Source organism: Oryx dammah, unplaced genomic scaffold (assembly GCF_014754425.2).
Source record: "Oryx dammah isolate SB20612 unplaced genomic scaffold, SCBI_Odam_1.1 HiC_scaffold_2, whole genome shotgun sequence".
Taxonomy (NCBI): domain Eukaryota; kingdom Metazoa; phylum Chordata; class Mammalia; order Artiodactyla; family Bovidae; genus Oryx; species Oryx dammah.
In genome coordinates, this window is record NW_024070186.1 from 19,977,001 (window position 1) to 20,231,066 (window position 254,066).

The window sequence follows — 254,066 nt, forward strand, 5'->3', positions numbered from 1 at the left end:
TAATGTATGCTAATATCAAATCACTATGTAGCACATTTGAACCTAACATCATATTGTACGTCAACTACATCTCATTTTCTTTTAACAATGTAGATATTATAGAACACAAATCAGTAGCCAGATAAAGAGATTCATAGGGCAAGGTATAAGGAAGATGGATAGAGTTTCCATGCCCACTCCAGTCAGACATGCCACTCTCCCCAATCTCCATGTATTCACCATCCTGGAAGCTCTCTGAACCCTGTCTTTTCTGGGGTTTTATGTAGGTTTCATTACATTGGCACAGTTGATTAAATAATTGGTTTTTGGCAATTGATTCAACTTCTAGCCCCTCTCTCCTGCCCAGAGGTCAGGTGTTAGGAAAGAAGTCCCAACACTCTAATCATACGGTTGATTCTCCTGGGAGTGAACCCCCACCTTTGCATAAGACCCAAATGTCACCGTCCCTGAAACAGTTTCAGGAACTGAGCACAAAAGACCAAATATTATCCCAGGGGTCTTGTCCCTCAGAAGATTCTAAGGGTTTGGAGATGAAAGCCAGGAACTATGGAATAAGAAAAAATACATATCATAAATAAAGATTTGGTCATTCAGGTCACCAAATATATATATTTTTCCTATAAATTACAGTATCGTACATGCAAGGTAGACTGTGACAAAGCATGTGTGCCCTATTTTTTCTGCCAGCACCCGAACAATTTGGCCGCCTTAAGGGTGACAGTTTCAGAAAGACTGGACCTGTTCTTCAGAGCTCCCTCTTAGGTGTGAGTAACTTTCTGCTCTGTTTTCTCTGGTTGGTTAGTCCTAAATGTGAGAAAAGCAGTTTTATCACAAGAGGCAAGGATTATGAAGAAGGCTAGGTTGTATTGTCCAAATAGGTGCAGTCAGCTTTGTTTCATCTAAAAGTACTTGGTTCTTTTCCATTCTCCACACGTCAGTATACTCCTCCAAATGTGGCTTCATCCCACCCAAACATGTGTTTCCTTGTAAAGAGAACAAGGGAAAGTTAGATCATTTAATTTTAAAACAAAAAAGTTCTCTCATCTTCCATTCTTAGAGTCACATCAGGGAACCAAGGAGAGGACAGTGATGCACTCACTTTGGGCACATAATTTAAGGGGGTGCCAAAAACCTCAGTAATCAAGATAAATATTTTTACACAATATTTTAAAAAACAAAAACTAATATAAAACAACCTAGATTTGTTTTAAATATCAAAGATTTAAATAAAGACAGTATGACATAATTTTCCTCTTGCCTGCTGCTGCTGCTGCTAAGTCACATTAGTCGTGTCCGACTCTGTGTGACCCCATAGACAGCAGCCCACCAGGCTCCCCTGTCCCTGGGATTCTCCAGGCAAGAACACTGGAGTGGGTTGCCATTTCCTTCTCCAATGCAGGAAAGTGAAAAGTGAAAGTGAAGTCGCTCAGTCGTGTCCGACTCCTAGCGACCCCATGGACTGCAGCCTACCAGGCTCCTCTGTCCATGGGATTTTCCAAGCAAAAGTACTGGAGTGGGGTGCCATTGCCTTCTCCATTCCTCTTGCCTAAGGCTCTAATAATATCTTTCAGGGCACTGTTTCTAATATTATCTGAACCTACGAAACCAGAGTTTCTGGGAGTGAGCCCCAGGGATTTGTATTTTATTAAGCTTCCAGTGTGATTCGTATGCACACTAATTTGTGGAGTACAGAAAAGATATTCTGGTGATCTCTGAAGTTACACTTTGGTAACATTCCAATGACATAGTCATTGATTATATGAAAGGATATTTCTCTAAATATTATACAATAAAATAGTTATTTTAAACCACAGGTCAACAGACAAACACACCCAAAAATCACAAAATAATCAGTTCAGGAGTGAAGAACTTTTACTATAAACACATTTTATATTAAATTTTGCCTTAAAGCAGCTAACATTTTAACAAGGTTTTGATACAAAAATTTGCCTTTGGTGGCCACTGTACAGCAGCATCTTCAGTACAGGTTCCTAAAAGAGCCCCTGCCACTGAAATGTGTGCCTGAAGAACTGGGAAGAGAGAGGACCCTGAAGTCAATGGTTGCTTCAAAGGCATCTCAATCTCGCTCTCTCTTTCTCCTTTGTATTGCAAACAGAGAAAGCATTTCCTGTAATAAAGATCATTTCTCTCTGTAAAAAAAAAAAAAAAGCCTTTATATTGACTGTTCATCAGTCAATACTGTATGACCAACAGTCCATAAGACACTGAGAGCCAAATAATAGAACTGTGAAGATGTAGAAAGCCATTTTCCAGGACTCCAAAATCACTGCAGATGGTGACTGCAGACATGAAATTAAAAGACACTTACTCATTGGAAGAAAAGCTGTGACAAACTTAGACAGCATATTAAAAAGCAGAAACATTACTTTGTCAATAAAGTCATATAGTCAATATAGTCCATATAGTCAAAGTTATGGTTTTTCCAGTAGTCACGCATGGATGTGAGAGTTGGACCATAAAAAAGGTTGAGCGCTGAAGAATTGGTGCTTTTGAACTGTGATGCTGGGGAAGACTCTCGAGAGTCCCTTGGACTGCAAGGAGATCAAACCAGTCAATCCTAAACAAAATCAATCCTGAATATTCTTTGGAAACACTGATGCTGAAGCTCTAAAACTTTGGCCATCTGATGTGAAGAGCCAAGTCATTGAAAGACTGTGATGCTGGGAAAAGTTGAAGGCAGGAGGAAAAGGGGATGACAGAGGATGAGATGGTTGGATGGCATCACCAACTCAATGAACATAACATCTTTTCATCGAGAGATGGTGAAGGACAGGGAAGCCTAGCGTGCTGCACTCCATGGGGTCACAAAGAGTCGGACAAAATTGAGTGACTAAACAAGTCAGAAACAGCAGTCCTACTTAGGACCAACCAATACACCTATTGATGGATCTCAACTCCAACTAGACTCTTACTATCAAAGGTCAACTTAGTGCTTTTATAGCCTTTTATCTATCAAGGATCTTGAATTTTTTTCCTATAAGAACTTGTTCATTGTCATGGATTCTGTATTACACCACCCAGAGCTCCTTTCATGAGAGCTGAAGAGTTAATTTCCCCAAGCTCTTGGGAATTTGTTGTCTGGCATCTTTCAGCTGTCAATTGCTTTGAGAACTGCCACTACAGAAAAGAGTCATTTCAACCCCCAATCATTCTCCTTGCTGGGAACCCCTGCCTCCAACAACTGGCTAACACAAAGTAAACAGCCTAGCTTCCTCGCACCAGTTCAGGACAACTCCAAAAGGCCATCCAACTTCAGAATTCATAGCATGGTCAGCTGAGGCCTTCTCCCTCTTCCCAAGTCTGTTTATTTCTCCTCCCCTTCCTGTTTGGATCCTGAGAGCACTCCCTAATAAATTTCATATATGCAAATCTCCACCAGGAAGTTTACTTTCCAATGAGCCCAACCCGGAACTTCCTCACACTGAATCAATTAGAGCTTGAACACTTTACATATGATAAAAGAAGTACCACAAGGGGAAAAAAAGTGATTTAGCCAGTAAGTTCTGCTAGTCATTGACACTAAGATGATTGACATGTCATTTGAATGTCAATAAAGACATCCCAGTATTTTTTTCAAGTCTCATTTTCAATAATACCATATCCATATGTTTATGCCAGATGAATTTTTAGGTCTTTACAAGGCCATATTAATTTAAGGTTCAGGATACTAAAGAAAATTCTAAAATGGGGTCCATCTGAATTTAGAGCGTCTTTCAGATTCAACTGTATGGGGTGCAGAATTACATTTTTATCTTCTCCATTTATAATTTGATGAACAAAGTAGAAATTAAGATGATGACAAAAATAGAGTAGAAAGAAAAGCCATTCACTTACTCCAACTTGACTTAAGTTTGAGTTGCGATGTATTCAGTTCAAGCAGCTCTTTTCTGGCTCTTTCTATAAAAAACTATTGTTCTTGTTCTTACTTGGAAGGCTAAAAGGAGCCCAGAGGAGGTGACACAGTGAAAGAAGGGTCCGGCTGAGAGATAGTTTGTCCAACCTAGCGCAAGATGGCACAGATAGGTTAAAGAACCAGAGCCATTATCAGAAAGCATGAAGGCTATAGTCAGAATAGTGCCAGGTAGCAGTCAAAGGAGATGTGGGTTCCATCCCTGGGTTGAGAAGATCCCCTGAAAGAGGAAATGGCAACTCTCTCTGGTATTTTTGCCTAGAGAATCCCATGGACAGAGGAGCATGGCAGGCTACCGTCCATAGGGTCACAAAGAGTCAGACAAAACTGAAAGACTGAGCAAGCATGCACACAGCAATCAAAGGGTGAGACAAGGAAGAAGATAGGAGAACAAAGAACTGGCTGATTCTTGAGAAAATAAGGCACTGTGAAGAATCAAGTATCTGGCACTATCGAAGGCACATTGTTCAGAACTAAGCAGGTGGTCAGCAGGTGCTGGAACTTCCTTTCTCAGGTTGCCCAGAATATGTAGCAGGAATCCATGTGGCAACTTTGTCTCTGCCCACCTGGGCAACCTTTCAATTTTCATCTCCTTTTCTCTGCATGTATCTTCTCAATATCTCGTGCATTAAAAATGACAGTGGGGACTGGCAGGTAGAGAATTCGATGGTAAAGAGAGGGTCACAAGTTCCCTTAAATGCCAAACCCTAACCATACATGCATTCATTTTCCGCACATATTCCCCCACACCAGAAGAAGCAACAGCTCTCCCACCCGCCACATTCTACGGCAGCCTATGATCACATAACAACAGAGGTCTCCCCAGGGCACTATACTGGAGAATGAGGCGCTCTCTCTGCTGATGGGGTGGGAGCATCCTGACAGGCAGCTCTGCACCAATATCCTATTTTAGCCTGTATGGGGCTGACAGGTTGAGAAAAAAATCTAAATTCCCTCAGCCTGGGTTATCCTCTTTCAACACTGCTGTAGAAGCAAAGCTGTGACTCACCCAGACTATATGACTCCCGGTCAGAGTTGGTGACTAATAACAGAACTCTAGGTTAGTTTGTTGTTGTTTTTAAACTGTCAGGTTAGAAAAGGTACTTCTAATCTTAATTTTGGGATACCTCAGATGAGCCCCAGATATCTTAAAGTGTGACTAAAAATTCTCAAAACAAGTTGCTCTTACTTTTCTTCAACTTAAAAATAGGCTACATGAAAGTTTTAGGGAAGAAAGCCATCTTTGGCCTGGAGAATATACCCAAAATATGCTGGTATCTGCAGTTCCTTCCATATTTCTCTCCCTATAATTCTAGATTACCAAAAAGATTAGGAATCACTAACCTAAGGATTTCAAAGTTGAGGTGTAATCCTTTCCCAAGTGACAGCCACAAAGCAAATGTATCACACCCCACCTAAAGAAAGGATAAAAATAAGGCAGAAAAGAAATGTCTAGCCATGTGCTATATGACCCTGAGTAACAGCTCTCCCCTGTCTGGGCCTCAGTATTTTAACTTAAATCCAGAAGACCATGAACTCTAACACTCAGCCAAAACTGATCTGACCAGACACAGGCTAAATCCCTCCCCAAGCTACCTGGAGACTGGCTCCTCCCAGTTCCTCCTTCCCTTTCAAACCCTTGGTTAAATAGCTTCCCTTCTAATGGCTTTGCCCTGGAAGCAGCGTGTCCCAACTCTAGCCTGAAGCAGCTCTCCCCAAGATGAGAAATGCTGCCCTCCTCATGGCCAGGGCAACAAGCCTTCACCTCAGCCTGTTGCTTCTGCTTTCCTTCCTGCCAGACCTGGACCTAGTTGTAAGAGCCAAGGAACTGAGGTTTGTGACATTGGTGAGTAGACTTCTCTCATTGCTTTTCCTTTAAATCTGTTTGCTACCCACAGGGTCTGAAAACCAAGTATCAGTTTCATTTTACCCTAGTATAGTCTCCCAGAGACCCAACTCAGAAAGTGAATAAGCAAGTTTTGCAAGTTCCTTGTAAAGAAGAATGAACGTGTCCTAACAAAAGCGTGTTTGGTTTGGCTATTTTTTACTTTGCCATTGTTATTTACCTAGTCACTTACTTTACAACTGCCTTAAATGCTTTCCTCTTGATAGCCACACAAGACCAGGAGATGCCTCCTTTAGGTCTGTTTAGCACCAGTAGCTAGACTGGTTTCATTTAGTTTAATGATTATTTGTTGGCAAGCCAAAATACTGTCATTTTCTCAATTTAATAACGCCTTCCCTTTTTGTTTATCAGGAAACTAGAAAATATATTTATAAGCAGTCATTGAAACATAAAAGTAAAACCCAAGAATTCTAGGATGACTTCCTGAAACAGATATGGTTGATCATTAAAATCATGTTTTTCCCCACACATGTGACCTGTTAGGAAGCGTGACAAATTAGGAAAAGGGGATGGGGAGGCCAATGGATGTTGTCAAGGAAAGAAGATATACTGTTGGCATCATTTTAAAAAGTAGATAGAGAGTTTGTGAAGTTAAGGGGATTAACCACTTTACTAACAGTCCTGAAATTGATTCTTTTATATCTCTTGGTTTCTGTCTTGATCTTTGATTGTCTCTGTTTTTCTATTTCTCTTTTTCCTGTTTCTCTCACTGTCTCTCTGCCTCTGACCCTCTCCATGTATTTTATAGGCTCTCTCCATCTTTTTTTTCTTTATCACATCTTTTCATCTGATACAGTAGAAGTATGCTGATAAGTACATTTTCTTCCTGAAAGAATATCCAAAACTTTATACTTTCAAGGGAGGTCACCTTTTACATAAAAATTAAACATGAAATTCTTATTTTCTCCCGCTTGCTGTACTCAAAATTTCTTTCTTTCCCTTCTATAGAAAAAATTTCGTAACAACATGTTTTTGCAAATCATGATTCTTCATCCAGTAAATCTTTACTAGGTCATGAGTCAACAATGAGTGAGAGAGAACCAAAGGAACATATCGCCAGTTTATTTGCAAAAGATTCACCAGTGTTCACAGAATTCAGGCATCTGTGTTGAAAAAGAAAGTCTTTATAACATGGAAATCCATGTGAGTTAGACTTTTACTTATATCTGCAGAAATTGCACTGTCAACAGTGTGACAAGCTGGCGGAGGGGTAATCTTCGAGATATTACACTGAACTCGCACCTAACTACATCTGGTCCATTCTCTCCTCCATGTTTTACAACAGCCCAGGCTTGCTTCCCTGGCTACCAAACTGTTGTAGGTTTCCTTTCTCCCTCTCCATTCTTGGTTAACATGTGTTCAGGAACTACAAGTTAATTCTTCCTTAAGAAAAAGCTTACAAAGTTAGCTCTCTTGGAACTAAAAGATTTAACAATCACTATACAAGACGAATGTTAACAATTTTTCCTACCACAGCTTTCTTCCATTAATGGTAGATTGAGGCAACAATACATTTTTCTTTGCCATAAAACTATATCTAAGGACTTAAGCCAGAAGATATCACTATGTTCTTTTTACTGATTACAGAATATATCTGACTATAAATGGTTCAATTATATACCCAGGGAATTCCCTAAAAATGATTAGGAGAACCAGAGTGAAAGAAAGATTGTTGTTGCTGTATAGTCACTAAGTCCAGTTCTTTTGCAACCCCATGTAGCCCACCAGGCTCCTCTGTCCATGGCAAGAAATCTGGAGTGGGTTGCCATTTCTCTCCCTAGGGGATCATCCTGACTCACGGATCAAACCCACATCTCCTGCATTTCAGGCGGATTTTTTACCACTGAGCCACTGGGCAACAGTTCTCAGATTTAGCAAACAAAATCTCAATGAAATTTTCAATATGAATTATGTTACATTGTCCTCCCAACAACCCTACAAAATAGGGTTACCAGAAAACACAGGATGCCCAGTTAAATTTGTATTTCAGATAAACAGCAAATAGTTTTTTAATATCATATGTTTACATGCAATATTGGGGCATCCTACATTTTTGTTTGCTAAATCTGGGAACAGTTCTATGAGGTTTTTGTAAAAACCTTATTAACCCTGTTTTCTAGTTGAAGGAATTGAGGCACAAAGAGATTAAGCAACTTGCTCATGGTCACACAGCTAAGATTTGAACCCACGCTGTATGATTTCAGAAACCTGCCCTTAATCACTAGACATATTCTGTTCCTGCCATGAGTGTCTAACTCAGCACATGGAGCTGAGGCCTCCCCATCAAGGCCTGTGTGTTGGCTTCACACATATTCAGCAGTGGTTTTCCACTGCAATCCAAGAAAAATAAATCTTCCTCAATTCTAAAAACTGTTCTTGGCAGAAATAGCAGTGAACTGTCCAGTTCTTGTTCTCTCATGAACAGAGTCACCATGTGCCTTTTGAAACAAGTTCACCAGTGCATATCTAGTGGAATGCTAGTTTGACAAGATGTTAACAGGTTTTGCTTGATTTTAAAAAATAGGTTTCTATAGTCAAATCAGTTTTGGGAAGAAAATGTGAATTAAACTGTGTTTAAAAGTCTCTTAAATGTGGGACTTTGCAGAGTCTTTAATATTCTAATATAGTGTCCTTAAAGGTTCTACTTGACTTTTCATCATTTTTCACCAAGGAGAATTGAAGATATTAGATAGTTATCATGTCCGCTGGAACGTTAAGCTAACAGGTTATGGTGTTTGCACTCAATTTCTACCACTTGTGAATTCTAATGTATTTTGTCTTGTGGAGACACACTTCTGTGTGTAAGTTCACTTGAGGAGGGCTTCCCAGGTGGCATTAGTGGTAAAGAACCCACCTGCCAATGAAAGAGACATAAGAGATGTGGGTTCGATCTCTGGGTGAGGAAGATCCCCTGGAGAAGGGCATGGCAGTATTCTTGCCTGGAGAATCCCATGGACAGAGGAGACTGGCAGGCTACAGTCCATAGGGTTGCAAAGAGGTGGACATGACTGAAATGACTTAGCACACACAGCTTGAGGAGGGGAGAAGCTAGAGAGGAGAACAGGCAGGGGATGCTACCAAAGGTCAGAAAGAGCACAGTGAGGATCCAGTTAGATCAGAAAGCAATAGAATTGGAGGGGAAAATATCAATTTGTTTTTAAAATTGTGAAGGCAGAAGAATCTCTTTGGGTTGACTGTGTATATTAAGAAAGAGAAAGAAGTCAAAATGACCCTGTTTTCTAATTTTTTTGTTGGGAAAATGATGACATCGTGGAGACAGGATACATGAAAGGCATTAAACATTTGAACTTCTTGAAAAGAAATATGAGAGGGAATTTCCTGGCAGTCCAGTGGATGGGACTCACCATTTTCATTGCCAAGGTCCCAGCATTCAGCCCCTGGTTGGGATAGATCCTGCAAGTTGCGTGATCCAGCAAAAAAAGAATAAAGGGATGTAAATATCAAAGAAATTTACAGTATTGTATATTACACAATCCCATACAATGTAGTGGTTAAAACTGCAGGCTCATGAATCAGACCACTGGGGTTTGAATGCCAGCTCAACCTCTTCCAAGCTGTAGGACTTCAGATGAGTAACTTAACCTACCTGTGTCTTAGTTTCATCAACAGTAAAATTAGGATAATAGTATTTCATGGAGATATTGTGAGGTTTGAGTTAATATACAAAAGTACTTAGAAGCCAGTCTGGTAAATGCCTTAAAGTTTGCAACTACTGTGTTGTGTTGACTACATATATACTCTATATATGCTCACTCAATTACCTCATGTGTGTGTTTTGTTTTTTTAAAACAGTAAACTGAAGGCTGCTTCAGTTTATTTACATGAGCTTCTCTCATTTTTAAAAAAATAATGTTCATATAACCAGTTGATTAAAATGTTATTTTTTTTCTATCTGTTCTTTTTATTCTCAAACAATGAAATATTTACATGTCCTTTTGCTTTTAAATTTGATCAGTTTTCTTCCCAGATTTAGGTCCCTGGCCCAGTAAAAACTGGAAAAAGTATATATTTAAAACATGACAAGTTAAACAGATTTTACTCATTTCAACCATTGTTTGACTTACTAATCTGTTGATCTGCAGGTCTTTTCCTTCTTAACTTTTGGTACACACACAGTTCCTTCTTAACTTTTTGCTAGAATGGATTACAATTGCCCTTTTATCTGCTTTCATCTTCACTGCCCATGTTTGAACAGTACCTTTGATCACAGGCAGGAACTTCACAAGGCTTGTAAACCTCCTTCTCACTTCTATTAATGTAAAAATTACAGTTACAGCTGCCAAATTATAAGCATCCACTAGATGCCAGTTTCCTTGCACTTTGTATTTTGAATCCCCCAGATGATCCAGTAAGGCCTGGGATATCGTCTTGGTATTACACAGCAGAAATGGGGAGGATCTGGGGCTTCTCTGTGGTATACTGGGTGCCGCAACTGTCAGGTGGCACATCTCCTACTTGGGGGTTGGCTTATAAAAGACATATGTACAGATAAAACTCTCTCTTGGAAAACAAAAACCCGGGCTCCAGCCTCAATTCACAGAGAACCCTTTGATCTCTTTCCCCTGTGCTGTGGCCCCCTAATTGCCAGAGCCGAAAAGCCATCCAGGGAACCTGTAGGTCCTTCAGAGTCATTTTCTGTACAGATCACTCTGAACTGAGGGTTGGTACTGGGACAAGTAAGAAGCCACTTCAGTTTACTTACATGAGCTTCTCTCACTTTTATGCCCGTGTATTTAGCAAATTTTCAGGGTAATGAACTGATCAGGGACATTATATTAGGCTCAAGTCATTTCAGCCAGCCAGGTCGCCACCATGGGCTTTTGAAAGCTTTCAGCATGTCCTAAATCCAAAGGAAGAATTAGTTATTCATCACAGTCAGGAAAATAAAAGTGGGGAAGAGATGATTAGAAATTAATAGAAATGTTTTTTGAAGGAGGACTATTTCCCTTTGCTCAATAGGTAGTTCTCATTTGCCGTAATATGCTGCCTGCTATTGCCAGCAGGAAAGGAAGTATAGTGGATAACTAAGTTAAAGCCTGAGTAATGTAACAACAATAACCAAAATAATAGTAACAAATACAATAACAAATCTAATGTACTAAATATATCCTATATGTTCAGTACTATGATGATAGCTTTGCATGCATTATACATTTAATTTTCGTGATCCTCGTATATGGGAAGTAACGATCTCATTTTACAGACAGGGAAATCGAGATATGAAAAAGTTTAAGTTAAATCATTATCCCCGGGTCACCTGGCCAGGTGTTGACAAAGCAGGGGTTTGAATCCAGGTCTAACCAACTCAAGCCCAGAGCTTTTCTGAGATGTCATGCAGCTCCACTCAGTTTAACATACAGTTTCATCCCTCCTCTCTCCTGCAGGCTCAGTATCCTCCTGGGCCCTAAATACATCCCATTAGCATGCCAGGCCTTTCAGCCTTCCTCATGGGGAGTGCAGGGTGCGTTCCCACCCTGAGTCCCTTAAGAAGCACTTGGCTTCCCTTCTAACCTCTGAAGTGTCATTCATGTACTCAACTCATCCCTTTCTACCCAAAGTCTTTCACTTTTTAATTCTCTTTACCAAAGGAATTATTTCTCAGTTCCTCAAAGAAGAAAATTAAATAAACTTTTTCTTCATGACAAGGTTTGTGCATCAAGAAATGTTCATGACTTGGAACATACCTAACAAAATAGGAAGTGGAGTTTAATGCCAAAAGCCAAGTTCTCTTAGGAACCAAGTGAATGTGCCAGGAGATGCAGAAGCTGGACATTCCAGGAAGATAGAACATGAAGGCCCTGAAGCTGGAACACACTTACTGTACTGGATAGAACAGCAGAGTCTCCTCTGGCTAAGCAAGCTTAGCAAAAATGTAAGGGAAGAGCATGGCCATGGGCAGGACCACATCAGGTAGTGTCTAGTGAGCTATTTTAAGGACTTTGAGTTTTAAACAAAGAGCAGTGGGAAATGATATAATGTCTGAGTCAGTGGGAATACATGAAACAAGGCTGGCCACACATGAGCTGATCATTGTTGGAGCAAGTGATGGATTCATAGTGGCTCATTATGAAAATCTCTATTTTTGTATATTTTTCTAATTTTCTGCAAAAAAAAAAAAAGTGTGATAGAATGAGAGGACATTCAAGGGTTCTAAAGCAATCAAGATGCTATTCTGACTTACACTTTAGAGTTCTTGACTGATGGCAGGGAAGGGGGACTAGACAAGATGTCCTCCAGTCATCAGGGTCTCCACATCATACACAGTTCACCAAATCTGGTCAACAGACTCAATGGAGCAGGATCAGTCACATGGGCACCAAATCGTGGTTCTTTTTAAAAGATTACCTTCGATTTAGTAGCAGTAGTGAAAGTTGCTCAGTTGTGTCCAACTTTTTGTGACCTCATGGACTACAGACCACCAGGCTCCTCTGTCCATGGAATTTCCCAGGCAAGAATACTGGAATGGGGTGCCATGCCCTTCTCCAGGAATCTTCCTTCTCCAGGGATCAAACCCAAGTCTCCTGCATTGCAGGCAGATTCTGTACCATTTGAGCTACAAGGGAATTCCCCTTTGATATAAAAGGGTAAAGTAAATGTGATATGGTTGAGAAAACAATGGGCTAGCAATCATCGGAGGGAAGCAAGAGATCTGGATGGCTTATTTCATCTCTTTAAGCCTTGCTTTTCTTATTTTTTCAGTGCCAATCTGTCCTCACAGAGTTGTAAGAATTAAAAGAGATGGCAGGGGAAAGAGTTGTACAAAACCATGGAAACACAAACATAAGGGGTTGTTATTATCCTGGATGTCTTCCTTTTGTAATTTGCAAATTTGTAACTTGCAAACAGTCCTGCTGCAGTACCAGTAGGTTCAGTACCAGTAGTACAGTAGTACCACTAGACTTAGGCTTCTAAAGGATTTGATATACTGTGATTGCTGGACTGAGAACAGAAGATATAAATTTTGGCAGGGCAGCAGCTAAGAAGATTGCCCTGCCACAGACTTAAAAAAAAAAAAAAAAGAAAAGAAATGCCTGAGCATAGTCCAAATCCTCCAGGTAAAGTGAAGAAACTCCAGAAGCTCGAGAACGCCACCTTAATGTACACACACACACACACACACACACTCCCACACACACATATACATGTTGATTTCTAGCACTGGAGGTAGAAGACGGTTCATTAAGCGTTTCTGTGGAACACCCCTTCCAAAGAGTTCGTAGCAGGTGTGAGCCACTACCTCAGAAACCCTGAAAACCTACTGAAATGTCCATGTGTGCTCCATCATGTCCGACTCTGCAAACTCATGGAGCCTGCAGGGCTCTCTGTCCATGAAATTTTCCAGGCAAAAATACTGGAGTGGGTTGCTATTTCAGGAGATCTTCCCCATCCAAGGATTGAACCCATGTCTCTTGCTTCTCATGCATTAGCTGGCATATTCTTTACCACCACACCACCTGGAAAGCCACTGAAATGTAGGGGAGTACACAGAGTCGGACACGACTGAAGTGACTTAGCAGCAGCAGCAGCAGCACAATTATTCCTGACCTGTAAAACAGAGCAGGAAGGCTTGCCTACGTCTCATGGTTTTGTTTCAGCTTTGCTCTTTAGGATGCTCATCTAAGGATACCACACTTGTTTTTCTCCCCGGGCCGTTCTGTCATTTAGTTGCATATCCTCCGATTTATCTGTTAAATAATGTTTGAGGATGTTTCTTACATCAAGGTTTTGGTTTCCCCTGATCCAACACAAATCCCCCCACCCCCAGCCCCCCCCCCACACACACACATAATTTCCAATTTTAGTTCATAAAAAAGCAGCAGGTCCCAGATTTTCTACTGGGAGGCTAAGAGGCATGTTAGAGCAGAGAGAAATGAGCCTCTTATGTGGGTTCAGAAGCTGGTGTTGGACTCACAAAACCTGTTTGTATTTCTTCTCAACCACTTAGCACCATGTGACCTTGGACAGGTCATTTAACTAAGGTTAGTTTTCTGGTGTGTGAAATGAAGATAATGATAGTAATTGCTTTGTAGAATTGATGAGAGGATTAGATATATGAGAAGCACAGCTTCTAGGACAAAGCAACCATTCTAAAAGTGTTGAGTTGTGATTACAGGCTGGTAGGAAGTGTTGTAAGTTATTTTGCTATAGTGTCTCTCATTCAACTTCTCTTTGGTTCAGTGGCTCTCAGCTAAGGGTAGTTTTGGCCCCTGGGGGACATTTGGCAATATCACAACTGGGGAATGCTATTCTAGTGGCCGAAGGCCAGGGACATTGCTAAACATCCCTACTGTGCACAGAACAGTCCTCCACAGCCAAAATGCTGACTGTGCTAAGGATGAGAAACTCTAGAAACTAAACAATGTGGAGTTTATAATCCACTGAAACTATATAGTAATTTTGTTATTCAGATCTGGGAAAGTCTTAGTCACTTAGTCATATCCTATTCTTTGCGACCCCATGGACTATATAGCCTGCCAGGATCCTCTGTCCATAGACTTCTCCATACCTACTTGAGTGGAATGCCTTTTCCTTCTCCAGGGGATCTTCCCCACTCAGGTCTCCTGCATTGCAGATTCTTTACAGTCTGAACCATAAAGGAAGCCTTCAAGTACTTTGCACAATTACCTGCAATCTAAAAAGTATAAAATGTGTTTTGATTGTGGAAACAGAAGCACTAATGATTAACCTCAACAATTTCTGATCATGATCAAGTCACCCCTAGTGACTGATAACTGTAGATGCCCATCAGAGAGTACACAGCTAAGTGACCATTCATGGCAATAATTCCTTACCTGACCAAAATAGTTTCTTAAGATCCACCACACCATTGTCCCTCTGTTTGCCATAGCCTGTTCTACTGAGATTTCAATTTCTTACCAGTTTAGATGGCTAAAAGATAAGTTTTCTTCAAACACCAGAGACACAACCCAGTCTTAGAAGCCTCCCTCCTTTTCCTTTCCCTGGAATCCCATCTCAAAGATGACTAAAGTCTGAGACTGTTCCTTACTCTGTGTCTGCTGAACTGTTTTACAAGATTTCAAAAGAACAGCCTCTTGGCTTTCTTTTCAGTGGAGCACATTAGCCAAGTAGTATGTGTGACCAGTGCAGGAAGTCTCAGAGAATGCAAGGTGTTAGGCAGCCCTCCTCTGTATGAAAAATGTTTGCTGATACCAGTGCAGACTTCATCTTGTATTTCTTGAGTTTTTCTTTTCTTATCTTTTGCTTATAAAATAGCTTTGTGTTTGGTTTGATATGTTATTCAGAAAGCATATTAAAATCAAAGTACCAAGGTTTCAACCCCGGTTCATTTCCTGGGACGGGAAGATCTGCTGGAGAAGGGATAGGTTACTCACTCCTGTATTCTTGGGCTTCCCTTGTAGCTCAGCTGGTAAAGAATCTACCTGCAATGTGGGAGACTGGGTTCGATCCCTGGGTTGGTAAGATCCTTTGGAGAAGGGAAAGGCTACTCACTTCAATATTATGGCCTGGAGAATTCCATGGACTGTATAGTCCATGCGGTCACAGAGAGTCAGACACAACTGAGCAACTTTCACTCACCAAGGTTTCAAAAGTCCAGACTCCCCTCCCCAAAAAGTAAAATGTGCAAAGAAGCACGATGACATGCACACAAATCCAGAAGCATGTTCTTAAAATGTTGAGAATTAGCTTTTCTAATCCCACTGGCAAGTTCTTTATCCTTAACTTCCTAAAAACTAATAAATCATTGGCCAAAGATGGTCACAAACTGTATGTAGCATTTAAAAGTGACTATTATTATGTGTCAAAATGTTAACACTATTACTACTATAATCATAATTAGGGAGGGGATATTTCTCATCAGTGGAGAAGGCAATGGCACCCCACTCCAGTACTCTTGCCTGGAGAATCCCATGGACAGAGGAGCCTGGTAGGCCGCAGTCCATGGGGTCGCTAAGAGTCAGACGTGACTGAGTGACTTAATTTTCACTTTTTACTTTCATGCATTGGAGAAGAAAATGGCAACCCACTGCAGTGTTCTTGCCTGGAGAATCCCAGGGATGGAGGAGCCTGGTGGGCTTCCGTCTACAGAGTCACACAGAGTCGGACACGACTGAAGTGACTTAGCAGCAGCAGCAGCATTTCTCATCAGAGCTTGTCTGTAATAAAGTGATCTTGCTAAACTTTGTTTTTCCCTCTTGCCGTATATGATGTACAAATCATTCTCCACCTGTGGAGACCTGTGGGTCACCTGACTTCTAATGGCTCATCATTCTCATTCACATTACTTGAAACAATAACAGTTCACTAATAGTTTTCCTGTGTTTCTGGTAATGTGAATAACAAAATGATTAGGAAAGTGTTAGTAAACTTAGAATAGCGGTTTTTAACCTAAAATTTACTTGAGGAGGTTTTTAAAATCCTAATGCCCTGGCTGCATCTGAAACTAATTAAACCAAAATCACAAGGGAGGAATCCAGTCCTTAGAAATTTTTTAACTCCTCGGTTTATTCCAGCAGGCATCCAATGTTGAGAACCAGAGGTTTAGAAGAAACCTCCATCACAATTTAAAAAAAAAAAAAGTAAAAGTCGCTCAGTTGTGTCCAACTCCTTGCAACCCCATGGACTATACGGTCCATGGAATTCTCTAGGCCAGAATACTGGAGTGGGTAACCTTTCCCTTCTCCAGGGGATCTTCCCAAACCAGGGATCGAATCCAGGTCTCCTACATTGCAGGCAGATTCTTTACCAGCTGAGCCACAAGGGAAGCCCTCTACCACGATGAACAGAGGCAAAATACCTAAGCTGGTAACATGACTATCTCAATCTATTCTCAGGTTTTTAGGCATGGAGACCGAAGTCCTATTGAAACCTTTCCTAATGATCCCATTAAGGAATCCTCATGGCCACAGGGATTTGGCCAACTCACTCAGGTTGGTTGGATTTTCATCTAAGGGTTTCTGATGAGTCTTAAGGGAAACTGTGGAATTGTCACAATATATTGAAACCTTATAACTACTTTAGTTACTCAAATATGGGGAAGTGTTTTGCACAGGTACCTGGGATCTAAAAAGTGTAAAATGTGTTTTGATTGTGCTCAACAATTTCTGATCATGATCAAGTCACCCCTAGTGACTAGGAACTGTAGGACAATTGTATAGAATTTTATATAGAATTATAGAAATATATAGAATTTTGATATATATAGGATTTCCTGTTGGGTTTATTAAAGCATGAGTTGTTCATGGACAACAGAAGAATCAGTTCAGTTCAATCGCTCAATCATGTACAACTCTTTGCAACCCCATGGACTGCAGCACATCAGGCTTCCCTGTCCCTCACCAACTCCCAGAGTTTACTCAAATTCATGTCCATCAAATTGGTGATGCCATCCAACCATCTCATCCTCTGTCATCCCTTTCTCCTCCTGACTTCAATCTTTCCCAGCATCAGGGTCTTTTCCAATGAGTCAGGTCTTCGCATCAGGTGGCCAAAGTATTGGAGTTTCAGCTTCAGCATCAGTCCTTCCAATGAATATTCTTTGGTGCTCAGCTTTCTTTATAGTCCAACTCTCACATCCATACATGACTACTGGAAAAACCATAGCCTTGACTAGACGGACCTTTGTTGGCAAAGTAATGTCTCTGTTTTCTAATATGCTGTCTAGATTGGTCATAACTTTTCTTCCAAGGAGTAAGCATCTTTTAATTTCATGGCTGCAGTCACCATTTGCAGTGATTTGGGAGCCCAATGAAATAAAGTCTGTCACTGTTTCCGTTGTTCCCCCATCTATTTGCCATGAAGTGATAGGACTGGATGCCATGATCTTAGTTTTTTTAATGTTGAGTTTTAAGCCAGCTTTTTCACTCTCCTCTTCCAGTTTCATCAAGAGGCTCTTTAGTTCCTCTTTACTTTCTGCCATAAGGGTGATGTCATCTGCATACCTGAGGTTATTGATATTTCTCCTGGCAATCTTGGTTCCAGCTTGTGCTTCATCCAGCCTGGCATTTTGCATGATGTACTCTGCATATAACAGAAGAATACGTGAACTTAAAAGATGCTGAAGAGAGCCAAGAATTTCTTACAAGCCAGCCCATGAGTTTCTCAGGCTCCACCTGAGAAAGTAGAAAATAATCCTGAATCATCAGAGTTAGGAAAACTCGATTCTTTGGTACTAGTATTGCTAAAATTGATTTTTATTAGATGGATGTATTGGGATTGAACCTTCATTAAAAGTAGTCAGTTAAACACAGGGAGCCCTACTTCCTAAAGAGCACCCAAGAAGGTGAACTGGGAAACAAAGACCTCTGTGGTCATGCTCCAGTGCCCTGCCCACTTCATCTGTGTAAGTGGATTAACCTTCTGTTTGGAGCCACAAGGCCACATGTATTGCTTCTGTCCTGACCAAAATATTGTCTAAATATAATAAGAAAATATCATAGAATGTTTAGAGTTGAATATCTACCCTAAATTAATGGGTCTCGATCTTGGTTAAATATTGGAACTACTTGAAGAGCTTTACAAAATACTATTGTCTGCCTGAAAGTTTCTTATTTAACCCATCTAGGGTGCAGCCTGAACAGTGGGATTTTTAGAAACTCCTTCATCTAGCATGTAGCAAAGGCTGAGAATTACTTTCCTAACTGCATCATCTCAATGAGGAGAAAATGCAAAGAGGCTATTTGAGGCCGGCATCTTCTGGCTCCCATCAGAGCTCTTCTCACCATAGCCTACATAACTTTTGGCTTCCTGAAAAAAAGAAGGGTTATAAAACTACAGGGCAGCTTCATGGTATCTATGGTTCTGTCAAGACTCTGGTTCCCTTGCTGTAATGTTCCACTAAAATCAAAAGATTCTTCCAGACTGTGGGATCTGTCTGGGTTCTTCTGGCATTCTCTTGACTAGCCACCAGTTTCTCCTGGTGTTCTCAATCTTCCCAATGCAAGTGAATTATCGGAGGATCTTGTCAAAATGCAGATTCTAATTAATTGGGCCTGACATGGCCTGAGATTCTCCATTTCTAACAAACTCCTAAGAGATGCTCATGGTGTTGGTACATGGCCGCTCTTGAAGTAACAAGGTTCTGGAGCTCAAATTCCTGCCCTTGGCTCATTGTTCAGTCGCTCCATCATGTCCAACTCTTCACAAACCCATGAACTGGAGCATACTAGGCTTCCATGTCCTTCACTATCTCTTGGGGTTTGTTCCAACTCATGTCCACTGATTCAGTGATGCCATCCAACCATCGCATCCTCTCTTGTCCCCTTCTCCTCCTGCCTGCAATCTTTCCCAGCATCAGGGTCTTTTCCAATGAGTCAGCTCTTTTCATCAGCTGGCCAAAGTGTTGGAGCTTCAGCATCAGCCCTTCCAGTGAATATTCAGGGTTGACTTCCTTTAGGATTGACTGGTTTGATCTCCTTGCAATCCAAGGGACTCTCAAAAGTCTTCTTCAATACCACAGTTCAGAAGTATCAATTCTTCAGCACTTAGCCTTTCTTTATAGTCCAACTCTCACATCCATACATGACTACTGGAAAAACCATAGCTTTGACTAGACAGACCTTTGTAGGCAAAGTAATGTCTTTGCTTTTTAATATGCTGTCTAGGTTTGCCATTGCCCTTGACTAGGTACTTCCAATCTGTGTAGTGACAAAGCAATGGTTCTTTTTGAGTTCAATGGTTTCCAAAGTATGGTCCCTGGATGAGCAACATCACCATTACCTGGAAATTTGTTAGAAATGTAAATTCTCTGGCCCCCCGACTGAACTAGAAACTCTAGGGTTGAAGCCGGGGAATCTTTGTTCTTAATGAGTTCCCCAGGTGATTTACTGTTCTATAGAAGATGACTATTTCCTTAAAAGTTTAGCTTTAGGTTAGAACAACAATTATGCCAAAAGTACTTGCTTCTTCAGCTATCCAGGTCATTCAGGAAACTCACAAACCTCAAAGTACACATTATTCTTTTCCTGCTTCTTTTCCCATCTAGAAAGGTAGCCAGGAGTGGCAAGTAAATGAGTGGAACCAATCCAAAGCCACAGTGACCACATCTTTTCTGACTCCTCTTCTGATGAGGCTCTGAGTTACAGACAGACTTGAATGCAATATTGCCCAAAGCATAGTGTTCTACTACACAGATCTGAGTCACTTAGGGAACTTGTCAAAATACAGATTCCAGGGCTACACTCAGGATCCAATGAGCTGGAATCTCTGGCAGAAACACTGAGGAATCTGCATTTCAAGAAGCACCCTAGATAATTTTGCTTCTGATCACAGTAATGCTTGAGGATCATCAAGCTAAGGCAACACTTCTCGATGACTAACTGCCATTGGAATCTTAATGAGTTGTTAAAAAACAGATTTCTGAGCTCTCCCCACAAGGATTCTGGTTCAATAGGTCAAGGGTGGGGCCCAAGAATTTGGTTTCTAACATACTCCCAAGTGATGCTAATACTGCTGATCCAGAATCCACACTTTGAATAACAGACTTTAACTTTTAATGAGCCAGACATAAGTGAACTGTATAGACAATAAATTATTTCACTCAGAGGTTGAAGGTGATCTTTAGATTCATCAAGTCTAACCTCATAGGATGATTGAATTTTTTCCACAAGATAACCAGCCCTTGAAAGTCTCTACCAACAAAGATGACCCACTGCCAGAAGAGATGAACCATTTACTTAAATTCAATCAATCACCAGCTATTAACTGTACAAGATTTTATGTTAAGTGCTAATGACAATGAATTGAGTTTTCTCAGGGAGCTAATTTAATCATAACTAAAGATTACAGTTCTTTTTTCCTGTTTGCATTTTAAAATGTATTGTTACTATGAAACTATTAAAATATACCATTATTCACTCTACTTATTCAATGAAGAGTGATAAGACTCACAGCTTCATAGAACTTACTTTCAACAATTTTTTCTTTTATTTGTTCCCGTAGTTGGGCATGGCGCAGCATTATGAACTTGGAGAATATATAAGGAAACGTTATGAAAACTTTTTGAATGAATCTTATAAACATGAACAGGTAAGTTGGGAAGCTAATAGTGGGAACCTTGCCCCTTGAAATAATTTAACATAATGTATTTGTAAAAGTTTCCTATTTCCTATAGAACTTATAAAAGTCAGATATCTTGTTTACAAATGTACTCCTCTTTGTATAAATATTTTGTTCCTAAAAAAATGTATGAATATAAGTAAGTTCAAAATGGACACCTATGGTAAATATTTTGGCTTGGCAAGTAGCCACTACTTAATTTGTCTCTTTCATCAATTCAACTGTTGACACATCAGGTTGCTTTAAGTCATGGCATGCCCATAATACTGTATTTTCCATAATAGGTATTATGATTATGATGCTACCATGTCTGCTAATATTTTGGTGTGGGTGTCCTGCCATTTCTCAAATATACTATTAGCTCCATAGTGGAGGGAAAACCACAGTTCCTCTCAATTGGATCTCCTTTGATTTTCCCACCCTAGGTTCATGTTCGAAGCACAGATATTGACCGGACTTTGATGAGTGCTATGACAAACCTTGCAGCCCTATTTCCCCCAGAGGGTATCAGCATCTGGAATCCCAGCCTACCCTGGCAGCCCATCCCAGTGCATACAGTCCCTGTTTCTGAAGATCAGGTCAGTTTTCTGGGAAAACAGAGATTTCATTTGTTCTGGAAGAAGGAAGGCAGGCTGCTCAGGACTTGAGGATTTGGGAGTCTGGACACGTTGTGGGCTGTGCAGCCTTAATTCTTTCCTAAATAATGGTGCTCAGGACATAGAAAGCCCTGGTAAGAGGGAGTAGGAACAGAATTTCTCTTTAGAGATTTATTATCCACTTTGTTTTGCTATTCTTTTAACTTCTGGCAATTTGTCCCTCTTCAGCTTTACATGCACATACACAGTTCTCAGTGTTCTGCCTTCAATTCCCAGGTTTTTGGTGCCCGACAAAGCGTTCTCCTCCCTCCAAAATATCCTAAGACCTCTCTGCCTAGAAAATATCCCTCCCCTGATGAAAATCCCCTTTCCTGCTAAGGGAAAAAAGAAAGATTTGGGTGCATAATTGGTGGCCAAAACTTTATATGTGTCATAATAATTACCTTTCATAACAGCCATGAATGAACAATATTATTGTGCTCCTTTTATAGCCAGAGAAAAAAGTGCTCAGAGAAGTCCAATGAAAAAAATAGATCCAAAGTCACACAGCTGATGAACATCACTATTGGGACTAGAACCAGACACATCTCATTCCGGAGTAGTTACCTTTTGTGCAAACTAGTCATTCTCAGAATTAGTTGCATATTAGAATCACCTGGAAATTTTTAAAAATATTGATGCTGAGGGCACACCCCATAGTACGTCAGCATCTCTGAGGGTGCGACCCAGGCACCAATATGTTTGTAAAATTTTCCCTGAATGATTCTAGTGGACAGCCAAGCTGAGAACCAGTACCATAAACCAAGTTACCTAAATGAAGTTGTTCAAGAGAAACTCCCAAATTTATTTACACTGATGGGACTGACCAAGAACTCTTTTATCTTTTCAGAGGAATTTCTATTCTTAAAATAGTAATAATAAATCTAACTAATCTTCCACGTCTGGGATTTAAGACTGTATAAAGGAAATAGTCTGGGACAAGGAACTCTTCCTAATTCCCCTGGAGTCACATTATAACATGGCTATCATCTCCTCTCTTTATGACTGAAGCTTAGCATGACTACTGGACCTAGAATGTTGCCTGGTGACCTCTGGGTTAGGTTACTATCCTATTTGCATTGTCAGTACTCCAAGAAATTTGACTTAATTGCTGAACCTGGTGACTTAAGAATTTTTCCAAGTGCTTTGCAGAAATAGCTTAACCCTGTCAACCTCTCTAGGTAAATCTACTCCAATCAAATTTTCTAGTGTTTCCTGAAAAGACAAGATGATTTATGTACGCCTCTTTCCTTCACAGAATCGGAAGTGAATCGTGATTATCAGTGTTTGGGGGTGGGGGGGTGCTTGTGAATATTTTCTTTGAAAAAGAAAAATATTCACTTTTCCCACAGCCTTTTCAACATAAAGACTGGACAGAAGCCCCAGCTTTAGCCAGTATAAACCAGGGTAGTTATTTAACCCTTAGTCCTGAAAGACAATGGTTAACGTACATACTAAAGAGAAGCACTTGTTATTAGAAGAGGAAGAAAAAAACATTGAGAGTGAAGGAGAGAAGAGAGGGAGAGAGAAACGAGCAAAATGGCCCTCTTACCTGTGGCCCCCTGAAACCTACTCACCAAGATGAAACAATTCTAACATCAACTAAGACATTTAACAAAATCAGTCAACTAAAGTTATTCCCAGAACTCTGCTAAGTGCTATCCAGAAGTAGAAGGGAAATATGAGACCAGTTTTCTTCCTTAATTTACAGTCCATTTGATGAAAAAAGATTCACATATGTGAAGTATGTAGAAGACAATACAAGGTGGTGGGCAATGATTTCAAGAACAAGCTGCAGGTGCTGGAGGAACTCAGAGACTAAGTCATACTTAGAACTATAAAGGGCCGTCATTCAAGTCTTCATGGACAGAGTGAGAACTTGAACCAGACCTTGGAGGAGGGTAGGAAAGGTCAAGAAGGCAGCCCCAAAGCTTAGCTTTGAGTCAATGTAAAGTACTTGCCCTTCTGTGTCCAGAGTTCTTGTCTAGAAAGAATGAAAGCAAGACTGAATGACTGTGTTGGGCACATGTTAGAGAATCCAAATTTAATAACCAGAAGGAATCTTGAGATAAAGGCAGCGTGATATAGAAGGAGGGTTGAATTTAAAGTTGGGAAAACCCGAGTCTGAGAGCCACCCCCCACTTCAGATACTTGACCTTACTTACCTGTTCTTCAGTTTCCTTTTCTATAGAATGAAAATACTAGTATCCACCTAACTTCTTCACAGGGATTTGTGAAAACCAAATTGGTTGAGAAGAGGAAATGACCTTATAAACTACAAAATGCTGAACAGATGTTTAGGTGATTATTCTGTTTTCATCCAGACTCTGAATATGTGGGATGAGAAAACTAAAGTCTAGAAAAGTTAAGTGATTCATTAAAACCTAGACCTTTAAAAGAACAGTCCTGTGCAGGTAGGGAAATTTAGATGTAAAGCAGTGGATGTAGAAGAAATTATTGTACTTATCTCAGTACTGTGCACACATCTGATGAGCACTGCTTTGAGGCACTTGTCTGACATTGACGGAGGGAGAAGATACTGGGGCCTCTGAAAATAACTTGAAACCATGCATGAGTGAGGAAATGAAGGCCTGAAAGTAGATGGTAAGGACATTAGAGAAAGGAAAGCAAGGTATGAACAGGTGAAACAGAGTCAGAAATGACAGACAGGAAGCAACTTATCAAAAAATGATTTTTGAGTAGCATTTAATATGTCAGGTCATGTTCTAGGTTTTGACAACAGTGAACAAATGACAGCAATGAGCAAGATAGGCAAGACCCTGGCTGTCTTCCAGTGTAAGTTTTATAGGAAACAGATGATAAAGAAGTAAATAAATACAGTCATTTCAAATGGCAGTGAGTTCCTTGAAGGAAATAAAATAAGGTAATGTGATAGTGGCTGAGCAAAATGTCTAGAAGAGCTGTAGAGGGGGAATGTCTCAGACAGGGAACAGTCTGCAGAGGCTGCCAGCCTGTGTGTTCAGGGTACAGCAAGGATGCTCCCAGCATTGTTGGAAACAAGGGAGTAAGGGGGCAACAGTAGGAAAGCAGGACAGAAAGATCACTATGGGCTGAGTTTGGATTTTATTCCAAGTAAAATGGAAAGACAGTGAAAGTAATAAGCTACAGAATGGCATGATTTGATTGATGGCTTCAACATATTAGCCTTTAAAAAGATAAAACAAAAAGCATTAGTGTTAGTTGCTGCATGAAGGATGAATTGTGATACAAAGTGATCCCACAGAAAGCCCTTACAATAGTTGAAACACGGATTAGGGTAGTCTGGACTGGGAGGGGACAATGAAGATAAAGAGGGCTCTACTTTGGATAGACTCCTGAACAATGTGGGTTTGAACTACACAGGTCCACTTACATACACATTTTTTTCAATAAATGTATACTACAGCACTACAAAACCCACAACAGGTAGGCTGTCTCAGATGTGAAACAGTAGATATGGACCCTAAAGCTACACCAATTTTAAACTGTGTAAGGGTTGGCAGCCATAATCTCTGCGTTGTTCAAGAATCAGCTGTGTTTTGGAAGTAAACAGGCAAAAGTGATTAGTCTATGAAGCAGGATGATAAATTTTGCTATTGACAAAGGAAGAGAGAATACAAAACGAAGAGGTTGAGTTCAAGGTTGTAAATGTCAAATTTGAGGATGAAGATAAACATTCAACTAATGATATCCACCAAGGGCTGGAAATACAGGACTAGCTCAGATGGAAAGTGAAGAGCAAGGAAATGAACTTGGAAGTTACCAGCCTATAGATTATAGTTAAAAATAGAAAGGATTGCCAGATTTAAACTCACTTTAAAGGGATGATCTCTTTGTCCTCATAACAAATTTTCAAATATATTTTCTATGTTTTTAGTAGGTGCCCTTATTTTAACAGTCTGCAAATTTGTAAGAACTTACTTCAGTGAATGATTAATGAATCTCTTAAGATTCTTTCTGGCACCTCTAATTCATTTCTGTGTACTCATGTGTGTGTGTGTGTGTGTGTGTGTGTGTATGCGTGTGCGAAAGAGAGAGAGAGTGTATGGACACAGATGTGTCTTTGATGCTAGAACTGAAAGAGATTCTGAAGGAAGCAAGGCAACAGTTACTGTCTCACAGAGAAACCAGAAGCAAGACTATTTACCAATAACACAGTCTTATTTAGGCAAGTTTATGAAAGGGACAAAAAAGCTTTTGAGTTGTGGGTAACTATTATTTAAGACCTGCAGAGCATTTATCTTTTTCCTCAATTTTAGAATTCCATTCAGCTCAAAACATATTTGAATATTTTATTCAAGTCACTTTATATCTAATGGCTGCAGCTTCTTTAGTTCTTTCAACTAATAAAAGACTTATGATTTCTCTTTTTCCTCAGTTGCTATACCTACCTTTCAGGAACTGCCCTCGTTTTCAAGAACTTCAGAGTGAGACTTTGATATCAGAAGAATTCCAGAAGAGGCTACATCCTTATAAGGTTAAAAAATATATATATGTCATTTACTGGCATACAGAAATAGAAATTCTGGGACAATTTGAATATTATCAAAATATCCTTCCAAAACTTAACAGTTTAGAAAAGTACAAGAGTACCTGTTTCTCCACAGTATTCCCAACAGTGCATAGACAACTTTGAGGATATTTGCCAGTCTATAAGTGAAAGATGACATCACTAGAAGAATCCCTTCCAAAATCAGGACTAAGACAGGAAAACCCAGTATCATCACTATTATAGAACACTGTGCTGCAGTATTCTTCTCTTATGATGAGTGATCTTTGGATATCTTCACCTAGTTAAATGTCCTTTGTATTTTTGACTCGGCTCACATCACCTGACCATTTTTCTTTTGGGTATTGGTTTTCTTCATTTTACTCTGCTCACATCACTTGACCATTTTTCTTTGGGGTATTGGTTTTCTTCTTTTCATACAGTTTTAGGAGCTTTCTCTCTCTATTTTAACATTTTTTTCTGGCCCTCTTTTTGGTGGCCAATTTTGGGCTTCCCGTGTGGTTCAGCGTTAAAAAATTCGCCTGCCAATGCAGAAGAAGCAGGTTCAGTCATTGGGCTGGGAAGATCCCCTGGAGGAGGAAATATCAACCCACTCCAGTATTCTTGCCTGGGAAATCCCAAGGACAGAGGAGCCTGGCGGGCTACAGGCCATGGGGTCACAAAAGAGTCAGATGTGACCTAGTGACTAAAACACTGCTTGTTTACAGTTTTGTCACACGGCTGTATTTGTATATTTATAGTCACACTGAGAAAGGCCTTCACCACTCCTAAGTTACAAGGAAGTCTGCAATGCTTCTAATTCTACGATAGCTTCATTGCTATATTTACATACTGAATCCATTTACAGTTTGTACTGGTATTAGATGTGAGGTATCTATCCTGCTGAAGTTTTTTCCCCAGAAGATTACCTAATGGCTTCGTCACTGTTTATTGACTAGGGCATCTTTTCCCCCACTATTTATATTAAAATTCCCATATGTCTATTTCTAGAATTTTTATTCTTATTCTTTCATTTTATTAACCAAAATAACACTGTTATAATTATTAAAAGTTATATATGCTTTAATATCTAAAGGGCTGGACATTCCACATTCTCTATTTTTTCTGAGTTTTCATGGCTACGTTTTCACTTACTTTTTCAGTGTTTTTAGTGAAAGTGAAAGTCAGTCAGTCCTATGCAACTCTTTGTGACCCCCATGGCCTATACAGTCCATGCAATTCTCCAGGCCAGAATACTGGAGTGGGTAGCCTATTCCCTTCACCACGGGAATCTTCCCGACCCAGGAATCAAATCTGGGTCTCCTGCATTGCAGGCAGGTTCTTTACCAGTTGAGCTACCATGGAAGCCCAGGGGAAGCCCAGGGAAAGCCCAGGGAAGTTTTTATTGAGATCATATTAGATGCATAAATTAGGGAGAATTTGAAACTTTGTTGCAAATTTGTATAGTCTTCCTTTCCAAGAACACAAAATATTTTCCTATCTGTTCTTATCTTCAAGATCGTTTGAAGGTTTTCTTCATACAGATTTTTCTGTTAAGTTTGTCTCAGTTTATAATATTTACAAATAATAGTGGCTTACCTCTACTTTTCCAATATTTATATTTCTGACTTATTTTGCCTATTTATATTGGCTGGTACTTACAGTCCAGTACTACATAATAGAATTGGTAGTGGGCATTCTTGTCTTTAGTCCTGATTTTAGCAGTATTTCCCTATTAAACATGCTGGCCTTTTGACCAGATAGAGATATTTTTTTATCAAGTTAAGGAATTAGTTATCTTTCCTATTTTCTTGAGTGTTTTTCAGTACTGGTGTTTAATTTTTTGAAAGGTGTTTTCAACATTTTTAGTACAATTAAGTTACTTTTCTCGTGTATCAATTACTAAGATTAATTATATTCATAGATTACTACTATTGAACCATCTTTACATGTCTAGATTCAAGCCTCTTTCTTTTTAGTATGATATTGAATTATTTGTTAATAGTTTACTTAAACCTTTTGCATTAATATTCAAAGTAACTTCAGACTATAGTTTTTGTCTCTAGCCAGTCTTTGTCAATATCAATGCTTACAAAAATTTTTTGGAAGTTTCTTTTTTCTTTATATGCTTCAGACTAGTTAAAATAACACTAAAATAACTTACGCTTGAAAAGCTTGATAGAATCTCCCCATAAAATAATCTGGTCCTGAAGATTTGTTTTGCTTTTTTTTTGTTGGGGGAAGTTGGGGGCTCTTTAATAATTATTTCTGTTTATTTTATGGAAATTCATTTGGGTTAATATTGACAAATTTTATTTTCCTAGAAAATATATGCATTAGACAAACAGTATCTTCCAAAGGCTTCCCAGAAATTTCTGTCAATTCATTGAATAGATAGCTGACCAATGGGTCTCATTACCATGACAATCTAAGAACAATACAGAACTTGGAGAAATGTTTGCATCCCACCCAAATCTCACACTTGTAGCCAGAAACAGGTCCCATTTCTGTTGTGTTTTTCTGGGGTTCTTTGACCTGAGACATGGTTTCCGTTCTCACCTTCCACTCATTTACATATGAGTTATACTTCACCTATTTCCAAAATGAATTTGAGGCAGTACACCTCAGTCTGATCCAAGGACACACCAGGAACACGTGGCTACTGCCAGCACATACCCACAATGTTCAATGTAAAAATGAGAAATAATTAGTGTTTGTAAAAATCTTTGGGTTGGCATTATTATAGCCAGTATTACTGGTATACTTGTATGTGAAGAACAGCAGTTCCCACTGAGGGCAAGGTTGCCTCACAGGGACCCTTTGTCAATGTCTGGAGACATTTTGGGTTGTCACCACTGAGAGACTAGGGGTGATACGGCCTCTAGAGGGTAGGATGCTGAACATCCTACAGTGCACAGGGCAGCCCCACAAAAAAGAACTGTCTAGCCCAAACATCAATAATACTCAAGTTGAGAAACCCCGATATAAAAAATTTTTTTACCTCTGTGTGTGTCTCAGGATTTTATAGAAGTCTTGCCAAAACTTACAGGATACCATGACCAGGATCTTCTTGGAATTTGGAGTAAAGTCTACGACCCTTTATTTTGTGAGGTAAACGTAAAAACATCAAAGATTAACATGCAATCTGATTTGATGACTTATGCCTATTTTGAAACAGATGAATACATTTTCCTTTGCTTTTATAAGATATATTACATAGTGTTTGACATTGAAATATAAGTCAAGACTTATTTATATTAACTTAAAAATTCTGGCTTCTCTCTGTTAGTTATGTATTCACCCTTTAGAAAATTGTAAACAAAATTGCTTTTCTGTGCCACCCAGCTTAGAAATGCTGGGTTCCTGTCATGGACTTTAATGAAAAAAGCAATATTGTTATACTTTATTTAAAGATTTTATAGTATTTTGTATAAAAATTTTATAATATTTTATAAAAAGGAAAAAGTTACCTGATTTCTGGATATAGAAATAAACAAGCAAACTTTGAACCAGGCTATTAAAACTGATCTATCAGGAAAGAATCTCTCTCTTGCTGTACAATGCATGTGAAATAATCTTTGTAGCTAGATAAATTACTATTTTTTTAAGGGTTTCATGGTGTTTTTCTCAATCATCATGCCCCACCATAATTCTGTTTTCCCAACCAGTTCACTAAATCTTGGGGCAAAATTCTGACCAGCCACATGACTCCTATGCACTTCTTATTTTGAGGGCATTGTGAGTGTCTAAGGAGCAACAGCTACTTTCAGAATTCCAACTCGATAATAAATGGTACCTGTTGCCCTCTTCCACATTAGAGGTCATTGACCCAAGCACATTCAACGTTCCCAATATTTTCAGTGTATCATCAGCATCTATTTCAAGGAAGACTTTTTAGTCTTATAAAAGTCTTCAGTGAAAACAAGAGCCCATTTTCTTGTTCAAGTCTCGGGTTTTTCTTCCTTACTACAGTTCAGTCTGAGCTATTCCGGAATGTGGCTAAGGTATTTTACATCTCTCTCACTTAATTCTTCTGTCGGCTACTTCACTTTCATTTCCTCTTTCATGAACTCTCCCTCTCTCCCAAGAAAGGCTAGACACAGTACTTCTCATGGGAGAAGGAAGATAAAAAGTCAACAAAGAGGATAGTTGGAAATAAAATACACATTTTCTTCCTTTTTCTTTGATACAGGGTGTTCATAATTTCACTTTACCCTCCTGGGCAACAGAGGATACCATGACTACGTTGAAAGAAATATCAGAATTGTCCCTTCTGTCCCTCTATGGAATTCATAAGCAGAAAGAAAAATCTAGATTGCAGGGGGGTAAGTATTTTTAAAAATGAGAGAAGTGCATTAGAATTGTTGTTGAGTGATCTGGGTCTGAGTCCAGGTCCAACTGTTAATCAGCTATGTGACCTTGAATTAGACACATAATCATTCCACCAGCTTCTATTCTGCAAATTGGGGATAATAATACTACTCACTTGTTAAGTATTAAAGGTGAAAATGAATGTATGTATTCCAAAGGCTTAGCACAAATAGTACCTAATACACTGTCAAACATTATGTGTTATATGATTATCAAAATTATTCATTCTGGGGCTTAATTTTCCCAGCTGGAAAACAGAAACTTTTGGATAATGCTAAATGATACTTTTCATTCTTTCCAGATCAAAAAATCATGGATATTTTATCTGAGTTCCATGAAAGTCAATTATGCCTGGTGGCTTACTGGATGAATTTTTTGAGTGGGAGGAAAGGCAAAAGTGGCCTTGCAAAGTGTTTTCTTGAAACCCTTGGTTGTAACCACTGTTAAAGTTAATACAATGTAATTTGAAGGCTAATTTGCCCTGCTGATTAATATGTATTGCAATTGACAAGTTAATGACACTGCTCAAATTTTTTCATTGGTGTTAAAAGGTGTTGACTTTTCAGTGATGCCCATTCTCAGCTGAATTTGACCTGTTGTAGAACAGGACATCCGATCATAATACAATAGCCTAACCCTTGTAATCAGGACAGGTGGGTAGAAGAAAGAAGCCATGACCAGGCAGAACAGGGTCAGGTGCTAAGGTTCTGAGGGAAGCTGAGTGGCAGCCCAAGACCCAAGAAGATATGACAGGTTCAAATGCAATTCATATAAATATTAAACCTAAAGATGGAGAGCAAGAGGAAGTCCACTGTGCCAGGCTGTCATAACAATGAAGAAATTTTAAGCCACAGGAGATGTTCTGAGTCATATACTCCACACAGTTTGAAGAAAACAGTATAATCAGGACTCCAACCATTGCTGAACCCTATTCACCATGAGGTTGGAAAAGTTCAAAAGACCTCCAGGAGAAAACAGAGACAAAGTATCCTAGGGGTTGGACCAGACTGAAAGGATGTTCACTCAGGACTGCAGAGCAAGAGAAAGAGTTTAAGTCACTAACCAGGAGAGGAGCTACAAAAGCTCATATAAAGAGTGAAGGGACTTGTAATAAGAACAGCTAATGAGGTATGAAGTCAAGATAGTTGGGAGTAATTTCATATGAGGTGAACATAGTACTTGGGGCAAGTAATTTAGGGCAGCATCATAAACAAATAATCAAGCTGCAGGCCTGCTGTTCCAGAGACCTGGTTGCAAGACACAGAGGGAGACTTGGAATGTACAAGTCTTCACTCCAAGCCTAGGACATGAGCAGAAGGACAGCCCTTCCTTGGGGTTGGGAGAACACCCAGAGGTGAGTCATAGTTGGAACTCGGTGTCTTAGGAATAATTAGCAGGCAAGACATGGACTGTGTGTAGAAACAGAGCCCAGGATGCAACTGTCCTACATACCAAACAACCAAGGACACAGAAGGTGGAAGCTGGGCATCCTTGACCACACAAGTACCAGGTCTCATTCCTGAACCAGGAGGGGCAACAGTATGGTGGCCAGATGCTTCAGATGGTGAAGACAGGACTCTGTTTCCCCCAACCTAGTCATGATGGGCTCAGGCAATCATCCACTCACTACTCAAGATGAAATCCATGGACCAGCAAAGTCAGCATCACCAAGCCTCTGACAAGAAATGTGGAATTCCAAGTTCCACCACAGAGCAGCTGAATCTAAATCTACATTTTAATGAAATCCCATTAAAGTTTCAGAAGCACTTCTCTAGATGTAGGAGACAGTGAAGAAAAGGCCAGGGAAAGCCAGGAAGGAATCTACAAGAATCTGTTAATAGATGCAGGGATCTGAATATAAGACCACATCTTATCTGAATATAAGATGTGGGATTTTTTTTTCCCAACAGCTTGCTTATATTTCCTTTCCTTTTTCCCTTTAACTACTAGAAATTGCATTTTGGGGAAGTCACCTTCTCTCTCTGGGTCTCAGTTTCCCCATCTGGCGAGTGCATTAAACTAGATTCTATCAGAGTCCTTCCCTAAGGTATTCTCTGGGTCTTAGACTCCAAAAGCTAGCACTCATATGCACACACCTGTCCTATTTTCCAGGGGAAGCTCAGTACTATTAATGAGCCAGGAAGTTGTTACCTTCATAATTCCTGTCAAGTCACAATTTCAGCCTATTGTTCAGATCTGGCAAAGCAAGAGATGTTTGTCAACTACATACTTGTTGAGTTATAAAGCACCTGAACCTAAAGCTGCAGAGAAAGCATGAACAGTTTGGTGACAGAGTCCCAGGGGAACATCAGGACTTTGACCGGCATCTTCTTACCTTTGCCAGAACTTCTGTTCCATCAGCTGATTTCAAGGGTGACACTGTTCAGTAATATCCTCCTCCCACTGCCTTCACCACTACAACACCCCACCCCACCCCCAGCACACACACACACACACACACACACACACACACACACACACACACACAAAGAAATCTCTAGACTAATTCCTAAGACTAATTTAGGAATATATGCCTGGTCCTGTTTGTATTAGGGTTTCCCAGGTGGCTCAGTGGTAAAAAAAATCTGCCTGCCGATGCAAGAGAAGCTGGAGATATGGATTCAGTCAATCCTGGGGTTCAGAGGATCCCCTGGAGGAGGAAATGGCAAACAACTCCAGTATTTTTGCCTGGGAAACCCCATGGATAGAGCAGCTTGACAGGCTACAATCCACGGGGAGGCAGAGTTGAACACGACTGAGCGACTGAGCATGCACACGTACCTGTTTGTTTTAATGGAAACTGCTTCTTGCTGAAGACCAGAGGTTGGCAAGCTACAGCCGCTGCCGCCTATTTTTTATTAGTAAAATGCTACTGAAGCTCAGTCACACTCATGCATTTGTGCAGTATATTTAACTGCTTTCGTGCTTCCACTTGAGAATGAATGGTTGTGATGGAACACATGGCCCACAGAGCCTAAATCATATAACTTTTTTCTCTTTCTTTTTTTAAAATTAATTTATTTTAATTGGAGGCTAATTACTTTACAATATTGTAGTGGTTTTTGCCATACATTGACATGAATCAGCCATGGGTGTACATGTGTCCCCCATCCTGACCCCCCCCCCACCTCCCTCCTCATCCCATCCCTCAGGGTCATCCCAGTGCACTGATGCATCCCGTCTCATGCATTGAACCTGGACTGGTGATCTATTTCACATATGGTAATATACATGTTTCAATAAAGGTGAAGGTAGGATGATTTGATAGACTAGCATAAATCATATAACTTTCACAGAACAAATTTGCCAACTCCTGCTGTAGCCCAAGAGAGAGAAGTGAAGTTTGTATTCTTAAATAATGATATTTTGTCCAGTGTGTGCAGGTTTAATAAATTATGCACCAGGGAGCTTGGGTGCTAGCTTATGTCACAGTATGGCCTAATAATTAAGAGGAAAGGTTTTGAAGCTAGACCTGCTGAGTTCAGAGAAACTCAGCGCCTCTGCGTACAAGTTGTGTGATCTTGGGCAAGTTGCTGAACCTCTCTGAGCTTCAATTTCCCTTCATATATAACTTGACTATTGGCCTGCCAGAACCTGTAGGTGTTAATGACAATTACCCCTATTTTCTCCTGGGACAAGCTGGGAAACCACCACAGAACCAAGAGCTGATCTATTCCATCATCAACACTGAAGGCTCCTGCAAAGACACCTACTGACAAGGAACAAGTTGCTAATTGAACTAAATTCATGTCTAGCCATTAACTAATTAACTGATGTTAATTAGCTAAGTGTTATAGACAATGCATGTTGGTCAGTGTAGAATATCTCCTTTCAGATATGCTGTGCTGTGCTATGCTTAGTCACTCAGTCGTGTTTGACTCTTTGCGACCCTGTGGACTGTAGCCCGCCAGGCTCCTCTGTTCATGGGGATTCTCCAGGCAAGAATACTGCAGTGGGTTGCCATGCCCTCCTCCAGGGTATCTTCCCAACCCAAAGATTGAGCCCAGGTCTCCAACACTGCAGGAGGATTCTTTACCATCTGAGCCACCAGAAAAGCACTGACAAGGAACAAATTGCTGATTGAAGGTGACTGCCTGTCATCACTCCCAGAAACTCAGCCACAGAGTTTACTTCTGTTGTGGCCTGAAGTTCAAGATACAGTTCCAGAGGGCTCCCAGAGGCCAACCTGCCCTGAGGCAGAGGAATGCAGACCTATGGGAGATGTAGCCTCCAGCTCCATGCATTCCTAGTTAAAGATGCCCCAGCAGCCACAGATGCTGATCATCTCCCTCCTTAGTTCATTCCTCTTTGTGCTTATGGTGGTACACAGACCAAGGGGACAGTCTCTTCTCACTGTTTTATGAGATTTTTGAGGACAGGAGACGCAAGTCTAATTGACTTGTGGTAGCTGTTCAGTGTGTGTTTTGCAAAGTGGACCATACAGTCTAGGATTATAATCAATCTGTTAACATCAATGCCCTGCTCATTACAAAAGAAAACTGGTCATCCTCAAGTGAGGAGACCACAGGCAGTGTAGAGAGACGACCAACAAGACACAAGGAGTCCTCAGGGGGTGGTGTGGAAGCCCCTGAGGCAGCACCTGCTCAGAACACCACCTGCACCACAGGTACCTTCAGCATCAGTGTCTGCTGAGAGGATGGCGACTCTGCTCTGTGTCTGTTTGCCTTTTACCACCTAGCAGCAACAGGGGCAAAGGGCAAACTTTTTCCTCTACTGACAACAGTTGGAGCCCTAGATGAAACCTGAAGGTTCTGGCTGCCTCCCAATAGTGAAACCTAGTGTAACCTGGACCAGTGGTCCACAGAACACAGTCCATGCCCTGTGCAGAGATCCAGAGAGCTGCCTTCTCCCCTGGCTTCACCCAAGTGTGGCTACTAGAGGGATGAGGACAGAGAGGTGTATGCCGCACTGTCATTTCAGACTTGCCCAGACCAGAGCACTGGCTAACAACTATCTGGAAAAAGCCATCTGAAATTCCTTCCAAGTTCATCAACCTCCTAACTTGAGTTTTAACAAAATCTGGTAGAGTCAAATCTGAATGTGCCAATCCAGCTCTCCTTCCCCAGTGAGTGAGTCACTTAATAGCTCTGAGCCTCAGCTTCCTAACCCCTGAATGAGGGATAGAAGTCAGGATTCAGCAAATAATGTATGTAAATCATGCTACTAGCACATGGCACAGAGAAGGCAATGGCCCCCCACTCCAGTCCTCTTGCCTGGAAAATCCCATGGGCGGAGGAGCCTGGTAGGCTGCAGTCCCTGGGGTCACTAAGAGTCGGACACGACTGAGCAACTTCACTTTCACTTCTCACTTTCATGCATTGGAGAAAGAAATGGCAACCCACTCCAGTGTTCTTGCCTGGAGAATCCCATGGACGGGGGAGCCTGGTGGGCTACCGTCTATGGGGTCGCACAGAGTCAGACACGACTGAAGCGACTTAGCAGCAACAGCAGCAGCAGCATATAGCAGCAGAGAAGGCAATGGCAACCCACTCCAGTCCTCTTGCCTGGCAAATCCCATAGACAGAGGAGCCTGGTACACTGCAGTCCATGGGGTCGCTAGGAGTCGGACACAACTGAGTGACTTTGCTTTCATTTTTCATTTTCATGCACTGGAGAAGGCAATGGCAACCCACTCCAGTGTTCTTGCCTGGAGAGTCCCAGGGACGGGGGAGCCTGGTGGGCTGCTGTCTATGGGGTCGCACAGAGTCGGACACGACTGAAGCGACTTAGCAGCAGCAGCAGCACATAGCAGATGCTCCAGCAAATGAGTTCTTGCCCTCCTTTCTTAAGTCTTGAGAATCCTGGCAGAGAGACTCTCTATATGAATGAGCAAAAAGCTTATGAACTAAAATATAAGCCCACATTTGGTTCAGCTCCTTTGTTGATCTATTTTCATAAAGGTGTCCTGATCAATGAAATCCTCAATCACATGAAGAGTGCAACTCAGCCATCAAACCACAGAAAACTCATTATGTATTCTGCAGTAAGTATTCTGTCTCCATTCAACATCTGTTCAAGTGTATGAGCTCTCTCAGGAGGGGCCTCAACTTCTTCATCATCATTTCCAATTCAAATGTTCAAATTTTTTTAGTGAAATATATAATTATGGATCTCAAGGAATTTACAGTCTACTCCCTGATAGCTCACTTGGTAAAGAATCCGCGTGCAATGCAGGAGACCCCAGTTTGATTCCTGGGTTGGAAAGATCTGCTGGAGAAGGGATAGGCTACCCACTCCAGTATTCTTGGGCTTCTCTTGTGGCTCAGCTAGTAAAGAATCCGCCTGCAATGCAGGAGAGATAGGTTTGATCCCTGGATTGGGAAGATCCCCTGGAGAAGGGAAAGGCTACCCACTCTAGCATTCTAGCCTAGAGAATTCCATGGACTGTATAGTCCATGGGGTCGCAAAGAATCGGACACAACTGGGCAACTTTGACTTTTTTCACTGACAAAAAAAGTAAGCATATAAACACCCAGCATAGCAGAATAGCAATGTCACACGAGCCAATGAATTAGTGCCTCAGAGAAAGGAACCATCATTTTTGTTCCAAACTAAAATTAGAGGCAAAATAGCAAAGGGAAAGAAGTAGAAAGGTTATAAGAAAAGCTGAGTGTACAGGACTTGGTGATGGACTGGAATGTGGGTGGAGCACAGTGGTATGGAAGTTAAGCCATAGATGAAGGTGGTGTTTCAAACGTTGATGACTGGAAGGAGGGTAGAACTATTAACAGATGTGGTCATGGTCCAGGTGAATATACTGATTAGACATGCCAGCAACATCCAAGTAGGAATCTTCAGATGACAGAGGTGATAGAAAAAAAAAGAGGGGAAGGAAAGCTCCAACTTGAAGTCAGAGTTATATTTGGGTGCAGAAAGGAAAGAGAGTGAGATCTCAGAAAAGACAACCATGTTGGAGCAGCAGCCAGGGAAAGAGGAGAATTCCAGGGATGTACCGTGTACTGAAATGAGTGTCCATGGAGTCTGGGATGAGCAGGGAAACAGGACATGGAGGGGGCTGGGTCAGGCTCCCACCCACTTCTGCAGGACAGAGGATTTCTCAGATGTGGTCTGGCTGGTGTCATTCTGCAAGAAAATGAAAGAAGCAATTAAAGATAAAGCAGAGTTTATTATCTGGGGTTCTAAATGGTATAGACTAGAGAAAAGTTTCATGGAGGAAACAAAGTGTAGTACCTCTTAGAGAAAGATAGGCCTGAAATTAGTTGATAGTTTCAGGTTTTCTGGTTTCTAATATGATTTCTAATTGTAACTTGTTGTATGACTTCTGGCAAGTCATAAATCTGTAACTCCTCTTTTTCCTCTAGTGAATTGGTTCTAACCCCTTTGGAGTATGTAAACACTGCCATATAGTTTAGGTAACCAAATGTTAGGCCCATTTTATAGATGTGAAAATTAAGGATTTCTTAAGATTAGATAGCTAATCAATGGCAAAACTGGAATTGAAAACCAGTCCCCCTTGCCTTCTGGCTATTCTAAAATAAACCTTTAGCAATTATTTTTAAGCTACACTCTCTACTTCCTTCCTTTCATTTTATTCTGTATAAATGTTTGTAACCCCATATATTCTTCCCCAACTTTAAAATCACAGATGATATTGATCTATAGAAAACAAGTATAATCTAGCATTAATGTATTCCAAGTTATTTTAAAATTTAATGAAAATCAATGAAACACACTAAAACAGAGATATGTTCTATGGGGTAGGCATAGGACAAAATCAGAAGACTTGACTCAGATTTACTTTCTGCCATTTTGAAGATGTACGACATAAAGTAAGCTACTTAATTCCGCCCCCGCCCCCCCCCCCCCCTTTTTTTTTCTTTTTGGCTGCACCACATGGCTTGTAGAATCTTAGTTCTCCAACTAGGGACTGAACTCAACCCCTTGGCATCAAAAGTGCAGAGTCCTAACCACCAGGGAATTCTGCCCAAGTTACTTCATTTCTTTGGGTCTCAGTTTCTTCATCTTTTTAAAGGAAATACTTGTATGTATGCAAATCTCATTGCCTAGCACCAAAGAGATGCACAATCAAAATTCATCCTTTCCCTCTCTACTTCTTAAGTCACTGAGGTTATGGGAAATTTAGTTGGATCAGAAATCACCATGGTACTCTACAAGTGCTTGTTACACACCTATTGACTGTAAATTTGAAACAGATAAAAATCAAAAATGTTTGTTTCAAAATCTCTGTAGCATGACACTACTGTGAGTGGCCTGCAGATGGCGCTAGATGTTTACAACGGAATCCTTCCTCCCTATGCGTCCTGCCACATGATGGAATTGTACTTCCAGGAGGGGTAAGTGTCTAAGCGGTGTTTCTCAAAATTAATACCACTGGAAACCAGGCATTATGATCATTTGTATTATTATTGACTTAAGGGCTGTCTTGTCTGTTTGGTTTGTTTGGTTTTATATTCAGGGGGAAGAATGGTAACTGTGTCTTTGCTTAGTCATGACTCCTTTTTTCTTTATTTTCATAAAGACTTTAATTGGGAAATCACGTACAGACACAGTAGATGAGAAATTTGATAGAACCACCCCCCATCAGCGACAGAAATTATGTTTTTATAAAAAAGATTAAGGTATTCTAAGAAGTATGTGGACATTACACTGTTCCCTTGTAAAACACAGGGTGGTAGAAGATATCAAGAAAAAATCATTTGTTGCTGGTTACAAATAATGTTCTTTCAGTGAAAGACTTCAAACATATCCATGAAACTTATGGTTATTCATATCCACCAGGTAGGATTCTTAAAGTATTCCTCGGCATAGTGTCCACTACTTTGCAATCTGGTGTGGCTCTCCCTAGCTGACCAAGGCTTGGTTGAAGCCCACCAGAAAGGCCACAGTTAGAGAGACAAAATGTCCTAGTTTACCCAGAACTGGAGGGGTTCCCAGAACATATAAGTTTCATTGTTAAAATCAGTAAAGCCCTGGGCAAACCAGAAAGAGTTGGCCACCATAGCCAAGGTCATAGCAAACATTTGTGTCTGCTGTGACACCGGCATTCTTGTTGGGAAGAAGAGACCTCATGGGTATTATTGATGGAATAATCACAGTGCAAGAACTGAATTAGAGCAGGGACTCTAGAGTTTTATTTCAGGGTTAGCTGGGGAGGTGCATTTTGCTCTCCTCTGAAGGCATTCACAATAGCTGCAGTCAGGACCATCTGACTGCAGTTATATAAGGCCCTGTGCTCGGAAGAGCCTATGCTTGGTTTAACAATTCAGTGTTGCCCTTTTGAAATTCTTAATAATTTTTAAACAAGGTATCCTGCATTTCTTTTGGCAAGTTTTGTAGTCCTCGCTGTAGGTTTCTGGCTACCTGAATTTGTAGAATAGGAAAGTAGCAACACAGAGGCCCGTTCTCAACCAAAATCTTCACTGCTTACAAAGAAAGTGAGTTCTGAAGCTAGGGAAAAAGTATGTTCATTCTTTGAACTTCTAACTGGGTGCCAAGCATAAAGAGATAGAACTAAAATGTGGTCTTAGCAAGCTTTGCTCTCAAATATCTAGAGTCAGAGTGGAGAGATAATGCTCATAACATGGAGAAAATCCAAACAGGGCCAAAAATAGTAATTCAAAGACATGGACATCAAGTGCTCTGTCAATAAAAAGCCCTGCAAAAGACTTCCGCTTTGAAGACGCCAGGCACAGAGTTTATAAATCCAGTGAACATTCCAGGATCAACTCTAGGAATAGGCACTGTCACATTGGGATATGACAAAAGAAACTACCCACTTTTCTCGGCCTCTCCTCCCTGGTTTTTGCACCCAGTAGTCCTGACCTTGTGTTTATTTAGGGTGCTGCAGCATTTTGTCTCACTGAATAGCTTGAATAAATTCATGTTAAGAATCAAGTTTGGGGCATTTTTCATCTGAGAGACACTGACCTATAGAGAAAAAAGTAACCAAGGGTCACTCACAGGTAGAAGTCAAATTTGTTGTTATATTGGGATTTTTTTAACACTCTAGAGGAGTATCAAAAGTTAAACGTGCTTACTTTTAAATTAAGAGCAAGGAGAATCCAAGTCAGCAAATATAGGTATAAAGTATATGCCTGCAAATTAGGTGATCCTGAGTGTAAGGTGATCCCACTTTATCCATATTAGAAAATAAAGAGAAAAGAAAATTTTTAGATTTTTATTTACATTAAACAAACTTTTAAGGCTGTAAAGTAACTAAATATATTTTTAAAATATTCTATTTTTTGGTTAAGTACACAAACTTAAAATCGTATATAAAATAATTCACTAAGTTAAAAAATAGTGCTTCTTCTCACTTTCATATTTTATGAAATACTTTTATTCAAACTCTCTGTATGTACCTTAACTTGTATCTTACCACTCAAGCCAATTTTAAGTCCTCTAAAAATATTTTCCAAATATATTAATTATAAGGGTAATTTTGGCTGCTGCACAAATGAACCTCAAATCTCAGAGGCTTAACTCAATGGAGATTTCTTTCTCATTCATCTAACAGTCCAATGTAGATGTTCCTGGCCAACAGGAAGTGACTCATCTTTGGTGTGATTCACTCGTGGTGATTTGTGAACTGGGGGGTTCCAGCCTTTGGACCTATAGTTTTCAAAAGTGCCCTCCTCATCTGCAGAAAGCATGTAGGAAAAATGAGAGGATGAAGAAGGCAAACTGCTTATCAAGCATCTCAGCCTAGAAGGAAAATATGTCAGTTCTACATGCTAAAATTAGTCACTTGGTCCCTCTTAAGTGCAGGGGAGTCTGGGAAGTGTATTCACTTCTCAGCTGTAACCTTATCTGATGGAAAGAGAATCATGAATTTTGATGAACTATTAGTCCTCTTTGCCATATTACCATGAGATAAAGGGTACTGTCACTGAAAAATTTACACAAGATATATGTACTCATTCGTATACTATTAGAGGAGTTTTTTAGGAACATATAAGTGAATATTTGTAATTACTACTTTTTATATGGCTTCTTGGGCTTCACAGGTGGTACTAGTGGTAAAGAGCCCACCTGCTAAAGCAGGAGACGTAAGAGACACAGGTTTGATCCCTCATTCGGGAAGATACCCTGGAGGAAGGCACAGCAACCCACTCCAGTATTCTTGCCTGGAGAATCCTTATGGACAGAGAAGCCTGGAGGGCTACAATCCATAGGGTCTCAAAGTGTTGACATGACTGAAGTGACTTAGCACACATATGGTTTCTTAAAGTGATGCTTTTCAAAAGACTTGCTCATAACAACATCCAAAAGTTGCAGTTGTGTGATTGCTATCCTAAGAAGGATCTTCTCTCCTGTCTCTTTGGAAGGTGACTTCTACACGGGATCCTGTACTAGCTTTACAAGGTTGGTTTGGGACAGTGGTCCTTCTTTAAGCAATATATTGTTTTATGAATAAAGTAGTGGGAGAGCCCGCCTCAACATCAGCAGATGTAAGGACTTAAGTATACACTCACCCTCTCTTTCAGAGGTATCATTTTTATGTCTTGCTGTATATTCAAGCACATTTGTTGTTGTTGTTCATTTGCTAAGTCATGTCTAACTCTTTGTGACCCCGTGGACTATAAAGTGCACCAGGCCTCCCTGTCCCTCACTATCTCCCAGAGATTGCCCAAGTTCATATCCATTGAATTGGTGATGCCATCCAACCATCTCATCCTCTGTCACCCTCTTTTCCTTCTGCCTTCAGTCTTTCCCAGCATAAGGGTCTTTTCCAATTAGTCAGTTCTTCACATCAGGTGGCCAAAGTATTGGAGCTTCAGCTTCAGCACCAGTCCTTCCAATGAATATTCAGGGTTGATTTCCTTTAGGATTGACCTGTTTGATCTCCATTCAGTCCAAGGGACTCTCAAGAGTCTTCTCCAGCACCACAGTTCAAAAGCATCAATTCTTTGGCGTTCTGCCTTATATGACTACTCGAAAGACTATAGCTTTTACTATATGGTCTTTTGATGGCAAAGTGATGTCTTTGCTTTTTAATATACTGTCTAGGTTTGTCATAGCTTTCCTTCCAAGAAGTAATCGTCTTCTAATTTCGTGGCAGCAGTCACCATCCACAGTGATTTTAGAGCTCAAGAAGAGAAAATCTGTCACTGCTCCCACTTTTTCCCCTTCTATTTGCCATGAAGTGATGGGACCGGATGCCATGCTCTTAGTTTTTCTCATATATATATTATTCATTTTAATGTTTCTGGCCTGGTTAAGGACAGGGAAGATACATTCATTCAGGGGTAAGACTGAAAGAAATACTGAGAGATAAAAAAGGAGAAAAGGACAGAGCAAATCAGAAGCATGAAAGGGGCAGAATAGGAGAAAGAAACCTCAGCATCCCACCTCTGCCCTACTTCTTACCTGAAGGTTCACCAAATCACCCCCAAGTCCCCCAACCATTGTGTTTCAGCTCCTCCTCTAACTCAGCAGCCCAGGTCCCACCTCACATGCCCCTGGTCATCTAACAAACCAGCTCTCCCATTTCCACCCTCCCAATCAGGCCCACCTACCCCAATCCCCCTCTTCCCACAGCTAAACTGGCTGATATCTACTCATTCCCATAAATTCTCCCACTAGTCCTTCAACTGACATGGTACAGACCAGATAGAAAGAATTTCAATGGCAGGTCAACAGCACAGATCTAACATTGTTCTTCCCAATATTCCTTCCACCTTTCTCCACCAGAGAATACTTCGTAGAGATGTACTATCGGAATGAGACGCGATATGAACCACATCCCCTCACGCTACCTGGCTGCACCCCCAGCTGCCCTTTGACGAAGTTTGTTGAGCTGGTTGCCCCCGTTATCTCCCAAGACTGGTCCATGGAGTGTGCCATAAGCAACCATAAAGGTACTGAGGACATTATCAATTAGGGTGAATGCAGAGCTCTGCAGAGAAGGCAGAACATCTTTTTTCCAGATGGATGGTGGTTTGAGATTATAAACAGGCTTCACCCCCATCTTTGAGGGAAATAGGGTTTGGGTGATAATTGTATGTTTCAGAGACCTCAACTTCAGGAGACTCCTATTTCTCCACTGGGCCCTGCCTCTACCTGCCATAAACCTTGTCAATCTATATAAACCGAGGAAGCAGTAATCAAACAGAAAGCATTTACATGGCATTAAAGAATTGGAATTCAGGGAACAAGCATCAGACTGATCTTGGAGAAACAGTAGTGAACAGTCCTGATGAGAAATCTTAGTTCTTTGCCCAGGAATTGAACCTCGGTAGCCTGGATGAAAATCAGGAATCCTAACCAGCAAGGGGTGAAATTCTCAGGCTCTTCCCCTCCTTTGAAAGCAAGAATGTTTCAAGGGGGCAAAAATTTTAAAAATAGGTACAAAGTTTATATTAGCACAACCAATGGGAGAGCACACAGAGAAGTAGTTTATATAAGTGAGAAGCTAGGCAGAAATACACACCCACAGAGAAAGGGTGTGGGAGTCCTCTCTAATGAAGAGGAGCACAGTAAAGAGGTGATTTAAGTCCCTTATATAAGACAGGTCTTCTGGGTCTTTGTTTACCTTTGGCCAATTATGTTGGGTTTCTTTTTCACACCTGACCAGGCCTAGGACTCTTCCCAAGATGCATGTGTAACTCTCTGCTAAGATGGATCCCACTGCAGAAACCTGTGAGGATATGTCCAAACTTTTTATAGTGTGGTACCCTTCCTTTTTTGACCCCCAAGGAGCCTTCATGAGCATGTGCTGACATGGAAATTTTCCTTGACCTCAGGAGTAGCCATCTTATATCTTTATGTTAGCAGAGCTCAGCTTCTGCCACTAGCTTTGTCCTTGGAGTGTTTAGGTGAGACTAAAACTTCAATTTTATTCCACTTGACATACACCACTTGTCCAGTCCAGGGGTGCTGGAGTCCAGCTCCAAAGCCAGGGAATCAACCTGAAGAGATGGGTGCTGTCGGCAAGAAATGACGCAGCCTCTCAATTTTCTTGGACTGTGTAACTTTATTTCAAGCTTAAGATTCTTTTTATACTTTAACAAAAGCATTAGGTCAGAGGTTTGACATTTTCAATTTCCCCTCACCCAGATTTATTGTCTCCATAAATCATTGTTGTCCTTCAAGCAGAGTTTCTGGTTCAGTGGTTCTCTCAGAATAGTATTTACTTTAATTCGTGATTACATTGTAACTCGTGATTAAGTCTGGGCTGCATACCACAAACCTCAGCTCAATTCTTATCTTTCTAAGTCCTGTTTGCCTCTAGTATCCTAAGCTTACTATTTCTTAAAAATGGCTTCTAGCTATTAATATCTCTAAAGTTCCTAATCTCTATAAGCTATAGTAGAATATGCTAATATTACAACATTCCTTAAATCTTTAGCGTATAACTATTTTAATTATTCCTAAGGCCTAAATTCAGCAAACTCCTTTGCCGTGGTGGCATGTCACGGTGGAGAGGTCTGACAGAATGTGGTCCACTGGAGAAGGGAATGGCAAACCACTTCAGTATTCTTGCCTTGAGAATGCCATGAACAGCATGAAAAGGCAAAATGATAGGATACTGAAAGAGGAACTCCCCAGGTCAGTAGGTGCCCAACACACTACTGGAGATCAGTGGAGAAATAACTCCAGAGAGAATGAAGAGATGGAGCCAAAGCAAAAACAATACCTAGCTATGGATGTGACCAGTGATAGAAGCAAGGTCTGATGCTGTAAAACGCAATATTGCATAGGAACCTGAAATGTCAGGTCCGTGAATTAAAGCAAATTGGAAGTGGTAAAACAAGAGCTGGCAAGAGTGAACGTCAACATTCTAGGAATCAGCAAACTAAAATGAACTGGAATGGGTGAATTTAACTCAGATGACCATTATATCTACTACTGCAGGCAGGAATCCCTCAGAAGAAATGGAGTAGCCATCATGGTCAACAGAAGAGTCTGAAATGCACTACTTGGATGCAATCTCAAAAACGACAGAATGATCTCTGTTCGTCTCCAAGGCAAACCATTCAATATCACAGTAATCCAAGTCTATGCCCCAACAAGTAACACTGAAGAAGCTGAAGCTAAACAATTCTATGAAGACCTAGAAGACCTTTTAGAACTAACACCCAAAAAAGATGTCCTTTTCAGTATAGGGGACTGGAATGCAAAAGTAGGAAGTCAAGAAACACCTGGAGTAACAGGCGAATTTGGCCTTGGGCGGAATGAAGCAGGACAAAGACTAATAGAGTTTTGCCAAGAAAATGCACTGGTCATAGCAAACACCCTGTTCCAACAACGCAAGAGAATACTCTACACATGGACATCACCAAATGGTCAACACCGAAATCAGACTGATTATATTCTTTACAGCCAAAGATGGAGAAGCTCTATACAGTTAGCAAAAACAAGACCAGGAGCTGACTGTGGCTCAGATCATGAACTCCTTATTGCCAAATTCAGACTTAAATTGAAGAAAGGAGGGAAAACCGCTAGACCATTCAGGTTTGACCCAAATCAATTCCCTTATGATTATACAGTGGAAGTGAGAAATAGATTTAAGGGCCTAGATCTGATAGATAGAGTGCCTGATGAACTATGGACTGAGGTTCATGACATTGTACAGGAGACAAGGATCAAGACCACCCCCATGGAAAAGAAATGCAAAAAAGCAAAATGGCTGTCTGGGGAGGCCTTACAAATAGCTATAAAGAGAGAGAAGCAAAAAGCCAAGGAGAAAAGGAAAGATATAAGCATCTGAATGCAGAGTTCCATAGAATAGCAAGAAGAGATAAGAAAGCCTTCTTCAGCGATCAATGCAAAGAAAAATACATGAAAACAACAGGATGGGAAAGACTAGAGATCTCTTCAAGAAAACTAGAGATACCAAGGGAACATTTCATACAAAGATGGGCTTGATAAAGGACAGAAATGGTATGGACTTAACAAAAGCAGAAGATATTAAGAAGAGGTGGCAAGACTACACAGAAGAACTGTAGAAAAAAGATCTTCACGACCCAGATAATCACGATGGTGTGATCACTCATCTAGAGTCAGACATCTTGGAATGTGAAGTCAAGTGGGCCTTAGAAAGCATCGCTACGAACAAAGCTAGTGGAGGTAATGGAATTCCAGTTGAGCTGTTTCAAATCCTGAAAGATGATGCTGTGAAAGTGCTGCACTCAATATGCAGCAAATTTGGAAAACTCAACAGTGGCCACAGGACTGGAAAAGGTCAGTTTTCATTCCAATCCCTAAGAAAGGCAACGCCAAAGAATGGTCAAACTACCGCACAATTGCACTCATCTCACATGCTAGCAAAGTGATGCTCAAAATTCTCCAAGCCAGGCTTCAGCAATATGTGAACCGTGAACTTTCTGATGTTCAAGCTGGTTTTAGAAAAGGCAGAGGAACCAGAGATCAAATTGCCAACATCCACTGAATCATGGAGAAAGCAAGAGAGTTCCAGAAATACATCTATTTCTGCTTTATTGACTATGCCAAAGCCTTTGACTGTGTGGATAACAATAAACTGTGGAAAATTCTGAAAGAGATGGGAATACCACACCACCTGACCTGCCTCTTGAGAAACCTGTATGCAGGTCAGGAAGCAACAGTTAGAACTGGACATGGAACAACAGACTGGTTCCAAATAGGAAAAGGAGTACATCAAGGCTGTATATTGTCACCCTGCTTATTTAACTTCTATGCAGAGTACATCATGAGAAACCCTGGGCTGGAGGAAGCACAAGCTGGAATCAAGATTGCTGGGAGAAATATCAATAACCTCAGATATGCAGATGACACCACCCTTATGGCAGAAAGTGAAGAGGAACTAAAAAACCTCTTGATGAAAGTGAAAGTGGAGAGTGAAAAAGTTGGCTTAAAGCTCAACATTCAAAAAGCGAAGATCATGGCATCTGGTCCCATCAATTCATGGGAAATACATGGGGAAACAGTGGAAACAGTGTCAGACTTTATTTTGGGGAGCTCCAAAATCACTGCAGATGGTGATAGCAGCCATGAAATTAAAAGATGCTTACTCCTTGGAAGAAAAGTTATGAGCAGCCTAGATAGCATATCCAAAAGCCAACAAAGTTCCATCTAGTCTAGGCTATGGTTTTTCCTGTGGTCATGTATGGATGTGAGAGTTGGACTGTGAAGAAGGCTGAGCGCTGAAGAATTGATGCTTTTGAACTGTGGTGTGGGAGAAGACTCTTGAGAGTCCCTTGGACTGCAAGGAGATCCAACCAGTCCATTCTGAAGGACTGGACTGGGATTTCTTTGGAAGGAATGATGCTAAAGCTGAAACTCCAGTACTTTGGCCACCTCATGCGAAGAGTTGACTCATTGGAAAAGACTCTGATGCCTAGAGGGATTGAGGGCAGGAGGAGAAGGGAATGACAGGGGATGAGATGGCTGGATGGCATCACTGACTCAATGGACGTGAATCTGAGAGAACTCCTGGAGTTGGTGATGGACAGGGAACCCTGGTGTGCTGCAGTTTATGGGGTCGCAAAGAGCCGGACACAACTGAGCGACTGAACTGAACTGAAGACCTAAATTCAACAAACTCCTTTTCCATAAACACTTTCCTCATAAATAGGCTTCAGATAGCAATCCCACCCATGGCCTCAAGCTGCGGCCTACGTGCTCACCCTGGAACACTCTTTTGCAAAAGTCCTTGAGCAAATGTCAATGATTAACTTTATGAATTATTCTCTGAGCACAGCAACAGAAGGCTTTGTGCCTTCTTATGCTCCTCTCAAGAACAATAAGCACCTTAATATTCTTTTCAGTAAACTCAGCCAAGGAGAGGAAAAAACAAGTCAGAATCACAAGGCCTAACTCCTTCATCCTGTGTCCGTGCCTGCAGGACAAAGAGAGGGAGTTGGGGCCATGCCTCCATTTTGTCAGTAATGCCTAACGTGGCTCCAGACACAGGGGCCCATCTATCACCTACCTCAAAACTGGAACAAAGTCAGAAACGTAAGAATGTTCTGCATACCTCCCGGGGCTAGGGGTGGGGCCGAAACTTACTGGAATGTTGAAAGTATAGGCGCAATATTTGTTCTGAGGATAAGAGGAATATGTAAGGCTTTAATTCTGGTTATCTTCAGAAAACCTGAGCAAACTCTCAGGTCCTGCAGAAACCACTTACTATAAAAGGAGATATCATATTCAAAGAACACTCTTTAGAGTCCTGTAGATTTGCAATGTGCAGATGCAACACATCTAGAAAACACCATACTACTTTACCAGCACAAATAAAGATGAAACAGGCTCTAGAGATGGTTTCAACTGGATGCCAGAGTCTAGAGTTACAGCCATTCCCTCTCCTAGTTGGTCATGGGATGATTGACTGACACAAGACGTCAAATGATGTGTTTATTTGTATTATTTCTTTTCCAAGTAAATATTTGGCCTTGGGGCCATCATTCAAATATCCTTTCTCCTTCACGCATGTAAGCCAAATGTAAAATAATGAGTAAAGTCATTTTAGGAAATTCAAAAGCATTACTTTTAAAATGGTGTCTTTAAAAAGTGTGTGTGTTTTTACTTAGAATAAACTTCCTGAGGAACAGATTTTAGAGGCTCTATTTTTGTTTTATGGTTTAACTGTAATGTAACGAGGAGTAAAATATTAAAATAAAGTAAAATGACTTGGCTGGTTTAAATTAATGTTCTAAATTGAAAGTGTATTTAGTTTGGACTTTGCTACTTCAGATAAAGCCTAAACTGATGGGTGGCTCTGCTTCATCTATTTAAGATGGAACTGTCTAAGGAAACAACCTGGGAAAATTTACAATGTAGTAGAGAAGTAGAGAAGTGCTTATTATACAGAACAGCAAAGGTTATGCCTAAAGACTCCAAGAGTTGCTATGGGAACAACCCTGGATTTGGAGGGAAAGAAGCTGAAAGGAGTGCCAGGGAGGGCTCCCTACAAAGGCTGAGAGCATATGGAATTCGTTTGGATGGAGGTTTCTTCTACTGTTGTGGTTCAGTTCAGTTCAATTCAGTCACTCAGTCGTGTCCGACTCTTTGTGACCCCATGAATCACAACACGCCAGGCCTCCCTGTCCATCACCAACTCCCAGAGTTCACTCAGACTCACGTCCATCGAGTCAGGGATGTCATCAAGCCATTTCATCCTCTGTTGTCCCCTTCTCCTCCTGCCCCCAATCCCTCCCAGCATCAGAGTCTTTTCCAATGAGTCAACACTTCGCATGAGGTGGCCAAAGTACTGGAGTTTCAGCTTTAGCATCATTCCTTCCAAATAAATCCCAGGGTTGATCTCCCTCAGAATGGACTGGTTGGATCTCCTTGCAGTCCAAGGGACTCAAGAGTCTTCTCCAACACCACAGTTCAAAAGCATCAATTCTTTGGCGCTCAGCCTTCTTCACAGTCCAATTCTCACATCCATACATGACTACTGAAAAAACCATAGCCTTGACTAGACAGACCTTAGTTGACAAAGTAATGTCTCTGCTTTTGAATATGCTATCTAGGTTGCTCATAACTTTTCTTCCAAGGAGTAAGCGTCTTTTAATTTCATGGCTGCTATCACCATCTGCAGTGATTTTGGAGCCCAGAAAAATAAAGTCTGACATTGTTTCCACTGTTTCCCCATCTATTTCCCATGAAGTGATGGGACCGGATGCCATGATCTTCGTTTTCTGAATATTGAGCTTTAAGCCAACTTTTTCACTTTCCTCTTTCACTTTCATCAAGAAGCTTTTTAGCTCCTCCTCACTTTCTGCCATAAGGGTGGTGTCACCTGCATATCTGAGGTTATTGATATTTCTCCCAGCAATCTTGATTCCAGCTTGTGTTTCTTCCAGTCCAGTGTTTCTCATGATGTACTCTGCATATAAGTTAAATAAGCAGGGTGACAATATACAGCCTTGATGTACTCCTTTTCCTATTTGGAACCAGTCTGTTGTTCCATGTCCAGTTCTAACTGTTGCTTCCTGACCTGCATACAGATTTCTCAAGAGGCAGGTCATATAAGGGCTAAAAAAGCCCTTATCAAATGTACTAGTTGCTTTAAGTTGGAAAGGATAGTGGAGTTACTTGATTGAGGGTCCAAACAGATTGCCATAGGTTTCCTTCAAAGGGCCAATTGTAATGAGATAAAATGTCATCCCCACAAGAGCAAGGATTTTTATTTGTGGTATTTTCTCATGTATTGGTCCTCAGCAACCAGAAGTGACTGTGCTTGACATGGATTCAATTCAGTTCAGTTCAGTTCAGTTCAGTCACTCAGTCGTGTCCGACTCTTTGCGATCCCATGAATCACAGCATGCCAGGCCTCCCTGTCCATCACCATCTCCCGGAGAGAAAATGTAGGGATTGGTGTGCTGGAGTTAGCTCACACAGATCTCAAGAGTGGAAAGTTATATGTCTCACTTTCCCACTTTGAGTTCAGTGACTTCACTCTGGCTGTTTGAAATTGGTCATGGTGTCATGTGGGAGTATTTCCACCACAGAAGTCAATGTTTACCACAATTTGGAGTTTTATTTTTTTGTTTTGGGTTTTTTTTTTTTAATCCAGTTTAGCAGAACACCACTGGTTTTAACTCATAAAAAGTTTGTAACATGAGGTGGTCTCCAACAAAGTGAATTCAATATTTGAATTGCTTTAAGGAAAAAGGATTCAGTTTGTTCTATATGGTCTCAAAGAGTGATGTGAGGGGCAGCAGGTAAACATTTCAGGAAGATAGTGTTCAATGTTGGGAAATCTCTGGGACTGAAAGTGTCCATTAGGGTGGGTGCCCACTTGGAAGGTTGTAGGGGTTGAATGACTCTTTACAAGGACCTTCAAATTTAGCAAATAAAAGTACAGGATACCTAGATAAATTTGATAAATAACCCTAACTACTAAATTCTTATCATTTTTTAAAGAAAGCTAAATCAAAGACATTAACAGTGCCCTGATTAAAGCCAGTAGAGGAAGCAGTACAAAACCATCAATAGGACATATATTGTGTGTACAGAATGCCTGACAAGGCTACTCCTTAGAGTATTTCCATCTATGAAATTCTATTTATTCCTATGAGTAGTGTTTTCACTAGTGCTAGTAGACCCAATTAACTTCATTGTCATATCAACTAGATTAATCAGAGCCTTTTCTGGGAAACTCATAGTAAGTCTAAGTTCCATATTATGTTACTTGAAAATAATAAAAAATTTTTTGAAAATGCTTAATTCCAAAATCTTACTAATATACTTGGACTCTCCTTACTAGCACTCTCCCAACTCCACCTCAACCTCCAACTCCTATCTGATAAGAAAGATTTACTGGTAGAAAGTTTTAGTTTCCCCTCATAAGCTTTGTCAAGCTGAGAATCTGTAGCACATAGACACATCTCCAAGATTCAGTCACGAGTTTCTTGCAGGCAGGGTCCATACCTTAATCCTCCTTGAACCATCAGTCAGTAAGCAATGTTTAGAACCTGGTGCCTTTAATCAACATTTGCTAATTGAATAAATGTTCCACCTTCCATACCTAGCCTGATTTCCGTATGTCTGGGCCTAGATGTCAATAGTCTGGATATCGGTTGTTCAGTAAAAAGGGGAGAGAAGCTATGAATGAGCCTTGAATGTAACTGCACTGTAAAGACACACTCATTGACTATATATTCATATATTTATACCACTGTGTCTGTGTCTTTAGCCTCTGTTTCCAGCATAGTCACCTTGGCATTCTCCTGTTTCCCCAATGCTATTTAGAGCCCTTGTTCAATGATATGCCTTCCAGCACCCCTCCTCCCCCAGAGATGAGACTGTGTGATCACCATACCGTTTTCTTATCCTTGTCATCATCATCAGTTTCTTAAGACATGTCTTATCATTCATTAATGACATTGGGAACGTGCATTGGTAAACCCCAGCTCACTCATCACTCCACTCCTGTCCTCAATCTAGGCAATTCTGACAGTCATAAAAATGGCCTTACCCATACCCTGCCCACCTCACCAATACACACGCCTAGGTCAAAACAACCACATAGTTTCTGCATTCTGATTTGCTGAATGGAGCTGAACGAAACCACCTGTCACCATTTCAAACTATGAACGTTGATATTTCTAGTCCAACCTCAGCTGTATCTTTCAATGCTACATGATAAATGTATTCATCCTTACTGGACTCTTTTCCTATTTTCTACAGGAAGGTCTTATTGATTTTATCAAACTTCTAATTCCATCTCTGCTTCTCTAATTCTCATGTGATGTCATAAAAATAACAAAATAATCCACTAAAAACTCTCTTATGTGCTCCTGTCACTGCCTCAAAATATCTCAGTAGCTTTAACCTGCCTTTCATACTGTCCTTCAGGAAAACATGTTCCTCCTTGAGCAACCTAACTCATCTCCTCAAATATATCATCTCACTCCTACAGTCCCCCTGGACCTCCATGAAACTCTTAGCTTCATTTTCTTCCTCTGCTCCAGCTCTGCTCCTTTTTGTATCAAGAGCACCATCAAGGACCTGCTCCATATCACTCTCTCCAATCCCAATTTTCTCAAACTAGTAATTTCCACCTATAACTCTATTTCCTTCACTCCCTCTCACTCCTGAACTATTTTGTAAAATTCTATTAGTCTTCCTTCATTTCTTTGTTGAAAGTCATTCATGCCTAATTCATGACTGTGGTTCAGATCATAAACATCTTATTGCAAAATTCAGACTTAAATTGAAGAAAGCAGGGAAAACACTAGACATTCAGATATGACCTAAATCAAATTCCTTATAACTATACAAAGGAAATGACAAAGAGATTCAAGGAATTATATCTGATAGAGTGCCTGAAGAAATATGAACATAGGTTTGTGACATTGTACAGGAGACAGTGATCAAGGCCATCCCCAAGAAAAATTAATGCAAACAGGCAAAATGGTTGTCTGAGGAAGCCTTACAAATAGCTGAGGAAAGAAGAGAAGCGAAAGGCAAAGGAGAAAAGGAAAGATATACCCATCTGAATGCAGAATTCCAAAGACTAGCAAGGAGAGATAAGAAAGCCTTCCTTAGTGGTCAATGAAAAGAATTAAAGGAAAACAAAAGAATGAGAAAGACTAGAGATCTCTTCAAGAAAATTAGAGATGCCAAGGGAACACTAAATACAAAGGTGGGCACAATAAAGGACAGAAATGGTATGGACCTAACAGAAGCAGAAGATATTAAGAAGAGGTGGCAAGAATACACAGAAGAACTATACAAAAAAGATCTTAATGACCTAGATAACATGAAGGTTTTATCACTCATATAGAGCCAGACATTCTGGAATGTGAAGTCAAGTGGGCCTTAGGAAGGATCACTACAAACAAAGCTAGTGGAGGTGATGGAATTCTGGCTGAGTTATTTCAAGTCCTAAAAGATGATGCTGTGAAAGTGTTGCACTCAATATGCCAGCCAATTTGGAAAACTCAGCAGTGGCCATAGGACTAGAAAAGGTCAGTTTTCATTCCAATCCCAAACAAAGGCAATATCAAAGAATGTTCAAACTACCACACAACTGCACTCATCTCACATGCTAGCAAAGTAATGCTCAAAATTCTCCAAGCCTGGCTTCAACAATACGTGAATCAAGAACTTCCAGATGTTCAAGCAGAAAAGAAAAGGCATAGGAACCAGAGATCAAGTTGCTAACATCTGTTGGATCATAGAAAAAGCAAGAGAATTCCAGAAAAACATCTACTTTCACTTTATTGACTATGCCAAAGCCTTTGACTGTGGATCACAACGAGATGTGGAAAATTCTTCAAGAGATGGGAATACCAGACCACCTGACCTGCCTCCTGAGAAATCTGTATGCAGGTCAAAAAGCAACAGTTAGAACTGGACATGGAACAACAGACTGGTTCCAAATAGGAAAAGGAGTACATCAAGGCTGTATATTGTCACCCTGCTTATTTAACTTACAAGCAGAGTACATCATGCAAAATGCTAGGTTGGATGAAGCTGGAATCAAGATTGCCAGGAGAAATATCAATAACCTCAGATACACAGATGACACCACCCTTATGGCAGAAAGCAAAGAACTAAAGATCTTCTTGATGAAAGTGAAAGAGGGAAGTGAAAAAGAAGGCTTAAAATTCAGCATTCAAACAACTAAGATCATGGCATCTGGTCCCATCACTTCATGGCAAATAGACGGGGAAACAATGGAAACAGTGAGAGACTTTATTTTCTAGGGCTCCAAAATCACTGCAGATGGTGAGTGCAGCCATGAAATTAAAAGATGCTTGCTCCTTGGAAGAAAAGTTATGACCAACCTGACAGCATATCAAAGAGCAGAGACATTACTTTGCCAACAAAGGTCTATCTAGTCAAGGCTATGGTTTTTCCAGTAGTCATGTATAGATGTGAGAGTTGGACCATTAAGAAAGCTGAGTGCCAAAGAATTGATGCTTTTAAACTATGCTGTTGGAGAAGATTCTTGAGAGTCCCTTGGACTGCAAGGAGATCCAGCCAGTCCATCCTAAAGGAGATCAGTTCTGGGTTTTCCTTGGAAGGACTGATGCTGAAGCTGAAACTCCAATACTTTGGCCACCTGATGTGAAGAACTGACTCCTTGGAAAAGACCCTGATGTTGGGAAAGATTGAAGGCAGCAGGAGAAGGGGACGACAGAGAATGAGATGATTGGATGGCATCACTGGCTTGATGGACATTAGTTTGAGCAAGCTTCAGGAGTTGGTGATGGACAAGGAAGCCTGGCGGGCTGCAGTCCATGGGGTTGCAAAGAGTTGGACACAGCTGAGTGACTGAACTGAATGAACTCATGCCTAATTCAGTGGTCTCTTTTTGAAACTTTTCCTATCAGAATCACATATCTCCATTTTACAGGCTAAAAATTCAAACCTCAGAAAGGAATATGCCATGAGTAGTAGGGTTCAAGCCTAAAGTACTCTCCAACATCATATTTCTACTATATCTCTTCCCTTTCCTTGCACACTCTCTAGTGAACTATTCTCTTTGGACAAATACCCCAAAATAGCATTGATGGGTCAAAGTTTATGAACATTAAGCAAATAATAGATATTTATTCAGTACCTATTAGGTACTTGATATGTGCCTAGGTAGCAGTCAGTAAGTTTGCTAAGGAAACAACAGCAAGACCAGAGAATTTTTCCCTATGTGTCTTGTAAACTTTGACATGGATGTGGGGAGGCAGGCAAGGAGGACAAAGAGAGGAGAATTCAACAATCTCGAACAATTAAGCATGGTGAGTACTGTAATGAAGAACACACAAGTAACTATAAAAACATATAGCAGAGGCAATTATCTGAAGTCTAAGTTATCAGAGAAATCTTTTCCAAGGGAGAGATGTTTAAACAAAAATCTGAAGGAAACAAGGAATTAACCAAATGAATGGAGAAGAGGAGGAAAGAGAATGTTATAGATGAACAGGGAAAATGTATAAAGGCCAAGAAGGTTAGGATTAGGAGCATTTTAGGAATTGAAAAAGTGTGTCTGGTGAGAGTACAATCTTTTCAATCTTCACATGCTGGAGAAGCAGGCATTAAGTGTCTTGTAGGTCAAGTTAACTAACTCTGATCATTAAAGTGTTTTATCCAGAAGACAGATGATGTGACCAGCCTCTTGCTTTAGACAGATCTCTTTGGTTCCAGTGGGGAAAGTAGATTTAAGAAAAGTGGTTCTGAGAGGAGAAGAACAGTTGGGAGGCTGTTGAAATAATACTCCCCCCACCCCCACAAAAAAACAAAAAACTAGTACATGTGAATGAGAAAAGCAAAAATATTCAAAGGCAGAAAAGAAGTAGAGTAGACAGGACTTGGGGATTTATGGCACCAGAAAGAAGTTTTTGATAACACACTGCCAGAATAGTTCTCAAAAGGAGATCAGTCCTGGGTGTTCATTGGGAGGACTGACGCTGAAGCTGAAACTCCAATACTTTGGCTGGCCACCTCATGCAAAGAGTTGACTCATTGGAAAAGACCTTGATGCTGGGAGGGATTGGGGGCAGGAGGAGAAGGGGATAACAGAGGATGAGGTGGCTGGATGGCATCACCAACTAGATGGACATGAATTTGGGTAAACTTTGGGAGTTGATGATGGACAGGGAGGCCTGGCATGCTGTGATTCATGGGGTGGCAAAGAGTCGGGCAGGACTGAGTGACTGAACTGAACTGAACTAAGTACCAATTCACACTGCCTTCAGCAGCTTTCATGTGTCCCCATTTAGTAGGACATATTGTCAGTCATTACCGGCACTAGACCTCTTTGCAGGAAGATATAAGTAACCACTGTCTTTTCTCAGATTCTAGAACATTACTCTATCAAACTCACAAAATCCTTTACAGTACAAAGGAATGTATACTTTGAAAAATAAACATGAGGGAGAAGGGAAGCAAGAGAGAGAAAAAACCTCTCCTTAGTCTTCTCTTTGTTCTCAGACTTTTTGTTGAGTTTCTACTGGATTGGTAGCTTCCACCAACACCCGAAATGATGGTGTTCAGGGATCTGTCCCTGTTTTCCTCTTTCCACAGTCACCATGAACCAGAGTTACTGAAGACTCTATCTTCTTCTACCGTCCTTATTTTCATATCTATATATAGATTTTTAGACCTGTTTTTTTTTTCCAGTTGCCTACTGATCATCTCTACCAGGATAATAACCCACCTCAATCATACATTTGAAACAAATTTTATTATCTCCTCTACTCCAAATGGATCCTTTCCAGTGTGCTTTCAGTCTCACTTTGCAGCCTAATTATCTTATTTATCAAACCTAGAACTCATGGGATGGCCTAGACCACAATGTCCACTTTACCAGGATATTTAGTCCATCATAGAGTCTGTCAATTCTTCTTTAGAAGTATCTCTTGAATTCCCTCATCTGCATTGTCAGGGCTACACTTCCAGTGCTGTATCCAATGCTCAGTATCTTATCAAAGGCATTTTAATAGCTATCAGGCTGAGAATATCTCCACCATCTTCCTTTTTCCAGTTTTTCTTTTTTTTTTTTTTTTAAAGACAAATTAGGCAATGTCACTTCAATGTGTAATAATTGCTGATAATTTCCATTTGCCCCATGACAAACTAGAACTAGTAAAACCTGAGCCTCAGCCTACATATCAGGCCTCAACTCACCACAGCCTAGATTCCAGTCACATGCAACCACTATTTCCCAAAGACACTCTCATGCAGTTCTTTATGTCTCATGACAAAATTCTATTTATCTCAAAGTCCAAGTCAAATCTTATCATTTTTTCAGAAGACTTTCCAAATTCTATCTCTTCCAAGTAGAACACTTCGTGATAATCTCAACTTTCTCTCTGTTCAAATGGCATTATCTTTACACCTCTATTTTACTACTACGCAATCTCATGATTATCTAGTTCTCTCATTAGATATTGATCTCCTCAAGAGCAAGGATGTTGGAACCCCAGAACCCAACACACAGCTGGACTGGCATTTGGTGTGTACTCGCTGCGTATCTAGGAAGGAACAAAGGAAGGGGAAAGACTGGGAAAATGTATGACAACATGGCCAAAAAAATTGAAAATAAATTTCTAAATACAGAAAGTGAGTCATGGACATTAATTTTAAAGAACTGTTAGCCTCTGCCTTCTTCCCTCGTTTTCATTTAGTCCTTTCCTTTCTTCTTCAATTTGGTTTAGTTTCCTCCAACTTTAACTCCATCTGCAGTGCTAATGGCACTGGTCCACCAAGATTTAATTTGATTAATATTCACTTTCTTATGATACTAAGAGGCATTCTGACACTGTGAGAAAAAATACTGAAATAAGAGTTGAGAAGATATATGAGTTCTAGATCATTAATTCCTTTAATAAATATTAATTGAGTAATTTATTTTTATTGAAGGATAATTGCTTTATAGAATTTTGTTGTTTTCTGTCCAACCTCAACATGAGTCAGCCATAGGTATAAAAAAAATTAATTAAAAAAATGTTTATTGAGCTCCTGCTATGTGACAGATACTGTTCTAAGTGTTTGGGATACATTCATGAACAAAAAAGACAAAGGTTCTTGACCTTATGATGCATACATTCTGTTAGAAGGAAAGAGAGATGGATAATGAATAATAAACATAGTAAATAAGTACTTCGGAAGGTGAGGATAACAAGTGACAAGTGGGGATGGGTGTGGGGAGAAGGCATATAGGTTGCATTTTTAAACAGAAAGTCTTCATTGAGAAGATAAGATCTGAGCAAGGAAAGTGATGGAATTACCTGGTACAGGGATTTGTGAGAAGAGTGTCTTCAGTTCGGTTCACTCACTTAGTCGTGTCCAACTCCTTGAGACCCCATGAACAGCAGCATGCCAGGCCTCCTTGTCCATCATCAGCTCCCGAAGTTTATCCAAACTCGTGTCAACGAGTTGGTGATGTCATCCAACCATCTCATCCTCTGTCGTTCCCTTATCCTCCTGCCTTCAATCTTTCCCAACATCAGGGTCTTCTCAAATGGGTCAGCTCTTCACATCAGGTGGCCAAAGTATTGGAGTTTCAGCTTCAACATCAGTCCTTCCAATGAACACCCAGGACTGATCTCCTTTAGGATGGACTGGTTGGATCTCCTTGCAGTCCAAGGGACTCTCAAGAGTCTTCTCCAACACCACAGTTCAAAAGCATCAATTCTTCGGCACTCAGCTTTCTTTACAGTCTAACTCTCACATCCATGCATGACCACAGGAAAAACCATAGACTTGACTAGATGGACCTTTGTTGGCAAAGTAATGTCTCTGCTTTTGAATATGCTGTCTAGATTGGTCATAACTTTCCTTCCAAGTAGTAAGCATTTTTAATTTCATGGCTGCAATCACCATCTGCAATGATTTTGGAGCCCAGAAAAATAAAGTCAGCCACTATTTTCACTGTTTCCCCATCTATTTCCCATGAAGTGATGGGACCAGATGCCATGATCTTAGTTTTCTGAATGTTGAGATTTAAAGCAACTTTTTCTCTTTCCTCTTTTACTTTCATCGAGAAGCTCTTTAGTTCTTCTTCACTTTCAGCCATAAAGGTGGTGTCATCTGCATATCTGAGGTTATTGATATTTCTCCTGGCAATCTTGATTCCAGCTTGTGCTTCCTTCAGCCCAGTGTTTCTCATGATGTACTCTGCATATAAGTTAAATAAGCAGGGTGACAATATACAGCCTTGAGGTACTCCTTTTCCTATTTAAAACCAGTCTGTTGTTCTATGTCCAGTTCTAAATGTTGCTTCCTGACCTGCATACAGGTTTCTCAAGAGGCAGGTCAGGTGGTCTGGTATTCCCATCTCTTTCAGAATTTTCCATTGTTTATTGTGATCCACACAGGCAAAGACTTTGGCATAGTCAGTAAAGCAGAAATAGATGTTTTTCTGGGACTCTCTTGCTTTTTCTATGATCCAGCGAATGTTGGCAATTTGATTTCTGGTTCCTCTGCCTTTTCTAAAACCAGCTTGAACATCTGGAAATTTATGGTTCATGTATTGCTGAAGCCTGGCTTGGAGAATTTTGAGCATCATTTTACTAGCATGTGAGATGAGTGCAATTGTGTGGTAGTTTGAGCATTCTTTGGCATTGCCTTTCTTTGGGATTGGAATGGAAACTGACCTTTTCCAGAGAAGAGTGTCTGCTGCTGCTAAGTCGCTTCAGTTGAGTCCAACTCTGTGCAACCCCAAGGATGGCAGCCCACCAGGCTCCCCCGTCCCTGGGATTCTCCAGGCAAGAACACTGGAGTGGGTTGCCATTTCCTTCTCCAATGCATGAAAGTAAAAGTCAAGTTGCTCAGTCATGTCCAACTCTTAGCGACCCTATGGACTGCAGCCCACCAGGCTCCTCCATCCATGGGATTTTCCAGCCAAGAATACTGGAGTGGGGTGTCATTTCCATCTCCAAGAAGAGTGTCTAGGAAATGCTAAAACTATAGCAAAGGAGGTAAAGGGGAGAATGCCAGGAATATTTAAGCAACAAAAAGGCATGTGTGACCAAAAGAGAGTAAGTAAAGGAAGAGTGTAGGAGTGAAAATCCAAGAGGCTAATATAGAGCCTTGTAAACTATTATCATCAGGATTTTGACTTTCATTCTGAGTGAGATAAGCATTCTTTGCAGACTGTAAGTAGTGGAGTGGCATGATTTGACTTGAAGCCATTTGGCTTCTGTGTTAGAAACAGATTTGCGGGTGAAAAAGGATAGAAGCTAGAAAGAAGTTAGAGGTACTTATCCCACAAAAATTTTGGTGGTTCAAAACAGAATGGTGGCTGAGAAAGGGAGAGATCACTGGTTTGCGGATAGACTTGTTGGTAGGACAACAGGATTTCCTGACATATTCAGTATAGGATGTGAGAGAAAGGGAGGAGTCAAGGGAGACTCCAAGATTTGGGGACTGAGACTTTAGAAGTAGGAAATTTTCATTGACTGAGGTGGGGAGGGCTGTGGGAACAACATACTTAGTGAGGGAGATCATGGGGAGTGTGGAGACTAGCAGTCCAGTTTTGGACTTGTTGAGACTGAAAGGACTATTAGATGGCCCAGTTAATGTGTTGAATACACAGTTGGATATATAAACCTTGAATTTGGGGAAGATTAAAATTTGGAAGTCAATAGTGAATCAGTCAGTCAGTTCACTCTCTTAGTCGTGTCTGACTCTTCACGATCCCATGACTGTAGCATGCCAGGCCTCCCTGTCCATCACCAACTCCCAGAACTAGCTCAAATTCCTGTCTGTTGAGCTGGTGATGCCATCCAACCATCTCATTCTCTGTCATCCCCTTCTCCTCCCGCCTTCAGTCTTTCCCAGCATCAGGGTCTTTTCAAATGAGTCAGCTCTTCGCATCAGGTGGCCAAAGTATTGGAGTTTCAGCTTCAGCATCAGTCCTTCCAACAAATATTCAGGACTGATTTCCTTTAGGATTGACTGGTGGGATCTCCTTGCAGTCCAAGGGACTCTCAAGAGTCTTCTCCAACACCACACTTCAAAAGCATCAATTCTCTGGTGGTCCAACTCTCACATCCATACATGACTACAGGAAAAATCAAAGCTTTGACTAGATGAACCGTTGTCGGCAAAGTTATGTCTCTGCTTTTTAGAGAATTAATGAATAGATGGTTTTAAACCCATAAGACTGATAAGACGCCATGCATTTCAATCCAAATGCAATTACCTGCTTACCTTAATCTCTCTGCTTCTCATTTCCTTCATCTCTGCAATGATAGGGTTAGATTAAAGAAGAGATTTTCAGCTGTGTTCCATGGAGCACTAATGTTCTGTGGACAGGACTACTAGGATATGAGAGATGTTTGCTCTCCTATTACCTAAGCCAACAAGCAATCTCATACTTTTACAATGAAAATCAGATATACATTTGGAGATGGCACAAGGTGATTTTTATAATATATATATACTATCATGGACTAGAGTATTGTTGGCTGAGAAGATAGCTTTCCAGATGAAATAATGAACAGCATCTCATGAAAAAAAAAAAAAACTACGTATATCTGCTTCATGACTGGTCAGCTATCAAAGGGACATGTGTAAATAAGTGTACAAAATAACAATAGCATCAGTTCAGTTCAGTCGCTCAGTCATGTCCAACTCTTTGCAACCTTATAAACTGCAGCACGCCAGGCCTCCCTGTCCATCACCAACTCCCAGAGCCTAACCAAACTCATGTCCATTGAGTCGGTGATGCCATCCAACCATCTCACCCTCTATCACTCCCTTCTCCTCCTGCCCTCAATCTTCCCCCCCCCCCCAGTACCAGTCTTTTCAAATGAGTCAGCTCTTTGCATCAGGTGGCCAAAGGATTGGAGTTTCAGCTTCAGCAACAGTCCTTCCAATGAACACTCAGGACAGATCTCCTTTAGGATGGACTGGTTGGATCTCCTTGCAGTCCAAGGGACTCTCAAGAGACTTCTCCAACACCACCATTCAAAAGCATCAATTCTTCCGTGCTCAGCTTTCTTAATGGTCCAACTCTCACATCCATACATGACCACTGGAAAAACCATAGCCTTGACTAGACGGACCTTTGTTGACAAAGTAATGTCTCTGGTTTGAATATGCTGTCTAGATTGGTCCTAACTTTCCTTCCAAGGAGTAAGCGTCTTTTAACTTCATGGCTGCAGTCACCATCTGCAGTGATTTAGTTATCCTAAAAATGCTTACCATACTGAGTATGTGCTCAAGGTTTCCTCTTTAAAAGATATTTACTGAAAATCAAATTCAGAGAGCAAAAGTTGATATTCTATTTCTTTTAGGCCCAATTAATGATCACAGTTGAGTATTCAGAATGCCTTTGACCCTGACACCATGAACAACTAATTTTAACTGTAGAAAAATGTGCAAAAAATGCATGAAGTTATTGCTGAAGGAGAACTTTGGAAATAATTCAGAGTCAATTACCCTCACTTTATCGTGGAGGAATATGTGTGTGCTCAGTCACTCAGCTGTGTCCAACTGTTTGTGACTCCATGGACTGTAGCCCACCAGAACTGAGGCCCAAATGTCAAAGGTCATACTGGAACTGGAACATAGGTCATTTCCTGACTCTTAGTCTGGTGCTTTTTTCATCTTACTATGCTATATGAAATATACTATTTCATGGCTGCTTTAGAAATGTCACTGACATTTTAAATGAAGGCAGAAACCAACACTGATGTGTAATCTTCCTGTTTTCCTGATACATTAATTTTATGATCTTAATGTTTTCCCAATCCTTTATTTTACACTAATGTTCTTCCTATTTTCTCACAGTTCTAAGGATCATCCTTGCCATCATCTTTTGCCTGGTGTCTGGTATCCTGATGGTGCTGCTGTTTATCCTCATCCGCCATGGGCCCTGCTGGCAGAGAGACTCTTATGGAAACCTATGAACAGATGGCTGAATAAGGGCAGGCATGCCAGGCCAAACCCTGTGATGCAGAATTCAAAGGACAGTCTTCCACCTTGTGGGCATTGTGCTGCCCTTTGAATTTGCCTAGAGAAGGGTCTGAATTCACAGCAACCCAGGGACAGCTACCCAATGCATTGATGAATGAACACCCAGATTACTTAGGTCTTCGCATTGTTGTACTCATCCTGGTACAGGCTTCTCATTCAGCTAGAAGGAAATTCTGCAACAGATAATTGTGTTCTCTGGCACCAATGTCCAGAGGAAAATAAGAAGTGAAAATCAGCATTCTGCCTCCAAAGAGCAAAAAATTACAAGGGATGACAAAGACACATATTAAAGATTTGATAATGGGAAAAATTAGACTAGAAATAGTATCATATAGGGCTTCCCTGATAGCTCAGTTGGTCAAGAATCCACCGGTAATGCAGGAGACTGAGGTTTGATTCCTGGGCCGTGAAGATCCACTGGAGAAGGGACAGGCTACCCACTCCAGTATTCTTGGGCTTCCCTTGTGGCTCAGCTGGTAAAGAATCTGCCTGCAATGCAGGAGACCTGGGTTTGATTCCTGGGTTGGGAAGATCCCCTGGAGAAGGGAAAGGCTACCCACTCCAGTATTCTGGCCTGGAGAATTCTATGGACTGTATAGTCCATGGGATTGCAAAGAGCTGGACACAAATGAGTGACTTTCACTTTCACTTTTTCAGGAGGATTCTTAAAAAATAAGACTCAATCAGAAGGTATAAAAATTTCTTCTTTAACTCTTAAGTAGGTTTGCACACTCCTGGAAAGAAAACCCCACAGTGTTTGATAACTGACAGATTTCTCTGTGTGTGTCTGCCTATTCATACACTTATACACTCATATCTACAGTGAAGATGTTTTAGGTGTTTCATTCTCAGAAACTATAATAGCAACTACTTTAGCTGTTGATAATGTAGCTCATCATTTTCCTCACAATTTGTATAATGGGAAAAAACTAGAACATTCCAATAGCCATGGTTCTTTTTTTTGTTTTTACCTCCACTATTATAGCTAGATATTATTTGTAGTTCTGATGTCCTTATTTCATTTCAAAAGTAAGAGATTTTATTTTGATAAGGACTACTCATGGTTATGATGAAATAATAATGTATTTTAATTTTAATTGCTACAAATATATCTGAATTTCTCAAATGATGAGATTGAAAGGAAAATGCACAGTAGGATGATAACCCACTTTCTCAGCTCTGCACTGGCTTTAGGCCATCAACTTGGAACAAGTTCTTTTAAATATCTTAAACATTGGTTTCATAATCTAAAACTGAAGAGTCTAAACTAAATGAACGTAGAAGTCACTTCTAGTTCTCATGTTCTATATATAATTTTTTTTCTCATTTTATGCTATGCATTGATCATTGCCCAAGCAAGCACTTTTATAAATGGTACTATTGTACTAAGCCTGAAATTTATTCTAAACAACTTTATTTTGTGCTGAGCCTCCTATCATGGGAAATTCAGTCTCATTCATTGGTAGGGTTCTTCACTTCCTCAGGTACTACTTAAGGTCCCAGAATGTACCTAGTGGGATAGAAACCCCACTCATAACCCATCCCAACTCATTGTCTCAGGAGTATTTCTTTCTCCTTGAATCCCACAAATTTCACCTACTAAAATTCAAGCACTTACCCCTCTCAGTCCCACTTTCTACATAATTCTCACTAAGCCAAGACTATCACAAACAAAAGTTTTAGAAGGAGTTGTCATTTCTTGCCTCATATCCACTGCTTCCTGCAGCAATGCAAAGGGCTCAAAGACAAAGAACTGCAAGATCTGGCTACATTCTCAGCTTGTGAAAGGGAAAAATATCCATAGACAACCCAAAACATACTACTTGACACTGCACTGCCTTTCAGAGAGATGAGATCCAGCTCCACCGACCAGAACACAGGCATAAGTCCCCCCAGCCAGAAAACCATCAGAGGACACAAACTCCTTTTCCTGTAGAAAACTAGGCTTGTGAAAGTATGCAGCATTGATACTTCTGCAAAACATAAGCAAGAAAATGGCAGAATATATTATGAGAGGGCACTGCGACTTATGGAAAGAATTTTCTCAGCCCTGGCAGCTCTGAACTAAATCAGAACCCTGCTTATGCAGCAGGAAGGTTACAAAGCAGTAAACATCTTTCTTCTCTGAATAGGCTAGCTTATAAAGAAAGTAATTGTATCGAGCAGATAACAACGTGGAACACAGTGGGAAGAGAAGAGAGTCTGGAGCAGAACAGAGTTGGAACTGAAGAGCTGGGAGAAGAAAAATTATTTATTTTTAAGGATTTTGTTTATAAGCATTTACTCAGACATGAACCATGTTCTAGGTCTTAATACTTCCTAATGCCAGAAAAGGATGGAAAAGGGAGAAAATACCTCCCCTTTTTGCAATAGAAATGTCATCAAAAGGTATTGGTTTATTTTCTTTGTTCCTTTTATCAGCAAAGCTAGAGTGTTGCTGTTATTTGCTGGCTTGACAGAAATGGAATCAAAACTTTTACTGAATAGCCAGCCTTCTGTTCTTCAGCCAAATACTGAATCAACAGACCAGCTTTTGCAATAGCTTGGTTTAATGATCCTAGACAGTTACTGTTCATGTCAGTACTGGGTCACAAAAAGGAAAGAGGGAGAATAGAAAGCAGCATTAGGAGAGAAATGAAATTTGCACTTTGAAGGTTATTTGGGTTAATATCAAATCAGTTCCTCCAGGAGGTAGGACTGAAATTATTAAGCTTCCTACTTCATATCTTTTGTAGTTATTTCATGTGTTGTAAAAATTAATAGTTTGTAAAATCTCTATCCTTATTTAACAGAGTGCATTCAACTATTCTCAATAAATCATTTTATGATCTTCATAACTTCTTTGGACATTTTGATTTATTGATACTTAAAATTTTAAGTGACTCTACCTATCAAACATAGCAAGGTTTTGATGTAAAATCAAGTAAGTGTTAGCTGCTCAGTTGCGTCTGACTCTTTGTGACCCACCAGGCTCCTCAGTCCATGGAATTCTCCAGGAAAAATCAATAGAGTGGGTAACCATTCTTTTCTCTAGGGGATCCTCCCAACCCAGGGATCAAACCCTGGTCTCCTGAATTTCAGGCAGTTAAGTAGCCTCCAGAGGCTTGTTAGGATCCAGGGCTGCTGCATGGTTCACTCTGGCCCCTCAGTGGCAGAGCTGAAATTCAGCCCTCATAGTCCAAGTTGCTAGAGGCTTGAGTGATCCCCAAGGTGGCACGTTAACACTGATGATTTTTGAAAATGATTTGCATTCTGAGCTAGAGGGAATCAGACTTTCTTTGGAGACACTTAAGTCACCACTCCCTGCCATCTGGTTTATGTTACTAAATTCCCCATCTTCCAGGAAACTTGCAGTAGATGTTCAAGACAACAGTCACGAAAAGACAACAGCAAGGAATGGTTGGGTGCCCTTTTCTACAAAAACTACTCTAGTAATCTGAAACTGCATAACTGAAATGCCTCAAGTCAATGAGGACTCTTACAAGCAACGTTTTTTTTGTTGTTGTTCAGTCACTCAGTCGTGTCTGACTCTTTGAGACTCCATGGGCTGCAGCATGACAGGCTTCCCTGCCCTTCACTATCTCCCAGAGTTTGCTCAAACTTATGTCCATTGAATCAGTGACGTCATCCAGCCATCTCACCCGCTGTCATCCCCTTCACCTCCTGCCTTCAATCTTTCCCAGCATCAGGGTCTTTTCCAATGAGCTGGCTCTTCACATCAGGTGGCCAAAGTATTGGAGCTTCAGCTTCAGCATCAGTCCTTCCGATGAATATTCAGGGTTGATTTCCTTTAGGATTGATCTGTTTGATCTCCTTGCTGTCTCTCAAGATTCTTCCCCAGCACCACCGTTCAAAAGCAAACTTTAATGAGGGTGTTTTTGTGATAAATGTTGACTAGATAGTGAGCTATACAGGAGTCTTCTTTCAGTACGTTGATAACTGAATGCCTTTTGGTCATTTTTTACTTAAAAGTCCCCTTGAGTCAAGTTGGGGGAGTGATTAAAAGTTAAGCAAAAAGAAAAAAATTAAAGCTGAAGAGAGAAAAAGAGAGAGAGAGATCATTTAAACATGTTTAGAGATAAAACTACCTATCCTTTTAATGGGTTGTTACCACCATTAGCTGCTCATGTGTATTCATCTGCTCACTTCTTAAAATACTAGGAGATTGTTCCCAAAGTTGAATTAGGTTTTCCCCTTTCCCCAAGAAATCTTTTACCAAATGGAAAAACAGGTGAATGAGTTAAGGAATGAAATGGAGGGAAACAATGAAAAAGCCAACAGCTTTCAGGATATATGTTAATCTACCTGATATCAAGTAGGCCTGGACTCTGGGTACAAGTCAGTGACAATGTGATAAATTTACTCAAACACTAAAGTATAGTCATTCTACTTAAAAAAAAAAAAAAAAGAAAGAAAAATATGAAAATGCTCTCTTTACTCCACTTCAACCCTATACAGCTTAATTTCCATTGATTTGGGGTTACTTTACAGTTTCACTTCCCTTTTGTCATTTATTTGATTTCATTAGAAATAGACTACTTACTTTCCACTTCTGTTACTCCTAATTTAGGCTACAAATGGGCTGGAACTGAGGGAAACTGAAGATGGGGGTAAATCACAATTGCTGTTGTTTAAAACTACAGACCCTTGATCCTTTTGAGGAGATATTTTATCGAATTTTAATTTAAAAATATAGTTTTATAAAATTGACATTGCTAAGAGCAAAACACTAGTCAAGGCCTTCTATGTTGAAAAAAATGTATAAAAAAGTGTGAAAGAGTTACATTATTTGTCTTTCGTTCATTTAAAAATCCCTAATATAAATTTTCAGTAGAACTATATCCAGAAGTAACTTCTGCATGAGCAAAGAAAGAGGTGACCATGGCTAGTAGAACTTGTATGTTAAATGAAGTGTAAGTAGTTTAGAGCACGTGCTTTAAGATCCAAGAGACCTTTAAAGGCTCTGTGACTGACTTTCTGGGGAAAAGACACTGGGAAAGCTAAATAACTTCTCTAAAGTCTTGGGGTCCTTGCCTATAAAATAAGGATAAAAATAGCATCTTATTTTACATGGTTGTGTTGAAAATTAGATGAGATGATGCATTAAAGTCCTTAGCACAGTATGCAAAGTAACTACTCAATAAACGATAGATATGATAGGATGAGGAGAAGGCAGTGGCACCCGACTCCAGTACTCTTGCCTGGAAAATCCCATGGATGGAGGAGCCTGGTAGGCTGCAGTCCATGGGGTTGCTAACGACTAAGTGACTTCACTTTCACTTTTCACTTGCATGCATTGGAGAAGGAAATGGCAACCCACTCCAGTGTTCTTGCCTGAAGAATCCCAGGGACGAGGGAGCCTGGTGGGCTGCCGTCTATGGGGTCGCACAGAGTCGGACACAACTGAAGCGACTTAGCAGCAGCAGCAGCAGCATGATAGGATGATATATGACATATAAAATTTCTTTGAAAACTGGCCCCAAATTAACCAGAATTCTGAGTTAACTAGAGTATCTTTTTCTTGGTCATTTGAGAGAGTATAGAAAATCTTAATAACAAATTAATAATTTGGAAGATAAAGTGCTAAAAATAATGATTTGCACATTTTACTTGTTCTAAGGAACCATCATTTTTTTTTATTTCTCACTATTATTATTCATCAGGGGCATTTTTTGCAAAACTTGTTTGTTTTAGAACCAGTTTGGTTGCTGACAGAGATATAAATTTAGGAATGAAAATGATTTTGTTTTATTATTTGTAAAAAAAAAATTCTCAAACTGTTTAACATATAGAAATATAGAAAAAAAGTTTTCTAATAGTTACATAGTTTTCCAATAATTGATACGGACATGTAGTCACATAGGTTAATGAAATACATATTAGAGAAAATATATTTAAAGGTAAGGATGATTTAATGATGTGGTAAATTTTCAAAGACTTCTTTAATTCAAGCTATCTATATGATTTTTGAAAAATTCTATTAGATCATAAACTAAGCTTACAGAGAGAAATTCCTGTTGGAAATTTCTCAGTGTAGAAATGTTAATAATCCTCAGGAAAAACTTAACTCTCAAACTTCTAAATAGCTATTACTGTATACATTTTCTCTCTGGTGGAAATCAGTATTTAATATATTGTAATTCTCCTAAAATCACCTGTGACCCCCGTAGGCTTGTTTTCCTCCACCTGCTGATAGCAACGATCGTTACTACATAGTTTGTATTCTGATCATAGCAGAAAATCTTAAATTTCCTAAGGAATACAGAAGAAGCAGCAGAAGAAAATCTAATTTGTCTATTCCTTTGGCTCAAAGTACACCATTTCACCTACAAATAAAAACAGTCTTTGATTATTTTTAGAAAATCTTGGACTTTGTTTCCAGGTGAATGTATGTTCCAGTTAAAATTCTAACTAGCACTTACTTAATTGGGAGACTGTGGGCAGGTCCCATAAGCTCTCTGAAACTTGAAGAATTTCCCCATCTGTACAAAACACGTAACAGTAGGTTGTAGCACAGAGTAGAGCTTATGGTAAATCCCTGACGCACAGGAATGCCCTCCCTGTAACTCTCTTTTGATCTCTCATGCCTATCTCAACTCCTATTTTCCAAATAGTTATATTTAAAAACTATGTTGCTGTTGTTGTTTAGTCATTAAATTGTGTCTAAGTCTATTGCAACCCTATGGACTGTAACCTGCCAGGCCCCTCTGTTCATGGAATTTCCCAGGCAAGAATACTGGAATGGGCTGCCATTTCCTTCTCTGGGGGATCTTCCCGACCCAGGGCTCAAGGATTCTTTACAACTGAGTCACCAGGGAAGCCCTAAACAAGTATGTCTGACTCCTTGCGACCCCATGGATTACAGCCCTCCAGGCTCCTCTGTCCATGGTATTCTTCAGGCAAGAATACTAAAGAGGGTTGCCATGCCCAGGGGATCTTCCTGACCCAGGGATCAAACCCACATGTCCTACATTGCAGGCAGATTTTTTTTTACCTCTGAGCCACTGGAGGAACCCCATTAAAGATTAGAGGTTTTCAATTTTACACTCATGAAAGAAATCAAGAAAATTCAACACAATTCTGATTTTCCCCATGCTTATTATTCTAATTTTTAAAAATGAAATATTGGCTAGAAAGTCTTTTCCAAGTTTTTTTTTTTCCTTTGGTGGGGGTGGGGGGAACCTTTCCTTTGCTGGTTATCTAATATTTGTTTAAACTTGTGTAATCCAACACTGCCCCCAAATGTTACATGATTTATTTTTAGAATTAAGGAGAGTAAATTAGAATTTTTGAATTTGCTTTTGAATTCAAATTAGAATTAAGAGAGTAAAAACTATATAAGGAAGAGAGGAAGTTAACACTTTTGGAACATGAATGGTGCTTACTAAAGGTTTCCTTTTGCCCTTCTTTAAGGGTTTTTAAATAGTATTAATTTACTCCTGTTTTGAAAGTTGAAGATTTGGCTCATTTAAACCACCTCCCTCTCCTTTATCCCATCTTTGAGTTTATGAGCTTGACTCTTCTATTATATACATTTATAACACTAAATAATATTGATTCATCATTAGAATATTTTGACTCTTAATTCTCAAAACAACTGTAGTTGATATGTATATTACTTTTATCTCAATAATAAGGAATTAAGATTCAAAGGTTAAGTAGCTACTAAGTGGTAGAATTGGGAATTGAACATTTACAAGATAGAGCAATGATAAAAGAAAAAATATATGTTCCTAAGTGAGTGAATACATTGTCAGAATGCATAGGGAAAAATTGGTACCTTACTTGCCTTAAGGAAACTACTGTTTCTTCCTAGTACAGTGGGCTGCTTTCAATTCTCAAAGGTTGTTGGATAGGCAGGTCTGCAACAGACCCAAAGTAATTGTAACATTTTTTTGAACTTTGGTGGCTGCAGTGACTAGAACAACTAGCAAAAGTAAGTTACTTCTGTATTAGTAAGATATTTTTCAGATTGTATTAATAGTTGCCTTTTATTTTGCTTTACATTGATTATACATGAACCGCGAACTTCCAGATGTGCAGCTGGTTTTAGAAAAGGCAGAGGAACCAGAGATTAAATTGCCAGCATCTGCTGGATCATGGAAAAAGCAAGAGAGTTCCAGAAATACATCTATTTCTGCTTTATTGACTATGCCAAAGCCTTTGACGGTGTGGATCACAATAAACTGTGGAAAATTCTGAAAGAGACGGGAATACCAGACCACTTGACCTGTCTTTTGAGAAATCTGTATGCAGGTCAGGAAACAACAGTTAGAACTGGACATGGAACAACAGACTGGTTCCAAATAGGAAAAGGAGTACGTCAAGGCTGTACATTGTCACCCTGCTTATTTAACTTATATGCAGAGTATGAGAAATGCTGGGCTGGAGGAAGCACAAGCTGGTATCAAGATTGCCAGGAGAAATATCAATAACCTCAGATATGCAGACGACACCACCCTTATGGCAGAAAGTGAAGAAGAACTAAAGAGCCTCTTGATGAAAGTGAAAGAGGAGCGTGAAAAAGCTGGCTTAAAACTCAACATTCAGAAAACTAAGTTCATGGCATCTGGTCCCATTCAGTTCAGTTCAGTTCAGTTCAGTTGCTCAGTCATGTCCAACTCTTTGAGACCCCATGAATTGCAGCACACCAGGCCTCCCTATCCATCACCAACTCCCGGAGTTCACTCAGATTCACATCCATTGAGTCAGTGATGCCATCCAGCCATCTCATACTCTGTCGTCCCCTTCTCCTCCTGCCTCCAATCCCTCCCAGCATCAGAGGCTTTTCCAATGAGTCAACTCTTCGCATGAGGTGGCCAAAGTACTGGAGTTTCAGCTTTAACATCATTCCTTCCAAAGGAATCCCAGGGCTGATCTCCTTCAGAATGGACTGGTTGGATCTCCTTGCAGTCCAAGGGACTCTCAAGAGTCTTCTCCAGCACCACAGTTCAAAAGCATCAATTCTTCGGCACTCAGCCTTCTTCACAGTCCAACTCTCACATCCATACATGACCACAGGAAAAACCATAGCCTTGACTAGACAGACCTTTTGTTGGCAAAGTAATGTCTCTGCTTTTTAATATGCTGTCTAGGTTGGTCATAACTTTCCTTCCAAAGAGTAAGCGTCCTTTAATTTCATGGCTGCAATCACCGTCTGCAGTGATTTTGGAGCCCAGAAAAATAAAGTCTGTCCACTCTTTTCCCATCTATTTCCCATGAAGTGATGGGACCAGATGCCATGAGCTTAGTTTTCTGAATGTTGAGCTTTAAGCCAACTTTTTCACTCTGTTCTTTCACTTTCATCAAGAGGCTTTTTAGTTCCTCTTCACTTTCTGCCATAAGGGTGGTGTCATCTGCATATCTGAGGTTATTGATATTTCTCCCGGCAATCTTGATTCCAGCTTGTGCTTCTTCCAGCCCAGCGTTTCTCATGATGAACTCTGCATATAAGTTAAATAAGCAGGATGACTATATACAGCCTTGACGTATTCCTTTTCCTATTTTGTTTCTCAAATATTATACTGTAAAGACAAATACTCATACATCTAAGTCGTTTTGCATTGTTAACATTCCTGTATATGACTTAGCAAGTTGACTCTATGTTATTTTGTAAGAAATAAAGGGATAATGACATCTTTTTGCCATGAATTATTTTACAATTTTTCATGCTGTAACTATACAAATATGGCTGTCAAGAATGAACACAAGCCTCCCCCCCTTTTTGAACAATACTCTAAATGTCTATAGGAACTTCCCTGGTGGTCCAGTGGCTAAGATTCCACCCTCCCAAAGCAGGGGACTTGGGTTTGATCCCAGACCTTGGTCTGACCAGAGAACTAGACACCACATGCTGCAATTAAAGATTCCCCATGCTGCAACAAAAAGAATTCCACATGCCTCAACCAGTACACCCAATAAATAAATATTTTTAAAACGTCCATTTATATTGTTATGGTGAGTCCAAGGAAACTCAAGATCAAGTATAATACATACCAGCTGGAGACTCTGAGGTTACCTTACATTTGGTGAGGAAACTAAGTTATTGGGTGGTGAGTAAGCAGAGGCTCCAATGTTACTTAACTCTCACTACAGTTTCCCAAGGTAAGTATCAATATCCCTAGTTTACAGATAACAGAACTGAGACTCAAAGAGATGTTAACCTGAAAGAAATGAGCTGCCAGGTATTTGTCCAGAAAAGATGGGTTTATTTGGGATCTGTTGAGAATTGCAATTCTGGGTCTGCAACCATGGTGAGCCATGTGCAATTTCCGACACGGCAAGGGAAGGAGAATGCTTTATACAGGAAAAAAGAAAGTTGGACAGGCTATAGTAAACAATATGCCCATGGCTTTTCGTCGGTCGAGTCCTTGCCAGGAAAATAAAAGGAGTCTTTCTTCCTCTTGAGGTCTGCTATCATCACAGTGAGGGAGAGCTCCCCGTTTTGGTCTCCTAACTCTATTTAACTGAAGCTTGCATTATTAATCTTTTACAGAGGATAAGGGACTTGCCTCAGTTTTTTTTACCACCTTATATTTCCTTCAAGTGCAGATGGCTAAGAATATGTAGATTTAGTAATTTCACAATGGGTTTGGAAACTTGCTCACTTCAAAATCCTCTACAGAAAAAAAAAAATATGTAAGGATTTAGATTTTTCTCATATCTGGTAATACGGGAAGAGTTTGGATTAACTAGCAAGAACATTGAATTGGAAAGTCCTCATTTTGGAACTGAGTGGGCCCCTAAGGGGTTTTCCCTTTCTTATTTGTAGAAAAAGGCTTTTGTCTCCTAGCCTTTCCCTGAATTCCAAACAGCAGACTAAAGCATTTACTAATTAGAGAAATGAAGGAATACAGAAATAAAAGAAAAGCAGTCAAACAAGAAAAGTAATGACAGCTTAAACAATAGTTCAGCAATAAAACAGAGTCCTAGTTCCTCCTCAAGGAATATACATAACAATTTGATGCATATCTTTGAGTTTTTCTGTAGAAACTAAGACTAACACACAGCTGAAGGATGGTGACTACATGCTGATCACAAATACACAGACCCCAGACGTTGTGTGGCAGGAAGGGGGACCCCTTCCAGGGCCTGAAACTGGGCTCTTGTCTAACAGCAAGAAATGAATTGTCTGAGGAGACACGTGTTCTGACAAAGCAAGAGATTTTATTGGGAAAGGGTGCCTGGGCTGAGAACAGTATGGAAACAGAACCCAGGAGCACTGCTCTGCCACATGCCTCGCAGTCTTGGGTTTTATGGTGATGGGATTAGTTTCCAGGTTGTCTCTGGCCAATCATTCTGACTCAGAGTCCCTGGTGGTGCACACCTTGTTCAGCCAAGATGGATGCCAGCGAGAAGGATTCTGGGAAGTGGTCAGACATGTGGTGTCTCCTTTTGACCTTTCCTGAACTCTTCCGGTTGGTGGTTGCTCATTAGTTCCGTGTTCCTTACCAGGACCTCCTGTCATAAAACAACTCATGCAAATGGTTACTATAGTGCCTGGCCAGGGTGGGCGGTTTCAGTCAGTGTCCTTTCCCTAACAGTTGGAACCAGCAGGTCAATGACTAAGATTTCTGAAACATCACTTGTTACCTTACCACCAACCAACAGGAAGAAAGTCATTCACCCTGCACCAAATGTTGCCTTTAAAAACACCCTGAAAGAGATTAGAAATTTGGGTCTTTTGAGCATTATTACTTGCTTATTCTTCTTTTTTGACATGCTGTAATAAAGGCCATACTATCCTTTACCACAACCTAAAGTCAGTAGATTGGCTTTGCTGCACAGCAGGTGAGTGGACCCAGGTTAAGTTTGGTAACCATATAGTGCAAAAAGAGAGCTGGGGTTAATTTTTTAAATAATTTTATTTATTTGTTTTGGCTGTGCTGGGTCTTTGCTGCTCACGGGCTCTTCTCTAGTTGTGGAGAGCGGAGGCTGAGTCGCAGCATGTGGACTTCTCTTGCTGTGAGGCACGAGCTCTAGGGCATCCAGGCCTCATCAGTTGTGGCACGTGGGTTCAGTGGTTGCAGTTCCCAGGCTCTAGAGCACAGGCTCAATCGTTGTAGTTGCACCGTCTCTGTTGCTCCACAGCAGGTGGGATCCTCGCCGATCAGGGGTCAAACCCATGTCTCCCGCATTGGTAGGCAGACTCTTTACCACTGAGCCACCAGGGAAGCACTGGGTTAATTTTAACAAGAGAAAAGAACATAGAAAGGACTTTTCCTTAATCAGTTAATATTTCATTAATGGTTTCAAATTGTTAAACAATAGAACAGGTATTTTATTTTCCCTCTTTACCCAACTCTGATAATATGGTCAGAACTAGATTATTTCCTGTAATTGATTGGAGATGCTGGGGAGGAAGACATTTTCCTTCATTTTTCTAGATTCTTCTGGATGGTTAAAATTAAATAACATAAGGCAAATTAACAGGAGAAAATCAAAGTTTAATAACATGATATATATGAGAGAGACCTAGGAAAACTGAGTAATCTCTCAAAATGGCCAAAGCTCTTATATTTTAAATAACATCTTCAGCTAAAAACAAAAAAAGTCAGGTAGGGAAAGTCAGTTAAGAAAGGTTGCAGGAAAAAGCACAATAAATGAGGGTGATTTTGTTACAGACTTAAGTCATTGCTTACTCTATTGATGAGTTTCAAGAGATTTGGTAAACCTCTTCTTCCAGGGTCAGGGAGGAAGATGCTGTTTCAAACGGAGACTTCCCTTACAAATGTAATGTTTCTCACAAAAGTGAAAGTATTATTGGTTTTCAGAGCACTTCTGATGTGTGCTGTTTCTCAGAAAATAGCCAGCTTAACACAATACGCCAAAGAGACACATTTCAGGGTGGCAAATTCTGCTCTGGAAACTGTACACATATGAATTCTCATGTCATAATTTGCCAATGTTGTCAATAATTTCAAGTCTAATGAAAGCAAGAAACATGTGTTTCATGTATACAGAAACAGAAAAAAACTAAATATATGTGGAGAGATAAAGCTTGAGGAAAACTACAGGAGACAAACAACAACCACATAAGAAATTAAAGTCAAGTCCACTAGAGATTATCATACTAAGTGAAGTAAGTCAGAAAGAGAAGACAAATACCATATGATATCACATATATGTGGAATCTAAAATATGACACAAATGAACTTATTTACAAAGCAGAAACAGACTCACAGGTATAGAGAAGAGACTTGTGATTCTCAAGGGTGGGTGGAAGGATGGGGAGTTTGGTATTAGCAGATGCAAACTAGTATGTGTAGAATGGATAAACAACAAGGTCCAACTGTATTTCGTCAATATCTTATAATTAACCAAATGAAAAAGAATATATATATGAATTACTTTACATACAGCAGAAATTAATACAGCACTGTAAATCAACTATACTTCAATAAAATAAACTTTTAAGAAAGAACAACAAAAAAATGAAGTCCAATAGAAAATGATTCTGTAGGACTTTCAAGCTTGCCAGCTCAACTGGAAAGTATTTTCTAACTGTGTCTGCACAAGACCTTCTAAGCAGCATCTTCTAAGAGATGTTTAACAGGAACTGTATATATAATTTTACATTTTCTAGCAGCTACATTTAAAGAAAAGTGAAGTTAATTTTAATAATGTCTTCTTTTAACTGAATACTTATCTAAAATATTATTTCAACATGTAATCAACATAAAATTTTAAATGTAATATTTCAGATTCTTTCATATTAGATCTGGTATTTTAACTTTATTTCAAGTATTCAGCAGCTTGGGGATAGGTTACTATGTTGGAAACAGTTGAATATACTTATATAAAGTTCTTAGGGATTCATTTAGGATCTGGGCTTTGATATAATTAGGCAGGTCCATTTAACAGCAATAGGGAGCTTGATAAGCAGGTGTTTGTCTCATATCTAAAATCTTAAACCTCCCCTGCCTTGTACAGTAACGTATACCACTGATAAAAGCTACTGATATCAAAAAAGCTGTGAAATGCTGTAAGTATATTTCATATAATTTGTAAACTTGATATGTGTACACTATGAAAGTATCAGAAAATCTTGTGTAAACTTATATTCTGAATAAAAAGATAAATCCAGGGATTTTCTGGTAATCCAGTGTCCAAGACTCCAAGCTCCCAATGTATGGGACCTAGGTTTCATCCCTGGTCAGGGAACTAAGACCCCACATACTGCAAGTAAGACCTGGTGCAGCCAAATAAATAAATAATTTTTAAAAAAGAGTAATCCAGAAAGAGAAGTTTGAAGGTCATGCTTGTATGGGTCACTCCTTTAAAAAATGGCTGGCAGTGGGACCTCATTTAACAGAAGAATAGGGAAAGAAGAGGTAAGTCCTCCTACCTTTCCTGCCTCTGCTGCTTGGTTCTAGTGTTTTGAGAAGGATACCAACTAACTTGTGCAAATCAGTTAAGAACAACCAGGGGAACTGTGAAAAGGCTTGAAATCACATCCTGTAAGCAGCAGCGAATACAGCTTCTAAAAATCAGAGTTTGAGGCCAGGACGGTTAATCATAGAGATAATAAGCAGAGGTATGCTGCTGCTGCTACTAAGTCGCTTCAGTCGTGTCCGACTCTGTGCGATCCCATAGATGGCAGCCCACCAGGCTCCCCCATCCCTGGGATCCTCCAGGCAAGAATACTGGAGTGGGTTTCCATTTCCTTCTCCAAGGCATGAAAGTGAAAAGTGAAAGTGAAGTCGCTCAGCCATGTCCGACTTCTAGCGACCCATGGACTGCAGCTTATCAGGTTCCTCCGTCCATGGGATTTTCCAGGCAAGAGTACTGGAGTGGGGTGCCATTGCCTGGTATATGTGTGCTTAGTCGCTCAGTTGTGTCCAACTCTTTGTGACCCTATGGACTGTAGCCTGCTGGCTCCTCTGTCCACGGGTATTCTCCAGGCAAGAATACTGGAGTGGGTTGCCATGCCCTCCTCCAGGGGATCTTCCCAACCCAGGGATTGAACCCAGGTGTCCTGCATTGCAGGTGGATTTTTTTTACCATCTGAGCCACCAGGGAGGCCCAGTAAGCAGAGGAAAGGGGGGCAGATACGATTTTCTTGAGTCATGAAATATTTCCTGCCATATCAGTAAACAAGGATGTCACAGTCATCAGAAATTCCTGCCCAAGGTGAGCTGTTAAGCCCTAAAGGCACTCATGGGGTGAACACCTGTGATCCAACAGCCATCAGGCTGCAGCCACATCCTACGGTGAGCCCCAAGAGAGCTCAGGATGTGAAAATCACTGGATACTGGCTGAGGATAGCTGAGATGCATATGAAAGGAATGATTTCAGTGAGTCCAGACTCTTGCATCTTCTCATACATAGAAAAGCACCAAATCCCTTAACTTATGATATCTGGTTTTCTTTACAATAATCTTTTGATGTTCAGACTATCTGCTCTTTGTTGCAAAACTTCTATATAACCTGCGTCCTTTTCTTTCCTCCTTGGAGCAGTTTTCTCAGTGTCAGTTGAAATGCTATCTCCTGGGTTTGAAGTCCTCCAAATTCCCACCAAATTAAACAAAACTCGCAACCTTTCAGTTCAGTTCAGTTCTGTCGCTCAGTCACGTCCAACTCTTTGCAACCCGATGCAGCATGTCAGATTTCCCTGTCCATCACCAACTCCCGGAGCTTGCTCAAACTCATGTCCATTGATTCAGTGATGCCATCCAACCATCTCATCCTCTGTTGTTCCCTTCTCCTCCTGCCTTCAGTCTTTCCTAGCATCAGGGTTTTTTCCTAAGGAACCAATTCTTTGCATCAGGAGACCAAACCATTGGAATTTCAACTTCAGCATCAGTCCTTCCAATTAATATTCAGGACTGATTTCCTTTAGGATTGACTGGTTGGATCTCCTTGCAGTCCAAGGGGCCCTCAAGAGTCTTCTCCAACACCATAGTTCAAAAGCATCAGTTTTCTTTATGGTCCAACTCTCACATCCATACATGACTACTGGAAAAACTAGAGCTCTGACTAGATGGACATTTGTTGGCAAAATAATGTCTCTGCTTTCTAAGATGCAGTCTAAGTTTCTCATAGCTTTTCTTCCAAGGAGTAAGCGTCTTTTAATTTCATGGCTACAGGGTGGTGTCGTCTGTGTATCTGAGGTTATTGATATTTCTCCTGGCACTCTTGACTCCAGCTTGTGCTTCATTCAGTCCAGCATTTCACATGATGCACTCTACATATAAGTTAAATAAGCAGGGTGACAATGTACAGCCTGACATACTTCTTTCCCAATTTGGACTGTTGTTCCATGCCCTGTTCTAACTTTTGCTTATTGACCGGCATACCGATTTCTCAGGAGACAAGTAAGGTGGTCAGGTATTTCCCATCTCTTTAAGGATTTTCCACAGTCTGTTGTGATCCCAAAGGCTTTAGCATAGTCGGTGAAGCAGAAGTAAATGTTCTTCTGGAATTCTCTTCCATTTTTTTTTTATGATTCAGCGAATGTTGGCAATTTGATCTCTGGTTCCTCTGCCTTTTCTAAATCAAGCTTCAACATCTGGAAATTCTTGTTTCATGTACTGATGAAGCCTCCCTTGGAGAATTCTGAGTATTATTGTGCTAGTGTGTGACATGAGTCTCAACTTTTGGGTTGTGACTATTTCTTAAGTTGACATGTTATACTGGCAAATACTTAAAAGGGATGTCACAGAAGAAGAACAGGCAAAAAAATGAAAAACTACTCATGAAACGGAGGGCAAGTTGGCTGAATACAAAGAGAGTGGTTTTTAAAACTACAAAGGAAAAAATTTGGGGGGAGGCAGGGAATTTTGCTCTACAGCTGAGGGGCTGGACAGGGCAAGGGAAGGGGAAAGTCACTGTCTAAGGCTCCTCCTAACTCCAAGTATGGACTTTATTTGTCCCAAATATTGAACAGAGAGAGTGTGGAGGAATAATAGTTTACTGGCTTTGATGTAACTAGTCCTGTAAATAAATCTTGGCTCAATCTTCAGGAGTTAGTTCACTTTGGGCAAGTTTCTTAGATTCTCCTGGCTTTTTTCCTCTATAAAATAAAAATAATACACCCAAAATCTACTTCTGGGATTATAGGAAGTCTTTGTAATCTGTAAGATGCTACAAAAACACAAATTTCTGTTTTCCTGGGATAAGCCAAGAAGGCCCCTTAACTCAGCAGTCCTATTGCTTTTACCTTCTCCCATCCACTTTCTCCCTTCCTACTCTATTTTAGGTCCAGTTGTAACCAAACAGAGCTTATGGAGCCTTCCTGGGACAGATTCCCTGTCCCTCATGTCCTCTAATTATCTCCTTTGTTCTTTTTTGGTCACATGGCATGTGGGATCTTAGTTCCCCAACCAGGGATCAAACACGTGCTCCCTGCAGTGTGGAAGCATAGAGTCCTACCTACTGAGCTGCCAGGGAATTTCTTTCTCACCTGGGTCTTGCTTGTACAACAAACAAACAAAAACCCCTTCAGCTTCCTAGGCTTTGCCAGAGTTTCAAGGAATAAACTTAATCAGGTCAGTAAATGCAGAAGAAAAGGAAAATGGTCAATCAGACATAGTCTAGCCATTAAACAAAGTCAAAGAGCTTTTGTTCCCTTGTAGCTCAGTTGGTAAAGACTTTGCCTGCAGTGCAGGAGACCAGGGTTCAGTTCCTGGGTTGGGAAGATCCCCTGGAGAAGGAAATGGCAACCCACTCCAGTAATCTTGCCTGGAGAATCCCATGGACAGAGGAGCCTGGCAGGCTACAGTCCATGGGGTTGCAAGAGTCAGACACGATTTAGCGACTAACCCCCCAAGGGCTATAGTTAGTATTGTGAGCCACACCCTTTTGAGCTGTTTTGCAGGTACTGAAACTTCCACCGGGTAGAAGAAGTTAACTGTACACTGCCTACAAGCATGTGGACCCCAGACTGATTGGAATCAGAAGGTTGATGATGTTGACTCCTGATTACCTCACCACCAAACAATCAAAAAAATGTCCCTGAGCCAATCACACACCCAGCAATTCTCTCCCTCATGCTTTCTTTAAAAATCTTTCCTTGAAAGCCATAGGACAATTCAGGTCTTCTGAGGATTAGAGACCTGCACTCCTTAGTTGACACCTACAATAAACACTGCATTTTCTTTCCCCCAACCCTGATGTCAGTAGATTCCCTTTACTGCACACCGCAGCCAGCATTCCTAGTTCCATCCTGTAACAGTCTTCCTACAACCAACCACCTATTCCTATTACCACCTCTTAGATGTAATGGCAAATCACTTCAGTATTCTTGCCTTGAGAACCCCATGAACAGTATGAAAAAACAAAATGATAGGATACTGAAAGAGGAACTCCTCAGGTCGGTAGGTGCCCAATATGCTACTGGAGATCAGTGGAGAAATAACTCCAGAAAGAATGAAGGGATGGAGCCAAAGCAAAAACAATACCCAGCTGCGGATGTGACTGGTGATAGAAGCAAGATCCGATGAGTAAAGAGCAATATTGCAGAGGAACATGGAATGTTAGGTCCATGAATCAAGGCAAATTGGAAGTGGTCAAACAGGAGATGGCAAGAGAAAACATCGACATTCTAGGAATCAGCAAACTAAAATGGACTGGAATGGGTGAATTTAACTCAGATGACCATTATATCCCTTCATTCTTTCTGGAGTTATTTCTCCACTGATCTCTAGTAGCATATTGGGCACCTAATGACCTGGGGAGTTCCTCTTTTGGTATCCTATCATTTTGCCTTTTCATACTGTTCATGGGGTTCTCAAGGCAAGGATATTGAAGTGGCTTGCCATTCCCTTCTCCAGTGGACCACATTCTGTCAGGCCTCTCCACCATGACTTGCCCGTCTTGGGTTGCCCCGCAGGCATGGCTTGGTTTTATTGAGTTCGACAAGGCTGTGGTCCTAGTGTGATTAGATTGACTAGTTTTCTGTGAGTTTGGTTTCAGTGTGTCTGGACTCTGATGCCCTCTTGCAACACCTACCATCTTACTTGGGTTTCTCTTACCTTGGGTGTGGGGTATCTATTCACGGCTGCTCCAGCAAAGCACAGCCGTTGCTCCTTACCTTGGACAAGATGTATCTCCTTACCACCACGGTTCCTGACATTCAACGTGGGATAGCTCCCGACATTCTAGGAATCAGCGAACTAAAATGGACTGGAATGGGTGAATTTAACTCAGATGACCATTATATCTACTACTGCGGGCAGAAATCCCTCAGAAGAAATGGAGTAGCCATCATGGTCAACAAAAGAGTCTGAAATGCACTACTTGGATGCAATCTCAAAAACGACAGAATGATCTCTGTTCGTTTCCAAGGCAAACCATTCAATAGAACAGTAATCCAAGTCTATGCCCCAACCAGTTACACTGAAGAAGCTGAAATTGAACGGTTCTATGAAGACCTACAAGACATTTTAAAACTAATACCCAAAAAAAGATGTCCTTTTCATTATAGGGGACTGGAATACAAACATAGGGAGCCAAGAAACACCTGGAGTAACAGGCAAATTTGGCCTTGGAATACAGAATGAAGCAGGGCAAAGGCTAATAGAGTCTTCCCAAGAGAATGCGCTGGTCATAGCAAAGACCCTCTTCCAACAACACAGGAGAAGACTCTACACATGGACATCACCAGATGGTCAACACCAAAATCAGATTGATTATATTCTTTGCAGCCAAAGATAGAGAAGCTCTATATAGTCAACAAAAACAAGACCGGGAGCTGACTGTAGCTCAGATCATGAACTCTTTATTGCCAAATTCAGACTTAAATTGAAGAAAGTAGGGAAAACCACTAGATCATTCAGGTATGACTTAAATCAAATCCCTTATGATTATACAGTGGAAGTGAGAAATAGATTTAAGGGCCTAGATCTGATAGATAGAGTGCCTGATGAACTATGGAATGAGGTTCGTGACATTGTACAGGAGACAGGGATCAAGACCATCCCCATGGAAAAGTAATGCAAAAAAGCAAAATGGCTGTCTGGGGAGGCCTTGCAGATAGCTGTGAAAAATAAGAGAAGCGAAGAGCAAAGGAGAAAAGGAAAGATATAAGCATCTGAATGCAGAGTTCCAAAGAATAGAAGGAGAGATAAGAAAGCCTTCCTAGGCGATCAATGGAAAGAAATAGAGGAAAACAACAGAATGGGAACAACTAAAGATCTCTTCAAGAAAATTAGAGATACCAAGGGAATATTTCATGCAAAGACAGGCACAGTAAAGGACAGAAATGGTATGGACCAAACAGAAGCAGAAGATATTAAGAAGAGGTAGCAAGAATACACAAAAGAACTGTACAGAAAAGATCTTCACGACCCAGATAATCACAATGGTGTGATCACTCACCTAGAGCCAGACATCCTGGAATGTGAAAGTCAAGTGGGCCTTAGAAAGCATCACTACAAACAAAGCTAGTGGGTGATGGAATTCCAGTTGAGCTATTTCAAATCCTGAAACATGATGCTGTGAAAGTGCTGCACTCAATATACCAGCAAATTTGGAAAATTCAGCAGTGGCCACAGGACTGGAAAAGGTCAGTTTTCATTTCAATCCCAAAGAAAGGCAATGACAAAGAATGCTCAAACTACCACACAGTTGCACTCATCTCACATGCTAGTAAAGTAATGCTCAAAATTATCCAAGCCAGGCTTCAGCAATATGTGAACCGTGAACTTCCAGATGTTTGAGCTGGTTTCAGAAAAGGCAGAGGAACCAGAGCTCAAATTGCCAACATTCGCTGGATCATGGAAAAAGCAAGGAAGTTCCAGAAAAACATCTATTTCTGCTTTATTGACTATGCCAAAGCCCTTGACTGTGTGGATCACAATATACTGTGGAAAATTCTGAAAGAGATGGGAATACCAGACCACCTGACCTGCCTCTTGAGAAACCTATATGCAGGTCAGGAAGGAACAGTTAAAACTGGACATGGAACAACAGACTGGTTCCAACTAGGAAAAGGAGTACGTCAAGGCTGTATATTGTCACCCTGCTTATTTAACTTCTATGCAGAGTCCATCATGAGAAACACTCGGCTGGAAGAAGCCTAAGCTGGAATTAAGATTGCCGGGAGAAATATCAATAACCTCAGATATGCAGATGACACCACCCTCATGGCAGAAAATGAAGAGGAACTAAAAAGCCTCTAAATGAAAATGAAAGAGGCCAGTGAAAAAGTTGGCTTAAAGCTCAACATTCAGAAAACTAAGATCATGGCATCTGGTCCCATCTCTTCATGGGAAATAGATGGGGAAACAGTGGAAACAGTGTCAGACTTTATTTTTCTGGGCTCCAAAATCACTGCAGATGGTGATTGCAGCCATGAAATTAAAAGACGCTTACTCCTTGGAAGGAAAGTTATGACCAACCTAGACAGCATATTAAAAAGCAGAGACATTACTTTGCCAACAAAGGTGCATCTAGTCAAGGCTATGGTTTTTCCAGTAGTCATGTATGGATGTGAGAGTTGGAATGTGAAGAAAGCTGAGCACCGAAGAATGGATGGTTTTCAACTGTGGTGTTGGAAAAGATCTTGAGAGCCCCTTGGACTGCAAGGAGATCCAACCAGTCCATTCTAAAGATCAATCCTGGGTGTTTTTGGGAGGAATGATGCTAAAGCTGAAACTCCAGTACTTTGGCCATCTAATGCAAAGAGTGGACTCATTGGAAAAGACTCTGCTGCTGGGAGGGATTGGGGACAGGAAGAGAAGGGGACGACAGAGTATGAGATGGCTGGATGGCATCACCAACTCAATGGACATGAGTTTGAGTGAACTCTGTGAGTTGGTGATGGACAGGGAGGCCTGGCGTGCTGCAATTCATGGTGTTGCAAAGAGTCAGCCACGACTGAGCGAGTGAACAGTCTGAGATGTACCTTATCTTACTGTCACAATACAGGAAAGTCTACTGTAAAGATAAAAGCAATTTCTTTCAACCTCAAGGTAGGGCAAAAGGTCAAAACAATCAGGAAACAAAAATCTGTAAAATCATTGCCTGCGTTTTCCATCCTGTAATTGCCATCTCTAAAAATGAGTCAGCCACTCAAAGGCCAATACCATCTCAGGACTGCTCTGTGAATATCAAACCTCTTATCAGAGACCTTTAACCCTCGTAAAATAATGCATCCATGCTAGCCACGTACATCAGCTATCTTTTGAAGTTTCCATAAGAGTTTTAAAATTTGCAGTGTTGGATAAAAAATAACTAGACTAACTTCAAGTTGTTTTTGAACTGCGGTCTCTAGATCTCAGACTGGGAGTGGAGAGTGAATTTAATCAAACCGTTATCCACAGGTAACAGACACTACTATGTCTTTTCTTTAACCCTATTCCTCTCTTCCAGCTTCCACATACATTAGGGAGATAATAGAGAAGGCACAAACTTTGGAGTCAGATTCCTTGAGTCCCCTACTTTGCAGAGGGGCCTCAGTTCATTTGCAAAACAGGCTATTTCCTCACAGTGTTGAGGATTAACTAAGCAAACCCCTTGACACGGGATTAGCAATAAATGGGAGCTATCAGTATTATTTTTCTGGCACTCCCAGCAGCAAAAGGCCGCCTGTATTTCCGAAGCTTTGGTCTCTGTGACTTTCGAAACCAACCCATATTTAAACCCTTTTCAGCTGTCTTCTGCGAGTCTCAGTAGCTAGTGAAACTGCTGGCTCTCAATCCAGCAAACGGGGTATAGATCTTCTCGGGGATACTCCACGGCGTTTCCAGTCAAGACCGGGTAAATGCTTTAAAACAACACTTCACGAGATTAAGAGTGCACGCCTGTCCCGCACAACGATCACGAGCAGGACTCAAAGCCACAGGCTGGGACGCAGGTTCCCTTCGCGCGGGGCGTGGAATCTTCCTCCCACCATCCTTCTGGACGTTCTGCGCATGTCTCAACTGCGTTTGGGGAGGAGGGCGTGTCTACCAGCCAGCGGGCTGAACGCGGAATCTCTTGGCAAGCAGGCGAATACGACGGGGAGGGCGGAGAAATGCATGTGAGAGGGTGGAGCAGGAGGCGGAAGAGCTGAAATCAGCTGACTGGGTCTCGTGACACCCTGGGCAGGGGCGACGCAGGCGTACTGGAGCGCGATCCTCACAGCCTGAGCGAAGATGGCGGCCTCCAGAGTGAGCCTCTGAGAGGCAGAGGGAGGAGGTGGAGGGGGCGGGGAGGCAGCGCCGCCGCGGCACCAGGAACCCGCGGCAGTGGAGCTACGGGGCCTCGGCCGGGAAAGGGGAAGTGGTGTAGGGGAGGAGACCGGAGGGCGCCTCATCCCACTCTGGACGCTGAGCCGGCGGCAGGAGGAGCTCGGGCTGGAGCCTCTCCAGCCTCCCGCGAAGGTAAATCACCACGGGCACCGGACTCTGGAGCTTTGCTTTATTTATCCCCTCGCCTCGCTGCGAGGACTTGGGACGCCAAGGGCAGGGAGAAGGAAGGGTGGTGGAGGGCCGCAACCTCCAGCAGTTCAGGAAAGCGGATTACCCTCCCCCCAGGCTGCTGGTCAGGTTCCTGTAGTCGGACCCCGCCACCCCCACCCCGCCTGGCCCCCTGCGGTTCTGAGTGACAGTCGCCCAGAGCTCTGCCATGCTCAGCCCCACCCCTCTTTTCGCCTCGTTTTCTGGGTTTCTTCCCACCACGGTCCCCCCACTGCACTCTGCACATCCTTATCCCGCTCAGCCCTTATTCCTCTGGGTTTGCAGCCCTCTGGGCTCCGCCCTCCGGATTCCCTTTCATCCTGCCAGTCTGAGCACTCTTCCTGCTGGATGCCTGGAACTCTTGTTTCCGTGGGTCAGTGACCCTCCTTCCTGCCAAGTATTGCATAGACTTTTAACTTTATTTGCGTAGCTTTGTTTCGTTTTGTTAGGAAATGGGGAGCACCCGCGTCGTTTCTTCTTTAGCCCCTCCCTTTTCCAAAATGAAGTTTTCTCTCCTCAGCGTTTTCTTTTTGCAAGAGAGCTTATTCACAGGGGCCTTTCCTCCGCTGCTGTTATTTTGTCTCGGAATGCGGCCTTTAGATGGTGAAGTGGGACTTAGACGTTCTGTGAAGTGGCTGTTAAACGTGGATTTGACTCTACACTTAAAAAGTGTCCTCCCCTAAGTTGTGTAGGGTGTTAAGGTAACCTCTCTTGTGAGACTTTACTTTACAGGTTGCTTAGGGGAGAAAATTAGAAGTCTTCCCCAAATGTGGCAGTGGTTTCCCGAAGTAAGTGATTTCTCGGTTCCTCGCTCTGCTTTTCCCTTTCATCCGACCCTGATTCCCCTTGGGCTTCTTACCTGATGCTGTTGCCCACTGTGAAGGAGGTTATATTGTAGAGTTATTTGGAGCGTCTTGGAGTGTAGAGTCTTGGGTGAAAAGTTAAATTTCAGAATATTTTTTTAGGACCTGTCCCAAAGAGTGTCTTACTGTGTTTTCTTCTTGCTTGATGGATCTGACAGATTTCTAGGTTTGAAAGTACTGTCTACAGAGCCTAAGGAAATTACAGTTGCTAGGTATATTACAGTACTAGTACTCTGTGAGTTTATGGGAAAATGAAACAGGACTTCCCTTTAAAAAAAAAAAAAGGTTTAAAAAACTCGTCAATAATTGAGTGTCCCCAAAAGACTTGATGTCACTGTTCTTTAGACGTTCTTTATTGTTTGACTAGCATATAATGTAAGATCATGTTAACATTTTAAATGTAATGTGAAACAGTTTAAGCAGCTATATCTTAAACTTGGCTTGTGGGGTTAATATCACAATGGAATATAAGCCCATCCTCGTTTAGAAATATTACATTATACTCTTGGTTTGAAAACAGGAAGTGGCACATATTAATGGAGGAAAAGTGGAGTCAGAGGGTTATTAAGAGATAGGAATTTTACATTCTGTAGTCTAGTTCGTGGAAAAACAATTTGTATTCCACTGGCAGGTAATGGATATTCCTCTTTTTTCTAAACTGGCAGTAGTAAATAGTAAAATATATGAGCATTATAAGGGAAAAAGTTATGCAGTTATGGAAAGGATGAGTTATTTTTAAGAATTAACTTTATCCACAAATAAATAGAAGCTGGTCGCTTAGGTGGAATGAAACAATACTGGCATTGTTACTGAGTTTGTAGAAGGGAGGTAGATACTAAATTTATGGTTGAAATTTAAAAATCTGTTTTAACTAATTTGGCTATATTCCTAAACGACTTCTATTTGAATTTGAGGTTTCCATTGCACATACCTTTCCCGTTATTCTCTGACTGAATACTTAAAATTAGTAAAAATAGAGGCACTTCTAAGCAAATAAACTATCAAAAATTTTGTTGCTTCTAATAGTTTTAGGCCTAAATGTTTACTGTAATGCTTATTAGTGGTTAGAGGGGAGTTGTTTTCAAAAAGATCCTTTAAGTCAGTGTTTCTCAACTTTATCAAACCCAGTAAAGACCTTCTTTTTATTTCAAATAATTTGTAACAGCTCTTTTACTACCCTGAAATAGTTTATAAATTAGTATAACCACCTCTGGCTTTGGCCCTGGGACAAAAAGAGCCTTTGGTTCCACTGTAGGATCAAAAAAAAAAAAAAAAAAACTGGACTAACTTCAAATTCATGTATTATTTTATTTTTTTTCTTTTGGAACCTATTAAGTTGCTGAGGCCACAGAGCAAACCAGTGGCCGGAAATTTAAGGAGAGAAAGAGTACGTATGAACTCACGTTCACCTTCAGTAGACACAGCTGGACACTGATAAAGAGCATTCAGCTTGGATAGCTGACAAGTTGATGAAGGCTGACCTCACTTCTTTATCTACATTCTTCGCTGGGTACTCCTAGGAAAGATTGGAATGAGATCTGGGGAGTGTCTGTTGTGATGTTGACCCAGAGAAGAGCAGCAGAGTTTTCAGGAGGGTCAAAAAACTCTTGATTCTTTCTCTCTCTCTCTCTCTCGCTCTCCCTCCTATAGAATAAAAACCTTAATCTTTAGAGAGAATGGCATCTCTGCCAGCAGGCCCTGTTGGTGAGCTGAGGAAAGACAGAAACTGGGGAGAGCATATTTTTTGGGGAGGGGCACCAAGCCCAAAACTCCAGCCTGGGGAAATAGGAAAATTACACCTCTGAGATCCAGAGACACAAGGTATGTCTAGGACTAAACCTTAATCAGGACAACAGAGACTATAACCCCACCTCCCTGCCACTAAGTTAAAAAACTGTGAATAACAAGCAACTGCAAAATAGTACAGGGTGAGGAATAAGATTATGCAAAGAGGCACAGAGCAAAGAATCAAATAGATATTGCTTTAATAAACCATTCCCGACCTAGACAGTTTCTGTAGATATTTGAAGCCTGTAATACAGTGGGGATAAAACCACAAAAGTGAAAGTATTAGTTGCTCAGTCCTGTCTGACTCTTTGCAGCCTCATGGACCAAAGAGTATGGACCAGGCTCCTCTGTCCATGGAATTCTCCAAGGCAAGAATACTGGAGTGGGTTGCCATTCCCTTCTCCGGGGATAACCATAGCAACAGTGAATCATAAACTTAGCCCAACTCCTAACATCCTGCACTAAAGACTCAGCAAAGAAAAGATGTTCCCATTTCTCTTCACAAAAATTACTTAGCTCTGTCTCTGCTGTCCTATTCCATGTCCGACTTTCAGCAAAAAATTACAAGACGTACAAAAGGCAAAAAACATTCCCAAGAGAAAGAGCAATCACCAGGATTACTCTTTGGCTAACATAGGTGCTTCTATCTGATAAGGGAATTTAAAATGACTATAATTGATGTTAAAGGTATGAACAAAAAGTGGACAGCATACAAAATCAGGTGGGTAGTTTCAGCTGAAAGATAGACACTATAAAAAAGACTCAAAAGGAAATGTCAGAAGTTTCACTACATAGTAACGAATTGCAAGATGCCTTTGGGCTCATCAGTTGATCTGACACAACCAAAGAATCAGTGAATTTGTAGATACCAGAAATTATCCAGGTGAAACACAAAGAATTTAAAAAAGAACAAGAGCTTGGGGATTCTATCTAACACATTTAAATATATGCATAGTTGCAATCCCAGAAGAGGACAGAGCAAAGAAATGTTGAAATATTTGAGGAAATAATCGAGAATTATTCTGAAATTAATGCCAGACATCAAACTGGAGGTGCAAGAGACTTAAAGAACACCAAGCAGGTTAAACACCCGCCACTTAAAAAACCTGCATAAGACATCAAATTCAAACTTCCTCCTCCTAAGAGAAACTGAGGTAACCAAAGAGAAACATTCTATACAAAGAAACAAAGATAAGAGTTACAGCAGAGAAGCCCTGCAAGCCAGAAGACAGCTAAGTGACAGCTTTAAAGTACTGAAAGAAAAAAACAGTAAAAAATATCCATCAAAAATGCAGACATAATACAGATACTCTGAAAAGCCATGAGAATTCAGACTTCTCACGAAGATTTTATGATGTATGCATTCCAGGAAAATTACGTGTATATTAAATGGCAAAACATATTTCATGATTTGTATTTTAATGTAAAAGTAAATTCTGGGATTAGCTGTAAATAGGCTTTTATCTATGTGAATGACCACTTGGATATTTGAAAGTAACTTGAGGACAGTTCATCAGTCTGTGGGACTGTCTTGCTTGTTGAGGGGTATATAGCTCCATCCCCTAAATCCTAGAAGTGTTTCTGATCATAGTGTCTCAAGGGGCAGCAGCCCCACCCCAACTTCCACTCTTGCAACCGTTACTTTAATTCAGTACATTGAATTAAACATTCTTTTCAACACCTTTTCCTGCTTCAGCTGTGTTCACAGATGCTTAGCACATGCCAGTCAGTAACATCTCTTATCTTACGGTATGATTTTTTGTTCTGGGAACTCCTTTAAGAATCAGTGAGTTGGGGGATATCTTGGTAGCAAGTAACTTAAGCCAACATAGTTGTGACATTTTTGCAAACTCGAGACAGTTACCTGTGCAAAGTTGTAATTAAGTATGATTCATTTAATAAAGCTAAACATATAATTTCCTAGTACTTTTCATATGCTCTTAACTTTATTTAGCAGCCTACATAGTTGAGTTTTACTTGTACTTTTATGGACTACTTAAAAGGAAAAGTGATCTCTAACATAAGTCTAAAATTAGTGGGGTTTTTAAAGTTGCAGAATTTAAGTTGCCCTTAGAAGTAGGCCACACTGGTTAAGCAGTGTTCACAGATTTAGCCCATGCCGTTTGGTAATATCTTTTTTGCAGTTAATAAGAAGCTGGAGCTTTTAATGACCAGATTGACAGCAAAACCCCTAAAGCAATCTAAATTATTTTGATGTTCTGATTTTTTCAAGTAATAATTGTGAAAACATCATGGAAGGATTGATAAGGTATGAATGTAGGGACTTTCTCTAGTGTGTAATAAATTCTCTCTGTGTGTGTATGCTCAGTTGTGTTGTTTGCGATCTCATGGACCAGGCTCCTCTGTCCATGGTACTTTCCAGGCAAGAATATTGGAGTGGGTTGCCATCTCCTGCTCCAGGGGATCTTCCTGACCCAGGGATGGAACCTGTGTCTCTTGTGATTCCTGCATTGGCAGGTGGATTCTTTTACCACTGCACCACCTGGGAAGCTCCAGTAAATTCTATACTAATTATATTTAAGCTTCAATTCTTAGACTAGTACTGTGGTGTTTTGCTCCCTCAAACTTACACAGACTATATTTTGGATGTCCATCAAATCTTAGAGTAGATAAGCCATTTTCCTCCCGAAACTTATACCTACTGGGTTTAATTTTAAAAGTAGAATTTTCTTTTTTTTTTTTTACTTGATAGATTTGGAAGTGTTCTGTAAACTGTGAAACTCTATGGCAGAATTAGGAATAATAGGGGTTTTTTGGAAAGAGACAAACCAGAAGTTTACATGTTGTTGCTGTTTTGTATTGGATCAAAGGAAAGGAAATTGTAGCCACTTAAACTCTAGTCTTATACTAGTATTAAGAGAACAGGATTTGGGTATTAAGATGCTTACTGTCTTCAAGTTATATTTGCTATATGCCTAGGAAGTTTATTCCCCTACTATGTGTTTAGTGTTAAGAAAAACAAGTTAAAATGTGGCAATGGAAAATCTCTTTTACCATTAGGGTCTGTGAGAGTAAGATTATTAAGTGCCTGTTTGTGAGCTGAAGAACAGTTTATTGAATTAGTATGTTTTGTTCTTTCATAAGCCAAGTTAGATTCAAAGATAAAATGAAATAGAAATTTGTGTCTTCTAGAAAGCTTTAAGAATGTGTGCAAACTAGAAATATGTAAATGATCACTACTGCTGATTTCACAGAATTGCTTAAGTGAACACATTTCTTAGTTTGTTTTATTTTTCCTGAGGTGAATATTTCAAGGCATTTTTAAATTTTGGAAAGGGAAGAATCATAGCCATGTATCTTTCCTGGCAAAAACATTATTATTATTTTATAACAAATAGAGATCTATTTGTAAAAAATAAGAATTATCCCTTCAGATGTAATCTAAAATATGAAGAGAGAGGTATCTTTTTTCAGTATTTAATTTACATTGAATAGGAAAGGCCAGCAAAATTAACTGCTATGGTATATATGCTTACTTCTCCCCCCATTGAGATCATGTTAAGTGTTTCTTCAGATTTATGGGTTGCTTTTGAATTTCTCTTGCCCTTTTATTTCATGAATATATATTCAGTTTCTAATTAGGAATGGATTTTATAAAGAGAATGAGGGGGTCTTAGATTAGTTTGCCCTACCCTGTGATGGTAAAAGTATTTGAAAGTTCATTTTGGCTTTGAACTGTCTTTCTTATAATGTTTATATCTGAAGTTCTTCAGCAAGTAAAGAAAACTAAGATAGAGTGTACTAAAACCTTACTTAGTGATCTGTTTTATAGCTGTTTAAAGATCCCTGTATGGTAGATGTCATTCCCATTACTGATTTGTTATTTAAATGAAAAGTATTTCTGTCTACACTTGAGTTATATATTAAAACATAAAAATTTAAAATTTAAAAACAGGGTTAAAGTTCATATCACTTTTCTCTCAGACACAGCACATTTTAAGATAGTCTAGTTGTAGCTTTTTAATATGGGTAAAAATTAATATTCTGTTAACCATTTATATATTTTTTTACCTTTTATTTGAAACTGACCTAACCTAGAGCTATAATTCACTTAGGTTTTGATTCCAGCTACAAATAAAACTAGGCTCTTTAAGAAGCCAGTAATAAGGGATTCTCTCTTTGGTCATTACTTGGGTCAGCATTTGCCTTAGCAATGGTTTTCCTTCCTTCTGCATTTTCTCTAGGACGTAGATGTATGAGGAAATACTAAGTTCACAAATTAGTTTCTATCGTGAATATCTACCATATTTTCAGGTGTAATTTCATAGTGTAGCAGAAAAACAGTGTTCTGTTGCAGGAGAGTTTGGTCAGAAAATAAAAGCAAATGTAGTTTTCCCCCAATATAAAAGTTTTTACCAACAGCCAAGTTGAAAGAAATTTACATTAGACACCCATATTTTTTTGAGGCATTTCAAGACAAACTCATTTTTAATTCATTACTTGAGAGTGAGAGCAAAATAATGAAAAAGTTTATTTTTTCATTTTACAAATTCAAGGTGGAAAGTTAGTATCTTGTCTGCTCTTTGGAAGTTTTCATAATTGTGTAAAAATCCTTTCTAGTTGGTCATGCAGAGTGTGTGCTTTGAAGGCAAATAGCCTTGATTAAAACTATTTCCTTCATTCATTCATTAGTGTATTATTTTTTTGAGTATACTCATTCATCCTAGCTAAGTACGGGCTCTGTGTGAGTTTTTACTTAACACAAGCCATGCACATAGACTTAATTTTGCTGTGTGTACAAAGTCTTTTGCTTATACCCCGACCGCCTGACTGTAATCTGCTCGAAGGGCTCGATGGTAAAGAATTCATCTGCAGTGCAGGAGACACAGGTTCAGTCCCTGGCTCAGAAAGATCCCCTAGAGGAGGAGATGGCAACCCATTCCAGTATACTTGCTTTGGAAATCCCATGGACAGGAACCTGGCAGGCTATATAGTCCATGGGGTCCCAAAAGAGTCAGACAGGATTTGGGACTAAATAGCAACAGTCTGTTCAAGTCTTTGTGATGCTGAATCCCTTCATACTGCTTTCTGTTCTTAGTGTCATTTTGATGTGGGTGTCTCTCAGTGACTCTCAAATCCTGCACTTTTGTGTCAAAACCATATTGTCCAAAAGATTGTTCTTATTTTATCTGTAAATGATGTTAAATGGATTGTCAGTTTTACTGCCAGTAATAAGACTGTGGAAATCTTAAGTGTTATTTGAAAGGATGAAGCAAGGGACTCATTGAAAAAGGCCAATCTAGCCAGAATGCCTATTGCCTTGAATTTGACTTTTTAACCCTTCATGCAGGTCTTTTAAAAGACAAACTGAAAAGTTGCAGAAAAGCTCTGTTAGTGGTGTATTATTAAGATATAGAATGAGAACAAGTGAAGCCAACTTGGAAAAATTAGAAATCTTTTCCAGGTGATTTAGTTTCAAAGGGCTTCTATACTTGAGTTTTTATCAAAAAGATCTTTGAGAATTTGAAGTGGGACTGTCCTGCAGGAATGGAGATGAAATTTAAGCAGTAATTAGTTTGAACACATAAGCTCTTGCTGATTTGAATAACACCTCAACAACTGGCAGGATAGCAAATGCTGATGACACAGCTGCTACCAAGATCTCATCTAACAATTTTTATATTTTCTTAGCTGGACAATTTGCTGTTATTTATAGAATGTGCCTGTAAATAACAGTTACGCTTCTACACCTGAGACTAGAAATTCTGCAGAGTTTTCATCACTATTAGTGGGAATTATGGTTGCTTATGAGTTTTTGCTGATAAGCGACAGTTAGGACCACTTTTAGAGCTTATTTAAGAAATATACAGAGGAGATAATTGAATGGGGTAATTTTATGGAGTAAAATTCTTTTTTCCAAAAGTTTCATAAGCTGTAACTTAAAGACATCAAACATAGGTTTAAAACTATTAGGTTGGTTTCACAGAATTCAGCAACACATCAAAAAGCTCATACACCATGATCAAGTTGGCTTTATTCCAGGGATGCAAGGATTCTTCAATATGTGCAAATCAATCATTGTGATACACCATATTAAAAATTGAAAGATAAAAACCATATGATAATATCAGTAGATGTAGAAAAAGTCTTTGACAAAATTCAGCACCTATTTATGGTTAAAACTTTTCAGAAAATGGTCATAGAAGGAACCTAACTCAACATAGTAAAGGCCATATAGGATAAGCCTACAGCAAACAGTATTCTCAATGGTGAAAAACTGAAAGCATTCCCCCTAAGATCAGGAACAAGACAAGGGTGTCCACTTTCACCACTATTATTAACCATAGTTCTGAAAGTCTTAGCTATAGCAATCAGAGAAGAAAAAGAAATAAAAGGAATCTAGATTGGAAAAGAAGAAATAAAGTTTTCACTGCTTGCAGATGACATGATACTATACATAGAAAACCCTAGAGATAGTATCAGAAAATTACTAGAGCTAATCAGTAAATTTAGCAAAGTCACAGGGTACAAAATCAATACACAGAAATCATTTGTATTTCTATATACTAACAATGAAAAATCAGAAAGAGAAATTAACAATCAATCCCATTCACCATTGCAACAAAAAGAATTAAATATGTAGGAATAAACATACCTAAGGAGACAAACTGACTCATTAGAAAAGACCCTGATGCTGGGAAAGATTGAAGGTAGGAGAAGAAGGGGACGACAGAGGATGAGATGGTTGGATGGCATCACCAACTCAATGGACATGAGTTTGGGTAAACTCCGGGAGTTGGTGATGGACAGGGAGGCCTGGAGTGCTGCGGTTCATGGCGTTGCAAAGAGTTGGACACAACTGAGTGACTGAATTAAACTGAACTGAAGGAGACAAAAGAACTGTACACACAAAATTGTAAGACTAATAAATCAAAGATAACATAAATAGTTGGAGAGATATTCCATATTCCTAGGTAGGAAGAATCAGTATTGTGAAAATGACTATACTACCAAATGCAGTCTACAGCTTCGATGCGTTCCCTATCAAATTACCAATGGCATTTTTCATAAAACTAGAACAAAAAATTTCACATTTCATATGGAAGCACAAAAGACCCTCAATAGCCAAAGGATTCTTGAGAAAGAAAATGGAGCTGTAGGAATCAACCTTGCTGATTTCAGATTATACTACAAAGCTGCAGTCATTAAGACAGTATAGTACTGGCACAAAAACAGAAATATAGACCAATGGAACAAGATAGAAAGCCCAGAAATAAACCCATACACCTATGGGTACTTTATTTTTGAAAAAGGAGGTAAGAATATATAACCCATTTTTTGATTGGGTCATTTATTTTTCTGGAATTGAGCTGCAGGAGTTGCTTGTATATTTTTGAGATTAGTTCTTTGTCAGTTGCTTCCTTTGCTATTATTTTCTCCCATTCTGACAGCTGTTTTTTCACCTTGCTTATAGTTTCCTTCATTGTGCAAAAGCTTTTAAGTTTAATTAGGTCCTATTCATTTATTTTTGCTTTTGTTTCTGTTACTTTGGGAGGTGGGTCATAGAGGATCCTGCTGTGATTTATGTCAGAGAGTGCTTTGCCTTTGTTTTCCTCTAGGAGTTAGTAGCTTGATAGGGATTATATTGAATCTATAGATTGCTTTGAGTAGTATACTCATTTTCACTATATTGATTCTTCTGATCCATGAATATGGTATATTTTTCCATCTGTTTGTGTCATCTTTGATTTCTTTCATCAGTGTTTTATAGTTTTCTATAGATACATCTTTTATTTCTTTCAGTTCAGTTCAGTGCAGTCACTCAGTTGTGTCCGACTCTTTGCGACCCCATGAATCGCAGCACGCCAGGCCTCCCTGTTCATCACCATCTCCCGGAGTTCACTCAGACTCATGTCCATCGAGTCCGTGATGCCATCCAACCATCTCATCCTTGGTCGTCCCCTTCTCCTCCTGCCCCCAATCCCTCCCAGCATCAGAGTCTTTTCCAGAGAGTCAACTCTTCTCATGAGGTGGCCAAAGTACTGGAGTTTCAGCTTTAGCATCATTCCTTCCAAAGAAATCCCAGGGTTGATCTTCAGAATGGACTGGTTGGATCTCCTTGCAGTCCAAGGGACTCTTAAGTGTCTTCTCCAACACCATAGTTCAAAAGCATCAATTCTTCAGCGCTCAGCCTTCTTCACAGTCCAACTCTCACATCTATACATGACCACAGGAAAAACCATAGCCTTGACTAGACGGACCTTAGTCGGCAAAGTAATGTCTCTGCTTTTGAATATGCTATCTAGGTTGGTCATAACTTTTCTTCCAAGGAGTAAGCGTCTTTTAATTTCATGGCGGCACTCACCATCTGCAGTGATTTTGGAGCCCCCCAAAATAAAGTCTGACACTGTTTCCACTGTTGCCCCATCTATTTGCCATGAAGTGATGGGACCAGATGGAATGATCTTCGCTTTCTGAATGTTGAGCTTTAGGCCAACTTTTTCGCTCTCCTCTTTCACTTTCATCAAGAGGCTTTTTAGCGCCTCTTCACTTTCTGCCATAAGGGTGGTGTCATGTGCACATCTGAGGTTATTGATATTTCCCACGACAATCTTGATTCCAGCTTGTGTTTCTTCCAGTCCAGCGTTTCTCATGATGTTTATTTCTTTAGGTAGATATTATTCTTTGCATTGTGTTCTTGGAAAAGGGTGTTTTCTGTGACCAGTGAGTTCTCCTGGAAAAACTCTGTTACCCTTTGTCTGATTCATTTTGTACTCCAAGGCCAAACTTGCCTGTTACTGCAGGTATCTCTTGACTTCCTACTTTTGCATTCCAGTCCCCTATGATGAAAGGACATCTTTTTTTGATTCTAGAAGGTCTTGGTGGTCTTCATAGAACCGTTCAGCATCAGCTCCTTCAGAAGTAGTGGTTGGGGCATAGATTTGGATTATGGTGATATTGAATGGTTATCCTTGAAAAAGAACAGAGGTCATTTTGTTGTTTTTGAGATTGCACCCAAGTACTGCCTTTTGGACTCTCTTGTTGACTATGAGGGCTACTCCCATTTCTTCTGAGGAATTCTTGCCCACAGTAGTAGATATAATGGTCATCCGAATTAAATTCACCCATTCTGGTCCATTTTAGTTCACTGATTCCTAAAATGTCAAGGTTCACTCTTGCCATCTCCTGTTTGACCATCCAGCTTCCCTTGTGGTTCAGCTGATAAAGAATCCACTTGCAGTGTGAGAGACCTGGGTTCAGTCCCTGGGTTAGGAACATCCCCTGGAGAAGGGAAAGGCTACCCACTCCAGTATTTTGGCCTGGAGAATTCCAGGGGGTCGCAAAGAGTTGAACATGACTGGGCGACTTTCGGAGAAGGCAATGGCACCCCACTCCAGTACTCTTGCCTGGAAAATCCCATGGATGGAGGAGCCTGGTAGGCTGTAGTCCATGGGGTCACTGAGAGTCGGACACGACTAAGTGACATCCCTTTCACTTTTCACTTTCATGCATTGGAGAAGGAAATGGCCACCCACTCCAGTGTTCTTGCCTGGATAATCCCGGGGACGGGGGAGCCTGATGGCCTTCTGTCTATGGGGTAGCACAGAGCTGGACACAAGCGACTTAGCAGCAGCAGAGTGACCTTCACTTTCACAATTTGCCTTTATTCATGGACCTAACATTCCAAGTTCCTGTGCTGTATTGTTCTTTACAGCATGGGACTTTACTTTCACCACCAGACACATCCATAGCTGGGTGTTCTTTTCACTTTGGCTCAGCCTCTTCCTTCCTTCTGAAGTTATTTTCTCTGCTCATATTCAGTAGCATATTGGGCACCTACCGACCTGGGGAGTTCATCTTTCAGCATCATATCTCTTTGCCTTTTTGTACTATTCTTGGGGTTCTCAAAGCAAGAGTACTGAAGTGTTTTACCCTTCCCTTCTCTAGTGGAGCACAGTTTGTTAGATATTAATACCTGCTCGTCTAGAAATACCCTCAGGGTCTGAAGCTGTTAATGCGGTTTCCACACTGGTTGTCTTCATTAGACGAAATGACTTTATCACAAATGATTGCGGTTTTGAGTATATAAAATAGATTTATTTGAAATTATAGAGGCTAATAGTACACTTGGGAATTAGGTCCCAGCTCAGATCTCATTAATCTGGTTGTTTTAAAAATTCATTGTTAGTTAGACTAGTATTTTTCTGTTGAACTTATAAAGATCCTGAAATCACTGATTGGTAGCATATTTCCTTTTTTTAAAAAAAAATATGTATTATTAAAAGAGAATAATGCTTTACAATATTGTGTTGATTTCTGCCATACATTTGCATGAATCAGCTATAGGTATGCACATGTCCCCTCCCTCCTGAGCCTCCCTCCCACCTCCTTACCATTCCACCCCTCTAGATTGTCATGGAGTATCGATTTGAGCTCCCTGCATCATACAACAAATTCCCACTGGTTATCTGTTTTACATACGGTAATGTATATGTTTCCATGATACTCTTTCAGTTTGTCCCACCCTCTTCTTCCCCCACTATGTCCACAGGTCTGTTCTTTATGTCTGTGTCTCTATTTCTGCCCTACAAATAGGTTCATCAGTACTGTCTTTCTAGATTCCATTTGTATGCATTAATACAGGATATTTGTCTTTCTCTTCCTGACTTACTTCACTCTGTGTAATAGGCTGTGGGTTCATCTACCTCATTAGACCTGACTCAAATGTGTTCCTTTTTATGCCTAATACTGTTATATATATGTACCACAGCTCTTTTATCCATTCATCTGTCAATGGACCTCTAGATTGCTTCCATGTCCTAGCTATTGTAAATAGTGCTGCAATGAATATTGGGGTACATGTGCCTTTTTCAGTTATGGTTTTCTCAGTTATATGCCCAATAGTTGGAGAAGGAAGTGGCAACCCAGTCCAGTATTCTTGCCTAGAGAATCCCACGGACAGAGGAGCCTGGCAGGTTACACTCCGTGAGGTTGCAAAGAGTCAGACATGAGTTAGTGACTGAGCATGCTTGCATGACCAGTAGTGGGATTGCTGGGTCATATGATAGTTTTATTCTTTGTTTCTTAAGGAATTTCCATACTGTTTACCATAGTGGCTGTAACTATTTACATTCCTATCAACAGTGCAAGAGAGTTCCCTTTTCTCCATACCCTTTCCAGCATTTATTGTTTGTAGACTTTTTGTGATGGCCGTTCTGACTGGTGTGAGGTGATAGCTCATTGTAGTTTTGATTTGCATTTTTCTTAATACTGAGTGATGTTGAGCATCTTTTCATGAGTTTATTAGCCATCTGTATACTCACTCATGCCTTCTTTGGAGAAGTGACTGTTTAAGTCTTCTGCCCTTTTTTTGTTTTTCCTTCTTTGCCCACTTTTTGATTGGATTGTTTGTTTTTCGGTATTGAGCTGCATGAGCTGCTTGTATATTTTGCAGATTAATCTTTTATCAGTTGTTTCAATTGCTTTTATTTTTTCCCATTCTGAGAGTTGTCTTTTGACTTTGTTTATAGTTTCCTTTGCTGTGCAAAAGCTTTTAAGTTTAATTAGGTCCTGCTTGTTTATTTCTGGTTTTATTTCCATTACTCTAGAGACTGGAGCATAGAGGATCTTGCTGTGATTTATGTCAAAGAGTGTAATAATGCCTATGTTTTGCTTTAAGGATTTTATAGTTTCTGGTCTCACATACAGGTCTCTAATCCATTTTGACTTTATCTTTGTGTGTGTTGTTTGGGAAGTATTTGAATTTCATTCTTTTACACGTAGCTGTCCAGTTTTCCCATCACTACTTATTGAAGAGACTGTCTTTTCTCCATTTGGTAGCAAATTTCTGTAGTCATGTATTTGTTTTGAACACTTTTTTTTTTTAATTAAGCTTATCTGTAGTGGATGCCTGCTCAGTGGTGTTTGACTTTTTGTGACCCCATGGACTGTAGCCTACCAGACTCCTCTGTCCGTGGAATTTTTCAGGCAAGAATATACTCTAGTGGGTTGCCATTTCCTGCTCAGGGGATCTTCCTGACCCAGAGATCTATCCCACATTTCCTGCCTTGGCAGGCACTCTTCACCACTGTGCCACCTGGGAAGCCCAAGCTTATCTATGGATGGAAACATTTAAAATATTTATTTTTACATGGTAGAGTATTTCAACCCTGGAGACATCCTCTTTGTTGTATGTCTTTTGCCTTGTGTTGATTATGGTAATTTGTCTCACTGCTTAAAACTGTGAGTTTCAAAGTTGTTTGCAGCAGGTGCTTAATCACATTTCCAAATGAAGATAATAATTGAAACAGTTCGAAATCTAGGAATGTGCTGTCAATAAGCCTGTAATTACATGGTCAGAATAAATTTATTTTTATTTTCTAAATTTAAAAGAGAATTTTGTTTGTTTTTGGCTGCATTGCATGTGGGATGTTAGTTCCCCCACCAGGGAGTGGACCAGGGAGTGAACCCATGCCCCCTGCAGTGCAAGCAGGAAGTCCTAACCCTGGACCACCAGGGAGTTCCCCATTGATTTTCTAAACCTGAGGGAAGGTATTACTATTATAGTTTAGTTTGAGTGTGGGGTTAAGCAGTTTGAGTTCAAAAGCTTGGTCCAGCCATTTAATAGTTGTTAAATTAGAGAAGTGATTTCATTTTTCTAATTCTCAGTTTTCTTGTCAATAAAATGAGGATCATCATACCTGTATCTTAGTTGTTATGGAGACAGTGAGATACGTAAGGTTGTAAATGCTGTGTGTCGTCATTAACACATGATGAGTACTTAGTAAACCCTGTGCTGGATGCTTAGTCGTTTCAGTCTTGTCTGACTTTTTGAGACCCCGTGGACTGTGGTCTGCCAGGCTCCTCTGTCCATGGGATTCTCCAGGCAGGACTACTGGAGTGTGTTGCCGTGCCCTCCAGGGGATCTTCCCTACCCAGGGATTGAACCCATGTCTGTAAAGTCTCCTGCATTGGCAGGTGGGTTCTTTACCACTAGGCCATCTGGGAAGCCCTAATAAAACCTACTTGTTGCATAATTTCAAGGCATGTAATAAATTTTTTGATCAGGGGCACCTTCCCTCACCAATTTCAGGATTTAAAATAGAAAAGCATTATCTTAATTCAGGTGTATAGGCACTGATAAGAGCTTTGAATTAACCTGTCATTTCTGGGGTTGACTTGGCTACTTAGGTAAGTATTTCTTCCCTTCCTTATCTCTCCAGTGTATCCTTATCTAAACATAACATGACTGAAGGTGAGCTTTTCAGATTGAGGAGTGGTTTTCTTCTGTAAAGCGTGCTTCCATTTTACTAGCCTTCACCTTTTTTGGACTGTTGTTCAGGATTGGATGCAGAATAGCAGTATCACTTGTTGTTTCCTAAAACATGAGACATAAATTGTCAGGTGTGCTGATTTTGGCCACGGGCACTTCTCCTGAAGTCCAGAGAAGCCTTTAACACTACATTATAATTTTTGTTAGCATTGTAATCTGCATCAGGGATACAGTATTTTTTTCTGACAGACCAAGGTAGTGTTTTACTTTCTGAATTTTTAAAATTAATTTTGGGGAGGTAGGAAGTCAAGAAACACCTGGAGTAACAGGCAAACTTGGCCTTGGAATGTGGAATGAAGCAGGGCAAAGACTAATAGAGTTTTGCCAAGAAAATGCACTGGTCATAGCAAACACCCTCTTCCAACAACACAAGAGAAGACTCTACACATGGACATCACCAGATGGTCAACGCCGAAATCAGATCGATTATATTCTTTGGAGCCAAAGTTGGAGAAGCTCTATACAGTCAACAAAAACAAGACCAGGAGCTGACTGTGGCTCAGATCATGAACTCCTTATTACAAAATTCAGACTCAAATTGAAGAAAGTAGGGAAAAGTGCTAGACCATTCAGGTATGACCTAAATCAAATCCCTTATGATTATACAGTGGAAGTGAGAAATAGATTTAAGGGCCTAGATCGGATAGATAGAGTATCTGATGAACTATGGACTGAGGTTCGTGATATTGTACAGGAGACAGGGATCATGACCATCCCCATGGAAAAGAAATGCAAAAAAGCAAAATGGCTGTCTGGGGAAGCCTTACAAATAGCTGTGAAAAGAAGAGAGGCGAAACATCTGAATACAGAGTTCCAAGGAATAGCAAGAAGAAATAAGAAAGTCTTCTTCAGCAATCAATGCAAAGAAATAGAGGAAAACAACAGAATGGGAAAGACTAGAGATCTCTTCAAGAAAATTAGAGATACCAAGGGAACATTTCATGCAAGGATGGGCTCGATAAAGGACAGAAATGGTCTGGACCTAACAGAAGCAGAAGATATTAAGAAAAGGTGGCAAGAATACACAGAAGAACTGTACAGAAAAGATCTTCACGACCCAGATAATCATGATGATGTGATCACTCATCTAGAGCCAGACATCTTGGAATGTGAAGTCAAGTGGGCCTTAGAAAGCATCACTACGAACAAAGCTGGTGGAGGTGATGGCATTCCAGTTGAGCTGTTTCAAATCCTGAAAGATGATGCTGTGAAAATGCTGCACTCAATATGCCAGCAAATTTGGAAAACTCAGCAGTGGCCACAGGACTGGGAAAGGTCAGTTTTCATTCCAATTCCAAAGAAAGGCAATGCCAAAGAATGCTCAAACTACTGCACAGTTGCACTCATCTCAAATGCTAGTAAAGTGATGCTCAAAATTCTGCAAGCCAGACTTCAGCAATACATGAACCGTGAACTCCCTGATGTTCAAGCTGGTTTTAGAAAAGGCAGAGGAACCAGAGATCAAATTGCCAACATCTGCTGGTTCATGGAAAAAGCAAGAGAGTTCCAGAAAAAACATCTATTTCTGCTTTATTGACTATGCCAAAGCATTTGACTGTGTGGATCACAATAAACTGTGGAAAATTCTGAAAGAGATGGGAATACCAGACCACCTAACCTGCCTCTTGAGAAACTGGTATGCAGGTAAGGAAGCAACAGTTAGAACTGGACATGGAACAACAGACTGGTTCCAAATAGGAAAAGGAGTACGTCAAGGCTGTATATTGTCAGCCTGCTTATTTAACTTCTATGCAGAGTGCATCATGAGAAACGCTGGACTGGAAGAAACATAAGCTGGAATCAAGATGCCGAGAGAAATATCAATAACCTCAGATATGCAGATGACACCACCCTTATGGCAGAAAATGAAGAGGAGCTAAAAAGCCTCTTGATGAAAGTTAAAGAGGAGAGTGAAAAAGTTGGCTTAAAGCTCAACATTCAGAAAGCAAAGATCATTCCATCTGGTCCTATCACTTCATGGGAAATAGATGGGGAAACAGTACAAAAAGTGTCAAACTTTTATTTTTGGGGGCTCCAAAATCACTGCAGATGGTGACTGCAGCCATGAAATTGAAAGACGCTTACTCCTTGGAAGAAAAGTTATGACCAACCTAGATAGCATATTCAGAAGCAGAGACATTACTTTGCCAACGAAGGTCTGTCTAGTCAAGGCTATGGTTTTTCCAGTAGTCATGTATGGATGTGAGAATTGGACTGTGAAGAAGGCTGAGCGCTGAAGAATTGATGGGTTTGAACTATGGTGTTGGAGAAGACTCTTGAGGGTCCCTTGGACTGCAAGGAGATCCAACCAGTCCATTCTGAAGGAGATCAACCCTGGGATTTCTTTGGAAGGAATGATGCTGAAGCTGAAGCTCTGGTACTTTGGCCACCTCATGAGAAGAGTTGACTCGTTGGAAAAGACTCTGATACTGGGAGAGATTGGGGGCAGGAGGAGAAGGGGACGACCCAGGATGAGATGGCTGGATGGCATCATGGACTCGATGGACGTGAGTCTGAGTGAATTCCGGGAGATGGTGATGGACAGGGATGCCTGGTGTGCTGCGATTCATGGGGTCGCAAAGAGTCGGACACGACTGAGCGACTCAACTGAACTGAACTGGAAAACACTTAACATAAGATCTCCCCTCTTAACAGATTTTAAGTATACATTATTGTTCACTATTTAGGCACAGTGCTATAAAACAAACTCTAGAACTTACTCATCTTGCATAACTGAAACTTTATACCCATTAATTAGCAACTCCCCATTTCCCCTCCAGCCCAGTCACTGGCAACTACCATTCTACCTTCTCTGAGTTGAACTATTGTAGATAATTCATGGAAGTGGCATTCTGTGCCTGGCTTATTTCACTTAGCATAATATTTTTAAATTTCACTGATATTATTGAAGATTGTAGGATATCCTTCTTTTTTAAGACTGAATAATATTGTGTATACCACATTTTCTTAATCCATCCATCTGTTCAGGGTGTTTAGACATCTTCAGTTTTATAAATAATACTGCAGTGAATATGGTTTTGTCATCTCTGAGTGTTGTAGCCTCGCCTTCCGCTAAACAAACTCACTCAGAGGGACAATGCAGATAGTGGAATGCAGTTTATTACACTGGCAGGCCCAAGGCAGAGTCTCCTCATAGCCAAGGACCCGGACCAGTTTTTGTGAAAACCTTATATACCCTAAGTGTATGTGTCCAAACCCGCCTTCCCAAATTCCCTGAAACTAGTCTGAACAAAGGAAAAAGAAAGATACAATCAAAGTTAACCCGTGATTCATATGCCTTAAGCCTAGGTAGTTAACAATGGACAATTATCAATAGGCCTGTGGTCATACCCCAATAAACATAATAGAATGTATGATTCTATTTGGTTACACAGATAATTAGGGTATTCTTTTAGGCAACAGAGAGCCCCAGGGCTCTTCCTTCTGGGGGCCTGGTTTTCCAGTTGGTATGTTTCCATAGATACTGGGCATATAGCTCAAAGTCCACAGTTTGGCCCAAGATGGAGTCCTGCTTTCGAGATAGAGCCTGTTCTGTTTCCTCCTTCATTAGAGGTCCAAGTTTCAGTTCTTTTGGATAAATACTCAAAAGTTTGATTTCTAGATCATGTGATAATTCTATTTTTTTTGGCCACATGCACCTGGCAGAATCCTAGTTCTCTGATGAGGCATTGAACCTGGGCCCACGATAGTGAAAGTGTAGCCCCTTCCAGGGCCCCAAGATTGGGCTCTTGTCTAACACTAGGAAAAGAATTGTCCGAGGAGACGTGCTGACAAATCAAGAGACTATTGGAAGAAGGCACCGGCTGGAGAGCAGCAGAGTAAGGGAACCCAGGAGAACTGCTCTGCCACATGGCTTGCAGTCTCGGGTTTTAACATAAAAACTAACTGATGGGACTAGTTTCTGGGTTGTCTTTGGCCAATCATTTTGACTCAGAGTCCTTCCTGGTGGTGCACCACATTGCTCAGACAAGATGGATGCTAGCGAGAGGGATTCTGGGAGGTAAATGGGCACGTGGTGTCGTCTTTTGACCTTTCCCGAACTCTTCTGGTTGACGGTGGCTTATTTGTTCCGTGTTCCTTACCAGGACCTCCTGTGGTAAAATAACTCATGCAGATGGTTACTAGAGAGCCTGGCCAGGGTGGGTGGGGTCAGTCGGTATTTTATCCCTAACAAAAGCACCAAGTCCTAACCACTAGGCAACCATGGAATTCCCTAATAATTCTATTTTTTAATTTTTTGAGCAACTTCCATACTGTTTTCCATAACACACCATTTTACATTCTCATCAACAATGTACCAAGGTTCAAGTTTCTTTACATGCTTGCCAGAACTTGTCTTTTATTTTTTTGATAATAGCCATCCTAACAGGTGTGAGGCAGTATCTTGTAGTTTTCAGTTTGAGTTGCATCTCCCTGATAATGACATAGAACATCTTTTCATATACCTGTGGACCATTTGTGTGTCTTCAGTTTTATATTTTATATTAATGTGTTATATCTTCTCTTCCTTTATCCCTTTTATCTATCCTAACCTAGGAACTTTCGGGCATCTAGTGCTTTTATCACCCCTGAATTCATAAGTCTCCAAAAAGTTGTAGATAAGCCTTCTTAATTCCCCTCCTAAAAGATTCGTTTGAGTTACTTGTCCCCCCAAATCAGTGATAACATCATTCTTTAGGTTTATTTTTTTAATTCTTCAGTATGCTTTGTTGTTACTAGATTATTTTCCCCCAGACTTCCTACAGATTGATTAGATCGTGTCCTAAGTTCTTTGTGACTGTCATTTTAAATTTTTATATTTTTCTCTCATTTTCCTTTCACAGTCCCTTGATGGTATCAGCCAGTCTTCACTCAAACACATTTTCTTTCTTGTCAGTTTCTCCTAGATAGGCCAGAGTTCAGTCAGTCATTCCCATCTTATATTGTGAACTCAGAATCCAAACTCCAGTCTTCAGTATCAGCCATTTACCTTTTCTGTCCTCCTTTTTTTTCTTTTTCCCAATCTTCAGTTACTGTATATGAGGGGAAAATACCATCTGTAGGCCTATAATTTTTCACCTTTTTTGGCACATTTTCAGAGATCTTCTCTTAAGTTTCTTTCCAGCAATATCATTTACTACATATGACTCAGAAGGCAGGGATAATGTTTGCTGGTTTAATAATTCTTGGTTGGCTGCCTGTGTCATTTCACATACACGGTCTAGAAAAAAACAGAACAGCGCACCAGCTGACAGGTCTATATTTAGCTGTCTATGCATACTAGTAGGAAGATGTCATTGACTGTTAAGAGAAATTTCTCTCCGGTGACAATAAAGGTTTCTCTAAATTTGCTATTACTTGTGGTTCTCTTATTATTCCTCAGAGCATGAATTGATGTTTTTCCAGAAGGTTTGACAAAACCTTATTTGGGAGTACCTCTTAGCAGCAACTTAGCATGCATGCATGGAAACAACACATATGTCCAGCAATTGATGAATAGTTATACAAAATGTGGTGTTTCTATACAATAGGAAACGGATGCATGCCACAACATGGATAAACTTTGAAAATGTTTTTGCTTGTTACGCTCAGTGAAAGAAGCCAGTCACAAAGACAATGCATTTTATGATTCTATTTATATGAGATTCCATAATAGGTCCATAGTGACAGAAAGTAGATGGTTGCCAGGAGTGGGTGTGAGGGGGACTGGGGAGTGGCTGCCAGCAGGGTTTCTTGTTGGAATGATAAAAATAGTGTATTCGTTGTAGAACTCTGTGAACATACCAAAACCTCTGAATTGCACACTTTCTAAAGAGGTGAATTTTAAGGTATGTGAATTGTCTCAAAAAGCTGTTATAAAAATGTTTTTGAATGAAAATAGTTTTATTCTATTTATGGAAAGAATACTTGTTGATTAAAAAAGTTTAGACGTATAAAGATGTGAAGAAAGCTAAGCAAGCCATAATTCTAACCATTCAGTTTGCATTATTGACACTATGTATTTTACAATATTTTTTAGAGTGTATTTCTAATTTTAAGGATAGGAAGTAGTACCCGAGTGACAAAAGAAGTAAAATTATCATATTCAGTATGAAGCAAATGATGTAATATTTTCAGAATTTATCATTAATCTTTCATTAGTAGCCAGTTTATACAATTAGTTGTGTAAAGTTAGATAAACTGAAATTTTTTCGTGAGCTAAATGGATGCTGGATTTTATACACTTCAGGGTTACGGTCAACAAACTAATTGTGAAATATTGCACGTAGCATTGTCCCTCTTCCTGTGGCTGTTAGGAAGCTCATACCATGTGTGATTTATCATACAAGTCAGCAATCCTCAACTGTTCTATATCCTGTTTAATCAGAGAGTTCACTAACCAAACTGTAACAAACATTTCTGAACACTTAATTTCTGCACTTGATGTTTATAGCTACACTTTGAGTAACATTGTTCTTGTGACTTAAAAATCTTTTTCTCAAAGAATATTTAATTCCTTGGAAAAAAGTTAATATTCTGTGAAAACAAGCTAAGTGGTATAAATGACAGTCTCAATTTTGTTTAAAAACATTTTTTTTCCTAGCTGGAAGAAGGAAAGTTAGTATTTTTCGATGCTAGGATGAAAGATGAGTTACTTTATGAACATTAAAAATGTTTTTACTACGTACTTAAATTACTTTTGGGCTTCCTTGGTGGCTCAGACAGTCAAGAATCTGCCTGCAATGCAGGAGATCTAGGTTCAGTCCCTGGGTTGGGAAGATCCCCTGGAGAAGGGAATGGCAACCCACTCCAGTATTCTTGCCTGGAGAATTCCGTGGGCAGAGGAGCCTGGTGGGCTACAGTCCATGGGGTCTGAAAGTGCTGGACATGACTGAGTGACCAACATTTTAACTTTTACTAAATTACTTTTATAATGAGAATATTGTTCTAGTTAAACCTTATTTATATTAAGTTCCCTTTAAAGTGACAGTGACAACAGGATGGCCAGCACTTAGCAGCTAGACGAAACCTTTCAGAGTTGGTTTGACACTTGACAGTCATGTGTTAAAATATTGTTTGGCAGTGTGAGATTTAAAGATTCATTTACTTTAACACTTTTTACTAGATTCTCTATTCTTGGGATGTTGATACGAGGGCAATTCTTGTCCTCAGACTCAGCGTAGTGGAAAAGAGCTGTGACAATATAGCGTGCTAAAGGCTCTCTGATAGAGAGGTGAACAGACCATCCTTATGGTCTTGTATAAAAAGTGGGTGTCTTAAAATCAGTACCATATGGCAGTCTATGAAAATATGATGGGGGTGGGATTCAGGAAAAACTCTTAAGGTTAGCACTATTACAAAATTTACCCATATTTTTATCTTTCAGGATTCAGCACAAAATGAACATTATTAAGGAAAATAAGGATTTAGCATGTTTCTACACAACAAAACATTCATGGAGAGGGAAGTAAGTATTTGTTGGTTTTACTTTTCTGTTCTTCTGTAAAGTATTTTAAAAATTACTTTTTCTTTTGATATGTCTGGTTTTCTCTGTTTTTGGAAGGAATTTGGATAAGAATTAAAAGGAAAATAAACAGATTATCCATAGTCTTGACTGCAGTCACTTAAGGATGAGTTTTTGTAGTAGTGGAGTTTTCACTTCACAACTTTATCACCTAGAGATGAGCCTACGTGTTATCAATACATTTTCACATCCATTTGACAGTCAAAGAAAATATGCCAATAGTGCATTTCGTATTTTTTCTTTTAACCTGTAATGAAATTTAAAAATTGGTTTTGATCTTTTCCTTGGGAGGGGTTGATGACATTTTTCAATAGCTTGCCTGGCCAGACTGAGGTGTAAATGTTTCCTGTTTCCTGCTGTAAAATAGATGGTATTTCCTAGCCCTCTGATTGATATAAGGATTAAATGAATTGATAATGGAGTGTGTGAAGGTTTTAAAATATACCTTAAATACATTCAGTATTCAATGAATGGCACTTTTTGATCATTACAAAAAAGTTTAGTCTGTTGTCATTTTGAGTAGTAGTAATAAGTAAAATGAGTATGCCACACTTTAACAAATAGGTGACCACATTATTCCAAATCAGGCCTCAGACTAAGATAAAAACTTGACATGTGCACAAAGCCAGTAACTTTACTTCTTAATTCCCATCCCCCACGCCTTGGAAGATGAGGAGAGAGAGTGGTGTAGTTCTTACTCTTAACTTTCCAATTTTTAGGTAATAGTGTTGTTACTTCTTAGAATGGTGCAACATCTGAATTCCGTAGTGTTTCTGGTTTGCATTAATGAGCTAACTAATTTTGAAAAATTTGAGTGTTTAATTTTGTTTCCTTTTAGAAGCTCAGTTGTATGAGTTACTTAATTGTTATCCTTGTAGAAATACTTGTCTTGAAATTTTTTCTTCAGTTAATTTCATTAAGCAAAGTTAGAATATTGGCATATCCAGAGTAGTATGACTCTCTTTAGTTATTTCAGTAAGCCTTAAAAAATGTTGTATATTTAAATGATCTTTATTTTTTTCTCAAATTTTAGATTGTTCTAATCATCGTAATATAACTTTTGTCTTTTAAATGCAATTATAGCATTCTGTTGAATTCTAAAGAACAAAACAACTATAAATACTTTTTGCTTTGTGAGCTTGTTGTAATTGTGATCATCTGGAAAAAAATTTTTTAACGTTCTTAGTGGTAACTATGACTTAAGACAGTCTTTTTTTTCCTTTTTCCCTTTCCTTCTTTGTAATTATTAGGAGCAGAACTATTTCTGTGCTGTAAGCACAATTCCTTCCCTCTAATTCACACCTTTAAATTTGTTTTGTTTTTATAACAGCTTTAATGATAAAATTTATGTAACATAAAACTTTTTAAAGTGTACAATTCAGTGGTTTTTAGTATATTTGTAGAGTTGTGAACCATCACAACTCTTTTTAGAACAATTTCCTCACCTCTCAAGAGTACTCCTTTAAAAATATTAGCAGTTCCTACCCTCCCTTCTCTTATTCCCTGCATCTGGCAGCCTCTAATCTATTTTCTGTTTCTGTATTTGCATATTTAGGACATCTCATATAAATGGATTCATCCAATATGTAATCTTTCATGACTGTCTTCTTTCACTTAACATGTTATCAAGGTTTATCCATGTTGTAGTATGTGTCATTACTTCATTTCTTTTTATTGTTAAATGTATTGTATGGGTATGCCACATTTTGTGTTGATGGACATTTATATTGTTTCTACTTTTTTACTGTTATGAATAGAATAGCACTACCATAAATGTTCACATACAAATTTACTGGTGAATCTATTTCCAGTTCTCTTGAGTATGTACCTAGGAGTGGAATTGATGGTGTATGGAGTTAATATGGAAGTATATGGTAACTCTGTGTTTAACTTTTTGAGGAACAGGCAAACTGTTTTCCAAGTAGCTGCAGCATTTTATAATCCTACCATCAGTGTATGAGGATTCCACTTTCTCTACATCTTAGCCAACAGTTGTTATTGTCTGTCTTTTTATTTTAGGCATCCTAGTGGGTATGAAATGGTATCTCATTGTGGTTTTGATTTGCGTTTCCCTGATGACTAAGATGTTGAGTATCTTTTCATGCTTATTTGCCATTTGTGTCATGATCTTCGTTTTCTGAATGTTGAGCTTTAAGCCAACTTTTTCACTCTCCACTTTCACTTTCATCGAGAGGCTTTTTAGTTCCTCTTCACTTTCTGCCACAAGCATGGTGTCATCTCCATATCTGAGATTATTGATATTTCTCCCAGCAATCTTGATTCCAGCTTGTACTTCTTCCAGCCCAGGGTTTCTCATGATGTACTCTGCATAGAAGTTAAATAAGCAGGGTGACAATATACAGCCTTGACGTACTCCTTTTCCTGTTGGGAACCAGTCTGTTGTTCCATGTCCAGTTCTAACTGTTGCTTCCTGACCTGCATACAGATTTCTCAAGAGTCAGGTCAGGTGGTCTGGTATTCCCATCTCTTTCAGAATTTTCCACAGTTTATTGTAATCCACATAGTCAAAGGCTTTGCCATAGTCAATAAAGCAGAAGTAGATGTATTTCTGGAACTCTCTTGCTTTTTCCATGATCGAGTGGATGTTGGCAATTTGATCTCTGGTTCCTCTGCCTTTTCTAAAACCAGCTTGAACATCAGGAAGTTCACGGTTCATGTATTGCTGAAGCCCATCTGGTCCCATCATTTCATGGGAAATAGGTGGGGAAACAGTGTCAGACTTTATTATTTTGGGCTCCAGAATCACTGCAGATGATGATTGCAGCCATGAAATTAAAAGACGCTTACTACTTGGAAGAAAAGTTATGACCAACCTAGATAGCATATTCAAAAGCAGAGACGTTACTTTGCTGTCTAAGGTCTGTCTAGTCAAGGCTATGGTTTTTCCAGTGGTCATGTATGGATGTGAGAGTTGGACTGTGAAGAAGGCTGAGTGCCAAAGAATTGATGCTTTTGAACTGTGGTGTTGGAGAAGACTCTTGAGAGTCCCTTAGACTGCAAGGAGATCCAACCAGTCCATTCTGAAGGAGATCAAACCTGAGATTTCTTTGGAAGGAAGGATGCTAAAGCTGAAACTCCAGTACTTTGGTCAACTCATGCGAAGAACTGACTCATTAGAAAAGACTCTGATGCTGGGAGGGATTGGGGGCAGGAGGAGAAGGGGACAACAGAGGATGAGATGGCTGGATGGCATCACTGACTCGATGGACGACATGAGTCTGAGTGAACTCTGGGAATTGGTGATGGACAGGGAGGCCTGGCGTGCTGCAATTCATGGGGTCGCAAGGAGTCGGACATGACTGAGCGACTGAACTGAACTGAACTGAACTTGCCATTTGTGTATATATATCATGAAATGTCTATTCAAATCATTTACCCATTTTTAACTGGGTTATTTGTTGAGTTGCATGAGTTCCGTGTGTATTGTGAATACAAGTCTCTTATAGAGATACGATTTGCCAATATTTTCTCCTGTTTGGTGGCTTGTCTTTTCATTTTCTTGATGGTGTGCTTTGAAGTATGAAGTTTTAAATTTTCATGAAATTGAGTTTATCTATTTTTTTCTGTTGCCACTTGAGCTTTTTGTTTTGTAAGCCATTGCCTAATTCAAGGTCTCAAAGATTTATTCCTTTGTTTCCTTCTAAGAGTTTTATAGTTTTGATTTTGGGTAGCTTTTGTGCACAGTGGGTAGTAGGGGTCCATCTTTATCCTTTTGTATGTGGATACCTAGGGCTTCCCAGGTGGCTCAGTGGTAAGCAGTCCAGTCGTCCTGCCAGTTCAGGAGATGCAGGAGATAAGAGCTTGATCCCTGGTTTAGCAAGAGCCCTTGGAGAGGAAACGGCAATTTACTCCAGTATTCTGGCTGGGAAAATTCCACGGACAGTGGAGCCTACTGGGCTACGGTCCACGGGGTTGCAAAGAGTTGGACATGACTGAGCAAGTACACTTTAACTTTCCCTTTCAAAAGTCCTACATTTCCCAGGTAGTGATAGTTATTTCATTATGTTACATATATTATTACGTGGCACTGAATCTTTTATTATATTACCTATTTTATGTAGCCCTTCCCTGGTTGCTCAGCTGATAAAGAATCTGCCTGCAATGCAGATGACCCAGGTTAAGTCCCTGGGTCAGGAAGATCCCCTGGAAAACAGAATGGCAACCCACTCCAATATTCTTGCCTGGAAAATTCCATGGACAGAGGATCCTGGTGGGCTACAGTTCATAGGGTTGCAAAGAACTGGACACGACCAAGTGACTAACAACAACAGTTTTATGTAGCCAATTCTAATCTAAGTTTAAAGTATTTCTCATTGGTCTTATGAAAAAATAACTGTCCTTACATTGAAAATTCTCTGTTGTTTTAGAGTTGCTATACGAACCTTCTGTTTAGATCATATATCTGCATACAACAAATTTTGTGTGTGATATGGGGGCTTTAGGGCCTCGGTTTTAAGAGATTCCATCTTAACCCCAACATTTCAGAAAAATATTATTGGTAGTGACAGTAAAGATGGTCAAATATTTTTCTTTCTCTTCAGTTCAGTCACTCAGGCGAATCCGACTCTTTGCAATCCCATGATTCGTAGCACGCCAGGCCTCCCTGTCCATCACCAACTCCCGGAGTTCACTCAGACTCAGTCCATCAAGTCAGTGATGCCATCCAGCCATCTCATCCTCTGTCGTCCCCTTCTCCTCCTGCCCCCAATCCCTCCCAGCATCAGAGTCTTTTCCAATGAGTCAACTCATTGCATTAGATGGCCAAAGTACTGGAGTTTCAGCTTTAGCATCATTCCCTCCAAAGAAATCCCAGGGCTGATCTCCTTCAGAATGAACTGGTTGGATCTCCTTGCAGTCCAAGGGACTCTCAAGAGTCTTCTCCAACACCACAGTTCAAAAGCATCAATTCTTTGGCACTCAGCCTTCTTCACAGTCCAACTCTCACATCCATACATGACCACTGGAAAAACCATAGCCTTGACTAGACAGACCTTGTTGGCAAAGTAATATCTCTGCTTTTGAATATACTATCTAGGTTGGTCATAATTTTCTTTCCAAGGAGTAAGCGTCTTTTAATTTCATGGCTGCAATCACCATCTGCAGTGATTTTGGAGCCCCCCAAAATAAAGCCTGACACTGTTTCCACTGGTTCCCCATCTATTTCCCATGAAGTGATGGGACTGGATGCCATGATCTTTGTTTTCTGAATGTTGAGCTTTAAGCCAACTTTTTCACTCTCGTCTTTCACTTTCATCAAGAGGCTTTTTAGCTCCTCTTCACTTTCTGCCATAAGGGTGGTGTCATCTGCATATCTGAGGTTATTGATGTTTCTCCTGGCAATCTTGATTCCAGCTTATGTTTCTTCCAGTCCAGTGTTTCTCATGATGTACTCTGCATATAAGTTAAATAAGCAGGGTGACAATATACAGCCTTGACGTACTCCTTTTCCTATTGGGAACCAGTCTGTTGTTCCATGTCCAGTTCTAACTGTTGCTTCCTGACCTGCATGTAGGTTTCTCAAGAGGCAGGTCAAGTGGTCTGGTATTCCCATCTCTTTCAGAATTTTCTACAATTTATTGTGATCCACAGTCAAAGGCTTTGGCATATTCAATAAAGCAGAAGTAGATGTTTTTCTGGAACTTTCTTGCATTTTCGATGATCCAGCAGATGTTGGCAATTTGATCTCTGGTTCCTCTGCCTTTTCTAAAACCAGCTTGAGCATCTGGAAGTTCACGGTTCACATATTGCTGAAGCCTATCTTGGAGACTTTTGATCATCACTTTACTAGCATGTGAGATGAGTGCAATTGTGCGGTAGTTTGAGCATTCTTTGTCATTGCCTTTCCTTGGAATTGGAATGAAAATTGACCTTTTCCAGTCCTGTGGCCACTGCTGAGTTTTCCAAATTTGCTGGCATATTGAGTGCAGCACTTTCACAGCCTCATCTTTCAGGATTTGAAACAGCTCAACTGGAATGCCATCACGTCCACTAGCTTTGTTCGTAGTGATGCTTTCCAAGGCCCACTTGACTTCACATTCCAGGATGTCTGGCTCTAGATTAGTGATCACACCATCATGATTATCTGGGTCGTGAAGATCTTTTCTGTACAGTTCTTCTGTGTATTCTTGCCACCTCTTCTTAATATCTTCTGCTTCTGTTAGGTCCAGACTATTTCTGTCCTTTATCGAGCCCATCTTTGCATGAAAATTTCCCTTGGTATCTGTAATTTTCTTGAAGAGATCTCTAGTCTTTCCCATTCTGTTCTTTCCCTCTGTTTCTTTGCATTGATCGCTGAAGAAGGCTTTCTTATCTCTTGCTATTCTCTGGAACTCTGCATTCAGATGCTTATATCTTTCCTTTCTCCTTTGCTTTTTGCCTCTCTTCTTTTCACAGCTATTTGTAAGGCCTCCTCAGACAGCCATTTTGCTTTTTTGCATTTCTTTTCCATGGGGATGGTCTTGATCCCTGTCTCCTGTACAATGTCACGAACCTCAGTCCATAGTTCATCAGATACTCTATCAGATCTAGGCCCTTAAATCTATTTCTCACTTCCACTGTAGAATCAAAAGGGATTTGATTTAGGTCATATCTTAATGGTCTAGTGGTTTTCCATACTTTCTTCAATTTAAGTCTGAATTTGGTAATAAGGAGTTCATGATCTGAGCCACAGTCAGCTCCTGGTCTTGTTTTTGCTAACTGTATAGAGCTTCTCCATCTTTGGCTGCATAGAATATAATCAGTCTGATTTCGGTGTTGACCATCTGGTGATGTCCATGTGTAGAGTCTTCTCTTGTGTTGTTGGAAGAGAATTTTTTCTATGACCAGTGCATTTTCTTGGCAAAACTCTATTAGCCTTTGCCCTGCTTCATTCTGCATTCCAAGGCCAAATTTGCCTGTTACTCCAGGTGTTTCTTGACTTTCTACTTTTGCATTCCAGTCCCCTATAATGAAAAGAACATATCTTTTGAGTTTTAGTTCTAAAAGGTCTTGTAGGTCTTCATAAAACCATTCAACTTTAGCTTCTTTAGCGTTACTGGTTGGGGCATAGCCTTGGATAACTGTAATATTGAATGGTTTGCCTCGGAGACGAACAGAGATCATTCTGTCGTTTTTTGAAATTGCATCCAAGTACTGCATTTCAGACTGTTCTGTTGACCATGATGGCTACTCCATTTCTTCTGAGGGATTCCTGCCTGCAGTAGTAGATATAATGGTCATCTGAGTTAAATTCACCCATTCCAGTCCGTTTTATTTCACTGATTCCTAGAATGTCGACATTCACTCTTGCCATCTCTTGTTTGACCACTTCCAATTTGCCTTGATTCATGGACCTGACATTCCATGTTCCTATGCAATATTGCTCTTTACAGCATCGGATCTTGCTTCTATCACCAGTCACCTCCACAGCTGGGTGTTGATTTTGCTTTGGCTCCATCCCTTCATTCTTTCTCAAGTTATTTCTCCACTGATCTCCAGTAGCGTGTTGGGCACCTACTGACCTGGGGAATTCCTCTTTTGGTATCCTATCATTTTGCCTTTTCATACTGTTCATGGGGTTCTCAAGGCAAGAATATTGAAGTGGCTTGCTATTCCCTTCTCCAGTGGACCACATTCTGTCAGACCTCTCCACCGTGACCAACCCGTCTTGGGTTGCCCCACGGGCATGGCTTGGTTTCATGAGTTAGACAAGGCTGTGTCCTAGTGTGATTAGATTGACTAGTTTTCTGTGAGTATGGTTTAAGTGTGTCTGCCCTCTGATGCCCTCTTGCACCACCTACCATCTTACTTGGTTTCCTTAGTATACGTAAATTAAAGATAACCTCTCCAGGTATTTCCCTTGGGGATATTCATGTCACTTATTTCATGTTACCTTTATAATAGTTTTCATATGTTTCACTTTGCAGCTACTACTCATTTTTTAATGATTTAGGTCTGTTAACCATCATTATAGACCTGTTGGCTGGCAAAGTAACTTTTCTGCTATGCTTGTCATTTTCCCACTTGTACACAATTAAATTTTATCTTCGTTCTGGAAACAGCAAGAAGTAGGAGAAGACTTCATTAGTAAAAAACACTTTCTTTCATTAAAGAGCAAAGTTTCCTTTTTGACCTGGCAAGTCATTTCTGTTAAAAGGAAGATTCATACATTTCAGTTAAACAGAAGTTTAGATTCCCTATGGAACGATTCAGAGTAATGTTGAAAATTAGGTACTTAAGTTTTTTCCTGAATGGAAATTACATGGAAAATCTGCCTGTGGATCACTTTAATATTTGCATACATTAATTGCAGCAAATGCTCTGAATTTAAAAGTAGGATTTTAGTATATGAACAGGATTTTAGCTTCACTACATTGGGATATGTCTGTGATAAGTCACTGGCAGGTACCCACTATATTCATTTTTTCTAAGTGACTTCAGTCGTGTCCAACTTTGTGCGACCCCATAGACGGCAGCCCACTAGGCTCCCCCGTCCCTGGGATTCTCCACGCAAGAACACTGGAGTGGGTTGCCGTTGCCTTCTCCAATGCATGAAAGTGAAAAGTGAAAGTGAAGTCACTCAGTCATGTCAGACTCTTAGCGACCCTGGAATGACTTGATACAGGAAATTTGAGTTAAGGGAAAGGGAAGCTGGTGAATTTCTGATTCCTTTCTTGTAAGTAGGAAGAGTTGGACAATGAAGAGAGACTCTTCTCTTTAGCTGCCTGTTACTTACACACCTCACCAACTCTGATAAGTCTAGGAATCCTGAGATTTTTTTCCCCTGCTTTGTTGATTTTAGCCCTTGCCCCTGCCAGCCTCTAAACCAGGTATGAGTCCTGAATGGTCTTTGTATTTTCTTTGTACATCTCTTAGTGCTTATCAGGCAATCTTGATATTTGAATATCTTTCAGAAGTGCAAATAGGACCACATCTCCTTATAGAAATTTTATATTTTATGCGCAATGTTCTATTAAAAGCACAGTCTTTTTTTTTTTTTAATATTCCCTTGTTACTCTCTGTGGTACCTTCCACCCTCTCCTCCCCACCACGCCAGCTGAAAAGCACAGAATCTTTTCAGCAAGTGATACTTGACACCTGGATATCCACTTGCAAAAAAATGAGTCTAGGCATAGATTCTACATCCTTCACAAAATTAACTCAGATTAACTCAGATTTCAGATAACAGACCAAAATGTGAAATGCAAAATTATAAAACTCCTGGATAACATGGGAGAACATCCAGATTATCTTAGGTTTGGTGATGATGTTTTAGGTACAACACCAAAGGTAATAGTCATGAAAAAATGAATTGATGAATGGACTACATTAAAGTTGAAAACATGTGCTTTCTGAAAGACAGTATCAAGAGAATGTGAAGATAATTCGGGAGAAAGTAACTGCAAAAGATAAGAACTGTTCTGTACAAAGAACCCTTAAAACTTAACAAGTGAAAGAACAAACAACTTGATTGAAAAGTGAGCCAAAAATCTTAACAGAGACCTCACCAAAGAAAGTATGCCGGGAATTTCTTGGTAGTCTGGTGGTTAGAGCTCTGTGTGTCCACTGGTCTGGAAACTACAATCCCACATGCCACGCGGCATGGCCATGAAAGAGAAAACAAGAAAATATGTGGTTGACAACTAATTCGGGGAAATGCGAACGTAGAGATAAATGGCCAAAATCCAGAATGCTTGGCAACTCCAAATGCTGGTGAGGATGTGAAGCAACAGGAACTCTCCTTTATTGCTGGTGGAAATGTGAAATGGTACAGCTTTTTGGGAAGATAGTTCGGTGGTTTCTTACAACACTCAACGTTCTCTTACCATGCATGTGCATGCTAAATTGCTTCAGTCCTATCCAGCTATTTTGCAATCCTGTGTACCATAGTTTACCAGGCTTTGTCAGGGGGATTCTCCAAACAAGAATACTGGAGTGGGTTGCCATGCCCTCCTCCAGGTCTCTTACCATATGATCCAGCAGTTACACTAAATTTACCCAGGGAAGCTGAGAACTTACATTCTTACATTGCACAGAAACCTGCACACAGATGTTTACAGCATCTTTATTCATAATTACCAAACTTGAAAGCAACCAAAATGTCTTTCAGTAGGTGAATGAGTAAGTAAATTAATATATGCAGACAATGAATATTATTCAGTTCTAAAAAGTAATGAACCATCAAGTCATGAAAAGACATGGAAGAAACTTAAAACTTAAATACTAAGTGAAAGAAGCTAATCTGTGAAGGCTGTGTGCTGTACAATTCCAACTACATAGCATTGTAGAAAAGGGATACTTTATAAAAAGTAAAAAGATCAGTGGCATCCAAGGTTTGTAGCAGGGAAGAAAGGATAGAGTTCAGAAGATTTTTAGGAAGGTGAAACTACTCCATGATACTGTAATGGTAGATACACTTGGATACTTTGTCCAAAGCATAGAATGTGAGACACCCAAGAGTGAACTCTAATGTCAGCTGGGACTTTGTTGGATACTGATGTATCAATGTACGTTGATCAGATACAGATGAAACAAATCTCTATGGTAGGGGTTCTTGGTAAAGGGGGAGATGTGGAAGGTGAGGACTGGGAGCATGGGGCAAGTCTTTGTACCTCATGTTTAATATTACTGTGAACCCAGTTCACATCACTTTAGTCGCAGTTGCGTCCCACTCTTTGTAACCCTGTGCACTGCAGCACACCAGGCTTCCCTGTCCATCATCAACTCCCGAAGCTTACCCAAAGTCCTGTCCATCAAGTCAATGATGCCATCCAGCCATCTCAACCTAGGTCATCCCCTTCTCCTGCCTTGAATCTTTACCAGAAACAGGGTCTTTTCCAGTGAGTCAGTTCTTCGCATCAGGTGGCCAAAGTATTAAAGTTTCAGCTTCAGCATCAGTTCTTCCAGTGATATTCAGGACTGATTTCCTTGAGGATTGACTGGTTGGATCTCCTTGCAGTCCAAGGGACCATCAAGAATCTTCTCCAAAACCACAGTTCAAAAGCATCAGTTTTCTTTATGGTCCAACTCTCACATCCATACATGACTATTGGGAAAACCATAGCATTGACTAGATGTAACTTTGTTGGCAAAGTAATGTCTCTGCTTTTTAATATGCTGTCTAGATTGGTCATAGCTTTTCTTCCATGGAGCAAGCATCTTTAATTTCATGGCTGCCATCACCATATGCAGTGATTTTGGAGTGCCCCAAAATAAAAAAGTCTGTCAATGTTTCCACTGTTTCCCCATCTATTTGCCATGAAGTGATGAGACCGGAGGCCATGATCTTCATTTTCTGAATGTTGAGCTTTAAGCCAACTTTTTCACTCTCCACTTTCACTTTCATCAAGAGGCTTTTTAGTTCCTCTTCACTTTCTGCCATAAGGGTGGTGTCATCTGCATATCTGAGGTTATTGCTGTTTCTCCTGGCAATCTTGATTCCAGCTTGTGCTTCTTCCAGCCCAGCGTTTCTCATGATGTATTCTGCATATCAGTTAAATAAGCAGGGTGACAGTATACAGCCTTGACGTACTCCTTTTCCTATTTGGAACCAGTCTGTTGTTCCATGTCCAGTTCTAAATGTTGCTTCCTGATCTGCATAGAGGTTCCTCAAGAGGCAGGTCAGGTGATCTGGTATTCCCATCTCTTTCAGAATTTTCCGCAGTTTATTGTGATCCACACAGTCAGAGGCTTTGGCATCATCAATAAAGCAGAAATAGATGTTTTTCTGGAACTCTCTTGCTTTTTCCATGATCCAGCAGATGTTGGTAATTTGATCTCTGGTTCCTCTGCCTTTTCTAAAACCAGCTTGAACATCTGGAAGTTCACAGTTCACATATTGCTGAAGCCTGGCTTGGAGAATTTTAAGTATTACTTTACGAGCGTGTGAGATGAATGTGATTGTGCGGTAGTTTGAGCATTCTTTGGTATTGCCTTTCTTTGGATTTGGAATGAAAACTAATGTTTTCCAGTCCTGTGGCCACTGCTGAGTTTTCCAAATTTGCTGGCATATTGAGTGCAGCACTTTCACAGCATCATTTTTTAGGATTTGAATTAGCTCAAATGGAATTGTATCACCTCCAGTAGCTTTGTTCGTAGTGATGCTTCCTAAGGCCCACTTGACTTCACATTCTAGAATGTCTGGCTCTAGGTGAGTGATCACACCATTGTGATTATCTAGGTCATGAAGATCTTTTTTGTATAGTTCTTCTGTGTAATATTGCCACCACTTCTTAGTATCTTCTGCTTCTGTTAGGTCCATACCATTTCTGTCCTTTATTGAGCCCATCTTTGCATGAAATGTTCCCTTGGTATCTGTAATTTTCTTGAAGAGATCTCTAGTCTTTCCCATTCTATTGTTTTTCTCTATTTCTTTGCACTGATCACGGAGGAAGGCTTTCTTATCTCTCCTTGCTGTTCTTTGGAACTCTGTATTCAAATGGGTATATCTTTCCTTTTCTCCTTTGCTTTTTGCTTCTCTTTTTTTCACAGCTATTTGTAAGGCCTCCTCAGACAACCATTTTGCCTTTTTGCATTTCTTTTTCTTGGGGATGGTTTTGATCACCGCTTCCTATACAATGTTACGAATTTCTGTCCATAGTTCTTCAGGCACTCTGTCAGGTCGAGTCCGGTAAATCTATTTCTCACTTCCACTGTATAATCAAAAGGGATGTGATTTAGGTCATACCTAATGGTCTAGTGGTTTTCCCCACTTTGTTCAATTTAACTCTGAATTTGGCAATAAGGAGTTCATGATCTGAGCCACAGTCAGCTCCCCGTCTTGTTTTAGCCGACTGTAAAGAACTTCTCCATCTTTGGCTCCAAATAATATAATCTACCTGATTTTGGTGTTAACCATCTGGTGATGTCCATGTGTAGGGTCTTCTCTTGTGTTGTTGGAAGAGAGTATTGGCTATGACCAGTGCATTCTCTTGGCAAACCTCTATTAGCCTTTGCCCTGCTTCATTCCGCATTCCAAGGCCAAATTTGCCTGTTACTCCAGGTGTTTCTTGACTTCCTACTTTTGCATTCCAGTCTCCTATAATGAAAAGCACATCTTTTTTGGGTGTTCGTTCTAAAAGGTCTTCTAGATCTTCATAGAACCATTCAACTTCAGCTTCTTCAGCGTTACTGGTTGGGATATAGACTTGGATTACTGTGATATTGAATGGTTTGCCTTGGAGATGAACAGAGATCATCCTGTCGTTTTTGAGATAGCATCCAAGTACTGCATTTCAGACTCTTTTGTTGACCATGCTGGCTACTCCATTTCTCTAAGGGATTCCTGCCCATAGTAGTAGATATAATGGTCATCTTGAGTTAAATTCACCGATTCTGGTCCATCTTAGTTCGCTGATTCCTAGAATGTTGACGTTCACTCTTGCCATCTCCTATTTGACCACTTCCAATTTGCTTTGATTCATGGACCTGACATTCCATGTTTCTGTGCCATATTGCTCTTTACAGCACTGGACCTTATTTCTGTCACCCATCACATCCACAACTGGGTTTTGTTTTTTCTTCGGCTCCTTCCCTTCATTCTTTCTGGAGTTACTTCTCCACTGATCTCCAGTAGCATATTGTGCATCTACCGACCTGGGGAGTTCATCTTTCAGTGTCGTAATTTGTTGCCTTTTCATACTGTTCATGAGGTTCTCGAGGCAAGAATACTGAAGTGGTTGGCCATTCCTTTCTCCAGTGGACCACATTCTGTCAGACCTCTCCACCATGACCTCTCTGTCTTGGGTATCCTTACACGGCATGGCTTAGGTTCATTAAGTCAGACAAGCTGTGGTCCGTGTGATCAGGTTGGCTAGTTTTCTGTGATTGTGGTTTTAGTCTGTCTGCCCTCTGATGCCCTCTGTCAGCACCTTCCGTCTTAACTTGGGTTTCTCTTACCTTGGATGTGGGTTATCTCTTCACGGCTGCTCCAGCAAAGCGCAGCCTCTGCTCCTTAGCTTGGAAATGGGGTGGCTCCTGTTGGCAGCCCTGACCTTGGACTTGGGCTGCTCCCTCAGGCAGCGCCAGATTATCAGATCCGTTTTAAATTTAATTGATTAGTTAATGTGTCCCAGGGACCTAGTATATCTTCTTCCTTCTTTCTGCCCAGAACAGTGAATTTTCTTAGGGTTTCTGTGTCCCAGTTAGACCCTGGAATGCAGTCTTAGAAGCCAGCTAAAATGCTGTTCTAGTGCCTCTTTGCAGATTCTGAGCAGTTTTACTCCTTGCAAATGTTTAGTTAAAATGATTAGTTATGTGACGAGTGCAGATTTGCTAGTGTCACTCTACAGTGTCATAGACGAAGTTAGTGAAAGTGAGAGTCGCTCAGTTGTGTCCAGTTGTTTGCAACCCCATGGACTATACAGTCCATGGAATTCTCCAGGCCAGACTATTCAGGTATGAGCTAAATCAAATCACTTACAATTATACCATGGAAGTGAGAAATAGATTCAAGGGATTAGATCAGATAGACAGAGTGCCTGAAGAACTATGGATGGAGGTTTGTGACCCTGTGCAGGAGGCAGGGATCAAGACCATCCCAAAGAAAAAGGAAGGCAAACAGGCAAAATGGTTGTCTGAGGAGGCCTTACAAATAGTTGTGAAAAGAAGAAGTAAAAAGCAGAGGAGAAAAGGAAAGATATACCCATTTGAATGCAGAGTTCCAAAGAACAGCAAGGAGAGATAAGAAAGCCTTCCTCAGTAATCACTGCAAAGAAATAGAGGAAAACAATAGAATGGGAAAGACTAGAGATCTCTTCGAAAAAATTAGAGATACCAAGAGGACAATTCACGCCAGTTCAGTTCAGTTCAGTCGCTCAGTCATGTTCGACTCTTTGCGACCCCATGAACTGCAGAACGCCAGGCCGCCCTGTCCATCACCAACTCCCGGCATTTACGCAAACTCATGTCCATCGAGTCGGAGATGCCATCCAGCCATCTCATCCTCTGTCATCCCCTTCTCCTCCTGCCCCAAATTCCTCCCAGTATCAGGGTCTTTTCCAATGAGTCAACTCTTTGCATGAGGTGGGCAAAGTATTGGACTTTCAGCTTTAGCATCAGTCCTTCCAGTGAACACCCAGGACTGATCTCCTTTAGAATGACTGGTTGGATCTCCTTGCAGTCTAAGGGACTCTCAAGAGTCTTCTCCAACACCACAGTTCAAAAGCAAAGATGGGCCCAATAAAGGACAGAAATGGTATGGACCTAACAGAAGCAGAAGATATTAAGAAGAGGTGGCAAGAATACCCAGAAGAACTGTACAAAAAACATCTTCAACACCCAGATAATCACGATAGTATGATCATTGACCTAGAGCCAGACATCCTGGAATGCGAAGTTAAGTGGGCCTTAGGAAGCATCAGTACGAACAAAGCTAGTGGAGGTGATGGAATTCCAGTTGAGCTATTTCAGTCGTAAAAGGTGATGCTGTGAAAGTGCTGCACTCAATACGCCTGCAGATTTGGAAAACTCAGCAGTGGTTACAGGACTGGAAAATGTCAGTTTTCATTCCAATCCCAAAGAAAGGGAATTCCAACGAATGCTCAAACTATGGCACAATCATATTCATCTCACATGCTAGTAAGTAATGCTCAAAATTCTCTAAGCCAGGCTTCAACAGTACATGAATCGTGAAATTCCAGCTGTTTAGGCTGGTTTTAGAAAAGGCAGAGGAACCAGAGATCAAATTGTCAGCATCTGTTGGATTATCGAAAAACTGACAAGAGTTCCAGGAAATCATCTATTTCTGCTTTATTGACTATGCCAAAGCCTTTGACTATGTGGATAACCACAATTGTGGAAAATTCTGAAAGAGATGGGAATATCAAACCATCTGACCTGCGTCTTGAGAAATCTGTATGCAGGTCAGGAAGCAACAATTAGAACTGGACATGGAACAACAGACTGTTTCCAAATAGAGCAAGGGGCACATCACAGCTTTATATTGTCACTCTGCTTATTTAACTTACATGCAGAGTACATCATGAGAAATGCCAGGCTGGAATCAAGATTGCTGGGAGAAATACCGGTAACCTCAGATATGCAGATAACACTGCGCTTGTGGCAGAAAGTGAAGAAGAACTAAAGAGCCTCTTGATGAAAGTGAAAGAGGAGAGTGAAAAAGTTGGCTTAAAGCTCAACATTCAGAAAACTAAGATCATGGCATCTGGTCCCATCACTTCATGGCAAATAGATGGGGAAACAGTGTCAGACTTTATTTTTGGGGGCTCCAAAAATCACTGCAGAATGTGATTGCAGCCATGAAATTAAAAGACACTTACTCATCGGAAGGAAAGTTATGACCAACCTAGACAGCCTGTTAAAAAGCAGAGACATTACTTTGCCAACAAAGGTCTGTCTAGTCAAGGCTATGGTTTTTCCAGTAGTGATACTAGGATGTGAGAGTTGGACTATGAAGAAACCTGAGTGCCAAAGAATTGATGCTTTTGAACTCTGGTGCTGAAGACTCTTGAGAGGCCCTTGGACTGCAGGGAGATCCAACCAGTCCATCTTTAAGGAAATCAGTCCTGAATATTCATTGGAAGGACTGAGGCTGAAGCTGAGACTCCAAGCCTTTGGCCACCTGATGTGAAGAGCTGACTCATTGGAAAAGACCCTGATGATGGTAAAGATTGAAGGCAGAAGAAGAGGACCACAGATGTTGAGATGGCTGGATGGCATCACCAACTCATTGGACATGAGTTTGAGTGTACTCCGGGAGTTGGTGATGGACAGGGTGGCCTGGTGTTGGACACAACAGAGTGAACTGAACTGAAACCATGGTGGAGGTAATAAAGATAATGGTGACCTCCTTCAAAAGGTCCCGTGCAGGCACTGCTACACTCAGTACCCTTAACCCTACAGAAGGCCACCGCTGACCGAGGCCTCCACCGGACCCTCCTAGACAGTCATTGGCACGTCTAGATCAGTCTCTTGTGGGATCATTGCTCCTTTCTCCTGGGTCCTGGTGTGCACAGGTTTCTGTTTCTGCCTTCCAAAAGTCTCTTTCCCAGTCCTGTGTAAGTTCTGGCGGCTGTATGGTGAGGTTAATGGCTACCTCCTCCAAGAGGCTTATGCCATACCCAAGTCTGCTGTACCCAGAACCCCTGCCCCTGTGGCAGTCCACTTTTGACCCTTCCCTCCACAGGAAACACTCAGAGATAGCTCTGTTTCAGTCTTTGTGGGGTCTTTGGGTCCTGGTGTGCAAAAGGTTTGTTTGAGTCCTCTGAGCCTCTCTGGAGGGTATGGGGTCTGTTTCTAAATGTGATTTCATCCCTCCTACCGTCCTGCTGGGGCTTCTCCTTTGCCTTTGGACGTGGGGTATCTCCTCAAAGTGGCTCCAGGGCTGCGTAGTCACTGCTCCAGTGCCTACCATCTTGCTGGGGCTTCTCTGCCCTTGGTCATGGAGGATCTCACAGTCACTGCAGCACCATGCTAGTGAACAATTAAAAGTAGCCCACTTTACCCAGGGTGCTATAGGAGTTCAAGCTGTATATTATGAGGACTATATAAGGTAACAAAAGCTGTCTCTTTCAGCTCTGTTTAGATCTTTTTGGCTTATTTGAAACCTGTTGCATAGACTATCCACTGAAAGGATTAAAGATGTTAACTTGAAAATAAATACACAAAGGTTTTTATTTTCACAGGAAAATAGAGAACCATTGTGTGTGTTCAGCAGCTCATTAATATTTGACTCTTTGCGACCTCGTGGACTGTAGCCCACCAGGTTCCTCTGTCCGTAGAAATTTCCAGGCAGGAATACTGGAGTGGTTTGCCATTTCCTACTCCAGAGCATCTTCCCGACCCAGAGGTCAAACCTGCATCTCTTGCATCTCTTGCATCGGCAGGCTGATTCTTTACTACTGCACCACCTGAGAACCATTATTTTACAACGAACACAAGTTTTTTCTGTACTTAACAAAAAAACTAATGTTGAGTTTTCTCTTGAGATAAATGAATAGTACAAATTTCGGTACAGAAGTATATGACCTTGTGATGTTGCTCATTATTTTTATAATATGTTTATGTCTTGATAATATTGTACATGTCTAATTGATAGAAGCTAGCTAAGAGTTTTCAGGTCTGAAATAAATTTTCTTACAACGATTGACAATTGTCTTAGCTTTTAGTACTTTGAAGTTTTATTTAAGATATCTAAACTGGTTAACTAAATAATAAATAAAATATCTTCCCAGAGGAAACTAGGTCTTTAAGGAACTCTTATTCACTCTTATTCATATCATTGAATCCAGCACACCATTAGGTCCTCATTTAATATTGAGGCAATCCATGATAATATGGAATATCTGACCTAACATTATTAGTTTTTCCTTTCCTAAAAAAAGTTTTTGTATGGAAAAAAATCATGTTATAAAAACTTATTTCAAAGATGAAAGCAGGATTTCCCTGTGGTGCAGTGGATAAGAATCTGCCTGCCATTGCAGGGGACTTAGGTTCAATCCCTGGCCCAGGAAAATTCCACATGCTGTAGCGCATCTAAGCCCATGCACGACAACCACTGAGCCCATGGCTCTAGAGCCCGCAGTCTGCAGGTACTGAGCCCACGTGCTGCAACTATTGAAGCCCATGCACCTCTGCAAAGCAACGAAGACCCTGTGCAGCCAAAAATAAAATTTTTTAAAAAAGAAGAGGAAAGCAAGAAAAGATTGAGGGCAGAAGGAGAAGCGAGAGACAGAGGATCAGATGGTTGGATGGCATTACCGACTCAATGGACATGAGTTTGAGCAAACTCCAGGAAATGGTGCAGAATAGGAAAGCCTGGCATGCTGCAGTCCATGGGGTCGCAAAGAGTCAGACACAACGTAGTGACTGAACAACAAGAAAAACTATTATTACTCATTACCATTGTATCACAATTGGTTAATAGAAAAATAACGGAATTCTATATTACAAAGAGTACCATTAAATAGAAGAAGCTGTGATCAAATCCAGATGCATATCAGAATTATCTTGAAATCTGCCTGCAATGCAGGAGACCAGAGTTCGATTTCTGAGTTGGGAATATCCTCTGGAGGAGGAAGTGGCAACCCACTCCAGTATACTTGCCAGGAGAATCCCATGGGCAGAGGAGCCTGGCAGGCTATAGTCCATGGGGTCAAAGAGTTGGACATGACTTAGCGACTAAATCACTACCACCACAGATGCCCAGGTATTTCTTTTTTTTCGCCAGAGCTCCAGATACATTTCTAATGAGCAGCCATGTTTAAAAACAACTGGACTGTATGAAGATCTTTTACTTTTCTTGAGTTTGTTTCACTTTTTCTATTTCATATTCAGTGCTCCTATTTCATTTATTTAATGTTTTCCAATTTCTCCATTTCTTTTTTTTTTTAATGTTCTTTCTCAAGCCTTTATCAAGTGTAGTAGAAAAACTTTTGTATACATATACATAAATAACATGTATGATATATATTTTAGAAAACATGAATTTTTGTCTAAAAAATTTGTCCATTTTGATTCTACTTGTTTGACTTAGTGAAAGTAGAAAGCTAGGTTTTTAATTTTAAAAAATACATTTGCAGTGAGTACCAAAGGTTTACTCCACAGCAAAGGAAGCTATAGTCAATATCTTGTTACATACTATAATGGAACATAATTTCAAAAATAATACGTGTGTGTATGTAAATATATATATATATATATATATATGGATCACAAGAAAAAGAATTCTGCTTTTTGAAATTTAGTAATGTTTACCTTTTTGCCAGTTCTTCTAAATGTCCTATGGACATAACAACGTATAAGATAACAAAATTTTAAAAATATTTGTGTAGGATATAAGATTAACATTAATGTAAATTTAGCATATTTAAATTATTAATAACATCATTCAAGATGCTCCTATTCTTTGTTCTGCACTTGATAAAATATTCTCAGAGAAATGTTACTATGTCTCACTATGATTATATATTTTTTCTTTTCCCTTATTTTTTTTTATTTTTGTTTTATGTATCTTTGATTTTTTGTTGTTAGATGTCTAATAGCTTATGATGTCTATCTTCTTTGTGAATTGTACCTTTTATCATTAAAAATATTCATCTTTGTTTCACTTAAAATCTTAAATTGCAAGTTTCACTAGCACCATACATGTGAGCTCATTCTGATTTTAATCTAAATCTGGTATCCAAGGGGGCTTTTTAGGTACTTGGAAGGTTTAAGGGTGCTTTAAAAAGTTTTTTTTTTAATTAATTAATTAATTTTGGGCTGCATTGGGTCTTCATTGCTGTGAGTGGGCTTTTTCTAGTTGCGGTGAGCAGGGGCTACTCACTGTGGTGGCTTCTCTTTGTTGCGCAGCATGGCCTCTGGTCCTGGATAGTTGCAGCATGTGGCCTCAGTAGTTGTGTGAATCTTCCGGAACCAAGAATCGAACCTGTGTCCTCTGCACTGGCTGGAAGGCAGATTCTTAACCACTGGACCATGAAAGCACCTCTATAAAAGTTTTAAATGACCTAGGAGTACAATATTTACCCTGACCTTAAAGGGAAGTGCAGCAGCCACCCTAGACGAGAGAGGTCTGTGGAACTCTTAGAAAAAAGAGAAGAGAAAGAGAGAGGGATGGCAGGACATTCTCCTAAGAGTTTTCTTACAGCTTTCTTCTTAGGAAGCTTTGGAGCTCTGAGTTTCCCAGTTATGGCCTAATGGACACCTCACTCCAGCATCCTTGTGCTGCAGAATCTAGAGTGCACTCTCTTCAATATGGTAGCAGCCACTAACCAAGCGTGGCTGTTTGCAGTTGCTCATTAGCCACATTTCAGGTGCTCAAAAGAGCTACCTAATTGGACAGTGTACCTACAGAATGTTTTCATCATTTTGGAAAGTTATTTTGCACAGCACTAATCAAGATGAAAAAGTTACACAAGAAAAATGTTAGGAAGAGCTATGTTGGGTAGAGATTAGTATAAAATTGAAAAGGATATTTTCTTGACTTAGATTCTCTTAAGATTATGAATATCACTATATCAGTTGATATTTGGAACATTTCAGGGATTTAATTCTTACACTTTTGCTTCCAGAGTAAAGAAAATTCTATAGTTTTATTTCAGGATTATACAAATTGGTATGTTTGAAATGAATTCATTTATAGAACAGAGAGTAAAAGATGTGAAAAACAAACTTACGGTTGGGGCGGATGGGGAAGGGAGCGAGGGATAAATTGGGAGATTGAGATTGACCTAGATACCACTATATATAATAGATATCTAACTAGTCCATTCTAAAGGATATCAGTCCTGGGTGTTCTTTGGAAGGAATGATGCTAAAGCTGAAACTCCAGTACTTTGGCCATCTCATGCAAAGAGTTGACTCATTGGAAAAGACTGTGATGCTGGGAGGGATTAGGGGCAGGAGGAAAAGGGGACGACAGAAGATGAGATGGCTGGATGGCATCACCGACTCAATGGACGTGGGTTTGGGTGAACTCCGGGAGTTGGTGATGGACAGGGAGGCCTGGCATGCTGCGATGGGGTCGCAAAGAGTCAGACATGACTGAGCGACTGAATTGAACTGAACTGAACTAGTAAAACGTACTGTATAGCACAGGGAATTCTACTCAGTATTTTGTAATGACCTATATGGGAAAAAAATCTTAAAAAAGTGGATATATTTATATGTATAATTGATTGACTTTGCTGTACAGCTGAAACTAGCACAACACTGTAAGTCAACTATACTGCAATAAAAATATTTAAAGATAAAAATATTGGCATTCTGTCAAGATGATTCTGAAAGTTAGAATTTGTGAATTCATATTTCTGCCATACATTTGATTTCATTATACTGTCTTCTGAGGCAAATACTGGTTTAATAAGATTTTATTTCTTTGGTTTTCTTTGTTCCCATTAATTAAGCCTCTGAAACTTCGAGACTTTTGAGCTATTTAGATAAATCCTCATCTACTTCATCTGTCCCTCAACCCTCTCCCCACTTTCAGTTCAGTTCAGTTCAGTTGCAACGGACTCTCTGCGACCCCATGGACTGCAGCATGCCAGGCTTCCCTGTCCCATCACCAACTCCTGGAGCCCACTCAAACTCATGTCCATCACGTTGGTGATGCCACTTACAAAGCAGCAAATGAATGTTTTTATATTAGAAGGAAGTGTGCTCATTGTTTAGTTTCCCATGCCACCTTTAACATAAGAAATTAGGGGAAAGTTTTGTAATACAGCAAAATGGTAGAGATTAATAAAATCTATCATTTTTCCTCAAAATGGAAATTTTGTCATTTTTATTATATAATGTACTGATTAGAAAAAATAATAGGAAATTAAAATTTGAAAGAGCTCTCTTGATTTTAACGAGACCACTCCTAGTATGTGTCCTTTGAGTCAGATAGTGACTGTTGGTTTATGGTAATGTATATCTTTTTACTGTATTAGTAGTTTAAAGCAGAAAAGCGCAATCTTTTCCGTACATATAAAAAAGGCATCTGATTATATTTAACATCCATTTTGATCATTTAAAAATCTACTAAAATACTGAAAGATATTTCAATAAATACGCTAATTATACATTTTTCTAATATTCAACTGTTTTCCTAAAATGAACTGCCTTTGGTCATGGTGTATTACTATTTTAATCTGTCATTTGATTCTTATTGATAGTATTTATTTAAAAATAGATTTGTTTGTTTTGCCAAATTTTATTATCCCTGGAAGAACTGAAAAGCTTTAGTTTATTTCCTGGAACAATTGAAGAAGCATAGAATTACCTGTTCCTTTAGGGTTTCATCTTCTTCTTTGATCCTGGTACTTTTGTAGGATGTAATTGTTTGCAGCTTTCTTAAATTCTTGTAATGGATGTTGATTTATTCTTAATTTTCATATTTATCAGCATAGACTTATATCATTTTTTTCATCTGTGTCTATGGTTATAAATTATCTTATGCTTAATTTTGTTTTTGTATTTTCTTAGACTTATTTTCTGGAGAAGGAGATGGCAACCCACTCCAGTATTCTTGCCTCGGGAATCCCATGAACAGAGGAGCCTGGTGGGCTACAGTCCATGGGGTTGCAAAGAGTTAGACATGACTGAACGACTGAGCTCACAGCACAGCCCTAGTTTATCATTTTATTTTCAAAGAGCTAATTTGTCAGTTTTAAATAAGTTTTTGTAATTCAGTTTCCACTTTTTATCATTATGAATTTCTCTCTCTTCTAAAAAATTACTAATACCCAAATGGTTATTCTCCTTCAAATATGTTGCTTTAAGTGAAGGAAGTGACTTAAGAAGTGAAAATTGCTTGTCTTTGATGTAGGCTTCCTACTTCTATAAAATTGCAACACTTAATTGTAGTATAGATAGTTGCTTAAGTAGAAATCATTAAGATTTCAGAAAAAGGACTGTGATAGACCAGTTGTAGGTTGTAGCTTTTCCTTCATTTGTATCACAATCTTGTTGAAAGTATATTTTGAAAGAATTACTAGTGTATAGTGTCTTTTTTTATCAGAACGTTAAAAATGTGAGAATATAAAACAAAGCTATATTTAGTCACATTAAATCAACTAATACATTTCTATTTATTTATTGAGAAGTTTCTTTTGTGTTATTTGTATTTTCTTATAAAATGTTTCCTTTAAGACTAAATTTAAGTACTTGATTTCCTTTGTAGGTATAAGCGTGTCTTTTCAGTTGGAACCCATGCGATTACTACATATAATCCCAATACCTTAGAAGTAACAAATCAGGTAATAATTTTAGAAGCTATTGGGTGAACTCCATTTGAATTTTAAAAGCCAGTGCTCCCTGGCCTGAAGGCTAGGAAGGATAGAAATGTCAAATTTGAAAAAGATTAATATACTTATATAATGCTCAATACTCAGGACCAAACATAATAAAGGGAGCATATGTGTGCATATTTCTAGGCTTTAAGGAGTATAACTTTTTACTGTTACTTTGATTATAAACATCATTTTAATATAAAATTTGTAAATTGTTTATAATTTTAAGGGCAATATTGTTACTGTAATACAGACATACATAAGTCTTAAGTGCAGTGGTTAGAAAATGTATGTCATAAAAATAAGGTTGCTATTTATAAAGACAAGACTAAACTGAATATGGGTAAATAAACACTTAAAATATTCTAATTTAAGTCCAAATTAGGCATGTTTTACAGATTCCTCTTTTTGTTGCTATTTTTAAAGGTTTGTAGATAATCATAAAATGTTTTCCCCAGATCTTTTCATATCTGTGTATTTTAGTTGCTTTGGATTGATCAATCATTAATCAGTCAGGCATTGAAATTGGAAGACATAACTTTTTTATTATTGTCTCTGATAACTGAAAACTTTTTAGTTTGTTTTGTAGAATTACTGTAAAACAAAACATTTTCTAGATCTCAGTACTGTTTTGTAAAGTTTTTTTCATTTAATCAGTGATTTGAAATTAAAATGGTAAAAATAAGTGTTGCATTTCATCACAGTGTAGCACCAGTTGAATGATTTCCTTTTTTTTGTTAGTGGCCTTATGGAGACATTTGCAGCGTCAGCCCTGTAGGAAAAGGACAAGGAACAGAGTTCAACCTCACATTTCGTAAAGGCAGTGGAAAAAAGTCAGAAACGTTAAAATTTTCTACAGAGCACAGAACAGAACTTCTTACAGAAGCATTGGTGAGAATTGTTTCATGTTAATACACTAAATTTCTGTCTTCTCTTTTTTGAGTTACATTAAAGTACAGATACTGGTGTTCTGAGCCCTTTTCCCACTAATTGACCCTTAATTGACACTGTGAAGCTTTTACTCTTTTCTTACTAAGAGGCTGGATAATCCTTTAGGTTTGATAGTTCTTTTAGATCTTTTTAAATGCATTATATAGAACAAAGCAGTTGTATGTTTAATCTGTTTTTCAATAAAATTTCACACACTTTTTATTGAATCTCCGTTAACTATAACTTTAATAACATTTTCTAATATCAGGATTACCAAGTTGGTATTTTACTTACCTTGGATAGAAACTACTGAACTGAGAGTCTCTCTTAATAAGCCTGTTGTTATAACTATGTTTTTTATGTCTTCTCTTTCAGAGATTTAGAACTGATTTTTCAGAAGGAAAAATCACAGGAAGGGCAAGTATTTCTAACATTTATTAATATCTTTTTTGGCTTATCAGTGTTGCACTTCAGAAATCCTTGCATAAACTGTGTATTCCCTTTGTGGCAAAGCTGAAGAAAATGAAACATAATTTTAATGTCTCCTGATATCATGTGATAGATAAATGTAGTTTAACAGGAAACTCAAATATGAGAAATTAGATTTATGACTGTTAATGCCAATAGTTAGATAACAATCTTCAGGCAGAACTAAATATTAAAAAAAGGCTTCATTCAGGAAGTCTTTATTCTGTGTTCTTAACAGCAACAGAAGCTTTACACTGCTGATAATACTTTTTAGAACATGCAGTCGTTGTTTGTTATACAAGATTCTTATTTCAGAAGTATTAAACTTGTAAGGAAATTTATGTATTGAAACTGTCTCATTGTATGCTCTTGCCCTGAATCTGGGGGCTTCCCAGGTGGCTCAGTCACCTACCAGTGCAGAAGACGTGGGTTCAGTGCCTGAGTCAGGAAGATCCCTGGGAGGAGAAAATGGTAACCCACTCCAGTACTGTTGCCTGGAAAATCCCATGGACAGAGAAGCCTACCAGGCTACAGTCCATGGAATCACAAAAAGTCCTACATGACTGAGAGACTGATCATGCTCGCACTCCCTGGGTCTTGCCGATAATGAAGGTTTGCATGGTGCAATGACAGCTTTCAGGAAGTAATTATTGCTTATTAGAATCTTAACTTTTCCAGGCCTTCTCTAGACATGTTATAGCAGCATTTAAAGTAAATCTGAGTCTTCTGGGGAGGGGAAATGGGCGCTGATGCTTTTCTTTCACTCCCTTCAAATACGAAATTTCTTTCCATGAGAAGGTATTGCTTATATAATAGGGGTGGGGGTTCCAGAGTAATGTGTAAATTCATAGCACTGTCCAGAACTCTAGCTTCTGGCAAAAGGCAGGACCTGAATTCTAATATGCTGGCAGTACCATTCCCTTGTTTTTTAAAAGCCCTCATCCTTTCTATGGGTATTCTGTTCTGTGTTTTAGTATCTGAGAAGCCTCACTGATCTCAACTCAAGCAAATGGTTGGTTGCTCAGGAGCCATTTAAAATAGCCTAATGGTATTTGGTGAGCTCCTTGCTGCTTATACATGATAAGCCACAGTCACATTTCTATAAATCATAATTTAGTACACTTATTTTAATTATGTTAGTAGGTGAGTTTTCTGTATAGCTCATCTATTTGGAAAACAGCTGCTTCCTAAAGCATATTTATAGATTTTGTTATAAGTTCCCCTTTATATATGTTAACTTCAGGAAGTTAATATTTTTCAAACTTTTTGGTGGAAACAGTATCCATAGAAGATAGCCTGAAGGGCAGCAGTTTTATGTAAGTTGAATTTGGTCTTAGGCTTCCCATCGCTCCTAGATATACTCTAAATCAGGTTCTCTTAAGACTGTCTTGGCCACCACAATCCTGAAGGACAATGATTTGTTCCCTTGACAAATCTCACTGCTTTACAGTTGATTACCTACTGAAAGAATGGAGAATATCCTACAGACTGGGGTGAGGCATGTAAACCAGCATAGTGGGAAAAGCACCAACTTTTATGACCTCTCTTCCCACCAAATTTTGTGACCTACTTCTGCTGGAAAGGTGTGGTACTGCTCCATCCTTTAGTGCAGAATCAAGGCTTTAAATATATTCTTGTGTTAATGCAGGCCCTTTCGTCTTTCTGCAGAAATCCTTTTATGAAACTGTCATGCTCATGATGCCGTATCTCAGAAATGCTGAGGGGATTGATGGATATGATTCTGTGAACCTTATTGCTGGCTTTAATGTTGGGAGGTGGAGATACTGATTATCTAATGTCTTACTGTCTTTTCTGAATACCTGCGAGAAAATTTCTCTGCCATTTTAGTATTAGAAGTAGTTGTATTTTTGAGCAGCAACCAGTTTATTTTTACCTTAAGAATCATGTAACTGACCATGCATTCCACTTCATATTGATGGGTAGAAAACTTTATGGAGTTTTTGGTTAAACAAGGGAATGGTCATTTCACATCTCACATTTTGTTATCCTACTTTCTGTTTGTCTCATTTTGCCTTTATTCTGTACATAGAATTTTGGTTATCAGCCTCAACTAAATGTTTTTTCTAAGAATAAAACTGGAGAGTAAATAGATGTTCACCCTTGTAATTATTTCTGATACTAAGTTCTTTAATTTATAAAGGAATGTAATCTAAATAGAGCTTCCCAGATGGCACTAGTGGTAAAAAACTGCTCGCCAATGTAGGAGACATAGGAGATGTGGGTTAGATCCCTGGATTGGGAAGACCACTGGAGAAGGAAATGGCAACCTACTTGAGTATTCTGGCCTTGAGAATCCCACTGACAAAGGAGCCTGGAAGGCTCCAGTTGATGAGGTTGCAAAGAGTCAAACACAACTAGCACCAGTTACCTAAATCAAATTTTACTTGCTAATGTGATCAAACTTCTAAAGATGACATCCCAGTGGTGTGTATTTAGAAAAGCCTACAGTCAGACTGAGGCCTCAGCTTTTTTATGTGTATAGAAAAAAAATCTACATCACTTCATGACAAATAGAAAGTGAAAAAATGGAAGTGGTGACAGATTTTATTTTCTTGGGCTCCAAAATCACTGTAGGCGATGACATCTGCAGTGAAATTAAAAGATGCTTTTTCCTTGTAAAGAAATCTATAACAAACGTAGATTGCATATTATAAACCAGAGACATCACTGTGCCGACAAAGGTCCATATAGCCAAAGCTATGATTTTTCCAGTAGTTATGTAGGGATGTGAGAGTTTGACCATAGCGAAGGCTGAGCACTGAAGAACTGATGCTTTTGTATTGTGATGCTGGAGAAAATGCTTGAGAGTGCCTTGGACAGCAAGGAGATCAAATCAGTCAATCCTAAAGGAAATCAACCCTGAATATTGGAAAGACTGATGCTGAATCTGTAATACTTTGGCCACCTGATGTGAAGAGTGGATTCACTGGAAAAGACCTTGATGCTGGGAAAGATTGAAGGCAAGAGGAGAAGGGAGCAGCAGAGCCTGAGATGGTTAGGTAGCATCACCAGCTCAGTAGACATGAATTTGAGCAAGCTTCAGGAGATAGTGGAGGACCGAGAAGCCTGACTTGCTGCAGTCTGTGGGGTCGCAGAGTCAGAAACGACTGAGCAACTGAACAACAACAAGAAAAATATCTACATTGATATATTGAACTAGCTTGAGTTGTTTAAATTAAATACCCTAAAAGCCCTGAAATGTGACTTAGCTTTTTTCCATATCTAACTTGATTAAAAGAATCCATCGACAAAAGTTGAAATCTTTTCTCCAATGGAACTCCTTCAGAATAACTTCTGTTTAAGATTTCCCTTAAGATTTGCATGAGGGTGACTTAAATTGTTTCACAACTAAAACCTTTGTTAATTTTAAAAAGATACACTGTCTTTTCATACTGTTCATACTGTTTACGGGGTTCTCAAGGCAAGAATAGTAAAGTGGTTTGCCATTCCCTTCTCTAGTGGACCACATTCTGCCAGAATGAACACTATGAAAAGGAAAAGATAGGACACTGAAAGATGAACTCCCTAGGTTGGTAGGTGCCCAATATGCTACTGGAGATCAGTGGAGAAATAACTCCAGAAAGAATGAAGGGATAGAGTTAAAGCAAAAACAACACCCAGTTGTGGATGTGGTTGGTGATAGAAGCAAGGTCTGATGCTGTAAAGAGCAATATTGCATAGGAACCTGGAATGTTAGGTCCATGAATCAACACAAATTGGAAGTGGTCAAACAGGAGATGGCATGAGTGAACATCTACATCTAGGAATCAGTGAACTAAGATGGACTGGAATGCATGGATTTAACTCAGATGACCATTATATCTTCTACTGTGGGCAGGAATCCCTTAGAAGAAATGGAGTAGCCTTCATAGTCAACAAAAGAGTCCAAAATGCAGTACTTGGATGCAGTCTCAAAAACGACAGAATGATCTCTGTTCGTTTCCAAGGCAAACCATTCAATATCACAGTAATCCAAGTCTGTGCCCCTACCAGTAATGGTGAAGAAGCTGAAGTTGAACGGTTCTATGAAGACCTACAAGACCTTTTAGAACTAACACCCCAAAAAAATGTCCTTTTCATTATAGAGGACTGGAATGCAAAAGTAGGAAGTCAAGAAACACCTGGAGTAACAGGCAAATTTGGCTTTGGAGTACAGAATGAAGCAGGGCAAAGGCTAACAGAGTTTTGCTAAGAGAATGCACTGATCATAGCAAACATCCTCTTCCAACAACCCAAGAGAAGACTCTACACGTGGACGTCACCAGATGGCCAACAGTGAAATCAGATTGGTTATGTTCTTTGCAGCCAAAGATGGAGAAGCTCTATACAGTCAGCAAAAAAAAAAAAAAGACCAGGAGCTGACTGGATCTGATCATGAACTCCTTATACACTTTCTCCTGAAGAAAGAGGGGAAAAGCACTAGACCATTCAGGTATGACCTAAATCAAATCCCTTATGACTATACAGCAGAAGTGAGAAATAGATTTAAGGGACTAGATCTGACAAACAGAGTACCTGATAAACTGTGGACAGAGGTTTGTGACATTGTACAGGAGACAGGAATCAAGACCATCCCCATGGAAAAGAAATACAAAAAGACAAAATGGCTGTCTGGGGAGGCCTTACAAATAGCTGTGAAAAGAAGAGAAGTGAAAAGCAAAGGAGAAAAGGAAAGATACACCCATTTGAATGCAGAGTTCCAAAGAATAGCAAGGAGACATAAGAAAGCTTTCCTCACTGATCAGTGCAAAGAAATAGAGGGAAAAAAATAGAATGGGATAGACTAGAGATCTCTTCAAGACAATTAGAGATACCAAGGGAACATTTCATGCAAAGATGGGCTCGATAAAGGACAGAAATGGTAGGGACCTAACAGAAACAGAAGATATTAAGAAGAGGTGGCAAGAATACACAGAAGAACTGTACAAAAAAGATCTTCACAACCCAAATAATCACAATGGTGTGATCACTCACACTCACCTAGAGCCAGACATCCTGGAATGTGAAGTCAAGTGGGCCTTAGGAAGCATCACTATGAACAAAGCTAGTGGGGGTGATGGAATTCCAATTGAGCTATTTCAGATCTTAAAAGATGACTCTGTGAAAGTGTTGCACTCAATATGCCAGCAAATTTGGAAAACTCGGTGGCCACAGGACTGGAAAAGATCAGTTTTTATTCCAATCCCAAAGAAAGGCAATGCCAAAGAATGCTCAAGCTACCGCACAATTGCACACATCTCACATGCTAGTCAAGTAATGCTCAAAATTCTCCAAGCCAGGCTTCAGCAATACGTGAACCGTGAACTTCCAGATGTTCAAGCTGGTTTGAGAAAAGGCAGAGGAACCAGAGATCAAGTTGCCAACTTCCTCTGGATCATTGAAAATGTAAGAAAGTTCCAGAAAAACATCTACTTCTGCTTTATTGACTATGCCAAAGCCTTTGACTGTGTGGATCACAAAAAACTGCAAAATTCTGAAGGAGATGGGCATACCAGACCACCTGACCTGCCTCTTGAGAAACCTATATGCAGGTCAGGAAGCAACAATTAGAACTGGACATGGAACAACAGACTGGTTCCCAATAGGAAAAGGAGTACGTCAAGGCTGTATATTGTCACCCTGCTTATTTACCTTCTATGCAGAGTACATCATGAGAAACTCTGGGCTGGAAGAAGCACAAGCTGGAATCAAGATTGCTGAGAGAAATATCAATAACCTCAGATATGCAGATGACACCACCCTTATGGCAGAAAGTGAAGAACTAAAGAACCTCTTGATGAAAATGAAAGAGGAAATAAAAAATTCGCTTAAAGCTCAACATTCAGAAAACTTAAGATCATGGCATCTAGTCCCATCACTTCATGGCAAATAGATGGGGAAACAGTGTCCGACTTTATTTTTTTCAGCTCCAAAATCACTGCAGATGGTTATTGAAACCATGAAATTAAAAAACGCTTACATTTTGGAAGGAAAGTTATGACCAACCTAGACAGCATATTAAAAAGCAGAGACATTACTTTGTCAACAAAGGTCCGTTTAGTTAAGGCTGTGGTTTTTCCAGTGGTCATGTATGGATGTGAGAGTTGGACTATAATGAAAGCTGAGCGCCAAAGAATGATGCTTTTGAACTGTGGTGTTGGAGAAGACTCTCGAGTCCAAGTCTGTTGGACTGCAAGGAGAGCCAACCAGTCCATCCTAAAGGAGATCAGTCCTGGGTGTTCATTGGAGGGACTGATGTTGAAGCTGAAACTCCAGTACTTTGGCCACCTGATAAAGACTCTGATGCTGGGAAGGATTGAGGCCAGGAGGAGGAGGGGACGACAAAGGATGGGGTGGTTGGACGGCATCACTGACTCAATGGACATGGGTTTGGGTAGGCTCTTGCAGTTGATGTTGGACAGGGAGGCCTGGCGTGCTGCTCTTCATGGGGTCGTAGAGTCAGACACAATTGAGCAACTCAACTGATATGATACTGTCTTTAGTTAGCCTAAACATTTTTAATTGAATAAACATAAACCTCCAGATGGCCAAAGTAAAAATGTCTTTAAGAATTTGATTAGTAGCTCTAAAATTTTATAATATTATAGATTTTTTGGGGTTTTTTGTTGTTTTTTTTCCTGCAATGAGTGATACATTAGATGTAATGGCGTTTTATGGTAACCTTAAATATGAGTTTAAAAGTATTATTATTTTTCTCTGCAGAGATATAACTGCTATAAGCATCATTGGAGTGATACAAGAAAACCTGTCATTTTGGAAGTAACGCCAGGAGGCTTTGACCAGATTAACCCTGCAACAAACAGAGTCCTCTGTTCCTATGACTATAGAAATATTGAAGGCTTTGTAGATCTCTCTGATTATCAAGGAGGGTTTTGTATACTTTATGGAGGATTTAGTAGATTGGTAAGTAGTGTTTTTAAAAAGTTATCTTAAAAGAGACATGACCATTTGAAGGAAAGCAGAGTTTTTACACTTAATTTTGAAATTTCCTTTGAGTCCTCTGGAAGGAAGTATGGTATTTTGAGTGCAGGCTTTGGTATCAGGTAGACCTCAACTTGAATTCCAATTTGTAGCTCTCTAAAATGTGGAGAATAATATGTGTATGTCTTAGGTTTTTTGATCAAATGAGATACTTTATGTAAAATTCTTAGCACAGTATGTCACTTAATATTTAATAAACAGTGATCACAGTTTTATTTTCATTAGTATTAATGTGTTACTTGAAAGTTTCTGAACTTTCTTTGAAAGTTCTTTTTTTATAGTCTTCTTTCCTTTGCCCAGCTATTTGTAATCTGAAATCTGAATAGACTTTGAAAATTCAAATTTGGAGTTCATTGCATGTTTTTGTCTTGAAATTCTGAGTTACATGTAAATTTTGGGACACAACAGAAACCTGTTAAGGTGCTGAGACCCTGTTTTTTAATTGGCAGTAGAAACAGAGCTATAGATTATGACCATTTTTTTTTTATAAGAAACATCCTGCCTTTCTTGATTAAACCCCATACCTCAGAGATGAGCATTTGAATGTCCAGATGGAGAGGCTCAGCTGAACTTACTCTCAGAATCCTTTCTCTTGAGATTTTAAATCCTGTAGCTACCTTAATATCCTGGGAACACTACTCCCAAGATTTAGTGTTCTGTAGATAAATTATCCATCCCTGGATAGCAGAACCAGGGCAAGTCTTTTGGATATACAAGAGGCTGCTGCTTCTGCTAAGTCGCTTCAGTTGTGTCCGACTCTGTGCAACCCCATAGACGGCAGCTCACCAGGCTCTGCCATCCCTGGGATTCTCCAGGCAAGAACACTGGAGTGGGTTGCCATTTCCTTCTCCAATGCATGAAAGTGAAAAATGAAAGTGAAGTTGCTCAGTCATGTCCGATTCTTCGCGACCCCATGAACTGCAGCCCACCAGGCTCCTCTGTCCATGAGATTTTCCAGGCAAGAGTACTGGAGTGGGGTGCCATTGCCTTCTCCATACAAGAGGCTAAGTATAGCAAAAATAAAAGAGAATGATGGATGGGGTGAACGATCTGATTTACAAAACACGTTAGCTTCTTCAGAGTCATAGGCCTTGTCCCATCCTCACTCTACCCAGATGATGGGTACCATCCTAGTGTCACTCATCTAGGAATGTGCATATAGACATTTTGTTACCACTGAGTCTAGACCCAAAAAATGAATGATCCAAGAGAAAATCCCGTTCCCTTTCCCACCCTAAAGCAGCCTAAAACCTCCTGTCATAGTGCTGCCCAAAGGTTTGTCTCCTTCCTGTGTGGTAGAAGTTTATAATGATTAACCTCTTGGTAGAAAACATCTAATTACAGTAATATGGCTTCACAGATCTTAACAGAATGACATTAATTCATCTAGCCTACCAATGTGTAAGGTAAACATTAAGGATAAGAATTATGACACTCCTCAATTGCCAACATGTTTTATTGCTTTTTTGGCATCAAGCAGTTTAATTTTTTCACGTTACTTATTAAATGACAGCTGACGTCAAACTTGGTAGCCTTAATATATAGGTCCATGGGTTTAACTTGGCTTCACATTGTAATCACCTAGAGAGTTTTCTTAAACCCATTGTGCCCTTGGCTCATTTTCTGAAGATACTGATTCAATTAATATAATGGGAGGCCTAGCAATGGCAATTTTTAAAACTCCAGAATTGAGCTGAACATTCAGGCAAGTTTGGGAACACGTTTATTCATAGTATTGTATGTGGCAGTGTGCCTCAGACTTGAAGGTGCATACATATCAGCTGGGGCATCTTGTTCACTCTCAGATTTTGATTCCGTAGGATTGAGGTTGGAACTGAGATGCTATACATCTAGCAGGCTCACAGGTGATGCTGACTTTACTGGTACTTGGACCACCATTTGAGTGGCAGGAAGCTAAGCATACTGTCTGCTTTTTAAAAAACACGAGCTAAAATGAGTCGATTCACTACAGATATGAGACCATAACAGGTTCATTCAAGAAACTGATATCTTCTGCATCCATAGTGACTGAGATAAGCTGTTGGAAATGAAATCAGGTTTTAAAACATGATCTGATCCAGTGTTTCTCAACAGGGTAGTTCATGGCATTCTGGGCAGGACAGGTCTTTCTTGTGGGATTCTCCTATCCTGCCCTTCACGGCATTTTTGGCCTCCAGGTGTCACATGCAAGTAGCAATACCTTATCCTTAATACACTCTGGAGGTTGGTTTGTAATATTCATAGGCCAGTGACTTGGTTAGCATTTAAGCATTTTTCAAGGTAATCTTGCAAGAAAGCATTGTATAAAAACAGATGAAGTCAGAGCTACCTTAGTTGAAACTGGAATTCTGTCCACCATAGTACCCAGCACCTCCATTGGACTTGGCTGGGATTCCTGGGGCCTTTTTTGGAGCCCCAGAGTGCTGTTTTCCACACAGGAATGAGAACCAGACTCTGAGAATTTATGAGATAATTTCCTTTCAGTGATTATTTGCAAGGCTTTATATTTCAGACTTTGATTTTAATTTAATGGTCAGCCACAACATACTGCTTATTTACTTCTGATAAGGTCTACCTTTTTTCCTCCTAGAATTGCTCCTTCAGGCACTTGCCTATGAGTTGATTGACTATGGTCACATTTTAATTATTTCAACCCTAACATTTTGAATTTCAAAATTTATGCAGCATTTATTTGCATCAGAGCAAAGAGAAGAAATCATCAAAAGTGCAATAGATCATGCTGGCAACTATATAGGTATTTCATTGCGGATCAGAAAAGAGCCTTTAGAATTTGAGCAATATTTGAACCTTCGATTTGGCAAATACAGCACTGATGAATCCATCACATCTTTAGCAGAGTTTATAGTCCAGAAAATATCACCTAGACATTCGGTAAGCTTATATGTTAAAAGTAAAAATTTGTTCATCTGATTTTGACATTTTTCTTCAATAATTTTTTAATATATTTCAATTTTGTTTGAAGGAACCTGTAAAAAGAATTCTAGCGCTTACAGAAACATGTTTAGTAGAACGTGATCCAGCAACCTATAATATTGCAACATTGAAGCCCTTAGGAGAAGTAAGTTTCAGTAATAGTTTAAATGAGATTTCTTCCTGTTGATATATTAGAATAATTTTCTTTCTGTTTTTATATTTTTTAGGCCTAAAGAATAGGAAACAATCTGTATTTAATTTTTCATTGTATTTATTGATCTTAGAACAATGAATATTGCAAAATTTGTTTTTCAAGTATATAATGAAAACTTAATTTATTAAGTATTATATGAAAACGTGAATGAGACTTTTAAGCAGCTCTTAAATTCTGATATTATAACCAAGTTATGTTTTTAAATATTGACTTTTGTCAACTAAATGATGTGTAGTTTTTCTAATGGAATACCATAAAAGTAACATCTTTCATGGAACTTGTTTCTTGTGTTCCTTAGGTGTTCGCATTGGTTTGTGACTCAGAAAATCCACAGCTTTTTACCATTGAATTTATAAAAGGCCAAATACGGAAATACTCTTCAACAGAGAGGTATCTTTTTTAAATTCATCTAGTTTTTGAGATCTTAGTATGTGCAAGGCAAAGTGCTTCATCAAAGAGGAAAAACAAAGATAAATTTAATGTAATGAAGGAAAAGACAACTTTATTTTGCTGCGTGTTTGAAATATCCTTCATTTAGTTTTCAAGTTTTGAAAGAGTATAAAAATGGTTCAGTTCAGTTCAGTTGCTCAGTCGTGTCCAACTGTTTGTGACCCCATGAATCGCAGCATGCCAGGCCTCCCTGTCTGTCACCAACTCCGGGAGTCCACCTAAACCCATGTGCATTGAGTCAGTGATGCCATCCAACCATCTTATTCTCTGTCGTCCCCTTCTCCTCCTGCCCTCAATCTTTTGCAGCATCAGGGTCTTTTCCAATGAGTCAGCTCTTTGCATCAGGTGGCCAAAGGATTGGAATTTCAGCTTCAATATCAGTCCTTCTAATAAACACACAGGACTGATCTCCTTTAGGATGGACTGGTTGGATCTCCCTGCAGTCTAAGGGACTCTCAAGAGTCTTCTCCAACACCATAGTTCAAAAGCATCAATTCTTCAATGCTTAGTTTTCTTTATAGTCCTCACATCCATACGTGACCTCTGGAAAAACCATAAATATGGTTACTTGATATTAAATCAAAGGATGGAAAATAAAGTATGTTTCTGAAACTTACACTTTTTAAATATTTAAAAATTATACCTTTCACTTTCATTCTTAAATTGTTTGGATAATGGTAACAAGTTACTTTGATAAAAATACGCTCAGTGCAACTACCACATGGTAAAACAACCTGTGTGCAGGTTTTGTGTGGTTATGTTTTAAACTCCTTTAGGTGAATACAAAGGAATGTAGTCACTGGAGCATATGGTAAGAGTTAGTTGAGTTTTATAAGAAACTGCCAAACTGTATTCCTGAAGTGGCTCTGCCATTGTGTGTTCCAGCCAGCAGTGAATGAGAGTTCCTGGTTCTCCACATCCTTATCAGCATTTGGTGGTGTCAGTATTTCAGATTTGGCCATTCTAACACTAATGTTGTGGTATCTTGTTTTAATTAGCATTTTCCTGATGTTTTATAATGTAAAGCATCATACAGGACTTTGGATCATTCTTTTTCCTTGTTTTTTCCACTTTAATTTTGTATTGGGGTATAGCCAGTTAACAAAATTGTGATTGTTTCAAGTGCACAGCAAAGGGATTCAGCCATCCATTCTCCCCAAAACCCTTTTCCCACCCAGGCTGCAGGATCATTTTTTTATTGGGTTATTCTTTTTATTGTTGAATTTTAAGAGTTCTTAGTATATTTTGGGTAATGGTCCTTTTTCAGATATGTCTTTTGTAAATATTTATTCGCAACTTGTGGCTTGTCTTTTTATTCTCTTGATGAAGTTTCTTGAATATGTAAAACTGTAGAGAAAGAAGCAGATAAATGGTTGCCTGAGGCTAGGGAGTTTTTTGCAAATGGGCACAAGAAAACTTTTTGGGGTGCTGGAAATGTATAAAAGCTGGATTATGGTAATGATTGTACAGCTGTATAAATTTTTGAAAAATTACCAGACTCTACATTTTAAGAATGTCTTTTGTGATTTCTAAGTTATCTCTCAGTAAAACTGTTAAAGATAATCTTAAAATTAGAAAACAAGAGGAAAATGTTAACAATCCATTCCTTTAGTAATTTGGATATGATATTAAACAGGAAAGTGAAGATATAGTATTGGATGTCAGGTTCTCTCCTGCCACTTCTCTTTAATATTTCCCTGGTACCCAGGGTGCCCCCCTGAGCAGGTTACCTTCTAAAGGGCCTATGCTGCTTTCTAAATGAAAATCTCCCTAGATTATCAACCCTAAAACCTTTTTTATTTTTAACTTGGCTTAGAGATTCCTTATTAGCAAGTTTGCTAGATGGAGTAAGAGCCTCTGGTAACCGAGACGTTTGTGTAAAAATGACATCGACTCATAAAGGTCAGCGATGGGGGTTACTCAGCATGCCTGTCGATGAGGAGGTAGAGAGCCTTCATCTCAGATTCTTGGCTACACCTCCAAGTAAGTATTGATTTAAATATAATTTCATTTCCATCCATCTACTTAATAATAAATAAATATAGTGCAGACCTCTAAATCGTTTTGAATCATTCATTTCCTTACAGATGGCAACTTTGCAGATGCTGTGTTCAGGTTCAACGCTAACATTTCATATAGTGGAGTTCTGCATGCAGTGACGCAGGATGTAAGACAAATTGTATCATGATTTGATCATTGTCATTAATTTTTGGTATAGAAACTCTTTTGAAATACTCTTCCTCACCTAGGGTCTCTTCTCAGAAAACAAAGAAAAACTGATCAATAATGCCATAACGGCATTATTGTCCCAAGAAGGGGATGTTGTTGCTTCAAATGCAGAACTTGAGAGTCAGTTCCAGGCTGTGAGGAGGCTTGTGGCTTCCAAAGCTGGTTTTCTAGCTTTTACTCAGCTTCCAAAGTAAGTTGCCTTAATTTTTTTTTCTTTTAATAAGAATTTGAAAAAGTCAAAATAGCAAATAATCAACAAATTTACCTCATTATATCTGATTAAACTTGTTACTTTTTAATATGGTGAAATAGTAGTTATAAAAAAGCAAGATGAATGAATGGGAATGATATTGCTGACTCGTATTTATACATTCACCCATGATATTACTGACTCTTGTTTTAGTGAATTTGAATGGGAAGTTCAAATTCAAGCCTTTTAGCTTTAATCAACCTTCAAGCCCCCCATGAAAAGAAAAAAAATTATGAAAACTGTTATGTTCTAGATATGGAATTCAGAATATTTAATTGCTGTAGTAATGTAGTGGAAACCTAAAATAACTTACTATATTATGTTTTTATAATAAAATAATGGAATGATGCTCTGCTGTTGCTACTATACACTGTTGTTTTGTCCCATGAGGTTTCGGGAGCGTCTTGGAGTGAAGGTAGTAAAAGCACTCAAGAGGAGCAACAATGGAGTAATCCATGCAGCTGTTGATATGCTCTGTGCCCTCATGTGTGTAAGTACTAATGTTTTTCTCAAGGAAGCTGATTCTAAGTGACTGATGGTTTAAATTTCCACAAACCTAGATTTTATTGTTTCAATATTTCCTAACTTGCTCTTACAGCCATTTACTTATTCAGATAAACATTTGTTTAGCATAGCCTATAAACTAGGCACTGTGCTGTTTACAAAAAGAAATACCAAGATGTTAAGACAAAATTCCTCCCTGAAATTGCTGGCAGTCTAGTAAGGTAGGCATGTGTATATAACTGTATACATAGTAGGGGCCATGGGATCCCTAAAAAGCAGCACTTGATTCTGGTTTTGTGATGAGAAGATAAAAGGTTCTACGTTAGTCTTTATGGGATATGTTAAACTTGATCTGAATCTTAAGGGGCAGGTAGATATTTTCTAGTTGCGAGAAGACTTTCCTAAGGAAGAATAATTCAGTTCAGTCGCTCAGTCGTGTCCGACTCTTGGCGACCCCATGAACCACAGCACACCAGGCCTCCCTGTCCATCACCAACTCCTGGAGTCCACCCACACCCATGTACATTGAGTTGGTGATGCCATCCAATCATCTCATCCTGTTTGCCCCTTCTCCTCCTACCCTCAATCTTTCCCAGCATCAGGGTCTTTTCCAGTGAGTCAGCTCTTTGCATGAGGTGGCCAAAGTATTGGAGTTTCAGCTTCAACATCAGTCCCTCCAATGAACACCCAGGACTGATCTCCTTTAGGATGGACTGGTTGGCTCTCCTTGCAGTCCAAGGGACTCTCAAGAATCTTCTCCAACACCACAGTTCAAAAGCATCAATTCTTCTGCACTCAGCTTTCTTTATAGTCCAACTCTCACATCCATACATGACCACTGGAAAAACCATAGCCTTGACTAGATGGACCTTTGTTGACAAAGTAATGTCTCTGCTTTTTAATATGCTGTCTAGGTTGGTCATAACTTTACTTCCAAGGAGTAAGCGTCTTTAAATTGCATGGCTGCAGTCACCATCTACAGTGATTTTGGAGCCCAGAAAAATAGTCAGCCACTGTTTCCACTGTTTCCTCATCTGTTTGCCATGAAGTGATGGGTCCGGATGCCATGATCTTAGTTTTCTGAATGTTGAGCTTTAAGCCAACTTTTTCACTCTCCTCTTTCACTTTCATCAAGAGGCTCTTTAGTTCTTCTTCACTTTCTGCCATAAGAGTGGTGTCATTTGCATATCTGAAGTTATTGATATTTCTCCTGGCAATCTTGATTTCAGCTTGTGCTTCCTCCAGCCCAGGGTTTCTCATGATGTACTCTGCAAATAAGTTAAATCAGTAGGGTGATAATATACAGCCTTGACATACTCCTTTTCCTATTTGGAACCAGTCTGTTGTTCCATGTCCAGTTCTAACTGTTGCTTCCTGACCTGTATACAGGTTTCTCAAGAGTCAGGAAGAATAATTAGCCTATGCAAAAGTTTATTTGGGAAGCAAAAAATAATTGAATATGACTGGATCATAACGTATGAATGGGGGCACACAGGTTTAGGAGTTACAGTTAGAGATGTGTGCAGAGACTGTCATAAAAAGCCTTTTGTATCAAGGAAGCTAGTTTTGTATGCTTTATAGGAAAGAACAACTGATTTTTTTCAACAGAGGAGTGATTTGTGCAATCACGTGGAATCATGTCAGTTGTGGAATTTTAGAAAATTCATGGATGGTATGTGAAGTATAGATTAGAGGTCAAGTTAGAGGCACGGAGAGCAAATTATCATGTAAGAAATGAAGTGCTGAAGTAGGATGGACTAAAGGCACATTTGAAAGTGGTTTTAGAGGTAAAACTCTAAGTTGCTGACAGCTTGTTGTGGGGAGAAAGCTGTAAAACTTTGAAATTTTTGGTTTATTTCAATTTTGTGTGGAGTATACGTTCCTTATAGTAAGTATTTTAGGCAGACTTAGTGGTATACATTAAGCATAAGTAATCACTTGAATGTGTTAGTTGCTTTGTCACCTCTGACTCTCTGAGACCCCATGGACTGTAGTCCGTCAGGCTCTGCTGTCCATGGGATTCTCCAGGCAAGAATACTGGAGTGGGTAGCCCTTTCCTTCTTCAGGGGATCTTCCCAACCCAGAGAATGAACCCAGGCCTCCTGCATCGCAGGTGGATTCTTTACTGTCTGAGCCAGCAGGGAAGCCCTTGTATAAAACCTTGTATAAAATCACTTGTATAAAACCTTGCATTTATTCCCCAAAGTGGATTTTATTATCTTTATTAAAAGTATTCCATTAAAGAATTAGTGAAGGACTTCCCTGGTGATCTAGTGGTTAAGAATTCGCCTGCCAATGTAGTGGACTCGATTCAATCCTTGGAAAGGGAAGATTCCACTTAGCTGCCACAGGGCAGCTAAGTCTGTGCTCTACAGTTATTGAACCCCACACTCTCTGGAGCCCGCAAGCCACAACTGCTGAAGTCTATGCTTCCTAGAGCATTATCTTTACTCCTAACTATCATGCTAGAATCCTTTTTATGCTCTTAGCTTATTCCAGCTGTCAAAAGAGAATCATCTTGAGACAAGGAAGTATTTGCTGCTAATATTAGTACTTAGTTTAAAATGCTAAGTTTATCATTTCAAATTTATATTATAAAATTGGGGGAGATGTTATTTGCTTTTTACTAAAAAGAATGGGTGTTATTTGCTTTTTAAGAGGGAGATCTGTGACTTATTCTCTCAAAAGTACCCTATGCAGTACTATCTACCCTTACTTGTTAGGCAAATTATCCACAGTCTCATCAGACCCAGGAGAAATCATTTCCTCCTGCTTATCACAAGTTTCCTTTCTGCCTTAAACTTAAAGGATGTGGTTTTTAGTTCTTTCAGTTGTTCAGTGAGTACTCTTCATAAATAAATTTTATGTGATGCAACTGCTTATGAATTTATCACTGTTTTTAATCAATAGCCCATGCATGATGACTATGATTTAAGACAAGAACAGCTAAACAAAGCTTCTCTTCTCTCTTCAAAGAAGTTTCTGGAAAACTTACTGGAGAAATTTAATTCCCATGTGGTGAGTTAAAGTTAAATTTGTCTTAATGAGTGATACCATACAGATTGAAGATATTCTGGAAGTACAACATGGACAGTTTTTGTTCTGTTTTGTTTTAAATTGTGGCCCTCATTTCAGTATTGGTTTACAGTTCAACTTGTTCACTTACTTATTTTATTACTATAAAATAGTGTCTTAAGACTATTTAATTATTTAGGAAAGGATAAATTGCAAAGCCTTTAACTTTTTAGTTATATCCCAGATTTTTACTTTTCTACTCACTTTAAAGATGTCATTATGAAATAATTTGCTTTAAAAAAGGCTAATAAAATCTTTATTCCTCAATCATTGGGTAACAGTTTTGGAGCTGGGCAGTCTATAACATCTAGAAGGAATATGAACAGATTGCTAGAGCTTTGCGGGTGTTATCCAAGATTGCCTTTTATACAAGTATACATTAACATTTGTCATGCCTGTTTGAGGAGTCTTGGTTATTTTCTTGAAATTTGACTGAATTTTAACTGTTTTCTTTTTGAGATAAGCACTAGATATACTACATTAGTAAAGCAAGTACTGCTTTGAGTAGTACTCATGTTGAGAGCACTTTAAAACTCATTTTGGGAAATTAAATGTTTACTTCTAACATAATAGGATAACAGGAAAAACACCATTATTAGCTGTGTTTTAAGTGAAGCTCTCTGTACTAAGCCAAGGTAATATGTTACTTTGTTTCAGGATCATGGGACTGGTGCCCTAGTTATTAGTTCACTCTTGGACTTCCTTACTTTTGCCCTGTGTGCTCCATATAGTGAGACAACAGAGGGGCAGCAGTTCGATATGCTCTTGGAGATGGTAGCATCCAATGGAAGAACACTCTTTAAACTCTTTCAGGTGAGAGCTTACACTTTTATCAGGTAACAACTAATCTGCAAGAACCACTTTTCAGTCAGTTTATTTTTAAAATAATGTATATGTGCTTCTGTGGTAATCTAAATAAATACAGCCTAGTATGTTATCATATTAGAATATGTCACTGATTTCTTGGTGTTTCACATAGAGCTCTATTGATGGCTTTTGATCAGTATTTGACTCTGTTGCCCATCTTTTCCATCTTAAAAGTAGTGAAAAACTAAATTTTTTCCTGTGGTCATCTCAAAGTCCTCTTTTCTTTATAAATTTCCAAATATTAAGGTGAGCTTTAGCAGGGCCTTTCATGAGCAGTTGAAAACATTTATTTCATATAATGCCATCATGTTTATTATGTACATGTGTGTATATGATATTTATATTTATAAATGTCTATTTCTGTTATGTTAATATCATAATTATTTGATATTTATCATTCCAATAAGTAGAATATATATAATTATTCACATTAGTGCTAGCTGTTTCTACTTCTGTAAACTCTTTGTTTTTAATATCTGTAAAGCTATATTAAAAGAATACCTAAAATTTTTAAACCAGACTGTGAACTGACTTTGAGATGTAGCTTTTTATTAATTTTATGGCTTGAAAGGGTGAAAGGGTTTCACTTTCAATTTTATGGCTTAATACTTTACATAAAACTGTGTATCCCTCTTAAGAGCAACCCCTAAATATGTTGGAATAAAACTCTTTTATTCTGTGATACTTTTTTCTCCCTATTTTAAAGCATCCTTCCATGGCAATTATAAAGGGAGCTGGATTGGTTATGAAGGCAATAATAGAGGTGAGAAAACAATTTTGAAAGTTCAACTTACTTGAATGTTAATTGGCTATTTTAACTTGGGCTGACAAAGTTACTTTCAGTCTTTTATGGGAAATATGCAGTATTTCTGGGTAAGAAAAGTAATTTTAAATGTTTATATTCCTTTTAAACTAGTTGTAACAACAATCCTTCAAGAATAAACTAAGAACTTAAAAGTTCTTAAGTAAGTAGATTTAGAGCAAATGAATTTTTCTGGTCCTCCATTATTTGTTTTATTTTAAAAGAAAAGTTAGCATTCTTTCTCTTCCTCTCTTTTGCGGATGGTAGTGGTGATGGTATTGAAACTTCATTCAGGTACTAAGTCTATATAGAAATCTATTAATGGAGTTAGTTTATAGCCAAGCAGTATTAAATAAATATTGTAACAAAAACTTCCTCATGCTAACCTGCATATATGTTTAAGCCCCAGAGATGAGGACATGATATTGTTGGACAGGAACTCTTGCTTCTCAGGATAGTTGCTTTAGCCTTATCACCTGGTAGCTCAGGTGGGAAAGAAAGAATCTGCTTGCAATGTAGGAGACCCCAGTTCGATTCCTGGGTTGGGAAGATCCCCTGGAGAAGGGACAGGCTACCCATTCCAGTTTACTTGGGCTTCCCTGGCGGCTCAGATGGTGAAGAAGCCGCCTGCCCTGTGTGATATGGGTTTGATCCCTCAATTGGGAAGACCCCCTGGAGAAGGGAACAGCTACCCACTCCAGTATTCTTACTTGGAGAATTCCATGGACAGAGGAGCCTGGCAGGCTACAGTCCTTGGGGTCGCAAAGAGTGAGATACAACTGAGCAACTTTGTATAAATAGATAGATAGATATTTTTTAGAAGACGAGATTGTGGCTATTAATATGAATTTACATACTGGATGTTTACAATATCAGTCTAATGGCTTTTGAATTTTTATATACTTTTGTTGTCATAATTGGATAAAATGTAAGAGTGCCCTTTGTCAAAAAACTCTGCCATTATAGTTCATAAATATAACAAGTAGCTAAATAATAAGCACAGTATTAGTATACTGTTAAACAGCTATTGAAAATTATATATAGACTTAGATTGGTTGGAACATCAAAGTTTATTTGCATTTTTAGTGTATACATGAAATAAAAGTGAATTGTCCCCCAGCTAATGGGTTCTATGCTTAATATTAGGTTCCAAAGTAAATGCCACATCTCTCACTTACAGAGCTTGAAGTCGCCAAGGACAGTTAGGACCATGAGACCATACCAAAGAGTCTTCCTGGATTTGATCCATTAATATATTGCCATTCATTCAGAAATATTTAATGAATGCCAGATATAACCAAAAGGCCATTTTGACTTCAATGCAAGCCACAGGTGTCAGATTCCTAGCCAGTTACTAGAGCAGTGTCTGTATAAGGGAGGCTTTTTAAATTTACACCGAAATCCTGGGAAGTATCTTAAGTTGCTATTTTCTGATTGTGAAAGCAGTGTATGATCTTCTTAAGAAGTGTTGGATTTTTCAGAAAAAACACAAGGAAGAAATAAATCACCTGTATTTTTACCATCCAGAGACAACAGCTGTTAGTTTTCTGGTGAATTTCCTCTCAGACCATGTTCAAAATTATATATGTACATATACTTACTATGTATATTTATATACATACTACATTCATTTGTATCAAATGATATATGTACATATTCATACTGCATGTACATTTGTATACTTCTGAATCTTCAGTTATACTATATACTTGTACTTTTTTTCATTAACATTGTATTTTTACTTTTTCCACACATCTTAAATATCACAGGCTTGCTTAATTCATAGCTCTGTTTATCTTTGATTAGTAGTCCTATCTATCCTACCCTTTTGTGAAAGTAAGTCTAAATAATCAGAGTGAAATAAGAATACAAAGAACTACCTCAACATCACATCAGTCTTTTTTAAAAAAATAAAGAATTGTATTCACCATAAAAGTGAATATATCTTTATCAACAAGAGCAAGCACGTTTGCAGATGCCTTTGGTAGGAGTTACTGATTTCTGTAAGTCACCTCTCCCCTTCATTGGCTGATATATACTCAAGGAATGAACCTAATTTTAAAGTTAATGTATAATTCCTGAGATAACTACATCTTGGAACATTAAAACCTTACTCCAAAGGCAAATAATATTTTTAAATGACTTATTATTCACCTATGTTATTTTTGGAAAATTGGAGATGCATATTTAATTTTTATTACATTGTATACTGAATAATTATTTTATCTAGAGATGTAAAATTAACAAAATTAAAATAGCTTGCTTTAGATTGTTGCTTTAGGGATCATCTTACCCTTTTTCCAAAGGAAGGTGACAAAGAAATTGCTACAAAAATGCAGGAGCTTGCCCTAAGTGAAGGTGCCTTACCTCGACACTTGCATACTGCGATGTTTACAATAAGCTCAGATCAAAGGATGCTTACAAATAGGTAGGTTAAATTTAATTTGTTATCAGTTAACTTGTTTAGAGAAGGGGTTCAGATATTACATAAAACAGCGTTTGGATTACACAGATGTCATTTTCTTTTGATTCACCTAGTTCTTGTCCTTTCCTTATGGAAAGATTGTACCCAAAAGATCATTGTCCCTGTCCCTGCATAACTGGGGAGGAAAAAAATAAAGCTGCTTTTTTCCCCCCACTCTCTGCTCATCAAGCTCTACACCACATAGTCATGGGACTGGAACATGGAAAAGAGTGCTTTGTAGCTTACGAAACTAGAACCACGTGTCCCCAGGGCATTTCTCCTTACATTTCCTCCTGGCTATCTCGTATGTAGATGACTCACCTAGTGATTTTTAAATAACTTTGGTCTGTTAGTTACTCTAAGAATAAGAAAACTTCATTATCTAGCCAGCCTTACCCAATCAAGCCTATCCTAAATCTCTTGCAGTTAAACAATTTTCCTTTAGGCAAATCATCTTTTTTATAAAATTCCTCCAGATATGAGGAAACACACAAATCTGTTTACTCCCTGCTGTATGAATTCCAGCTCTTTTAATTTTTCTTTATAATTCCTGATGTAATATTTTAATCATGTTCTTTTTGGCTTTTTGAAATAATAGTGTAAATTGCTGATTTATGCTTACTTTATTATAGAAACATAAATTTCATTTATTTATCACCTATGTTTGGTTATTGGCTACTGTTGTATGCTGCTCTGCCAGTAGGTTTCTGTTTTTACTATTATGTGAAGCTATCTGCACCCCTTACTTGAAAATACTAGGCATAAAGTAGTCTTCAGTGTTGCCTGTGAAAACAAAAAGATATTAAAAGAAGGTTATTTCCTTGATGTACTGCCTTATATTTTTGCTAAGATAAAACATAGTAGAGACTGTTTAATATCTTATTCCATTAAACCCCTATGTTAGCCCTTTCCTGTTTGTTTTACTTTTTATTAATCAATCAGTTGCATTCCCTACTGTGATCAGTAACAATATTGAAAAACTGTCAAATTATAATAGAAATACTATTTATCATTTGCATTGCTTTATCTTTTATAAATTGCTGCTATAAAATGTTATCTCTTATCTCTAAAATCTTTTAGGAATCATTGATACGATACTTAGCAAATGCCAGTGAAGGAAATTATGTATTATTACTTCAGTATGTTATAATAGGCTTCCAGAGAGACATAGAGTAAACAGTTTTAGCAGTGATTTTTGGTTTTTTTTGGTGGCAGAACAAAGCACAGTTTGGGTTTTCTTATTAAACTGCTTTCTTGTGATAGTGTAACATATATGCCCTTAAGTGGTTATTTGGTCATTGCCCTCACAGGATTCATCCTCATTTTTATTGCAAATGGCAGTTGAATCCCTACCAAAGCATAGAAGGGTCTCTGGTGAATAAAATGTATTCCCAGTTTATGAGAAGCTTCTAGTCTGGGTAACAGATATCATCATGGGGATTAAGATTAATAAATGACTAAGTCCTAGATTCAACATGAATCTTAGATTTTCACTTTGAATCAAAATATTCTTTTAGCTCAAAAATGCTTTTTAAATCTTTGTTCAGACTTCAAAACTGAAAATATTTTCTATCTCTGACCTTGTCAGGAAGTATGTATTAGAACATAGTTGACTTTTGTTCATGTTCAGAATTCCAAAGAATTCCAGAATGATGTGATCACTATAGCAGGACTTGTAATACAAACTGTTTATATTATCAAGTCTAATTGTTTCCCTAACTCATATATCTCAAGTTAAAATATTAATTTTCAGTATTTAACATCAGAATGATTTTCTCCTTAATTTTTATTGGAGTATAGTTGATTTAGGGTGTTGTGTTAGATCCCCATGTACAGCAGAATGACTCAGTTATATATATATATCCCCTCTTTTTTATTTTCCCATATAGGTTATTACAGAGTATTGAGTAGGTAGAATTTTTTTTTTTTAACTGTAGTCTTATTTCTTACATGATATGTTGTTCTTAAAAATTCCTTTTTGTTCTAGCTGAGATAAAGCAGCAAACCTTTCTCAACGTCTGCTTTTTTCAGACAGCTAAGTAGACATTTAGTCGGACTCTGGACAGCTGATAATGCAACTGCAACAAACTTGTTGAAACGCATTTTGGTAAGTCAGTTGAATATATATTCTTACCCAATAAAACTTCATTGATAAGTTGGTTATACAATCAAGGATTGGGTGTGTTTTTTTTTTTAGTTTATCTGTTTGTTTTTAATATAATATACTAATCAAAGGAGTTATCATATAATAAATATTATCCTCAGTAGCTAAATCATCAGTTCAGTTCAGTCAATCAATTGTGTCCAACTCTTTGCAACCCCATGCACTGAGACATGCCAGGCTTCCCTCTCCATCACCAAACCCAAAGCTTGCTTAAACTCATGTCCATCCAGAAGGTGATGCCTTCCAACCATCTCATCCTCTGTTGTCCCTTTCTCCTGCCTCCAGACTTTCCCAGTCTTTTCCAGTGAGTCAGTTCTTCCCATAAGGTGGCCAAAGTATTGGAGTGTCAGCTTCAGCATCAGTCCTTCCAATGAATATTCAGGACTGATTTCCTTTAGGATTCACTGGTTGGATCTCCTTGCAGTCCACAGGACTCTCAAGAGTCTTCTCCAACACCACGGTTCAAAAGCATCAATTCTTTGGTGCTTATCTTTCTTCATAGTCCAACTCTCACATCCATACATGACTACTGGAAAAACCATAGCTCTGACTAGATGGACCTTTGTTGGCAAAGTAATGTCTCTGCTTTATTAATAATGCTGTCTAGGTTGGTAATAACTTTTCTCCCAAGGAGCAAGTGTCTTTTAATTTCATGGCTGCAGTCATCATCTGCAGTAATTTTGAAGCCCAAGAAAATAAAGTCTCTCACTGTTTCCATTGTTTCCCCATCTATTTGCCATGAAGTGATGGGACTGATGCCATGGTCTTAGTTTTCTGAGTTTTAAGCCAACTTTTTCACTTTCCTTTTTCACTTTCATTGAGAGACGCTTCAGTTCTTCTTCCCTTTCTGCCATAAGGGTGGTGTCATCTGCATATCTGAGGTTATTGATATTTCTCCTGGCAGTCTTGATTCCAGCTTGTGTTTCATCCAGCCCGACATATTTTGCATGATGTACTCTGCATATAAGTTTAATAAGCAGGGTGACAGTATATAGCCTTGACATACTCCTTTCCCAATCTGTTGTTCCATGTCCAATTCTAGCTATTGCTTCTTGACCTGCGTACAGATTTCTTGGGAGGCAAGTCAGGTGGTCTGGTATTCCCATCTCTTGAAGAATTTTCCACAGTTTGTTGTGATCCACACAGTCAAAGACTTTGGCATATTCATTAAAGCAGAAGTAGATATTTTTCCGGAACTCCTTTACTTTTCTGATGATCCAGCGGATGTTAGCAATTTTTCTCTGGTTCCTCTGCCTTTTCTAAATCAAGCTTGAACATCTGGAAGTTCACAGTTTATGTACTGTTGAAGCCTGGCTTGGAGAATTTTGAGCATTACTTTGCTAGCATGTGAGATGAGTGTAATGTGTGGTAGTTTGAACTTTCTTTGGCATTGCCTTTGTTTGGTATTGGAATGAAAACTGATCTTTTCTAGTCCTGTGGCCACTGCTGAGTTTTCCAAATTTGCTGGCATAATGAATGCAGCACTTTCACAGCATCGTCTTTTAGGATATGAAATAGCTCAACTGGAATTCCATCACCTCCACTAGCTTTGTTTGTAGTAATGCTTCCTGAGGCCCACTTGACTTCACACTCCAGGATGTCTAGCTGTAGGTGAGTGTCATACCATCATCGTTCTCTGGGTCATGAAGTCATTTTTTATATAGTTCTTTTGTATATTCTTGCCACCTCTTTTTAGTATCTTCTTTTTCTATTAGATCCATATACCATTCCTTCCTTTATTGTGCCCATCTTTGCATGAAATATTCCCTATTATCTCTAATTTTCTTGAAGAAATCTCTAGTCCTACCCATTCTGTTGTTTTCCTCTATTTCTTTTCATTGATCACTGAGGAAGGCTTTCTTATCTCTTCTTGCTATTCTTTGGAACTCTGCATTCAGATGGGTGTATCTTTCCTTTTCTCCTTTGCCTTTACCTTCCCTTATTTTCTCAGCTATTTGTGAGGCCTCCTCAGACATCCATTTTGCCTTTTTGCTTTGCTTTTTCTTGGGGATGGTTTTGATCACTGCCTCCTGTACAGTGTCATGATCCTCCATCCATAGTTCTTCAGGCACTCTGTCTATCAGATCTAATCCCTTGAATCTATTTTTCACTTGCACTGTATAATCATAAGAAATATGATTTAGGTCAAATCTAAGTGGTTTTCCCTACTTTATTAAATTTAAGTCTGAATTTTGCAATAGGGAATTCATCTGAGTCACAGTCAGCTCCTGGTCTTGTTTTTGCTGACTGTATAGAGTTTCTCCATCTTTGGCTACAAAGAATGTAATCAATCTGATTTTGGTATTGACCATCTGGTTATGTCCATGTGTAGAGTCGTCTCTGTGTTCTTGGAAGAGGGTGTTGGCCGTGACCCGTGCATTCTCTTGGCAAAACTCTGTTAGCCTTTGCCCTGCTTCTTTGTGTACTCCAAGACCAAATTTACCTGTTACTCCACGGATCTCTTGACTTCCTACTTTTGCATACCAGTCCTCTATGATGAAAAGGACATCTTTTTTTTGGTGTTATGTCTAGAAGGTCTTGTAGGTCTTCATATAACCATTCAAGTTTTTCAGCATTATTGTTTGGGGCATATACTTGGATAACTGTGATATTGAATGGTTTGCCTTGGAAACGAACAGAGATCATTCTTTTGTTTTTGAGATTGCACCCAAGTACTGCATTTCGGACTCTTGTTGACTATTAGGGCTACTCCGTTGCTTCTAAGGGATTCTTGCCCACAGTAGTAGATACAGTGATCGTCTGAATTAAATTTGCCCATTCCAGCTAAGTCGTCGTATTAATTTATTTGGTGTTTGAAGGCTAGATTTTGTGTGTGCAGTTGTTTTGAAAATGGATTGTATATCTTGTTTTTTTCTTGTTGTTTTTAGCCCCCAGGCTTGCTGGCATACTTGGACAGCTCCGATCCAGTTCCTGAGAAGGATACTGATAGGATGCACGTTAGAGATAATGTGAAAATAGCAATGGTAAATATCTTTGTGCTAAGTATTTTTTCAGCATGAAAGAGTACTTTTTTGTGAAACACTCTTAATTAATAATGTTCCTTTAAATTATTACTATTAACAGCTTTATTGAAGTAAAATTTACATCCCCCAAATTTTACCTATTTTTAGTGTACATTTCTATAATCTTTAGAATTAAGCAGTTATCACCATAATCTAATTTTATGAATAGTAATTATCTTGTATTTTTCCCTCTAACTCAGCATATAGGCACATTAAATAGTGGATTTTTTAAAAATTTGTTTCAAATGTATAAAGTAATATTAACACATAATATATAATTGACAAATGGTGAAAGAGGCTAACACTGAAAAAATTAATCTAGGTAGGGCTTTTTTTCCTTTACAAAGCAGTCTTAATTATGACTGTTGGCTATCTTTGAGAAAATTACTTAACTTTCAAGATATGCTGTTGTAATGATGTCATATAACAATTAGAATGTGTTTGTTTCCTTTCTTCACCTCATTTCTGTCTGCACCAATCTCCCACTTAATATCTTGCTATCCCTCTAAAAGTATTCATTTTGAAAAATAGAAAAGTTAAGATTTCTTGGACAAAATATATAATATGTTGTGGAAATGTTCACTTTGTTTTTCCACTGTTTTTTTTTTTTCTGAGTGTTTAATCGTGTAAAATATTGTAACTCACTCTAATTATATTTTTAAAATAAATTCACAAATATAGGACTGTAATCGAATTCAACATTATTTAATAGGATCAATATGGAAAATTTAATAAAGTTCCAGAGTGGCAAAGACTAGCTGGAAAAGCTGCTAAAGAAGTTGAAAAATTTGCCAAAGAAAAAGTGGATCTTGTCTTAATGCACTGGAGGGATAGAATGGGCATTGCACAAAAAGAGGTAAAAATAAAGTCTTCTGAACTTCTAAGACTTCCATGTATCCTAGGTTACTTCAGTTGTCACTGTTCATAGAGATGGTAGTCAGATACTTCTGACGGAACACCTGAAGAAATGTCACTTAGTTCTGATTTTATTTTATATAAATTCTTCTTAATGCATAGTTTCATGAATCAGTGGTTAGGATTTTAATCATTTAATATAAAATTCCATTTTTGGGCTTCCCTGGTGGCTCAGATGGTAAAGAATCTGCCTGCAGTGTGGGGGACCTGGGTTCAATCCCTGGGTTGGCAAGATCCCCTGGAGAAGAGCATGGCAACCCACTTCAGTATTCTTGCTTGAAGAATTCATGGACAGAGGAGTCTGGTGGGCTCCGGTCCATGACAGTGGAGCCTTGCAGGCTCTAGTCCATGGAGTCACAAAGAGTCGAACACAACTGAGCAACTGCCACTTTCACTCTTAATTTTTGTTCCATAACTTACCAGTTTCCATACTTCTAATTTCATATATATCTTTTTCCTTCCTTCTCTGAACTTTGTTTTGTTATCTATTCAAATAAAATTGCCCTTCTTGTTTAGCTTTTTTGAGACAAGTATTTTGAAAATAAGATTAACATTGTTAAATTTACTGTATGTACTTAAATTTCATTATTGTTCCTCAAATCAAGGTCAGATCTGAAACAGTTTGTTTCATTCTTCAGCATGTAGTATGTGCTAGAGAACCTCATCCAGTTAATGTTCATCCTTCTATCTAAGATGGAATGTACAGTGGTTGAAAATGGTTTAAGGTTTCATGTAAAAGTTGACTTGATCTCGGATTTTGTTGACCACGTTTATATTCTTTCTCTTGAACCATCTCTTTATTTATGGTAGCTGTTTTCTTATTCAAGGAAAATAATATGTTTATAAAAACAAATAGGTTTCTTAACTAATTTCCAGAATGTCTAAACATAAGGCATCAGGTGCACCAGAACAGAAATATTATTGTCTTATGTGTCTATCTGAAATTGAGACCAACATTCAGTTCTTTAGAACGTGAGCACAATGAGTTAATGTTAATTTGAATGAGTGACATATTACTATAAAGAATCAATAGATAGGCTTTCAAATGTCTAGGATAGTAAAAAGACTGAACTTTGAATTGATTAACCTACATCTGAGCCTGGTTCTGTCACTTACTAACCCATATGGTAAGTTAACGGTTTTTAGAATTTTATTTTCCTCTTTCATAAAATCAGAATAGCAGTACCTCTTATCTCTGTCCTTTGAGGTTGCTTTGATGTACAAGGAAGTTAGTATTAAAAGTACGTATAATAAAAGGCAATACATGTCATGATAATATTGCTATAGCATTTGAAAATTTGAAAGGCTTTACATTTGAAAGGCTTTACATATGAACAACTTTCACAGTTTAGCAAGCTTCTGGGTTCAGGTAGTTAAACCCATTGCTGAAGTAATAGTTGTTTCAAGCTGTTGGGTGTAATTATACAGAAAATAAGTTTTTGCATCCGATTTCTTATATAACATTTATCCAGTATAAAATTGAACACAAAGCTATTTTAGCTAGAAATGTGAATGGCATCTATTATTTAAAGATAAGAATTCAGATGGAAAAGAAATATTTTTATTTTCAATAATGTTTTATCAGTCAGTTGGTTTCATTTACATGAGATATTATCTAAGGTGCTGAGCAAATAATGACACCAAATATTAATATACTAGTCAGTAAATGATTGTGGTAGTAAACTAATTATTTCTCCCTGAGTACTGTTTTCAACATTAATTTCTTTATGAAACAGTGAATAATCTTTGTGACTACTTTATCATGGAAATATTAATATCAAAATATCTAATTAATGAGCTTCAACTAAAGTCTGAAAATTAAATATTGTCCAGATTAACTATTTAGTCTTAAAATGACCTGCATTTCTTATGTAATTAGAATGTTTAGGAATTCAGTTCAATTTGTAGCTGATGTTCTGTGTTGGGTTAATAATAACCTTTGGCTAATGTATAGAATTGATTTTTTCTTATTTATGTTATGTAAATCTGTTTACAGTTTAGTAGTTTGTTTAGCCACTTAGAGCTTTTAACCCAAGTCTCTAAATCAGTCAGCTTAGTTTATGACGAGCTGTTTGTCCTTTTTCTGCATAGTGTTTACATTTTTATAATTCTAGACTCCCAGCTTTTTGTCCTGAGGGCAGGGGAAATTGAAGATAGTATTACTTAATTAGAGGTTTTAAGGAAAGGTTTGTCCTTAAAATTAAAATTTTGAGCTATTTATATACTATATTCAAGTCACCTACCATTAGTTTTCATGATAATGCATAGAATTAAAATTTGTAGGGAGTATTTCTTCAGTCAATATGTTTTATATTTCAAACAGCATTTACTTTTTAAAATTTACTACTTTGCCTTTATTCTTTCTGTGATATCTACTCTGTTTTATTGGTTTATTTTATATGGTTTGCCACTTCCTTAATGAAGTTATTGACTTTTGTGTTTTAGTCTATGCTACTTTCTACTTCTAGCTTCTGTCACATTGATGATTAGTATTTCATGATTGAAATATCTACATATTTTACTTGGAACAAAGATTCTTAACCTTCAGACTTCCAAAAAATCTTTGAAATCTTCCCCTCCAGTTATAAACCTTATGTATGTGCCTTTCTGTGAAATGGGACCATAATTCTCAGATACATTTATGACTGCCTAAAATTTGGTTAATAGACTTTAGAGAAGTAGGTGGGCCTTTAGTCTTAAAGATAATTTATACAGATGTCATCCTTGAGGAATATGTGTAATAGAGGTAGTGTAGAGATATAGGCTCACTCATTTTTATTTAAAAAAAATTTCCCCCCTTTTAACAATTAATTTCAAGACAGAAACAATATGGTGAATTTAAGTCCCTGCTACATGTGTGAAATGCACTAAACTGCCTGGTATGTGAAGTTGTCTTTGATATTCTTGGTTTAGTAAATTAATTCAAGTTGTTCTTCACATGTGTATGAATATAGTGACTTAGTTTTTTCCATCAGCTATTTCAGTTTATACTTGTTCCTCTTGGCTTTGGTAGAAATTTAGTAACCTCTAATCTTTTGTGTTTATTGTTTTGCTGTGATATGATTTTTATATTAACTGCATGTAAATGTTTAAAATAAGTCACCTGTTTTTGACTGTCATTAACAAAATTTGGATTTGAAACAATAACTTCAGGCTACATGGAAACTATTTCAGCAACACTATAGTAATATATGCTGACAAAATATTATAAATACATTGTGATATAATCTCATATTCCATATTATATTTTATAGATTCTGTCTCATTAATTTTGTCTCTGCCAAAATTTGATAATGGAAATGTTTCTCATCACTTACAAAATAATGATATTCTCACTGAGCTTATTTAATAGTTCGTGATTGAGCACTATGACATTTTTTTCTTTTCCAGAATATAAATCAAAAGCCAGTAGTTCTTCGAAAGAGAAGACAAAGAATAAAAATAGAAGCAAACTGGGATCTCTTCTATTATAGGTAAACTTTAGGCCTCTTTTCCAGTTTTTAAATTTAGCATTGGTCTTAGAAAAATCATGACAGTTTTTTGTTTTTGCCTGAATGCAGTGCTTTATGCTATAGGTATTTTTTATGCTATCAGGGTCAAGAATTATAGCTGTTAAGACTGGTATGATTAAAAAAGAAAGATTGGTATGATTAGTGATGCTTTCATAAAATTAAGACTTTTTATAGAGTGTTGGTAGTCTGATGACCCAAAAGAACTTTTAGAATTATTAAGGCTTAGAGAGGGTTACTTTAAAACACTTTATTGTGGCTTAGATATAACTGTAACTTCTTTAAGCCTTGTTGGAAATACAGTCTTAAAAGAGCTGGATGATGAAAACATAAGGAGACTTGTGGGAAATGGACATCCAGGGAGCTGACCTCATATGCTTTTCTAGCCTTTTTAATATGGTAGCCTCTCTCCCCATCCACTGTTTCATCCCAACACCCTCCATCTTAACACCCTCCCCACATACTCACAGTTAGACACACATTGAAGGACTTTGAAACATTTGGCAGAGTTTGCAAAAACTTTTTTGAGATAATTCATAGTACTCAGTCCGGAAGCTGCTATTGATTATATAGGGGAAATTAAGTGCTTTAGAATCTTGCCACAGTACTTTATGAGTGTAGTATGTTTATAATATGGACTTAAAAATATTCCTTGGTTTTCTTCTTCTGGAATTTCTCAGTGGTGTTGTCCTCCCTAAAATTCCCTTGAAATTCTGGTATCAGACTTTTTAAGAGGATTGCAGATTAAAAGTGAATGGTAGGAAGCCCACCCACCCATAGTTCAGACTTGAATTCAAATTTATTATGATAGTTAAATAATTCCAGGAATAAAAGAAAGGTATTTTGAAAATATCCATCAGAGGTTGGCAGTTTAGCAGTAGTTTTTCTTGGATAGTTTGTAAGGTTCTAACCTGGAATGTTGCTCGTCCCACACACTTCCACACTCAATTATCCAGAAATTCTTATCCCCAACCTGTAATGTCATATCTGTTTATAATTCTTTTCTTGATTTATATTAGCAATAAATATTAAAATTAAAATATCAGTTCCTTGTTTTGAAATCCATACAGATTTGTTTTATGGTTTGGCTTCATTTTTCCCCTGTACCATTTTATTTTTTATTATTATTATTTTTTTTAATTTATTTATTTATTTTTAATTTTTACTTTACAATTCTGTATTGGTTTTGGCATAGATTGACATGAATCCACCACATTTTATAACGATAACTTTCAAATGTACAGAAAAGGTAAAAGAATTTTACAATGGGCACTAATATACCTGTGACTGAAATTTTACTATTAATATTTTACTATACTAACTTTACAGAGATTTTATTTTCTTTATTTATGTTTGCTAAAGTTTATTAATTCTCCTGTTGCTTATTATAAGTTATTGTTAGGGATATTTGTAGATTTTTAAAATTATTTATTGCTTCCTACTATTTTCTGATTACATGTATATCTAGGTTTGGTCAGGACCATGCCAGGTCAAACTTAATTTGGAATTTCAAAACACGAGAAGAATTGAGAGATAGTCTTGAATCTGAAATGAGAGCATTTAATATTGATAGAGAGCTTGGTAGTGCTAATGTTATCTCCTGGAACCATCATGAATTTGAGGTAAATGTTAATTTTTGTAGTGTATTTATTTTTTAAAAGTATTAGTTTGAAGTTATGCTTTTTAAAAATTTGTAATTGCTTAATGTATATCTCTCCTTTTCACTTACAATTTTATATACAAAATATTGGAAAACTTTCACTTTGCCTGAGACAAATGAAAGATTAAATTTGTTAAGTACCTGAATTTTGTACCTGAAAACCATGTAGGAGTTTTAATAAATTTGATCCTATGCATTCTAGATCTGTGCTCTGCTTGTTTTCTTTCCCTTTAGATTCTTTGCTGAAACATATCTGTTCCTCTTATTTCTTGTGCCTTGTTCAGTAGACTTTTTGTGTTATTTTAATTCTGAATGTGGCCTTTTTTTTTTGCTGCTCTATTAAAATAGTGATGTGAATAATGACAAAATAAGAACAAGAAATATGGTGGTAGTATATTGTCTCTTGTGTGTCTAAATTTTTATTTTAGCTGTAAATTTGATCATGTTCATGACTCTGCTGACTTTGCTCTTTAACCCAACTGCTTTTCTTAAACTTACTGATAATTTGTTAATTGCTCATCGCCTCCCCTTTGAAAAACGTTTCTTTACGTTGGTTTTGGGAATCTGTATTCTTGGGGATTTTCTTCTTCACTGTCCATTCTGCCTCCTTTGCTCATTTCTCCTTACTGTTCAATGGCTAAATGTTGCTTGGCCCTGAAGGATCAGTTCTTGGTCTTCTTTTTCATTTATGTTTATTGACTCAGTACTCTCATCCATTCTCATGGGTTTTTGTTGCTGTTGTTGTTATTTACTGATGGAGAAAGTAATTACTTTAGCAAAGTAATACTCAAAATTCTCCAAGCCAGGCTTCAACAGTACGTGAACTGTGAAATTCCAGATGTTCAAGCTGGGCTAAGAAAAGGCAGAGTAACCAGAGATCAACTTGCCAACATCTGTTGGATCATCGAAAAAGCAAGAGAGTACCAGAAAAACATCTACTTTTGCTTTATTGACTGCACCAAAGCCTTTGACTTTGTGGATCACAAAAAACTGTCGAAAATTCTTAAGAGAGATGGGAATAGCAGACCACCTTGCCTGCCTGTGGCTTCCTTGGTAGCTCAGATGGTAAAGAGACAGCCTGCAGTGTGGGAGATGTGGATTCGATCCCTGGGTTGGGAAGATCCCCTGGAGAAGGAAATGGCAACCCACTCCAGTATTCTTACTTGGAAAATCCCATGGACGGAGGAGCCTGGCGGGCTTGGCAGGCTATAGTCCATCGGGCTGCAAAGAGTCGGACGTGACTGAGTGACAACATTTTTTACCTGCCTCCTGAGAAATCTGTATGCACGTCAAGAAGCAACAGTTAGAACTGGACATGGAACAACAGACTGGTTCCAAATTGGGAAACGAGTATGTCAAGGCTGTATATTGTCACCCTGCTTATTTAAAGTACATGCAGAGTACATCACTGGATGAAGCACAAGCTGGAATCAAGATTGCTGGGAGAAATATCAATAACCTCAGATACGCAGGTGACACCACTCTTAAGACAGAAAGTAAAGAAGTGAAGAGCCTCTTGGTGAAAGTGAAAGAGGAGAGTGAAAAAGTTGGCTTAAAACTCAACATTCAGAAATCTCAGATCATGGCATCTGGTCCCATCACTTCATGGAAAATAGATTCTGAAACAATGGAAACAGAGACTTTATTTTCTTGGACTCCAAAATCACTGCAGATGGTGACAGGAGCCATGAAATTAAAAGATGCTTGCTCCTTGGAAGAAAAGCTATGACAAACCTAGACAGCATATTAAAAAAGCAGACTTTGCTGAGGTCTAGTCAAAGCTATGGTTTTTCCAGTAAACATGTATGGATGTGAGAGTTGGAGTATAAAGAAAGCTGAGCACTGAAGAACTGATGCTTTTGAACTGTGGTGTTGGAGACTCTTGAGAGTCCCTTGGACTGCAAGGAGATCAAACCAGTCAATCCTAAAGGAAATCAGTCCTGAATATTCATTGGAAAGACTGATGCTGAAGCTCCAATACTTTGAGCACCTGATGCGAAGAACTGACTCACTGGAAAAGACCCTGATGCTGGGAAAAATTGAAGGCAGGAGAAGAAGGGGATAACAGAGGATGAGATGGTTGGATGCCATCACCAACTGGATGGACTTGAGTTTGAGCAAACTTTTGGAGTTGGTGATGGACAGGGAGCCTGGTGTGCTGCAGTCCGTGAGGTCGCAAAGAGTCAGACACGACTGAGTGACTGAACTGAACTGAACTGAACTGATGGAGAATCCCATGGACAGAGGAGCATGGTGGGCTAGAGTCCATAGGGTTGCAAAGTGTTGGACACGACTGAGCAACTAACACATACACACAATGATGGCTTTAAGACTTTTATCTTCTGCTTAGACTTTCTTTCCTAGATTTCATACTTTTGCCTTATGAACTGGATATCTGATAAACTTCTAGAACTTAGCTCTAAAACTGTGCTCTGCTTCTTCCCTCAAATCTAGTTCACATACAGTCTTTCTAATCTTAGATAATGACTACTTATTTTCTAGTCAAAACCCTTGAAATCATCTTTTTTCTTATGCCCCAATTCAGTTTGTCAGCAAATTCTATTCAGTGCACCTTCAAAATTTACCCAGAATCCAGCCCTCTTCTCTTTATGGGATTGTAGCAATTTCTGCGCTTCCACCGTTGCCTCTCTACAGTCTGTTATCCACTTGGTTAGCAGTATGATCTTGTTACAGTGTAAGTTGATCTTGCCACTTCTCTGCTCAAAGCACTGTGGGACTTCCAAAGGTTCCCAACTCACATCTGTAAAAGCCTGGGTCTTTAAAATGACTTACAAAACAAAATACAGATCCCCTAAATCGAAGCAGTGTTTCTTTGGTCTCATCTCCTAGTATGCTCTCACTGTTGGCTCTGGCCACTCTGGCTTCCCCGAAAACATGAAATTCATATTCTTGAATCAAGGTCTTTCTGCTTGTAGTTCCCATTGCTTAATATCTTATTTTCTACAGAGAGTTTCACTTCCTTCAAGTCATTTGCTAGATGTCATCATCTGAGTGGGCCTTCTCTGGCCACTGTGTTTAAAATTACAGGCTTCTTCATACACATGTGAACACACACACATATGCACACATATTCTGTCTCCCCACTCCCTCCTTGCTTTATTTCATTCCATAGTACATACTATCACCCAGCTATCATATATACATTTCTTTTTTATCTGCTACTTCGGTAAGGACAGAATTGTTTGTTAGTTTAATACTACATCCCTAATAACTAGTACAGTGCATAATGCATACCTTATATTCTTAATAAATGGAGTTGAACAAATTGAAACTCAGAAATCATGGGAAAAAATGAAATGGATATACATATATATTTTATACTGTATAGTTTATAATTTTAGAAAACAGTCATCGTAGGCTTTGGTAAAAGGATTTTGATAAATTGGTCAAGAAATTCCTTTTTACAGTTGTTTGCAAATCTTCACTGAGACAAACCCCAGTTCTGGATCATAGGTTACTCCCTCACATATTAATTCCAGTGTGTAACCTGGACATATGGAGAATGAATACTATATAAAAATGAATACTATGTCATAAAATATAGTTGATGTGTTAGGAGATTGAAGAAGGCCCTAAGTACCATGTATGAGTTCGGCAAACTGTGTGTGGTATGCGATCATTTACTTTTTGCTTAGTTGTAGCCAGATTGTCTCTTTATGGTATTTTGGTGTTTTCTTCCCTTAAATCTTCATGGACACTATATAGTCCTCTTGACAGTTTTTATTTGAAAGCCTTACATCCATAAAACTAGTGTGGAATTCTGACTCTCAACATTTAACTGAACTACTAAGTCATATTAATAATAATTAATTATGAGATATTTTAAGAAATGATTTTTGTTTGTCTGTTAAAGACTAACTCATCAAGAAAAGAAGAAAGCTCTGAACAGGAAGAATTAGGAAATGATAGTGTGAAAATTTCTAAAAATGTATTGTAAACTATAATAATGTAATTTGCTTTTATTAATAAAGGTTAAATATGAGTGCTTGGCAGAGGAGATCAAAATAGGAGATTATTACCTGAGATTACTATTGGAGGAAGATGAGAATGAAGACAGTGGATCAATTAAGCGATCGTAAGCTACCCTTCATATCATTATATTTGTTTTCACTGTTAGTCTCATGGTTAATTCTATTGTGAATTTTTTTTTAAATCTAGGTATGAATTTTTCAATGAACTTTATCATCGTTTCCTGCTCACCCCAAAAGTCAACATGAAGTGTTTATGTTTACAAGCCCTTGCTATTGTTTATGGCAGATGTCATGAAGAAATAGGACCTTTTACAGATACAAGATATATCATTGGAATGTTAGAAAGGGTAAGGATGACATTAAAAGAAAATGCTATTTGATAATGTCATTGGAGTATATGTTAAATTTTCAGAACTAAAGTGCTATTTGATCACGTTGCTGCCAGAACTTTCTACCTGAGTTTTTCTGTTGTTTATATTATATTTATTTAAATATAAGTTAGGAAAACAGGAAAATAACTAACGGGTTAGCATTTGTCCATGTCAGTTTATTTTTTTTAGTTGCTGCTTGTGAATTTTAGTGACCTATTTGCCAGTCTTTAAGTATGGATGAACTGGACAGGTGTATAAAATAAATAGTGACTTTTAGAGTTGAATATTCTTTTGAAATGGACATTTTGGAAGAATCTTAAATGGTGCTAGCATACTAAGCTTCAAAGTGTAAAAACAGTAAAACTTTTAGAAAGGGAACCTTAAGTTAGCATAGTTTTGGCGTGTTGTTTTTCTTTTAATTTAATAAAGTTTGTTTAACATTTGAGCAAGGTGAGACAAGAACAAACTGACCTATCCATCCATTATACAGCTCAAATTTGAGCATTATTTACCTCTTAAACAGTTTATACATCTTATTCTTTTATTTGTGTTTGCATTCCTTTTAACAATTTAAATTTCAGTGTTTCAGCCTTAGAATCATTTCACCAGTTTTTAAAATGGTCGTTGGTGCTTGCTGTAATTACCTTAACTCTCAGCCATGCTTTGTGGGGTAGAAAACTGGTTCTGAGTAAGTTCAGAGAACAGACCCAGGAAATAACCAGATGACAATTCTTTATTTCACTGTTAAACCAGATTTCACAATTGAATTCTAATTCACTCTTATTCCAGTGAACCTTAGTACTTGTGACATAACATTTGTGTTTTAGGCAGATAAATTTTTCCTTATTGTGTTCATGATTATGTGATTTATGTGAAATATCACTAATCAGTTCTTTAGAATTTTTACTTGAGTATCATTTGGGCGAATTTTTTAATTTACTTCAGTTTTTAATATGCATTCTTAAAGGCTATGTATTAATCTGTTTATGACTTAAAGTATCTGCTTTTCTAGAGAAATTAGACATGTTTTATAAAGTTATAAAAACTGTAAGACATTGAGGAATTGCAATTATTGACAGTCTTCTCTGATATTCTTTGTTTACAGGATGACATTATTTCTTTTTGGCTGTTGGTTGGCTTTGTCCAGTGATGATAATGTCTTAATCTGTGTTTGTATTTATTCACTTCTGACTAAATTCTTATTTATTTCAATAGTGTACAGATAAACTTGAACGAGATAGGTTGATCCTCTTCCTTAACAAGTTGATCCTTAATAAGGTACAGTATTTTGCATAAATATGCTGCTGTTTCCAAGTTAAGTAACACATATGTAAAGAAGATAAATGATTACAGTTTGGATTAATTAGCAAGACATGGTTTTTGTCTCATTTTCTCTTTTTAGATCAGGAAACTGCACTCAACTCTTGAAGGGAAGAGTTCTTGCCAAATGTCCATTTTTTTTGTTTGTTTTCTTTTTTTGAAATTGACACTGACTTGCTTAATTTCATTCTCATTTTTAGTAAACAATACAGATGTTTATCAATGAAATAAGTTCTATGAAAATTTAATTTCAATTATAATCTCTTCCTAACTTCTAAGAAATTACCAGTTTTTATCTTGCTTACAAAAACAAACTGGGATTAAATTCTTTAATATACTAGATTCTACTTCTAATTATAGAATAATCTATTTATTAACAAAAAGATATTGGAAAGATGGAGGATAACTATAGAACCAGAGTTTATTCCACCCAGTCTTTAATTTATTTTTGTTTTGCTCAGAACATATTTAAGTAAAAATTCTTTATGTGAACTCTCTGTAATGTTGTTTTCCCTTTTTAACTTTTATCTCAATTGATACTCCTTCAATACAAAATTCTGAAAATACTGAGTAATACCATTACATGTTAGTTTTTCCAAAGAGATTCCACATATATATACCATATATTCCACATAAAAGGTTCTCTTCTTTGAGAAAGATTTTAAATTGTATTAACATGTTTCTGTGTTTCAGAAAAATGTTAAGGACCTGATGGATTCAAATGGAATTAGAATCCTTGTGGATTTGCTTACCCTTGCACACCTCCATGTAAGCCGAGCTACAGTACCACTGCAGGTATGCATGCTTATCTAGATTTCATAAGTTTAACCTTCTTTGAATATGAATTTAGGATCAAAAGAATCATGACCTCAGATCAAAAGAATCGGGGACAGCATTAAACCAGTACCTGCATTCACATTATAGGGGTCCCAGAAGGAGAAGAGAGAGAGGAAAAGGACCTGAGAAAATACTTGAAAAGATAATAGCTGAAAACTTCCCTAACATGAGGGCTTCCCTGATGACTCAGAGGGTAAAGAATCCACCTGCAGTATGGGAGACCTAGGTTCGGTCCCTGGAGAAGGGAATGGCAAGCAACTTAAGTATTCTTGGCAGGAGAATTCCATGGACAGAGTCGCCTGCTGGGCTATAGTCCATGGGGTCACGAAGAGTAGGATACGACTGAGCAACTCAGGCTTAACCTAACGTGGGAAGGGAAATAGTTAACCAAGTCCAGGAGGCACAGAGAGTCCCAGTCAGGATAAACCCAAGAAGAACATACAAGACACATAGTAACCAAACTGACAAAAATTAAAGATAAAGGTAAAATATTAAAAGCAACAAGGGAAAAATGAGAACATGCAAGAGAACTCCCATCAGGCTATCAGCTGATTTCTCAGCAGAAACTCTTCAGACCAGAAGGGAATGCCATGATATATTTAAAGTGATGAAAAGGAAGAACCTGCAACCTTGCGGGTGGAATATTCTACCCAGCAAGACTCTCCTTCAGATTTGATGAATCAAAAGCTTTCTAGACAAGCCAAAAGTTAAGAGAATTCAGCTTTACAACAAATGCTAAAGGAACTTCTCTAGGCAGGAAACAAGAGACGGAAAAGACCTACTTACAAAAAGTAAACCCAAAACAACTAAGAAAATAATAGGATCATACATATTGATAATTAACTTTCAATGTAAATGGATTAAATGCACGAAGCAAAAGATACAGACTGCCTGAGCAGATGAAAACATGTGCATGTATGCACTGCCACTTACCATATCACTCTGCTTGAACCCCCCCAAATTGTATGTAATTATTTTTTATTGTTAGGCTAATCATGTTTTCATTATGGCTTGCAGTTGTAATTACCCATGATTATATAACTGTTACTCAATACCATTGTCTGATGATTAGTCAGCAGAAAAATAATAGAACTCTGTATCATCAAAACTACACTTTAACTGAAAGACTTCTTCGAATACCTAACTTAGAGAAAGGATCTATACTTATCTCATTGGTGATATTTTTAGTGTTAATGTTAAATTTTTGTTTAATCTTCTTCTTTGAGGAGGTGGGTAGAATTGTATACAAATGTGCTATTTCAATATTCAGTTCAGTTCAGTCGCTCAGTCGTGTCCGACTCTTTGCGACCCCATGAACCACAGCACGCCAGGCCTCTCTGTCCATCACCAACTCCCAGAGTCTACCCAAACCCATGTCCATCGAGTCGGTGATGCCATTCAATCATCTCACCCTCTGTCACCCCCTTCTCCTCCTCCAATCCATCTCAGCATCAGGGTCTTTTCCAGTGAGTCAACTCTTCGCATCAGGTGGCCAAAGGATTGGAGTTTTGGCTTCAGCATCAGTCCTTCCAGTGAACATCCAGGACTGATCTCCTTTAGGACAGACTGATTGGAATTCCCTGCGGTCCAAAGGACTCTGAAGAGTCTTCTCCAACACCACAGTTCAAAAGTGTCAATTCTTCCATGCTCAGCTTTCTTTATATTCCAACTCTCACATCCATCCATGATGACTGGAAAAACCATAGCCTTGACTAGATGGAGCTTTCTTGACAAAGTAATGTTTCTGCTTTTTAATATGCTATCTAGATTGGTCACAACTTTCCTTCCAATGAGTGAGCGTCTTTTAATTTCATGGCTGCAGTCACCATCTGCAGTGATTTTGGAGCCCCCCAAAACAAAGTCTGACACTTTTTCCACTGTTTCCCCATCTATTTCCCATGAAGTGATGGGACCAGCTGCCATGATCTTCGTTTTCTGAATGTTGAGCTTTAAGCCAACTTTTCACTCTCCTCTTCCACTTTCATCAAGAGGCCCTTTAGTTCTTCTTCACTTTCTGCCATAAGGGTGTTGTCATCTGCATATCTGAGGTTATTGATATTTTTCCCAGCAATCTTGATTCCAGCTTGTGCTTCTTCCAGCCCAGGGTTTCTCGTGATGTACTCTGCATATAATAAGTTAAATAAGCAGGGTGACAATATACAGCCTTGACGTACTCCTTTTCCTATTTGGAAACAGTCTGTTGTTCCATGTCCAGTTCTAACTGTTGCTTCCTGACCTGCATACAGATTTCTCAAGAGGCAGGTCAGGTGGTCTGGTATTCCTATCTCTTTCAGAATTTTCCACAGTTTCTTGTGATCCACACAGTCAAAGGCTTTGGCATAGTCAATAAAGCAGAAATAGCATTTTCTATTATTGGGTACAAGTAATAGTAATATAACACTTGAATTACAATGTATGGGAATACCAGACCACCTTACTTGCCTCTTGAGAAACCTATATGGAGGTCAGGAAGCAACAGTTAGAACTGGACATGGAACAACAGACTGGTTCCAACTAGGAAAAGCAGTACGTCAAGGCTGTATATTGTCACCCTGCTTATTTAACTTCTGTGCAGAGTACATCATGAGAAACTCTGGGCTGGAAGAAGCACAAGCTAGAATCAAAATTGCCGTGGGGAAATATCAATAACCTCAGATATGCAGATGACACCACCCTTATGGCAGAAAGTGAAGAGGAACTAAAAAGCCTCTTGATGAAAGTGAAAGAGCAGAGTGAAAAAGTTGGCTTAAAGCTCAACATTGAGAAAACGAAGATCATGGCAGCTGGTCCCATCACTTCATGGGAAATAGATGGGGAAACAGTGGAAACAGTGTCAGACTTTGTTTTGGGGGGCTCCAAAATCACTGCAGATGGTGACTGCAGCCATGAAATTAAAAGATGTTTACTCCTTGGAAGGAAAGTTATGACCAACCTAGATAGCATATTAAGAAGCGGACATTACTTTGCCAGCAAAGATCCGTCTAGTCAAGGCTATGGTTTTTCCAGTGGTCATGTATGGATGTGAGAGTTGGACCGTGAAGAGAGCTGAGCGCCTAAGAATTGATGCTTTTGAACTGTGGTGTTGGAGAAGACTCTTGAGAGTCCCTTGGACTGCAAGGAGATCAGTCCTGGGTGTTCTTTGCAAGGACTGATGTTGAAGCTGAAACTCCAATACTGATGTTGAAGCTGAAACTCCAGTAGTTCCCACCTCATGCGAAGAGTTGACTCATTGGAAAAGACCCTGATGCTGGAGGGATTGGGGGCAGGAGGAGAAGGGGATGACAGAGGACGAGATGGTTGGATGGCATCACTGACTCGATGGACATGAGTTTGGGTAAACTCCGTGAGTTGGTGATTGACAGGGAGGCCTGGCGTGTTGCAATTCATGGGGCCGCAAAGAGTTAGACATGACTGAGCGACTGAACTGAACTAAGGTACTATTCTGGTACACAAAATGTAATAACTCTCTAAATCCCGTAACAGCCCTCTCATTTTACAAATGAGGTAAAGGAACAACAGAGAGGTTAAGTATGTTTTCCAAGATACCTAATAATGGACAGAGCCAGAGTTAGAAGCCAGAGTCTATGTTCTTAACTACTTTCCTATACCTCTATGTGAATCTAACTGAAAACTGATAGTAATGAGGGTATTTAAATCATGTTTTAATAAAATATACTAAGTACATAAAAATTTTGTCCTAGATTCTCATAAACAATGGTATATGAAATTGAAAGAATTATCTGTCATGAGGGTAGTAGATTGAAAGTAACTATTTAAAAAAACTGAAAATCTTCCTGTTTAACTATTTGACCTCAGGTGTTTATTGAAATTTTCAGTTGTTGTAAATTTTTTCCCTCAAAAGAACTTTAATATTTTAAGCATTGTATTTTTGGTTAATGGCCCGTGTTTGATTATGTAACTATTTACAGTATTCTTCGCTACTAAAATTTTAGTGTCCTGATAATTTATTACTGGGTTTCCTTGGTGGCTCAGATAGTAGAGAAGCTGCCTGCAAAGCAGGAGACCCAGGTTTGATCTCTGGATCAGGAAGATCCCCTGGAGAAGGTAATGGTTACCCAACCAGTATTCTTGTCGGGATAATTCCATGGAGCCTAGTGGGCTACTGTGCATGGATTTGCAAAGAGTCCGACACTATGGAGTGACTAACACTTACTAATCAGGCATATAGATGTCTTTGAATTTAGCTTAGATTGCCAAGTGAATTTAGGAAACTGTTTACTTCAAATGCATAATAAGTAGCATTTTAGTACTATTAAATATCTAATTCTCAACTCTTAAAATCAGGTAATTTAAATTTTAGATGGATTTCTGCTACTGCTAAGTCACTTCAGTCGTGTCTGATTCTGTGCGACTCCATAGACGGCCCCCCACCAGGCTCCCCCGTCCATGGGATTCTCCAGGCAAGAACACTGGAGTGGGTTGCTGTTTCCTTCTCCAGTGCCTGAAAGTGAAAAGTGAAAGTGAAGTCGCTCAGTCAAGTCCAACTCTTCGTGACCCCATGGACTGCAGCCTACCAGGCTCCTCCATCCATGGGATTTTCCAGGCAAGAGTACTGGAATGGGGTGCCATTGCCTTCTCCCTAGATGGATTTCTAAAGATATATAAACTCAAGAAATTGGTACCGTTTAACTTTTTATGTTGTCTGTCCTCTTAGACTTCTGCCTTGAAAAATAACTAAATCCTTTTAAAACTTAGAGCAATGTGATTGAAGCTGCTCCAGATATGAAGAGAGAGAGTGAAAAGGAATGGTACTTCGGCAATGCAGACAAAGAAAGGAGTGGGCCATATGGATTTCATGAGGTATGTGTTTCAGAGAAACTTTTCATGGAAGTCTTAGCCTTTTTAATGTCCTCCTGTTTAGCACATATAGAGATGTGTAATATTTTAAATCTATGATTTAATTTACTGTCATCAGTTCTAAGGACTTCATTTCCATTTGAAAGACTCACATATGTAGACACATACACACACAACCATGTCTTCAGTTCTTAGTGTTAAAAGCTGTTGGGACCTCCATAGTGGTTCAGTGATTAGGGTTCTGTGCTTCCACTGTAGGGGGCCCAGGTTTAATCCCTAGTGTGGGAACTTAAGTTCCCCCATGCTATGGCATGATCAATCAATCAGTCAGTAAAAATATTTCAAGAGGAATGCATCCTCAGAATGCAATTAAACACTTTAAAAGCTGTTGTCATGGCATCCCTAATAATTATTAGGGAAATTGAAACAAAACTCAGTGAGATACACCTCACATCAGTCAGAATGACCATCATTAAAAACTCTACAAATAACAGATGCTGGAGAGGGTGTGGGGAAAGGGAACCCCTCCTAAACTGTTGATGGGGCTATAAACTGGTCTAGCCACTGTGGAAAACAGTATGGAAGTTCCTCAAAAAAACTAAAAAGAGAGTTGCCTCATGATCTAGCAGTCTCACTGCTGGGCATATATCCAAACAAAACTGTGATTCAAAAGGTGCGTGCACCTATATGTTCATAGCATCACTATTCACAGTAACCAAGACATGAAAATAACCTAAATGTCTGTTGACAGATAGGTGGATAAAGAATAACACATGCAACGCATGGTACATGGATACAGTGGAATACTATTCAACCACAAAAAAGAATGAAATAATGCCATCTGTAGGAACATGGGTGCAACTAGAGATGATCATACGAAGTGAAATACGTCAGAAAGAGATACTGTATATCACTTACACGTGGAATCTAAAACACGACACGAGTGAACTTATACATGAAACCTAAACAGACTCAGAGACTTGTGGTTGCCAAGGAGGGGGAAAAGTGGGGGAGGGCTGGATTGGGAGTTTGGAGTTAGCAGATGCAAGCTAGGGTATACATATAATAGAATGAATAAACAGCAAGGTCCTACTGTATAGCACAGGGAACTATGTTCAAGATCCTGTGATGAACCATAATGGAAAAGTATATGTGTATAACAGAATGTACTTTGCTGTAAAGCAGAAATTAACATTATAAATCAAGTATACCTCAATAAAAAAATTATTAAGAAAATAAAAATGATAAAGTTTTGAGGTAGTGCTCAGATTTTTAATGACTTTTATATAACAATAGCTATTTTAATAATTATGTTAAACGGCAATGCTTCTTTATGGTATGAACAGGTAAGTTTTAATATGCAGTCTTAAAGTCATTGAAAATTGCATATCCAGTCCAAGAGCAATTTCCATCTGAACATCTGGTGATGTTTGGTCCTTCCCTGTCTGTTTTTTTTTGTTTGTTTCTTGCTGCTGCACCAGGTCTTTGTTTCTATGCCAGGCTTTCTCTCGTTGTGCCAAGTGGAGGCCACTCTCTAGTTGTGGTGCATGGGCTTCTCAGTGCAGTGGCTTCTCTTGTGGAGCATGGGCTCTCAAGTGCGTGGGCTTCAGTGATTGCAGTACGTGGGCTCAATAGTTGTCACACACAGGCTTTTAGTACCTCTGGGCTTCAGTAGTTTTGGCACGTGGACTTAGTTACCCTGTGGCTTGTGTAACTTTCCTCGACTAGGGATCGAACCCATGTTCATTCCCTGCATTGGCAGGAGGATTCTTTACCCCTGGGCCACCTGCCATGCAGGGAAGTCCTGCCCTCTCATTCTTGACTTCCAGGCTAAGTTGGCATTTAGTCAAAGATAGTTTTGTAGAAGACCAGGCCTTCTGCTTATATGTAATTTGGCTGTTTATACTCTGCCTATGGTTTTTATTATTTCGTATGTTTCTAATGCTCTGCAGTTTAACCAAGTAAGTGGTTATTTTCTAATATTAAACAAATTTGAGTGCCTGAAGCCCTGCCAACAAAATCTGTTGTTTTCTAATAGTGAATTTGCATATATATTTCATAGCTTTGTATTTTTTGTGAAATAGGAAACATTAGCAAACTTCATTTTGTTTGGTCTGCTTGTAATAATGATGCCTTTGATTCATTTAGATGCAAGAATTGTGGACCAAAGGAATGTTAAATGCAAAAACCAGATGCTGGGCTCAAGGCATGGATGGATGGCGACCACTTCAGGCAATACCCCAGCTTAAGTGGTGTCTGTTAGCCAGTGGACAGGCTGTACTAAATGAAACTGACCTTGCCACCCTTATATTGAACATGTTGATCACAATGTGTGGATATTTTCCAAGCAGGTAAAATGTAACTGAATATTTCCATGGTTAACAGGGACTCTAAAACATGTTGTTTTCCTCATTTTTACGGATGTTTTCTAAGGCATTGGATTTTTATAGTGAGAGCAAAAGTTTTCCATTTGTGGCTTTTTGAGGGAATGCTGTTTTGAATTTTGGAGCTTCTTGAAACAAGATATAATGAAATAATTTGCAAATTTTATTGACAGGGTAGCAAAAAAGCAACTTCCTCTGGGAAACTTCAAATAATCTTACAAAATTAAGGTTTACTAGCTCTTCTCTATCAGCAGTACAGGTTGTCGTATTCATGTGATTGGGGTAGGAACATTTTGGAATAAACACTGTAGTTCATGGTAGTGCCTGCCCCTGATCTGTCAGGTTAATCGCTCCTGTTTTAAGAACCTGAGTCTAGGCCCATATCTTGCCCCACTTGACTAGTGAAGGTATCCAGTGATAGTCATAATTGTAACCTTACACAGAACTTTTCAATCTTTATACAACTTGAATATATATCATCTTGTTTTGTTACTGTAATAAAGATATTTTGTCATGGAATTTACTGATTAGTTGTTGATTTATGGCACTTGAGGCTTTCATAATTCCAGTTCTCTAAAATATGAATTCAGATCAGGCTTAAAAACATACAGTTAGTATTCAGAAGTGATGTAGCATAAAAATTAAGGCCTCACCTGGAAAATACTGAGTAAAGTTTAAATTTATGTGAAAAGGTTTGATATGCCCTTTGGGGGTAATAGCCACTGACAGTGTTTTGGATAACGTCAAGTTTTATCAGTTAAATAGTAAATAAGAACCTCTGGCTGTTTTAGGGTACTCTTTTTCAAGGAAATCTTATGGAAGGAAATGAAATCCTATAAGCAGTCAAATAGATTTAAACCAAAATACTTAATCATGTTCCCAGCTGTATGAGAGCTTAGTCTTCATTAACAAAAAAAATAAGGTAATAATGCTTCATGCCTAGTAGAATGTCACATGCTCTGAACATACAAATTTTAATAAATGTATTAAATATTGACCATAGAAAATATTTTTCTAGGGATCAAGATAATGCCATCATTCGGCCTTTACCCAGAGTGAAAAGATTATTGTCAGACAATGCTTGCCTTCCCCATATTATTCAGGTAAGTTACTTTTATGTAATAAACTAGGAATAATATTTTAAGAATCGTTTTCCCTTATTTAACTGTATTGTGAGTACCAGTCTTTGTTTTATTGTAGTCTGTTCCATTTTCAAAAAACATGAATTCCTGTGAAGGCTGTATATCCAAGAGCCTAGAATTGGGAAGTCTCCAGGCTCCAGAATTATTCTCAAAATGTTTTATTTATTATCTGTTCTTAAAAATCACAGCAACATAATAACTGAAAGGTGACATGCTCAAGTTCATGGTGCATGATGGTGTTTTTAGGGGTACTGTTTTAGGGAAGCATACAGCAGGCCACAGATGTAGACATACTGGGTTATATCTTAAGACATGGATGCAGCGGTCTTGTCAGCGTTTTGAGTCTTCTTTGTTACATGTTTCCATGGATCTCAGCTGATCCAGAGTATTGAGTTGAAATTATGTAGGATGTACTAAAGTGTCTTTTATTTATTCCTTATTGTTATTCTACTCTGTGGGAAATAAGCTGCCTAAACTCTAGATGAGCCCTAACTAAGTCTAGCCCTTGAGATTTCAGGTCATTGTTTTCCCTATCTATTGATTATTCTATTGTCAGATCTAATTTTTTATATTAAGCACACATTTTGTGACTTTAAAATATGTCAGTAACTTGTGCAGTTTGTATCTTTCAGTTGTACTTTGGTGTGAGAAGGGAGAGGAGAGTTACTCAGTATCATTTTATGTTCACAGATAAATAATAGGTGCCTGTGAAAGTCACTGGTAATGAAAAAAAACTTGTGAATATGACAGTGACAGGGCCCTATCAACTTTTAAAAAATCTTCCCCCAACTTCTGTTACTTAAGCATGCCAGCTTTTCAGTGTTCGTGCACTCTTCTGAAGAGCACTGCAGTTATTTCTTGCAGCTACTACCACCCTAGCCTAGATGTCTCTGTAGCTGCACATGTGACATGGTACAAGGGGAGGAGCTTGTTTTCCATCCTGGCCTCTCTCCTCATGTAGATACAGGACCATGCCTAAAACATCTGCCTCTGCCAAACATTTTCCAATACTTAGAAACTGAGAGGAAAGAAGTAGATGTAAACAAGTAGATGAATTTCGGGCCAGGAAGGATTGACTGGAAAACAAATTTTAAGAGATGTGATCAGCGTACCATGAAGTTTTAAGGGGAAGATATATTTTAATTAACCAAAAGTTCTTGGTAATATCTGCGTAAGTATCAATAGGATGATAGAAGAAATTTATTGATAAACCTAGCTGCTTTTAAGCAGTTTGTGCCTCCTTTATTTTTTTATACTGTTTAAAAAAAAGGTTTCTTAGAAGCTGTTTTTGTTTTCACTTAATTTTCTATATTCTGGGAGGCCTTATTCTTGCAAAGCATAGTTAGGCAGCTGTAGTGTTTTCCAGGAACATTTCTATCTACATTGCTCGGTACAGGTTTCTGTACATTATTTGACCATAAGAGCAATAACCAGTTTTACCATCTAATATAGCTTCAGGATTTTTGGAATGGTCTAGAATTTAGCAAATGAATATCCTGAGTTTTTTGGTATAGTCACTATTTCAGATATTGTAGGTTGTTACCTGTTAATTTCCATATTTTCGTTAGAGTGATATCTAATCTTAACACCATTAACTTTAGGAAAAATCCTATGTTACTGTGTCTCAGGTTTTCTTTTGTAAAATACATCATAGTACTATTTTACTATGTATAATCTAAATACCTTGGTGAATAAATAAGACACCAAAACCAGAAAAATTTAAATTACTTGAAGACATATGGTTATGCAGTCTCATATACTGAATCTAGAACTTTGGCCCCTAGTCTGAGCTAATACTTATTTTCATTATTGTAATTTTTTTACTGGTAGCGTTTGACTCCAAACTGGGGATTCCTCAGAAGTAAGTGTTCATAGCAAATTGAAATGTTACTTTGTTAAGATAAAACTTAATAAATTTATCAGGTTTAGTCATAGCAGTACTTGACACTTTTTTTTTTAATTAGTCCAGAGGCATTCCAGAGATGCCAAATAGTTCCTTCAGTATTGCTGGATCAGGTTTCTAGAGATGGCACCTCTTGGTACTGTCTGGTAGTAGTAGCCCTGCTGGTATTTGGTTACCCTCTTGCCTTGTACCTGCACTTGCACTATTTTTTTTAGTGCTATTCCACTGAAAGCTGTGCTCTGCTCAGTTCTTTGAATTCCCAAATAGTCTTCACAGGATGCTTCATTTCAAATCAACTGACCTGAAACTAACCCAAAGTGTAGCTACACTTCTTTTTCCTTTTATCATTAACAGAGAAGTCCATTCAGGAAGAGTCCTGCACAAAAGAACAGTTTTCCCTCTAATCAAACAAAACAGCTTCAGGCATGGTTGGGCTTTTAATGGCTAAGTTTTGATTACTTCTCTATTAATATTTTACTATCTCTGCATTAAATCTATAAAATATTTTTCAAATCTGCTTAGAAGCTGGTAGACAAACATACTGAGTCAGTCTGATTTTTATTTTACTACTTACTGCTTGGCTTCCCTCATAGCTCAGTTGATAAATCATCTACCTGCAATGCAGTAGACCCAGGTTCGAGTCCTGTGTTGGGAAGATCCCCTGGAGAAGGAAATGGCAACCCACTCCAGTATTCTTGCCTGGAGAATCCCATGGACGGAGGAGCCTCGCAGGCTACAGTCCATAGATCGCAAGAGTCGGACACGACTTAGCGACTAAGCCACCACCACCACCACTTTCTACTTAGGAGAAACTGTAACTTGAGCACATGAAATGCATAAACATGAAATGAATGATGATGTTGCAAATTTTAATAGCCCAGTAACAAAAACATTTTATTTCTTTTTTTAGCTACTGTTGACCTTTGACCCTATCCTTGTTGAGAAGGTTGCTATTTTGTTATACCATATTATGCAAGATAACCCACAGTTACCTCGACTTTATCTAAGTGGAGTATTTTTCTTCATCATGATGTATACAGGTTCCAATGTGCTTCCTGTTGCTCGGTAAAATTTGTTTGAAATTATTTTAATTGTACATGGACAGATTTATTAAATTTATATTTTGTGAGCATACCATTGCCTTTATTACATTTTTCATTTTAAGAGGTGTTTGTATGTCTGAAAATTTGAAAATTAGAAGATTGGCGAAAAGTTATTCAGAATCACACCATTTTACATCTAACATAAAAATTGTATCATCATCTAGTATTTTAATCATACAGATTTAATATATTTATATTGTTTTACATTTTGCTTTTTTCTTAAAATTGAGTAATTTTTATATTATATAATTCTAATATGACATCATTTAAAATTTTTTCTAATTCTTATAAATTCTTGCCTTAAATAAAAATTCAGCAGTTTGAGAATATAGATTTACAAGGTTAAGAACCTTTTATGGTTTTTATTTATAAAAAAGGTCTGGTCTTAGTCAGCGAGGTCCTACTATATAGCACAGGGAACTATATTCAATATCCTGTGATAAACTGCAATAGAAAATAATATAAAAAAAGAATATATGTGTATAACTGAGTTATTTCACCATACAGTAGAGACTGGCGCAACATAGAAAATCAACTATACTTCAAAAAAAAACAAACAAACCAGTCTTAGAAAATTAAGGGTATTAAATCTAAATCAGTTCCTGTACCTGATAAGTAGTTTTTTTTCCCCTAGATTTTTGAAGTACACACATACCAAACAGGCCTTCAAGTCAGAAGAGGTAAGCCAGATTAATCCTCTGAATATGGGACTTAATACTGGGGAACCTGTCCTGGCACTAACGTTTCCTAAGTTGTATATGTTTATTGGATTATAAGTTCTTGAAGGCAGATACTCTTTTATTCATATTTTGCTTTCCTTGTGGTACCTTGCACAAAGAAAGTCTAAGCTAATGTTTTAAAATAAATGTTGCCTATTAGACTTAATATTTAAATTATAGATGTGATTATAACCTGACATTTGCTATCTGTGAGTATAATTTTTCCCTTTGTGTAAAATGTAATTAGTAATGGTAAAAAATAATTCATTATATGGCTGAGTCTCATATAGTCAGCTCAGATTCAGTAAGACTTTCACATTCTTTTTGTTCAGATCCCAGTGTGGGAGAAGTGCTAAGTTTTTATTTTGAGGCTACTTACTTTTTCAGGTGCTCTCAAGTATGCCATTTTACTTGGGGAGGAATAATAGGAATATAAAAAATGAGACTTTATCCAGGTAGCTTTGACAAATGTAACTTTGTACCTACATTTTGCAGAAATGTTTACTGTAAATAAATAACTGAATCTTGTTTGAAATTTTGTTAGACTTTTCATGAAACATTGATTTTCAGATTTTATTGAGATTGGTATAAATCGAAACTGGACCTCTGTTTAAGAGACTACCCAAGGAGTGTTACATTACTTTGACAACAGACACAAGACCAAAACTGCATATTTTATACAGAAGCCAGTAAAACCCTAGAAAGTAATCTATCTATAATCTAATAATATTAAAGTGATGCCCATGGAAGTATGGTTTGCATAGCTCTATACAGATAGAAAATGAGAATAACAAGTTTCTTAAAAAGTTGCCTCTAATGCTACCACATTAATGCAACATAAAGCACTTTTGTCATTCTTTTTTTCCCCTTTTTTCTGTGCTTTTTCTGTGCAGTTATGTATACGTAATTTTTTTCAAATTTTATATTATAAAATCATTTCACCTAACTATTTTGAATAATTACAGCAAAACAGTATTTGTTTATAGCAGAACTCTAGATGTAGAACCAAATAATAGTATTCTAAAGGACAGAACAGCAGTTCTTCGCCTAAAAGTTTAACAATGAATTTATGGCTTTTATTAGTAAAAAGCCTGAGAATATTCATCATCTAATTTGTGCACTAAGTAGTAAAACCATATGTGGGCTTTTTTCACTTCTTTGTCAGATCCTAGAGGAACAAAACGTCCTCAGTTTGCCTAGAAGGAAATAAGAAAAGTATTTATAGTCCGTAGGGTTCCCCCTCGTACCCCCTCCCACCCAGTTAGGTAAAGAAATGAGTTTAAAAATTTACCATGATAAAAGTATGAACATTACCCTGACTCCATTTGGCCAACCAGAGAATATGAAGTTCTTAATACCATTAATTATAATTATTTTTAATAGAAATTCTCCATCTAAGTTTTAGCCACACTTCATGAGGATAGACTCTTTAAGATCTTGATTTTTCTAGACTTATTTTTGAAAACAGAAGCAAGTGTAGGTTGGGAAATACTGCCAACAGTGTAATAGAATAATTGATGTAAATCTTTGCAGGGTCACTACCATTACACATGGTCAGAGGCCAGATGCCCTAAATAATGTTGGCAGTACCTGACCCCTGAGGAGAATTAAGGCTGCTGCAGGGCTAGAGGGGATATTTCCATCTTGGAGCTCATGCCAAGGCAGTTCATACCAGAAACCTTGCACTTCTCTTTTTGCCATTTTTTTCATCAAATTTCCAAAGCATAAAAGCAGTATGTTCCAAATAGCTTCTTAAAATGTTCTCTAATCCCAATTCATTTATTAGAAAACTGTTTCTAACTATGTTGTGTTTTGTTTTAAAGACAAAAGGACAGGATATTTTTCAGAGAAGTATACTTGGGCACATTCTACCAGAAGCAATGGTTTGTTACTTAGAAAATTACGAGCCTGAAAAGTTTTCCGAGATCTTTCTAGGAGAATTTGATACTCCAGAAGCAATCTGGAGCAGTGAAATGAGGTAAATAGCTAGTCGATTGTATATTATACACAGACTCTCAACCTTCTGCCTTCTGATTTGACTTCTGTGAAAAGATTTACTAGTTGCTTAATCTCAAGCTACAGTAGTCATTGGTGCCAAATCAAGTGACTTGTTCACAAAGCCCTCAGCTTTTTTCTTGTTCTAATGTGACGTGACAAAATTACTGTTACCTTAGTAGAGTTTTACATAAGGGTGTGGAGCCAATTATCACTGGGCTTTCAGAAAATGAATTAATGTATATGTATGGGACATATGGGGCTTAAATTAAGACACTTCTTCTGAGTATTTGGAAATAGAACTGTGTCCCATTTAAAAACTATGCCCACAAAAAATAGATCGGACTAGAGATACCAAAGTCATTTTAATTAGGACTTCCTAACCAGCACACGTTGACCGTAATCTGGAGGTTGTCAGGGCAATGCCGTAGGAAAGTCCATTTTCCACCAAGAAAAAGGAGAGGCCCAGGAGCAGATATCAGTATCCATACCGGCTGAGTCTGGTAAAGACTTGGCAGTTCATGAGTCCAGCGTCAAGTTTGCCTCTCCGGACAACCCCTCAGTCTTCCTAGCTGGATGGCAGTTGATTTTCTGAGTCAGTCACCCACTCTTTTTTGGCTGGCCCACACTCACACTGCTACCTGCTGGTCATCATTTGGCTTCTCTAATAGTTTGACCTATAGGCTTGACATGTACTAGCCACCAATTTGACTATATTCTGTATGACTGTCATATTTTTCCTTGGGAACAAATGTATAGGAATATGAATAAGTTTATTATAATTATTCTGTGTAATATTTTTCTTCTGAGACTGGTTGGTATGAGTCCCTCATCTGAAGGATGAAGCTTTGTGTTATCCTGAGCAGATCCGGTTTCTGCTTAGCTGAGGGCCAGATCCTAGGTGTGCTAATTTAACTAAAATAAAGCCCACAGAGTGAGCTTCTTTGGGGAGAGAGCTGACTTGATTCCATGGCTGTGCCCTCATGCATGCAGATTCCATACCTTTTGACCGTCTAATGACTGAATTTTCAGTAAGAAGGGTTGGTATTCTCAGTCTTTTTCTCTTTGGTTTTCTCTATAGATAGTACTACAAACAAATGTATATCCATAAAGTGTTTGTACAGAATAAATTTAGAATACCCTGAGTAACATTCTTAAAGCTCTTATTTAGGTCAATAACTGAGTTACTCTGAAGAAGATCCATGTAATTATCTTGCATGATTTCCTGTCATAAACTTTTCTTTAACATAAAAAATAAAATAGGGACTTCCCTGTTGCTCCCGTGGTTAAGGCTCCGTGCTCCGAATGCAGAGGGCCCAGATTTAAACCCTGGTCAGGGAACTAGGTCTCACAGGTCTCTATTAAGATGGGGTACAACCAAATAGGTAAATGTTTTTTTAAATAAATAATTCCATCATAATGCTTGGAGACTTTTCTAATTGTAGGCGCCTCATGATAGAGAAGATTGCTGCCCATCTTGCTGATTTCACACCTCGTCTTCAGAGTAACACAAGAGCACTTTATCAATATTGTCCCATCCCAGTTATCAACTACCCACAACTAGAAAATGAACTATTTTGTAGTATTTATTATCTCAAACAACTTTGTGATACACTCCGGTTTCCAGATTGGCCAATTAAAGACCCGGTAAGTCAGCAGATTAATTTGTGCCTTCTTAAATCATAAAAATAACCTCTAATTGCTTCTGGGTAATTTCTTCTTTCTAAGAAGGATAATAGATTTCTTAAATAGTTCTTTTTACTTAAGCACTCTGTAATTCGAGTGTATTTGGGTAAATCCTAAATTGAAAGACAGTTTTTTCAGGGAGCATAAAAGGACTTTACATTTGTTATCTTTTCTGATAAAACAAACTTAATTTCATACATGTAACAAAATTTGTTGAAGTTCCATCGCTAATTTATGTCTGACTCTTGTCAACTCCATGGGTTGCAGCACACTAGGCTTCCCTGCCCTTCACCCTCTCCTGGAGTTTGTTGAAACTCATATACATTGAGTTGATAATGCTATCCAATCATCTCATCCTCTGTTGCCCCCCCTTCCTCATGACCTCAGTTTTTCCCAGCATCGGGTTCTTTTCTATTGCATCAGCTGTTTGCCATCAGGTTGTATTGGAGCTTCAGCATCAGTCCTTCCAATGAATATTTAAGGTTGATTTCCTTTAGGATTGACTGGCTTGATCTTGCTCTCCAAAGGGCTCTCAAGAGTCTTCTCCAGCACAATTCAGAAGGATCAGTTCTTTGGCGCTCAGCCTTCTTTATGGTCCAATTCTCACATCGTACATAACTGTTGGGAAAACCATATTTTTTGACTGTCCAGATGTTTGTCAGCTAAGTGATTTCTCTGCTTTTTAATATGCTGTCTAGATGTGTCATAGCTTTCCTTCCAAGGAGCAAGCATCTTTTAATCTCATGCCTGTGATCACTGTCCACAGTAATTTTGGAGCCCAGGAAAATAAAATCTGTCACTGCTTTCACTTTTTCCCCTTCTATTTGCCATGAAGTCTTCATTTTTTAAATGTTGAGTTTCAAGCTAGCTTTTCACTCTCCCCTTTCACCCTCATCAGGAGGCTCTTTAGTTCCTCTTTGCTTTCTGCCTTTAGAGTGGTATTATCTGCATATTTGAGGTTGTTGGTACCTCTCCCAGCAGTCTTGATTGCAGCTTGTGCTTCATCTAGCCTGGCATTTTGCATGATGTACACGGCATAAAAGTCAAGTAAGCAGGATGACAGTACACAGCCTTGACGTTCTCCTTTGCCAGTTTTAAACCAGTCTGTTGTTCCATGTCCAGTTCTAATTGTTGCTTCTCTACTGCATACAGTTTTCTCAGGGGACAAGATGGTCTGGTAGTCCCATCTCTTAAGAATTTTCCACAGTTTGTTGTGATCCACATAGTTAGAGGCTTTAGTGTAGTCAATGAAGCAGAAGTAGGTGTTTTTCTGGAACTCCCTTGGTTTCTCCATGATCCAGCAAATTCCTCTGCCTTTCCTAAACCCAGCTTGTATATTTGGAAAGTCTCAGTTCACATACTGCCTGAAGCCTAACTTGAAGAATTTTGAGCATAACTTTCTTAGCAGGTGAAATGAGTGCAGTTGTATGGTAGTTTGAACATTCTTTGGCATTGCCCTTCTTTGGGATTGGAATGAAAACTGACCTTTTTCCCGTCCTGTGGCCACGCTTAGTTTTCCAAGTTTGCTGACATATTGAATGCAGCATTTTAACAGCACCATCTTTTAGGATTTAAAATAGCTCAGCTGGAATTCCATCACTTCCACTAGCTTTGTTCATAGTAGTGTTTCCTAAGGCCAACCTGACTTCATGCTCCAGGATGCCTGGCTCTAGGTGAGTGACCACACCATCATACTTATCTAGGTCATTAAGACCTTTTTTTGCATAGTTCTGTGTATTCTTGCCACCTCTCCTTAATCTCTTAATCTTCTTAATCTATTAAGAGATTATATAATTATATAATATAATTACATATTATAATAGCTTGGTGGGAGCTCGTCTTTATAAGAGATTGATTAAGCTCACAGATGCTGAAGTTAGGTAGTCTGGGTTGAGTTTGTTTGGTGATTAATAGCTCATCAGTCTAGGGTATGATTATCTGTTTGGGTGTGTAAGGTTCCGGTTTCTAATCCTGGACAAGCTCTTTGTGGGTCACCTATTTATGGGTTTCCCTGGTGGCTTAGACGGTAAAGCATCTGTCTACAGTGTGGGAGACCCTGGTTCGATCTCTGGATCGGGAAGATCTGCTGGAGAAGGAAATGACAATCCACTCCAGTACTATCGTGTGGAAAATCCCATGGACAGAGGAGCCTGGTAGGCTACAGTCCATGGGGTCGCAGAGTCGGACACGACTGAGCGACTTCACTTACGTACTTAATAGGTGACTCAGAGGTAAAGAATCTGCCTGCAGTACAGGAGACATGGGTTTGATCCCTGGGTTGGGAACATCCTTTAAAGAAGGAGATGGCAATCCACTCCAGTATTCGTGCCTGGGAAATCCCGTGGACAGAGGAACCTGATGGGCTACAATCCATGGGGTTGTAGAAAGTTAGACATGACTTAGCAACTAAACAACAACAACAACATATTATTGAGTGTATTGCTTAGCTTCTCTAAACCTCAGGTATGATAATAGTGCTGATACTACTAATAGCAGCTATTCCTGTGGTGGTTGGTAAGATTAACTGAGAGTTCACATAAAAAACATAACATTAATTCCTGGGACACTCTTATTTTTGCCCGTTCATTACTAATTCCTACGTTTTCCATACTTTGTTTCTTTAACAATTAAAAGGAGAGGCAAAAATTGGCAGAGAATTAAGATACTACTTTAAAAAAATAATAGCCCCATAACAAATACTTTGCTACCTAACATTTATCAATACTAGAAGGAAATTTTGGTTATTTGTATTTAGAAAGCTGTTCGTTGTTTAGCCTAAAATGTCAATTTAAGTAAATATAAAACAATTTCATAACTTACAAATTATATTCTGAAATAGTTTTACTTTGCTGTTGTTGCTGCTAAACATAAATTTCGATTCTGTCTTTAAGGTCAAGCTTCTGAAAGATACCCTTGATGCCTGGAAGAAGGAAGTAGAAAAGAAGCCACCTACAATGTCAATAGATGATGCTTATGAACTGCTTAATCTCCCTCAAGGACAGGGACCGTGAGTCATTTTCAGTATCATCTTTCCCCTCTTCTTGCAATTTGTCTTATACCTGAGGAAGACATTTGATAGCAGTGTGTCTAGGATAGTAAATGATGTATAGAAAAGAATGCAGATTTATTAATTAATCAGTGAAGTTTTATAGTAGAATACATATGATAGGGAAAAAAAAACATTTTAAGTATAGGCTGAAAGTTAAAATTTTACCGACAAAGGTCCTGGTAGTTGAAGCTGTGGTTTTTCCAGTAGTCATGTATAGATGTGAGAGTTGGACCATAAAGAAAGCTGAGTGTCGAAAGCACAGATGCTTTCAAACTGTGGTGTTGGAGAAGACTCTTGGGAGTCCCTTGGACAGCAAGGAGATCCAACCAGTCCATCCTGAAGGAAATCAGTCTTGAATATTCTTTTCAAGGACTGATGCTGAAGCTCCAATACTCTGGCCACCTGATACGAAGAACTGATTGATTAGAAAAGACCCTGATGTCGGGAAAGATTAAGGCAGGAGGAAAAGGGGACAACAGAGGATGAGATGGTTGGATGGCATCATGGACTCAATGGACATGAGTTTGAGCAAGCTCTGGGAGTTGGTGGTGGACAGGGAAGCCTGGTGTGCTGCAGTCCATGGGAATGCAGAGTCGGACATGGCTGAGTGACTGAACTGGACTGAAAGTTAAAATAACTTAGAATTATAGTTTGAAGTGACATTTTTTAAAGTTGTTTTAAAAATAATTCTTAGTTATTTGAACCCCAAATATGGTTTTTTAATTTGAGGTGAATATGGTAACCTTGTATAGGCAATTTTTTTTTAAGGGTAAAGATAATACAAAGAATAATTTTTATCGATGATCCTACATATAGGGCAGCAAAGGCTACACAGATGTAAAGAACAGACTTTTGGACTCAGCAGAAGAGGGTGGGATAATTTGAGAGAATAGCATTGAAACATATACATTACCATATGTAAAATAGATAACCAGTGAGAGTTTAATGCATGAAGCAGGGCACCCAAAGCTGGTTCTCTGTGTAGACCTGGGGGAATAGGGTGAGGAGGAATTGTGAGGGAGTTTCAGGATGGAGGGGACACATGTATGCCAATAGCTGATTCATACTGATTTATGACAGAAGCCATCACAGTATTGTAAAGGAATTATCCTTCCATTAAAATAGATAAATTTAAAAGATATTTTTTAAAAAAGAATAACCTTACTTAAGTCTGACTGATTTAATTAGGTGCCTAATATATGATCATACACAATAAAAATAAGATTCTTAAAATAATCATTTTAGATGATTGTATAAATATTTTTCTTGCACATTATTCAATTCATGAAACAATTTTCCTATTTTGCAGGCATGATGAGAGCAAAATTAGAAAAGCTTACTTCAGACTTGCACAGAAATATCATCCTGATAAAAATCCAGAAGGGAGGGTATGTACTGCCTTTGGAATTGGGGTTGACTTGGGGTTGACTTGCTTTTGTTCTACTGCTGTTTCAGGTAGAGAAAAGATATGCACCAGTGTCTGCCTCATAATATATGTCTGTATATGTTAAATTAACTTCTGATTGACGTGCTCGTTTTTTGCTTAAATGGTCATCTCTCATTTTATCAAAAGGACTTCTCTTTGACTAGTGTGAGTGTGCTCAGTCATGTCTGACTCTTTGTGATCCCATGGACTGTAGCCCACCAGGCTCCTCTGTCCATGGAATTTTCCAGGCCAGAATAAGTAATACTCTAGCAGGGTGCCATTTCCTTCTCCAGTGGGTCTTCCTGGCTTAGGGATCAAACCCACATTTCTTGGCGTCTCCTGCATTGGCAGGCCAGTTCTTTATCAGCTGAGCCACTGGGGAAGCACAACTAGTAACTTAAGGCTTTTATTCTCTTTTCTTACCCATGTTTGTTTGAAAATTAACTCTAATGAGCTGTCACATGAGTAATTGAAGACAGTCAAGAGATGGGTGAACTTAATTCATTTGTCGGTGATCCATTGCCACTCAGATTGCTTTGGGTAACTTATTTCTTTCTAATGACATCCAACTTCTTATGCCTGTTAATGAAAAAAACAGAAAATTTGGTTCAGAGTTAAAGTCATCTGCTGCCAGCATTCCCTGATCTTGTCTTTTGCAGCTTCCTACTATAATGCCAGTGGACACTCATAAAATCACATAAGGACCACTAAAACTAGTGCTTATAGTCTGTTGCTAGAAACATCGGGTAGTTTCCCCTGATTCAAGGCTAGTGTTTTTTATTAGAGATAGGCAATATTCCTGAGTAGGAAGATAGCAGTGGAAAAAACATCACTTTTATATACTTAAGGTAGTTTTTATCAAAAAACCTGGGACATTTTTTGAGAAATTTAAAGCAGTTCAGATTAATATAGGAAAGAAAACAGTCAATATAGGAAGAAATTTTGAAATCAGTATTAAATTTCTAGACTTAAACTACCAGATACTAAGTACTCTGTAAAACTACAATAGTAATACAGTATTCTACTGGCACAAAGATCAACATATAGATCAAGGAACATTATAGAATAGTAATTAAGAGCATGGATATAGGAGTCTTAGCTCTGTCAGCAGTGGGCTTATGACCTTAGGCAAGTTATGTAACATCTTCTTAAAAATGAGGTTATTAAGGGTACACACCTTATATAGTGTTTTGAGAATTATGTGAAATAATGTATGTAAAGCATTTAGCAAAGTGCCTGCCATAGTGCTCAAAAAATAGTGCCTCGTATAATAACTATTTTTATAATAATTCAGAAACTATATCTGGTGTGTATGAATTTAATATAACGTGGTATAAGCCAGTAAAGAAAAAATTTTCAATAAATGGTATTGAGATCATTGAATACCTTTTTTTGGGAAAAAAAAGTTGTTTCATCTGAAAAGTATGCCACCTAAATTACAGTTGGAATGATTCCTTAATATAAAAAACAGAACAAAATAGTGACTAAAGTTATTAGTAAAATACAAACTAGCTCTGTTCTAAGTTGTGATTTTAGATGTTCTGAATTAAAGGTTGATTGTCTTTGGTTACATACAGGATATGTTTGAAAAGGTAAATAAAGCCTATGAATTTTTATGTACCAAATCAGCAAAAATTATGGATGGACCAGATCCAGAGAATATAATTTTAATTCTGAAAACTCAAAGCATTCTCTTCAACCGTCATAAAGAAGGTAAGGCTTGTGTTATGAATTTTCCTCCAGCTAATTCTACCATGTTCTTTGTTTCTGCTGTTTATTTCTTTTGGGGGGGTTAATATTTTTTTATTATTACATTTTTAAATTTATATTTATTTGGAGAATAATTGCTTTACAATGTTGTGTTGGTTTCTGCTGTACAACACTGTGAATCAGCCGTAAGTATACATATGTCCCCTCCCTCTTGAACCTTCCTCCTATGTATTTCTAATTATTTATGCAGAAGACTCTTGGAATTCCATTTTAAATACAGTAAAAGAGTAGTTTTCTGTAGTTAGACCCAAAATGTTTGTTTTATACCTTACAATTCTTGCCTATGTTTTTCAATAGTGTACATTCTCAATAAGATTTCATTATTCCTTCTTAAATGACATTTCTGTTCTGTGGAGGTACTTGGTTAGTTTTGTCTTTAGCTATTTAATAATAAACATATTAAATGAGATCTAAAATGGACCTGGATTTAAGGATCACGTCTTTTGTAAGACTCCACCTATCCATAAACGTCTAAAGGCTGAAAACATCTAGGGTGCTCTGTTTTTTAAAAAGCAACAGAGCTTTCTTCGTGGTCCAGTGGTTAAGAATCTGCCTTCCAATGCAAGGGACACTGGTCCAGTCCTTGGCCTGGGAATGTTTCACATGCCTTGGAGCAACTGCGCCTATGTGCCACAACTGCTGAGCCCATGCTCTAGAGCCTGCAAGGTGCAACTACTGAAGTCCTTGAACCTAGAGCCATGCTTCCGAACAGGAGAAGCCACCACAGTGAGAAGCTGCACACTGCTTTATGCAACTGGAGAAAGCCCGTGTGCAACAATGAAGCCCCACCACAGCCAAAAAATTAAATAAATAAATCTTTAAAAAAAAAGGCAAGAGAAACTTTTCAAATGATCATATATATCCCCTCACACTTCATTTTCTGTGGTCGCTCTCAAAATCCTCTGATCTTGTGGAACACTTTGAAAATTTTATAAATGAAATAGGTGTGATTTTAGGGTACGGGCTTTTGGGAATTTCTGATGTTGTTGTGATTTGTGGTACCCTAACAGTAGCAGCCAGAAAGCTCGGAGCACATTGAAAATTTTTTAGACTTTGTTGGGGAGGTTGGATTTAGGTTCAGTATAACAGGTGTCCATTGGCTTGGAACTAAACTTGGCTTACACACAAAATGGGAAACCTATTTGCTCTGTAGGATGATGGGAGAAAAGAGAGAATAATGAGAGATCTGAGATAAATAGGAGTGTTGGGTAATTTAAGATAAGTAGGGTTCTAGTTTATTGGAGGGGATATCATGGGGATTGAGCAGCTTGGACATTAGAGCAGTGATTAATTGATTCAGTTTTGCATATAAACTCAACAGAAAGCATTTGTAAAACATTTAGTTACAGACATTTACCACTAATGAGAATGAATCTGAAGAAGTCTTTTTCAAACCATTGGTTTGTTTTTTGGCTGATAACTCTATCTTAGCCGCCATAGTGCAGCTGCAGCTCATTTTATGTATTATCAAGGTGAGAATTTTTTTTCATGCTGTCTTCTACTTTTCACAAAGGGAGTTTATACTCAGTTAGTTCTGGGGTAGGGGGTCCTCATCTGATAGAACTTAACATTAATTCATTCACTCTTTTCCTTATATACGTATGTGTTAGGACTACCAGGACCAGTTCCAAGGGGCTTTGTTTTATTTAAGCTGTCTTAAAAATGGGTTAAAGTAGATTATTGGTCATTCTCAAAAGGTAAAAGTTATAAAGATCACATGGACCGTACCGAAAGTAGATACTCTGCAAAGGATCAAAACCACTATAGACAAAGTTTGTACCAGGCAATACTCTTTTTCTAGTAGAAACATTTTAGAGAGGTCAACAAAACAAGTTTGCTAGTAGAAAAGATCCAAGGGATTTGTACTCAGTTTAATTTCTTTATATAAACTAGAATTAGGAAACATTTAAGATGTTGACTGTTTTAATCTTTTTTTTTTTGACAATGTAATTAAAAATTAACTTAAAACCATGATTATTTCAGATTTACAGCCTTATAAATATGCAGGATACCCCATGCTAATTAGGACTATAACAATGGAAACTTCAGATGACCTCCTTTTCTCAAAAGAATCACCATTGTTGCCTGCTGCTGCAGAGCTGGCTTTCCATACGGTTAACTGCTCAGCCCTCAATGCTGAAGAGCTTAGACGGGAGAATGGAATTGAGGTAATATGGAATGATCTTTGTCCTTGTCTTAAAGCTAGTTTAGGTAAACTGTCTCTTAGCAATAAAGAATTCACCAAGTATGAATACAGTTGATACAGTTTCTTTAATTTATTGCAACAGATTACCATGTTCTTTATATTCTAATACCAAAATTAAAATAAATGGAGCCTTATTGCATAGCATGTTTTGGAGAATATTAGATTCAGAGTTGGTGAACTTAATATTACTTGCAAAATAGTGTAGCAGGATGGTTTCAAAAAACTGCAGGGTTCTTTGTTTACTTCAAATGTTAATTGAGCCAACACTTATTTGCCAGGTTTCTAGTACTAGAAGGTTAATTAATGTTTTATTCCTAGCAGAGGAGTCTTTTCAAACTTTAAGAGTTAACTGCAGACTTCTTTCTCTGCAGGTGTTACAAGAGGCATTTAGTCGCTGTGTGGCTGTCTTGAATCGTTCTAGTAAACCAAGTGACATGTCAGTACAGGTAAGGCTGAAACACACTATTCCAAGAAAGTTACACTAGACTAGTAGTTCAGATGTTAGGTCTGTTTTAGAATCACTTTGAGGGCTCATTAAAACCTGGGTTGCTGAGGTCTGCCTCCCAGGTCCTCTGCCCAAAGATTCTGATTCAGAAAGGCTAGGGTAGGGGCCTGAGAATATGCTTTTCTAACAAAATTCCCAGATGATAACTGATGCTGTTACTCTGTGTATCACACTTTAATAAGCACTGTGGTAAATCATATGTAATCTGTTGGCTTAATTTTTTTTCCTTATAATAGAGAGTGATATCATGAATCCCATATCCCCTTTACCCAGTTTCAAACATCTGTAATTTTTCCATTTTTGTTTCACTTATCTTCCATCACCTTCCTTAATTCCTTCTTTACTTCCCACTCCCATACCTAGTGTTTTCATTTTCTTCTTTTCTGTTGAATTATTTAGTAGAAGATCCATCAGGAACATTAAGATCACTGTAAAATGCATCTTTTTGACCTTTTGTGTATGCCAGCAAAATTTAGAATAGAAAACAATTCGGTACAGGCTTTTGAGTTTCATCTTTATTTTTATTAATAAGTATAGTACATTATTAGAATTCAGGGCAAAAATACTTTAATCCAGAAGTTGGCAAACTTTTTTATTAAGGGCTAGAGGGTGATTATTTGAGACATTCAGGTTACATGTAGTCTGTTGCATATTTTTTAAATTATTTATTTATTTTTGGTTGGACTGGGTCTTTGTTGCAGAGCATGGGCTTTCTCCTTGTGGAGAGTGGGGGCTTCTCTTTATCATGGTGCACAGGTTTCTAATTGCAGTGACTTCTCTTGTCGCTGAGCACCAGTGCTAGGGTGAACGGGCTTTAGTAGTTGCTGCTGGAGGACTCTAGAGCGCAGGTTTAGTAGTTATGGCACATGGACTTTATTGCCCCACGGCATGTGGACTCTTTCTGGACCAGGGATCAAACCTGTGATAGATTCTTGTCCACTACCACCAGGGAAATCCTATTGCATGCTTCTTATTTGTGACTTTTACAACTCTCTGCAAATGTAAAAGCTAAGGCTTCCTGGCCATACGAAGACAGATCATGGTTGACTTGGCCTGTGGCCTTATAGTGGCCATGGTTTGCCAACCTTGTATCTATAGGGTATCTTAACCAGAAATACTGATAATTCAGTAGAAGTGTTCTGTTTAATTTTGGAGCGTTGTATATATCATTAAACATTATTACGAATCTCTGCTGATTTGATTCCCACTGTCTTAAACAGAAATGCACAAGTGACCTTTTTTTACTCCTTTGTGTTATCTGCAGGTGTGTGGACACATAAGCAGATGCTATAGTGTGGCTGCTCAGTTTGAAGAATGCCGAGAGAAGATTACAGAAATGCCCGGCATCATCAGGGATCTCTGTCGGGTGCTCTATTTCGGCAAGGTAGACGTTACCGTTTACTGTTTTTCTGGATTCAGTCAGCAATTAGTTTTCTCGTCAAGTAGCCAGTCCTCAATTTATAAATAAGTTGTTTTCCTAAAATTATTTTCAAGTAAATGACATGGAACTCTAAAGACATTTTTCACTGAATCCTTGCCGTAAATGATGACTTTGTTCCTGGGCTGGCCCACAAAGAATAAGACAAGAGTGACATATCTAGATGGAAGTTGGTTTCCTCTGAACATTTGAACAGAGGCAGGGAAGCAAGAGAGAAGACTAAACTATCAGTCTAATAAAAGTAAAGTGAAGGAAAATGAAAGTGAAGTCACTCAGTTGTGTCCAACTCTTTGCGACCCTGTGGACTGTAGCCTACAAGGCTCCTCTCTCCATGGGATTCTCCAGGCAAGAATACTGGAGTGGGTTGCCATTTCCTTCTCCAGGGGATCTTCCCAACCCAGGGATTGAACCCGAGTCTCCCACGTTGTAGGCAGATGCTTTAACCTCTGAGCCAAGAGTCAAGTCATTGCATGGTGAAAAGGCCATAGGAATCTGAGAGCTTGCTGTTTCTTCCCAGTCCAACACTGCTGAGGGAAGCTGACTATGGGTGATGTGATAAGTGACTGGAAAGGAAAGAGATTCTCTGGTAACTGAGCAGAGTGACAGTTGTATTGGAATAGAATAGGATTAGGTTGCTGATCCTGGGCTAAGGTACCTAGAAATAAGAAATCTGATGAAAACACATCCCCAACTATATTTACTTGACATACTTAGATGTGTCTAATAAGAAAGAAATGCTGGTATAAAGAAGTAAATCTGTACACCTACACTAAAGGCTTCATTGACACACTTAAGATCAGTGGCACACGTATTGCTACTAATGCCTTATCACTGTTTTTAAAAATACAAGAAGTGAAACAAAACAGTATTCTCAAGTCTTTAACACTAATTGGCTAAAGATATTCTGGTACACATCAAATCCACATTGAGGTATCACCTCACTTTGGTTAGAATGTCTATCATCAAAAAGTCTACAAATAATAAATGCTGGAGAGGATGTGGAGAAAGAGATCCCTTGTATACTGTTGTTGGGAATGTAAGTTGGTGTAGTACAGCCACGATGGAAAACAGCATGGAGGTTCCCTGCTGCTGCTGCTAAGTCACTTCAGTTGTGTCCGAGTGACGCCATAGACGGCAGCCCACCAGGCAATCCCTGGGATTCTCAGCAAGAACACTGGAGTGGGGTGCCATTTCCTTCTCCAATGCAGGAAAGTACAAAGTGAAAGTGAAGTCGCTCAGTCGTGTCCGACTCTTCCCGACCCCGTGGACTGCAGCCCACTGGGCTCCTCTGTCCATGGGATTTTCCAGGCAAGAGTACTGGAGTGGGGTGCCATTGCCTTCTCCGGAGGTTCCCTAAAAAAACTAAAAATAGAGAAAGAATACTGAAGTGGGTAACCATTCCCTTCTCCATGGGATCTTTTCGACCCAGGGACCGAACCTGGGTCTCCTGCATTGCAGGCAGATTCTTTACTGCCTGACCACCAGGGAAGCCCCAGAGCTACCATATGATCCAGCAGTTCCACTCCTAGGTACATATCCGGAAAACTGAACACATTATTTGAAAATGTATGTATGTGCACCCAGTGTTCACAGCACTATTCATAATAGCCAAGGCATGAAAACAACCCAGGTGTTCATCAGCAAATGGTTGGCTTAAGTGGATGTGTATACACACACACATACTGTATATACACACACAAATACACACATACAATGGAATGTTATTGAGCCATAAAAAAAGAATGAAATATTGCCATTTGCAGCAGTGTGAATGACCTAGAGAATATTATGCTTAGTGTAACAAGTCAGACAAAGACAAGCACTGTATGATATCACTTATGTGTGTAATCTAAAAAATAATACAAATGAACATATATACAAAATAGAAACAGTAGCACAAACATAGAAAACAAACTTATGGTTACCAAAAAGAAAAGGAAGAGGGAGGTGAGGAGGGACAAATGAGGAAAATGGTATTAACAAATACAAACTGCTGTATATAAAATGGGCTTCCCTGATAGCTCAGTTGGTAAAGAATCTGCCTACAGTGCAGGAGACCCTGGTTTGATTCCTAGGTCGGGAAGATCTGCTAGAGAAGGGTTAGGCTATCTACTCCAGTATTCTTGGGCTTCCCTCATGGCTCAGCTGGTAAAGAACCCGCCTACAATGTAAGAGACCTGGGTTCTATCCCTGGGTTGGTAAGATCCCCTGGAGAAGGGAAACACTACCCACTCCAGTGTTCTGGCCTGGAGAATTCCATGGACTGTGTAGTCCATGGGGTCGCAAAGAGTCAGACATGACTGAGTGACTTTCACTTTCATTCATAAAATAGATAGGAAGGATTTGTTATCCAATTGTATAACACAAAGACTTATACCCAATATCTTGTATTAACCTATAATGGAATATAATCTCCAAAAAAGAAGTGAATCTCTGTGTTGTATACCTGAACTAACACAATATTGTAAACAACCATGCTTCAGTTTTCAAGTTAATTATTTAAAATAGTAATTCTGTGTTTTGTCACATGGTTACTTTAATTTTAGGAGAGGATATGGAGAAAGAGATCCCTTGTATACTGTTGTTAGGAATGTAAGTTGGTGTAGTACAGCCACGATGGAAAACAGCATGGAGGTTCCCTGCTGCTGCTGCTAAGTCGCTTCAGTTGTGTCCGAGCAACCCCATAGACGGTAGCCCACCAGGCCATCCCTGGGATTCTCGGCAAGAACACTGGAGTGTTCTTGATATAAACCAGATATAAAGTGTTCAGATATAAACCAGAATAGAAAATACAAGAGGAGTTAAACACAGATACAATAAGTTAGTTAAGTAGCTTCTCATACATTTACAGTCTGTTTCTCTTGGGAGCTTTTTTTCAAAACCCATTATTTTTTTTTTTAATTCCATTATTTTTATTCTCAGAGTATTCCAAGAGTGGCTGCCCTTGGGGTAGAATGTGTCAGCTCTTTTGCTGTGGATTTCTGGCTACAGACACACCTATTACAAGCTGGAATTTTGTGGCATCTGCTTGGTTATCTGTTTAATTATGACTACACCCTGGAAGAGAGTGGTATTCAGAAAAGTGAAGAAACAAACCAGCAGGTAATGTGGACATTACTTTAACACTGAATTTGAACCCAAACTGTAGATTAATGCAAAAGCAGAGCCCTAGCTGTCCGGAGCCCTCAAGGCATAAACTGTTTTTTAAGATTATTAAGCTTATTGTTCTTTAAGCCCCAAATCTTTTTATTTTAACCACTTATCCCAGAAGGATTCAAGACCATGGAATTTGCAATAGCATATACTGGGCATAACTTAATCTTCTCTTGATTACTCAGAATCTCCTTTATGAGTACAGAATTATGGTTGTATATCACAAGGAAGTGATAACAGTCCTGTTGAAGCTTGTTTACCTAAACACTTGAGAACTTACCTGATTGTTTTTTTACAGATTTTTTTTTTAACTTACAGATACTTTTTCTGTCACTCCTTTCTTATTCATTATTCATATTGTGAATATGTGCCTCTAGTGATCAGATCTACTTAATCGTCTCTTGTTCCCCATCTTATCCTCCAGAGTGCTTCTTCCAGTTATCAGCAAGTTTCTATATTGGATATAAATGACTACATAGATCCTGATTGTCTTTCATATAAATAGAAGAATAAGCTATAATGCATGAACTGTTTCAAAAATCATTTTTTATTTTAAATTCTTAATTTTTTAACTGAAGGATAATTGCTTTATAGAATTTTGTTATTTTCTGTCAAACATCAGCATGAATCAGCCATAGGTATACATATGTCTCCTCCCTCTTGAACCTCTCTCCCATCTCCCTCCCCGCACTACCCCCTAGGTTGGTGTAGAGCTCTTGTTTGAGTTGCCTGAGACATACAGCAAATTCCCATTAGCTATCTATTTTACATATGGTAATGTAAGTTTCCATGTTACTCTCCATACATCTCACCCTCTCCTGCCCTCTTTTCTGTGTCCCTAAGTCTGTTCTTTATGTCTGTTTCTTCACTACTGCCCTGCAAATAAATTCTTTGGTACAGTCTTTTTAAATTCCTTATATTTGTGTTAGTATATGGTATTTATCTTTCTCTTTCTGACTTACTTCACTCTGTATAGTAGGCTATAGGTTCATCCACCTCATTAGTACTGACTCAAATGTGTTCCTTTTTATGGCTGAGTAATATTCCATTGTGTATATGTATATAACTTCTTTATCCATTCATCTGTCGATGGGCATCTAGGTTGCTTCCATGCTCTAGCTATTGTAAATAGTGCCTCAATGAACATGAGGGTACATGTGTCTTTCTCAGTTTTGGTTTCCTCGGGGGAAATGCCTAGGAGTGGGATTGCTGAGTCATACGGTGGTTTTATTCTAGTTTTTTAAGGAATCTCCATACCATCTTCTATAGTGGCTGTATCAATTTACATTCCTTCCAATAGCACAAGAGCATTCCCTTTTCTCCACACCTTCTCTAGCTGATGATGGCCTTTCTGACCAGTGTGAAGTGATCTCTCATTGTAGTTTTGATTTGCACTTATCTAATGATGAGCAGTGTTGAGCGTCTTTTCATGTGTTTATTAGCCATCTGTATGTCTTCTTTGAAGAAATTTCTGTTTAGGTCTTTTCTCCCGCTTTTTGATTGAGTTGTTTTTTTTTCTGGCCTTGAGTTATATGAGCTGTTTGTATATTTTGGAAATTAATCCTTTGTCCATTGTTTCATTTGCTATTATTTTCTCCCATTCTGAGGGTTGTCTTTTCACCTTGTTTATAGTTTCCTTTGCTGTGCAAAAGCTTGTAAGTTTAATCAGGTCCCACTTGTTTATTTTTGCTTTTATTTCTCTAGGACAGGGCTTATATAGGATATTGCTTTGATTTATGTTATCAAGTGTTGTGGCTATGTTTTCCTCTAAGAGTTTTATAGTTTCTGGTCTTACATTTAGGTCTTTAATCCATTTTGAGTTTATCTTTGTGTACGGTATTAGGAAAGTGTTCTAATTTCATTTTTTTACATGCAGCTGTCCAGTTTTCCCAGAACCAATTATTGGATAGGCTGTCTTTCCCCTGTGTATATTCTTGACTCCTTTGTCAAAAATAAGGTACCCATAGGTATGTGGGTTTATTTCTGGGCTTTCTATCTTGTTCCATGTCTGTATTTCTGTTTTTGTGCCAGTGTCATACTGTTTTGATGACTCTAGCTTTGTAGTATAGTCTGAAGTCAGGAAGATTGATTCCTTCAGCTCCATTCCTCTTTCTCAAGACTGCTTTGGCTCTTCGGGGTCTTTTGCATTTCCATATGAACTGTGAGGATTTTTTTTGTTGTTGTTCTAGTTATATGAAAAATGCCATTGGTAATTTGATAGGGATCGCATTGAATCTGTAGATTGTGTTTGGTAGTATAGTCATTTTCACACTGTTGATTCTTCCACCCCAGTAACATGGAATATCTCTCCATTTGTTAATCTCATCTTTGATTTCTTTCATCAGTGTCTTATGTATGCAGTTTTTTTGTCTCCTTAGGTAGTTGTATTCCTAAATATTTTATTCTTTTTGTTGCAATCATGAATGGGGTTGATTCCTTAATTTCTCTTTCTGATTTTTCATTGTTAGTATATAGGAATGCAAGTGATTTCTGTGTATTGATTTTCTGTCCTGTGACTTTGCTAAATTCACTGATTAGCTCTAGTAATTTTCTGATAGTATCTTCCTAAGGTTTTCTGTGTACAGTATCATGTCATCTGCAGTGAGAGCTTTACTTTTCTTTTCCAATCTGGATTCCTTTTATTTCTTTTTCTTCTCTGATTTCTGGAGCTAGGACTTCCAAAGCTATGTTGAATCCTAGGTGTGAGAGTGGACACCCTTGTCTTGTTCCTGATCTTAGGGGGAATGGTTGCAGTTTTTCACCATTGCAAATACAGTTTGTTGTGGGCTTATCATATATGGCCTTTACTATGTTGAGGTAGGTTCCTTTTGTGCCCATTTTATGAAGAGTTTTGATCATAAAAGCATGCTGAATTTTGTCAAAGGCTTTTTCCGCATCTGTTGAAATTATCATATGTTTATCTTTCAATTGGTTTATATGGTGTATCACATTGATTGATTTGTCTATATTGAAGAATCCTTCCATCCCTGGAATAAACTCAACTTTATTATAGTGTGTTAGCTTTTTAATGTGTTGTTGAAATCTGTTTGCTAGAATTTTATTGAGGATTTTAACATCTATGTTTATCAGTGATATTGGCCTGTAGCTTTCTTTTTTGGGTGTTGTTATTGTCTGGTTTTGGTATCAGGGTGTTGGTGGCCTCATAGAATGGGTTTGGAAGTATTTCTTCCTCTGCAATTTTTTGAAGGAGTTTTAGAAGGATAGGCATTAGCTCTTCTCTAAATGTTTGCTAGAATTCACCTGTGAAGCCATCTGGTCCTGGGCTTTTGTTTTTTGGGGAGATTTTTGATCACAGTTTTGATTTCAGTGCTTGTAATTGGGTTTTTCATAGTTTCTGTTTCTTCCTGGTTCAGTTTTGGAAGATTGAACTTTTGTAAGAATCTGTCCGTTTCTTCCAGTTTATGCATTTTATTGCCATATAGTTGTTCATAATAGTCTCATAATCCTTTATATGTCTGCACTGTCGTAACCTCTCCTTTTTCATTTCTAATTTTGTTGATTTGATTCTTCTCTTTTTTTCTTGATGAGTCTGGCTAAAGGTTTGTCAGTTCTGTTTTATCTTCTCAAAGAACCATCTTTTAGTTTTGTTAACCTTTACTATTGTTTCTTTGATTTCTTTTTCACTGATTTCTGCTCTGATATTTATGATTCTTTCCTTCTGCTAATTTTTGTGTTTTTTTTTTTTATATAATTTTTCCAGTTGTTTTAGGTGTAAGGTTGTCTCATCTTTTCTTGTGTCTTGAGGCAGGATTGTGTTGCTATAAACGTCCCTCTTAGAGCTGCTTTTGCTGCATCCCATAGGTTTTGAGTTGTGTTTTCCTTGTCATTTGTTTCTAGGAATTTTTTGATTTGCCTTGATTTCTTCAGTAACCAGTTTGTTATTTAGAAATGTATTGTTTAATCTCCATATGTTTGTGTTTTTTACATTTTTTTTCTTGTAATTGATGTCACGTCTCATAGCATTGTGGTCAGAGAAGATGCTTGATACAATTTCAATTTTCTTAAATTTACTGAGGTTAGATTTATGACCCAAGATGTGGTGTATCCTGGAGAATAGAATGTTCCATGTGCACTTGAGAAGGAAGTGTATTCTTCTATATTTGGATGAAGTGTCCTGAAGATATCAATGAAATCCATCTTGTCTAATGTATCATTTAAGACTTGTGTTTCCTTATTCATTTTCTGTTTTCATGATCTGTCCATTGGTGTAAGCGGGGTGTTAAAGTTTCCTCCTATTATTGTGTTACTGTCAATTTCTCCTTTTATGTCTGTTACTGTTTGTTTTATGTGCTGAGGTGCTCCTATGTTGGTTGGATAGATGTTTGCAATTGTTATGTCTTCCTCTTGTACTGATTCCTTGATCATTAGGTAGTGTCCTTCCTTATCTCTTGTAATATTCTTTATTTTAAGGTCTCCTTAGTCTAATATAAGGATTGCTAGTCCAGCTTTCTTTTGGTTTACATTGGCATGGAATATATTTTTCCACCCTCTCAGTTTCAGTCATTATATGTGTCTTTAGGTCTGAAGTGGATTTCTTCTAGACAGCATATATATGGGTCTTATTTTTGTATCCATTCAGCTGTCTGTGTCTTTTGGTTGCAGCATTTAATACATTTATTTGTAAGGCAATTATTGATATATACCAGACCACCTGACCTGCCTCTTGAGAAACCTATATATGCAGGTGAGGAAGCAACAGTTAGAACTGGACATGGAACAACAGACTGGTTCCAAATAGGAAAAGGAGTACGTCAAGGCTGTATATTGTCACCCTGCTTATTTAACTTATTCGTGGAGTACATCATGAGAAACGCTGGGCTGGAAGAAGGACCAGCTGGGATCAAGATTGCTGGGAGAAATATCACTAACTTCAGATATGCAGGTGACACCACCCTTATGGCAGAAAGTGAAGAAGAACTAAAAAGCCTCTTGATGAAGATGAAAGAGGAGAGTGAAAAAGTTGGCTTAAAGCTCAACATTCAGAAAACTAAGCTCATGGCATCTGGTCCCATAACTTCATGGGAAATAGATGGGGAAACAGTGTCAGACTTTATTTTTGGGGGCTCCCAAATCATTGCAGATGGTGATGGCAGCCATGAAATTAAAAGACTTTCCTTTGAATGAAAGTTATGACCAACCTAGATAGCATATTCAGAAGCAGAGACATTACTTTGCCAACAAAGGTCCATCTAGTCAAGGCTATGGTTTTTCCAGTGGTCATGTATGGATGTGAGAGTTGGACTGTAAAGAAAGCTGAGCGCCGAAGAATTGATGCTTTTGAACTTTTGTGTTGGAGAAGACTCTTGAGAGTCCCATGGATTGCAAGGAGATCCAACCAGTCCATTCTAAAGGAGATCAGTCGTGGGTGTTCTTTGGAAGGAATGATGCTAAAGCTGAAACTCCAGTACTTTGGCTACCTCATGCAAAGAGTTGACTCATTGGAAAAAACCCTGATGCTGGGAGGGATTGTGGGCAGGAGAAAAAGGGGACAACAGAGGATGAGATGGCTGGATGGCATCACTGACTCGTTGGACGTGAGTCTGAGTGAAGTCTGGGAGTTGGTGATGGACAGGGAGGCCTGGCGTGCTGCAGTTCATGGGGTCGCAGAGTCAGACACGACTGAGCGACTGAACTGAACTGAACTGATGATCCTTTAGCCATTTTCTTAATTATTTGGGTTTTTCTTTTTTTTTTTTTAATATCTTTTTCTTCTCTTGTATTTCCTAACTATATAAGTCCCTTTAACATTTGTTTTCAAGCTGATTTGGTGGTACTGAATTCTCTTGACTTTTACTTTTCATAAACTTGACATTAGTGTTGGGGACTTCAGTACCTTTTTTGTTTCTTTTTCTTTGCTTTCTTTTCCTTAATATGTTCCATACTGTTTTGATTCCATAAATGTACTATGGCCTGATAAGAGATCTATTTTAATAAATGTGTTAATTTTTTTTGTAACAGGAAGTAGCCAACAGCCTTGCCAAACTGAGTGTCCGAGCTCTAAGTCGCCTTGGAGGTTATATGCCTGAAGAACAAGCAACACCAGAAAATCCAACCATAAGGAAAAGTTTAGCTGGCATGCTGACCCCCTACGTTGCTAGAAAACTTGCTGTTATTAGTGCTACTGAGGTATGTGCTTCAGAGTTAGCCTGGGTTTTGATAAATATTGCAAGATCCTCTACATAATAGAGGAATATAACAATGTCGATTGCTCTCAGAAACCTAAAAATTGAAAATGCTCACACACACTTGTTCTCTCAACTAAGAAATTTGGTTATTGTGCCTTGGTGCTGATGATAGCAGCTCTATACGTCTGGGGATAATAACTCCCTTCTTTCCTCCTAGCACAAAGCTCAGAAAATGTAAAGTGAAAAAACTTAGGGAATTCCCTGATGGTCCAGTGGTCAGGATTTGGATTCAAGTCAAGGGCCTGGATTCAGGCCCTGGTTGAGGAAATAAGATCCTGCAAGCCATGAGACACACACCCCCACTCTCCCTCCCCACAAAAAAACATTTAAAGGAGAGTTAACTGTGTATGTGTACACTTAAAATTGAGTAGAGTGACACAAAGGGAAAGTACTGTAGATGGCTAAGCAGGCATAAGCTTATGTCTGCAGAACTACTTAATGCAGCCTTGAATCAGAGTTTGGCTGAGAAAATTGGAACTGAATCTCTGCCCATAAATTCTACTTCCCTTTCTAGGAGTATGCTTCATAAAGACTTAGATTTTGTTTTCAAATATATGTATATAAAGATTGTGTGGTATTCTTTTTAAGCTTATATTTACTGTTTATAAAATGCTTTAATAAAATATCGTGTGTGATTTTCACCAAAGCAGAGCAAATGTTAAGAATGAGATGTGAAAACAGACTCAAATTTGAATTCCAGTTTCACCACTTAAATGTTGTGAGACCTGGAACAAATAATTTGATCTTTGTCAGAGAAGTCTTGATTTTTCTCAGCTGCAGAATGGTAAACATTATATTTTCAAACTTGTTAAAATTAATCAAGCCTATTGTACTTAAGGTTCCTGTTACAGAGCTTGGTGTGTCATAGACAATTTAAATGAATGATAACTTCAATATTTTTCCTAAATATTATAAAACAGTAATATTCTGTCTTCTAGATTTTGAAGATGCTTAATAGTAACACAGAGAGCCCCTATTTGATATGGAACAATTCTACAAGAGCAGAACTACTTGAATTTCTTGAATCTCAGCAGGAAAGCATGATTAAAAAAGTAAGTTAATAATTTCTTGCATCCTGCCACCTTATAGTGGAGAAGGTAGTAAGTAAGAAAAAATCAAAAGACAGAGAGTAGAATAGGAAATAAGGAGTTGGCCTGGATAATACATAACTAGACGGTTGAATCTTGATGGTTTAGAAGACATTTATGTTTGTGAGTTTGGACTTCATTAAAGAGTAACCGTCACTCAGTGTCCTGGATTATGCAAAACTTGGCTTACCACTCATTTCATGATAGTCACTCAGAGCTCTTCATTGATAGAAGTTTTGAGAATTGCAGAACTAGGAAGAACCAGTCTCAGATTTCTACATATCATCTGTTTTTTTACCAGAAGAGAGAGAATATCATTCTTTCTTTGTTTAGCCCTTTACAGTTTATTCCTGCTTCCCTCCTAGCTCAGTTGGTAAAGAATCTGCCTGCAATACAGGAGACCCAGGTTCGAGTCCTGTGTCGGGAAGATCCCCTGGAGAGGGAAATGGTGATCCACTCCAGTATTCTTGCCTGGAGAATCCCATGGACAGAGGAGCATTCACTTTTCTTTACAGTTTATTTTACACTTTTACATATTATTTCAGTCCAATCTAAATTTTATGTAATTTCAACCAAAATCTTCTTGGGGCTATTTTTTTCCCAGTTCCTTTCCTGTTTTCCTATCTTTTTCTTTGTCCTTAAGTGGAAATTCTTCTTGATTTGTCAACTGATATATTACCTTGCTTTTTAAATTCAGAGACCCTGTTTTCTTGCACTTTTATCACTTAATGTATTACTTTTTAAAACCAGTTCAGACATGTTCATCTCTTAATTCTATCACCCTATATCTGACCAGGCCAAATGTCTGCTGAGAGGAGAGCCACATGTCATATTTGCTTGTAAACACTAGGCCTAAGATACTTCGTTGGCTGACCTCAGTGATCTTTTGAAATTTTAAAATGTTTCAATTTTGGACTAAAAAATAACATAACTCTCTGCCTATATATAATATAACTCTGTTAGGGGCTTCCCTGATGGTTTAGCAGGTAAAGAATCTGCCTGCTACAGGAGATACAGTTTTGATCCCTGGGTTAGAATAATCCCTTGGAGGAGGAAATGGCAACCCATTCCAGTATTTTTGCCTGAAAAATCCCATGGACAGAAGAGCCTGGTGGGCTACACTACAAAGGGTCACAGAGTCGGACATGACTAAGTGACTAACACATGTTCATGCATGCATGCCTTTTCCAGAGTCCATATTACTAATTATAAATGTTAAAACTGCATTAAGTGCTGTGATGTGTATCCCACCACATTTTTCTCCTATGGAAAAATGAATGGATCTTTAGTTATTTATTGAAGTTATTTATCTGATAAGTTATTAAACTGAATATGGATAGATTTATAAACTACACACTAATGATTCTGATTTATATCTAACAATTAGTTTTCTTTTTTTTAAAGGGTGACTGTGACAAAACTTATGGATCAGAATTTGTCTACAGTGATCATGCCAAAGAACTTATCGTAGGGGAGATTTTTGTTAGGGTCTATAATGAAGTCCCTACTTTCCCCCTTGAGGTAAGCTCTCTACTTTTGATTTTGTCTGTAACTTGATCATTTGTTATTAAAAGCTGCTGGTTTATTCACACTGTATATATTGAAATAATATCTGTTTTTTGCCAAATATTTTATGCTAACTTGGGTATGTGATAGGATGACCATTGATAACTTATGAGACTTTTTGTTTTGAATGTTGGGGAATTTAATGGATTCATGAGTAAGGATTTATTCCTTTCCCAGCTATTTCTTATATTTTATGCATAATACTACCCCCACTGTATCATGTATATATGTCTGCAGCTCTGCAGTCTCTTGTGGAACTGTAAGTCCTTTTACATACTCACTCCATTATGTTAAATATCAGACCACCAGATAGTAGTCTATCTCTGGCCAGTTTTTAAAAGAAATTAAGAAAATAGAAGGAGAGAGCAAAGAGAATTTTTAGAAGATGACTGGGTCACATCAGGTTATTTCTTGTGATGACCCCTAATCACTTCCAGAAGCAAATAATCTTTTCTTTCCTTAGTTCCTAGGGATCACATAGGAAAGTTTTGTTATAGCTTTTTGGAGGGGGTGATAAAGGTTCGGTTGTTGATTGGTTTGTAAGAAAGAAAGAAGTGAGGCTTTGTTTTAGAGTTTGCTCTTGGAAAAAGGAATTTACTAAACTGTGATGTATGTTATTTATCACAGAATGATATATAAAAATAGCTGCTAAGAAGAATGAGTTCAGTGATTTGTGAAGTCTCTTTGAAAACTTCCTTTTAAATTTATAATCTAATATATATAATTTTTAAATGTAAAAATGCAACTAATTTATAGAAGTTACATATCATACTATTAATTATCTCGGTAAAGTAGGGGCATATTCTTATCACAGAGTTATTATACTGTGTTACTGAAGGGAGTAAATCAGATTTCTAATGGATTTAGGCCAACAGTGATAAACATTTTCTAATGCTGTTGAGTTTTATCCCTTTTCTCCTCAGTTCTCATTTAATGCATAGGTATTTTCTTGTGTCTGTATAATTTAATAACTTCCATGACTTGAAATGTTTCATTGTTGCTTTTACTGTGAAGTCTTTGTTATAGGTTATTTCTAAGGACACACATGTTTCTAAATATTTTTCTACTTGATTTAGGTTCCAAAAGCATTTGCTGCAAGTCTCTTGGATTATATAGGCTCCCAGGCCCAGTACCTCCACACCTTCATGGCTATCACTCATGCTGCAAAAGTGGAGTCAGAGCAACATGGAGACCGCTTGCCAAGAGTTGAAATGGCTTTGGAGGCTCTGAGGAATGTTATAAAATATAATCCAGGTATGTGACTGTACCCTTGACAAATAAGATCCTTAAAACAGAAGAGCCCTAAAATTACCAGTTCTCAATTTTACCAGGAAAACTCTGGGAAAATTATGCTTGGTTATTGACCCCATAATATTTTTACCTCTAAATAATAAGCTGGAAAGAGAGGTCAGTCATCATGCTTAGAATTCATATCTCTAAGAGCAAATGAGTTTCAATAAGTTGAAAAGGCAGAATAACTTGATAGTGTAAAACCACATTGATGACATAAATTGACATACAAGGTATAAGTGCTTGAGTTAGAGTTATTGATGAGGTTATTTAAGTTTTCCACCACTGGTCCCTACAATGCCATACTTAAAAAAAAAAAATGCCTGAAGTTTTTGGTGCTTGAAAATTGAAATAATAAAATGAGAATTGTCATTCTTAAAACATCTTTAAGAAAGACATTTATAGTAACATTATCACTCTTGCCTGACTTCAGGGAATATGCTGGACTAAAAGTCTGAAAGCTTATTCCAATCTAACTTTGGTACTAAATACGGCATATATATACAGTGAGGGAACATAGCCCCCCACCCATCAACAGAAAATTGGATTAAAGATTTACTGAGCATGGCCTCACCCATCAGAGCAAGACCCAGTTTGCCCTACAGCCAGTCCCTCCCATTAGAAACCTTGCACAAGCCTCTTATCTCTCAGAGGGGAAACAGAATGAAAACCATAATCACAGAAAACTAACCAAACTGATCACATGGACCACAGCCTTGTCTAACTCAATGAGACTATGAACCATGCTGTGTAGGGCCACCCAAGATGGACGGGACATGGTGGAGAGTTCTGACAAAACATGGTCCACTGGAGAGGGAATGGCAAACCACCTCAGTATTCTTGGCTGGAGAATTCCAGGAACACTATGAAAAGGTAAAAAGATGTGACACTTAAAGATGAACTCCCCAGGATAGTAGGTGCCCAGTATGCTACTGGAGAAGAGCAGAGAAATAGATCCAGAAAGAATGAAGAGGATGAGCCAAAGTGAAAACAGCACCCAGTTTTGGATATATCTGGTGATGAAAGTAAAGTCCAATGCTGTAAATGACAATATTGCGTAGAAACCTGGAATGTTTGGTCCATGAATCAAGGTAAATTGGAAGTGGGCAAACGGAATGGCAAGAGTGAACATCAACATTTTAAGAATCAGTGAACAAAATTGGAGCAGAATGGATGAATGTAATTTAGATGATGATTATGTCTACTCCTGTGGGCAAGAATCCCTTAGAAGAAATGGAGTAGCCTTCATAGTCAACAAGAGAGTCCAAAATGCAGTACTGGGGTGCAGTCTCAAAACAACAGAAAGATCTCTGTTCATTTCCAAGGCAAACCATTCAGTATCATAGTAATTGAAGTCTGTGCCCCAAGCACTAATCCTGAAAAAGCTGAACTTGAACAGTTCTCTGAAGACCTCCAAGACCTTCCAGAACACCCAAAAAAGATGGCCTTTTCATCATAGGGACGGAATGCAAAAGTAGGAAGTCAAGGGTTACTGAGTAACAGGCAAGTTTGTTTAGCCTTGGAGGAGAAAATGAAGCAGGGCAAATATTAACAGAGTTTTGTGAAGAGAACACACTGGTTGTAGCAAGCACACTCTTCCAACAACCCAAGAGATAACTCTACTCATGGACATCGCCAGATGGTCAATACCAAAATCAGATTGAGTGTATTCTTTGCAGCCAACGATGGTGAAGCTCTATGCAGTCAGCAAAAAGAAGACCAGGAGCTGACTGTTGCTCAGATCTTGAACTCTTTATTGCCAAATTTAGACTTAAATTGAAGAAAGTAAGGAAAACTGCTAAGCCATTCAGTATGACCTAAATCAAATCCCTTACAATTATATACAGTGGTGACAAATACATTCATGGGATTAGATCTGATAGATGGAGTGCTTGAGGAACTATGGATGGAGGTTTGTGACATTGTACAGGAGGCGGTAATCAAAACCATCCCCAAGGAAAAGAAAAGCAAGAAGGCAAAACAGTTGTCTGAGGAGGCCTTATAAATAGCTGAGTAAAGAAGAGACGCTAAAGGCAAACGAGAAAAGGAAAGATATAAGCATCTGAATGCAGAGTTCCATAGAATAGCAAGGAGAGAAGAAAACCTTCCTCAGCAATCAGTGCAAAGAAATAGAGGAAAACAATAGAATGGGAAAGACTAGAGATCTCGTTAAGAGAATTAGAGATACCAAGGAAACATTTCATGCAAAGATGGGCACAGTAGGACAGAAGCAGAAGATATTAAGAGGTGGCAAGAATACACAGAAGAACTATACAAAAAAAGATCTTAATGACCCAGATAACCATAATGATGTGATCACTCACTTAGAGCCAGATATCCTGGAGTGCAAAGTCAAGTGGGTGTTAGGAAGCATCACTACAAAGCTAGTGGAGGTGATGGAATTCCAGCTATTTCAAATCCTAAATGATGTTGTTAAAGTGCTGCCTGCAATATGTCAGCAAATTTGGAAAACTCAGCAGTGGCCACAGCAGTGGAAAAGGTCAATTTTCATTCCAGTATCAAAGAAAGGCAATGCCAAAGAATGTTCAAACTACCACAAAATTGCACTCGTCTCACATACTAGTAAAGTTACACTCAAAATTCTCCAAGTGAGGTTTGACAGTACATGAACTGAGAATTTTCAGATGTTCAAGCTAGATTTAGAAAAGGCAGAGGAACCAGAAATCAAATTGCCAACATCCGTTGGATCATAGAAAAAGCAAAGGAATTCCAGGACAACATCTACTTCTGCTTTATTGACTACGCCAAAGCCTTTGACTGTGTGGATCACAACAAACTGTGGAAAATTCTTAAAGAGATGGGAATACCAGACCAATTTACCTGCCTCCTGAGGAACCTGTATTCAAGTCAAGAAGCAATAGTTAGAACTGGACATGAAACAATAGACTGGTTCCAAATTGGGAAAGAAGTACGTCAAGGCTGTATATTGTCACCTTGCTTTTTTTAACTTATATGCAGAGTACATCATATGAAATGCCAGGCTGGATAAAGCAGAAACTGGAATCAAGATTGCAAAGAGAAATATGAATAACATCAGATATGCAGATGACACCACCATTATGGAAGAAAGCAAAAATGAGCTAAAGAGCCGGCCGCTTGATGAAAGAGCAGGCTTGAAGAGGAGAGTGAAAAAACTGGCTTAACATTCAAAAAACAAAGGTCATGGCTTGCAGTTCCATCACTTTGTGGCAAATAGGTGGGGAAATGATGGAAACAGTGACCGACTATTTTCTTGGGCTCCAAAATCACTGCAGATCATGTCTGCAGCCATGAAATTAAAAGATGCTTGCTTCTTGAAAGAAAAGCTATGACCAATCTAGACAGCATATTAAAAAGCAGAGACATTACTTTGCCGACTAAGGTCCATTTAGTCAAAGCTATGGTTTTTCCAGTAGTCATGTATGGATATGAGAGTTAGACCAAAAGAAAGCTGGTCACCAAAGAATTGATGTTTTGAACTGTGGTGTTGGATAAATTCTTGGCAGTTCCTTGAACTGCAAGGAGATCAAACCAGTCAATCTTGAGGGAAATCAATATTGTTTATTCATTGGAAGCACTTATGCTGAAACTGAAGCTCCACTATTTTGGCCGTGTGACATGAAGAACTGGCTCATTAGAAAAGTGCTAGGAAAGATTGAAGTTAGGAGGAAAAGGGGACAACAGAGGATGAGATGGTTTGATGGCGTCACGGACAGGAGTTTGAGCAAGCTCCAGGAGTTGGTGATGAACAGGGAAGCCTGGTGTGCTGCAGTCCATGAGGTTGCAAAGAGGTGGACACAACTGAGCAACTCAACTGAATTGATTGAATATATTGATAAAATACCCAACATAAAACCTGAATATAAAATATGAAACATAAACTATAGAATATAAAATAGAGTATTATGTAGAAATAAAATATGGAATATAAAATTACTTCAATATTCAGTTTCTTACCTGAAGACCTCAAAACTTTTTATTAACACTTAATATTATGTTTCTTGTACTTCTTTGCTCTTGCCAGTATGTATTACAGTACTATTATTATTTATAGTTGTATTGCCAACAAATTATTCAAATAAAATAACCAACAATAATTAAATGTTGTCTAACAAAATTTCATTCCCATGGTATACATGGAGATGTTTTTAAAGACAGTATTATAAAATCTGAAGAAAACTTCATTTTTTGATTTTGGCATATTAGGTACAAGGAAATTGCTGCAAACCTGGGAATTGATTTGGAACTTGTCTGTAATGTAGTTCTCAAGTGACAAGAGTTCTAACTCAGTCTTACTTAAAAGCCAAATGATGTCACACTGCCTCCAGATGTAATTAGGCTGACAGGGTTAGCTCTGAGGTCTACAAGTAAAGCGTAAAAGTACCACTATACACTTTTAATTTTTGAATTGTATTTGATAAATTTCTTGTTTTTAGCCTGTTGGTTAGTTAGACGTTGGGATGGAAATGAAGACAAACCAGAGAAACTTTAATACTGTTTAACTTCTTAAGATTTACTTCTCCTTAGTGATACTGTACTCACTTCATGTCACAGTTGTTGAGAAAAGTTTACCACAGACTTGACAGTAAACAAAATATATCTGTTTCCTGAAGATTGATAGAACATCGCTTGGAAATAAAAGATAAGCATTTTATTTTTCTTTGTAGGCTCTGAAAGTGAATGCATTGGTCATTTTAAGTTAATATTTTCTCTTCTTCGAGTCCATGGAGCTGGTCAAGTGCAGCAGTTGGCTTTAGAGGTAAAAGAATTTTGTTCTAAAGCATGCTGTCTTTCCTGCAACATACTGTACATGGTTTGAACCTTCATTAATCATCATCTAAAGTTGAATGGAAATTTGTGTGGTTTTTTTTTTTTTTCATTTTGCCTATTAAGGCAAGTGAATGTCTTTAAGACTTGAATTATATGCCCATTTTGAAGAGCAAATACTGTACAGTGTTCAAGGTGCTTCCCTCTGTGGTCATCATCTGTCATGAATTAGAACTTGGGATGCATTTGTATAGTGTCATATGGGATGAGTTAAGGAATGGACTTGACTCGGGATGCTTGGAAGCCACAGATGACAAAAAAAGGGAGCAGAACTTTCCAAGATCTCTGTTTTTCCTCAGAGAGACATGTTGAGACCAAGCTACACACTGTGAGTTTGTGTTCCATCTCCCTCAGTTGCTCTCCCTTCTTATGGGTCTGGTACAAAAGCATCCTATCCAGCTACCCAGAACCTGTGGGTCTTAGAGGTCCAAGAGTGGTTGGAGGGCCTTCCTTCAGGAGAATGAAATCATTGGTCCTGTAGGAAGCTGTTTGTGTGGAGCCTTTTCCTCTGGAAGAAGCAGGAAGACCTTGGTCACAGGGTACTCCTTGTCTAGGCAACCCAGAGTGAACACCCAGGATCTTTTTTCATGTGATCCTGCTTATTGTAACACACGCGATTTATTATAAAGAACACCAAATTCAACCTTTCAGTAGCAGTGAACTTTATGAATGATTAAGTGTTCTTAGATTGCATATTGGTTTAAAAAATGTTTAATAAAATAATAAAGGTTAAATTGGTCAACAGCTTAACAAGCATAGTCTTTTCTTTGAAATGCATGCTTCTCCACTTAATTCCTTCAAGTACTTTGTAATTTTTAAGATAAGCATTGTCTGTGATATTTTTCTTTGAGATGCTGACCACATGGTTCAAATTGTGGCATTAATCTTTAGATGTATAAGTTTAGATGTATAAGTTAGACTTGAGCGGTCATCTTCTTTTGAAGAAAAACATGCCTATTTCTTTATAATAGAAAGATAGACCTAATATATTGTACTGGACACCGGAGACATTTACTTTCTCCCTCTAAAAGAAAAAGTCCAAGTAGTGAAGATGATTATCTTGCTAATCACTTCCCACCCCAAATCTCCAATTGGAAAACACAATAGTGTACACCATAATTCTGGAACATGAACCGGTGTAGAATTGAAGGCTTCTTATAAGCCTAAGGATTGTGAATTAGTGCTAAAATATTTGTTTAGGTTGTTATATTTGATTGTTACCTTTAAGTTAATAGAAAACTGATATATACAAACACACACACACTAGCATTAACATTTTTTATTCTCAAAAGAGCAAAGTAATAAAGCCAATTTTTAAGAATTAAATTCTTGCTTAAAAGTTAAATATTTTGTCCTCCAAGCATTTTTCTCATTTTGGTAATAAACCTTAAGTTTATTTAGGTCTGACTAATTTGCCTTAATTTGTTTAGGTTTGAAGTTATTTCCAGAACTCTTACTGTCCTATTGATTGATTTTCAGGTTGTGAATATAGTGACGTCTAACCAAGACTGTGTCAACAATATTGCTGAATCAATGGTTTTGTCCAGTTTATTGGCTCTTCTGCATTCTTTGCCATCAAGTATGTATATTCACTGGAATTTTCAGAACCACAGCACAGTCAGCATAGAGGGGAGCAGTTACATAGATGATGCAAAACCTCCAACATAGTGTTTTAAAGTATTTTAAGTGGTATTCTTTATATTAGATTTGTCTTCCTAGTTTATTTTTACAGAAGTTAACTATTTTGTATTTCCACATCCAAAGTTGGAAGAGACGATAGAGATCCAAAAGCAAATGAAAATAATCTAGGATTTTCAATTTGCTAAGTATAAGCTACATATGAATGATTGAGAATTAACTGATACTCCATGTTTTATTAAAAAAAACACTCAGTTAAACTTGTGTGATAGAAAAAAATGCTTAATATAAAAATCACCTTATGTTTTACTTAAAGTTCAGTCCTGCATTATTTGTCCTTTACTGATTTGATGCTTATAGTAACTGTTAGCACCAGATGAGATCAGTTTTTAAAAATATAGCAACCTGATTTCTTGAGTACAGCCTGCAATAATATAGACTCCTTACACACTGTAGTTATGTCTCAAATAAGTGTGTAGTTGTGTTAGATCAACCTTGAGATTGCTTTTCAAAGACAGTTGTGATATAACTCCAACTTTGTCACTTCCCCATCAACATGCAGTGCTCAGTCAGCTTTGCCAGCCCTTCGGAAGTCACATTAATCTTGACTTCACACCTGTCTGCCTCCCTGAGAGCAGCAACCAGTCTCACTCGTTTTCTGCCCCAGTACCTTGCACATGTTATGTATTATGTTCAGTGAATTGAGTGGAATTCAATCATTATTGAATATTTTTGTTAGCTTTTAAATGACAGCATTTAAAAGTTATTAGCAGATTATTATTTTTTTTGTCATTCCTACAGCCTTAGTTGGTTTTTCTTTTTTATTAGTTTTTAACAGCTACAAACAATGCAAAATTAAACTGATTGAATGTTACAGAAGTCATGGTTTAAAAGTATATTCATACTGAATTTATATACTGCAGTCATGGTTTTAATCTTACTGGTAAAATAGCTGATATTTAGATATCTCAGCCTACTCTGTTCTCATTTGTATTTTAGACTAAATCATCTTTCACTGTTTGCTCAGGAACATTAAAAACATAAAATAGTTGACTTCCTCTGTCCCTTCCAAAGTCTTGTTTTCCTTTGAACTTATGGTTAGAACAGTGACTGGTTTTCAGTGAAATATTGTTTCCTGTCTTAAAAGAAGTCTCATTTTAACAAAAGTCTCATTTTGAGTGTTTATTCTCCTGCCTGTTAAGTTAGCTCAGTCTGGTTACCATCCTTGGTTTTCGTCTTGGCCTAATACCTGGCAGCCTTCACCCTCTTTGCCAACTCTTCACTCCTCTGGTCACCTGTCTCTTGTTGCCCCTTGACTTTGGAAGAGTAAAGTCCAGTTGCCCAGTCTACTTCAATGACAAGGAAGGGATGAGAAGCGCACAGACTTCGTGCAGAAGGATGCTATTGTGTTTTAGACTGGAACAGTGTCTTGCAACTGCTACTTCCTACTCATTTCTCTAAGATACTAGCACCACATAAAAATAATAGATCCCTGAATATAGTATCCTTAGGATGTCAGGAGGTGAGATTTTGTTTGCAGAATGAGCAATGAGGTAGGAGGACAGTATGGCATCGTGCTTATGAGTGTGGATTTTGAAGTCAGACCTCTGTAAATCTCTATATACCTCAGTGGTATATTGAGTTATACCACTCACTAATTGTGAATTCATGGGCTACTCAAACTGGATCTCAGATTCCTCACTCATAGCAAGACCACAATACCTGTCTAGCTGGTTGTTGTGAAGTTGAAAGTATGATGCCCTTTGTAAAGCACCTTGTTCAGTGCCTGGCACTGATGCCTAGTAAATGTAAGGTAGTATGATGATTCGATTCTTGTAATGTCTTTTGTTCTGCAGGTCGTCAGCTTGTTCTGGAGACTCTTTATGCTTTGACATCAAGTACAAAAATTATCAAAGAAGCAATGGCAAGAGGTAGTATATAGAGTGCTTTCTCATCTAGTCATGCTTCGTAATGGTAAAGCTTATTTTGAGCTACTTTATATAGTCTGATAAACTAGAAGAATGCTTTGGAAGGCTTACAATTTTTTTAAGAAAACAAACTGCTTTGAGTTGAAATAAGGTTGAAAGTAAATTCTACTGACTAGAAAAGTCATATTTTTTTATTTAGCATATAAATGCTAATGCTTTTTTTTCCTTCACAGGAGCTTTGATTTATTTACTAGATATGTTCTGCAATTCAACACATCCACAGGTTCGAGCCCAGACAGCAGAACTTTTTGCTAAAATGACAGCAGATAAACTAATAGGTCCAAAGGTGAGCACAAAATGGGTTCTTAGAAAGAAACTAATTATTAAAGCTCTATTACTTCGGTAACTAATTTCATGAGGATTACCAAAGTCTGAAATAGTAAAGAAATGACTTGATATGAAAGTTGAAAGATTGACATACCTGAATTATTCCTATATATTACTAGTTAGAGAAAAATTATTATCAGGGAACCTGCACTAGAATTGAGAAGTCTTAAGAGAGTGTTTGAATTATGGTGATGAAACTGTTCATCTCCCTTGAAGGAGCCAAAACATATTTTGAAAGTATATTTTAAGTTGTGACAGAAGATAGATAGGTTAGATTTCACACTTTGAGAATTGGCTTGTGCAAGTATTACAGTGCCTTTGCTTCTCCTCTCTCCAGGGAGATCTCTCATTAAGAATCTGGAGAAGACAAAATGATCTGTGGAACTGTGGTTCAGTTCATAGAGCAGAAACCTATTAGAATAAAACTTCTAAGTAGAATTGCATCCAGACACAGTTGTAATCAAAGTTTCCTTCTTCTGTTATTGAATCAGTTTCACATGAAGTAATGCTCACTGAAGCACTGTCTGTGCCAGCCCAAATATGAAATAAAGGCTCTTGAGCACCCCCTTACAGAAAACAAGCTAGATTCAGTTGTGTTTTTTTCTTACCTGATCTCCTGATTTAGATATTGAGAATATGTCACAAGACCTGGAATATGCCATACTGGGGAATATGGCTAATAATCTGTCATCAGTAGGGTTAATGGATAAGGAACATTACATTTGGGTGCCTGTAGCAAGGGCCCCACTCCAGTACTCTTGCCTGGAAAATCCCATGGATGGAGGAGCCTGGTAGGCTGTAGTCCGTGGGGTTGCTAAGAGTCGGACACAACTGAGCAACTTCCCTTTCACTTCTCACTTCCACGCATTGGAGGAGGAAATGGCAACCTACTCCAATATTCTTGCCTGGAGAATCCCAGGGATGGGGGAGCCTGATAGGCTGCCGTCTATGGGGTTGCAGAGTCGAACACGACTGAAGCGACTTAGCAGCAGCAAGGGCCCATAAAATCATGAATATTGATATTTAATACTGAGTTTTCTTAAAGCTAGAGTTGGGTAGCACATAACTATAATGTCCACTGTTACATTTTAAATAATGTTTTAGATGTTTCAAATATGTACTAGAATTAATTTTTGAGCTCTTTAGTAATTTTTTAACCTTTGAAATATATGAGGGACAAATTTTACCAAGGTGAATATATTTGTACTTAAATTTTCTATATAGGAAAAAATATAATCTCCTCAATTGAATGATTTGCAACAAGAGAGTCTAGAACTGGGGTCAGTAAACTTCTTTTCCATTTTTATAATTTTATTCAGATGTAATTGACATGCCATACAAATTCACACACATGAAGTATACAATTCAATGTTTTGGGCAACAATAGTCAGTTTTAAAACATTTTCATCAAAGCAGGAAAAAGACCCATTTCCTAATTTAGCAGTCACTTCCCTATACTTACACCACATTTTGTTTTTCCATTTATTGATTGAAAATGGACACATGGATTATTTCTAGTTTTTGGCTATTCTGTGTGATGCTGCTGTGAACACATGTGTACAAGTTTTTGTGTGGATATGTATTCTATTTCTCTGAGAGTAGAATTTCTGGGTAATATGGTAACACTATTTTTAACCTTTCAAGGAATTATCAGACTATTTTCCACAGTGGCTGCACCATTTTACATACCACCGCTGATGGTGATATCCACCTCTTTAACACTTACTATATAGATCTTCATTGAGTGTGGTCATCCTAGTGGGTGTGAAGTGTGCTGTATCAGGGTTTGCTTTGCATTTCCCTGGTGCCTAATGATGCTGAATACCTTTTCAAGTGCTTATTGGCCATTTGTATGTCTTTTTTTTGAGAAATGTCTATTCTCATTCTTTGCTCATTTTTTAATTGTTGTCTTTTTACTGTTGAGTTGTAATTGTTCTTTATGTATTTTGGATACCAGTCCCTTATCAGATATATGATTTATAAATATTTTCTCTCATTTTGTAGATGTTTTTCCACTTTCTTGTTGTTTAATTTTGACGAAGTCCAGTGTGTCTTTGTTGTTATAGCTTGTGCTTTTATTATATAAAAGCCATTATCTAATCCAGAGTTACAAAAACCTATGCCTCTGTTTTTTCCTAGGTGTTTTATAGTTTTAACTCTTGTATTTACATCTTAGGTCAATTTGACCAAGAGAGTGACATACATCCTATTTTGTGGATGTTCTCTATCATGTGACTGATATTGTTTCCTTTAGTTCATTGACTGCCAGGAAGTTCAAGGCTAAATTTATTATATATTGCTTGCAGTTATACAGAGCTTTTGATATTTTCTTTATGTACTAGTTGGTACATTAGTCTCATTCGTTCAGATAAGTTTTGGAGTATCAGCTTGTGCCAGGGAATGAAAATAGAGGCACTGACAAGACAGACTGGGCCAGGAAAGGTTTCTATAAGATGAGATTTAACATAGACTTGAATCACACAAAGGAGATAAAACTGTGTGAAGATCTGAGGGAAAACTTGTCTTCTCAACCTTCACTTTCCTTTTGTCCTTATGTCTCACACTAATTTTCAGTTTGTATGTGTGTGTTGGATGTTATTTTTTTAAGTTGCTTTTTAAATCCTTTTTGGGGAAAGGCACAGTGAAATGTAAAACATGGTACTAAAAATGACTTGTGTAACACAAAGCAGGAGAAGAATTTGTGAGGGTGTGGGGGGTTTTGGGGAGGGGTGGAGGTACAGATCAGCTGAGAGCTTTCTGAGAAGAGGGGACAGCATGTGCAGGGCAGGATCTGGTAGGTTGATGTGCTCTGGGAACTTCACACACCAGTGGTGCTGAATTTCTTAACGTTACTTAAATTTGAGGCGGAGAGAGGAAATTAACCCAGATAGGTAAGTAGTAGGAGGTCGTAGTGAGTCTTGTGACCTTTGCATGTGTGTACGTACTCAGTTGTGTCTGACTCTTTGCTGTCCCACAAGCCCGTCAGGCTCCTCTGTCCATGGGGTTTTCCAGGCAAGAATACTGGAGTGGGTTGCCATCCCCTTCTCCAGAAATCGGATCTTCCCAACCCAGAGATTGAACCTGAGCCTTCTGCGTCTCCTGCACTGGCAGGTGGATTCTTTACTATTGAGCCACCATAAACCAGGGTTTATCTGTTATCCAGGACTTTTGGCCCGTATCAGCCTTAACACACATTATAGCATCATTCTTAGAGAAATGTAAAGCAAACCAAATATTGCGATGTTTTCAATAGGTCTTTTTTTTTTCCTCAAATTTCCTCATCCAGGTTCGAATTACATTGATGAAATTTCTCCCAAGTGTTTTTATGGATGCCATGAGAGACAACCCTGAAGCTGCTGTCCATATTTTTGAAGGAACGCATGAAAATCCTGAGTTAATTTGGAATGATAGTTCCAGAGATAAAGTGTCCACGACAGTTAGAGAAATGATGCTTGAGTAAGTAAAGACACATATGAACAACTTAGGACCTTCAGGTGGAGTCACCAGGGAGGCAAACATTTTCCACATTGTCGGTCACCTCTCCAAGACTTACTCTATAAAGGTTAATGAATGTGTGTCTTATGACTAAAGTTTGATGTCCTTTCCTTCTTTTTTTTTTTCCCAAGGCACTTTAAAAATCAGCAAGACAACCCTGACGTAACCTGGAAGGTAAAGTATACTTTTATTCAGAGGAAGGAATTTTATATTTTACTGTAAATTTATTGTTTTAAGTTCCTGCTAAGTGAGTATAAAGCCATCCTTTGCTTTGTTACTAAGATACTTAAATCTTCCCCTGGAAAACAAGGTTTTAAACATTAAAACAAAAAAGTAGGAATATTCACTTTTGGAGGATCTTAATCAAAGGACTTTTTCTGAAAAGAGTAACTTAATCAAAGGAACTTTTATAGAAATTTATCAAGTGAAAATAAATAATTTTGACTTGATTGTATTAATGACTATTTAAAGCCTAGTTCATTGCATGAAGATTTCTTTAATAGGGTTTTATATTTCTTTCTTGTTAATGTATTGGGCTGGGCAAAAAAGTCTGTTTGGTGCCCAAACAGACTTTTCTGCCCAACTCAATACAACTAATGATTAGTAAATGACTTGACTATTCTTTCTCTATTTAAAGTTGCCTGAAGATTTTGCTGTGGTGTTTGGAGAAGCAGAAGGTGAACTTGCTGTTGGAGGAGTTTTCTTGAGAATCTTTATTGCACAACCAGCTTGGGTTCTAAGAAAGCCTAGAGAATTTCTTACTGCACTGCTAGAAAAGTTAACTGAGCTTCTGGAAAAGAACAGTCCTCATGTAAGCTTTAGTCATCAGTCAGACATATCACATATTTTGCTAAATATTTTGGCAGTGTTTCTGTTAAAACACCATTCTCATTGACCACACGTTAAGAATTGGCTACCTCTTTCAGTGTAGCCCCCACACTTAAATTCATATATGCTTCATCAAAAGTGAAACTTTTTAGTCTGAAGAACAATTGCAGAGGTTCTGAAAGGTTTCTGCCATCCCATTTCCAGTGATTGTGTGGTTTTTAAGGAGAAACCTAAAGGTTTAGTGTAGAAATCTAAATGGAAGTGTGTCTTGCTAGGGCATATTCTTCACTCAGCTAAAGAAATTGACAGGAGAGTCTTAACTACTGATAAATGAATGAACCCTGTACCTATGCTCAAAGGCTAGCAGGAAAGCAAGAGTGAGTAAGAAAGACTTGGTCTTGGTTTGGCCAGTCATAAACCCTGAAATAGAAAGTTTTGTAATTTGAATCTACATATTGAAAATAATTGGACTTCCCTGGTGGCTGAGGTATGTGATTGTTGTTGAATTAATTTAAAAAGCTGGCTTTCGAGGTGGCTAAGAGCCTGTGTTGTTAGATGGTCCTGGATGCCGGGACCATCACTGATAAAGCTCTGTGGCCTGGAGTAATACCTCCCGACTCTGCCTCAGTTGCATCATAGAAAGGTCACAGCATCTGCCTCTAAGGCTGAAGTTTTCATGAGTTTTGATAAATGTGAAGTACTTAGTATAATCTCAAGTACTTAGAAATCATTAGTTGGTATCATTAGCTTTTCAAGACTTTTTAAAAAATATAAACAGTATGCCAGATATTTACATATATCTCTTTCTCTAGTCACGATTTCTCTTTCCTCTGATTTTTACAGAACTGGGGAAAATATTCCACTAGTTGTTGCATTTTCCTGAATTATTGATGTTCTGCAATACTGACAATTCTGTAACATTACCTAAAAATATCTACTAATATTTTTTGAGAGATGATCTCTAAATAGAAATATCTGTCTGCAGTAGAAATGAGATGTAAAAATAGAAATGCCCAGAGAAAACCTGTGTAGATTCAGATATCACTTTCGTAGACTCCTTTAAACTCACGCTTTTATCAAGATGCAGATGTTTGTTGTTCTTTTAGGATTTATGAATCAGTTTTCAAGTGCCAGCAGTTAGAATCTGTTTTGAACACAAAATAATTACCAGGGACATTTAAGACTTCATCAGTTTTTTATAGGTTGCTTGTTCGTTTGTTCTATACTCTCCAGGGAGAGACTCTGGAAACTTTGACAACAGCAACAGTATGTCTCTTCAGTGCACAGCCTCAGCTGGCTGATCAGGTTCCACCACTGGGCCACCTTCCCAAAATTATCCAGGCGATGAATCATAGGAACAACGCCATTCCTAAGAGCGCCATTCGAGTTATTCATGCCCTGTCTGAAAATGAGGTATTGATGATGAATCCATGTGGTAGCTGATAACTGTAGAATTTATCTGTACTCCCTCTTCCTGACTCATGTACATTTTAGAATAAATCCCAACTGCATGATATTGTAATGGTTCTTAAACTGGTTTAAATGATATGATTAATAGGAGACTGAATTTGATTCAGTTCATTATTAAACTTGAACAGATGGGACTTTCCTGGCAGTCCAGAGGTAAAAGGTCCACGGTTCTACTGCAGGATGTATGGGTTTGATCCCTGGTTGGGAAACTAAGATCCCACATGCCTCACAGCATGGCCAAACAAAACTTGAACTGAATGTAGGTTTTCGTATATTATTGTGGTATTTATTGTGTTACATAAATTACTGCTTTCTACAAGTAACCTCTTTTCTTAGCTCTGTGTTCGAACCATGGCATCTTTGGAGACCATTGGCCCACTGATAAATGGAATGAAAAAACGACCAGATACCATTGGTCTAGCCTGTGAAGCAATTAATAGAATGTTTCAGAAGGAGCAGAGTGAATTAGTAGCACAGGTAAATAACTTCCTAGATTCCTATTTTAGGGAAAGCAACATACCAAACAAATAGATTTTCACTTATTTAGCACTGATTTTGGCTTCCCTGACTTGGCAGAGAGGTAACTTGTGAGCTGGTGCATGTACAATTTTATATTTTATACAGATACACATACCAGATGAAACATGTATATATACACACAGAAAAGATGGGCCAGCTACCAAAAATCTTTCCAGTGTCAAAGTACTTTCGTGATGTTTGAATTTTAAATTTTTATTGTTTACTAAGCATTTATCCTTAACTAGCTTTATAAAATTTTGGTTTATCCTTTTTGAAAGATTCATTCTTGTTTATTCATTCCTTTGTTTAAGTCACGTCTGAAAAGCACACCAAGGTTTTTATAGTCCTTTTCAAAGAGAATATAAAAGAAGGCTAATGAAAAGAAGACTTGATGGATTCCAGTGTAAAGTAGTAGCAGACATCAAGGGAACAAAAAACATACAATCAATTTAAAAATCATTGAAAAAGTTACCCTTCTAAAATATAACTCTTTAAAATATAAGTCATTCTGCACTTAAAAATTCTTCAGTGGTTTCCCATTATCTGCCAGATGACAAAGTTACATCTGACATCCTTAACCTAAATACAAGGCCCTACATCCTTATTATCTGGCTCTCCTATTTTCCAGCCCTTTTTCCTCTCAGATCATCTCTCTCCACCCACCCCTACTTCCATCCCTGTTCCTCATTCATGCAAGTTAGAAGTACTGGGTACATTTCAAGGAGATAATTAGATGCTCTGAGGTTCAGACTTATAACTGACTAGGCGGGTTGTTGTATTAGAAAGAACATGAGCTGGTTCTGCCACTTGATGGCTCTGTGACCTCAGGCATGTTATTTAGCCTTAACAGTACTGATTCCTCGTCTGTAAATTAAAGCTATGGCTTCTCACAAGGTTGTTCTGAGAATAATATCTGTAAAAAAAGGAACACTTACTAAATGTTAGTTGCTTTTTCACCTCTTCTTTTTGAATTTCAGAGTGGGCATTGAAAATTGTGTGGTACCAGAGTATTACTTAGCTTTTATTAGGCTGGTAGAAAATGTATGGTGACTGTAAAGGTTGATGTTTTAGGAGAATGTGAAAAAAATTAATACTCTTCAAATATTGTTTCACATCAGTATATGTCATTAGAAGAGGAAGACCAGTATACTGGCTATAAGCTCAGGTTCTGTTCTTCATAGGTCTAGATACAGAGTCCATTGCCACCTAGCTCCGTGACTGTTAAGGCCTTCATGTGTTGATTTTTCCATCAATAATAATTGTGCCTTCATCATTTAATTTAGGGGGATTAAGTAAAATAGTCAGTATATAACATTTAGAATAGTTGATGGAAGAGAATAAGATCTCATTAAATAAAAATGTCGTTATCATTAGATACCAACCCCTACCCCCAAATTCTGTCTCTGGAATTAAATTGGAGTGTCCTCTTCCAGGTAGGGTCCTGGGAGTGAAATTATTTCCTCAGTGGATGGCTTGCATGTTTTTTTAAAGCTTGTGTGTGTGTATATGCACACATACATACTTAAATATTTTCTTCTAGGCCCTGAAAGTAGATTTGGTCCCATACCTTTTAAAATTACTTGAAGGCATTGGCCTTGAAAATCTGGACAGCCCAGCAGCCACAAAGGCTCAGATTGTTAAAGCTCTCAAGGCAATGACTAGAAGCCTGCAGCATGGAGAACAGGTGAGTCTCCACAGAGGTAACTTTTATCTGTTAATTATGACAAGGCATTTTCGAAACCAGGGGTCTTGACCATTGGTGATCCATGCACCTCAGCTCAGGTTCTACTTAAAGATGTGCTTGTTGACCATAACTGGAACAGATCCCAAGATCACAAATGGACTAGCATAGCTACCTCATAAACACAAACCATATACTCAAATGGGGCTTCCCTGGTAGCTCAGTGGTAAAGAATCCTTCTGCCAGGGCAGGAGATGTGGGTTTGATCCCTGGGTCAGGAAGATCCCCTGGAGAAGAAAATGGCTCCCCACTTCAATTTTCTTATCTGAGAAATCCCATGGACAGAGGATCCTGGCAGGCTACAGTCCATGGGGTTGCAAAAGAGTCTGACACAACTTAGCAACTGAACAACAAATAGTCACCAGGAGGAGTCTTTCTCTGGATAGTGATAGTGTGTTGCACATTCTTAAGCGTAGAAGAATGTTGAAAATTTAGTGCTGATTAAGATTAACTTTCAATTCTAGAAGATATTGTGGAATAGTGATAACCACTTTGACTGACTCTACCTTAATACCTTTAAAAAGATACAGAATATCATTTTAGTTTCATCTCCTTCATTAGCACTTACAAAGTGTTGGCTATGAGCCCAACAAAGCCTCTTTTGTTGTAACTTAGGTGTGTATTAATTTATATCAGCTGGGCTTCCCTGGTGGCTCAGACAGTGAAGAATCCACCTGCAATTCAGGAGACCCAGTTTCAGTCCCTGGGTCAGGAAGATCCCCTGGAGAAGGGGATGGCTACCCCTCCAGTATTCTTACCTGGAGAATTCCATGAACTTAAACGAGCCTGGGGGACTACAGTCCATGGCATGGCAAAGAGTCAGACATAGCTGAGCAAGTAACACTCCACTCTACAATTGTTTCAGCTACATGTGCATGCCTCGTTCAAACCAGTTCAATAATTTTATTTTCCTCATTGGTTTTATTCTTAATATTGCTTCTGAGGAGTTCCTCATTCAATATTATTATATAGTCCATTTAGTAATGCTTTTTTTTTTTTAATTGAAGTGAAATTCACATAATGTAAAATTAACCCTTTTAAACTGAAAAATTCACTGATCCTCAGTACATTAACAATGTTGTGGGGCTTCCCTGGTGGTCCAGTGGTTAAAAATCCACCTGCAAATGCAGAGGTTGCAGCTTTGATCCCTGATCCTACATGTGGAGAATCCCACATGGCTCGGGATGCGCCACAACTGCTGAGACCCCCGCACCCTAGAGTACAAGGTGAAACCTGTGCACAAGAGAAGCATGCACACCACAACTAGAGGGTAGCTGCTGCTCTACAACTAGAGAAAGCCCACGTGCAGCAGTGAATATGAGCAGAGCCGAAAAAAAGTTACATAACCGCCACCTACCTAGTTCCCCAAAATAGTAATTAAGTAGTTATTTCCCATTTCTTTCCTTCAGCTTCTGGCAGTCACCACTCTTATTTTCTAGGAATTCTGGACATTTCACCTAAGTGGAATCATGCAGTATGTGACCTGTATCTGGCTTCTGTCTCTTAGCATGTTTTCAGGGTTCAACTGTGTTACAGTGTGTTTCAACACTTAATTCCTTTTTAAGGCTGAATAATGTTCCATTGTATGTATATGCCATGTTTACCCATTTATCCATTCATAGGTATTTGGACTGTTTCTATTTACTAATGTTCTTCTGTAGGTTTAAACTGACTTAAAGCTTTCCTTTAGTGAATCCACTGTGTTTGTATGTTCCAACTAAAGAAGTTATGCCATTTTCCCTTCTAGCAGACTTATTTTGAGCTGTTTGGGGTGTTTGAGCTGTTTGAGGTGAAAATAAAGAACAGAGATGGCATGTGCTATTGCAGTCATTAACTATATGTTTATTAAACTTACCTGTGGGTGTTCTGAATGCCAAGCAGAGGCATTCCTGTGTACCATGTGCCCCCAGTCATGCTCCCCTCAACTTGCCACTGGATTCCTGTTGATGAGAATTAACGCAGCAACTCTTGATAACCACCTTCCACTCACAAGGGAAGGAAAGAATTACAGTAGTTTCCAAAGTAGGACCTTCAGCACATTCACAACAAATCACTTTCACCACTGCTTTGCTCCAAAAGACAAAGAGTCTTTTGGACTCTCATGGTCCCCATGTGTATCTCTACTTTAATGCTTCCCATTATGTTATCTGGCACCATCTATCTCCTTTCCTAGACTGTAGGCACTTCAGGGACAGAGAATGTCTTTCTCATCTTTGTGTCCACTGTGGAACCCATGATTTGGGTGCTCCATAAATATTTGATCTGAACCTTGATATGTGAAAGATACCCTCTACGTTGGAATTTCCTAAGTTTTTTTTTTTTAATCTTTTTCCCAGAAAGAAACATGTCTTGCCTCTTAGTATACATGTACACACAAGTCGTCTATCCTGCGCATTTTATATGTGATAGACTGATGCTTTCTAGATTGTTCATTGTTGTTCAGTCACTAAGTCGGGTCCGAGTCTGCAGCCGTGTGGACTGCAGCACACCGTGTTTTCTCTGTCCTGCACTATTTCCTGGTGTTTGGTCAGACTCACATCCATTGAGTCAATGATGCCGTCCAACCATCTCATCCTTTGTTGCCCCGTACCCCCTCTCCTCCTGCCCTCGGTCTCTCCCAGCATCAGAGTCTTTTCCAGTGAGTCGGCTCTTTACATCAGGTGGCGAAAGTATTGGCGCTTCAGTATCAGTCCTTCTAATAAATATTCAGGGTTGGTTTCCTTTAAGATTGACTGGTTTGATCTCCCTGTGTCCAAGCAACTCTCTAGAATCTTCTCCAGCACCACAGTTCAAAAGCATCAGTTCTTTAGCGCTCTGCCTTCTTCATGATACAGCTCTCACATCCATACATGACTACTGGAAAAACCATAGCTTTGACTAGATGGACCTTTATCGGCAAAATAATGTCCCTGCTTTTTAATATGCTGTCTAGGTTTATCATAGTTTTTCTTTCAAGGAGCAAGCGTCTTTTAATTTCATATTTGTAATCACCATCTGTAGTGATTTTGGAGCCTAAATCTGTCACTGCTTCCACTTTTTCCCCTTCTATTTGCCATGAAGTGATAGGACTGGATGCCATGATCTTTGTTTTCTGAGTGGTTAGTTTCAAGCCAGCTTTTTCACTCATTGAGAGGCTCTTTAGTTCCACTTTGTTTTCTGCCGTTAGAGTGGTATCATCTGCATATCTGAGGTTGTTGATATTTCTCCCAACAATTTTGATTCCAGCTTGTGATTCATCCAGCCTGGCATTTCGCATGATGTACTTTGCATATAAGTTAAATAACCAGGGTGACAATATACAGACTTCACATACTCCTTTCCCAATTTGGAACCAGTCAGTTGTTCCATGTCTGGTTCTAACTGTTGCTTCTTGACCCATATACAGGTTTCTCAGGAGACAGGAGTGGTGATCTGTTACCCCCATCTCTTAAGAATTTTCCAGTTTGTTTGAGCTATACAGTATGATCTACATAGTCAAAAGACTTTCTTGTAGTCAGTGAAGCAGAAGTGAATTTTTTGGAATTCTCTTGCTTTTTTTATGATCCAGTGGATGTTGGCACATTGATCTCTGATACCTCTGCCTTTTCTAAATCCAGTTTACACATCTGGAAATTCTTGGTTCACATACTGCTGAACCCTAGCTTGAAGGATTTTGAGCATTACCTTGCTAGCATGTGAAATGAGTGCAGTTGTACAGTAGTTTGAACATTCTTTGGCGTTGCCCTTCTTTGGGATTAGAATGAAAACTGACCTTTTCCATCCCTGTGGCCATGGCTGAGTTTTCCAAATTTGCAGACATACTGAGTTCAGCACTTTAAAACACTTTAAAACAATATCAACCTTTAGGATTTTAAATAACTCAGCTGGAATTCAGTCACCTCCATTAGCTTTGTTCATAGTAATGCTTCCTAAGGCCCACTTGACTTCATGCTTCTGGATGTCTGGCTCTAGGTGAGTGACCATACCATCATGCTTATACGGGTCATCAAGACCTTTTTTCGTGTAGTTCTCCTATGTATTCTTGCCACCTCTTCTTAATCTCTTCTGCTTCTGTTAGATCCTTACTGTTTCTGTCTTTTATTGTGCCCGTCCTTGCATGAAATATTCCCTTGATATCTCCGGTTTTCTTGAAGAAATCTCTAGGCTTCCCCATTCTATTTTTTCCCCTCTAATCTTTGCATTGTTCATTGAAGAAGGCCTTCTTATCTCTTGTTGCTATTCTCTGGAACTCTGCATTCAGTTGTGCATATCTTTCCCTTCCTCCTTTGCCTTTCACTTCTCTCCTTTCCTCAGCTACTTGTGAGGCTTCATCCAACAACCATTTTGCCTTCTTGGATTTCTTTCTCTTTGGTATGGTTTTGGTCCCTGCCTCCTGTACAATGTTATGAACTTCCATTCATAGTTCTTCGGGCATCCTGAATGGCCTAGTGGTTTTCCTCAATTTCAGCCTGAATTTTGCAATAAGTATCTGATACTTTCAACCATAGTGACTTCTAGGTCTTGTTTTGACTGACTGTATAGAGGATCTCCATCCTTGGTTGCAAAGAACATAATCATTCTGATTTTGGTATTGACCATCTAGTGATGTCCATGTGTAGAGTCATCTCTTGGGTTATTGGAAAAGCATGTTTGCTGTGACCAGCATCTTCTCTTAACAAAACTGTTAGCCTTTGCCCTACTTCATTTTGTACCCCAAGGCCAAACTTGCCTGTTATTCCAGGTATCTCTTGACTTCCTACTTTTGCATTCGAATCCCTTATGATGAAAAGGACATCTTTTGGGGGGTATTATTAGTAGTTCTAGGAAGTATTCTAGGTCTTCATAGAACCACTCAGTTTCAGCTTCTTTGGCATCAGCAGTTGGAACATAGATTTAGATTACTGTGATGTTAAATATTTTGCCTTGGAAACGAACCAGGATCAGGTTCTGTTGTTGAAATTGCACCCAAGTACTGCATTTCAGACTCTTTGTTGACTCTGAGGATTTCTTCTAGGGTATTCTTGCCCACAGTAGTAGATATAATGGTCATATGAATTAAATTCACCCAGTCCTGTCTATTTTAGTTCACTGATTCCTTCTAACAGGTCACATCCATAGTTTGAAAGAGTGCTTTAAGTTTTAGCTTGAATTTTGCAATATTTTGTCCCCAGATCGCTTCCTCAGAAATACTTCATGAGCTGACACCACAGTTAGCCAGTTGTTACTATCACATGAATATCTTACTGCCCAAATTACATACAAACCAATAAGTCTGAATAGTCGAGTCCAAGTTTAGAGGGAAGACTGAGGCATTTCTTTGGGTCTGGTTTAATGAGATCTGCCTGGTGTAGAGTGTTTGATGAATGTGAGGTCTCGGTTCATCTTTGCCCCTTTCCTGAGTTGGCCTCTTTGGTTTGTCTTGGAAGTTTGCTTTTTTTAATCAACATCCAGTTTGTTTATGTTCAAAGAGTTTGTTTTACTTCCCTAGGTGAATGAAATCCTGTCTCGTTCTTCAGTCTGGAGTGCCTTCAAAGATCAGAAACATGATTTGTTTATTTCTGAGTCACAAACAGCAGGATACCTCACAGGTAAACCAAAGCACACCCAATTCTCTTTCCTAAGACATATGGCAGTAGCCATATGGACCTTCCTTTTGCCCTGTCTAGACTGAAAACAGCATTTAGACAGTTTTCCTAGATTCCTACTATAACTGCCCATCTTGGAGATGTCATGGACATGCAGTGGACCCCTGATTCTAGCCCAGACCACATACGGACTGTTGTGGTGTTGAATGTATGCTGACTGCAAAGCGGACCCTGATCAGTTTTTAACCCAGCTGATCCAGGATGTCATACTTAATATTTTGGGTATGGCTGTATTAAAATGTTTATCTTGAACATGCACATAAAGATTGGAGAAGTATTTACTCAGAATTATCAGTATCAGAAACATGATAGCATCATTCCATTCTGGCAGATTAATAGATTGAAGTTCTACCTATGCACACTCACATGTCAAATATTTTTTCTTCTAAGTTACCAGTGATTAATCTGTAATTTTTTAAAATATTTAAGGCTTGTATTCTCATGGGAGGAAATATATGGGTGCCATGAAGGAAAGGATATTTTGCTGCCTGGGGGTCAAAAGAAGCTCCAGATATTTGTCCATTTGGCACACTTAATTTTAACATAATAATTCTGAAATACTCATTTTCATATTGGCTCCTGTTTAAAAGCTTCTGTTTAAAAAGAAGGTCATAGCATTAAACTACTAAATGCTGAAAAATGAAATATAGTCTTCGGTATTAAAGTTTTATTTTGAAATTAACCTTAGGAATATTAAGTAGTTCTTGCCATTGCCTGAAATTATAGTGTATTTTTTAAAATGTCAGCCCTACAACCTCCTCTAACCAAAGATGATGTAAGTAAATTAAGAGAAAAAATTACCACCCAGTATTTCTCATACCAGTGTGATTGTTTTAATAATCCTCATCACTAGTATAGAAATTTATAAATCCTGAAGACTAAATCTTGAATAATCCAAAATAGGGACTGTGGAGAAAGTTTGCATGGTTTTAATTTTAGAATTGATTGTGACATTACTGCTTTTTTCTCCACTGTGACCTCTTTAATATTAATCCACTAAAATTTATAATCAGAGCTATAGAGTTTACAAACATGGGGTGCTGTGACTGCCAGCCATGTGTGTACATAAGAGTAGAGTACCATAGGTCTCCCTTCTCACTTTCCCATCACCTGCCCTATGTTGACTATGGAGAGAGATACCTAGAATATGGTCTTAGTCTCTTCCAGATCTTTCAAGCTGTAGCTTCTAAGTAGGAGTATGATCTCATAGACACACCAAGAACTTTACCTCTTTAAATTCTACCCAGAAAGTTTACACAATGCCACCTTTTTTGTATGTAAAAATTGTATGATTGAAAAATCTGCCTTATTTTTTTCTAGCTCAGAGTAAACTTACTTAAAATTTGACCTTGAAGAATAGGGAGATATGTAGGTTATAAGCATCCCTAGGAAGGCATCATCTGATTCTTTTGTCCTTGAGTGACCTCCACATCCATTGACCTTACTGGATGGAATAAAAGACTGCAGGTGGTCCTTGATGTACTAACAGCTGTGGGTCAAGTGGTCTGTGGTTAGAATACACAAGAGAGAGGGATTTATCTTTAGAGACCTAGAGTTTCTTTCAAAATCATTTGGGTCCTCAGCCCCACCCGGATTTCCTAATATTATAGAAAAAGTTCAGGGATTAAAAAGATCTCTGTCCTGCCTTTCTTTTTACTGGGATCCTTGTTGTGGCTTCTGAATGAGTTGTGGGAAGCAGCTTTGATGAGCTGTAGAGAGTGAAGGTTAGCAGCGGAGAAAAGGCTTCGGTTTGTGAATTTTTTCACATCCTTGGTCCAGCTCAAGAGGCAGAAATTCTAATAAAGCCATCAAAGTGAAGGGTGGTATAAATCCCACCCTGGAAAGGGCCTTGGGTTACTGTGTCTATTATGAATGTCATTGCTGAAGCCTGCAGTCACATCAGTCAACACAGGACAATCTGGACTAGTTCTGAGCTGTGTTGGCCCCCAGACTGTCCGGTTCATAGTGCATCATCAAGCTGGTATGTTCCTTTGTTGTGAAAGTACTGCCAGTTGAACTGATGTTTATTTATTGCTTGGGTTACCAATTATTTTTGTGTTTGAACTTTTCTGTTGATGTGTTGCGTGTCATTGTTAAAAGGGGCAAGTACTACTTATAATGATAAGAGCTCATTATGTGAATCTCCATGGAGTGTATACAATGTTGTATTGAATTGGAATTTTAAATTTACTCCATCCTGCCTTCAGTGTTGAGAAGATTCAGATTGTACCAAGCCCCTCTCTAATCAGTTTGCAAATAAAATAAGGTACTATGAGAACACAAGTCATCGCCAGCCCTTTCTTCTGATATGTGGACTTATTTAGGAGATGGAGATAAAGTTAATTACTATTTCAAAATAAGATTGGACTAACCAAAAATACATTTATGATTTTCTTCCTGGCTGCTGAGGAAATGTCATTCAGTCACATGCTCAGAGTTTGGAATAAAAATTAAAATATTCTAGGCCAGATTACTCAGTGTTGGTAAATTGAGACGGGACTGACTCCCTAGCCTGGCATATTGTTATGTCTTATGATAAAGGTTCATCAAAAGTGCCACGGGAACTTTACCCGTGGTGTGGATTAGCTGTATCTGCTCACTGTTCAGGGCCCTGGGTTACTTAACCATTTCTTAGGTTCTAGAAGAGCTTGGTGCTGACAAGCATTTCAGCAGTGAAAATCCTCAAATTTCCTCACCTAGGAAATCAATGGAGAAAGAAAAAACAGGGAAAGGAAGAGAAACAGGCCAAGGCAAAGATGCTCTTAGGAGCTGGAATTGGATGAAGAACTTTGTACTGCATACTTAATTATTCTACTTAATTAGAGGCAGGTAGGATAGTTAACTTGGCTTCCTAAGGTCATCAGAGGGAGAGAGGGAGTGTTTCTTGGGCCTCTCATCAAACTAGTTTATTAGATCTTTGCACAATTGGGTTTTTTATTGCCTTTTGTTTTTGTCTTTATATATGTCCAAGACTACACAATGGGAGCCATGTTAGGAAAGATTTCCTAAGGTCAGTGTCAGTTTATAGTAGGACACTGCTGCTAAGGCAGGGCTTCCTTTTTTTTTTTTTTTTTTCAATTTTCCCCACTGAAAATCCCATGTTCATTTTCACCAAAGCCCACGGTCCTTTCACTACTCTACTATGGTAGCCAATTCCATTCTGTGGGATTCTTTGCTGATTTTTATCTTTTCTCTTCCCTCTTAAGTCCAGCAGCCTTACACGGTGTGCCGTGTACCCCATTTCTGGCAGGCCCTACTCTTTGCTCCCACATGTCTCTGGAGAAAACACTGCTCTATCCTAGCAGACTGTAGCTTCCTGCCCCTAGAAACCAGACATGTCTGGAAGAGGCCAGAGATGTGAGGGAGAGAGCATCTCAGACTTCATTTAAAGAAATACCAGGAATTGACCTGTCTTTCCTAAAGAGGCAAATGGTGGCACTAGAATTTGATCACCCCTGGATAATCCTTCAGGGTCCATTGTCCACAGTTTATATTTTAGCCCAGAGGTTCGCAAACTTTATCAGTTCACAGTGCTTTCATAGCTTAGTGATTTTTTTTCTTTTATCCCTAGACCAAAAGAAATAGTAATTAATTTTATTAATTAGTTACATTCAAAAAACTTGAGAGTAGTCGTACGGTATCCAACAGATGTCACTGTGTCTCCAGATTTAAAATATTCAGTGGTGTCCCAGAATTTTGCCCGAGTGCTTCAGCATGTAGTCTGAGAACTACGTCCTTGGTCCATTTTCTATGTGTAACACTCGTGATTTGGTCTCATAATCAATTCATTTGATGTGAGCAAAGTTGAGCCCACAATCAGAAGTGCTCAGGGACTATACCAATCTGTAGTGTTCAGGGGGTTATTCTTAAGGGTTTATTCCCTAGCAATCTTGCTGCTGCCTAGAGTCCAGAGTGGAACATTGGCAGGAAGTAATATAATGGTGTGGCACTGCTCTGAACTGCCTGTCAATGGGGTGTATCTCTGCCTGTCAAGGGGGTGTATCTCCTGTCCTCCCTACCGTCTCTCCTGAGCAGTCTATGTAAGGCCTGGTGTCCTGATTAATTGACAGCAGGGGTTGATAGATGTAAGCCCATCATGCCTTAAAAAGCAGAAAATCCTTAAGTTTTCTAAGTTCAAAGTTCCAGGTGCCTGGGCATTCCAGGTGGCACGTGGCAGTTCATGCAGGCTGAGTTGTCTCTGGCTGCGTGTAACCACATGCTACAGTGTCTGCTTTCTTCAAATCCTCAAGAGGTTAAAAAAAAAAAAAAGATGAATCTATATTGTTCCCTTTTGTCCTACTTCAGTCCCTATTACACCTTAGCCTTTCAACCTGCTCTGCTGTTTGCACTTCCTTACAACTTCCCTTGCTGCTTATATTTCTTTTTTCCCCTCAGGTGTCTCTCCTTCCCTTCTCACTGGCAGCAGCCCCCTTCACCTCAGGAGCGGACTTTAGATCCGCTCTGCCAGGCAGCTTGCTAACTTCTGTGTAGCTCTCTGAAGCAGGTAGAGAACCATTTTGCTAAATGCATGCCACTTCCTCTGCCTTTCTAGTCCTAACCCTTCAATGTTCCCTAGCTGTTTGCTTTGTTTCCTATGATTTCAGCTAAAAATATTGCTCAATATGTAGTATTATGCTATAGTATAGTGTCTTTTACAAATACTTTGTACAGTTGTGCAATGATTCTGAGGTGTAATTAAATGTCCCTGCAGTGTTTTAAGTTAAACTAGAAGGCTAGAGCCATTATATGCTCATAGGACACATCTTGATAAATGCTGGGATAATGGCATTTTTATGCACTAGAGACTTAAGAGTCAAGACATATAAAACTAAAATACCTTTTCCATAGCATTCATGTTTTGACCTATGACTAGGTGTCCAGAGTTTGCCTTATCTTTCTCAGAGACCCTTGTTCATTTGGTGTTATTTGTTACAGCAGCTTTTTTGTTTTCACCAAATGAAAATAGGCTTAACTTAAGTATAGATGGAAGTGTTTTTGTTGTGAATTTCATCAAGTATGACTTTTGAATGAGCTAACTCAAGTACAGAGTTTATTTCCTATTTTTTTTTTCTCATTTGACATTAGCTGTATCCTTCAGTGCCCAAGATATTTTTTTTAATGAACTTCCCAGATGTGAGAAGGGAAAAATTTTCCATGTTTCCTCACCAGTGTTACTGTCTAGCATAAATTTTGAAATGATTTTTAACTTTGTCATATAGTAAAGGCAAACCATGAAAATGGTGTTGCAGGTGTTTGTTAAGATTTCGTTGTATGCTTAGATAATCCTAATAGATTGCATCAGGTCCTTGTGATGGGATGCTTGACCTGGTTCTCACATTTTCATAAAGGTCCATGTTCTCACATGACTGCTCTTTAGAAGGTTTTCCTTTTTTTCTCTTGCAGGACCTGGAGTTGCTGGCTACCTTACTGCAGGGACATCCTCATCAGTCATGTCCAACTTGCCGCCTCCTGTAGACCATGAGGCAGGTGACCTTGGCTATCAGACGTGAAACTTTCATGAGAGACAATAAATGCTGAAAGGCCAGTGCCCTGTCCACATTCCTCCAGCTGATCCATTGAAGAAAACTCTTAACTGCCTTTCTCCTGGTTTCATGACAGTGTTATTCCTTTTTCTATAAATATATTTTTATTTAGGAAAAAAGTCAGTGATTCTAATTGTATCACGTTGTAAGAAAGCACTCTGTGGATCAACCTAAGTGGATACACAAGAATTTTTTTTCTTGATGTATGTAAGCACATTTTGTTCCTTTATATCTGTTTACAAGACTGTGAATCAAAAAGACAAAGCTTTCTTCCTAGTTTTTATAATGTTTTTTTGAATTAGTGTGACTGTGGGGTTGAACTGCAGTCTACAGAGATTGGGAAATCAAAGTCACTCAGCCCGCAGAAGGGCATCTCCCTCTCCTGCCTCAAGTCTGCCTGGCTGTTCTCCCATTGTTGAACACTTCTAGGTTTTATCCTTGCAGCTGTTCACTGGTATCCTCTCCTCGATCATTTAACCTCCTGAGAGCTCACAGTACACGTTGATATATATAACTGGCTTTACCAAATTGAATGAAAAAGGAGCTTGTGCAAAAAAATTTAAAAACAGATGTCAAGATGTTATGTAAGAGATTAGTGTAATTGTGAAATGTTCTATACATTATCAAATATATAAAGCTTTCTATATTGAATGTACATTATACAGATCATTCATATGTGTACATAAAATTTTAAAAATAAAGGGAATTGACTGCTTTGTTAATGATATCCATTCTAGTTTAATTTTTCCCTTTAAAGACTTTATATTTTTATTTATAAGATAGATTTAGTAGTGGTAGTAAACACAGACTTTGCCTCACATTTCCAGTATCTCATATAGACAGCTACATTGACATACCTGATCATTCTTAAATCCCTTCATTAATATTTCAGCACATCTATATTTCCAGGCACAGCATATCATTTATTTTTCACACAGTATTCAAGGAGGGGTCAAACTGTTAATAAATATAGTTTAATATGTGTGACACATTAATTACAATATTTTTAAGAGATTAAAGAGGGAGAGGAGGTTTCAAATAAAGATTTCAGCATTCAGGTCATCTTATGTGATCACAAACTACAAAGAAAAATATAAACATGTAAAATACATATAAGAACCAAGTTTATTACAGGGTTGGTGTGCAAGAAGAGCAGGAGTAGACACTTAATTCCTATCATAACTTGCTGATTGAAAATTTTACATCAGATTTATTATTTCTTAATTTAAAGATTATGGAGTAATAAACCCATGTAAATATTTTAACATATAACTAGGATTTGTTTCTAAAAGGCAGTAGTTTGTCATAAAAATATGTTCATTGAGAGATTCGAACAACTGGTTTTGAGTAGGTGTTTTAGGAGAGCATAACTCAGCACAATATATTTCCTTTAAATACTAAAGGAACATGGATATTGTGGATAATTATAATATTTAAAGATCAATTTAAATAAATATGTGGTTGATGTTTGAATATCAATAACAGCTCATCTTTATTAAACATTATGCCAAACATTTTATAAAGTGTTGTACATGCATAACTTCATTTAATCCTCAGAGCAAATCTCATTTGACATTAGCTATATTGCTGATATAATTCCCATTTTCCAGGTGAAGAATAGAAGCTCAGAGAGGCAACACTGCTCAGAGGCAAACTTACTGAAAGTCACATTATTAGTAAGTAACAGAGTAGGAAATCAAAACTTACTTTTACTTGACACTATTCTGAGCCACTATCTGGAGGTAACCATATAATATCAAATAGGTATATGTGACTAGGAAGAGTAAGTTGCTTGTTTTTCATTTTTAAACTGTTTTGTTATGTTTTTTTTGGCCATACTGTGAGGTATGTAGGATCTTAGTTCCCCAACCAGGGATCAAACCTGGGCCCCTTGTATTGGGAGTGTGAAAACCACCAGGGAAGTCCCCATTTTTAAACATTTTTATTGTAAACTTAAACAGATACAGAAAGTCTTACTGAAAAAATTAGTTTAATCAATTATTATTATAAGGCAAATCACCTTTGACCTCCCAGCCAGGTGAAGAACTTTGCCAGCCTTTCCAGTAGCCCCATCGTGTTCCCCAATCAGAATCATCTCCCCTCCCTCCAAAAGTGACCACTTGTCTGACACTTCCTTGTGTTCATTAGTTCATCACCCGGTGTGTACATCCCTGGACACCAGAGTGGTCTTGCTATTTTTCTTTTTAAAATTTCTTCGAGTCTGTTAATCTGGCTACCCTTCCATCCCTTTTCCCCATCACTTGTCTGTTGAAGTCCCCAGGAACATCTAGCTTGTTCATTTTCCCACAGTTGGAAATTGCTGATCAGACACTTCTGATGCAGTTCAGCCTTGTCCTCTATTCTCTTTGGGGGTAGAGGTTTTATCTGAGGTTTATGCATGGGGAGATTTGCCCTGAGAGGAAAAAGTAAGACAGCATGAGCCAGGTAACAGGAAAGTAAGTATAGAACATCTGGAGGGGTAGGATATTATGGTGTGGGTAGCATATAGGGATCCAAAGAGAGAACCTATCCTGAGATCCAGGGAGGAGCCGCTTCGGCCGGGTCCTGAGTGCCAAGCTGAGGCAATAGCGTCACAGCAGGCCTCAATGTGATTCACAAATGAGAGCTGTGCTTTTAAATAAAATGGGCTGTGATCAGTTTGGTGTGTTTGTTGAGGGGGAGGGTGGTGAGAAGTGGCAAAGCTGAAGGACACTAATAACACACAGCCCATCTCAGGAGCAATGCAGGGGACGAACCCTGAAATGGGCAGAAGACCACTCTTGGATGTCACCTGTAAGCCCGAGTGAGGATTGTCACTAGATAGTCAGCTCAAGAATCCTTTTCAGCTGGGAAATTCTACAGTCCTTTTCCTGATGCATAAGTTGTCCATTATGTGATGAAATGTATCTAAATGCCTAAACTTTATCTGGATTTGGGGAAGAGCAATTTGCAGAAAATATTACAGATAACCTGAGTCTGTTTCTGGCATCCCATTGACAAGGAATTTAACTTCGTGCTTACGTTTTTAGGAATGCATGTGTGTTAAGGTGCTTCAGTCATGTCTGACTTTTGTGACCCCGTGGACTGTAGCCCACCAGGCTCCCCTGTCCGTTGGATTTCCCAGGCAAGAAAGTCGGTAGCCATGCCCTCCTCGAGGTCATCTTCCCGACCCAGGGATTGAACCCGTGTCTGTTACATCTGCTGCACTGGCAGGCGGATTCTTTACCACTAGTGAGCGCCACCTTGGAAGCCCCCTCCTATAATGGCATAAACTTCCCATTTAGTGGCCGGGGGCTGTAAGCAATGAATGCAAAGACTTCCTTGGGCTTAATTCCCTTATCTATAAAATAACGCTGATCATCCTTAACCCAGATATGCAGATGACACCACCCTTATGGCAGAAAGTGAAGAGGAGCTAAAAACCCTCTTGATGAAAGTGAAAGAGCGAAAAAGCTCAACATTCAGAAAACGAAGATCATGGCATCCGGTCCCATCACTTCACGGAAAATAGACGGGGAAACAGTGGAAACAGTGTCAGACTTTCTTTTGGGGGGCTCCAAAATCACTGCAGATGAAATCTCTGCAGCCATGAAATTAAAAGACGCTTACTCCTTGGAAGAAAAGTTATGACCAACCTAGATAGCATATTCAAAAGCAGAGATATTACTTTGCCGACTAAGGTCTGTCTAGTCAAGGCTATGGTTTTTCCTGTGGTCATGTATGGATGTGAGAGTTGGACTGTGAAGAAGGCTGAGCGCCGAAGAATTGATGCTTTTGAAGTGTGGTGTTGGAGAAGATTCTTGAGAGTCCTTGGACTGCAAGGAGATCCAACCAGTCCATTCTGAAGGAGATCAAACCTGAGATTTCTTTGGAAGGAATGATGATGAAGCTGAAACTCCAGTACTTTGGCCACCTCATGAGAAGAGTTGATTCATTGGAAAAGACTGTGATGCTGGGAGGGATTGGGGGCAGGAAGAGAAAGGGACGACCGAGGATGAGATGGCTGGATGGCATCACGGACTCGATGGACGTGAGTCTGAATGAACTCTGGGAGATGGTGATGGACAGGGAGGCCTGGCGTGCTGCAATTCATGGGGTCGCAAAGAGTCGGACACGACTGAGCGACTGAACTGAACTGAACTGAAAACTTAACCCATCCTTCCCAGGGCTGTTGTGAGGATTAAATACTGCTGTGAGAATTAAATACTGCTGTGAGAAAAGGTTGGTAAATGTGAGGCCTGACCCAAGTGATATTGTTGAGCTGCTGTTTCAGTAGCAGTTCTTCTCATTGTTTTCATTCTTGGGATCAGGAAGAGGGTAAAACAAATCTCAAGGACCTTTAGATCAACCTAAAGGGATTTGTATTTTTTTTTTTTAAGTAGTTATGTTGCTATATAATTGCCAACTAAAAAGTCATTATCTTGGCTGAAGAATCAGAGATCCCATAATCTTTGGTCAGCAAGACCATCTGTTTCCTACAAACTGAAACATCTTTTCTCTTGATCTGCTGCCTGTTTACCAATAGATAAGGTCCAAGAAGCAAGAATGACTTAAAATTCACTTCCAAATTGAGAAGCATGCCTGACAACCAAGTTGAACGAAGAATTCTGTCCTAAAACTAAAACATAGACTGTTTATACAGTCAAACAAGTCTCATTGTAAATGTAGAATTCAGTTTGTAGTCCGTGGATTAGAAAAAGCTAGAGAATCCTGAATTTCTTGGGAAACTGACATCTAGCAGGCAGGGCTGCCTGGACAACAGCAACCAGCCTCTTATTTGCATTCCTATATGAAAAGACCAGAAAAACCTTGGCCTGCAAAGGTCCAGTGGGTGGGTACGGAGGGATGGCAGTCGTGCTGATCAGAGAGCAGCCTCTGCTCGGCTCCACTGAGCCCACCTGAGGGCAGAGCAGTCACAAGGTGCTGAATCAAATCCCGATTTCAGTGTGAAGTTGGACTTTAAAATCTGGGCAACCCATTCAAAGTTTTTAAAACCAAATGGGACATACAAAGAGTACCTGCAAAATAGATTTGACACAAAGTTTCAGTTCCCTTAACATGAGATTAAAAAATAGTGGTTACAAGGAGTTGAATGAGTTAGCTTTCTGTCTAATGACTTAATTATTAAATCGTTTGTATTTTTAAGTGACTGAACTCCTGTTACAGTATGGGGTAGTTTTACCATCAGGTGTACTCAGGCTGTTTTTATGAAGAGAGGGAAGAAGACTTCTGAGAAGCCATTGTTATGAACTGAATGTTTGTTCCTCACCCCTACAAACTCATGTTGAATCCCAAAGCCCCAGTGTATTTGGAAATAGTCTTTAGCAAGTGATTAGGGTTAGATTCGGTCATGAGGGTGTAGCCCTCAGTTCAGTTCAGTTCAGTCACTCAGTCGTGTCTGACTCTTTGTGACCCCATGAATCTCAGCACGCCAGGCCTCCCTGTCCATCACCATCTCCCGGAGTTCACTCAGACTCACGTCCATCGAGTCCGTGATGCCATCCAGCCATCTCATCCTCGGTCGTCCCCTTCTCCTCCTGCCCCCAATCCCTCCCAGCATCACAGTCTTTTCCAATGAATCAACTCTTCTCATGAGGTGGCCAAAGTACTGGAGTTTCAGCTTCATCATCATTCCTTCCAAAGAAATCCCAGGGCTGATCTCCTTCAGAATGGACTGGTTGGATCTCCTTGCAGTCCAAGGGACTCTCAAGAGTCTTCTCCAACACCACAGTTCAAAAGCATCAATTCTTCGGTGCTCATCCTTCTTCACAGTCCAACTCTCACATCCATACATGACCACAGGAAAAACCATAGCCTTGACTAGACGGACCTTAGTCAGCAAAGTAATGTCTCTACTTTTGAATATGCTATCTAGGTTGGTCATAACTTTTCTTCCAAGGAGTAAGCGTCTTTTAATTTCATGGCTGCAGTCACCATCTGCAGTGATTTTGGAGCCCAAAAAAAGAAAGTCTGACACTGTTTCCACTGTTTCCCCGTCCATTTCCCATGAAGTGATGGGACCGGATGCTATGATCTTCGTTTTCTGAATGATGGGATTAATAAGAAGAGACACCAGAGAGCTTGCTCGCTCTCTCCCTGTGTGCAAACAAAATAGTCATGTGCTCATACAGTGAGATGGTAGCTGCTTATAAGCCAAGAAGAGGCCTCAGATGAAACCTACCTTGCCAGAACCTTGATCTCAGACTTCCCAGCCTCTAGAACTGTGAGAAATAAATGTCTGTTGTTTAAGCCACCCAGCGTGGTGTTTTGTTACGGCAATCTGAGCTGACTGATGCACTGGTGCTGACTGGAGGAGCAGTAGCAGAAAGGAAAGTTTGCTCATAGATTAGCAGGACAAGAGCTTATCAGAATAAGAGCCACCTGAGCATTGACTGCACTTGGTATAGATGCAGCTTAAGTACCTTTGTAAAGAACGGACAGCCTGTCATGAAGTTGGGAAGGCAAACTGCCAAGGCTGGTCTGCAGCACACACTGGAATTTGGAATGGACATTGGGTTATAAGGAGGTAACTGGTGGCCCCTGGGGCCAAGTGTGTGTTTCCTGTTTTGTTGGTTTTCTCAAGTAGGTGTTAAAATTTGAGTATCCAGTTTATAGCAGAATCACTGCTGGAGGCCCTCGGACCTGAGTGTTGAATTCTGTGTCTCACTGTGGTTTTGTGTCACCCAGTCTTTAATTGAGAGCAAGAGAGAGGCAACAAGTTATCTTGGAATCAGCATAGGTCCTGAAGTTGGGGCCATCCAGGCTGTGATTCTAGCCCTCACCTAGTGACTGCTCATCTTTAAATGGAGATCAGTAACACCTCTCTCTGTTCTGTAGATTAGAGATAATAGATGTAAACACCTAACACCTCCTTGATGGTGCTAGCCTCCTAGACAGTGAGGTGGTGTGAGAAAAGAAAACACTGGCTTACCAATCTGATGTTTGTCATCAATTTCTTCTCTAAAATGCCTAGGTTGGTCTGATCAATTAATATTTCATTTAATATTTAATACTTTCAGTTAATAAGTATCTCATAAAAGATAATATAAAGCTTCCCAGATGGTGCTAGTGGTAAAGAATCCACCTGCCAGTTTAGGAGACACAGAGACATGGGTTTAATCCTTGACTTGGGAAGATCTCCTGGGTGAAAAAAATGGCAACCCACTCCAGTATTCTCGACTGTAAAATCCCATGGATAGAAGAGCTTGGTGTGCTACAGTCCATGGAGTTGCCAAGAGTCAGATGCAACTGACCACCCAAAAGATAATATAAGCCATCTATGCAAAGATGTATGAAGGTACATATTTTTAAATATACCAGAAAAGTCAGTCCCTCTCTAACCCCAGTGCTAAATCACTTCTAAGAATTCTGATCCTGTTTCTAACAAATAACTGGGCTTTATTTCATGAATCAGACTCTCTCCTCCACTGGGAACATCCAGGACTCTCCTCCTCACCAGCAGTTTCGTCTTGCTAATGTTTACTGCATATGTTGTCTAATATGTCATCTAGCATTTAGAGGAAAGAACTTCATGTCTAGACTCTGCATAATTTTCAAATTTAGGGAGTAAACAGTGGGACCAGGTTATTGTGGGATCCAGGGCTCCACACATTCAGGAAGTAGGATGACAATTTTAAAAAGTTTGTTTTTCCATCTGGCTTACAAAAGATGTCTACATTTCCACCATTTGTACAAAGCCCCAACTTAGGGAAATGACATAAGAGCAGATAGAGGCCTAAAACTGTTAATGGAAAGTTTCAGTTATATATACAAAGAAGAATTCATGTTTATGCCTCTATTTTTTAACATTGAAAAAGTGTATGGCTTCTATAACATGATTATCTGGTTACTCTGTGTAAATTTTTGACACTTTTCAGTTACTTTTCAGTGATTATATACATGAATCCTATGTCTGTGAGGAATATTCGCCTCATTCCCTGGCACCATCAAATGTGGCAATATCTGTGAGCAGAAGAGGAACTCCATGTTCTCAACCTCTGTTTCAGGGAAAAGTTTATGAAGCTTGAGTCAGTGAAGAAATGAGTCATTTATCTTCAAATAAAGGTCATATGGAAGTAATTCTACAAATATTTGGTTGTGCATAAATTTAGAAATTTAAACTCAGGCCCTACCCTCACACTAATATTTTACAGGACTCCAAACAGCCCCTAGTATACACTTACCTAGTGTCCCAGCATTCCAAGACAGGAAATAGATAATCTCTGACTTTAAATGCAAGAGATGGGCAGACTATCTCATTAGCCCTAAAATAAGCAAGATGAGTTCAGAGTATTTATGGACCTTTTGAGTTTAAAGCAGAAAACCATCATTTGCTACAGAGCTGGATGATACCACACTCTTCATGTGACAGAGTGTCCTAGAGTAGCTCAGTGTAGTGGAAAACCTCTGAGGTCAGACCTCATTACATTGAATACTGACACATGTATACCTTCAGGCAGGAGAGTAGAAGCATGGAAGAGGTCAAAACTGGAAAGAAAAAAAGGCAGTTTGGAGAAAATGGACAAAGAAGGAAGAAGAAAACATCGGAGAAGAAAGCTATTGTTGGTTAATAACCACAGAGATAAACATTGCATCCATAGAAAAACAGGATGCCACTTCAAAAAAATACTTTTTCAGAGAATTAAAACCAGGTGTTACAAATTTAAAAAAAAATTAAAATAGCAAAAATGAAAAACAATGGAAGACATTGAAAGGTAAAGTTGAGGAAATTTCCTTAAGAAGCAGAGTAAAAAAATGAAGATGGAAAAACAGGAGATGAAAGTTAAACAAGAGGCCCAGTCTAGGAGGCTCATTATCCAACAATTCTAGATCCTGAAAGAGATACTACTTTTTTAAGGGAGATATTACCAAGAGAAATATCAATAACCTCAGATATGCAGATGACACCACCCTTATGGTAGAAAGTGAAGAGGAACTAAAAAGCCTCTTGATGAAAGTGAAAGAGGGGAGTGAAAAAGTTGCCTTAAAGATCAACATTCAGAAAATGAAGATCATGGCATCTGGTCCCATCAGTTCATGGGAAATAGATGGGGAAACAGTGCAAACAGTGTCAGACTTTATTTTGGGGGGCTCCAAAATCACTGCAGATGGTGACTGCAGCCATGAAATTAAAAGACGCTTACTCCTTGGAAGAAAAGTTATGACCAACCTAGATAGCATATTCAAAAGTAGAGACATTACTTTGCCGACTAAGGTCTGTCTAGTCAAGGCTATGGTTTCTCCTGTGGTCATGTATGGATGTGAGAGTTGGACTGTGAAGAAGGCTGAGCGCTGAAGAATTGATGCGTTTGAACTGTGGTGTTGGAGAAGACTCTTGAGAGTCCCTTGGACTGCAAGGAGATCCAACTAGTCCATTCTGAAGGAGATCAACCCTGGGATTCCTTTGGAAGGAATGATGCTAAAGCTGAAACTCCAGTACTTTGGCCACCTCATGAGAAGAGTTGACTCATTGGAAAAGACTTTGATGTTGGGAGGGATTGGGGGCAGGAGGAGAAGGGGACGACAGAGGATGAGATGGCTGGATGGCATCACTGACTCGATGGACATGAATCTGAGTGAACTCCGGGAGTTGGTGATGGACAGGGAGGCCTGGCGTGCTGCAATTCATGGGGTCGCAAAGAGTCGGACATGACCGAGCGACTGAACTGATTATGGACTGAATTTGTGCACCCCAACCTGATTCATATGTTGACATTCTAAGCTTCAAGATGATGGAATTAGAGTGGAGTTATGAATGGGATTAGCACCCTATTAAAGGGACCCTAGAGACCTCTTTTGAGATTTTTCTGCCATATGAGAACATACGAGAAAGCAGCATTTGTAAACCAGAAACAGCCCTCAGCTGATGCTCAATCTGCTTGTGCCTTGATGTTGGACTTCCGCCTTCCATAACTGTGAGAAATAAAGTATGTTTAAGTCACCCAGTATATGTTGTTTTGTTATAGCAGCGTGAGCTAAGATGAGCAGAAAACATAATCAGAAAGTCAAATTTCCCAGTGCCCAGCCCAGTGGATGAAAATAAACCCTGACACGTCCATGTCATTGTGAAATCTTACAACATGGAAACAGGAAGTTTCTATAAGCTTTCAGGGTGTGGCAGGAGAAGGGGAGAACATGTCTCAGAAAGGAACAAGAATCAGGATAACACTGGATTTCTCAATAACACTGAATGTTACAAGACAAGGAGCTGATGCCTTCAAAAGCTAGGAGAAAATAATGTCCCAGCTGAGGAATCTAGATCCAGCCACACTACCAGTTAAGTGTGTGTGTGTGTGTGTGTGTGTGTGTGTGTGGCGGGGTTGGGGGGGTGGGGTGTAAATTAAGACATTTCCAAGTAAACAAGGTCTCAGAAATACCTCCCATGAATGTTTTGTAAGAAGTTCCTGAAGGATGTTTTCCACCAAAGTAGGGTAACCAAGAAAAGAAGCAGGAATTCTCCAAATGGTGGTGAAAAGAGATCCCAAAGTAAGGTAAAAGTTTGTAGCTGACTTAGAGCATGACCAGACTGGACCAGGCCAAAGCAGGTCAGAGGCTTGGGGAACAAATTCTTCAGGAAGAGGAAACTGATAGACAATCTGTGTGTTTGAACATGAAGGAGGCTGATGTATCTGAGGAATTTAGGAGAGTCAGAAAAATAACCATTGTACATATGACCCATAAGATTCTGAATGGTACTTAATTATAATGCCAATATGATTATATTGGGAGAATGGAAAAACATGAAGGATATATGTGAGGGAATGTAAGTTTGGTGGGGAGAGAAGATGAATGACCACCCAGTAGTAGCTAAAACGAAAAACAAACTAAGGAGTAGCAATATAAGTGGATTCTCAGGTGGCTCAGTGGTGAAGAATCCACTTGCCAATGCAGGAGACATAGGTTTGATCCTTGGGTTGGGAAGATGCCCTGGAGGAGGAAATGACCTACTCAGGTATTCTTACATGGAAAATCCCATGGACAAGAGCTTGGTGGGCTATAGTCCATAGGCTTGCAAAGAGTTGGACACAACTGAGCAAGTGAGCATGCATTTGAATAGTAATATTTTCCAAGTCAAATTCCCCAAGTGTGGTCATTGTATTAGGGATGACATGATGTCTGCAACTAATTGTCAAATACCACATAGAGAAAGAGAGAAGAGGACAGAGAGAGAAAGAAACGTGAATCTAGATGAGAATATTCGGGTGTTCATTTAACTCTCCCTGAAAATTTTCTGAAGGTTTGAAATTTTTTCAAAGTAAAAACTGGGAGATGAGTAGCAGCATACTTGGATATTTAGAAGTAGGTAGTCACACTTAACAATTAGCTTATAAGTTTTACATGTTTGCCTGTGGGAATGGGAAGTTAGCATGTTGAAAGGGTGGGAGGATGAACCACTGATGTTTTTTATAACTACGCTTACTCCTTGGAAGAAAAGTTATGACCAACCTAGATAGCATATTCAAAAGCAGAGACATTACTTTGCCGACTAAGGTCCGTCTAGTCAAGGCTATGGTTTTTCCTGTGGTCATGTATGGATGTGAGAGTTGGACTGTGAAGAAGGCTGAGCGCCGAAGAATTGATGCTTTTGAAGTGTGGTGTTGGAGAAGACTCTTGAGAGTCCCTTGGGCTTCAAGGAGATCCAAACAATCCATTCTGAAGGAGATCAGCCCTGGGATTTCTTTGGAAGGAGTGATGCTAAAGCTGAAACTCCAGTACTTTGGCCACCTCATGCGAAGAGTTGACTCATTGGAAAAGACTCTGATGCTGGGAGGGATTGGGGGCAGGAGAAGGGGACGACAGAGGATGAGATGGCTGGATGGCATCACCGACTTGATGGACGTGAGTTTGAGTGAACTCCGGGAGTTGGTGATGGACAGGGAGGCCTGGTGTGCTGTAATTCATGGAGTCGCAAAGAGTCAGACACGACTGAGCGACTGAACTGAACTGAATACATGGAATCTAGAATATGATATAAATAAACTTATTTACAAAACAGCAACAGACTCACAGATACAAGAAACAAACATATGGTTACTGAAGGGGAAAGGGCCTGGGAGAAAATATTAGGAATTTTGGATTAACATATATAAATACTGCTATCTGGGGGCTTCCCTAGTGGCTCAGATGGTAAAGCATCTGTCTGCAATGAAGAAGAGCCAGGTTCGATCCCTGGTTTGGGAAGATCCCCTGGAGAAGAAAATAGCAGCCCACTCCAGTATTTTTGCCTGGAAAATCCCATGGACTGAGGAGCCTGGTAGGTTACCGTCCATGGGGTTGCAAAGAGTCAGACACGACTGAGCGACTTCACTTTCACTGATATTTGTAAAATAGATAATCCACAAGGACCTACTGTATAACACAGGGAACTATATTCAATGTCTCATAATGAACTATATTGGAAAAGAATATGAAAAAGAACATATATATGTATAACTGAATAAATTTGCTGTGCAGCAGAAACTAATGCAACATTGTAAATCAACTATACTTCAATTTGTTTTTTTAAAAGGTAAAACAGCTTTTGTGCATACAAACTAATGGGAAATACAATAGACAAAATATTATCCACAACAAAAGGAAGAAAACATTTAGGAGTAACTTTAATATGGAATGTGCAATTTTCTATGATGACTAGCCCTCTACTGAGCAACATACATGAATTCTTGAATGGACTGCCGTGTCTTATTCCTGGGTAGGATGATTAAATATTGTAGAGATATAAGTTGTCCCTAAAGTAAACTTAACACAATCTCAATCAAAACCCCAACAAAATGATTAATGGCTCATTTGTAAGAATATAGCAGAAATATTAGAAAGAAAC

General features: G+C 38.8%; 2 protein-coding genes across 3 annotated transcripts; both read left to right on the forward strand.

Annotated features, from left to right (window-relative positions):
• The first annotated feature begins 5,535 nt into the window (after nucleotides 1-5,535).
• On the forward strand, nucleotides 5,536-66,094 carry ACP3 (acid phosphatase 3). Of its 2 annotated transcripts, XM_040232705.1 has the most exons (11): nucleotides 5,554-5,777; nucleotides 16,673-16,768; nucleotides 20,778-20,864; nucleotides 21,320-21,472; nucleotides 25,908-26,006; nucleotides 29,037-29,129; nucleotides 30,211-30,343; nucleotides 36,311-36,393; nucleotides 38,622-38,725; nucleotides 43,086-43,252; nucleotides 63,072-63,286. In XM_040232705.1, the coding sequence occupies exons 1-11, from the start codon at nucleotides 5,652-5,654 to the stop codon at nucleotides 63,188-63,190; spliced, it is 1,260 nt and encodes a 419-aa protein (XP_040088639.1). In that variant the 5' UTR covers nucleotides 5,554-5,651; the 3' UTR covers nucleotides 63,191-63,286. The 2 variants fall into 2 exon arrangements, with proteins under 2 accessions (XP_040088648.1, XP_040088639.1); XM_040232714.1 differs by lacking the exon at nucleotides 43,086-43,252 and having other exon boundaries at nucleotides 5,536-5,777; nucleotides 63,072-66,094.
• Nucleotides 66,095-86,304: 20,210 nt separating this feature from the next.
• On the forward strand, nucleotides 86,305-241,973 carry DNAJC13 (DnaJ heat shock protein family (Hsp40) member C13). Its single transcript, XM_040232721.1, has 56 exons — nucleotides 86,305-86,563; nucleotides 109,950-110,030; nucleotides 133,711-133,786; nucleotides 134,561-134,710; nucleotides 135,125-135,166; nucleotides 141,941-142,141; nucleotides 144,905-145,111; nucleotides 145,203-145,298; nucleotides 145,666-145,757; nucleotides 147,634-147,800; nucleotides 147,905-147,984; nucleotides 148,067-148,236; nucleotides 148,687-148,786; nucleotides 151,711-151,818; nucleotides 152,533-152,688; nucleotides 153,449-153,505; nucleotides 155,851-155,972; nucleotides 158,040-158,115; nucleotides 161,061-161,156; nucleotides 161,908-162,051; nucleotides 165,501-165,583; nucleotides 167,088-167,241; nucleotides 171,272-171,375; nucleotides 171,459-171,618; nucleotides 172,858-172,920; nucleotides 173,656-173,757; nucleotides 178,516-178,620; nucleotides 180,766-180,968; nucleotides 182,020-182,104; nucleotides 184,957-185,111; nucleotides 185,784-185,829; nucleotides 187,692-187,846; nucleotides 189,309-189,510; nucleotides 192,441-192,556; nucleotides 193,908-193,986; nucleotides 195,602-195,737; nucleotides 197,778-197,962; nucleotides 198,372-198,446; nucleotides 199,770-199,889; nucleotides 202,866-203,045; nucleotides 209,076-209,243; nucleotides 210,241-210,354; nucleotides 211,795-211,911; nucleotides 213,033-213,210; nucleotides 217,914-218,005; nucleotides 219,553-219,652; nucleotides 221,568-221,642; nucleotides 221,873-221,985; nucleotides 225,313-225,482; nucleotides 225,653-225,695; nucleotides 226,159-226,332; nucleotides 227,583-227,762; nucleotides 228,156-228,296; nucleotides 229,879-230,022; nucleotides 235,547-235,646; nucleotides 241,107-241,973. The coding sequence occupies exons 2-56, from the start codon at nucleotides 109,963-109,965 to the stop codon at nucleotides 241,211-241,213; spliced, it is 6,732 nt and encodes a 2,243-aa protein (XP_040088655.1). The 5' UTR covers nucleotides 86,305-86,563; nucleotides 109,950-109,962; the 3' UTR covers nucleotides 241,214-241,973.
• Nucleotides 241,974-254,066: the final 12,093 nt, after the last annotated feature.

Bases quoted from the DNA above. Each gene is read 5' to 3' on its own strand.
- ACP3 (XM_040232705.1), top strand. From the start codon at position 5,652: ATGAGAAATGCTGCCCTCCTCATGGCCAGGGCAACAAGCCTTCACCTC. The intron at 29,130-30,210 runs GTAAACGTAAAA...TCTTTGATACAG, and splicing joins ACGACCCTTTATTTTGTGAG to GGTGTTCATAATTTCACTTT. The intron at 43,253-63,071 runs GTACTGAGGACA...ATTTTCTCACAG, and splicing joins TGCCATAAGCAACCATAAAG to TTCTAAGGATCATCCTTGCC.
- DNAJC13 (XM_040232721.1), top strand. From the start codon at position 109,963: ATGAACATTATTAAGGAAAATAAGGATTTAGCATGTTTCTACACAACA. The intron at 161,157-161,907 runs GTAAATATCTTT...ATTATTTAATAG, and splicing joins ATAATGTGAAAATAGCAATG to GATCAATATGGAAAATTTAA. The intron at 203,046-209,075 runs GTAATGTGGACA...TTTTTGTAACAG, and splicing joins GTGAAGAAACAAACCAGCAG to GAAGTAGCCAACAGCCTTGC.